Source organism: Dipodomys spectabilis, unplaced genomic scaffold (genome assembly GCF_019054845.1).
Source record: "Dipodomys spectabilis isolate Male_0828 unplaced genomic scaffold, ASM1905484v1 ptg000145l, whole genome shotgun sequence".
Classification (NCBI taxonomy): Eukaryota; Metazoa; Chordata; class Mammalia; order Rodentia; family Heteromyidae; genus Dipodomys; species Dipodomys spectabilis.
The window spans coordinates 5396510-5654748 of NW_024870822.1; the positions used below are offsets into that span (position 1 = coordinate 5396510).

At 42.6% G+C, this 258239-nt stretch overlaps 2 protein-coding genes across 3 annotated transcripts; one reads left to right on the forward strand and one right to left on the reverse strand.

Annotated features, from left to right (window-relative positions):
* Positions 1-1205: 1205 nt before the first annotated feature.
* On the reverse strand, positions 1206-243197 carry Kiaa1549l (KIAA1549 like). Its single transcript, XM_042691587.1, has 21 exons — positions 242948-243197; positions 107589-107930; positions 104410-104994; positions 102024-102139; positions 97635-97854; positions 95308-95441; positions 89575-89737; positions 87521-87580; positions 81266-81417; positions 77641-77812; positions 73789-73952; positions 67196-67380; positions 61455-61582; positions 55196-55377; positions 51810-52027; positions 43216-43345; positions 22057-22407; positions 11480-11577; positions 8856-9004; positions 5752-5903; positions 1206-1487 (listed from the first exon to the last, which is right to left on the reverse strand). The coding sequence occupies exons 1-21, from the start codon at positions 243195-243197 to the stop codon at positions 1206-1208; spliced, it is 4233 nt and encodes a 1410-aa protein (XP_042547521.1).
* Positions 45681-46094, forward strand: LOC122117765 (small ubiquitin-related modifier 2-like). 2 transcript variants are annotated; one of them, XM_042691590.1, is made up of 2 exons: positions 45681-45834; positions 45892-46094. In XM_042691590.1, the coding sequence occupies exons 1-2, from the start codon at positions 45681-45683 to the stop codon at positions 45966-45968; spliced, it is 231 nt and encodes a 76-aa protein (XP_042547524.1). In that variant the 3' UTR covers positions 45969-46094. The 2 variants fall into 2 exon arrangements, with proteins under 2 accessions (XP_042547524.1, XP_042547523.1); XM_042691589.1 differs by having other exon boundaries at positions 45681-46094.
* Positions 243198-258239: the final 15042 nt, after the last annotated feature.

Here is a 258239-nt window from a genome sequence, read left to right on the forward strand (position 1 = left end):
CATGCCAGGGAGGGTAACATGGGACCTCTCAGCCACCAGGTAGTGGCATTTCAGCACAAGTCCTCCTGAGTCCATCAACTGACAAACTCCATATAAGCATTGCTTAAAAAGTTATTTACATTTAAATTCAAATCAACAGATTTTCTACATTCAGAAGCTTCTAGAAACAGAGGCTGCAGCCAGGGAGGCCTATGGGTCCTCCATTCCTGTTTTTGTCTTTGTTTTCCTTTTTAAAACAGGAATCAAACACTTTCCTTTTGTATCCCTGGGCAGCACGTGCTGGTCACCATGGTTGAAGAGACAGGTTGTCTTGTGATAGTCAATATCTCTATTATCCCCTCCAAAGGGATCAGCTCCGATTTAGGCCATCTTCAATGCAGACAAAGAAAAACCTTTACAAATAACAAGTTTTCGTTTGTAGGATCCTAAAAGCTCTTAACCTTGATTCTGTTTCAGTTGAGTTCTAACTTGTAAGATACTCTTATTTCCAAAATGACACCACCTTTTAAAAAGTCTATCAACACAAATTTACCATTCCTGTTCATCTTCTCTCTTTCTTAGCCTTCAATTAATGGGAGGAAAAGAGTCAAGACTATTTATAGGCATAACCATTGGGTCTGATTTTCATCCAATTCATTTGACTTTGAATATGAGCCGTTAAAAGCAAAAGGATTCAAGTTTCTTGGCCAGAGTCAGTGTCTCCCTTAGAGACTAGAGATGATTTTAGCATTCATGGGCACGGCTGAATGAGAGAGAGGACAATCTGGTGCTCAATTTATACTCCTGCATTGCCTTTAACACAGAAAATATTGACATGCAGAGGTCAGCAAAGATAAAGCTATATTCTCCCCCATCTGGTGATTCATTAAAATGTGATATTGGACAAGAATCTGTACGTTAGCTAGTACCTCTCAGAGCTAAGTCTCCTTAGGGAAATCCACCCCCAGTTCCAACACTCACAACAAAATATCAAACATATGGTCCCAAGCAGGGACTTCTTAACCCATAAGCAGTTGTGTTAGCCAAAAGATGCAGTTGTTCATGAGTTTCTTCTTGTTTCCCAGAAGTCCTGCTGGTCATCCTTTTAGAAACAGGGAGAGGAAGACTCACTTGTTGTCTGTTTCAAGACCGCACACACCGGGTGTGAGAAACCCAAAGCCTATTTCCACAGAGTGTGGAAGGCAAGGTCTCCCAGGGCTAAGGCATTAGACCTGGAACTCAAACATGTCTGTCTGCTTCTTGGCCAGCTTGGCCACCTCCTCCCGGATGGCCTTCACGAGGGCTGCAGTAGAGATGTTGGTCAGTGGAGTATCGGGGGGGTCATTCTCTGCTAGGCTCTGCTGAGAGGCAGCTGTGGAGGGCACAGGGACCTGCTCCAGGCTAGGGTGCAGGTTGGAAGGATGGCTGTATTGGCGAGGGAGCCTGGAAGGTGAGCTCTGCTGATAACGAGACCGGGGGTAAGCCTCAATGTATCCAGGGAGGGGTACCTGAAGAGGATGTTGGGAGAAAAGAGAAGAGTCTGGGTTTAGGAAGAAGCTCAAGTCCCAGAACACAGTTGACTACACACATGACAAAACCAGTAAGGCAGTAATTGAGATCTCCCTTATCAGGACACTAATCCCATTCATGAGGGCCTCACTCTTAGAACCAATCACCTCCTAACAGTCTTACTTCCTAGTTCCAGTACCTTGGCATACATAACAGGATTCAACAAATGAATCAGCTTTTGGGTGGAAACACAAAAACATTTGGACCAGCAATAGGGCTGTGTGAGTTAGTAATTTTTGGATGGGAGAATATATGGTAGAGAATCAGCCCCTCCTATCCCTGCCAGATGTTCTGATGTTCTCCCCGAAGGAGGCTGATTTCTGAGAACAAGGCTAACTCCTGAGCTGACAACCACTGCTGGGTGTCAGGCAGAGGAGGAGTCTGTCTTAGCATGGATGTTCTGGGTGGTGGGGATAGATCAATGGGAAGTATGGAGGGGGGTGAGTTCTAAGGCTACCACTGTGGTCCAAATAGGAGCTTATAAGGACTCAAGCAAGAGAGAAAGGGACTAGATAGATGTCCTAAAGTTTGAGTTTGGGAACAGCTGCTAATGTTGGGTCTTCTGGCTATGAAAGGACAAGTAAATCAGAGCTGAACTGTCTAAGTCGTTGGGTCACAAGAGCTATGAACACAGAGTAAATGGAGTAGATGAAAAATCAAGGCCAGGACACAGGACACACTCAGAACTCAGCTCAAATGTCCTTATTTCCATGGGCTTTTTCCAGCCTGACATTAGCCTAAGGGTCCTTATGAAGTGCTTCCATGTAGTTTCTATAGTGTGACGGTCAGCCCCCGCCACCCCCCTTGCCTTAGTGAAGGAGGATGTGTCTTACTTGCTTACTGTTGTGCATGAGTGCTTAGGATTCTGCCCAGAACATGTCAGGGTGTCTCTCAAAGCCCAGGCTTCTGAGGAGCACAGTTTGGAACAGCAGGTATCAAACCTTTGAGAAGAATGCTGCCACATCCCCTCACCCTGCATTTCAGATTCAGCTAGCTGCACAAACTGGACTTAAAAGTCAATGTCCAACTCTTGAGATCTCTTTCTCTCGGAAGCATCAACTTTTGGTGCTAATGGCTAGAACAGATAAGGGATGGCTGACCCCTATAGGGTGCCTTCAGAGTAATGTTCATAAGCAAGGAAGAGTGGATGATAACCTGCTTTTCTTTTATAGTAGATATAGGGTAGCACCACCAGGCCATTCAAAATTTATTGAAAATTACCACTTCTTCCTCAGCCAGTACCCATGGCAGACATCACCAACTGATTGCTGCAATCTTCAGTTGAGTCTGGAAGTCTAACACTCAATCATTCTCCATCTAACCCCAAAGATGAAATCTGCCATTAATCCCAGGTCCATACAATCATATTTATGGTAGCTTTTAGTATCAGAAAGGTCAGACATCCATATGAAGGATGGAGACTTGTCTTTCTCATATCATTATGGAAGTTGTAGATTATCCCTGGACTAATGCTGACAACTTGTCTCTCTGAGCTACCTGCATTGTTTCTCACATGCTGTCAATCATGCATCTTGCCTAGCTTGCTCAAAGCCTGGGTAAACATCCCTGGCTTCGCTTCAGGGTAACTGGGAACCAAGAAGAATCTAGTTAGACCACACCAATCTTCCTCATCATTAAAAACCATCAGCAGGAAACTCATTATCTTCTCAACGATGGAGAGGATTCCAGGATGTCCAGTTATCTTGCCAGAAAGGTTAGGTTTTCATTTGCTGGGCTCCTTCTCCTTTGTGTCTTAGGTGATATGAACCCCAAGGCCTCTGGCTGTAGCCACCAGCCCAGGTGAGTTAGCATTGATGAGTGTCTGAAGACGAGGGTCAGGATTTGGAGAATACTTCCACTGACTCCCACAGAGCACAAGGTGTAACACTGCACATGGTGGGTGAGCTGTCAAAGTCAAGGGCTTGTTGCCTCGTTAGTGCATCTAACATCCTCTCCTTTCTGAAATGTATACACACTAGTTTTAGACTTGAAGATTTTTATGGAGTCAAATGATCAAACCATGTCCAAAGACACCAGCTATTTAGAAAAGCCAATAATACAATGAAACAAAAAGGGGAGAGAAAGAAAACAAAAGAATAAAGAGAGACAGAGAGAGAGAAAAGAAAGAAAAAAAGGAAAGAAAGAAAAACATAAGCCATAAAGTCGCACAGTAATTCACACAGCCTTAAGAGCAGGCAATCACTCTAATTCCTCTCTTAGAGCTTATTTACTCTAACTTTACACACAACTCCAGTGAGCTCAGACATGCTTCATTTGAAGATAATAGCACAGCATATTAGGAAAAGCATGTTTAAGGATATGTGTATTACTGGAAGTGGGGACACTGCTGGTGATAGGAAGTGCCAGAGAGGAGCAGGGTCAGGCAAAGGAAAGCCATGGTGAGCCACGGTAATGAGTCCAAAAATTATATTAGTGTGGATACAGTCAACCTAAGGGCCCTGAAGACCATTAGGGCTCTTCCTCCAAGCGCCATTTTAGTACAGTGAGGTATTCATTATGATGCTGCTGAATCACTCATATACGACAAATTAAATTATGTGGTGCCTTCTTTTAAAGAAGGAACATTCACTTCAGAAATGTTTTTATGCAAATGGCATATAATTTCAAATATTTCAGAAATGAAAGGAGTAAGCTTTTGGGCAACAGGAAGGTCAATGCTGTCATGTAGATAGAGTTGTCTGCTGGGCAGTGGCTCAGGTCATGATTCCTAGCTACTTGGGAGGTTAAGATTTGAGGATGGGGAGTACGAAGCCAGCCTGGGCAGACAAATATGAAAGATTCTTATCTCCAATTAACGAGCAAAAAGCCAGAAGTGGAGATGTGTCTTGACTGGTAGAGTGACAACCTTGAAAAAAAGCTGAGAGCATAAAGCCCTGAGTTCAAACCCCAATACGGACAAAGAAGAAACTTAAAAATAAATGACATCACTCCAAGGAGAACAGACCTGATGCTGAGTTGAGGCTGTAGGGTGCTGAGTATAGACTCCAGAGGTTGAAACACAGAAATAAATGACCTTGACCAGAGTCTAAGTGTTTCCTAACTCTAGGATTTCATCCACATCCTAAGAATATCACCCCACATGACCGAATAACCAGGAGTCCCCCAGGCCTAACCTGGGGCACAGCCACCTTTGTCATCCCTCATGGGTGCTGTCATTAAGGGAGCAGTCAAGCCACCAGCACCCATTTTCTGTATTTCCTCACACAAAGGCAGGTTTGAGTTTGGGTGACAAGCTAGGTAGGAGCAGACAGGCTGGTCACTCCTACCAGTAATGAAGAGAGACACCAAAGGACCAGGCCGGGCCAGTCTATGACTGGAAGGTAGACAGGAAGTCATAGGACCTAAAGGTAATAAAACTTCCATCTTGGGCTTTCTAAAGCTTCATTTGCTGCCTTTTGTTTTACAACTGTATAGAATACCAGATGTCAATGGCTCACACCTACAATCCTAGGAACTCCAGAGGCTGAGATATGACGATTGTGGTTTGAAGCCAGATCATGTAGATCAAATCCAAGAGACTCTAATCTCCAATTAAACACCCAAAACCAGAAGTGGAGCTGTGGCTCAAGTGGTAGAATGCTAGTCTTGAGCATAAAAGCTAGTAGACACTGCCATGAGTAAACAGTTCCAGTACCAGTGTGTGCACGCATACACGCACATGCACATGCACATGTTATAGACTATGACAGATAAAATAATTAATTCAATGAACAAGGAATGAGACAGGTATGGGTTTGAATTCTGATCCTGGCACCTTACTGGCCATGTGGCCTTAGACAAATTACATTGTATGACGGGCCTCAGTTCTATCACCGGCAAAACGAATTAATCATGAGAATCATAATCCTACCTGCTAGGATTTGTCATGAACATGAAATCAGATAATGAAACATCTAACATGGTGCCTGGCACATAGAAATAGTCAACGAACAATGGTAGTTATTCTTATTCTTATTCTTTTAAATGCACACAATTAAGGTTGCCTTGCTAGGAAGAGTGGAGTCTGTAGGGTGATGAGGCTCAAGTTCCCTTGTCAGAGGACACCCTGTCTTCACACACAGTCTCCCTGCAAAAGGCTGACTGTAGCCACCTGGTGAGTGGGAGTGGGCACTCTGTTTCAGCTATTGATTCCATTCCCCAACCCCTGGGAAAGGTGACCATGTAAATGAGCAAGGGTCTCACCGAATCCGCCCACTGGGTGGGGAGCTCATTCTCTCCAGCGTAGGACATCCAGGCCTGGCTCCTGTAGGACGAGGGAGGCGTTGGGATGAAGTAGCCGGTGAAGCCCGGTCTGTTGGCAGCTGGGATGGCAAACACTGCTGGCACCGTGTTACCTGTCAGGGAGGAGATGGGGTGGAGGGAGATCAAGAGAGGGTAGCTTTAAGATCCAGCCTCTGAAGAGCCAAATAAAGCCTATTTCACAGGCAGCTAGGATGTCAGCAGGGTTCTGTAAATCAGGTTTGAGTTACTCTGGCTACTGGTGGCTCATGCCTGTAATCCTAGCTACTCAGGAGGCTGAGATCTGAGGATCATGGTTTTGAAGCCAGCCTGCTCAGGAAAGTCCATGAGACTCTTATTTCTAATAAACTATGTAGAAAAAGCCAGAAGAGGGGCTGTGGCTCAGTGGTAGAACACTAGCTTTGAGCAAAAAGAAGCTTAGGGACAGCACCTAGGCTCTGAGTTCAAGCCCCAGGACTAGCACACACACACACCAAAATGAAAATCAGCTCTGAGTTGAGTAGAGCTGGCTGGGCTGAACTAGAATTGTAGCTCCATGTAAGGTACAATGGTGAAGATTCCAGATTATCAGAGCATCAAGGAGGAAGGTGATGCGGGGGTGGGGGGGGACTGTATTTCCATGTTTGTGCAGCAATTCTAAGGTCACTGTGCACAGTGGAGCAGGTGGTGTCCTGCTCAAGGTATCTGGCCTAGAGGCTAAGTGGGATCCAAATACTGCCTGTGTTCTCTGCCAGACATGGGACTGCTTTCACTCAGGGGAAGGAAAGCTGTTTTCTAATGTCACCAAACGCAGCGTGGCCTAGCAGTGCTTGACTTTTCCCACCTTCCCGCCTCTCAGGCAGGGCCCAGCTCAGCTCTCACCCACTGGCCTGTTCCTCTGCAGCTAAGGAAGCTGAGGAATTCAGGAAGGCCTCTGATACTGGCTCTTGCTAGGAACTGAGAGGGGAAAAGTCTGGGAGCATAGGGGGAATTGGAAACTCTTAGTATGATCCCAGCACAGTCAACATGGGTGGGTATTGTCTGCAGTGATTCAGACTGGCTTTGATACCAGCTGTCTGTGTCAAGGAGCTCTGATCAACTCCCTCTTCCCCACACCTATACTCTTGATTTGCTAGCATTAAGAAAGAATGCCTCACAGTACAGATACTTCCCTTCCAGGATGAATTTTTAAAAACTCAAATGTCTGGGTGAGAAGGTTCCATGCTTGTAGTTCTAGCTACTTGGAAGGGAGAGATCAGGAGCAACATGGTTCAAGGAAAGAACTGGCAAAAAGTCAGTAAGAAATCTCATCTCAATAAATAAATTGGGCATGGTAGCATAGGCCTGTAATCCTAGCTCTATAGGAGGCATAGGTAAGAGAATGTAATTACAGGTTTGCTACAGGGGAAAAACTTAAGACCCTATTTAAAAAATAACCAAAGCAAGCCAGGTGCTGGTATCTTACACCTTTAATCCTAGCTACTCAGGAGGCTGAGATTTGAGGATGGAGGTTCAAAGCCAGCCCAGGCAAGAAAGTCATGAGAGTCTTATGTCCAATTAAGTTCCAAAAAAGCTGGAAGTGGAGTTGTGCTGTAAGTGGTAGAGCACTAGCCTTGAACAACAACAACAACTAAAAGCTCAGAGACAGTGACCAGGCCCTGAGTTCAAGCCTCAGGACTGGTGTATACACACACACACACACACACACACACACACACACACACACACAGCCAAAGTAAAAAAGGGCTGAGAGGTGTGCTTGGTGGAGCACCGGCCTGGCAAGTGTGAGGCACTGAGTTCAAACCCCAGCACCACCAAAACAAACAACACCCTCCAAAAGAACAAAAGAAATGGACTATGTGGGTGAGATTTGTAGATACCATGAAGGCTTTAATTAGTGCAATTAGGCACTTGAAGTTTTAGCCTAAAAGTGTTGAGTGGCCTGAATAAACCAAAATAACAATTGGGTCATGAGCAAAACTCTCTGTTCCGTTTTGTCATTATTTGTCAGGGCAAAATTCTGGACACAGATCAAGATTCAAAGCCAGCCCTGGCAGAAAAATCTGAAAGACTCTGATCTGCAATTAACCAGCAAAAAGCAGGAAGAAGTGTGCTCAAGTGGTAATGTCAGCCCCAAGCAGAAAAGCTGAGCAAGAGCACAAGGCCCTGAGTTCAAGCTCCAGGACCTGCTTCTACCCCAAACAAAACCAAAACCTATGGCTTGAAGATTTTGATTACCTGGGAAAGAAGGGAAATGTCTGAATAATGCTTTAAAGATAAAACAAACTTTAGCCAGGGTGCTGGCGGCTACACCTGTAATCCTACCTACTAAGGAGGCTGAGGTGTGAAGATTGTGGTCTGCAGCCAGCCTGGGCAGGAATGTCCAAGAGACTCTTATCTCCAATGAAACACCAGAAAACTTAGAGTGGAGCTGTGGCTCAAAGCGGTAGAGCTAGCCTTGAGTACAAAAGGGACAGCACTCAGACCCTGAGTTCAAGTCCCCACAACCACTACCAACAGCAATACAAGAGATAAACATTAAACTAAGAAATCCATCTACTTCTCCCATGAAAATCTAAAGTATGGCAAAATGCTAACATACAGTTACCTTTAGTATAACTTCCCCCACTCTGATCTTTTTGTGTTTTGTTTTGTTTTCGGTCGTGGGGCTTGAACTCTGGGCCTGGGCACTGTCCCTCAGCTCTTCAGCTCAACGGGAGCACTCTACTACTTGAGCCACAGCACCACTTCTGGTTTTCTGGTGGATAATTGGAGATCAGAATTTCATGGACTTTCCTGTCCCGGCTGGCTTTGAACCGTGATCCTCAGATCTCAGCCTCCTAAGTAGCTAGGATTATAGGCGTGAGCCACCAGGGACCGGCTACACCGATCTTTTATGAGGAATAAAACCAGTAGCTCTTGTAGTGAGGGATAGGAAGTCATGGGCGGATCAGGTGCGGTGGCTTTGGTCCCTGATGGGGGCAGGCAGCAGATAGCATGGATTTGGGGGCCAGGAGGATGAAGGGCTCAGAAGCAGGAACTGGGGTCCCTTTCTTCCTCTTTCTTACCTGAGTAATTTAAAGCTGACTGATCCAATTGTGCCACCGACACCGGACCTCTGGACACCTGGGCAAAGGAGGCACTGTCATGCAGCTGGGCCTGCTCAGGCCCCGAGGACTCGGCCATTCGGGTCTTGCTGCCGATGTCTGAGGTGGACCTGGGCAGGGAAGAGGATGTTGGTCCCTCACCTTCAGGCCAGTGGGGTTGGCAGCTTGGTCATCTTTAGTAATGGGCTGATGCCTTTAAGCTCCATGAAGGGGTGGGGGATCCTTGAGACTTGTTTGCCTCCAAATACCAAAGGGACTTCTGGGAATAGGTAGATAGATGTATTGCAGGAGGCATCTAGATTTGTAGCTGCTTTCCAGGTGGCCCAACCCTGGAATCATTTTTGCCTATTCAAGGTCAGTTTTCCCTGAAGGGTGGTTTTCTGGCTTGTGGGTGGGTAGTAGAAAACTTAATCCACATAAAAGAAGCAAAGCAATTAGTACTGAGTGGTAGCTGGGGATGCTTGGCCTGGGAGGTGATGACATCATCAGCAGCCAATGGGAAGGCTCCATCTGGAATGCGTGTGTGTGTGTGTGTGTGTGTGTGTGTGTGTGTGTGTGTGTGTGTGTGTGTGTATGTGTGTGTGTGTGTGTGTGTGTGTAGGATTTTCCTGTGGCTGACTTTAAAAGTACCCTAGGATGCTGGGGAGCCACTTTTGCTGCTACTAGGGCAGAAAGCAGGAAGCCATTGCTCTGGGAAGGGCAGGCTGCTTTCTGGAGCAGGAGACAACCAGCACTTGGTGATCATTAGGAATAAGAGAAGCTCTCTGTTCTTTTTCAGGCCCCAGGCAATCAGAGATACAGGTCCATTTAATATATCATCTTTCCACTTAGCGCTCAGGAAGCCGTGGTAGAGGAGGGCAGACAGCTCAGCAAACACAGGCACCACCCCTGTCCATAGTGTGTCGTCCCTGCCATCTACCTTTCCTGGCAGGCAATACCCTTCACCTGAGGCAGAGGCTTCCTTAAATTAAAGTGGGAGGCCAGTAGCAAGTGGCAGCCTACAGGATCACCTTGACTACTAGCTGTCACAGTAAAAGCAGAAGACATCACAGCAAGGGAGAGAGGGCAAGAGGGAGGGGCCTGGGCTCCTTTCTTCGCCCACCCCCTTTCTAAGTCTCACTTTCCTCATCTGTAAAAGGAAAGAAGTGGAGAACTTCACTTTGAAGGTGAGGTCCTTGTTTCATTCTGTGAGTTCTAGGATGGAGAGTGATCCCTTGTGTTGGCACAGAGGAGCCTGGGAGGGGCTGCTGGTTGGCAGAAGAAGAAGAGATGCTGGCTATCAGCAGATGAGCCCCAAGGACCCTCTGATCTAGAAGTCCCTGGAGTAACTGCGAAGTAACTCCTCTTTCCTAGGAGGAGGCTGTGAAGAACTGACTGCAGAGTGGGGTTGAAAGGTGGAATGGAAGGTGGGTGAGGGTTGGGGACATGGCTTGTAGAGGCATCTCCTTTCCTTCTTCCTTGTGCCTGCCGATCACCAACAGCCTTGGTGCTTGCATGCTGTTCCAGGCTTCTGCTACTATGCTTTCAAGAGACATTCCTGTGTTCTGTTCTCTCTACTCTTCAGAGACCCTTTCTGAGGAATCCTAGAGCTTTCAGCCACTGCCCTTACTTTTACAGATAAGTAACTGAATCAGGGCTACTAAACTAAGACAATTAGCCTGGACTCATACAGCACGGCCCTGGCAGGTTAGTGAATGGAACCCCATTGCTTTTTACCCCACACTGGTCTCCACTGCCTCAAGGGGTAATGTCTCCACAGCCTTACATTCTAAGCCACTAGAGCTGAAAACAGGATCTTTTCTGGGAAAGCTCATATTTTTCTCCACCATTTTCATGAACCACACCTGCAGGCCACAGCTGCGGTGTGAGTACTATATTGGGAAGGCTGAGGCAGGAGGGCCAGGGCAGAGGTCCTTGTGTAGACCCAGGACACAGTTGTTTCTCCCAACCCTGGGCCTGAAGCATAGTCCAGTCTTTTCTAGTGCTCATGACTTTGGCGCTTCCTGCCCATCTTTATTTAAAATAGTCATAGCATTATGGAGCAAAGAGAACATTTAATGAATGCTTCCTATTGAGAGGTTTGAGTTAGTGTACCTAAAGCCTCTCTGCTTTAGAAGTGAAGAGTTGGGGTAGATGCCCAGACATGTTCCCCCGTGGCCTCTCAGACACCCCCTAAGGTGTGCAAATGTGACAGGAAGCATCCTGTCTTATAGTCTTATAGACTTGAAATATAGACTCATAGACTTCTAAGTCTTTAAGTCTATATAGACTTATAGACTTGAACTAGACCCATTTTTACATGCTCAAAGTCAGGGTATGGGGCTTCTATCTGGCCTTGACTGATTTTGACTATGGATCTTTAAGGACCTTCTACTTAGAAAGACAAGCATTGGCGATCCCTTGTGGGTTCACACTTCCTTTCTGGTACTCAAGATGTCTCCAGGGACACAGCTGCCTGTACAGGTGATGCACCTTGAATGGAGCAGCCACGAAGGGAATCTGCAGGTGATACTACTCATAGGGCCTGTTTCACACGAGACTAAACCTTTCCCGACTGTTCCAAACCAAGAAAGCAGTTGTGTTACCGCCTGAGGGAAGTGACAGCCACTGGGCCAGTCCGAGGAGGTACAGGTGGTGGAGGAGAGCCCATGACCATTTCAGGAAGCTGGGAAAACCTGTAAGCCTGTGAATGAGACAAGCAAATAGAAGAGATTGGTTAAAACCCAGAGTTGATCACCACACAGGTAGAGAAAGCAAACTTGCTAGGGCCAGACACTCCTTCCTTCCTCAAACCTGCTCCTTTAATCTTCCTTAACATGGTCCAGACACCTCTTCTCTTTCATCTTCCACTGCTCTCTTCTTTGCTTAGGCCACTGTAGTTCCAGAGCCCTTCAGTGTTTCTAGAACCTGCCATGTTTTTCCCTGCTTTGGCTTTGGGACATGCTGTTCCTTCTAGCTATGATGCTTTTCACGGCTCTTTCCCTCATGCCATTTATACTGTCCTGTAACTGCCTAGCACCCCACTTCATCCCTGTGTTACTTTTCATCATGGCAATGACCACCTCTGGCATACAGCTGCTTGTTTATTTATTATCTTGCTGTTAGTTAAACTGTACTCTAAAGGATGGAGGGGCAATAATTTGTTGTTAGTGATATCCTCATGCCTAGAACCTAGTCTATAACAGATGATCAGTAAGTACTAGATAATGAATGAGTCATTGAGTGGGTTGTGCTTTCTCATGGAAGGCAAGTTTAGAAGGGTAAAGAAATGGGTTTGGGGTCAGGGGAAATGTATGGAGGTTGTGAAGAATAGACATTCAGTCACTAGGCAAATCAGATGGCTTCTCTGGACTCCGGTGTCCTCTTCTGAAGTCGAGATGTTGGTGCGATGCTGTGTCAGAGGGCTTCTGAAAAGATAGGTATGCCTGTGTGTGTGCAAGTATTTTGTAATCTATAAAGCACTCTTCAAAGATAAGGGATTAGAACTTCCAAGAAAGGAAAGGCTCTTATCAACAGGTAAGGGTAGAAAAGAAAGATGGACAGAGTTGGATGTGATCTGAAAGAGTCAGGCCTTGGCCTCCCCAGAGGAAGAGAAAACCCAGGAATACTTGTTGAGAAGACAGAGCTTAACCTATGCTTCTCATCCACTTTGTTCTTGAGGTATTATTCCTGTCAGATCACTCAAAGAATCTTAGCGATGAGTGTTTAAGCTTGAAGGCTTCAGGACAAAGCCCAGCAGCATGAGGACTCCACTGGCAGGGTTGTTTTCATTGAAAGAGGTCCTCCAACATCACAGTGAACTGCTTACTTGCAAGGACAAACCCATGCAGTAACATTGAGGCCCTGGTTAGAGCATGCTTCTTGATGCACTGTACCTCTTGCAAATTGAAAGATGCCTGCATGATGTCCTTCCCCCACAACTCAGTAAACTTAAAAACATGTGCTGAAACCAGAGGTAAAAATAGTGAGCAGACAGCAAATGCACAAGGGAGAATTGCTCAGAAGACATGGAGCCTGGGGACTGGGCAGGCTGAGGCAGCTGAATCTGAGACACTCATCCAGCCTTGGGCCCTTCTGGGAAGGAAGGCTAGTAAGGCTCCCAGGCTCAGGCAGAGGAAACCGTAAGTTCTCTTTGGTGGGAACTGTTGCTATAGTAGACCATCGGGATCAGCACAAATAAACATGAAGCAAACAAGAGCTGCTCATAATCCAAGGCTATAAAACACACCAGAAAAGGAAACTTGGAAACAAAGAGATATAGATCTTTAAGGACTTTCGAGTTTGAAATCTTCAGGTATAAAGCACAAAATAACAATGTAAGAATGTGTGTGTGTGTGTGTGTGTGTGTGTGTGTGTGTGTGTGTGTGTGTGCGCGCGCGCGCACTTGCTGGTCTTGGGGTTTGAACTCAGGGCCTGGGTGCTGTTTCTGAGCTTTTTTGTTTTTTGCTCAAGGCTAGTACTCTTCTACTTGAGCTACAGTTCCACTTTGGTAGTTAATTGGAGATAAAGTCTTCCAGACTTTCCTGCCCAGGCAGACTTTGAACCACAATCCTCAGATCTCAGCCTCCTGAGTAGCTAGGATTGTAGGCATGAGCTACCAGAGGTTGGCAAGAAAATGTTTTTAAAGCAGGAATTGACTAGATACATCTATCTGGTCATACATTGTCTTCAGCATACTTGACAATGACTTTTAGGAATAAAATGTGGGTGAGATTAATACATCTGAAAACAGATTTGAGGAATTTACTATGAAATAATCGTGGATAAAGAAAATAGAAAAGAACAGAGATGAAGGATGGGATGAACAGCCTAATGCACCTAAGCAAAGGTCCAAGGGGTAGACATGAGAGAATGGGAGACAGGTAATATTCCAAGAAGCCATGGCTAAGAATTTTTCAGACCTGATCAAGTATATTAACAATTTCAGGAAGTACAATGTGTCCCTAGCAGAAACACAAGCAAAATAAAACCCGTTGCTAGATACCTAGTCATGAAAGTTAGACCATTAAAGGCAAAGAGGAGAGCTAAAGATGCCAGATTGGAAAGCCACAGGACCTTCATGATGAGGGGGATTAGACCAATAGGTGTTTCCTCACAGCATCTGGAAGATGTGGAACTCAAAGTGCTGAGAGAAAACTACTGTCAATCCCAAATCATTCTCTTTAGCAGAGGAATGAAGTCATCTGCCTTTCAGATCCAGAAGTTCTGACTGGGCCAATGTGGAGAGTGTGTGACAAGGCTGTATGTCCACGTTCTGAGCCTCAGTAAGTTACAGATGCTAAGCAGGCATCTAGGGTCCCACTAGAATCTAGGTGTACTCGATTCTGAGGGACTTGGTGTTGGTAGCCAGGCCTGTCTCATCATCCCTTCATTTACAGGCAAAGGACTTGCATATACCAGCAATACAAATCCTCTTTTCTGAGCGGATGTTAAAGGAAGTAGGAGTAAGGAGATTCAGTGATTCCATTCACTTTCTGGAGTCTGTCCTTCTGTTTTGCTTTGTTTTCCTTGTGAAATTGGCCTAACTCATGGTTTTCCAAACATTTCTTTAGCCATGAAACCATTTTTGACAGACTGTCTTATATGTAGATGAATGTTTCTATGAATTTGACCATATATTTCATTTTATTGTTATTATCTGTGCTGGCACTGGGACTTGAACTCTGGGCTTCCCAGTCTTGCTTGGATTTTTTTGTTCAAGGCTAGTGCTCTACAGCTTGGTCCTCCCTACCTCCCTGCTGGCTTTTGATTGGGTAATTGATGGTAAGCATCTCACAGATTTTCTGCTTAGACTGGCTTCTAACTTTGAGCCTTGGATCTCAGCTTCTTGAGTAACTAAAATTACAGGTACGAGCCACTGGTACCAGCCCTTTGTTCATTTCATGATGCTCTCCTGGGATATCCCTAAATCCTAAGGTTTTGCAAACAGTTTGGAAATCATTGTTCTCAATGTCCTTTTAGCTTTCTGCTCCATGATTATCAATAAGCCAACAAGTAAGGCCTCCTTTCCTAAGAGGGGTTTATAGCCTCTCTTCTTTCTTCTGGTCTACAGAGCAGACAATCTATTTTTATCACTGTTTCTTGGAAGGCTTATTGTGTAGTCAACACAATTTCTCAGCCAAGTAAAAGCTTTCTCTACCTGTCTATCCCATAGCAGTTCACCAAGATCTGATTAAAAGTTCTGAGCTTCTGACAAGCACCAAGGGAGTTCTCTTCTTTGGAAGATTTTTCTTAGGTAGACAGCATGATTGCACAGGAAAATAAATAGTGAATTTTGGGTTGTATCCCAAAAAGGCCACAGAAAGGCAGAAACAGAAAAGCAGCCGGGCGAGGTAGTTCAAGCCTGCAATCCTAGCTACTCTGGAGGTGAAGATCTGGGGCACTGTGGTTTGAGACTAGCCTTGGCAAAAAGTTCAAGAGACTATTTCAGTGTATGGTTTGGCACAGGGGCACAGGTCCTCATCAGGGCACAGGTCCTCATCATCTCAGCTACACAGGGATGCACAAATGTGAGAATCAAAGTCCAGATTGGCCCAAGCATAAACCTGAGACACTATCTCAAAAAATAAACAATACAAAAAAATCTGGCAGAGTGGCTCAAGTGGTAGTGTGCTTGACCAGCAGATGCGAGGCCCTGATTTCAAACCCAAGTACCATCAAAAAATTAATAGCCGGGTGCTGGTGTCTCACGCCTCTCATCCTAGCTACTCGGGAGGCTAAAATCTGAGGATCATGGTTCAAAGTCAGCTTGGGCAGGAAAGTCTATGAGACTCATCTTCAATTAGTCACAGAAAAAGCCAGACATAGCTGTGGTTCAAGTGGTAGAATGCTAGCCTTGAGAAATAGGAGCTCAAGAAAAGCACCCACGCCCAGAGTTCAAGCCCCAAGACTGGAAAAAAAAAAAAAAAGACACAGAGAGACATTATATGGCCTGTGTACATGGGCTGAAGAAGTCCTCTCTGCACCGCCCTGGTGTGGATTCCCTGTGCTTCTAGGCCTCTTTTCTTCGCATTCTTGGTTGATTCTTGTGTATTTGGAATCTGGCTTCTTCTGCTTATGATTGGGATCCCCTGAAAGCCATTACTCAACTATTGTTCTCAATTCCCTGACAGTGGTTGACAGGTATCCAGTCTGGCTCCCAGTGGTAAATCTTTTGGGAGTCCCTGCTCTTAGACCAAGAAAGATCAGAGACTCAGAACTGAAGGTAGCCTTTGCAAACAGATCTTAGCTTAGGTGTGACTTGTATTGGACAATCATTGGGCTCAGAAATTTTATTGTAATGTAGAAGGAAGAAAGGAGACCAGTGTGTTCAAAACTCTATTTCTGGCTATGCTGAGAGTACCTAGGTAGGAGGTGAAGGGAGCTGGCCCTACCATACAAACAATTTTGACATAGAAACAGGGACCTCATGAAGACAAGAGACATGGGGTTCCTTTTAATCCTTAAAAACTTGTCACCCCCTGTCCAAAAAGAAATATTCTTTACCTGACTTATATAACTGTAACCCTTCTGTACATCACCTTTGTAATAACAATAAAATATTTTCAAAGAAAAAAACAAACCTGTTACCCACTAAGTGTTTCTCATCTCCCTCGTCAAAAGTTTATAAAATGTGCCTGTCTCTTAATTCATTTTTTCTTTTTCTTTTTTTTTGTTTGTGGTGGTCCTGGGGCTTGAACTCAGGACCTGGGCACTTTCCCCAAGCCTCTCTGTGCTCAAAACAATGCTGTTCCTCTTGAGCCACAGCACTGCTTTCCATTTCTGAGTAGTTTATTGGAGAGAAGAATCTCATGGACTTTCCTGCCTCTTCTAGCTTAGAACTGTGATCCTCAGATCTCAGCTTTCTGAGTAGCTACGCTTACAGGAGTGAGCCACTGGTGCCTGGCCTTTATTTCTTGATCATAAGAATAAAAAAAAATAAATTACCAGCTACAGGATAATACCTGATGTCTCCAAGGACAACCTGGTCACTAATCTGTGTCTTATATGGGAAAACATCCTAAAACCAGGCAGAAGGGGTCTTGAATCCTGGTGATGAGGTAGCTGCACACTAGCACTTGATATATTGGAATGTTTTTATCATTAACAGAAGTTCAGCGGGGGATTTTCTGTGTCTTTAAGACTAGAGGAAAAAAATAAAGATGGTCAAATCTCTGATTTTACCCTAATGAAGATGTGTCCCTCATTGACTACTTGGGAAATATTGAACTAATAGAGATAATGTATATATACCAGTAGTGACCAATGGAGCTCAGCAGATGGCAGTGTCACCGCCATCATCATCATCATCTTGAATAACTGTCAATTTCATCTGTAAAGAGTCAACTGGAGAAGATGTATTAGACCTGATGCCTTAAGAATCTCCTACTTTCTCAGCAAAAGGAAGGCTATAGAGTATTTTCATTCCACTTGGCATAGACCCATTATGGCTGCTAGAAGAACTGGAATGGTCATTAGCCTGATTTCTCTACAGATTTAAGGGGTAAAACATGATCAAAGACTCCTGAACTTCACAGTAGAAACCCTATGCTGCCAACAGCAATCTTTCCCATTGGGTTGGGTACCAGTGCATTTAAATCACAAGCTTCCAATTCGCCTTTGGCAGAGTTCCAAGCCCTGCCTTTGAGGACGAGGGGGAGGCAATCACAGTTATCATCTAAGTCACTGCCTTTTCTATTGATTTCCACATTATCACAGCACAAGAGCTCTGTGAGAGTTTGGGCTGAGGATGATCATTTCTGCTGTGGAGGTGGAGGCCTTGTATGTTGTCAGCAGAGCAGGAAAACCTTGATCATGACAGAATTGTTCTTAGTGTTATTCTGGATTGATACTTCATTCCCCTTCCCCCCACTCCCCCAGCTCCACCCCGCCCCATCCTCCCCATCCTTTCCAATGGCTTTAGGTATAGATGCAGTACCAGGGTTTGAACTCAGGGCTATATACTTGCTATACTAATGTACTCTACCATTGAGCCGCACTTCCAGTCTCTTTGCTCTGGTTATTTGTGAGACAGCGACTTGCTGACTTGGGATCTTGATCCTCCTATTTCTTCTTCTCACTGTATCTGGGAATGACAGGCATGTACCATCACACCCAACTTTTTCTGTTGAGATGCAGTCTTGCCAACTTGTTTTGAACTAGGATCATCCTGATTTTCACCTCCTAAGGAGCTAAGTGTGAGTCATGAGTGTGTGGCCAGTGGTGGTCTTGTTTGAAAAAAATATATGTGAAGGTTTTTGTCCTTTTTTCATAGCTGACAAACTCCAATGATAACAAACAGAGCCCTTTTAAGTCTTCAAGTGTCTCATGGTGAATTCAGACAGTTTTACTGAATCGAGGTGTGATGTTTGTGGAGTATGGCATCTTCGTGCCTGTCACTGTGTGGGAGACGTGGCCATCTAAGCTTTGTTTGAGACTCAGATCTCTCATAGATTCCCAGAATCAGAATCCCAGAATTAGTCAAAGGATCCTAAGTATTCTTGAGAATTATCTTCAACTAGAAGCAATGTTTCTCTGGACTTTGAATTAAGGCATTGAGTAGGTGATATTAAAGAATAACGGGGGTGGGAGTAGATTTCTGGCCTGGGAGAGAGGGATGTAGCCATGGATATAGTTATATAGAATGAGCCCAAGGGAAGGATAGCATTTTACTAATGACTAGCATTTGTCAAGTAATTTGATACAATGGGCATGATAAGAGCCCTGCAATTAACATCAGTTAACTAGCTCTGGGTGCCTATCAGGTGCCCGGATTGTGCTAATCATGTTAGAGTCATTAGCATTTCATCTTCACCCCAACCCTCTCATCTCTGTATGGCAGAGTAGTGTGAGCCTTATGTGGCAGGTGTTAAGACCATTCAGTTGGGAAGTATCACCCCACTTTGGGCTGGGGGAATACTGAGCTCTGGACACAGTCATCAGAGGGTGGACCAATGAGGTTGAAGCTGTGGTTGGTAAACACAGAATGAGCACCAGTGACTTCAGTGATTGGTTCAGGGAAGAGAGCTCCCTAAGAGGTACTTAAAAATTTGGTAAAATGAGGGTGCTTTCTAAATCCCAGGGAGGAAACTCCCTCTCTTCTCAAAGAGGCAGGTACCAATTTTGTAGAGCACTATAATATTGAAAACTTTAATCTGACTGTCACAAGAAAGGATTCGAAGATGACAAATTGGAAAGGCTGAGAATTTCTCTAAGATTACAAATAAAATTCCGTATGATTTAGCAATTCTACTTCTAGCTACAATCCTTCCCCCTTGCCCAATACTGGAAATCAGAGATATTTGGGGGCAACTCAAGTGGCCAGGGACAAACAAATGAATAAAAATACCTCGGGAGCCAGGTACTGGTTACTCACTCCTGTAATCTTAGCTATTCAGGAGGCTGAGATGTGAGGATCGTAGTTTGGCACCAGCCTGTACAGGCAAGTCTGTGAGATTCTTATCTCTTATTAACCACCAGAAAACTGGAAGTGGATCTGTGGCTCAAAGTTGTAGAATGCTAGCCTTGAGCACAAAAGCCCAGGGAAGTGCACAGGACCTGAATTCAACAAACTGACCAAAAAATAAACAAGCAAACAAACAAACCCCTTCCCATACCCCAAAAAACAAATGATGGGAATAGTACTCAGCCTTAAAAAAGAAGGAAGTTGTGATGCAGGTCACATGGATGAAACCTGAGGAAGTCATGCTAAGTGCAATACAGCAGTAATAAAAGACAAATATTCTATGATTCCATTTAGATGGAATTCTTAGTCATATTCATAGGGAGAATATAGAATGTGATTGTCAAGGCTATAGGGAGGTGAGACAGAGTGGTATTTTAATGATACAGAGTACCAGTTTGCAAGACAGAGTTGTGGCGATAGCTACATAATGGTGTGCATGTATTTAACACGTTTAATGTATTTAATGTGCTTAATCTATTCATGTATTTATTATATGTAAAATGGTTAGAAGGTGGAACTGGAGGTATGGCTCAAGTGGAAGAGCATCAGCCTTCAGTGAAAACAAATGGTAAATATTATGTTATGTATACTTTACCATAAAGTAAAAATATTATAAAGTATTTTTAAAAACATTCTACTCACATTTCAGAAAATGGGAGTCAACAATAGGCAATGTATTCATCACCTTACTCGTGTACCTGCAATCCCTCTGTGCAGTATTTTTACAATAAAAAACAACAAAAAATAAACAAAAAAAGAAAATGGGTATCAAAAAGTATGTCTTATATGGACACTATTTCCTTTATTATCCACTCTTTTTTTTTTTTTTTTTGCTTTTGTTGGTTGTGGGGCTTGAACTCTGGGCCTGAACGCTGTCCCTCAGCAATTCAGCTCAATGCTAGTGCTCTACCACTTAAGCCACTGCACCACTTCTGGTTTTCTGAGTGGTTTATTGGAGATAAGAATCTCACGGACTTTCCTTCCCGGGCTGGCTTTGAACCGTGAACCTCAGATCTCAGCCTCCTGAGTAGCTAGGATTACAGGCGTGAGCCACAGGCACCCAGCATATTTGTACTCTTAAGACTGCAAATCAGACTGGCAAGATGAATTTCAGATAGCCAGATCTCCCCATGGTGCTCTCCTTCCCCAGTTACTAAGAGCATATTGCCTAGACAGCAGGTGTTCTGGCCTCCTGGTCACCAAGTGGCTAAGTTAGCCCTTGTAATAATAAGTCAGTTGAGATTTTAGTCAGATTAAGTCCGATTCCTGGGATCTGACCAATGCCCCCTTCTTCTGGGCAGAGGGGCAAAAGAGAAATTCTAAACCCTCAGCGACTGTCCCTGCCCCAGAGCCCAGTCTGAAATAAGTGTATTCACCCAGGAGTTGTACAGGGAGGGGAAGTAGGGAGAGAAACAGAAATTCACAAAGAGGGAGGAGCCAAGCCGGAGGCATGACTCAAAATTCTAGGGTGGGCTTCCAACAGAGGGAGAGGAGGGCCAAGAAGAGAGGGAGCAACGGAAGGAGAGGCTGTGGGAGAGGGAGAGGTGGAAAGGAGACTGTCCCCCATCCCCTGGCTGGATAGCTACTTCTACAGGGTGACAGCAGCTTAGCACTGAGCACCAATGCAGTGTGGACTTTAGAGGTGGGGCACCAGCATCCTCAAATAGTCTATTGAAAACAAAATAAACCATATGGAAGGAGAGGCAATGTACCATACTGTTAAAGAACACAGGGTGTGAAGCAAGACTGCCAGGTGTTAGGTCCCAACTGTGCAGCTTCCAGTCTATGTGCCTTGAACAGATTTCAGGGAGCACAATTTCTCTACCTGGCCAGCACAATACTCAGTAGTGCCTCGCACTACAATGATTCTACTAACTACCAAGTCAGTTATTATATATATATATATATATATATATATATATATATATATATATATACACACACACACACACACACTTTATATATATATATGTGTGTGTGTGTGTCTTTACCAGTAGAGAATTTAACTAACACCTGCAAGGTCTAGAGCTAGTAAATGGTAGAGCTGGGTTCCCAGACTCAAAGCAGATGCTCTTAGCCATCAGCTAGGGTGCACAGCCTCATTCACACTTGGAGTTCTGATCCCTTTGACACTTCAATAGGGTCTCACATCTGAAAGTATAGGAACCTGCCAGTGAATGAGGAATAAGGCCAGCAGCCAGCCCTTTATAGAGGGAAATAGCACAAAGCAAATCCACTCCAAAATGCTTTACGGTTATGCATGGGAACACTGTGAGGTTGGCCCACAGAATAAAAGGGGGCTATCACTAGAAGTCTCTGCTGTGTGTGTGTGTGTGTGTGTGTGTGTGCGCACGCGTGCGCACACACGCATGAATGTGTGCTGGTAGTGAGGCTTGACCTCAAGACCTCACACTCTTTTGTTGTTGTTAGTGGACATGGGGCTTGAACTCAGGGTCTGGGCTCTGTCCCTGAGCTTTCTCCCTCAAAGTTAGTGCTACTTTGAGCTACAGCTCCACTTCTTCAGTAGTTTTAGTGTAGAGAAGAATTGCATAGACTTTCCTGCCTGGGCTGGCTTTGAACCGAGATCCTCAGACCTCAGCCTCCTGAGTAGCTAGGATTACCAGTGTGAGCCATCAGCACGGGCTAGAAGTCTCCGCTTTAGGTCGAGGCAGGGCTGAGTGGATGGCAGCAGGCAGGCCGGCAGGCCCAGTGACTTACCGGCCGGGGGAGACTGTACTGGTACATCTCGGGCCGGTAGGTGGGCACCCACTGCACTCCGGCCCTGGGCCTTGTCATGGTCCCCGGGGCGCTGGTCACCACCTCGGAGTAGGGCAGGTGCTGGGCAGAGCCGTAGGCTTCCTGGTGGCGGGCCTGGCCCGCGTGGCCAGCTGAGGCCAGGCTGAAGGCCTCCTCCAGCAGCATATGCATCTGCTGCCGGACCTCGTCGATGGAGGGCTGCGAGCTCAGCGTGGAGGTCTCCGAGTGGCCCTTCGCCTGCCGCGAGCGGCCGTAGCCACGGGGCTCGTGCACTCTGTCCACGTTGGTTTCTTCTATGATTTCCGGCTCGGTCTGTGGGACCAAACAAAGCGCAGGGATCTGTTAATTAAATTCCGTCCCATCAGGTGGCCTGTAATGGACTCCAAAATACTCACGGGGATCATTGATAGGCTGGGATCTGCGTCCTAGCATCTACAAGAATTCACATACAAGAGAGGGCAGAATACACCTCAAGCTCTGCTTTCAGGCCCCAGACACCTGTGCTTGAATTAGCACTCCTGGGGATTCTGAAGCCTTCTCAAGGTTCAGATCCACTGTTCTAGAACATTCTCCTACCTTCCCCTGCAGACCCCTTCATTCAGGGAGCAACTGGAGTCCCTAGGTGGGTAAAGAGCTGGGCCAGGCAGGCTGCTTGGCCTGCTAGCCTTTCTGCTCTGCCCTGGTGAATGCTTGCCTGCCTAAGAAGCCTCTGCTCGGTGTTCTGAGCTTGCTTTGTCTCTGTGGTGGGGAATGCCCGCCTGTGGGTGTCCTTTCTGCCACACAGGCCATTCACAGAGATCAGGACCCAAGAATGTAAAAATCAGAAGACAAGGGGCCATCCAGGGAATGTGGCTGGCTGCCCTGTAGCAGGTATCACTGAAGAGCCAGGTCTGAAAGGTGAGCCACAGAGCTAAAAGACAGACATTCCAGCTAGGCCCCTGTGGCTCACTCCTGTAATCCTAGCTACTCAGGAGGAGGAGATCTGAGGATCTCAAAGCCAGCCCAGGCAGGGAAGTCCATAAAATTCTTATATCTAGTAAACTGCCAAAAAATCCAGAAGTGGAGCTGTGGCACAAATGGTAAAACCTTAGTCTTGAGCAAAAGCAGCTCAGGGACAGCTCCCAGACCTGAGTTCAAGCCCTAGGATCAGCAAAACAACAACCAAATCCATAAAAAAAAAAAAAAATGACACTCTAACTAGGAAAGTTGCTTTAACTTCATGGTATTTCAATTTTGTCATCAGTAAAGCAAGGATTAATACTGCCTCAAAGGGTTTTATAAGGATTAAGTAAATATACATATAAAGATTTAGAGCAGTGGTTCAGGGGTTTAAAAAACACAACAACAGCAGTTACTGTCATCATCATAATCATTATTATTGTGTTTTCCTCATTTAAATGCACATATTGTCCTGTAATTACTATGCATAAAGTACTTAGATGTATAACAGCACAGCAAGAAAATGTCATCAGGGAACCCATTCATACAGAGAAGGTCTCTCATCCCTAAATATTACCCACAAAGGTCAGAACTGTGATATAGTCTGTATTTTTAAAAGGTATTTAATTTTCTTTAGTATTAACACATGCTTATTAGAAAAGAAATGGAGAATACTGAAAGCAGGACAAGGAAATTAGACATTTCCTGTCATTTCATTCAGTCTTGAACTTGGCTTATATCGTTCAAGATCAACAGTAAGGTTCTCGATGAATCTTCAAGTCTAGATCTACCGTAAGCAATTTTAAAATTACTTTTATATTAACCCAAACAAGAATAGATCACTCAAGAGAACATAAAATTACTCTTGGGATGATGGGCAAGAACTGATGCTAATATCATGCCTGGGTGTGTGTTTCCAAGTCCTGCAGAGATAGAGGTGTTGGTAGCACATCGGGCTCTTCTGCTGTTAAGGGCTCTTTAGGGAAAGCCTTGTGATCACACTCTTGGAAACGTGTGTTCCGAAGGCCAGCAAATTGGCCTGGTAAGATTTTTGCCTGGGAATATCCAGTTGGTAAATATATTCTCTGAAATCAAATTTCTTCATAATGCTGAAAATACTCTGAACTGAATGTCAGAGCCGGGGGAGGGGGGGGGCGGGGGGGGGGTGTTAATTCAAGCCCCATGCAACAGATGAGGAAGTAGAGGCCAGAGAAGTCAAGTAACTTAGGCAAAGTGTTCCAGAGGCAGGCCATGACAGAGCCTGGATCCTCTAGCTCCCGCCCCTGCTCAATGCTGGCTGCTACCCACATGTCCTCCTGTATCCCAGACTCCTCATACATAAAGGATGCTTAATGCTAAGTTATTCCCGGGGGTTGACAAGCGAGGGAAGGCTGAGCCCTGATTCTCCCACTCTTAAATGTCCAGGGCATTTTCAGCTACATTTATGGACCTATTAGCATGTGAATTTACAGTTGTGGCTCAGGCAGAGCAAAAGTGTACTTTTTCAAGACAGTTCTCTATTCTCTCATCCCATCCCTGGCTGGGGCCATGTAGTAAGTGGAGGGAGGGGCTTTGTGGGTTTGGTTGGTGGGGAAATGGAGACATTTTCTCCAGATTTCCACTGCCATCAACCCCATGATACTCCAGCAGAAGTTAACCCTTGCTTGTCCCACAGGGCTTCCATTTGCCATGGGAAGACTGTCTTTAACAAGAGAGTCCTGAGGTATGAGGTCCCAGCATAGCCTCTACACAACTGCTCAAGTGATGCCCAGCATTCTCAGTTGGTTATTCAGGATCTCATATTTACATAGGGAAACAAGACTAGCTCTCAATGGGGTCTGGGAGTATTAACACATGCTTATTAGAAAAGTAATGGAGAATCCTGAAAGCAGGACAAACTAGACATTTCCTGTCATTTCATTCAGTCTTGAACTTGGCTTATATTGTTCAAGATCAAAAGTAAGGTTCTCTACCAATCTTCAAGTCAAGTCTAGATCTACATAAGCAATTCTAAAATTACTTTTATATTAGCCCAAACAAGAATAGATCATGCAACAGAACATAACATTACTCTTGGGATAATGGGCAAGAACTGAAGCCTATGTCATGCCTGAGTGTGTGTTCCCAAGTCCTATGGGGACAGGAGTGGTGGCCATAGGCTTAACAGACTCCTCCTCCTCCTCTTCTTCTTCTTTCTTCTTCTTCTTCTTCTTCTTCTTCTTCTTCTTCTTCTTCTTCTTCTTCTTCTTCCTCTTCCTCTTCTTCTTCTTCTTCTTCTTCTTCTTCTTCTTCTTCTTCTTCTTCTTCTTCTTCTTCTTCTTTTTTCTTCTTCTCCTTCTCCTTCTCCTTCTTCCTCTTCCTCTTGCTCCTCCTCCTCCTCCTGCTCCTCCTCCTCCTTCTCCTTCTTCTTCTTCTTCCCCTTCCCCTTCCCACTCCCCTTCCCCTTCCCCTTATTCTTTTTTTTTGCCAGTCCTGGACCTGGACCTCAGGACGTTGGCACTGTCCATGAGCTTCTTTTGCTCAAGACTAACTGAGGGTTGGCTTAGGTACAATGTCTTGGGTCATATCTGGGTGGGGGTAAATAATATATTTCTGAAGATGAATTAAAGAAGGGCTCAGAATGCAGTCATAAAATTCAATACATATCCTACAAAATTAAGAAAATTGAAGGGAGGGGAAGGGGAAGAGACTGGGAAGAATGATAAGAGGGGTGACATTAGTTACAGTGCATTGCATTCATAAACTGCTTTGTTGAATGGCAACTTCTTAAACACAACTACTTAAAGATAATAAATATTTTAAAGAAGACTATATATACACACATATATATGTGTGTATGTATATATATAGACATATATACATATATATGTGTGTGTATATATATATATATATATATATATATATATATATATATATATATATATATATTGCTAATCCTGGGGCTTGAACTCTAGGCTTGGGAGTTGTCCCTAAGTTTTTGTGCTCAATGCTAGCACTCTACCACTTGAGCCACAGCTTCATTTCCAGCTTTTTGTGGCTAATTGGAAATACCAGTCACATGGAATGGCTTCCAATCGCAATCCTCAGATCTCAGCCTCCTGGTTAGCTAGGATTATATGCATGAACCATCAGTGCACAAAGTAGAATGTATATTTGAACCTCTTTAATTTGGAAGAACACATACTTAGCACTTGAAAAGTGCCAGGGAACGTGTGTGTGTGTGTGTGTGTGTGTGTGTGTGGCACTTTACTATTTCAATCATACTTCTGGTCCAGCACTTTTCTGGTTAATCAGAGATGAAATCTGGGAGATTTTCTGCCTGGGCTGGCTTCAACTCTTGATTCTCCAGGTCACAGCCTCCTGAGTAACTAGGATTATAGGCTTGAGCCATTGGCACTTGGCTTAATATTAATGCCATTTTTATAAATTAGTCAAGATATACTTCAGTAAAAATTCTAAAAAAAAACAAATCAAGGAATGTCTGTTCAAGGTAAAAAAAATCCAGAGATAAGCAAAATGAAAAATAAAAATAAAAACCAAAATGATGGCCGGGTGCCAGTGGCTCATGCCTGTAATCCTAGCTATTCAGGAGGCTGAGATCTGAGGATCGAGGTTCAAAGCCAGCCCAGGCAGGAAAGTCCATTGAGATTCTTATCTCCAATAAACCACTAGAAAACCAGAAGTGGCGCTGTGGCTCAAGCAATAGAGCACTTGCCTTGAGCTGAAGAGCGCAGAGACAGCGCCCAAGCCCAGAGTTCAAGTCCTATGACCGACTGGAAAAAAAAAAGGAAAAATCTTCTCCCATTCAGCTGCCAGAAATAACTACTGCTAATACTATGACCTTCATGGATGTCCTTTTAGAAGGTTTTTTTTTTTTTTTTCTCAGAGAATTGGAGTTTATTTTTTAATTTATTTTTTTTCCCATTCACTATTCTTAATTTATACTGGTTTCATCTTAATACTCTACTCACCTTACTTTATTTCATTTTATTCCTTTCTTAAAAAAGCTGGATTCTCAAAGTATTCTTGGTTCTTTTTATAAATTTTCTCTGAGAACAGCTTTAGCTGTATCCCAAAGGTCTTAAAATAAGACGTTCTCTCATTACTGTGTAGACAATTCATCATTTCAACCTTATTTTATTTCCTGTTTGATCTAAAGGTGAGGCACATGTTTCTTTGCACCCATGTGATCATGTTTTGTTTTGTTTTTCTTCTGCTATGATCATGGCTGGCAGGGCCCTGCAAGTATCACAGCTCTTTTGGCTCAGCAGTTGGCCATGCCTGCCTTCTGTCCACTGCCAGTTTCACGAACTCTGGCCATTGTCTCAAGAAATCTATGGTGACAACAAAGCAAGAAGAAAGGAAGAGAGCGTGGCAGGAGGGGTCCTGAGACAGGGTCTTACTCTGTAGGCCAGGCTGGCCTCAGGGGTTTCATACTCCTGATCCTGCTTCAGCCTCCTTGTTGCTGGAATTATAGATATATACTACCAAGCCCAGCTTCTTTCAGATCCTTTCTGTGCATATACAATAGGGTGGATGGTATGAGTATTTGAGCACTGCCAGCATTCTACCCTTGCCCCAGTGTTTTATACTTCCCCCTAACACACACACACACACACACACACACACACACACACACACACACACACAGACCCCCCATACACACAGAGCCCCCCTTCTCCCCCCCCCCCACAGAGCCCTAACAGAAAACAATGACTTGCCCAGGCCAGCTTCTTCCCTTCCAAGGAGGGCTTACTCTTTGACACTTAGTTTCTCTTTGACATCTGTTCTGTGATGGAAACAGGTAATGAGGATGGCAAATTTGCAGAGGGATGTGGGTTTTAAGATTTATATACATATAAATATATATGTGTATGTGTATGTATGTGTCTGTGTCTGTGTGTCTGTATGTTGGTAGGATATGCATATGCAAATTTATTTTTTAAAAACTGGACACATGTATACATGCATATATTTACATATATGTATATACGTAAATATTTTGAAACCTTTTCTTATCTAACCATATTATAAACTGATGTTCTCTGTCAATATACGCATTCATAGGAAATAACTAAATAATTTGATACTCTCCTAATACATAGGATTTTCAGACAATAATAGTTCCCTATTTTAGGTAGTTTTCTACAATATTACTATTACACAAAGACAGAGAAGGTATCCTTGAGATGAAAACTTTGCCTATAAGCGTGGGTTTCTCTTTAGGATGAATTTCTAGGAGAATTACAGTACAGAGGATGCAGACATGGTTGAGAGTTCATCACAACTCAGGAGTAAGGCCACAGTAGGTGAAATTGAAGTCTTTACTTGTCTACCCTGAACACATGGGCCCTGGTCTTGTGCTCTGCTGTACCCACTGGGCAGGGTAAGCACCTGTAATTCTTTCCACAATGCTTTCAGAAGAACAAAGCTAGTCCCACGTGCCCACAAGGGCCAATCATGGCTAAGGAACCATGTGACTTCAGTTTCTTGGACTCATTTGAAGAACATTATGTCCCTCTGGGAACCATAAAACATAAAGTTTTTCTGAAAAATATTCCAACCAAGCTTAATATTATTGCCCAGTCCCAGGGCATATGTGGTAGTTCTAAGACTGCATCCAATTAGTTTACTTGTTTAATCAAACAGCTAATGAAAAGATAAGCTATGGTCTAAAAGCAAACCTTGGCATTTTGTACCTAGGATAATAGAAATAATTCTATTAATGAATAACAAAAAGGCAACAACTCAATTTCAAAATGAGGCCAAAGGCTTAAAAAGATATTTAGGGCTAGTGCTGGTAGCACATGCCTCCAATCCTAGATACTCAAAAGGCTGAGATCTGAGGATCTCAACTAGGGTAGGGAAGTCTATGAGATCTTATCTCCAATCTACCATCAGAAAGAAAAAGCTGGCAATGGAGCTGTAGCTCAAGTGGCAGAGACCCAAATTTGAGCAAAAAAGCTAAGGGATAGCATACAGGCCTTGAATTCAAGCCCCGGTACTGGCACACGTATGTACACGCACACGCACGTGCACGCGTGCGCACACACACACACACACACACACACACACAAAGGTAGTTAGTGATATGCGCTCGATTTTATTTGAGAACTATATAATTTTACACTCAGTGGAATGGGTAAAATTAAAAAGACAAATCAGAGGAAATGCTGGAGAGGTTGAGGAACAGAGTATAACCATCACCATGCTGATGGGAGGCGAAAAGAGTGTTAAAAAGACAGAGTGAAGTAAGTTTTGGAATGTGAAAAAACTTTCTAAGCCGGGCGCTGGTGGCTCACGCCTGTAATCCTAGCTACGCAGGAGGCTGAGATCTGAGAATCACAGTTCAAAGCCAGCCCGGGCAGGAAAGACCGTGAGACTCCTATCTCCAATAAACCACCAGAAAACCAGAAGTGGCGCTGTAGCTCAAGTGGTAGAGCGCTCGCTTTGAGCTGAAGAGCTGAGGGACAGCGCCCAGGCCCAGAGTTCAAGCCCCACGACCGACAAAAAAAAAAAACTTTCTAAATTTTGACTGGGTGGATAGTTATAAGGGCATATATATGTGTATTTGTCCAAGTTCATCAAATTGTACACTGGAAGGTCTGATTTCACTTCTCACCTGCTTAAAACTCTCCAATTGTTTCCTGCAGTCCTTGGAAAACCGTCCATCTTTCCTACTGTGGCTTTTGAGAGGGTGTGGTCAGTCCTGTCTCTGACCACTGGGACTTCAGTCATGAGATCTGTGTCTTAGCTAAACTGGGCATAAGACTGGATGGTTGAAAGAACAAGAATTAATTTCTGGTTTGGGGCCTGCTCTAATTAACCATCTCTGTAAAGACTCTGTCTCCAAATACACTCATCCCTTGACATCTAGGGATTAGACTTTTGGAGGAGACAATTAATTTGATAAAAGTTCTTGTTTTCTCTCTCAAATATTCCAAGCCTTTCCTACCTATGGACTTTTCCAATAAGTTTCCCTGTGATGATTGCATGGCCAAACTCTTCTGTAAGACCCCATCTCAATGGAAAGAAGCTGGGCACGGTGGTGTGTGCCTATCATCTCAGCTATAAGAACCTAAAACAGGCGGATCACAGTCCAGTGTGGGTTATCTCAAAAATAACAAGCACAAAAAAGGGCTGGTGGTATGGCTCAGTAGTAGAGCACTATGTCCTAGAGAGTATAAGGCACTGAGTTCCAATTCCATATTACCCCTCCCTCAAAAGTCTTAGCTGAGGATACCTAAAGAATGGAACCTAAGCCAATGTGACAGATGTCCTTCCATGAAGGCAAAATTTGGTCACAAACATGTAGAGAGGGATGATATTGTGGGGATGTAGAGGATAGCCATCTGTAAACCAAAGAGAAATCTTTCCTTTGAGACCCAAGGCCTCCCCTGCACCCTGATCTAGGCTGTGTGCTCTCAAGCAGTATGAGAAAATACATTTCTGTGAAGTCATTTATTCTGGGCACAGCAAATTAAGATGGAGCTCTCATGGCTGAAGCCCCAGTTGTTAGAGACAGAACTGATTACAGAGGGTCTCAGAGGCCACAGGAAGAAAGCTGGACAGTTCTCAAAGGACAAGAGAAAACAACTGGAGAATTTTAAGCAGGAGAGGAACATGACTAGAATGTATGGCAGGCTCTTTAGAAGACTCTGGCAGTAATTTAGCCAAGAAGAGATAGCAAGGGATTGGATTAAGGTGGTCATGGGTAAGAGGTGGGTAAGTTCAAGACATTTTGTTTTATGGTTTGTGGTACTACGGATTGAATCTGAGCCTTGGGCACACAAGGCAAACTCTTTACCACTGAGCTACATTCCCAGTCCTAACAGATATTTTGTGGAAAAACTGACAAGACTTGTTGATGGATTGGAAAGGAAGTGGTTAGGGATGAGATCTTTTACTGAGGAGGGGAATCATGCTACACAGGTCTCCTTGATAATCTCTGAGCTTCCTATATGGTTATCTTCCTCAGAGTTCTCTCCTTGTGATTCTTTCTGCCAGAATTCTCTCCTCCTGAGGGGCCAGCAAGCTTGATTCCATCATTTCAAGGTCTCTTAGAAGCTACCTCTTGGACAGGTCTACTCTGACCAGGAGAGTTGCTGTCATTCTCTTTTGTATCTCTGTATACATATTCATTCTTCATCTATGAGAGCAGGCCCTCAAGTGGATTCTTCTGTGGCACAATCTCCCTCAGGCCACCAGCTTTGTGTCCTGCTACATCCCCGAGTGACATAATAGGACATTCATACTCATTGAATGGATGGGTGGAAATTAGTCTTAAGAGCTTAACGTACTTCTGCTTCAAGGTCTTCATCAGAAATGACATTTCTGTGCATCTAAAATGACTTAGTTGTTTCTAGAATGCAGCTGAAGAAGACAGCTAAGCACTAAGCAGCTCTCAGGGCCATGCATTCTAGGATTTCTTGAGTTTCGACCCCTAGAGTGGATGTCTTATGAGGCCGCATTTTCCAGGACACAAAACATCACTGGGCTTCCTTCTCAAATCTCATTTCTGAGTACAAGAATTTGAAGCCCCTTTCTAGAACCTTCCCGAATGCCCTGATTTTTCAGTGTTGAAGATAACAGATAGCTGCATCCTACAAGAAATAAAAATTCTGAACAAATCCTGCAACTTCCTGGCAAGGATCCAAAGACCAGGTGGAAGTAATTTACCAGCAAGAAGAAAAATGTCTAGGCCATCTGGCCTCCATGAAATGGATCTGGCTCTGTGTCCATTTCTCTTTCCACTGATCAGGGTCTATTGGGCCACACAAAACAATGTCGTCTCCCTCCAGGTAAGCCTGATCTGGCCATCACGGGCTATTGTATGTGCTGCCTGCTGCTGAGGAACCACATACGCATTTAGAAAGTGGCCAAAGGCTTTTCTACCAATAGTCAGATGATCCCTCTCAGTACCTGGGGGGCGGGGGAGGAGGAAGATAGTGGGGGTGGGAAGGTGGGTGGCGGGAATAAAATAATGCCTTGATGACTTCCCTTCTCCAAAGGCATCCAAATGATAAATTAAAAAAAATACCAGCGAAATTTCAACATTTTTGACTACCTTTCAATGGACAAAGTGTAAACACTTCAAGGATATGCAGACATGAAGATGATCTACTGTTTTTGGGTTTCAGGTGAGTGGAAAAGGTATTCCTGGGGTCCCAGCTGATGGTGCTATCTGGGGGAGATTATGGGAACTTCGGGATGTGAGGCCTAGCTAGAGACAGCAGGTCACTGGGGGCTGACCCTTGGGGTATCTTCTCCTTGCCCTCTTTCTCTCTTAGGCTCTGCTTTGTGTTCACAATGAGATGAAGAGCCTCCTCTGCCACATGCTCCTTCTGCCATGATGCTCTGCCCAAGTGCATGGGGCCAAGAAGGCATGGATGGAACCCTCTGAAACCATGTGCAACATAAAATCTTAAGATGTTTATAGCTGGTATGGTGTTCACAGCTACATAAAAGTCACCAATACAAACTTCCAACTTAGCTTGAACTTTCTGATCCCACAGTGAAAACAGCAGTCATTACTCCAAAACCAGGCTGATCTTCCCATTCAGGGAGGACTACTCAAAGAGGAGAGGCTGACATAAAAGGGCAGAGGCTGACAGGGAGGAGTGTGTTTATTTCTTAGAAAATCCAAACACAGGGCTGGGAAGTTGGCTCAGTGGTAGAGCGCTTGTCTTGCATGCATGAGGCCCTGGGTTTGATTCCTCAGCACCACATAAGCAAAAAGAAAAAAGCCGGAAGTGGTGCTGTGGCTCAAGTGGTAGAGCGCTAGCCTTAAGCTGAAGAGCTGAGGGACAGTGCCCAGGCCCAGAGTTCAGGCCCCAAGACCGGACCCCCCCCCCCAAAAAAAAAAGTCACCAATACAAAAAAAGTAGCTGGATAGTTTTTAACGTACTTATAATGTACAATGTGATTTTTTTTTTGTTTCTTTGGTATGTTCCTCCCCACGATATAATTCCTGTTTTCAATGTAATTGATTCCGGTATCCTGTATCTTGTATATACACTTTTCTAATTTGGGAAGGGGAAGGGAAAAAATGCTTAAATAGGGATACAGGTTGACCCATTGTAACAATGAGATGTACAAGACACTATGTTGAAAACCAACTTTACAGCTTGTAGGGGGAGGGAGGGAGGAGTTGGGGAGGTGGGGAAGGAGGGATGGTAGGGGAAAAACGAAGGAGGAGGTAACAATGCTTAATAGGAAATGTACTCATTACCTTACTCATGTAACTGTAACCCCTCTGTACACTATTTTTACAATAAAAAACGTATTTTTTTAAAAGTAAAAAACAAAAGGTAGCTAGCAGTGTGGCTTATCAGTAGAGTAAGTACCTGCAGAGTAAATGTGACACACTGAGTTCAAACCCGGTACTTTAAAAGGAAAAGTCCAATCCTAATCTTCCTTAGCAATGGGTACTTTGATGGCTCCAGAATTCTCTCCCTTCCCTAAGTTTCAGTCAGATGTTCTAAAGCCAGGCATGACTAAGGCCAAGTTCATGGTGAGGCCCATCTAGGGTGAATCAGTATTATCTGCTGCTGCACTGATTGATATGGAGTCTGACATTTGACAGGTTAAAACCCATAAACCTCACTTCATGGTTAGGAAAAGAGAGATTCTCTCTTGTGCTGGCCAATACACATGTAGATGTGAGGGCTGGGGCTAACTGCAGCCATTTCTTACCATAGAGTGCCAACCTATGATGGAAGCCAGTGCATAAGGAGCTTAAGGCTATTTGATGCAGAGGAGTGAACTATATTCCACCAAATCTTACCTGAATTTACTGTGGCCACACAAGCCATTCCCTTGATATTCTAAGACAGATTGGATTGATCTATTTTTTCTATTTCTTTTAGTCATGCATCCTAACTGAAAACCATCATTTAGACTGAACTCCAAATAGTCCTGTACATTTGTTTACAGCTCTGACAGTCAAATCAAATGTTTTGGTGTGTGTGTGTGTGTGTGTGTGTGTGTGTGTGTGTGTGTGTGTGTGTGTGTGTGTGTGTTGATACTGAACCATAGCTTTCCAGTTCTGACTTTTTACAGGTTAATTAGAGGTACAAGTCTATCGGACTTTTCTGCCTGGGCTGGCTTCAACCATTGATTCTTTGATCTTAGCCTCCTGAGTAGTTAGGATTACAGGTGTGAGCTACCAGTGCCCAGACAAATCAAATGTTTATATGGTTCAGAGCTATAAAGGTATCTCAGTTTTCAGGTCTGAGCTGAGGACCCACTTCTGTTGGTTGGCACATTTGTTTGTTCATTTGCTCTGCAAATAAAGACACGACATCTATATGCTGGTTTCTATTCTGAGTGCTAGGTTTCAGGGATGAATAAAACATGATTTCTGCCCTTGAGAAGTTGAACAGGGAGATAATACAAACAAGAAGCAGCAGCTGAGGTGTTGGGGTGAGAGTTCTGATGGGGCAAGATGTCAGGGGTTACTAGAACAACAAGAGCATGGATCTAAGCCAATCTTAGATATGGGAGCTTGGGAAAGATGCTATCAAGTTCTGAAGGCATTGCCCACATCCACAGGTTTTCCTCCAAGGGGACATGTGGCAATGTGGAGAGACAATTTTGGTTGTCACCATTAGGAGGAACTATTGCAGCAAAGGAGAGGGTAGGGAAACTATTAAACATCCTACAATGTACAGGATGCCCTCTCCCAATACAAAACATCTGCACAGTCCCAAGTCTTCCCCCTAGATGAAGCAGGTAGGAAGGGCTGCTCCTCACAGAGCAATGAACATGTGCAAAGACAGGGAGATACAAAAGCACATGGCAGGTTTGGGGAGGGGCATTTGGGCTGAAGACAAGGGGTGGGTTAAAAAAATAAGGAACATGTCAGGCACAGGTGGCTCATGCCTGTCATCCTAGCTACTCAGGAGGCTGAGGTCTGAGGATGGCAGTTCAAAGCCAGCCTGGGCAGGAAAGCCCATGAGACTCTTTTTTTTTTTTGGTCCGGTCGTGGGGCCTGAACTCTGGGCCTGGGTGCTGTCCCTCAGCTCTTCAGCTCAAGGCTAGCGCTCTACCTCTTGAGCCACAGCGCCACTTCCGGCTTTTTTCTTTTTGCTTATGTGGTGCTGAGGAATCGAACCCAGGGCCTCTGGCATGCAAGGCAAGTCCCATGAGACTCTTATCTTCTATTAACCACCAAAAAACCAGAAGTGGCGCTGTGGCTCAAGTGGTAGAGCACTCGCCTTGAGCTGAAGAGCTGAGGGACAGGCCCAGAGTTCAAGTCCTACGACTGAAAGAAAAAAACAAAAAGGAACATCAGCTGTCAGAGTATGCCTGGATCAGCCAGGGAGGCCAAGTCCAGAGCCACCAGCAGCTTAGGCTTTGAGTCTCAGGCCCAAAGCTGTGCAAAGCTACTGGAGGATTTACAGCAAGGGTGTTTCAGTGACTCCCAAGCTGCAGGGAGCAATGGCGACTAGACTGGGGCAGACTGAAAAGAACCTTTGGCCAGACTTTTGCCTCCAATTCAAGATCACTGCCACAGTATGTGGAGTGTGTCTCAACCTTTCTCTTCCACAAATCTATTGGCATGGAGTGTGCACTGGGACTAATAAAACCCACTCTCCAGAGCCTCTCTGGGTGGGGACAGTAGAGTCACATATAAGGGAGAAGAGAAAAGTCATGGAGAATTAGGCTCTTAAAGATCCCTTAAACCATCTATGTATACTCATGGATACAATTCGATAGAGAACACAGAAAAAGAAATGTACGGTATACAGTATGAACAGAATACCTGTGAAGGCTATCATTTTTTTTTAGCCCAATGGTGCTTGTTTCTTTTGCATTCAAGGACTGCATTGTTGAGTTTGCATGGGTATTCATGCATGCAGACTGCAGCCATTCTGCTACACACAATGGATCTTTATTAGAGACAATGAAAGGGGTGTTCAGAGACTCCCTAAGAGTGTCTTCATTTGTACACTTCAGGGGAGCCTGCCTCCAACCCAGGTCACTAAGCTAATGGGAAACTACTCCTGCTCCCTTTAAAACCTGCCAACCCAAGTCCTACCTGCTACTCCCCACTTGCCATGTTTGACAGGGTTATTCAGTATCTTTCTCAGAAGTCTGGTGAGATCAGGACTTTACCTACAGGGCTATTTCATCACCAAACACCTTATCCTTTTTGCTTCAGGTTCTCCCTGGATTTCTATTTTCTGGATTAGAAGCCCCTGCTGAAATGCAATATATTATAACTGAGCTAAAGATGACATATCAAGTTAGGGTATAGCAGCTTAAATTAGTTGGCAGAGGCAGGATAAATTAATGAGGGACTACACTGAAAAACTCTAGGTGGGATGTGAAGATGGCAATGATGGTGGGGTCCATACAAGAGCCCGAGTTCCAGAAGCAGCACACAAAGGACTTCTAGAATACAGGATAGAGTTTCTAATCCGATCGTTGGCTTCTTAGTGGTGTCGAGTTAATTGCATCCTCCTCTGGAAGTATGGAGTGCTGGTCATACATGCGATCTGCCACAGTCTAGAATAGAAACTTTCTATTCTGCCAGGGAATGGGTAGGCCAGAAAGATTTTCTTATAATAAAGTTACAAGTTTACCTAGAAGACCCCAGATATGAGACAAGCTATTACAGGCAGTCAGGGGCCCTTCAGATTATAGCCCTTGCAAGTGGAATCCACCAAAACAAAGGTTCCAATCCCATGGCCTACTTCCAGTCACTGCAGCTCACCTGTAACAAAGGTTGCTCTGAAGAGCCAGCAGCACAGATAACCTCTATTCCACCCAATGCACTGCATCCAGCCTTCAATTCTGCAGGGGGCTGGAGATGGGGCATGTTTCCTTTTGTATCTATTTTTCTCCACACCTTTCTCCAACTGCTTCCCCAGTATTATCCTGTCTGGTAATTCTGCTCCCACCTCACTTTTACCTGACACCTGCAGTGTGGAGACAGTTGATAGGCCAAGGGCAACCTCTTTATAGTGTGTATTTTTATAATATCAAAGCTGAATGGCTAACGTATATTTCCTGCCTTTATAAGAGACTTCCTTCGATTTTTATCAATTTGATGGACTCGTGTGCAGTTCAGACAGAGGAAATAAGTCAGGGTTGGTGGCTGCTGCCGGGAGCTGGACTGTGTTATGACCAAAGTCATACTCTGCTCATGTTTTGTTAGCCACAGAAGTTTCTGTTCCTGCATGGGGCAGCAGGAGCAGCATCCTGTCCTGTGGGCCAGTCCTGTGGCACTGGGCCTGAATCTTTCCTGGACAATTCTAGCTCTCTGATCACTGTAAACACCTGATTTCTCCCAGTTACTTTTTGTCACTCCCCACCTTCCCCCTGCCCACCAAATCTGGACTTTCCCTGCTGCCCCTTTTCATAGACTTATTTAGAGTTTTTAATTGTAAGTCACCGCCTCCTCTTCCTCTTCTTCCTCCTCCTTCTTTTTCTTGTACCAGTTCAGGAGCTTGAACTCAAGTCTTGGGCACTGTCCCTTAGCTTATTTTTGGGTTCAAGGTGGACCCTCTAACACTTAAGCCACACTTCTACTCTGGTTTTGTAGTGCTTAGTTGGAGATAGGACTCTCATAGATTTTTCTTTCAGGGCTGGCTTTGAATTGTGACTCTCAGATCTCAGCTTCCTGGGTAACTGGGCTTCTAGGCATGAGCTACCAGTGCCAGACTTTTAATGCCATTTCAAAGCATTTCCTGAAGCATGTCTTTGGAATGATAGCTGATGACTGACCTGGCCTTTTTGAAAATATGTTTTTTATTGTAAAAATACTGTACAGAGGGGTTACAGTTACATGAGTAAGTTAATGAGTACATTTCCGATCGAGCATTGTTACCTCCTCCTTTGTTTTTCCCCTACCATCCCTTCCCTCCCCACCTCCCTAACTCTCTCCACACCCCCCATGACGTGGCCTTTTCTGAGATGCATCTGAGGACCAACCATCTTTCTGAACATTTTTAAACTCTGCTCAGTTTTTAAGGGTTGAGCCTGTTGGTCTGCCAGAAATGCTTACCAAATACAGGTGCCTCTGGACTAACTTCTGTCTCAACAAACCCATGATGAATTGATAATAAAATGAATGCATTTAAGACAACTGACCTACCAAGCATTGTAGCTTAGACCAGCCTACCTTAAATATGTTCAGACACTTAGATTAGCCTACAGTGGGGTGAAACCACTTAATTCAAAGCATATTTGATAGTGAAAGGTTGCATATCTCAAGTCTGCATAGAGCTGGGTATTTTGTAGACATAATGAGAGGCAACCACATTCAAAATGGTTGGTGACACAGCACACTATGGTATGGGTGGTGTACTCTGAAACTGTGTCACTCTCTAGGAGATGTGGTTCATTGTCACTGCCCACCATCATCTAAGAGAGCTGGTGGCATAGCATTGTACAAAAGGTTCAAACTCAAAATCAGAAGCTCTCATAAGCCAAAAAAAAAACTCAAGTGAAATCATGGTATATCAGAAGCCAGAACCCACCTGTACTTATATGCAGAACTTTAGATAAGATACTGGGAAGAAACTTAAAGGTATTAGCTTACCAGTGGACTACTTCTTAAAGTCAGTATTAACTTTCAAAGTCACAATTCAAACAATCTATGTTTCAATTGGCTATAGGCAAAGACACACATTGGCCTATACAGACAAGGCTCATATGTGACTCCATTTCTTCTATTCATAGATTCTAAAACTCCACAACATAGATTATGGCTGGGATATAGCTAAGAGGCAGAAGACTTGTCTAGCATGCATGAAGCCTTGGGTTCCATCAAGTAAACAAAAAGGAATAGCTGAGTACTGGCGGCTCATGCCTATAATACTAGCTACTTAGGATGCTGAGATCTGAGGAACATGGTTCAAAGCTACCTGGGCAGGAAGGCCATGAGACACTTATCTCCAATTACCTACCAGAAAACCAGAAGTAGAGCTGCGGTTCAAAGTGGTAGCCTTGAGCAAAGAAGCTCAGGACAGCACCCAAGCCCTGAGTTCAAGCCCCAGGACCAATAGCAACAACAAAAAAGTCCAGGAAACAGATCCAGGTTGAGGAGATGCACTTTTATTTCTAGAGAATGGTTTGATTATTTCTTGTCCTTTACAAGCATGGCTGTTTCATCATGCACATATTAAGGAAAATATGAGAAAAAAACCACTTGGATTTTTATTCTGCCTAGTTAAAGCTTTTTTTTGGTCATTCTTTTCTGCCTGACTTCCATTCAGAAAATAACACTTTAAGTAAGATATTTACAAATAGACTTTTGTTTTTATATATTAGGCTGACATTTGCTTCTCTATGTGTTTTCATGCATTGGATTCAATTAATTTCAGTGGTAAACTTGGGCATTTTGAGTGTCTGGTTGAGTCATCTTTTGAAAATAATACTTCATGTGTGCACGCGCACACCTGTGTGTGTGTGTGTGTGTGTGTGTGTGTGTGTGTGTGTGTATAATAGGGCTTGAACTCAGGGCCTTATGCTCTCTCTCATCAGCTTTCTTGTTCATGGCTACTGTTCACGCCTCCATTCTGGCACTTTACTGGTTAATTGGAGGAATCTCTCTGATTTTATTCCTGGACTGACTTCAAATCACTATCCTCTGATCTCAGCCTCCTGAGAGGATTACAAGAGTAAGTACTTGTGTCTGGCAAAATGTATTCTTTTTAACAAAGGTATATAATCTTAGAAAATTACTATCAACTGGACCATGGTTACTGGTGTGCATATCCTGGCTAACAGAGTGACCAAGAGGCTGAGAACTGTTGCTGTGAAACACAGTGATCTCAACCCCCTGGAGTTGTCTCTCTTCTGAAGGTAGAACATCTCTTGCTGTAATGGGAAAATGTTGAGACAAGCCAGGCTGCCATCCATCCTGGGACTACAGTTTGCCTGTGTGGCATGGTTTGCCTGCTTCTTCATGTATTTATTCATTTATTTTTAAGTGGGGACTTTTCCTTTGAGACTCCAGTCAAACTTTTGATAAATTCAAAATTAAATCAATCTCCTGAGTTTTGTTTGTGCAGTGTCAAGCTTTCCTAACCTGGCAGAAAGGACTAGATATTTTGGCCTAGTTTTTGAAATCTCCAAACCCAGTAGGGAGAATGACATATTTCCAACCAAATGACAGGTTCACTGCTGGGCTAATGGGTTCTCTTGCCAGGGATGCCTTGACATTTTTAGAGAAATCAAAAAAGCTCAGAAAATGAAGGCATTGTTTAAAACTATGACTTGCTTCTTTTTTGTACTTTCTTTGCTGATCTATGTTTTGCTTATGTGAGTTACTCCTGTAAGAATCCTTCTGAGATTTGATGTCTTGATGTCTTCGGAGATTCAGAAATACATGATATATGTCATATTACATGCAAACAGATGTATGGTGAGGATGTACTAATAAAAGTCATATTCTTGTGATTAAGAGGATTAAGCCCAACCTGGGCAGGAAAGCCCATGAGATCCTTATCTCCAACTAACTAGCAAAAAGCTGGAAGTGGAACTGTCGCTCAAGTGGTAGAGCACCAGTTTTAAGTGTAAAAGCTAATGAACAGTGCCCAGGACTCAAGTTCAAGCCCCAGTGCTGGCACAAAATAAAGAGGACTGTGCTGTGCATGGTGACTCATGCCTATAATTCTGAATACTTGGGAGGCTGAGACTAGGAAGATTGAGGTTTGGGGTCAGCTGGTGCAAAAAGTTTTCGAGCTCTCATCCTAACTAATAAAAGGTTGGGTGTAATGACACACACCTGTCATTCTAGCTAGGTACATGGGATACATAAATGAGAGGATCAGAGTCCAGGCCAACCTGAGCAAAATGTGAGACCCCCCTATATTAAAAATTACTAAAGTTAAAAGAGCTGGAGGTATAGCTCAAGTGGTAGAGTACCTGCGTGGCAAGATGAGCTCCCGAGTTCAAACTCCAGTGCTGAAAAATAAAGAGGAATGAGCTCTGGTATTGAACACACTGTGTAACTACTCTGCTTCAGTTTCTTCATTCATGCAATAATGGGCATAAGAAGAGCATTAACACAACTGGAAAGAATGCAAATTCAATTAAATGAGACACATAAAAAGGCTTCATCTGCAGCATATGTCAGTAAAGCTCAGCTATTTTCCATCTGATTAGTATAAAAAACACAAGAGGAGCTACAAATAAGCAATGTTCTATAGCTCACAATCTAAGTTACTAAAATCGATGCCTAGATTCTAAGGAAGCCTACATGTATGTTTTTGAGATACTATGCACTTTTCAAAGCAATGCATATTTTTGAAAAAACTTACAGTGAAGAGAATCTCCCTAAACCTGTACTCAAAATATTTATACATGACTGTGAAGGTGTGTATTTAAGAATGCGTTCTCTTATTAGACTACATAATTTGTTCACATGTCCTTCCAGAGATTATAGGTGAGCAATGCAAGTAGCATCGTCTAGGAACATGCACAATGTTGTCTTTTTTTTTTCTTTTTTCGATTGTGGGGCTTGAACTCAGGGCGTAGGTGCTGTTCCTGAGCTTTTTCACTCAAGACTAGTGCTCTATCACTTTGAGCCACAGTGCCACTTCCAGTTTTCTGGTGGTTAATTGGAGATAAGAGTCTCGTGGACTGGGGCTGGGAAGATGGCTCAGTGGTAGAGCGCTTGCCTTGCATGCCTGAGGCTCTGGGTTCGATTCCTCAGCACCACATGAGCAAAAAGAAAAAAGCCGGAGTGGCGCTGTGGCTCAAGTGATAGAGCGCTAGCCTTGAGCTGAAGAGCTGAGGGACAGTGCCCAGGCCCAGAGTTCAGGCCCCACGACCAGACCCCAAAATAAAACAAAAAACAAGAGTCTCATGGACTTTCCTGATTGGGCTGGTTTTGAACTGTGGCCCTCAGATCTCAGCAGCCTGAGTAGTTAGGATTACAGGTGTAAGCCTCCAGAGTCTGCAGCAATGTTGTCTTTTTAAGATTTCAGGAAAATCTCTGACTCAGGTCCTCCTAACTATATGCCTGGACTCTCAAAAACAATCTATAAATATTTATCATGCTATAAACTAAAACCGCTCATATCCCAAGTTCTTCAAAGTAAGTGAGCATCCAGAAAGAATGTTCACCCTTGGGAGTAGGGGTTAATTAGAAACTTACAACTTAGGTTAATCAAGTCAATGAATGAATTGAAATGAGAAAAGAAAATGAGAAAGGAGAAAAATTATCTGTTAGGATAGTTTAACCTAACATAAAAAAAGATATGGTCAAAGCTATCTAACCATCTTATTCACAAAGAAAAAGGAACAAAAAAAGATGGGTATTACCATCGATACAAATATCAAATTTCAATATAAGGAAGATCATCAGCATTTCAGATTAAGTAGAATATACCTGCTTTTAATGAGACCATTTAAGAAGCCCATTTTAAGCTTTTGTAACAAACAATGACCAATACAAATGGGAAAAAATAATCTTGCCTTAAAATTAGCATGATCTATTTATGAAATTGTGTCATTTTCAAAGTATAGCTTTTCAAATTAGAAAAGTTTCTCCAGACATATTTGAATTGTAATTCCTATGACAAAAAAATTCAATTTGTAATTGTAGGAACATTTTAAGGGAATGGAAAGTCCTCTCAAGAAGCCTAAGAGTCTATGAAGACCCTTTGAAACTGCAAGTCCTGGATGATGGCTAGCTAGGAAGCCTCAGCGGGGAAGTCTTGGGATAAGAATTTGTGTGGTTTGGACAGATTACTGAATACGAGCATGTGACTCGTCATGTGAAATCATCAGCTTGCTCTGTTGAACATCTTATTGTTTCCATGGCATACCGAGGAGTTATAAAATCAGAAACAAGTCCAGATTTTCAACTGCTATGGATCAAGAGAAGCCCATGCTCAAAAGAATTCTACATCATTTCTGTGGTTCTTAACGCATTTCTAAGGACAGAGGATGAGGAATGAAGGCTACTTAGAATTTTCACTGTGTTTATGGTCAGTCATGTACTATTTGCAGTAGTTAAATCATGATCCTTTTAGCAATGATTTGTTACCCTGACACATTCTAAGTAGTCTTACTTTGCAAAAGAGGGAAGAAAAAAGAAAACACTGTAGAAAATATTGTAGTGTATATTAAAATTCCACAAACACGAAATAAACTGAAACATCATGGGATGTTCTGTTCCCTTTTAAAGCTTGAGTTCACCCCAGCCCACCAGAGACTTACGTCATAGCCACTGTTGCGGATTCCACGCCGGGGTCGCTCCCGAGTGACCAGAAGGTCCATCTCAGTTTCTCCTGGACTGGGGCTGTTCAGAGACTGCCGGCTTCTGTAGACAGAGTTCTTCATCTGTTGCCTGAAAAAAAATTCAACAACTGTTATGATGCAGCAAATGCCCTGACAGATGGAATTCTCCACTGATCCAAAACTACAGGCAACCAATGATGGGTTTGGATCTGCCTCACAGATCTCCAAGTTGATAGGTATCCTGGCCATCAGGGGCTACACAGAGGAGAATAAAGGCCCCTCCCAACCCCCAGATACTGTAACCATTCAGCTGAATTATAAGTTCATATGGAAACTAGGTAAGTACAATCAATGGCAACAGTGCAGCCTCATCTAAAATTCTGCTGATGACGAGGCCAGGGGTTCTCCCTTGACCCTCTAGACAGCTAACGCTGCGGAACAAACTCGCCTTCACTGACTCTGTTGACTCAGCAGACTCCCTTCCTTTTTAATTTTTCTGATCTCAAGTGCAGAATTCTCCAAAGTGTTAATAAACCCTGTGGCTAGTGGGCTGCATAATACTGTGATTGTTGATAGATTTATTTTCTATAATTATCACAGCAGATTCTCTTCTAGGCTTAAAAGCAGAGACCTAGAGGCAACTTGAGGCCTGTCCATCCATCCATCCCTCCATCTGTCCGTCCTTTACCAAATGCCTATTTTGTTCCAGGCACTGTAGAAGATGATCACCACCCACAGCTCCATTTCTCCCAGAGGTTATGTACTACTGAGGGAGACAACATAATAACCTGAGAACAATAAGTGCTATTAAGAAGAACACTGAGCTGCACCAGAGGGGAACTAGAATGGAGAACTTCAGATAGGATGATCGTGGAAAGCCTGGTGTGATAACAGTTGAGCTGAGTCCCAAATGGCATCAGCCCCATACTGATGTGGTGGACACAGCACATGTCAGGCCTAGACAGTAGCCAGCTCATCTCAACCACTACTAGAAAGTTTATATATTTGTCACCATTGCCTCATTGCTAATTTGTCACTGGAGGAATTCCTCTGCAGAGAGGCAAGGAAACAGCAGCATAAAGATGCTTCTCTTTTCCTCCAGTGGCCATTTTTATTAGTAGGAAGTGAGATCCAGTAGGGACAGGTGACTTTCACAGGATCTTGCACAGTAACAATGGGATAAATACTCCCTTTCATCCAATAGTGAGACTCAGTAGATAATTTGCATTTCCAGATCATTTATCTTCAGGGAACTCCCCTAATACCACCTGTTTTATGTCACATTTGAGCTGTTCATAGGCTGGAGAGGGAAGAAGTGGCATTATTTATTTCCAATCACCATGGGACACTTAAAACTTGGCAGATATACACACTTTTTTCAAAAACACATAGAAAGTTACTTACAGCAATATAGTCAACTGACATTAGAAGTCTAAGACAAAGCATTAGCTTTGCAAGTAGTCTTGAGAATAAAGCAGACACTGTTTGACCTGCTCCTTTACTATGAGGAATTTGTCTATTCTGACTGCATCTGTCATGTCGTGGTGATAACCGTTTGGTAAGAGCAGCATGATCTTTGTTGGAGGCTACCTTTTCTCCCTTGGAGGCAACTGATTCAGTCTGGACCAATCAAATCATCACATCTCCATAGTCACGTGAATGGTTAGCAGGTGAACATATTACCTGCATTGTCCACTGAGACTGAGTCTCATGGCTTTTGCTAAGGCAACTGCAAGAGAGGCGCTCCCTCCGCCATTTTAAGGTAGGGATGCAAGCCTGGCTTTGCCAGCAGTTAATTTGTTACTCTGAGGTGAGAACTTGATTTCAAATGGGACAGGGAGAGTGAACAGAAAGCAAGAACAAGTACAGGAGACACTGTATGAACCTTTGGGATCTAAGAATGCTGAGGTCTTGAGTTTTGAATAATGCTCAGTGACACTTTCCCTTTTATTTTACCAGATTGGGTTGGATTTCTGTTGCTTGCAATCAAAGGAATCCTGGATAAGAAAGGAGCCTACACCTAATTTATGGACTGTGTCCTGCCCCTCCCACAGTTATCTGCAGATGGAAACTTCCATTGGGAAGGGGCCAAGCTTGTGAGAGAGTCTGTTCTTTATTTAAGGCAGACCCCAAAGAATTCCCATCCTTGACCCAATTACAAATATTAAAAAAAAATTAGACTTCACATCTGTCTGTCCCAAGATGAGTCCATTTAGAAAAGATTTACTAATAAGGGTGGTGGAAGAGTAAGCAAGAGGCTTGGCCACTGACATTTCAGTAGCTTAATTTGTAAGTATGAGCAATATCATAGTGAGATGGTGTAAACCCTTTCAAGGACCCAGTGTAGGCGCCCTCTGCCTCGTCCACCGCTGCCACCTCCTCCAGCCGCGCGGACCGGGGACCTCTTTTGTGAAGTGGCATCTGAGGAGACTCCGGTGCTCGCGATGGCCGACGAAAAGCCCAAGGAAGGAGTCAAGACTGAGAACAACGATCATATTCATCTGAAGGTGGCGGTGCAGGATGGTTCTGTGGTGCAGTTTAAGATGAAGAGGCATACACCACTTAGTAAACTAATGAAAGCCTATTGTGAACCACAGGGTTTGTCAATGAGGCAGATCAGATTCCGATTTGATGGGCAGCCAATCAATGACACAGACACACCTGCACAGTTGGAAATGGAGGATGGAAATACAATTGATGTGTTCCAGCAGCAGACAGGAGGTGTCTACTAAAAAAGGGAACCTACTACTTTGCTCCAGAACTTTGTTCTTATAGACCAAGAATACATTCTTAATTAGAAAACTGCAATTTGGTTCCACTACATCCTGACTACTACAGTATAGTTTTCTCTATTCTTTCATTTTCCCCTGCTCCATTCCTTTACTGTACATAAAGTAACTGGTGTATGTGCACAAGCATATTGCTTTTCTTTTTTCTTTTTCTTTTCTTTTAAACTAAATGGCCAATGGTATATTTTGATGGACATCAAATGGAGATGGGATGGGGAAAAATACTGTCCTGTGAAAATATCCACCTTCTCCATTCGTGGCATGCTCATTCAGCTTTTATCTTTATATTTCAGTAAGTTATTTTGCTCTCATTGGGTTTTTTTTGTTTGTTTGTTTGTTTTTGGGTCCAGTCGTGGAGCCTGAACTCTGGGCCTGGGCGCTGTCCCTCAGCTCTTCAGCTCAAGGCTAGTGCTCTACTACTTGAGCCAAAGTACCACCTCCGGCTTTTTTCTTTTTGCTTATGTGGTGCTGAGGAATCAAACCCAGGGCCTCATGCATGCAAGGCAAGCACTCTACCACTGAGCCACCTTCCCAGCCCACGCTCTCACTGTTTTAACAAAAAGAAAAAAACAACAAAAACCCTTGCATATCTTGTTTGATTGGAGAATTTTAATGTTTTCATTTATCATTGTAAAACCAAGGACAATTTTATAACTTTTTTGTACATAGCTGTTACATGTAGGGCAATCTGTCTTTAAGTAGGGGTAAATTACTCTTTTAAAAAAAAGAATCCTAGATAATTTTCCCTTCAAGTCAAGCATCTTGTTGTTTAAATAAACTTCTTGTTTAAAATGAAAAAAAAAAAGAACCAAGCTTATACAGTAGTGGGTCGCCCAGACTATTTTTTTCCTCAGAGACATTACAATTATTGTTTCATTACAATGAATGGCTTAAAAGCTACTGTTTAACTTAGATCTAATTACCAGGCCACCCACATATGTCTGGTACATGAATGTCTTTTTAGAGGTAAGTTGGGCTCTCAGGTAGAGTAACTGCCTATTTTAATCAAATAAAGTTCCATGAAGTATTTTACTAGATTTTTAAAAAAATAAATCTTGGAACACACAAAATTTCTGAGAGGTTGGGTGTTGTTGTTGTTGTTTTGTTTGTACTGGTCTTGGGGCTTGAAATCAGAACTTAGGCTTTTGTCTGTCTACAAGCCTTTTTGCTCAGGATAGTGATACCACTTGAGCCATAGCTCCACTTCTGGCTTTTTGGTGGTTAATTGGAGACTTTCACAGACATTCCTGATGAAGGAAAGTGATGTGATTCTCACATCTCAGCCTCTTGAATAGCTAGGATTACAGGCATGAGCTACCAGAGCCCCATTTTCGATGTTGTTTTTAACCACTGATAACATTGCTGGTTGGATAATGATGAGTGTGATAGTGATTTTAAGAAAAGACCCTGGGATTGCATAGTGATCACCTAGAGCCCCAGAGGAGGAGAAGAGGAAAACCATGCTTGGCTTCCATTAGAGCAATTGTTAGACTGGAAATTGCCCCAGATACAAGCTCTACAAAGAGCTTTGGGATAGGGGTAGCGGAATAAGAGAGAGATGGAAAGGAGTCAACAGAGATATGATACGGAGTATATTAATGCTTTGGGTAAGTTGGGGTGCAAACTTACTCAAGTATGGGATATGGTTGTTTGAAAAATTAGGTTTAATTATTATCAGGTCTGGCAAGGAATGGCTGCCATAGAAAAAAAATAGCTTGCTATACCCAGGGATCTTAGGAGTAGGGGACAGGACAAACCATAGGCAGTACCATATAAGGAGGCACTAACATGAGTTAAGAGATAGAGGGAATGAGGAAGAAACGTGGGCAAAAGCTTTCATTATTGTTTATGTAGGAAGCAATGGTGGGGCAGGATAAGTAGGCATGGGATGAGCTAATTTGAATAACTGGACAGAGTCCTGAGGCTTAAGCTGTCTTTTGCTGTCTGTTATTTGAACCTGAGGTGATTCAGAAATGTGGATAATGGCCCAGAGTGAGAGCCCCGAGAAAGCACCTAAAAGAGGTGGCCGAGGCTGAGGCACATGTTCTAGATGGGTGGGTTTGAACATGAAATGTGACACTGTAACCAGGTGCTGGTGGCTCACACCTGTAATCCTAGTTACACAGGAGGATGGTATCTAAGGATTGTGGTTCAAAGCCAGCTAAGTCAGGAAACAGTCCATGAGACTCTTATCTCCAATTAACCACCAGAAAACTGGAAGTAGAGCTGTGGCTCAAAGTAGTAGAGTGCAAGCCTTGAGTGAAAAAGCTCTGGGACAGTGCCCAGGCCCTGAGTTCAAGCCCCACAATCAACCCCACCCCCCAAAAAAGGTGAATTTGTGAGTCTTTTTCTGTGGCTGGAAATAGCCCTGAGGGGCAGGGGAGGTATGGAGTTTCTCTGGAGTCCAAAAAGCCCCTATATCAGAGTATTATATACAAAACTAGAAAGTGGTTAATTATTACACTAGCAGAGCCAGTATCTCTGAGTTCCATGCCATGGATTTTTATCCATAGATTCTCACCCATCCTCAGCTGAGGATGCTGCCTAAACCCTTAATGACCTAACACTTCTGGCTGGCTAGTGGATGCTGGGAAAAAGCCTTCAAGTGGGTGTCACAGAGGCTTGCAGACAGCAGACTGTGCTCGCTGGAGCAGGTGCAGTGGGGGTGCATCCATACATGGGTCTGCAGCTTGCATCTGTCTCAGGTACATTGTACTTTGGATCTCAGTAAGAGTTTATAATATGAAAATGAGGTCTTTTCTTACTTTAGAAGTAAAGAGTTATAAAAAATGATGTAAAAAGGTTCAGTGATGAGTCAACGTTTAGTTCCGCTTTTGTCTTTATTTGACTTCACTTTGGTGTGAAGGAAAAGTTCTGGTGATTGACGCTACCTCAGCATTAGTGAAGGATTTCTTTGCCTGTCCTGTCATGGTTGGGTGGTGGAGAGCAGAGTCTCTAGAGAGTTGTATTGTGAATGGCAATTAACAGGTATCTCCAATGTGCAACAACAGCTAAAACAGTGCGTGTTCTCTGGGGTCAATGACAGGGTGTCAAGAATAACACCTCCAAGCTTAGAGTTCTGTTTCTTGTCTCTTACTCTTTCTCTCCACCCCATTGCTGCTAATCCAATCTTAATTCCTCTTCCTAGCTCACCCAGTTTGTGACTATCCATCTTTTTCTCCTAACTGGACAATTGTTTAAAATGTATTTTTGGAACAATCATTTCTTCAACGACAGTTGCTGTAGGTATGACAGCAGGTCACCAAAGAGCATCTGACCTGGACCTAGGCTAGGCCCTTTAGGCACAGCTCCCATAAAAGTCTTATTCATTCTCTTGTCATAAAATGCTGAAATTGAAGTCATTATTTATTCCTCAAGCTGTTCCCATGCCAACCATTTCTGATCTGTATACACTGGACTCATTTTTCCCCTAATGTCAACAGAAATCATAACGCTCAGATCAGTCTATAAGAGACACTCCCCTCCACCTCCCCCCCGCCCTAAAGCAGTGAAGCTAAAGTTGACACCAGCCTCCTATAAAACCCCTCACTTTGCTTCTCCTTTGTCTTCTAGCCATTAACATGGTGACACAGGCATGGTGAACTCATGAGGGTATGGTTCTAGTCACTAGTTTGTCATACCAGTGAAGTCAAATGAGGAGTATGGTAAATTAAGCCCTGGTTTTAGACTTCTCTCTTTATTGAAGATAAATAATGTTGATGAAATTCAAAAGATTTAGCTCCACTTTCCAACTTGGTTGGGAGCCTGGTGTTTTGGCAGTGTTAGGAAGCGGAACCTTTGGGTGGTGATAGAGCCTTAAAGGCTCTACCTTCATGGGTGACATTAATACCACTTTAAACTAGCCCCCTGGGGTTCTCTTCATTCATCTGCCTTCCATCATGGAATGATGAAGCAAGAAAACCCCAGCCAGATGCTGGTGCCAGCCTTCAGAATGGTGAGAAAATTAACTTCTGTTCATTATAATTTATCTGGTCTCAGGAATTTTGCTGTAAGAACAGAAAATGGACCAAGATGGAAACCAATTCAAACCATGTAGCCTGGCCTCAGTAGGCCAAGTTCCCTGTTACACTGCTATAGCAGCTCCCACTTTAAACACCCCTTAGACTTGTGGTGTATACTTCTGGGGTGATTATCTTTCTCTCACATCAGACCTCAGCAGCTATCAGGTTGTTGTGTGTACCATAACCTACTGAAGGAATTGAAGGAATGCATTAGAAAAAGCTGTGGTAGTATGCAACATCTGTTGTGTGTGTGCGTGTGTGTGTGTATGTGGGTGAGTGTGTATGCATTGGGGCTTGAACTCAGGGCCTCATGCTCCTTCTTAGTTTATTTGTACTCAAAGGCAGTACTTCCGGTTTTTGCTTTGTTTTGTTTTAGTTTGATATTGGTCCTGGCGTTTGAACTCAGGTCCTGGGCACTGTTCCTAGGCTCTTTTTGCTCAAGGCTGGCTAGCATTCTACCATTTCAGCCACAGCTCTGCTTCCAGCTTTTTGGCAGTTAATTGGAAGATGAGAGTCTCATGGACTTTCCTACCCAGTCTGGCTTTGATCCAAGATCCTCAGATCTCAGCCTCCAAAGTAGCTAGGCTTACAGACATGAGCCACTAGTGCCTAGAACTTTTTTTTGGCGTAGTTAATTGGAGATAAGAGTCTCTAAGATTTGTCTGCCTGGGCTAGCTTCAACTGTGATTTTTAGATCTCAGTCTCTCTGAGTAGCTAGGGTTATAGGTGTGAGCCCCTGGTGCCTGGCTGTGTGCAGCATCTTGATGGGTGCCTAAATCATAGCAGGTGACAATAAATGTCAAATAACTGAAGAAATCTGTGAATGAACCAGACAAACCGGCCTATAGTGCTGAGCAGCCGTGTAATACGTACACACGAGGCATGAAATTAGCTTTTCTTATGTAAGAATCAGGAACATAATTGAAACATACAATGTCCCCTGGTCTGGAAGTTGTATAACTAGGTAGATGACTAAAGATAAATGACTAAAGACTATATCTTTATCCAGCTCTGCAATAACTACTGGGTTGAAAATATCATTAAGCTAAAGGACAATTATGGTTGTTTGCCTGCCCAGTATTATTTTTTAATGGCTTCAATTTTGTTCTCTTCTAGATTTATTACAGAGCACCTGCTTTGTGCAGACCAGCAGGGCCTGGAGCAACAGCCTGCAAACATCATAATCCTGAAGCATCAGACCAGGGGACCATGCTGGCCTGAGCTGTCCTCTGCCTCATCCCACCCATGATACATTGCTCTAAAAAAAATCCCATAGACCAGGCTGGGAATGTGGCTTAGTGGTAGAGTGCTTGCCTAGCATGCATGAAGCCCTTAGTTCCACTCCTCAGTACCACATAAACAGAAAAAGCTGAAAGTGGCACTGTGGCTCAAGTGGTAGAGTCCTAGCCTTGAGCAAAAGAAGCTCAGGGACAGCACCCAGGTCCTGAGCTCAAGCCTCAGGACTGGAAAAAAAAAATCCCATAGATTAGCCAGGCACAGGTGCCTCACATTTGTAGTCCTAACTATTCAAAAGACTGAGATCAGAGGACTTTGGCTTGAAGCTAGTGCAGGCATGAAAATCTGTAAGACTCTTATCTCCAATTAACCTCCAAAGAGCCAGAAGTAGAAGTGCTCAAGTGGTATGGCACCAGCCTTGAAAAAAAACAAAACAAAACTAAGGGATGTTGCCCAGGCCCTGAGTTCAAGTCCCAGTACTGGCCTCCTCACACTCCCCGCCTCCCCAAATCTATAGAGCCCATACCTGTTTTTAGCCTCAGGGAATGGAGCACACAGTTCCGGGTCTGGTTCCAAAACATGTTCCATTTCCTTTGGGGCTTTTTCATACATCTTTTTTCTTTCCGTCAGGCCTTTATTTGTCTCCACAGCTGGGAAGTCATAATACCCTTTCCTCTTGGCTTTGAGACGCAACTTGTTCCGATAGTGCTCGATGTCCGACTTCTGCTTCAGGGCTTTGTTTACCTGGAAAGAGAGACAGCCTCAGGCCCACATCCAACCCAGCATGGTGACCAGTGGGGGCTTTCACTAGAAGGCCAGGACTCTTAAAAAGCCACCCTAGGTGTCACTTCCGGGCTTCTGAGCCTGCAGACCCACCTGTGTCCCCTTCAAACCTAAGCTCACAATGTGGGGGTTTGTGGGGAGATCTCTCATCCTCTTCTCTCAAGACTGCTCTGGCCTGGGTCTGACACCACACTTCCAGCTTTGTGGGAATGGCTGTAATTCTGCATACACCTTTGTGGTGATCTTTGGCCTGGAAGCCTAGCTAGTTCTTGATGCCATGAGTCTAGTACGAGCCCCAAGGGACCTGTGACGTCTCTGGCTATGTAGCTACGGCCTAGTTAAATGAGACAAGTCCTTTGAAGCAGGAGGAATGGATGGGGCAAGAAGGTAAACAAATGTTCTGCTCCAGACACCTTTCACGCAAGTCATCTGCAGCTGAGAGAGCATGACTTTGAGAGAAAGAGAGGGGTGTGGGAGAGAAAGAGAGAGTTCTGAAGCTTTGGCCTTTCAGGAAGATACATGCTAATAATGTATTCTGGGTCTGGGAAACAAGCAAATGGCCATGTTTACTACCTAGTAAGTGATAACGATGTTATGCCCACATTTCTGAACTTTGCATGTTGTTACTATGTCTTCTTTAAAATCATCTTGAAAAGAATTTCCTGTAATTCATAAAAGGGAAATTCATGGCATCAGGGTTAGGCTTAAAAAAAAATTAAACCAGCCACCCATCAGAGAAGAAGAGAGAAAATTGCAAAGCAATCTGTATCAATCTATACAAGGCAGTAAATTACAGAGAACAGTGCCGGTTCTCTTCTAACTGAGATGTGGGTAGGGTCCTTTCCTCTTATTGCCCAAAATGTAGCAAGGATCATTTCTGAACAAGGAAAAAGGCTCAACTGTTCTCTTTCTGTGACAGGGTGAAGAGCCTGGGAGAAAAAGGGAACAGGAAATTGAATCTGTCCCAGATTTTGAGTCTATGATGCTCATATCATTAAGCTGGACAAAGGGATCCAGGCATGGTGATCACTATGTAAGCTCAGGACTAGGGAGAAAGTCCCAATCTATAGCAGCTATCAGCACATTGTGCTAACTTCAGAGGCTTGAATATTTGGTGGCAAAATCACACCCCAGGAAAGAAGCAGTAGCGTGTGTGTGTGTGTGTGTGTGTGTGTGTGTGTGTGTGTGTGTGTGTGTGTGCGTGTGTGTGTGTGTTCCTGGGGCTTGAATTCAGGGCCAAAGTACTCCCCTTTAGCTGTTTCACTCAAGGCTGATACTCTACCACTTGAGCCACAGCTCCATGTCTGACATTTTGGTGGTTAATTGGATATAAGAATCTTGGGGACTTTTCTGCCCAGGCTGGCTTTGAACTTGGATCCTCAGCTCTCAGCCTCCCAAACAGCTGGGATTACAGGCGTGAGCCACTGGCACCCAATATGTGATTGGTTCTGACTATTCCTGCAGACTAATTGGTGATAGTAAAACAGCTCCTGTGTATTAGCCATTGTTTTATAGTCTTTACATATATTGATTCTCACAGCTACCCATTTATTGCAGATGAAAATGCTGAGGCACAGAGGAGTCAATTAATCTCTTAATGAGTCACACAGACCGTAATGGAGGAACTGGGATACAAACTCTGGCAGCATGCTCCCATGGTGTGAGAGGCCACAATGTCTAAGTGCAATTCTATTGTTCACCAATGAGCTTGAATGAGTGTTAAAGAGAGGGCAAGAACACTGAATAGGGTACCACAAATCACCTTCAGTATAACCTTGAATAAGCCAGCAGACCCCTCTGCTTTAGTTTTTCTAATATGAAGAAGTTGGAATATAAGTGCTCCTTGAATGTATTTTCAGTTACATTTTGAAGTTGTTACAGTTCAATTTGTCACCTCTTTAGGCTGCTAGCTCAGTCTTTTTGCCTAGAAAACCAGATACTTCCTGGAACAGGTTTGTGTAACACTTGGATAAATATGCAAAATGATAGTATATATGATGCCTAGTTGTACAGGGCTGTGACATGTTGTTGGAGGTGTTATGGGAAAGAAACTTTAAAACTTTGGCCAGGTGCCGGTGGCTCATGCCTATAATCCTAGCTACTCAGGAGGTTGGGATCTGAGGATCATAGTTCAAAGCCAGCCCAGGCAGGAAAGTCTGTGAGACTCTTATCTCCAATATGCTACTCAAAAACTAGAAGTGGTGCTATGGCTCAAGTGGTAAGCACTAGACTTGAGCAAAAAACAGAAGCTCAGGGACAAAACCCAGGCCCAGTATTCAAGCCCCAGGGCCAGAAAAACAACAACAGCAACAAACAACAACAACAACAAAACTTTGGAAGTTTTCTACCTGTTTTAGGTAATCGTAGCAAGGAATAAATAAGTAAACTGAATAACCAGCCTGGCAGCTTAGCCCCGGAGAAAAACGTGTGTGTGTGTGTGTGTGTGTGTGTGTGTGGAGTGTGTGTATGCACCTGTACATACATGTAAGGGAAATGTTCACAGTTATATTAAACGTCCTATACGCAGATTCTTAAAGGTGCATACATATTTTAGCCATTCAGCTGAAGAAGAGGGAGGGATAGCATACAATTCTTCCCTGACTTCCTTCTTGTCCCTCTGAGATCTCTTTCTCCCTTTCATGCATTTCTCAAACATCTGTTATATAAGCATCTATCTATTATCACCACCTAATTTTCCTTGATAAGATCGCAATCACTGTGTGTTATAGACTCTTTGGATTCCTAGAAAAGTTGATAAACATCATGCTATATATTGATATCTTTCCAAAAGCAGCTAATGGATTGTTCCAGACTTGCTCAAAGGAAAACACTGTCATTTCAAAGCCTGTAATGGGTCACATCCTACCCACTTCCCTCTCAATTCACATCCTTCCCATCACCATGACGGTAGAAGTGTTAGGGAGCAAGATGTAGAAAAGCAGAGGGCTGTTTTGAGTGTGTGTGTGACTTGTCTCCTGAGTCATCTCACTAAGGTCTGGTACATGCAGGGGTTACAGTAACATTAGCAGCCTGAGACAACTGAACACAGATTTCACCTGCATGCTGAAAGGTATGAATCCAGTCCCTGAAGACCACTGGCCTGCCCCACATGGGGTCACGGGTGCTCACCTCACCGTTGAGGACAGACGAGGATTCTTGGCTCCTGTCTGAGGCAGGGTGCACCGTAGGCAGGGCTGCGGGTTTGATGGCAATGAGCTGCACAGATCCAGAAGACGTGTCAAAGGGATCTGTTGCTGCCTTGGCTGTGCTGTCAAAGAGAACTGCGCCCTCCTCTTCATCACTGGCTGTCACTGAAGGCCAACATAAACACACAAGACTTAGGATGTTGAGAGTTTCATGATCTTGGGGAACTATTAGTAGGCTCACCCCTACAGACAGTAATCCAAAGGACCTCAGAGACAACCCTGTTTGGTTCTGTGCCAAGGGCTCTCTGCTCTTCATGGTTTCCTTTTAAGAGCTACACTATTTATCCTGCCAGCGTGTCATCAGTGAGTAGGAACCAGTTGTAAAGACTTGAGTCAAAACAGTAAAGGACATTTATTTTTTTCAAAACTGACAAAGCACGTTTGGCATTAAAAGTTAATTTGTTCTGGATGCCTGAGTTGGGAATGAAAGGCCTGTCTACTTCCTTCCTTCCTTCCTTCCTTCCTTCCTTCCTTCCTTCCTTCCTTCTTTCCTTCCTTCCTTCCTTCCTTCCTTCCTTCCTTCCTTCTCCTTCTTCTATCTGCTTGTCTTCCTTCCTTCCTTGCTTGCTCTCTCTCTTTCTCTCTCTCCCTCCCTCTCTCCAATGATTTTCACTTTGGTTTCTTTCATTTGATTAAGACAAAAGAAAGCGAGGAAATCAGCAGAGAATGAAAGCAACTCCCCTAATTAAATAGACTGATTGCCACCTACACTCTGTTAAATGAATTCTCCCATCTGACAGATCATTCTGCTACAATAGCTGAAAGATACCAGTTGGCTTTGTGCTTTGATGATTGAGCTGAGAGGAAAAGTTCCAGGGCCAGAAGTATTGCTTGTTCTTGAAGCGTATTCCCACGAAGCAGCTCTAGGAATGACAACTCATTGGGCATGGCTTGGCAAGAGATAAATTAAGTCTGTTTGAACAACTAAACCATTAGACAACTAAGAAGCAAAATAGGTATTCTCTAAAATATGAATGTAACAAAAGTGTGTTCCTCATCCCTCCTACCTGCTCAGGAGAATGTTACTTAAATTATTGAGAAACACATGGTTTATATCACCCTGTCACTTACTATAATCACAGATCAATCAGGTGAAGCCAAGTGAATTGCTATTTTACAACATGGCTAAAACACTGCAGAGTCTAACAATGGGTTATAACTGGATTGTTCTGTTTTGTTGTATGGACTGGTTTGAAAATACCAGACTAACGGAATACCAGAAACCAATGGACAGAGGAGAGTATCTATTCAGATGTGTTATAAGATATGCATACATTTTGATAGGGTCTTTTTTCTGGGCACCTCATATCTGACCACCTTTCTCTCCCCATTAGGACAACTACTGGCCTCCAAGATGGCTCTCAGTAATTCTCACCTCCCATAATAAATAGGCTTTGGTTCTACTTTGTGTAACCAAGCAGAAAGCGCAGAAGTGACAGCTTTAAGAAGACAATGATAGCTTCCACCTTGCTCTCGTGGATCATTTACTGCCATGTTCTAATAATATGTAAGCAGCCCTAGGGACAGGTGGGGTGGATGGCTAGGAACTGAGTCCTCCTTCCCCCACCAGCCACACAAGTGAGCCATCTTCAGGCCCAGTGGAGACTTTAGATGACTATAGCCTAAGCCAATGTCTTGATTGTGACTTATAGGACACTTTGAGCCAGAATCACCCAGCTCAGCTTCTCCAAGATTCCTTACCCTCCAAACATTACATGACTTAATAAATGCAGACTGCCATGTTTGGTAACTATGTATAGGGTTAATAATAACCTATAAGTAAACAATATCCTGTAAACAAATCACTGATGAAGCACCTTAGAAACAACCTCCCATCTCCGAGCTCCTGTTACTATACATACACCACCAGCAATTAGGATAGGTGCTCTTTCAACAAGGAACTTGATCATATTATCTTTGGAATAGAAAGGTCTGAAGGTCCATGGCTTTCAGGATAAAGCCAGAGGTTTTGTTTTGGCGGTACTAGGGCTTGAGTTCAGAGTCTTTTGCTTGCTCAGCAGGTACTCTACAATTTGAGAAACATGCCCAGGTCTTTTCTGCTTTAGTTATTTACCAGGTTGTAACTTGCATTTTTGCCTGGACTGGCTTCAGACCATGGTCTTCCTACCTATGTAGCTGGGATCACAGATACACACATTCCTGGCTTTTTGACTCATGGGATCTCAATATATATGTTACATGTATGTATATCAATATTACATATACACAAATATACACCCTCACACATATTTTAAACATAATGTGCTAAACTTGCAATCTTGCACTTTTACTCTTTCCCAGAAAATATCTTTCCAAAGGTTACATAAGAGTTTGACTTAGAAGTTCCTATGTCTCTATTTGGAAAAGCACAAAAAATTGTGTGCGTTTGTGTGTGTGTGTGTGCATGTGTGTGCATGTGCTGGTGTTGAGGTTCGAACTCATGGCCTTAGGTACTGTCCCTGAGCTTTTTCTCTCAAGGCTGAAACACTAACACTTCAACCACAGCTCTACTTCTAATTTTTTTTTTTTTTTTGGTGGTTAACTGGAGAGGTTCACAGACTTTCCTGCTTGGGCTGGCTTTGAACCATGACACTCAGATTTCAGCCTTCTGAGTAGTTAGGATAACAGGTATGAGCCACCAACACCTGGCTACATTCTTTTTGCTTTCAAAATTCTATCTGCCACATCTACCTTTTCAATCAATATTTAAAAATTTTGTAAAACAGACTCTAAAACTGACTTGTGGCTAGGGTAACTATGATGGTTTCCATATGAAATGTCCCCTACAAGAACACTTCATTCCCGGCTGTCACCATTATTGTGGGAGGTTCTGGAAACTTTAGGAGGGGGAACGAAGCTGGAGATAGTAGGTTACTGAGAGTGGGTCTTTGAAGATATCATGTCCCTAGCCCCTTCCGATCTCTCTCTTTTCCTTGATGACACAGGGTGAGAAGCCATCTCTATACATTCTCACCAGGACACACTGCCTCACTAACTAATACAGTAAATGATGAAGCCACTGAGCTCTAAGGACCCGGGGCAGCCAGCCATGTTCTTAGTAAAATAGGGTCTTTTCCTCCTAAAGTTCTTTTTTTCGGGGGGTGGGGGGAGTGGGAGTGTAGTTGTGGAGGTGGGAGGGAAGGAATGGTAGGGGAAAAACAAAGGAGGAGGCAGCAATTCTTGATAAGAAATGTACTCATTACCTTGCTCATGTAACTGTAACCCCTCTGTACAGTATTTTCACAATAAAAAGCTTATTAAAAATAAATAAATAAAGTTCTTTTTTCCCCCTACAAAGAACAACAAAATTAGAAGCTATAGATACAACAAGCCTGGGAGAAACAAGAAGAGCTTTAGAATAACAACCTAGCGCATTAGCATGTGTTATCTAACCCAGAGTCTAATTAGACGCTCTAGGGAGGACAACAGTATTTAAACAGTCCACAAAAACACAGTCTATTTTCAGAGGCCACATTCATGTAAAAAGAGCTCAATCCTTTTTGCAGGCTATATGATAAATATACACTTTTCTTCTCTGTCATTTTCTTCCTTCTTTTCTTTGGATCATGTTGCAATCCAATCACAAACACTAGTGAGTTTTTTTTAAATCAGATAACTCTTACATAGTATTTAAGATTAAAAAGAGCCCTTTTAGTAAGAAAAAGAATGTGGATTTCATAAGAAAAGGTATTTTCCTAGAATTTAGACATACTGCTAAGTCTGTGGAATTTTACGTAAATGAGCTTCCTCTCAATTGTAATTGAAAAATTTAAATCTAAACCCCACTGAACAAATTTTTTTGATCAAACAGAAGCAGCCAACCCTGTAAATTCTCTTTTACTTATGGCAAAATTAAAATGTAGCCAAGTAAACACTATAATCCTGCAAAAGGTGGTGTCTTAATAAAACAAAAACCTCAACCTGGTACAGTAATTGCACTTGTTATGTACACATCTGTTAGTTATTTCAGAATCTGATAAATATCAAATTATAATAAATATATGATATATAATAAATATCAAGATGCACTGTACTCATAAACTGATACATTGAATTGAAATCCATCTATAGTACTTCAAGACAGTAATAAAAAAATTTAAAACACACACATAATCAAGGAGGCAGATAGAGAAGACAGATAAAAAGGAACAGCAAAGGTCAGATGCAACAGTTAGGGCCAGTCAGCATCAGTGGCTGGATAGTGAGTAATGTGGTCTGGAACCAACCGGCTTGCTCCTCTTCTGTGGATTAAATGTAGGAGGAAAAAAGTGTCTTTCTGTAAGTGCCTATTGACTGACAAAGGAATTTAGGTTTTGCACATTTTTAAGCAAGAATAAGGACATAGAACAATGTGCACATAGATTTCATTTTATAAAAGAAAACAAAGCAGGATGTTAAAATGCAAGGATACATATATGCTGTCATGTGCATAGTAAAAAGGTCAGAGAAAGACATTAAGTTCTTCAAGGTCATTTGAAGCCAAGGTAGGTGAGTGGGGTGACTGGGGAGTTGAATGTTCTTTGAATTGACTTTATAAAATGTCAAGGAGTATATAAAAAGGAATGGAGAAGGAACAGACAGAGCTAGGAGAGTGGATGGGCATATGTTTGCTTAGGTGACCCCTGCAGTATACTCATCTATGAATCTACGATACAGAATGTACAGTTTCTGTCATCCACAGTAATCAGAATTCAGGAGAACAGTCAAATAGATATGCCAATTTCAAGTGTTTAAATGCATATAAATACATTCCAATTTATAGTAGCTGGCAATGAGGAGGGAACATATTTTCTCTGCACAATGTAAGTCCATTTTGCTTTTCTTTGTTTTTGTTTTGTTTAAACTTTGCTTCTTTATGTAACAGAAAAAAAGGAAATAGGTGACATTTGCAAACTAAAGAATATTCTGACACTAGCTTCAAGAGAGAATCCCTGAACTATACTTCATCAAATTCTCTCAAAAGGAGAGCCCAGCTAAACAGTGGGGCCAGATTGGTTAGCCTTTCATTTGACATTTTCTGGAGATCACTACCCACAACCCTTTGACATCTAAAAAGAATTTTCTCTGATTGAAATCAGCAGTGATGGGTCCTTGATTCCGGGCAGTAACGAGCCAGCCTCATATGCAGAAGGACCATGTGGACTGCGGGTCAGAACCAAGGGTGGAATCAGGAAGAAACCAAGATTGTACAATAATGTCTGACACCTGTGGTCTACAGATAATACAGCTAGTAAGGGAGCTTAGAATGAACCCCAACGGCAATTCTTTATAGGAAGGGTAATAATAATCTGTCTAAGAGAGATTAAATAGTTAAGTCTCTCAAAAAATTAAGATTTAATGAATTAATGCACTAATTAACTAAGGGTAGTAGGGGGGTGTGTGTGTGTGTGTGTGTTAATGGGAGTTGAACTCTGGGCCTTGTGCATACTAGGCAAGAATTATACCACTCAGCTACCTCTCTAACTCTTTATTTTTTTTTGTTTTGAGACAGGGTCTCACTAAGTTGCCCAGGTTGTATTCAAACTTGAGATTTCAAATTAGCTAGAATTATAGGTTTATACCACTATGCTTTATAAGGTTGATTTTTTTCTTTTTTTAAATTTTATTTTCTTGTAAAGATGCTATACAGAGAAGTTACAATTCTATCAGTAAGGTAAGAAGTACATTTCTTGTCAGGCATTGTTACCCCCTCCTCTGTTTTTCTCCCACTATCCCTTCCCACCCCTCCCTTGACTTTTTCCCCCTCTGGTGACAGATCTATTTTGTTTTGGCAAAAGTAGATTTGTAATATCTGAACTTACTCGTTTAGACTGAGCTACTGAAACTCATCAAGGGGAAGAGGGCAAGAAATGGGAGGAAACCTCCAAAATAGAGACTTGACACTTTAATGGACCTGGTTCTGAAAATCACATTGATTCAATAAAAAAAAAAAAAAGAAAAATCTCTGAGCAAACAATTTGTTCTGCGAAGGGGTGTTTGTTTGTTTCTGAGAAAGTACACACTTCCTCGTGAGCAGGGACAGAAGAGGTGAAATGAAACAATTCAGAGAAGGGGTAAAATGATCACCCCAAAGGTTCATAGCAGATTTCTAGCCCGGGGTAAGCGTGTGTGTGCACGTGCAGGTCTATGTTCGAAAATTCACATGAGGAGTTAGGGAGGGGCTTGGCTGGAAGACTTCTCACCATTTCTCTTCCTGTTCTCCTCCTTTGTCACTTTCTGCTGTGCCATTACGTTCTGGGGTGAGCGTCTTCCCGAGCTGGGCTTCCCTGATTCGTTGCTGATGACAGAGCCATTCTCACTGGGCGACCTGCTGGAGGTAACCATAGCAACAGCGGAGACCATAAGTTTCAACTAGAACAGCTACTTCCCAAGGTTATTTCATTTGTGTCTGTAGCCTTTCTTTCCGGTCTTACCAGTCAAGAAGAAATGAAATTGGACAAAATTAAAAAAGAAAGAAAACAAAACCATCTACACTACCGCGAGGACGCGCGTCTGGCTGTTGTTATAAAGTGCATTTTCCCATAATTCTCTGCAGAGAAGTCCAGTGAGGACAGAGCTCTCCATCCCATCTCAGTTTTATTACCTCTTGGTGACTATGGAAACAGCAGTGATAGTGTTTGTGCAGCGAGTTCTCCCTCTAACACACACCACTTGTGCATGCTGAGTGTCTGGATCAAATGAGTGTCTTCAGATATGCATAAAACATGCTTCTCTTCGGCTATTGTCTTCATGATGTAGATCTTAGCTACAAGAGGTTAAGCCTCCCCACTGTGGAGTCCTCTCTCGCTCCTCCCTTGCCCCCCCCCCCCCCATACACATACCTACACATGCTCTTTCACTGTGGTACGCAGTAACCCCTTGAATCTTGAAAACACCAATTTGAGCTGTTTGTTCCTCCAGGGAACATTAGTGTGTGTGTGTGCCTTCTTTGTGCCAGGCATCATGATAGGTATACAAGGCAATGGACTCTGATATCCCTCCGTGCTAAGAGCTCTGTGCCAAGGACTGAGCTGAACATTCCCAATGACTCATTGCAATCATCCCTGATTTCGTGATGGCCAGTACTGTTCGGCAAGTGAGGAATATGAAGCCCATGGAGATGGAAGGCATTGTTCAAGATAGCTGTAGGGCTGTGGCAAATCAGCCAGAAAGCCAGGGATGCTCTCCCATCCTTACCCCAAAACATACTCCCTTCACAGGCCAACAGTGATTCTAATGCTGACATGCCACCGGATCTTCTTTCAAAAAGTTCCCAAGTTTTCCTTTTGGAACTCAGTAGCAAAGTGGCTTCTTGAGATCTCCTCCTCGTAGGTTCATGCTCCTTTTAGGTCTCAGTCTGAGCACAAAGACCACACTGCCTTCCTCTGTGGGAGAGGTGGGAGCCACTCGAAGCCTTTCATTCCTCTACCATCCATGGGCCACATTGAAAAAAAGCCCTCGCTCCAGGCCTTGCAATAGAAGAGCATCTGGGAATTGATGCCCTTGACCAGCAGGTGAGCATCCTCCTGCCCTAAAAATTAGAATTCCTAGTTCTGTGCATGTCAGACCCTAAAAGCTACCAAGGAAGGCTGGGCTGTCTACCTGATAAGGTAGCACTTGTTAAAACTGTTCTAGAATCAAACTGCCCACGTATAAGTTTGTTTGCTATAGTCCTTCTTTGGCGATTCTTAGTGTTCTATTAGCATATCAAAGTTCCTGAGCAGTTCTGTCATGGGTTAATTTTGTTTCATTTAATCCAACATTTTCCAGTATATATGGTCATAAATCTCTTTCACTCTGACCCCTTTTAACATGCTATAAAATTTGTAATAGGAAGAATGTAGTCTGGGAAAACATGAATCAGACATTAAAATTTTTATTAGATATATATTATTTTTATAATGATATATATTTGATCTCTGAATATGGAGAGTAGACATGTGTTCTGGGGTTGTTTTTAGAACCTCATGATTAAAAGCTGGCTTTTTAAAAAAAGGTTTTTATTTAGTTCCGAGGGGGAAAAATAGGGAAAGCTTTTTGTAAGCTTTGTAAGTACATTTAAATATTACTCACTGATTTTTGTTGCATTTTCATACTAATCCCTCATTTCAGGAAACAGCTTTTTTGTTTTTCCCACTTTAAGGAAAGACTCAATGAGCAAATAAAAAAACTCAACTCTGTTTCATTCTTTGCATAAGTTTATAGACTTTTGTTTGCATGAGTCATCAGTTTGAAATTCTTGGTTAAAATAGAACCAGATATGTGATACACATATTACTAGGACAGCAATAAAAGTGCTTTGAAGACCAAAAAATGTGGGTTGGAGTCATGGCTCAAGTGGTAGAGCACCAGCCAATGGATGAAAGTGTTAGATTCTGAGTTTTTGCCAAAAAATTGTTACCTGTGATGTACATTTAGGCCGTCCCTATCCTGGTATGTAGACAGACATGTAACTTAGAAGAACAGTCTTTGAGGTGAGGCCTAATCAACTACTAAACAATTATGGCCCTTCTTTGATTATGACAATCATTCACTTAAGTGCTGTTGGCAAATGGCTATTTTGTAAATGATCTCATACTTCTGTGATCAGCTAGATTTGAGTAGAGATAGGGCTTCTCCCATTGCCTGGCACTAATAAAGCCAGCCCTTAAAAAATGTGCATCATGACAGTGTTCCCCTTTCGCTTCATTTGTTTTTATAACCTCTCCTCCCCCTTTCTCTTTCCCTCCTTTCTTCTCCCTCTTCCTTCTCTCCTTCCTTCATTTTCTTTCTTTCCTTACCCTTCTTTTCCTTCCCTTTCCATTTTTAGTTTTAGCAAGGACTTATTTTAGTATAGCAGGATAAAATTGGGAAAAATAGAAAAAAGAAAAGAAACACCTCTTGCTTCCCGCACAGGAAATGGGAGTTAAGACTCAAAGACTTCCTTTCCTTTCTTTTGCTTATTGCTATTCTAGATTTCTCCTCTGAGTTCCAGACACATGGTCAATGAGTCCTCAGTACTTTTATTTACATATCTGTGGACATCTTAAATTCTCCATACTCACATCCTAACTCTTAATCATCCCTAACAGACACACTTCTGCCCTTGTCTTCTCTAGTACTAATAAGGGAAAATACATTCTCCTCCACTTCCAAATCTCACTATGGTCTCAGCAAATTTTGTCAGCATTTCCATCCAAATGTTTCCAGAACCCAATCACTTCTCAAACCACCATGCCCAGGGTGTATCCTACCAGCTCTCACCTGAACCACAACAGCAGTGTGGTCCATCGCTGTTAACTATTCTCCACACAAAACCAGAAAGAACCTTGAAGCCACCACATGTCATTGCTCTTCTAGAAACTTTCCCATGACATCTGATCTTTCAATAAAATTCCCAGTTCTGACTTCAGTCTTTAGGGTCGACATGATTAACTGAAGAGTACTTCTCTAACCCATCTGCTACTACTTCCTCCTTAGTGCATACCAGTCTCCTTGACCTCTTTTTTTTTTTCTTCAGTTTTTTCTTTCTTTTTTTTTTTATTGTAAAGATACTATACAGAGGGTTACAGTTGCATGAGTGAGGTAATGAGTACACTTCCTCTTGAACATTGTTACCCCCCTCCATTGTTTTCCTCCTACCATCCCCTCCCTCCCTCCCTTCCCCAGGTTCTTTTTTTTGATTGTGATTAAGTGATTACATAATTTCCCAGTATTGTGGAATAATGATGCTCATTTAAAGTCACAAGTTCATTCTAACTTTCCTGGAGCAAATTGTCTATCACAGTCTATAATATATAACGGTGTTCACATGTTATATACCATCTCCTTGACCTCTTGATCTTCGAGTGTGTCAAGACATTTCCTCCTCTGGGGTTTGCACACACCATCCTATCTTCTCAGAAAATTTTTCCTATAGACAGCTTTATAGCTGACCCCTTATTTCAGTGAGGTTCTCCCTTGCTTCCTATCTAAAATAGCGCTATATCTCCCTCAACATCTGTAAGTCCCCTTTCTGGGCTTTGGTTTCCTTCTTTGTGTTCATCACCACCTGACCTAGACAGACAGACTTTATTAATTTCTCTGCTTGTTTATTGCCTAAGTCTTCCCACCAGATGTTAAGCTCCATGAGAACAGAAACTCTGTCTTGTTCCTCTGAAGAATGTCCAGGTAAGTAGCAAACAAATAAAACTTACCTGTTAGATTAAAAAAGAGAAAAGAGGGAGGGAAGAGACAGCTTTCCCAGCCTCCACAGTGGACTCAGGCAACAGAGAAAGGGGCTTGCAATGAGTGTTGGTTTAGCCAGCCAATAGTGATTAAAAAGGCGATGGCAAAGTCCTTGTAATAAGTCTCTTGGCCTCCAACCTAACCTCTTTCACCTATCAGTCATGTTACCATTAGTCCTAAAATAAAGGCTAGACATCACTGTCTCCTAAAGAACTTTCAGTGACTTCCCACAGTGAAGGTCATGCAGGTTTAGTCCGTCATCTGGTTCTAATACAACCACTGTGAACTCCAAACTACAGAATGCTCAGCATGCAGAGCCTGTGTTCTCTTTCCTCACTGCTTTCAGATAAAGGTTTTATCTCATTCCACCTCCTCAGCCCTCATTTTCTCTTCCAGCTCAGCTCAACCAACCTGTTCCATGATACCTCCCAGGCAGCATTGTATTTCCCCTTCCCCTCAGCCACAGTGACTGACTCAGACCCCATTGCAGCCCTGCACATCTCCATGCCTGGTATTTATCGCTGGGTCTCCTCCACGGAGAGGTCTTAGGGGTTAAGAATCAACCTTATGGAGCTGGGAATGTGGCTTAGTGGTAGAGTGCTTGCCTAGCACGCATGAAACCCTGGGTTTGATTCCTCAGTACCACATAAACAGAAAAAACCGGAAGTGGCACTGTGGCTCAAGTGGCAGAGTGCTAGCCTTGGGAAAAAGAAGCTCAGGTACAGTCAGGCCCTAAGTTCAAGCCCCAGGTCTTATATACTTATATACAAGCCCCAGGACTTATATCAATGTTATATATTTTTATAGCACTTCTAAAGCCTTTCAAAGTGACCTGCTTATAATAAACACACACACACACACAATCAATCAATCAATCAACCAATCAATCAATAAATGATACTGACTGAAATCAGAAACTATATTGAGAAACTGCCAGATAAAACACAACTATCCTGAAACAAAGGCATGGTATGAATCAGGACCAAATTTATGACAATATACAGAAGAACTACATATTTACTATTGTGGTCAATCAATGATAGGAAACTTTATTTTTTTTTAAATTTAATTTATTTATTTATTTTTGGGTCCAGTCGTGTGGCCTGAACTCTGGGCCTGGGCGCTGTCCCTCAGCTCTTCAGCTCAAGGCCAGTGCTCTACCACTTGAGCCACAGAGCCACTTCCGGCGTTTTTCTTTTTGCTTATGTGGTGCTGAGGAATCGAACCCAGGGCCTCAGGCATGCAAGGCAAGCGCTCTACCACTGAGCCACCTTCCCAGCCCATGATAGGAAACTTTATAAACAGCAACTCATACAGGGTGGTGTGGCGATTCTTGTCCTCTCCCTCCATCTCTTTTTCTTCTTACTAATTTCTTCTTTAGCTAAGAAATTATCTTTAGTTGTTTAAGAGTTTCAATCCAACATGTCAACTTACGATGACAATGCATCTTGATCAATGCCATTCCTTACATGGCTCCCCCCCCCCCCCACGATCTATCTCAACCCCAGCCATCCCCTCAAGTTACCTGGTTCCATTTGTGCATATGTACATTGAATATGATTCTTGTATTTGTCCACCATTGCTCTCTCCATTCATCTTCATCTCCTATTTGATATTCAAAATGAGCATGAAGGGAAATGTCAAGAGAATGCTAGAATTCACTTGTGAACCTTGACTGCTCTTACCAGCACTGATGTCTCTTGCCAACACAGAGAGTCACAAGTTGACCTGTGCCTACCTCTTTCTGGTTTCAGTGGACTTGGCTGTTTTGATGGTGCTCCCATCCTGAGCAATGTCTCTTTCCTGAGGTGCATCTCTGACGGGCAGGGGGAGGACCACTGTCTCCTGAGTCACAGGGATGACTTCCTCGTCTGCTCCTTGCTGGCCTAGGTGCTGCTTGGCATAGTCAAAGCCTTGCACGGGCTGCAAAGAGGAAACAGGTTGCAGTCATATTTCTAGAAAAGCACCTCCCACAACAGCTTGCAGAAAAGATGGGTAGCAAAATATATGTGATGAGACAAAAGTGAGCCTCCGGATAGATAAGAATTAAATTGGATCCTCTCATGACGTCTGTCTTGCAAAATCAGAATGGTAATTCCACCCAAGTAAGACTCTCTATAGATAAGACTTGTAGAGAAAAATGAAGAGCACCAGCAAGATGTAAAAACTGTTGAGAACAAACTCTTTCAAGGGCTTTAAGCCATTCATTTTACGTCAATGGATACTGCTAACTAGGAAACAACTCCTAGTGGGTATTTTGTTTAAGGTATTACGTCTTAGAAGGTATTACTGCTTAGAAACATCTGACTGTCCCTAAACACCACTCTCTTATTGTTTTATGTGCAGCAGCATGTATGAGATTACCCAGTCCCTTGGACTCTGAACCCCAACTTTCTCAATCAGAGAGATGACAATATCTGCTTTTTACCTTTATCACTCTTGGGTAGTAAGGCAGATCACAGATCTGCCACAGGGAGGGAGATATGCTACCAAATGTGAAAGCTATCCCATCAGTAATGGTGACATGGCATTTAGGGAACTGTTCTTTAATTCACATTTCTCCCTGAAGCATGCTGGCTCCCCTATAATTCATTCCTAGGGAATTAGCAAGGCTTTTATTGACTAGTATGAAATCCAAAGTGAATAAGACTTCTGTGAGCAAAATCCAACAGACTATGTATTAGCAGAGTACTAAAATCCAAGAGGCATGATTAACCAACTGCCAGGAACATCTCTATTCTTTAACCCCACCCCCGCCTCCAAGCAGGACAAGCATAACTGAGGTGGGACTATGCTGGTTAAGAGCCATGGATCTGTAATCAGGTTGCCTGGATTCAAATCCAACGTTACTGCTTATTAGCTGTAAGTGACTGACATTCTCTGACATCAGCTCTTCATTTGTAAAATGGAGATAATAATAATGTGAACAGGATAAAAGGTTTATAGATGTGAGAGGGATATTTAATGACCTTCAAGATGATGCTGTAAGGGTTAAATAAGTAATTCAAGGTTAGCACTCATCTAGGTGCCTCACACAAACTTAGTGCTCATTCTGTATTAGTTTCCTTATTTGTCTTCCTACTAAATCCCAGACCAGTTAAAATGGCTGTTGGTAGTCATTCATTCATTCATTCATTCATTCATTCATTTATTTTGGTGCCAGTCTGGGGCCTCAGCACTGTTCCTGAGTTTCTTTGCTCAAGGCTAGGACTCTACCACTTCTGGTTTTTTTTTGTTGTTGTTCATTAGAGATAAGATTTCATGAACTTTCCTTCTCAGGATGGCTTCATACCCTGATTCCCAGATCTCAGCCTTCTGAATAGCTAGGATTACAGGTATGGACCACCAGCAGCACCATTATCCTATTTAGTTTTGTTCCAACAGCACTGGCTTGTACCAGGGACCATTGGAGTGCTGGAGATACAAACAGGGATATAAACTAGTTATTACCAGCTGGGCGCCAGTGGTTCACGCCTGTAATCTGAGCTATTCAGGAGGCTGAGATCTGAGGATCACAGATGAAGCCAGCCTAGGCAGGAAAGTCTGTAAGACTCTCATCTCAAATAAACTACTCAGAAAAATCCATAAGTGGTGCCAAGGCTCAAGTGGTACAGCATTAGCCTTTAGCAAAAGAATCCCAGAGACAGCACCCAGGCCCAGAGCTCAAGTCTCAGGACCAGAAAACAAACATACAAATAAACCAAAAAACCAACAAAACAAAAACAACCAAAAAACCACCAAGGAACTAGTCATTACCCCTGAGGAGCTCATGGTTTTAATCATATTCAATATAACAGGTATAATAATAACTGCATAGGTTATGTACTTTATCCCTTAAGGTAGGAATTCTTTTTTTTAAATTTTTTATTGTAAAGATACTATACAGAGGGTTATAGTTACATGAGCAAGGTAATGAGTACACTTCCTATTGAGCATTGTTACCCCCCTTCATTGTTTTCCCCCTAAAGGTAGGGATTCTATGAGCCCCATTTTTCCAGAGGAAAAACTGAGGTTCAGAAGGACTAAGCAACTTATCTGGGATCATACAGCTGACTGGTGACAGGGCCAACATTTGAACCTTCTTGTTTGAACCCAGATCACAACATCTAACCACGACTTGACAACTCATTCCACTGACCACCTTCCCCTCAGCAGTCGCCATCTTGGTTGGGTGCCTTATACTTTATTGGCCTTGTTCCTGTGCTGAGATTCCCAGCTGGCCTGGGAGGGACTGGAAGCCTCCAACAGCTATGACTCCCCAAATCTAGTGAGTGGGATAAGCTAGCTCTGATTCCAGCTCCCCACTTGTTCCACCCTCCCTACATTTGATCTCTTGCCCTTCTTCGCACTTTCTTGAGGTTACTGGCTGCATACGTCAGATGACTGGGTCAACTGGGAGTATGTGAAAAGAGAGACATTGGAACAACAGCTGAAAAAGTGGCCGCTGTGCTGGATGCTGGTGGCGCATGCCTGTAATCCTAGCTACTCAGGAGAGTGAAAGCTGAGGATCAAAGTTCAAAGTCAGCCCAGGCAGAAAAGTTTGGGAGACTCATCTCCAATTAACCATCAAAAAGCCAGAAGTGGAGCTGTGTCTCAATTGGTAGAGTACCAGCCTCAAGTGGAAAAAGCCAAAAGAGAGAATGAGGCCCTGTGTTCAAGTCTCAGTACCAACACACACACACACATACACACACACACACACACACACACACACACACACAATATATATATATATATATATATATATATATATATATATATATATATATTCAGTACTTATAGCATACTGACACCGACCTAGTTTTGTCCTCACAGCTAACTCATAGGGTAAGTAGGACAAATATCAGTCTTCATTTTATAATAAGAATACCAAAGCTCAGAGAGGTTGTGATTTGCTCAAGATCATACAACCAGGTGGTAAAAACTGAAAACTAATTCCTCCATTTTTCTGACTCCCAAAGCAATTGGTCTCCCAAACTTCAACTTGAAAATCACCTATTGTTTGTTGGAAAAATATCAGTGATACAAGAGTAATTATAACCCCAGTCATACAAAGCTGTGAAAGACCTGCCTAAAATTGTTTGAATGGGTTTTACAAAATTTCCAAATCAAAACAATAATCTCCAATAATTCCAAAGACAGACACATTATCAAGACCGTCTAAGAAACAACACCATGCAATAATAAAAGCTAACTTGTATTTGGTATTTATTATATACCAGGTACAACCCAAAGCCATTTACATATATTAACTTGTAATCCTTCCAGTAGCCTATCCAGGAACAGTGTTAACATGCCCATTTTACAGATGGGAAAGCTGAGGCACAAAAGAGGTCTCCTAACTTTACTGAGGTCATACAGATAAGTATGTGAAAGAGAGGAAATTGCTGGTCATGCATAGGGGGTGAAGGATTTGTCCCAAACAGAACACGCCCACCATTGCAGGGCTCAAATTCCATTCTGCATGTGGATCTGGCTATAACTACTTTTCCAGCCATGTTCTCTTTATCTGAATGAAGGGAAGAGGCTACAGATGCAATGACAAAGAGTAAAGAGAAGCAAAGTAGGAAGACACAAGGTAACTGAAGCTAAGCCCACTTGCTATTATTATTCTCTCAGCATTCAGCCTGTGGAAGGAAACCTGGCAGATGACAATACCACAGCGTATGCCTAGAGTCTTGTCTCCACAGACGAGGGACAGGCTCGCTACTCTGGCCTCAGCCCCCTGGACTCCCACACTTACCTCTGCTTAGCATGTTATGTTTGTCACTGGGGCTCTCAGCCTGAGTCCCCGGGATTTCCTCTGACCCCGCAGCATGCATTCTAAAGACACAGCGACGTCCCTGGTGCCATCCGCCTCGCTTATGGATTGGTGGCGAAGGCTAACTCTTATTCTGCTTCGTCCCTTTGCATTCACTGAATTCTGCTCACACCTGGTGGTGAAGAGCCGTGCAGCTGGCTCGCTCCTCTCTCCGACATACCGCAGTGTCCCTGCCTTGGACCAGGAGGACTGCAGCAGCACAATGGCAGTTGCAAGCTGCTGGCTTCCCGGGACAAAAGGGTGGTGGAAATCAAAGTGTGTCACACAGTCTCCCGGAGGGGGAGACCCGCAGCAGCGCCATACAACTCATGGGACATTAAATTGGTTTGATTTCCAACCCTGGCCAGGTACTCCAGAAAGCACAATGCACGGGGTAGGCACACAATAGGAGCTGGGAAAAGCATAAACACGCCCCCCCTGCTGGCCCCAGAGAGCGTGCCAGCCAGAAGATGTGCTGCTTCATTCGGCTGACAAATAAGGCTTTGGTTGAATCTGTGACTCAAAGACTGCCACTTCTAACGTCAACGCGGCATGTTTGACGTTCTTGGACTAACCCTGCCATGCCGGTAATGACTTGTTATGGTGGCACACTTCACACGTGGTAGCCAAGCTAGGAAATGCAACACTGTACTCTGGAGCAGTGTGCATTTTTGCGTTCTGGCAATTTCCAGTGGCCCCTTCCTCCCAGCCTCCTGCTGCATGGGAAAGGTAGGGGTCTTGGGGGACATCAGAAGCAGAATACACATTTTGGGGGGTGGGGGTGGGTCCTCTGTAGTCTAATCAAGCCACTGCATCACAACAGGTGTTATCAGTTTAGTCCGCAATAAGAGTCCTTTGATTTCTTTTGTGCTGGTGAGGTATGATTGTTTAGAAGGAAGGGAGTTATGTGGATACCCCCATCCCCACAGAACCAGCTTTATAACTGACGTGCACTACATTGGACAAGAAGTAGGGCAGGGGCCACTTGCTACCCAGGTAGGCAGAACTCAGAGGTCCTGAGACAGAAGAAGAGCAGCCTGGTAGATCTCCAGGGTCCGGTGGGTGGCCCCACACAGAAAGAGTACAAAGATTTCCACGTGGGGCTCCCTCACCCTCCTGTTGTTTGTTGTATTATACTCTGGACAAATCCTGACATCTTTCTTTCCCTCTTGGGTTCGGGCTGTTCACTGAGGATAATAAAACCTGCCCTGACTGTGACCTATCTCACCAGGCTGGCGTGATGAACAAACGAGGTGACAGGCCCAGAAGGGCCAGCAGATTGTAAGGCATTATTTAAACACCGAGTCTTACAGTTGAGATAATTCCCTCGGGGACTATCACAAAGGCAGTTACGTGCCTGGAAAATTAGCCATCAAAATGTCCTCTGTCCACGGCTCTGCCAGATACCAGCCTCCAGGGCAGAGGTATGCAGGTGGCAGAGGGAAGATAGGACCCCAGCCAGGCTGTGGGCTTCACCACTGGCCTGGCCTGGCAGCTGGTCTACCATGGCAATCATTCCAGCCAGCAGAACAGGGAAGCAAAGGAGCCTTATATTAGAGGCCAAAAAAAAAAATCTTGTCTTAGTCAATTTGCATTGCTAAAACCAAATACCATCCATGGGGGGCCTTTTAAGTAACATTTATTTCTCATGGTTTTGGAAGCAGGGTCGTTCAAGACCAAAGTGGTTGGGCTCTGTTGAGGGCCGGCTGCCATGCTTCAGATTGTTCATTGCCTGTGTCCTCACAAGATGGGAGAGACAAACACTTCTAAGGGCATTAATCTCATGCGCGGAGGCTCCATCCTCACAGCCAACTCACGTTCTACAGAGCTATCGCTCATGCCATCCCAGGGAGGGATGGGGCTAGGATTCTGGCACATGCATGTGGCGGACACAAATGGAGACCCACTTCACCTCCACGCCTGCTACTTCCCACCCATCGCCCATGTGATCGCACAGGTGTGACTTTTCATGGGTAGAAGGATGGAGCCTACTGACATGTTGAAGGTCCTCTCGGATCTTTTTAGCTCTAGGTTTCCTGTGCCTTGGTTTCCTCATCTGTGAGATAATCCTCAAAGGGATGCTGAGAGGATTAGAGGTGCAAAAAGCAAACTTCATGGAAACACTAGTTGGGGAGAGTGAGCAGCTAAGAGGCATGGGTTCCCGTGTCCTTGGAAGCCCAGAGAGAAGGGCAGGCAGATGGGAGTGGAGGCGTGGCTCAGCTGGTGGAGTGCTAGTCAATGAGCAAAAACGTCGGGCACCAAGTTTGAGTCCCAGTCTCAGAGCAGAGAGAGGAGAGAGACAGAGAGACAGAGAGACAGAGAAGACAGAGAGAGAGAGAGAGAAAGAGAGAGAGAGAGAGAGGAGAGAGAGGAGAGAAATAAGGAGAGGAGAGGAGGGAAGAGGAGAGGAGAGGAAAAGAAGAGGAGGGGAGGGGAGAGGTGGAGAGGGGAGGAGAGGGGAGCAGAGAGATAAGGGGGGAGGGCAGGGCCTCTGGGGGCTGAGTCCCCGCCTCGTCCCACTGCCCACCTACCTTTGCCCTCTGAGGCAGGTTGATCATGGTGTCCGGCTTGAAGTCGTTCTTGTTCTTCCTGCAGAGCACGGCCGTGATGATGATGATGATGACTGTCACCACAGCGATCGGCGCCAGCACCGCAGCGATGATCCATAGATTGTTAGGCGGGTTCTTTACCACAGCTGTGGGAAAGAGCCGGCCGGACACACGTGACCAAGGGCATTGGAAGAGCAACGTGAGCCTGACAGGGACCCCTCAATCCCAAGTCATCAGGAGGGAGGGATGAAGGCCAAGAGGTCAGAAGCCTCTGTCCACCTTGGACAAGTTATGCAAACTCTTAGGGGCTTGTTTCCTCATTGGTAAAATGGGGCACCACTTTGTGGTGATTTGGTGTCATCCCTAGCAGGTACTCAATAAATGCAACCTCCAAGTATTTGGTAAGAGGAAGAAGATGACACATCCATATCCATTTTCTTCATCAAGGACACACAAAGGTCAAAAAGAAGAGTAGAGAAGATGTTCTCACTTGGGGATGAGAAATGTGTGCTGCATACCTGGTATGGCAGCTCACACCTGTAATACAAGCTGCATAGGAGGCAGAGGTGGGGAGGATCATGGTTTGAAGCCAGCTCAGGCAAAACATGAAGAAGAACTCATCTCAGCCAATAAGCCAAGCCTGGCAATAAGCATCTATCATCCCAGCTCTATGGGAGGTGTTAAGAGAATCACAGGCAAAAATATGAGACCCTGATTGGTGCTAGTTGTGCATGCCTATAGTCCTATTCACTCAGGACACTGAGATATGAGTATCTCAGTTCAAGGCTGGACCAGATAGAAAAGCCCATGAGACTCTTTTCTCCAATTAAGCAACAAAAACTGGTTATGGAGGCATGGCTCAAGCGGTAGAACATCAGTCTTGAGTGAAAAAGCCAAGTGAGAGTTCAAGCCCCAGTGCTGGCACACATACAAAAAGATTATATTTATAGTAGTCACCAGAGTGTGAGTCTCTAAGTTTCAGATTTACATAATAAAAAACCTTGAGGCTCCCATCCATTCTAAGAAAGAGCCAGAGTGTTTTCAATTTCTATAAGATCCCCCAGTGATCCATGAATTGACATTCTCAGTTTCTTCTTTGGCTTTATTTGCTACTGCTTTGCCAGGACCTCACTCTGCTCTGGTCTTACTGGCCTCCTATTACTTTTCAGATAGGCAGATAGGCTCCTGCCACAGGGCCTTTGCACTGGCTGATCCTTCCATCCAAAGTGCTCTTCAACTAGAAATCCACATGATTCCGTCCTTCTCAGCCTTCAAGAGCTCTGAACAAATTGTGCCCCTCTGTCATGCCTTCCATGTTCCCTGTACAGGAAATAAGAACACCAGCCTCTTTTGCTCCCTGTCAATACCCCACCCCTGCCCTGCTTAATTTTTTTCCCCCTAAAGCTGTGCCTCTCAAACATTAATGGACACACCAAGCACTGGGGTTCTTCAGCTGTGGGTTCTGAGTCTGTGTGTTTGGGTGCAAACCCAGAGATCCTGCTGCTCATTTAACAAGCTCGCGGGTGATAAGCATGTAATCAGCCTACAGGCTATATGTGGAGAAGCAAGGCTCCCAGTCGTCTGACAGGACCGTTAGGCACTCCATTAGAAGGTACCCTCCAGGAGGGCGGGGGTTCTCTCTCTTGTACTTGTATTCCCAGGGCCTTTAGTAGGGCGGAGCATATAGTACGTGCTTGATTAAAAAGTTGAAGGAATGCATCGATAAACTGCTATTATCCCCATGGCATACAGATTTCTGGATGGGCCAGAGTACCAAGTTAGAGAGAGAAGTATCACTTCTGTGCTAGTTCTAGGTTCTAGTCCAATGATATATAAATATATATGTGTACACACATCATATACATATATCTACATACACACATCTATCTATCTATCTATCTATCTGTCTGTCTGTCTGTCTGTCTGTCTGTCTGTCTGTCTGTCAGTCTATCTCAGTCTCTTGTAAGAATGGCTGGCATGACTTAATCCTCCTGATCCTGCTGAACTCTGAAGGCCCCTAGACCCTCTGTGCCAAGGGTTTAGATCTGGATTATAAAGATCATCCCTAGTAATCGCCATAAGGTGAAGGTTTGCCTGAAGAGACAGCGGACTTCTCTGACCGCAGCTCATCTCAGTTAGCCAAGATGTCCCTGTCATCTGGCTGCCCTTGGGCTCTGAATCCTATTAGTTACAAAAAAACATCTCACAGTTTCTTTTATCAATCAGTGATGAATCACATTATTAACTCCTGAAAACAGCTCATTAGATAATGGGTCTCTGTTGACATTACACACTTAATTGCTACTGCTTTTAGTGACTCAGTATTTACATGGGAACCTCATATGCCATGAACAGTTTTTAAAGCTTAAAAAGAACTCCTATTTAAAAAAATCCATCTGCCTCTTTTTTTTAGGTGTGTGGGGGGGGTCGCCCTAGGCTAGTCTATCTAGATGGAGCAAAAACATGCATAGTGTATTAATCACCACCCTAAATATATACACACAAAATTAGCAAGAATGAAATATGCAGGTGCTCTGATTTGCCTAAGTTTCACTGTTTAGGGGACTCTCTTTTTGGTGTAGCATGTAAAATTCCCTCACCTCTATTTAATTGGGGGAGACCAGAAGGAGTTGCAGAATAGATTCATCTTATGCATGTTAATAAAATCACTTAACGGTCAAAGTGATCTTCAAGTTAGGTCAACTGAAGTTATCCAAATCCAGTAAGTTCACTGGCGTCTGATCTGAATTTACAAAGTCATGTCCAGGGTAACAAAGAATGAATGGTTATTTCAATGGAAAGAGGTTGCGTAGAGGGCAGAGAGGAAAAGACAACAGGCTTTGAGCACCTACTTGGTGATGAGTCCTTTGTCTACACACTATTCTCATCCAAATTTGAAGGGGAAGAAATGGAGTCCCAGGAGGTTGGACACTTTTAGAAAAAGGCATTTCTCTAAGGCAAACAGCTTTTCATAGCCACTCCTGTGATTTGGAGCTAAATAAACATAACTCCATCGAGCAGGGAGGGTGAGGAAATAGAGATCAGTAGCAGCCACTGGGAGGCACACAGGGAGGCCAGTATTCTTTTAACACCTTTACTCTGTTGCCTCTGTTCCTTCATTCCAGAAGCACTTTCAGAGCAGTCTTGTTCTGATGATCCCTGTGTTCCTTGACTCCTGAATTAACTCCCACTTTTTGGGGGAGAAGATAGGGGAGGGCGGTTGGTCATAGGGCTTGAACTCGGGGCCTGGGTGTAGTAGTCCCTGAGCATTTCTGCTCAAGCTTAGAGCCCTACCACTTTGAGCCACAGCTCCACTTCTGGTGGAGATGTGTCACACGGACTTTTCTGCCCCAGGCTGGCTTTGAATCACAATTCTCACATCTCAGCCTCCTGAGTAGCTAGGATTTCAGGCATGAGGCACCAGCACCTGGCTTCTCCTACTTTTGAAAATCCTCCAGCACCAAGCACAATTCACACAGGACTCTAAAGATTCCTCAGATCAAATTATCAATGTTCCCGTCATTCAAATACCATCTCAGTTGCAGTGACTTTTCAGAGCTGCTCACTAAATTACACTGGGGAGGAAGAGTGAGCAGCACTTGTGGGGGTGGGGGGAAGAGAGGGTCAGCATCTGAATATCATAAAACATACTTCTTACCCAAAGCCTATTGCTTCCAACAGCTCAGAAAACACAACTGATGGCTCTAAGAACCTTCCGGAACAGAAACACATTTAGTTCTGGGACCATTCATATGAGTTTGGAAAAGTCAGTTTGACACTTGCAGGAAACATTAGTAGCATGACAAATGACTGAATGGAGAAGCATCCCCTTACGGTCAGCTTGCAGAAGGACCACGTGATGCAACGTCAGGGCCATCCTCTGGGAGTCAATGGTGCTCAGGATCTTGGCTGCCGCCGTGCCCAGCAGTGGCTTCCCGTTGTACAGGGTGTAGTAGGTCAGCTCCGCTGGGTCCTTCGGTCCTGGTACCCGCTGCATCTTTACCATCTTTCAGAAAAAGAGAGGCTAGGTGTTTGTAGGACATCTTGAATCAACCCTCTAGGCCCAGGGGCCATCAGCAGGCTTTCTATTGAGGCCTGCTGCGGCCTATCATGGATGCACAGCAAATAAGCTAGACAGAAACCTTTCTGTTCCGCCCTACAGCCAGTGTCTCAGGAAGCCTGCTATGGCTAGCGTGAGAGACTGGGAGACTTACAAAAAAGGTTTTGAAAAATATGAACATCTGGAAAGCACAGTTGGAAGTTGGAAATGAAAATATGCAAGAAGAGTATTTCCCAGCCTCCACTCGGCTCTGGCCTCATTTGAAAATAGGCCTCCCCAGGAATTCAGGGCATGCTAAGTTTTTCTCCAATAAGATTTTAAATTTCAAGATCAGCAATTGCCAGAAAGGAAAAAAAAAAAAACCTTACATCTGCATTGGAAAAGATCTCTGACAAAAGCAGTACTTGGAAACCCAAAGCTCTTTTCTAATTATTTTTACTATTATATATATATATATATATATATATATATATATATATATATATATTCAATATAGGAAAATAAAAAACAATAGCTAAGCATCAAGGAACAAAGGAAGAGAAAAATGATTAAGAGTCCCTCCATAGCCAGCTAATTACTATCATCATTTTGGAGTATTTGTTCTGGTCTTCCTCGTCTCCCACACTTTTCTTTTTAGCCAGGTGTGAGTGGCTCACACCTGTAATTCTAGCTACTCAGGAGGATGAGATCTGAGGATCCCAACTGGAGGCCAGCCTGGGCAAGGAAGTCTGTGAGACCCTTATCTTTAATTAACTAGCAAAAGGCCAGAACTGGAAGTATTGTTCAAGTGGTAGAACACCAGTCTGGAGCTGAAAAAAAGCTAAGTGAAAGCATGAGGTTCTGAGTTCAAAACCTAGCACCAACACAAAAACAAATAAACAACCCAGGAAAAAAAAACCCAAAACTTGTCATATGATTTCTTCTTGGGACTCAATTTTTCAAATATATCAAACAGACAAATACCTTTAAATTCTAGATATGTAAATCTCCATGAAGGAAAGTTATCTTTATCTACTAACATTACTCAGTTTCAATTTAACAGTAATTCTTTTTACAGCTGTGTACCACATCTGGCTAATGGTAATTTTTTTTTTTTTTACCAAGATGTCTCTGTGGCCTCTGTCTGTATTTATAGAAAGAAAATAAAGCAAAGTGAAACAAGATCACTTGGTCCTCTGTGAGTTTCTGGGTAGCTATAGAGACAGGTGCACAGAATTCTTAGGGAAAAAATGGGAGCAACATCTCTGGTCCCTTTTAGATATATCAAGTATGTTAAGTTTTTCTTTTTTTGGGGGGGTCCGGTCATGGGGCCTGAACTCTGGGCCTGGACATTGTCCCTCAGCTCTTCAGCTCAAGGCTAGCACTCTACCACTTGAGCCACAGCGCCACTTCCAGCTTTTTTTCTTTTTGCTCATGTGGTGCTGGGGAATCGAACCCAGGGCCTCATGCATGCAAGGCAAGCGCTCTACCACTGAGCCACCTTCCCAGCCCTAAGTTTTCCAGCTTTATAAGTAACATCAGGATTGCAAGACGTCCTTCTTCTCCTTTCAGCTGTTCAGAGCCATCTCAGCACCAGTGACTTCCTTTCTGTCATTTGGAGAGGTGTGAATTATAGGACTCAGATGGAACACAACCACAAAGGCAAAGTCATAACCCTGACAAAGAAAATTAACCAGCCCTTTGCCTCCTGACGAGGTCCTCACAGACCACAAAGACTTTCAGAACCAAAGCAACAGCAAATAGGCTAAGGGCCTGACTTGTGAATCAGGAGACCTGGAGGGTCCATCAGAGGGGAGACTGACTCAGTGCAGGGAGAGAAGATGGGCTTCGCTTTCCAGATTGTCTGGGGCTGTGGTCTGCAGCAGACTGTGTGAATGTTTGTGATTTCCTCCAGGAAATGAAAAGATGTCTCCTCCGAGGAAGTGCCACACTATGCATTTGCAAAAGATGTGGTCAGTTAGTGGTGAAGCATTCCCATGCCCAGCGCGGCCGGCTACTTTGAACTAGCGCTCCAGCCAGCCCTCCAGAGGCCTCTGCCAGGATGGTCTCTGCAATTTGCTATACACTGAGCAGAGCTTTGTTAGCTAGTGTAGCAATGTGAGAGACGGGTTCTCATTCATGAAGTTTATGCTAATCAAGATGTGTGAGTTGCCGAGAATATACTAGACACTTTTGCAGGATCAAGGGCAGCGTGAAATCCCCCTCCCACCCCCACAGAGGGCTACTACTTTGAGGGGATCCCACAGAAGGAAATCCAGAGAAGAAGTAAGTGTTTACAGTTTCTTTGAGAGGGATGAAAAACTGACAGGAGGTAGAAAGGTGATACACAGGTAAGAAAAGAGCCAGTAAGGGGGTAAATTAGTAAATTGAGTGATGAAAAGCGAATCCCATATCTCTAGAAATGATCAGAATTCTGCTAGCTAAGAAGCAAGACAGCCGGAGTATTTGTACACCCACCACGAGTTAATTTCCACACACTCTAGTAGCATAGCAGGGGCAAAGTGGGTTCCGAGGGCAGTTTAGTAGGGAAGATTCAAGGCTGGCTGTTGGAAAGCCAGTTGCCATGCTTAGAAATGGTAAGAGGTATGGACAGATCAATATCAGTGCCTTCCACATCTCCCACCTAAATCACTACTTGGCCTTGGGTCTGCCATAAATTTTGGAGGGATCAATTTGTGTGTGTATGTGTGTGTGTGTGTGTGTGTGTGTATGTGAACGAGAGTTTGAACTCAAGGCCTATATACTGTCCCTTAGCTTTTTTGCCCAAGGCTAGTGTTTTACCATTTGAGCCACAACCCTGTTTCTGGCTTTTTGTTGATTCATTGGAGATAAGAATCTCATGAGGGCTGGGAAGGTAGCTCAGCGGTAGAGCGCTTGCCTTGCATGCCTGAGGCCCTGGGTTCGATTCCTCAGCACCACATAAGCAAAAAGAAAAAAGCCGGAAGTGGCGCTGTGGCTCAAGTGGTAGAGAGCTAGCCTTGAGCTGAAGAGCTGAGGGACAGCGACCAGGCCCAGAGTTCAGGCCCCACGACCGGACCCAAAAAAAAAGAATCTCATGAACTTTCCTTCCTAGGCTGGCTTTGAACTGTACTCTTCAACTCACCCTCCGGAACAGCTGACAGGTGTGAGCCACTGACAGGTGGGTTGGGTTGTATTTTTAAGTTGACTAAATGCCAACGACAGAACCTTTCACTTCTGATCTGCATATGGGCGGAATCTGGCCTCCGCTAATCATCTAGTTGTGGACAGTGGGGGGGACAAACCGTTAACCCCAGAACAGTGCTAAGGAAATGACTCAGATGGATGCATGGATGGCTCTCTACACACGGTATCTGTGCAATCCCAGGAGGCACATTTCCCCACAGTCACTTGGCAACCCCAGTGGTACTGCACACCTACCTGCACGGTGTAGCTTCCCAGGGTGGTGGCCCGCTTAAACCGCCGGCTCTGTTGCTGAGACATCATGAAGAGCTGGGCAAGGCGCTGCTCCATGACCCGGGCGAAGCTCTGGTTGTGTAGGCCCACCAGTGAATTGTCTACGCCCTGCAGCACTGCGGAGATGCAGAAGGCAGAAGGGAGGCTCAGAGCCCATACTGCTGACTCAGTGACCACAGCCACCACCTGCCTTGCGCAGCAAGGGCACCATGCCCTACCTCACCTTGGACCGGCCATCTTTACCTCGCTTCGCCTCCGTGACAGCACGGGTCACTATCCACGTGTTACAGATATCAAAAAGAAAAACAAAATGAGTGACCTCAAGCCACGTAGCTAGTGACTGGAGAAGTTGGGATGCAATCTGAAGCTCTTCGAGGTACAAAATCTCTAGCACTCTGGTATACGACCCAGTGGCTCCTGCCTGGAATCTTAGCTACTTGAGAGGCTGAGATCTGAGGACCACAGTATAAAGAGAGCTCGGGGGCAGACAAATCTGTGAGACTCTTATTTCCAATGAACACCAAAAAGGAGGGAGTAAAGCTGTGGCTCAAGGGGTAGAGTGCCAGCCCAAAGTAAAACATCTCAGGGATACCACCCAAGCTCTGAACTAAAGCCCCAGTACTGGCAACACACACACACACACACACACACACACACACACACACACACACACACACACACACACACACACACACACACACACACACACACACAGATTATATGCAATACAAAGAGTTCACATGGGAGCATGCACAGCAGAGCTGCAGGCACTGCTGACTGAGTGTTGAGCAGTTTCCCACTCAGAACTCCTTGGCTCAGGTCTGCCTTCATTTTATTTTTTATTCTCAAGAGGTTTGCTAGGAGTCGCCATTCTATCTTGCAAGGTAATCTCATATATCCAGACAAACCCTCCTGCTCAGGGTCCTGAGGACCTGACCCTGTGGTGCCCACTGCTACAGCTTCCCATGGCCCCTCAGACTGTCTTCCATGGGAGAACAGGACAACCTACCAGGGAGAGCAGGATCTCTCTCTGTTCTGGTTTGTGCTGGTTGTGGGGCCTTCAGCAAGCCATTGTGGTACCTGGGTTTCAGTGCTTCTCTGTACGAGGGCTAACAGGAAAGTGTACAACCCAGAGAACATCCTTCTTATGGCTCTACAGCTTGAAGGAGACAGGATGTATACAGCAGTTTAGCACAGTGTCTGGGACATAGTAGGTAAGAGGGGATTCCTCCTTGCTTCTGCAATCAACACCTGGAGGATTAGGACACAGCAATTGTGGTCCTCATGATGGACTCCAGGCCATGGCCAGTACAGTGGAAGGCTGTAAGGAGCACTAGCGCTCCACAACTGTTTTAGTGTTGTTGCCTTCTGTAGGACAATTGCCTTTTCTAATCTACCCCCCCAAGTCCTGTGTTTGCCCTGTCTCCCCAGCAAAGCACATTTTACCCCACCGGGCAAACTCTGTCCTCAAACATATTCACTCCAAAACTTGAAGTGCTAAAAATGATGACTTTTTTTTAAGAAATAAAAAATTGTAAGTGGGAATATAATAAAAGTCTTCATTTAATAGTTTATTCTACCACATCCCAGCCCAGGATCATTACTACCACTTATCTAGTAGGCTCTGGAAATAGCTTGGATATAAAGGGTGTTGGTCTTTATGATATCTTGTTCAGCAGGGAGCTGCCCAGAGCCAACACTAACGATTGCATTCCACATAGAACCAAACGGAGCAGCCAAAGACAAGGCACAGAAGAATAATGTTGAGACACATCAAGAGAGAAATAAAACCCACAGCTGGATCTCCAAAATTACTTCTTTGAAAGCATAAATGCCAAACCAGACCCCCTCGGAGGGTATAAAGCAGATATTCTCCTAGGACCCCAGTGAGACACTCACAGCTCATCTGTGATCTGAATCTCTACAATCAAAGAAGAGACGCTGTTGTGCATTCTTATGGAGTGAGGTCCCAGAGAAGACTCCCAGATCGCTATCCTGACAGGGAAGTCTGTGACCTTGCTAGCTCAAAGACACCCCCCCCCCCAGGAAAATTACTGTGAAGAATTACTTCTATATAGGTCTTGCTTGACAAGTGGATGAGAGTAAGAGAAGAGCCAGGATGGGCAGGGCACAGCTTCTTCCTGAATTATTTACTGGGGCTCACAGTCATGGTCAAAGGCAGACATCAAAAGCAACAGTCAAAACCCTTAGGTGATGAAAATTCCCTCAGGACGGCACAATACTGGGACTGTTGCTTATGACAACAACTTCTGGTTTTCTGGTGGTTAGAGATGAATCTCAGGGCTGGGAATGTGGCTTAGTGGTAGAGTGCTCATTCATGAAACCCTGGGCTCGAGTCCTTAGTACCACATATGCAGAAAAAGCTGAAAGTGGCACTGTGGCTCAAGTGGCAGTGTGCCCAGGCTCTGAGTTCAAGCCCAGAGACTGACAAAAAAAAAGAATCCCAGGGGATTTCCTGCCTAGTCTTTTTTTTTTTTTTGTGGTCTGTTGTGGGGCCTGAACTCTGGGCCTGGGCGCTGTCCCTCAGCTTTTCAGCTCAAGGCTAGAGCTCTACCATTTGAGCCACAGTGCCACTTCCAGCTTTTTCTGCTTATGTGGTACTAAAGAATCAACCCCAGGGCCTCATGTATGCAAGGGAAGTACTCTACCACTGAGCCACCTTCCCAGCCCTGGGCTGTCTTTGAACCATGATCTGAGCTCAAATCTCAGCTTCTAAATAGCTAGGATGACAGGCGTGAGCCACCAGTGCCTGTCTATGAGACTCTTTAATTAACTATGAAAGAAAGAAGAAAGAAAGAAGAAAGAAAGAAAGGAAGAAAGGAAGAAAGAAAGAAAGAAAGAAAGAAAGAAAGAAAGAAAGAAAGAAAGAAAGAAAGAAAGAAAGAAAGAAAGAAAGAAAGAAAGAAAGAAAGGAAGGAAGGAAGGAAGGAAGGAAGGAAGGAAGGTCAGAAGTGGAGCTGAGCTTCATATGGTAGAGTGCTAGCCTTTGGCAAAAAGCTCAAGGACAGCATCTAGGCCCTGAGTTCAAGCCCCTGGACCAGAAAACACACACACACACACACACACACACACACACACACACACTCACAAAATGCTTCTAGAACAATGCTATGGGTACTGGGTTGAACGTCAGTAAATGGTATAGTATTGCTGTCATAATGTGCCCCCTTCTTTGCTAGTGGAGAAAAAAAACATGGAGAGTATGGATCTGTGCAGCTCCTCCCTCAGGAATGTGGCAGACCTTGTTCACCTGACCCTCTCTACCCACCCAGAAAAGCAGTGGAGAAGGTGTGGACCCCTACCTCTCACAGTGATACAAAAGCCTGGGCTCTTTGGCATACCCAACACAATCCTCTACCTGCTCCTGCTCTTGCCTACCACTGATTCAGCCTGGAGGCCGCAAGCAAGTCCCCAGCCGTGCTCGAGAGCTTCCTCCAGAGGTCTCCAGACTGTTCTGTCTCCTTTCTCTTCCTCTTTGTTTCTAACCCCACGGGGCTCTAGCACCCTCACAGCGGGGCATGGGTCAGTCTAAACTGTTTTATCAAGCTAAACTGCTTTATTTGTGGTTGAATGCCACACTCTCAAGCTGAAAGACGCTTCATGCTCAGCAAATGGCTCCCCCACATTCTACAGGTGACGGTGTGGAGCCCAGGGCCGGCGTGCTGGCGTGGCTGGCTGAAGCACACCGGAGGCGAGTTAACAGCAGAGCTGAAACAACAATCACATCCGTTACTGGGCCTGAGATGCCTTGTCTCTGGTGAGCGAAACCAAGACAGATGAATAGGCCTAAGTCAGGCTCTTACCTCTGCTGTGTGGCAACACTGAGTCTGGATAGTTCTATCTGGCCTCATGTTCCCTCGCCTGACCTCAGCACGCCCAGAGGGCAGGGAAGTCCCCAGCAGAGCCCTCTCTTAGGGTTCACCCTAAGGCAGTGATTTTCCATCCAAGAGGGACCTACTCTCTTGGCAAGGAGAAGTGTCTAGTGCATAATATATATAATAATATATTTCATATAATATATAACATATTATATAGATTTACATAAACTTATATAGACTTATTTATATACACTTTATACACAGAGAGGGACATATATATAATATTATATGACATATAAACTTATATAGACTTATATATACTTATGTATAGAGAGAGACACGCATGCTTGCGTGCATGCGTGCGTGTATAGTTAGAAAAGGAGATACAAACATATCAGGGTTTTAAAGATAAACCACAGAGAGGGAAGTAGTGTTCCAAATTCTTGTTGCTGTCAGCAACGAGCAGGACAGGCTGTGAAAATGGTCTGGGAGCCCATGTTGAGCAAAGCTCTCATTTCTCAGCTCCCAATCTCCCTCTCCATCTGTCAATGATGGGATGGTTGCTATTGACTGGCCAGTTGGAAAGTGATCATGTATTTAAGGGAAGGCAAAAGCCTGAATCCTGGTTGCTGGCCCTCCCAAGCAATGGGATCCAACAAAGGATCCAGCCAGCCCCAGACAGAGGGATGATCACATTACAAGCACAGCAATAAAGAAAAGATGGTTACATAAGTGCAGGGCTAAATCCCAGGAGCGTCTGAGAACAGAACCATGTATGGAGCTCTTTCTTAGAGCCATGTCCCTAAAATTGAGACAGAGCAAGCCACGGGAGAGACCCAGAGAGGATGACATGGACAGCCTAAATTTCAGAGTGGATGTGTGATCACTGAATACAAACTTTAAAGTTCAGAGAAAGGAGAATATCTGCAAGTGAGAAGTGTCATTCCTTCCGCAGGGAGAATGATTTTGTAATGTTACATAAGTCGCTGGCTCTGAAAACATCTTGCTGGGTTAGCACTGTCTCTCTTGAGTATAAACCCTGGTAGGTTGTTTTCTAAATTTTTTTTAAACATATGTTTCTTGTTTTGCCTTCTTAGCAGGTAAAATGATCTCTGCCTGTCAAGGCCCTACAGGGGAAGAGAAGCAACTACCTGTAGTCTAAGGGAGGTCTCGGGTGGGCTTCCTTCAGCAGGGGAGCGCCCTCCTTGGTTGGGATTTTAGGCAGTAGCCCATCTAGCTCCTCTTAGGGACAGCAAGTGGGGTGAGGATGGGGAAGGGAAGGGAAGTTTGAGACCAGCCTTCTCCCAACCTCCAGGCCCTATTAACCCTACCTCCTTTACAGGGCTAGACTGTGTCCCTTCGATTCACATGTTGAAGCCTTAAAGCCCAGTCACTCAGAATGTGATTCTATTTGAAGAGAGGGTCTCTAAAGAAGTAAGGAAGTTAAAATGAGGTCATGGGGATGGGCCTTCAGCTACTACGCCTTGTGTCCTAAGAAAAAGAAGTTAGGACACAGGCACAGAGCGAAAACACTGTGGGGAGATGAAGAAACACAAACCAAGAAGGGCCTCAGCACGGAGCAATCCTGTCAATCTCCTGATCCCAGTTTCCAGAAATGTGGAATCACAGCCTTTGGTTGTTTCGGCTCTCCACGGTGTGGGGCTTTGTTGTAGCAGCTCCAGCAAATTCATGCCCTCTCTCCACTAACGCCTTCACCCTTGAGATCTTCTCCCCATGGGTCCCTTCTCACCATTCTACCCTTGGATGGCTCTGCTGTTTGTTCACTTTTCCTCCTTCAAATATCAGTCCTCTCCCTTTACTCTCCATCTTTGTTTCTCTCATTTTCAGAGCCATGGCCTAGCTTCTGTTTAAAAAAAAAGTAACATCCTTGCTGTTTTTGTTAAACGTTGAAGGGGAAAAGAAAAGAAACCACAACCAGAATACCAAATACTTCCACTCACCTTCCCCATCATGGCCCACCTGGGTTGGGTTGGAGTGGGACTCGTGTTGGGAGCAGGGCAAGTCTGTCAGTCCTCTGGCTTTAATTTGGGTTGGATAGAAAGCCTACCATCTGTGCATAGATAGCCATTCACACTGATGTACCCTAGACCCACAGTCTCATACTACCGATAGGCCCACTTTTGCCAAAAGGACACTGCCTGATGGGAAGACTGAAGGTAGCAGTTTCAAATCGCCTTGTCTACTAATCATCTTCAGTGTGAGATCTTTCCTTAGCTTCTATTTGCAGTCTTGTGGAAGAAACTCATTGATTTATAAGGACCAGAGCAAAGAAAGGTGCTAGTGTCTTGCTGAATGGTACGTGGTTTTAGACAAATGAACCTGCATCCATGAAGAAGGAAACAACAAAGGAAGGGCTTACCTGTGATTACCCAGTAGTCTCTGGTAGTTTCTGATATATCAAGGTTGGGGTATTCCAGGGCTAAAACAAACAAGAAACACATCAGATTTCTTTGATAGGTTTGATATATATGTTTTAGAAAAGTAAACCAGAGAAGTTAACAAGTAGCTAAACTCTGATTTGCCATCCGTGGGAACTCTGACACACAGGCCAAACTATCCAGCTGCTCAGAGAACCAAAATCTCAGGGAAGGGTTAACTTTTAAGTGCAGAGGTTTTAGGGTTTGTGAGTTTCTGTTTTTCACAGTTTCCATCCAAACCTTAAGTGGAACACCCTCATTATCAAGACCTACAGATGTAGTTGGTCTGAAAAAATCCTCTGACCATTACTAAGGTTATTTAGCACGATTTCCTCTTCTATGAGTTTTTCCAATGTTAAGAGTGTAAGTACCGTAGCCAAAGGCTTTCCGCAAAAGGTCTCAAATTGCTCATAATGCTTCACAAGGAGGACAGTCACTTCATCTCCAATTAACAGTTCATTCATAGAAGAACTTGGTGCTGCCAAGTACTACAGTGGCTCATGTCTAGAATCATAACTACTTAGGCAGCTGATATCTGAGGATAGCAGTTCAAAACCAGCTCAGGCAGGAAGGCTTATGAGATTATTTTCTCCAATTAACCCCAAAAAAGCCAGAAGAAGAGGTGTGGCTCAAGTGGTAGAGTGCTAGCTCTAAAAGCTAAGGGCAGCAGCATCCAGGCTGTGAGTTCAAGTCCCAGTATTGGCACACACACATAAAAGAACTCAGTGCTGTGTTGGGTATGTACTATGTACTCAAGAACTTAATTGTGCCTGTGGCCTATGGCTCATGCCTGTAATCCTAGCTACACAGAGGCTGAAACCTGCAAGATCTCAATCTGAAGCCAGCCTGAGCAGCAAAGTCCACGAGACCCCATTTCCAATTAACTAACAAAAAGCAGGGCTGGAAGTATGGCTCAAATGTAGAGCACTGTCCCGAAGCAAACAAGCAAGCCAGACAAATGCAAGGCTCTAGCTTTGGAATCAGTAAAAATATAAGAGAACATCAAAACAGTGGAAATTATGAGTATCAAAATGATTTGAGGAGGTTAATTCTGCATATGCTACCATGTGACATAATCTTCAGGGATGTCATCTTTTTTGGAAAACCCAGTCATTGGTTCCTTACTACCTGGAAATTTGCAAAAGCTTGCCAATAAACAGACATTGAAAATGTTCTCAGTGATGCGCTCCGCATCATTCACACATCATCTCATTTATGTATAGCACCAAAACAACCACAGAAAGAAATTATGTAACAATGTTGCTAATATGTGCTTAAAAGGGAAACTTGCGGAGTGACCTTGTGAAATGTAAGAATGACTCAAGTTAGGAATACAAACCTTTCCTTCCTTCAGCAATTGGGTAGGTGTCTGGGGACAGAATGGAGGCTGCCCGGCCTTGGGAGTCTATGCCTCCTGCAGGCAATGAGGATTATATAAGGAGGCAGGCCGGGAGATGGGGCCGATGGGGACTTCAGCAAGCAAAGTCACGATGCTGACTGCAAATGGCTCGCACTACGAACACTGCAGCCAAGACAGGAGCCGAAGCTCCGGGAACATTTGTGGATGGCCAAAGTGGGAGAAATCATGGCAATCTAGATGGCTCCAAGGACAGATGTGCTGGAAGGATTTCCAACACTTCTGTATCTGTACTGTGAGCTCAGAAAGCAGGCTGCCCAGGGGCACATCCCAGATTCCATATCCTACTAGCTGTAGCTAACTGGGTATCTTGAGAGATCTCTCCGGGCTTCAGTTTTCTAACTTTGTAGCCCCTTTCTAGGATGACTGTAAGACCCAAATAAGAGAAGAGACATGTAACTTGTAAGTGCTCTCTTTCACTGTACAATATTATCAATTCTATGTCCATCTATTACATTTTTTTCAAGTGGTCTTTATGATAATAGACGTAGCATGTGGCCTGGCACAGTGGAGGTCTGCTCTGGAGTAAGGCTCCAGGGGAAACCACAGGGCCTTTGCACATGACATGGTTGTACTCACGTTCAGCAATAGTAAGAGGTGGGTAGGTGAGGTAGAATCCAACCAGCTCAGCAGACAGCTGGCTGAGGAGGCTGCTGGCCACGGTGCCATTGAGGAATGTGCTCTGATTGCTCACAACGTATACCAAGGTGACAGCTTGGGAGGCATTGGAAGTGCTCACAATCTGAATGGAAATAGGAGGAAAGATTAAGATGAGGGTCTGCTCCATGGAGGTTTGGGGCAGGGAACGGCAGAGTTTAAGCAGAAGTTCTGGGTAGGAATACAAACAACCTAATTCATCATCACTTCCTGATTGCTCACTGTGTGGCATGCATTGTGCTAAGGTCACAAGGGTTAACCAATCCAGGTGTCTATGGCTCACGCCTGTAATCCTAGCTACTCAGGAGGCTGAGATCTGAGGATCTTAGTTTGAAACCAGCCCAGACAGGAACATCTATGAGACTCTTATCTCCAATTAACCACCAAAAAGCCAAAAGTGGAGCTGTCTAGCTCAAGCAGTAGAGTGCTATCCTTGAACAAAAATGTTCAGGGAAAGCAACTAAGGCTCTGAGTTCAAGTTCCAGGGACCAGCACAAGAAAAAAGAGGCAGAGAGGGTTGGTGGGAGAGGAGGTGGTTTAATCAATTAAGAGTGGTTAACTCAGCCGCCCTAAAGAAGGTACTAAAAGGACTTTTTGGATTCTGGAAACAGAAATGAGTCTAGAACTGTGAAATTTAAGGAAGGCTCAGACAGACAGTACTTGAGTCCAACTTCCTGGGGTTTTATTTTTAAAGCTGATAGATATACAGCATACCGCATACATGTAGAGTGCATGGAACTGTCACAAGACTCGTCAGAAGGGCATCTAAACCTGATTTATGAGAGGAGCTCAGGAAGCTACAATAGGCTCTCCAGAGAGTCATCACATTTCTTGTGATCTATTAATTCACTATAGAACATAGAAAATGGCCTATGAGTGGCACGGTTTTCTTCTGTCTGTCTGTCTGTATTTACTTATTGCTATTATAGAGTTGATATACAGAGGGGTTACAGTTACATGAATCAGGTAATGAGTACAATTCTTTTTGAACCATGTCTCCCCTTCCCTCACTCTCTCCCAGTCTTCCCCCTCATCTCCACCCACAAGGTATACAGTTCACTTTCCACACAGTGTCTAGTGAGCACCACTGTGGTCTTTGTTTACCTTTGTTTCACTTTTTCTCTGGCTCCCTTACCATCCCAAATATAAACAAGCTAACAAACAAGGCAAAAGGAAAAGAAAACACAAACAACAACAATGGCCACTAAAAATGTCTCTTGTTTCCTTTCCTCGGAGTTCATTTCATAAACATTATTTTATGTGATCATATGCCCATAGCGATTGAGCGTTTTGTCAACCACTCTTATGCATATCCTTCTTTGGCTTCCGTGTGTGAATACCTAGAGACATATAATTTATCATTTCCCAGTGTGTGTGCATGTATATATTTTAATCATACATTGTGTTTACTTGTAGATTTATAGACACATTCTAGTTACCCCCAAATGAGGGAAACCACGTACTCTATGTTTCTTTGGCTCTGGTTTACTTCACTTAATATAGGTTTTTTTTTTTTCCAACTCTTTCCATTTCCTTACAAAGGGTACAATATCATTCTTTCTGATGGATGAGTAGAATTCCATGATTTTCTTCTTTTCACATTTTGTCTAATTTCATTTTTTAGTTGCTGGAAAATGAGGTTTTCTGGGTCAATTTATGGACCAAACTTTGAAGAACACACGCAGGGGGGAGTCACGATGCTTGGTGAGACATTTTTGCCAGGTTCGGAGGCAAATCCCCTTGCCACTCTACTCTCTACGTGTGTCCCCCCACCCTCCTGCATCACAGCCATGGCCCATCTGCCCCCTGGCTCTCCCACTAAATGGGTGGAGGATGTGGGAGGTCAGTGATGGTAGATAAAGGTCCAGCTTCATTTCTTTGCATGAGGACATCTGGTTTTTCCAACTTGTTAAAAGATTGCCCTTTCCCCCATTTAATAGTTTGCTGCATTTATATAAGAGTGTTCAGTCCTGGGCTGTCCATTCTAGATCTTTTGTTTATCTGTCTGTCTTTATGCTGCTACCAGGCTGGTACCTCTGAGCTTTGTATTCAGTTTTGAAACCAGAAACTATGAAACTTCTCATATTTGTCCTTTCCAAGAGTTATTTGCTATTTCAAGGTCTTTTAAGATTCCATTGGAATTTCAGGATGGATCTCTATTTTGAGGGCAAAAAAAAATCCTTGGGATTTTGCATTATATCTGCAGTTTTCATTTGGGTTGCACCAAGATCTCTACAGTCTGGTCTCGGAATTCATGAACATAGGATGCCTTTCATTTTTTATTTACCCCCCCCCCTCCCAGTCCTAGGTTTTGAACTCAGGGTTTGGGTGCTGTCCCTGAGCTTCTTTTACTCAAGGCTAGTGCTCTACCACTTGAGTTACAGCTCCACTTACAGCTCTTTTTTGGTAGTTATTTGAGATAACAGTCTCACAGACTTTCCTGCCCAGGATGCTTTCAAACTGCTATCCTCAGATCTCAGCTTCCTGAGTTGCTAGAATTACAGGCATGTATTATGGGTACCCAGCATAACAATATAGTCTAAGATAATTATGGTCTTTCTTAGTGACTACATGAGCTCTGATAATAGAAAGGCCATAGCTCTGAACCCTCTAGCCCTTGAGAATCATACCTGCCTGAGAAGAAGCAGCCTCGGGGCTGGGAAGGTGGCTCAGTGGTAGAGCGCTTGCCTTGCATGCCTGAGGCCCTGGGTTTGATTCCTCAGCACCACATAAGCAAAAAGAAAAAAGCCGGAAGTGGCGCTGTGGCTCAAGTGGTAGAGCGCTAGCCTTGAGCTGAAGAGCTGAGGGACAGTGCCCAGGCCCAGAGTTCAGGCCCCATGACTGGAACAAAAAAAGAAAAAAAAAAAAAGAAGAAGCAGCCTCTACAGAGGCGATTTTCCCCTCATCCTTTACTCATGGATGCCTGCTGTTTCTGACCACATCTCTTTTTACTCACGCCCCATTCATTGACAGGCTGGATGAAGCCAGACACAGTTGCTTATTCCTCCACCCTCCATTCTTGCTCCTATGGCAGCACCATAGTTTTTCTTGGGGAACCACCTCTCTTCTCATTATTGAAGTCCTTTGTATGGGATCACCACACCCAAATTTCAGGAACGAGTGCCTGAACTCTGTCTAGTGGACTGAGACATCTCATCTCCTTATCTAGTTATAGATTCAGAAATGGGTGTGATTGGTCCAATGAGAGCCAAGCCCCATATTTATGATTTTTCTTTCAGAAATGATTTTAAGGCACTTTTGTTCCACAAGACCGTAAGCAGGCAGGAAGATGCAAACTAAGAGCATCTAATAGATCTGACTGTGAGAGGAGACCAGGGAAGCAAGCCAAAAGATGAAGTGAGAACTTCACGAAGAAATCACTGCAGCACCTGTATCCAGCTGTACGTGAACCAAATAAACTTTTCAGTGCCATAAGCTAATGACTTTTTAAAAAATTTTTGCTTCAGTCTTGTAAGTTTAGAGTCTGTCATAATCATGGTACTCCTGAATCAACTGTAATCTAGCTCCTAATACCATTTTTTTCCTTCAGTGCCTCTCTGAATTATTTACACAGTTTTGTTCCAGGAAGGATTCAACATGCTAATGTTTAATACATATAATAAAATGGGAGGTCACTTATTATAATCTAGGTTCTAGAGAAACAGATGAAAGATGACGCTGGAGGGGAGGGTTAGCATGTAGTTATCTATGAATGATATGGGGGCTTGCTAAATTCAGGTAGCAGATATGGTTCTTGTGCTTACTGTCAGTTAAGGAAAAAAGCAAAATGGAGTTAATAAAATGACGGTTTCAATTATCCACTAATTTTAAGAGCTTTGAAGACTTCAAAAGCATCTAAAAATCGATTTCAATGCAGTGTTCAAATCACGAGTTGCAGTTGTTTCCAAGAACTGTTTGTTAATTAACTGATAACATTTCATCTGGTGGCCCATATCTAGCACACAACATGGAGGCTTTCTAAGGCCAGTGACAACTTATTTACCTCGGTGTCCTCCCAGTAGCTGACCAATAGCAGACCCTCAATAAGTGTATGCTTCCTGCATACAATTAAAGAATCTTTGGCTGTCAAGATCTAGCTAGACTCCCACACCTGTGAGAACTACAGATGTGATCAGAAAGAAAAAGATTTCCCAAAGGAAAGCTGAGTCACACTCCTTACATAAATTTTAAGACTTTGACACATGTTTAGATTTTTGTCTAATAGGAACCCAGTTCTAATGAGATACTTCCCTACATATGTCGGTTGAGTATCAAAAAAGAGAGCTGCTTGTTCAAATTAAAACATGTGCCTTTCCACAACATATTTATTGGCTTTGCTTTATAATCCACTTATGCTAAATGTCAATTTCAAAAGCACTGGGTCTAATTGCAAAGGCTTTAGTTCATTAGTCAACACAGAGACATTGAAATCATAGAGTTAATTAGAGAAATTGGGGGGGTGCTGGATGAATATCATTAAGAAGCATTTGTCTGTAGTGGGACACTATCTATGTAATTGCAAACATTGGGTCTGAGAATGGTTTCTGATGGTGTGTATGCTGATAGCCAGGAAGTTGAGCTATATGGCTCACCAGGAATGAGTTTTCTATGAGAGAGAAGTCTCATGTGTTGACCAAACACTTCACCAAGGACCACAGTGAATTAATGCTGGTAGAGTGTAGTGGATGGTGGGGGAAATTTGGCTCATGTTCTTGTTCCATTCATTTCCATTATTTGACCTATTGGAAATTTCAAAATCTCTCTCCTTTCCCTCTTGTGCAAAATGGAATTTTAAGGGCATCGTTAATACTGAGTACCACAGAGCAAAAGATTTGTAAGACATTTAGCCTGGTTCCTGACACAGAAGAAACCTTCAATATCAAAAGTGTGTGTATGCAATGGAATTCTATGCCTCTATCAGAAAGAATGACATTGCTCCATTTGTTAGGAAATGGAAAGACTTGGAAAAAATTATATTAAGTGAAGTAAGCCAGGCCCAAAGAAACATAGGTCCCATGGTTTCCCTTATTTGCAATTACTAATATATGTCTGAGACAAGCAGAAACGGTCAGATAAGTTGATGTTAGGCTAAATGAACCCCAAGGTAAGGACTCAAATGTTTTTTCTTTCTTGTGATTGTTTCTAACGTATTTATCAGATGATTTCTTTGTTGCTTTGAATGTCCCTCCCCCCTGGTATAACCTCTGTTTTCACTGTATTTGATGTTGGCATACTTTGTGGAGAGGAAGGGAAAAAACAAATTGTTTAAATAGGGATACCGGTGGACCCATTGCAACAATGAGATGTACAAGACGTTATGTCAAAAAACGAACTTTACAACTTTGGCTGGTGGGGAGGGGGTATGTGTGGGGAGGGAGGGAGGTGGGGGGGGGATGGGAAAGAATGGTAAGGGTAAACAAAGGAGGAGGCTACAATGCTTGATAAGAAATGTACTCATTTCCTTGCCCATGTAATTGTAACCCCTCTGTACTCTATCTACATAGCAGATAGAGTGACACAGCATCTTCTGTCATAGATGTCCATTTCCCTCACCAACCCAAATTACAAGCAGCTTTGAAACCATAGGACATAGTTTTGGTTACAAACAAATTCCCATTATGGTTGTCTGTCAAGCGCAAAGCCTGTAACCCCTACCTGCACTGTCAGATTGCTTCTGGTGTTGAGGACCTTCTTCTCCGCATCTTGGAAGGCCTTCTGCAGCCTCTGCTCCATGGTCTGGGCAAACTTGCAGGACTGTATGTTGTCTGACTGGCTCACGAACTGCAGAACTACAATGAGAATTATAAATCAGTGTTCACCCAAGTGCTTCCTCTTAGTTCCTCGGATTTAATAGCAGTCATGATACAAAACAGCATGATTTTAGGTTAGAGAAATTAGGCCAATAAAACAATAGGACCAGACAAGTTGATTATAGTTTCAAAAGCAGCTCTTACAACGATTTGTAACAAAGAAAAATTTGAAGAATCTCAGACGGAGTCTGAGATGCCCTCCAGTGCAAAGGCTGTTGTGATTTTCTCCAACTGGAAGATGCAGATGTTGGCGCTAAGATGGACAAACAATTATCTAAAAGAAGTTGGCAACAATGGCTCCCACCTGTAATCCTAGCTACTCAAGAGGCTGAGATCTGAAGATCATGGTTCGAAGCCAGCCTAGGCAGGAAAGTTCATGAGCCTCTTCTCTGCAATTAACCACCAGAAAGCCAGAAGTAGAGCTGTGGCTCAAGTGGTAGAACACTACCCATGACTGGAAAAGCTAAGGGACAGCATCAGGCTTTGAGTTCGAGCCTGAGTACTAGCGTACTCGTGTGCGCACACACACACACACACACACACACACACACACACACACACACACACACACACTAATGTAGGAGAAAAACATGCCTTCTTTTTCAGAGGGGGGAAATCAATTGACCTCCATTACTAAGTTTACTGTCTCATCTTCTCTGTTTCCCCTCTGCCCTTGTGGTTTACAAACGTTGCAAATCAGAAATTGCCAGTAAGGTTAAAAGAAAGAAGGATCCCATGATCTAAACTGATGTAGTGACACCTAGATCTGAAACCTATTTGACCCACACTATACATTTTATGGATGTTCAACTCATTAGTATTCATTGGTAAGACAAGGAGAGAAACTTCAGTACTCAGTGTTCCTATGTACTAATTGCAAAAAGCTCCAAGGATAGAACATTTTTAATATATGCAAGGTTCAAAAAGCATAGGCCAATGTACGGGAGACTTGGACATTTGATTGGCAGGCCATTTGAAAAAGTACACAAGGAGGTTTAAAATATGCCAAAAAAGGGCTAGGCTGCCCCAGAGCCAACCGGCTCCCTGACTGAAGGAAAAGGTTAGGGCGAATACTGTATGTCTTTCATATCTGTGCACAGCCCTAAGTGTGAAAAGTTCTTGATGTATATAGATGACAATAGAAAATGTTTTTGATTCTTTTTCCCTAAGAACTTGAGGCTAAAATAGAATCTGATTTTAACCCTTCAATGCAGCATATTGCTATACACATTTCCAGAAGGTTTGCTGATTATTTGTCCTGATTTTTCTTTCTGTTGGTCATGACCTAAAGGTAATTTCTTTGCACATGAATGTCAGGAGCTTTTATTTTGATCAGGGTGAGCTCTGTGCTATCTACACCTGTGACCATTCCTGGAATGTGCAGTTTTTCATCATGCTGTTAGAACTGTCATGGTATACGTTCTCTTATTCAAATAAAATTATTAATAAGATCTATCTATCTATACACACATTTTTTATTGTTTCCTAGATTTCTGTAAGTAAATGAAATATGTGACTTATATTCATGACTTGGTATAACATGGGGTAACTAGATTAAAATACTTCTTATCTTTGGTATGATTAAACCAGTTTAAAAACTCTTTATTGACGAGCAAATTGGCTGTTTTACATTTTTCATTGTTACAGGCAAACAGCTGCAATGAATATTCTTTATAGGTCCTCCTGTGAACACACAGGAACATTTTGTTCATGTAAACGAATGTACACAAATGCAAGAAAATACTGCCCAGGGTATATGAGTGTATAATACACACCTAAAACATCATACATTGCAGAGTAATTTCATTAGTTGATTGATATTTTTTAAGTACTGAAGATTGAACCCTTGCTAGTCAAGCACTCTATCAATTGAACTACACCCCTCTCCTCCACCCACTCTATTTTCGTTTTGTCATTTTTCTAATTATTGTAAAGGTAATATACAAAGGGGTCAGCTACATAAGCAATGAGTACATTTCTTTTTGAACAGTGTCACCTCCTCCATCATTTCCTTCCAACCCCCCTTCTTATCCCCAAGTACAAATAAATACATAAACAAATAATTTCAAAAAGATGACAGAACAGCTAACAATGGAGTTCAAAGCAGATATCCATTTGACATTGGCCTTGATTTTACTATACATAGGAATCCTTTCCTTCTGAGTTACTTGCCTGTTTTCAGCTGGGAGTAGCCTGCAGGCTGGGGCTTCCATGGAGAGGCAAGAATGGCCACAGACTGCAAGCTTGGGGTGTGTTGCTTCAGATCTGCAGTGACATTACTGACTCCATAAACACCCAGCGCATCCACCACAACAGTCGGCAAGTAGACCGTCTTCCCTTTAGTAGCGTAATAACCAACCGTGACATTATGAGAATGTTCCAGAATGTCCACCTACAAAACAAATGGGACCCCCCCCCCAGAACTCACTGTTTATTTTGCACCGTACTTTAAGTTCTTTGAGCCATGACGGTTACTTAGCAAGTCTGAGAAATAAGATGCTCTCATTCAACAAATAGTCTCACAATTCTGTAAAGCATACGTGGATTAGTAAATTTCAAAGCATCACAATACAACAGAATAAAGTTCACATCCAATCCATGAGATAAAATTGAATTCTTTGCTTTTTGCTTTGCTGAGTGTGACAGTATAATCCTGTGAGCGCTAATTAGCTGCAAAAAGACAGAGAGGAGACCGCAGGCAGAAATACTTATAGCAAATGGAATGCTGGTAAAAACACCTTTGTGACATTTCTTATCATTTATGAGAATTAAATGGTGGGTCATGCCTGTAATCCTAGCTACCCAGGAGGCTGAGATCTGGAGGATCACAGTGGGAAGCCAGCCTAGGCAGAGAAGTCCATGAGACTCCACCAGCAAAATGTTGAGCTGGAGGCATGGCTCAAGTTGTAGAGTACCAGTTGTGAGCAAGAAAGCCAAGGCCTTAATGTCAAACTCTAGTACTAACCCCCCCTCCAAAAAAAAAGGCAGAAATGATTCATTAAGTGAGGCATCTTAAGGGACAAGTCAAAAAGTATGTTAAAGGCAATCCCAGTTGGGAGCCCAGATCTGAGGATTATGGTTCAAAGCTAGCGACAGGCAGGAAAAGTCAGAGAGACTCTTATCTCTAATTATTAACTACAAAAAGTTAGAAATGGAGCTGTGGCTCAAGTGGTAGAGCACTAACTTTGAGTGCAAAAGCTCAGGGATAGAGTCCAGGCCCTTGAGTTCAAGATACAGGACTACCCCTCGCCCCCCAAAAAAAGCCAAACTCAGGCAGACAAATCTGAGACTCTGGGCTCAAGTAGTGGAATGCTAGTCATGAGTGAAAAAGCTGAGCAAGAGAGAGTACAAGGTCCTGAGTTCAAGTACTGGCAAAAAAAAAAGCGAATTCTTTTCTCTCTCTCTCTCTCTCTCTCTTTTTATGTCGGTCGTGAGGTTTGAATTCTGGGCTTAGGCGCTGTCCCTCAGCTCTTCAGCTCAAGGCAAGCGCTCTACAGTTTGAGCCACAGCACCACTTCCAGTTTTCTAGCAGTTTATTGGAGATAAGAGTCTCACAGAGTTTCCTGCCCAGGCTGGCTTTGAACCACGAGTTGTTCAAACTGGCTCTACACCTGGCTTCTACACTGGTTCAAGGCCAAGGTTATAGGAGAAACCTCAGAGAGCTTTTATCTCCCAGCTCTGTACTAAGGGACACTGAACTCTGTCTGTCTCATTAGGAAGATTTTGAAGGTTTAGAACTTCTTGTTTAAAATTTTGCTTTCTTGGTATCTCATATGAACAGTGCCAAGTGTTTTTTTTAATATATTATATGTACTGCTTATTATAGAATTAACATTTACGAAAAAATTAACAATTGCCTCTACTACTGCTGTAATACAATTCTACAACAACTTCTGAATATATTCCCTTTCAGTTATTTTTTCCTTAGGAATAGGCATATTTCACACACACACACACACACACACACACACACACACACACGTATATACACAGATAAATATGTACATATAATCACATAATATATGCATGCCTCTCCTGTGGATTTTACTTCATAACAACTACTTTCCTTTTTTTTCTTTTTGGGTAGTGCTGGAGATTGAACCCAGGGCTTTGAATAGACTGTACTATATTCTGAGCTATATCCCCAGCTCCCGATTTTTATTGTATTTTGGTAAATTACACATGAAATACCATCTGCCATCTTAACCATCTTTAAGTGTGCTGTTCAGTAGTATGAAATACTTTTGCAACCAGCAGCATCACCCAGCATGCTTTTCATCTTGTATACCTAGACCTCTATATCATGTTTGGAACCTCTGCCTTTCTGCTGAGTCCTGCATCTCCATTAGAAATGCCTCATGACGCTGAGAGTGTAGCCCAGTGGTGGAGCACACACCTAGCACATATGAAGTCCCGAGTCACAGGTATTTTCCAAAGAAACCAAGATGACTGATTTTTGCAACGAGACAGGTATGCATTAGTCCCTCCACAGTGCATTCCCTGTTGGTTCTTTCTCTAAAGATGATGTTAAAGATGATTGTAGGTAGAATCAGAGGGGCTTTGGGGGGGGACCACTGACACAACCCAGAACATCTACTTTATCCAGTGAGAAAGTTCCTTCCTTTCCAACCCTTACAATCAACTCAAAGAGCAAGCCTTGGTTCTGGGACTATTTACTATTCACTGTTGCTTCTTCTTCTTCTTCTTCTTAAACAAACAAGCAAAGGGACACCAGACTTTGTCTCTGAGCCTTGTGCAGTCAAAAATACCTAGCTTGATATCTACAAGCTGTTTCGTGTCTCTTACTCTCATCTTTACCACTAGCTTTTCTTTTTGGCAAACGACCTTGATTTCTATTTATGGTGGAAATACCAAAGAATTGAAAAGTATAACATGTAAATACATTTAATTTTTTAAATAAGTTAATTTAAAAAGGAGGAGGAGGAAGAGAGAGAAGAGGTGGAGGAGGAGGAGGAGGAGGAGGAGGAATAATGCTGGTCCAGGCATGGTGGTGCATGCCTGTGATTCCAGCTACTCAGAAGGTAGAGGTAGGAGGAATACAGTCAGAGGCTAACCCGGGCAAACGCATGAGACCCTATCTGAAAAACAAAAAGGATTAGAGCTGTGGTACAGGTACAACTGGTAGAGTGCCTGCCTAAGCTTAAGATTCTGAGTTCAATTCCCAGTTCTAAGAGAGAGAAGAGAGGGGAGAGGGGAGAGGGGAAGGGGAGAAGGGAGCAGGGAGGAGAGAGGAGGAGTAAGAAGAGAAAAGGAGAGGGAGAGGGAGAGGGAGAGAGAGATATCTAATTGTTGCAGTAGTCAGTGATGAAATGCAGTGAAGGCCAGAAGATCAGTGCTGTGAAAGCAGGTGGAAAAGGACTGGAATTTAGTAAACACTGTATCACATCACTAAAGAATATTTCCATAGTCATCTTTTTTTAATCTTTTTTATTTTGTCAGTTGTGGGGCCTAAACTCTGGGCCTGGGCGCTGTCCCCCAGCTCTTCAGCTCCAGGCTAGCGCTCTACCACTTGAGCCACAGTGCCACTTCCAGCCTTTTCTGCTTATGTGGTGCTGAGGAATCCAACCCAGGGCCTCATGCATGCAAGACAAGTGCTCTACCACTGAGCCACCTTCCCAGCCCTCCATATTCATCTTTTAATTGAAAATTTGTAAGCTTCTAGTAGAGAAACCAAAGAACCCTCTCATAAAATGCATTTCTTTTTCTCTTCTTTATTTTTTCCTTCCTCCAGTTGTTCTTTTTATTTCTTTTTCTAGAGAGATTGACAATGACTAATCAGCCGTGTGCCAAATCTCCTTCCCAGCCCTTGGTACAATGGGTGGGGGAGAGCCACCAAGCTGAATGTAGCTGTCAAACAGGACATCACAAGAAGCGGCCAGAACAATATTTTAAAGTGGTTAAAAAGGGAGTCTACTGGCTGCCAATCGTGTTTACTGCTTTCACACTTGGAATGAAACCAAAAGAGTGTGAAACAAAGCTTCTATCACTTGGCTATGCCATTGAAATCAGCCGGTGGTTGTTAAACAGTATTTGGCATGGGGAGGGGGGGAGGGGAGACAGGGAGGATAGGGAAGAGGAGTTTAACTCCCTTTCTGCTGCCAGCAATCTCAGCAAAGTTGGCCTGAATTTACAAGTTGAAATCAATGTTAAATGTCCAGAAAGAAGTCACTGTTTATTATGGAATAAATGATAAGAAGGGGAAAAAAAACAGAAAAAAAAAAAGCAAAGGATCTCCTGTAGAGAATTACAATGTTAACCACTCTTCTCAAATGATGGATTAATAGGATTGCTTAAAACAGTATATTTCAGGCCTTAAAAATAATATCCAACGTAAGGCAATTAGTCTCAATTTTCATTCTGAAAATGGGACCCTTTTCTCCAGCCACAATAGATTGGTTGTTGGTCAAAATGCTGAGCGACTCCACTTCTAGCAAGCGTGGATATGTACCTAAGAAGGAGGGAAACCATGTGTGTATGCTCTGGCCTGACAGGGAGACAGGGCTGTATGGGCCTGGTTACCAAGCAAGGCAAGGATCTTACATGAGCCAGTACATCATTCTGGCGGAAGGCCTTCCTCAAGGCCTGTGTGAGTCCTTTGGCCACGCTGAACTTCAAGGCATCGCTGCTCGGCGTTCTTCTCTGCATTAGAAAGATAACTGTGGGGGGTGAAACAGAAGAATAGTCATTAGAGTGTGGTATGGACTAGACAGGGAGCAGAATTTCCCCCCCACCCTCATCTACTCTCAGCCACCAACTCTAGCAAATTCTGAGCAGTTGATAAACATAGGTGGAGATGAGGAGCTAGGCTGGGTTAGTGATTATTGTCGTGCTAAAGTCCAAATGAAAGAAAGCCTTAGTCATTTGTAGGGTCCTAATGGACACCAGCTGGTACGTGGATGGCACTGGATTTCTGACTTAACCTCTGACCTTGAGAGCTGAGCTCTGGGGGCTTCTGCCCTTTGGTGATTCCGCATGTCACCAATGTCCTCCCATGGCATCTGCGGGTGGCCTGCTTAGGTGCAGGCCCTGAACTAGGTGCTGTAGCCTCCAACAACCCTCAGTTCAGAAGGAGCAAGGGAGTGAAGAATGGGCAAATGTGATTGGATGTGACAGGTGCTTGGAAGGGAAGCCCAGAATGCTGTCAGAGTTTCTAAAAAAGGGCATCTGGCCTTGAGTTGGGCCAGGAGCTAGAACTAGAGAAGTTTCCATAGGTACTAATGCTTTGGTGTGCCCTGGATAAAAGGAGTAAGAGGGATTGCTGCCCCCCTTCCTCCATATTCCTTCTGGAGGGAAAGCCACATGCAAAGGTGGCAAGAGAAATATGTCAGAGACGTATGAAGAGACAAGTGAAATATGTCAATGTACACGTTCAGGCGTGGGCCTGCAGGCAATGGGAAATGAAGAGTTTGAAGCAAAAGGATGCATTTGAGATGGTTCCCTTGACTACAGTCTAGAGAACAGACTGAAGAGAGATAAATGTGGCTGGAGCTGCAGAAATTTAAGTGGGTGATAATGGCGGGATAATGTCACTAGAGGTGAACCAGGATGAAGAGAAGTGTTGTGTCTGGCTTGATGTGGTGGGGGTGGGGGTGGGGCAAAAGGGAAAGAGAGGAAGGTGTTTATGCATGAAGGGGCCTGGGCTGCGTTCCCCTCTGAGAGGGAGGGGATGAGGAGAGGGGGAGGGGGAGCAGAAAAGCAGATGGTTTCATTTCTTGAGAAATAGAAAGATACTGTATTTTCTGCTAAGCTTAGTTTCACCATTTCCCATTTTAGAATAGGATATGTCTCAGGATATACTTTCATTTAATTCTTTGTGGGGCCAGAAGGAAAGCGGGGCTGCAAGCATTCAACATTGGCATACTCTTTTAAATAATTTGTCCAATGCTTTTTTGGTAGCAAACACTACCACGCTATTCAAAGTACCCTATGCTAGGCCTTCTTTCCTGGGGAGGAAGACAGAGACAGCATCCTCCCTCTGCTCATGGTTCCAGTATTCCCTGCTCATTTTTTAAGGCAAGTCTCCTTTTTTTTTAACATCACAAGAAAGCCTAGGCTCCCGCCTTGTATACAAGAGCCATACTCTTGATTTCTGCTGGTGAAAAATATGCATGACATAAAACCCTGCTGAATATCATAGCACTTCCTGAGATTTTGTGTTCATTGAATCATATTTCATGAGGAATCACTGATAGGCTTTAGACAAACCATGATGTGCAGTTGTAATGAGATCCCCTGGAGGAACTGTCACTTCCCTAGGGCTAATCCTAGGACTAGAATCTTAGTTACCTTTTGCCTCTCTCCTCTCCCTTTCTATCCCCTGCCCTCTCCTTCTCTCCTCTGCTCTCTCCTCTACTCCTTAATGAAGATCAAGCTTTCTCAACCTTTGTGACATCTTAGGCTGGAGTACCATCATCATTATTACTATTACTATTATTATTATTATTGCCAGTACTTGGGCTTGAACTCAGGGCCTCATGCTCTTGCTTGACTTTTTTTTAGCTCAAGGCTGGTGTTCTACCACTTGAACCATGCCTTCACTTCTGCCTTTTTGCTGGTTAATTGGAGACTTTTCCACCTGGACTGGCTATAAACCAAAATCTTCAGGTCTCAGCCTTCTAAATAGCTAGGATTACAGGTGTCAGCCCATGACCACCTAGCTTGGCCTGGATGGTTTCTTCCTATTAAGGTGTCTCGTGGATTGTAGGACATTTAGCAGAATCCTAGGTACCTATCCACTAAATTCCAACAGCCCCTTCCCCAGGGAGACAACTCAAACTGTCTCCACACATGGCCAAACATTCCCTTCACCGAGGAAGGGTGGGAAATCACCTCAGGTTGAGAACTGCTATTCTAAGAGAAAATAATTCTGTTGTGTCTCTGAGGCCAGACTTGATGCTTGTGAGTTAATTCAGACAGTGCCTCTCACCTGTCTTCACCAGGAGCCTCTGGGACATCTGACACTCCAGGTTGGATGCCATTTTTCCAGCTGTGACCGCAGCTGTTGACACAGCAGAAAGAGCAACATCGGTGTTTTCTGCCTGCCACGGCGGCAGCCGGGTGGCCCTCACTGATGCCGTCATGGATGTCAAGGCTGCTGTGATTGTCAGTGGGCGTGGGGTCGATGCTCTGGGCGTCTCTGGCTTGGTGGGGTTTGGGCCGCCTGTGTACATGGCTTGTGGTTTCCTGGGGAGGTGTGTGGTGGACAAGAGACCAGAGGCAGTTCCTGTGTTCCCTGGCATGGCTGTATGTGTGTTCATGGTATGTGCAGTTTTGGCAAACATGTAAGTTGGGGTGAATGGAAAAGCTGTATGAACTGCAGCTGCTGCCATCTTTGGGCTAGGTGCTGCCTTGTTGGTGATGTTTTTAGCTAGAGCTGTAATCAAACTGCTGCCATTGGTCCCCTTGGCAACCAGGGCTGCAGACAGTGCGGCTGGACTCGATCGCCTCGAAAACAAGGTGGTGGTGGCGGCAGCTGCTGTTGGTTCTAGGTTGGATGACACTGAGGAGCTCACTGCAAAAAGAGAAAAGGTAATGTTTGTCACGGCCCAGATGCCCACATTGCTCATCCTGAAGATGAATGCAGGCAACTTACGGGGTGGTAGGGTGAGAAATCTCTGCACTCTGGGTTTGTAGTGTTTAAGAACTCAGGTAAGAAGACAACCTCAGGCTCATTAAGACCATGGACACAACAAGACCACCATTTACAGGAAAACCACAGTTGGCAATGAAAACACAAATTCTGAAGGAAACGCCAGTGGGCAGAGGCTCAACAGCATGCCTATTTGGGGTTGCTAGCTCACTACTGAAAGGAGGATTGGGCCTTCAGAGCAAAGCTGGGTGTCGGTGTTGAGCTTGAAGATGCTTTGGCCACGAAAGCAGTCATACCTGTTTTCTGGGTCCCGTGAAACAAACTACCTGCATTCGTGGCTGCACCTGTCCATTTTGGGGGGCGCCGAGAAGTTCGCAGCACTTTGGAGGGGACCTTGGGAAAGGCACTGGTAGATTTAAGAGGAGAGTCAGCAACTGAGTGATCGCCCAGGATACTCTGGAATGGCGTGGAAGTATTTCTCCCAGGTGATCCATAGAGCTCACTGGAAATTTCCGAACTTGTGTCCGTTCCATCGGAAAGCATTTCCTGCATGTGAGTAGCTGCAGAAGTCAAACTTGGCCAAGTCAGCCAAAGAGGACGGGCTAACTGGACAGGCAGCTGGAGATGGGGCTGCAAAGCAGAATGTTGACTTGTGGATGAATAGTCACTTTTCGCTGCTTGAAAGTCTCTAGAAGAGTTGCTATGGCTTGTAGGCCAGAGGTCCGAATGACTTACAGCCCCATTTACACCTGACTGTTGTACAGTCTGGTCACTACCTGGGCCAAGGAGTATATCCTGAACGTTAGATCTTTCTGAAGCCACAGACTGCCCAGCCATCTCATTGAAATTCTGAGGTTTTAATGCTTTGGCAGCTGAAGTTCGTTCGGGAAGAGTAGTTGCAGCTGAATGAGTTTCCCAACTTGTGGGCTTAATTGTATGACCATTGAAATCATAATTTGTTTGCTGGTGCAAGCCAGAGAGTGTTGATTCTGTGGAAAGGGTTCCAGTTTCTGCTGAAAGAGAACTCCGGGAAACATCTGTGGTTGCTGGCTTTCTCGTGTCTCCCATTGTTGAGAAATCATACATGTCCACAGAAAGGGGAAGCGCTGTCACCTGTTTGGAAGTTGAAGCTGGCAGCACTGACGGCCCCCCGGCAGCTGTGTACATCTCCAGCTTGGTGACAGAAAAGCCAGGTGATGAGGTAACAGCCTGGGTGGCTTGGATGGTGGGCATGGAAGGAGGAGGAAGCGATCCTAAAGGATGGAAGATTGCTCTTGGTGTGGTGATGGAGGGAGATGAATTAAGATCAGTGCTGACATCAGAGGCGAGTCTATGTACCGTGTGAAGATTTGGAAGGACCTGTAAGGGAACTGTCACGCTTGCCTTAGCGTTGGTACCCAGGAGAGCTGGCGCCCTGTCCCCTTGGTGCCAGGGGAATGTCCAAGTTGTAGAAAGATCTGGAACATTACTGGAGATGGGGAAGTCTGTGGTTGCAGCAGGAGACCCCTCCTCACCTCGTTCCTGAGGAATGGATGTTTGGGACACAAGGGCTGGAGAGGCATGATCCTCTCCAGGCTGGAGGACAGTAAGCAGGGTGGGAAGGTCATCCGATTGGTTCCATGGCAACGAAGGAGCTGCCTCAGAAAGGATGGCTTGTCTTTGACTGGGTATGGTGAAAGACAGAGAAGGAGGCACCAAAGAAGATGTGTGTTCTACTGCCAGGGAGGGCCCTCTGGGGTTCTCTGGAACTGCTGACAAATATGGAAGATTAGCAGAGTCATCTGGAGGAGTGGCAGGGGCTGGCTCTCTGCTGGTCACTGATTCTGCAGGCTGGAAAAGTGGAGGCTGAGCCCCATGGCTCACTGCTGCTGTGCTCTTAGAAGTCGGCACAGATCCCCCATTGTGAGCTCTTTCAGGCCCCACAGAATGGGTTGGCTGGGTGGATGCAGAACTTGAAGCTATGCCCGACGTGGACCTTGAGGGGGATCGACCCGGAAGCTGGTGAAGATCTCCAGGGATGGGGGAAGGGGGAAACAGATGGGCCAATTTTACCATGGAGCTCAAAACCCCAAACGTGGTTGAGCCGGCTGAATGGGGGCTCTCTGTTGGGGACAGCTCAGAGTACCGCTTTGTCGAGGCTCTAGAAAAACCTAGACGAGGGGTACCTATGAAATCCTGGGGAGTTTTGGGTGGAGTGTCATTTGTGTTCTCAGCAAATGGGTTTAGGGCATGAGTGTGGCTCTGACTCAAAAGGGAAGCAGCTGGTGTGGCTTGGAGAAACGAAGTCAGTTCGGTGGGTTGCTCTACTATCTTGGGAAAGGTGATGGAATGAGATGACCCAGGGGCAAACGCAGGGGATGAAGGTGGAGGGGAAAGAGAGAGACTGAGACTGCCTGACCTTGGGGGAGACTTTAAAAGGGAGGGAGTCCCTGCTGGTGGCTGGGATGAGGAGACAGCACTCAGAGGAGCTGATGGGATGGTGGACAAGGGGGGACGCATGCTGGGGCGAGGCAAACCTGATGTGCCTGCCTCTTCTCTTCCTCCTCGAGGCCTTGGTTGGACCAGGGGTTCAGTGGAATCCTTGGAAGTATCCAGGGAGGTGCTGTATCCACTTCCTTGGTAAAGGGAAGAGAGGTCCACGGGAGCCCGGGTCCTGCGATGCGCCTTGGGTGGAAGTGTCCGGGCTACCTTCAGCAAGCTCGTATTGTCAGAGGACTGGCCCAGCCCATTCGTGATTCTGCCTGCTGCCCAGGAAGACTTGACTTCCGAGAAAGGCCATGTTGGTGAAATTGGTAACAACTTCCCATGAGGGAGTGGCTCTGAGGTGGGGGTGAGGTGTATCTGTAGGTTGTCAGTCCCTGTGAAACAAAGTATCTTCAGTGAGACATGCTGATCAGAAGGTGTCCACCCCCATTCCCATGGGCAGGTCCTGGAGAAGAGGGGTAGGTAAGACAGGCCCTGGGTCACAGAACACTTCTGCCCCTTAGGGAAGACTCCAGAAACAATTCAAACAATAACTTCAATAATGACAAGGTGGCAAACACTGCAGCTAACCCCACAGGGCTGGGCTGGTACAAAGGAGACTCCAGTAGAGAGAGGTTTAGGAAAAGATGTGGAGGATTCTCATACATTCAAAAAAGAAGTTTTTTGTTCCATCAATATGGCTTAAATGGTAAACCTCACAACCTAGAAAACCAAAGATGAATGTGTTTCCCTGGTATGGCCAATGTCACCAAAATAAAGCTCAAATAAGAACCCAAGATGATGGCACTAGAGGACTGTGTGTTGGATCAGTCTCTTCCCCACCCTCAAGTCCCTAAGTCATCTCAAGCAAAGTATCCGAAGTCATCTAGTTTGAAAAGAAGGCTACAATGCAACAATGTCTCTTTCTTCATTTTGAAAGGATTCCTACTGGGCACCCGTGCCTTGTACTTATAATCCCAGCTACTCAGGAGGTTGAGATCTGAGGGTCACAGTTCAAAGACAGCCTAGGCAGGAAAGTCCATGAGACTCTATTTCCAATAAGCTACCAAAAAAGCCAGAAGTGGTAGAGTGGTAGAGTGCTAGCCTTGAGCCAAAATCTCAGGGACAGTGCCCAGGCCCTGAGTTCAAGTCCCAGGACTAGCACATAAAAAAAAAAAAAAGGACTCCTGATACTGTTGTCATACTATGTCAAGTGGCAAAGGAGATTTCTTTCTGTTTAGGCTAGTTCAGAATTAAAATGATTCCCAGCTAATCTAAGCCAGGAGCCACCTCTCACAAGGCCTGCCGAGACCAGAGCTATCCAGTATGCATGTGCAAAACACAGGAAGGGTTGGGAGGCAGGGAGGCGGGCCCAGAGCAGGAAGGGAATAATCCAGAAGCTGGGGATGTTGAACATCTGCTCCCTGGTTCTTAAGGTTGATGGTACAGAGAAGGCTGAGCTTCCCCTAATTTTTAAACCAAAAATAAAAAGAAAGGAACTTCTAGAGTTTTCTACATTGTTAACTAAGAACATTACAGCTACCTGATAGAAATGAGCCAAGAGTGAAACTAGAAGCTCCAAGTTTGCATATAACTTTGGCCACCTAAGTGGTGTGTGTGTCTATCCTATCTCAATAAGCTGTTGCTGAAAGGAACAGGGAAGGAAGGAAGAGGGAAAAATAGTTAAAAATGTTCACAATAGTTGCTGGCTCATCAACTCGGATCCCCTTTAAGAATATGTACAGTAAGCAAGGCCCTCCTCTGTTGCTGTTTTAAGCCACTGCAGTTCGAGGCTTGTTTGCTATTGAAGCAGAGCCTGGTTTATTCTAGCCTACTTAGACATTGGTACCAGAGTAGATGTGGAACTTCCATTGGTCTAGTCCCATGTAGCTCACCATTTAAATAATGCCTCAGAAAAGTCGTAATGCTGCCAAACCATGACTGCCCGGATGTATGCAGTGAAACATCAATCAATAGAGCCTATATTTTATATTAGCAAACACACTTGACCTCAGAGTATAGTGACTTCAAACACTGCTATGTACATAAAGGCAGGAAACTAGGAATTAGGAAATGACATCAAAATCCAAAGAACTAGTATGGAGAATTTCAGAGAAAAAAAAATCTTTCAATGACATGTTTACTGACTGAAACTAGTACTGTAAAGGAAACTAGTACTGCAATCTTCCTGTAAAGGAAGACATGGATTAGGGTTAAACATAAAAATCTGCTTCCAACATTGACAGCTCTTTAATGTAAGAAACGCAAGCTTCCAATGAATAGAAAGTCACATAGAGTCTTCCTCGTATGTGTCAGAGGAAAAAAAAAATCTTTCCTATCAGGGCCTAGAGTCCAGCTGCCTGAATGCCTCAACTGGGCAACTGTGATCTGGAACAATTCACATAACTTCCCTGTGCCTCAGCTTCCCCCATCTGTAAAATGGAACCAGTTATGTTATCTACACCCTAATTAGATGACACATGGGAAGTCTTTAGGGCAGTTTTCACAGGCTCCTAGATGTCATATCTCAGAAATGGCTGCAGACCGTGCATGACAGAGCCCCACACCACACATCCACGTACCCTGATAGCTGGCACAATACTTTCCTATTCATCACCTTGCTTTATTCTTCACCAGTACTTGTGAGATAGAGAGTAGATATCATCCCCATTTCATAAGTAAGGAGACCACACCGGAGCTCAGAGAGATCAACACCTGATCAACACATGATCTCAATGAGTCACCCTGAATAGCAGGAGATTCACTCACTGAGATTCCAGCTTTCTATGTCTTCCTCCATGATCCACGAGGTAGGCTGTGTCCTCCCGGGGTGACCCGAACAGACAGCAGACTTGCAGCGGCTGCCTCTTTCTTCTGAGCTTGATGATGTGTTTCTCTACGGTGCTGCTTCGGCACACATTACCAAGCTAAGCTCTAAATCACGGAGACCTGCCAGACTTCAATTCCCAGAAGGTCAAAAGTGATGGATTCAAAGCCATCTCTCTGCTGAAGCGTCCAGCCCACACCCAACACCTACTTCTGTGCCAAACCCTGGCAGAGCAGCAGAAGTTTGAAACTTTGGCGCCTGCAATCTTCCTGAAGAAGAAGATTCCCCTCAGGGCTTTTTAAAACAAAATGCACCAGTTAATAGAATCAGATTGCCATTCCTTGAAGCAATGCCAGGCAAGAGAAGGCTCTGTTTACTGCATCGACAGAAACATTTTAACTTTCAAAGCTCCTTTGCAGCTACTTTTTATAAAAAAGTTTATTGCTTTTAAATCCTTTGTGAGATAGGTTTAAAAATAAAACTAATCCCCTCCACCCCCATTAAAACTGTAATACTATTTCACTTTTATCTTTGTCAACCTGGATTTACATAATTACAGAAAAGTTTAGAAAAGATAGAAAAGTAGGAGGAAAAAAAGTCCCACTCCTTGCTCATATATATCAGACGACATGATTTATACTGTATGATATTTTACTTTCAGACTTTGTTTTTGGAAAGACTTTAGTTTTCCTGCTTTACAGACTTGTGAGCATACTTTCCTTTCAACTGCATAGTGATTTGCACATTTGACATTATAGGAAAGGCGTTTTCAGCCTATTGGCTGAGGCTGGCTGTATATCACTTTCATTAGGACATGAAATTACAAGTTGGTTAGCCATCCTCCAATAGTTATGGCATCGAGTGCTTATTGATTCTCAGTATTATAAATAATGCCCTCCACATCTTCTAATTTTATCATCACAATCCCTATATAATGTATAAACTAGCCACAATGACCTTCTCTTTTGGACTAGGGCAACACACACACACACACACACACACACACACACACACACACACACACACACACACACGATCACCTTTCTGGAAAAATATTATCTATGTCAAGAAAAGTAAATCAAGGATACTTGGCAGGCTTCTTTTTCCTTCTTCTACGTGCATCTTTCTGATGGGGTTAGTAATAAGCACATTCATTAAAATGTAATTAATGCAGGGTACCAGTGGCTCACACCTGTAATCCTACCTACTCAGGAGGCTTGATCTGGAGGACCATGATTCAAAGTCATCCTGGGAAGGAAAGTCTTCAAGACTCCATCTCCAAAATAACCAGCATAAAGCCAGCCCAGAGATGGTAGGTAGAACACCAGCCACGCAAATGTGAGACCTTGAGTTCAACTTCCCCCTCCCCTCACCAGTACTGCCCCGCTCCCAAAATTTTAAAATGAAAAATGCAATTAACTACCAATAATGACCTTCAAAACCTTAGTAAACCTTCCGAAGGTTTCTCTCAAAGGAGAGTTGAATCCATTTAAATCCATTAGGAAGACTTTAGGGATACAGAAAATTCTACATCTAAAGAAAAACATTTCATAAGAACCTATAGAGTTGTTAACAAGGAAAGAAAAAGTATTTTGTAGAGCTTGCATATGAGCTTCTCCTAAGGAAGAGACCCCAAATCCACATGTCATGATTCTCACAACTCTTCAGTTAGCTGCCTTATAGCACCCGCCTTTTCTGTGTCCTCTTACAGCCAGTTATTTCCCTATTTGCTCAACCATTTTGATCATTTATTCCATAACTATTTATTGAATGCTATCTCTGACACTCACGCCAGCACAAAGACAAGTAAGTTGTGTTCCTCACTGTGAAAGTGCTCAGTTTGGAGCCAGAGTTATTTGAGTTTCCCATCCCACCTACCTCATTGCAACAATACAAAGGTAAGTTACCTCTCTACCTTTCTAAGACTTAGATAAAAAGATTTACTCCTTTTTAAGATAGAGACCATATGTCTGACTAGGTTCTTTTGAGGTTTAAAGGCAGGAATCCACATAGTAGAATACTGAGAATATGTGGCCAACAGTCAGTACATGCTAGTTATCATTAGTTCCTATCATTCTAATCAAGCCACAAAATCTAATTCAGAGATTTGAGAGTTGCTTCTTTTCCCTAACTTATATGAATAATAAATTCCCATTTTCATGGTTTGCTTTTTCTAATCTTGACCATGCCCCATGTCTTACAATGAATTCTTTCTGCACTCAGTGGAGCAGGTCAAGCCATCCAGAATTCTTAGCATTAGTAAGACTCTCCATTCTGCATTCAATTCCCTTTCACCCCAGAGAATCTCCATAGGAGATGACTGCGAAACTCTGATCTTTGCTCCTTTTGTGTGCATGGTACCACTTCAGTGTGCCCAGTCCACCCTATTCACAAGAACACCTTGAAAGAATTCCAGATCAGGTCAGAGTCAAAAAATGATGCCCTTGAGCTAAGCATTGGGCAGAGGAAGGGGTGGGGGAGTCCCCAAAGAACTGATGGGTGGACTGAATCCATTTTAGAACTAAGATACATGTTCTTCATCAGTCTATAGCTGGCAAATTCTCCCATTTGCTTCTTTTCCAGTGTTTTCTATCAGGCTTAGCTATGCACTAGTCATGCATTGAATGAGGGGAGGGCTGAGCACTCTAGAATACTGAAAAGTGCTAAACATTTAAATGAGGAAGGCCAACACTGCTGGGCTGATTGCTTCAACTTCTTGGGGGCACTAAATTAAGTTAGGTAAGATGGTAATATCAACACTGATTGTTTTCTCCTCTGATTGGAGACACACAAGAAATGTAGTCTCTGCATAAGAAAAAGCTGTGTGATGCTTCATGGATGTTGATGAACGCCTACAAGTATCTATTTTTGGGCCAGAGAAACAAGATATGTTACTAACATTAATAACAATTTTGTTTTTTCCGAGACAAGGTGTTGCTATGTAGTTTGGACTATTTTGGAACTCATGATTCTCCTCCTTCTACATTCCAAATGCTGGGATTACAGGCATGAGTCACCACATCTAGATTTAATTCTTAATTCAATATTCATTGATGACTGATTGGCATAAATTTTACTACAGAAGCCTCATTACATTTGTATGAAACACATATTTCAGGTTATGTTCCTTTTAATTCTGATAGAAGGAAATTATAGCCACTTTATGAGAACTGAATAATGATTAAAATGATTACCTCTAAGATTAAAAGAAAGAAAAGAAAAGGTTATTTTAAGTAATCTCCAAGCCCTTTAGAAGCATCTAAACTCAGAAAGGCAACCAGTTGGATGCAAGTAGCTCACGCCTGTAATCCTAGCTATTCAGATGGCTAATAGCTGAGGATCTTAGTTTAAAGCCAGCCTGAGCAGAAAAGTTCATGAGCCTCTTATCTCTAATTAACCAGCAAAAAACAGGAAATGGAGGTGTGGCTCAAGTGGTAGAGCATGCAAGCAATGAACTCAAGCTCCAATACTGACAGAGAGAGAGAGAGAGAGAAAGGAAGAGAACCAATATGTTTGTAGCGAATGCTTTTTATTTGTAGTTCATTTGTTACATATGATCATATATGTGGTCATACCAATTTAGTATTTATTTAAAACTTTTATAACAAACATTTCATTAAGGTTAAATTTTTCTCAATTAGTATTAACTAGCAAAATCTATCTACATTAAAGTTAAATGTATTTTATCAAAACAAGTTTCCTTTTTATCTCGCAATGCTTCAGCTTATGTAATACAAATGAAAGTGATTAGACATGACTAGAAGACAGAATTTCATCCATCTTGCCAATGGATTTCCCCTTCTCCTTTCAGGTTCCTTCAAGCCAATCTATGACTAGCAACTGAGTCTTACAATGTCTGGCCATGAAGGGATGGCCATGAAGAAGGAATTGGCTGTGTTGTTATATTGCTTGGCTTAACCAGGTTCCATTCTTCTCAAGGACAAGCCTAGAGCAGGCCACACAACATTTCCCAGAGTCTGGGAGGAGAAGTCACATGTGTCTGCTGTATGCTGCCTACAGGAAAGAGGGGTCCACAGTCAGAGCATTCTATCTTCTTTTTTGTTGTTGTTGTTGTTGGTTGTGGGACCTGAACTCTGGGTCCAGGCTCTGTCCCTGAGCTCTTCAGCTCAAGGCTAGCACTCTACCACTTGAGTCACAGCATCACTTTTGGTTTTCTCGTGGTTAATTGGAGATAAAATCTCACGGACTTTCCTGCCCAGGCTGGCTATGCACCTCTCAGCGTCCTGAGTAGCTAGGATTACAGGCATGAGCCACTATCACCAGCTGCATTCTATCTTCTATGCCAATTTCTCCTTGAAACAATCAATCTGCTAAGAGCCTACTTCATGCCAGACATGAATACGGAAGATTCCTACAGCCCAGCATCTCTGTGTGCAAGTGGGAACACATTTAAGCCTCGCAACAATGCTGTCAAGAAGGTGTTACATATTATTCTCATTTTTCAGTTGCAATGCAGACACTAAAAAAACAAAAATCTTAAATTCCTACCCAAAGTCATACAGCTTGTGAGAAGCAGGACTATGATTTTAACCCAGGTAGAATGGCCCTAAAGTCCACATTCCTTACCACAACTTTGTCCTAACTTACTTACTATAGAGCTACACATACCAAGGTGTTTAATATTAACATACCCTAGTGTTTAATATTTTCTAAGGAGCTTGAAAAGATTTCATCTTCTGAAGATGCTAATACAAAAAACACTTAGTTCACGATTTCTAAATTCCAAACTCAAATTCTTTTTGTGTGCAGGTACTGGTTCTTGAACTTAGGAACTTACATTCCCAGTTGGCTTTGTTGCTCAAGACTGGTGTTCTACTATTTCAGGCACCCCTCCACTTCTAGCTTTTCAGTGGTTAATTGGAAATAAGAGTCTCACAGACTTCCATGCCCAGGCTAACTTTGAAGCATGATCCTCAGATCTCAGCCTCCTGAGTAGCTAGGATTACAGGCATGAGACTCTGGTACTTGTCTTTGATACAATGTTTTGACACAATGTTTTCAGTCAACTAAGACAAAACAGGAAAAATAATTACAATGTGGGGAAAGGAGAGGCTAATGTAAATGTTTTCACCCAAGGCCTTTTTAGGTCAAAATTTCCTTTTTCTTTTTAACTAATAGCATCATATGCAGTTGTTGTTTTGTTTATGTCCATATTTGACAAAATTGAAAGTTAATAAATCTAAACTGGGTTTCTCTCTATACTGGTCCAGACCCTCTCTGAAATGTCTGAAAATCAAGACATTGTACAAATAGAAATTAGCTGATATCAAAAGACAACTATTCCCTGACTTCTTTATTGTCTTTATTTTAACGCAGTCAAACCCAGATGTGGAGAGTAGCATGATGGTTGCTGGCAGCAGGGAGGGGACAGAGAAGTTGGGAGGTGTCAGTCAAACATGCAGTGTCCAGTTGGGTGCCAGTGGCTCACGCCTGTAACCCTAGCTACTCAAGAGGCTGAGATAGGAGGACCACAGTTCAAAGCCAGACCAGACAGAAAAGTCTATAAGATGCTGATCTCCAATTAACTAGCAAAAAGCCAGAAGTAGAGCTATGCTTCAAGTGGTAGAGCAATAGCCTTGAGCAAAAAAGCTAAGGGACTGTACCCAGGTCCTGAGTTCAAACACCAGTACCAGCACAAAAGTTTCAGTGACACAAAACACATAATCTGGGTAAAACAGGGTAAACAACATTATACAAGGTACTTAAACATTCAATGAGAATAGAATTGGGGTGAAGTACTCTTACCACAAAAAGGGGGAAAAAAGAGTGAGAAAGAACTTTTTGGATGATGGGTGAATTTAAGGTTAGGACATTAAACTTGTCCATGATGATGGTTTGATGGTTAATGGCTGAGTATTTATTTCCAGACAGATCAAAATGTAAGTATCTTCAGTGTTTTGTATGTCAATCATACTTCAACAAAGTGTCTTTAAAAAAATGACAATCCAACATTTCCCTAGACCACTAAGTATCATGGAGGAAGGTATTTCACATCACTTGGAAAGGGCAGAGTTGGTCAGGAGGAAAGATGAGGAGGACCTGGCATCAGAATAGCAGCCTACCTAGGACATTCTGGCTTCAAGGATGTAAAGGGCTACAGTGGATCAACAAGGACATTTTAAAGAGCTGTGACATAACTCTCTCCTCCTCTGATGGCTCCTAAAGAAGGAAAAGCGCTCCTGAGGTCAAGATTTTATGTAGCATGTGATTTTCGGTACCTCTTGATCTATTATCTTTATACACGCATAGTTTCTTCAAGCTAAATCCATAAACTACTTCCCTGAAGATATAAATAAGCTACAATTCTATCTTCTATCACAAAGTAATTGTTAAATTGTTAACTATTATTTTCACAGTAAATAATTGTCAGAACTATTTACCAGTGAAACAGTGGCATGTTTTGTTGACTTCTTACAAATAAAAGAGAAATTGAATGCTTTTTGTAATATACTGGTTGGGTGACTAATTACATGGAATTGAGCCTCAAATCCTGGCACTTTTCAAAAGCTAAATTTAATAACAAACATATGTTGCTGCAACATATAGAAATGAACATTTCTATCAGAGAAACTTCTTTAAAGTCTACTTTCTCTTTAAAAAAAAACAGCTGAATTTAAATATTGAATAATTATTTAACCCTAAATTTTTATTAATAAGATGAGTCTGTTGACAATATTGTTTGCATGGTCCTGATATACAAGTCTTTATTTCGAATTCTGAGACTTTAGTTACTTTTCAGGTTAACTTTAATTATAGTTCTCATTTTGTAAAACATCTACCCCTTTTAAGAATAGATTCCCCAAGAAAATACGCTATACATGTGAAAAAGAAGTATTTAAAGCAATGCCAGAAGGGAAAGGAAATTTAATAACAAAAAGTAAAGATTATTTTACCACTTTAATTGCAACTTTAGAGCATTTTAATGGCATTAAACAATGAATCTGGCTTTATAATATCAAAGTAAGTAGAAAGTAAAAGGGTAACTTAATTCTGTGAATCTAAAAGTCAGAGCATGTCATAAATCCTGGGCTTACAGCCACTATGAGCAAGACAAAGCCAGAGCCAATTTTGGTTGGAAAGCAATGAACAGAACTGAATTAACAAAAGGTAGCCTCCAGTATGTAGTTAACTCTTCAGGGACTATTCTCTACCTCCCATGAACTCACAGATAAAGTTAATGTGTTGTAGCCAGGTGCCAGTGGTTCATGCCTGTAATTCTAGCTACTCAGGAGGCTGAGACCTGAGGAAGGAAAGTCCTAAGACAGTTATACCTAATTAGCCAACAAAAAGAAGTGGAGCTGTGGCTCAAGTGGTAATCAGCCTTGAGTGAAAAAGCTAAGGGACAGCACCCACTAGGCTTGAGTTCAAGCCTTGTGCACACATGCATGCACACACATGCGCACCTGTGCATAAACGCAATTTAAAGAAATGAAATCAACCTGTGGTACAGGATCACACCTGTGAGAGCTAGTGAGCACATGGATCAGGGCATTAGACTGTGGCCACCATTTCACCATTTGCCTTTGAAATCACTGAGCCTTGGGACCCTCACTGACAACACAGGGTGAAACAGAATCCTCAATAAGAGCCTGTTAACTATAGCATGACTGAACCCAAAGAAGTCTTGTTTTATGGGATTGAATCTGAGACCTCATGCATGCTAAGCAAACACTTTTCCACTTAACTATACTTCCCACCATCAAGAAGCCATTTTTACAGCAGTTTTAAAAAATCAATTTAGACTTAGATTACTCTTGCCTAATATGTTCACCATTTTTTTAGTTGCTATGACAGACACCTGAAGAAAACAACCTGAGTGAGGAAAGATTTGTTCTGGCTCCAGAGATTTCAGTCTATCATGATTAGGAAGGTGTGGTAGAGCAGCTCACATTCTGGCTGTCAGAAAGGAGACAGAATCCTACTCTAGTGGGCTTTCTCCCTCTTACCCTTCTATCCCATCATCTTTAGCCTGTGGGACCGTACCACCTACTTTCATAAATGATCTTTCCCCCACAGTTAATCCTGTCTGGAAACACGTGACTGACACACCCAGCAGGGTCTACGTTACTAATCCTAGGTGATTTTCAATCTAGTCAAGTTGACAATCAAGATTAACCATCATACCCAACAGAATTTTTTCTGTTGGTGTGTCTTTGAAGTTTCTTTTGCTGTACAGGTTCTCTCCATCCATTCCATTTCCTATTGTATACATGATGAAAAGTTCCAGTCTCTTAACCTGTAGAATTTCCACAGCCTAGACCAGGCTGGTGCCTGATACTCTATTTCCTGCAAATGGGCAGTTGGTTCCAGAAATCAGAGCATGTAAACCCTCATTTTTATTAACTTATAATGATCATTTAAAATGGGAAGTAAATAGCAACAACAAGCATTTATATTTAGATGTTGTGAGCTATCAGCCCCCTCTTCCTCATTGCCCTGTGGTATTACTCCTTCCTAAGAGAAAATAAGCTTGGCTACAGCCATATTTTCTATACCAACACCAAGGACTCCTTTTTCCAGAAAGCTACCTCTGACCCTTCCTTGTCCTATCTGCCAATGGCTCCTCTGCCAACAGGGCTGTTACATAAGGTGGCCCTGCCACATGGAGTCTGCCATCGGTCACATTCCAGGAGGTAGCCCTTCAGCAGACACCAGAGAAACGTGCTGCCTTAGAAGTGTGAACTCATCTCCCCTGGGGAACTTAACTCTGAAGGCAACCTTACAAGCAGTAACTAGCAGGAGAGGCAGAAAGTGAGAGATGTTCCCTAGCCTCGTTGTGGAGGAAACAATTCTGCCACCAGCCATTTCAGCTGCAGCGTCTGCAAAAGCAAGCACCGCATAGGCAGAGCAGATGTTCCAAAGCTGTGTCATTTGTAAATAGAGATGGGAAATGTGAATTGAAGATACGACCTCATTCAATATCATCTCTGAGTGTAACAGCAATTAGGCACATTGAGCATAATTTGAGCTGAGAATGTAAGGATCTTTCTCCGGTCTAAATATAACTACAGAAAATAGATTTTCAAGAAAGTAAAGTAACTCTCCGTGGCCTGCCACCATGCATACAGTTGTAAAGCGAGCTGGTCTACTTCTGTGGATGAGTCTATATCTTGCTTGGGAAGGGATGGTAAAGGGAAACAAAGAAGGAGGCAACAATGCTTGATGAGAAATATACTCATTACCTTGCCCATGTAATTGTGACCCCTCTGTACAGTATTTTCACAATAAAAAATCAAAATTTAAAAAAACAAAACAATGGTCAGTTCTTCAATCACAGGAGATATTAAAGGATAGGTTAGAAGGAGGCTAGGAAATACATGGGGTTTCAAAAATAATAATTATTTTTGGGAGGATTGTTTAGAAATTATTGGGAAAAAAGGCAGGGGCAAATCTTTATTTTCCTTTGTAATTTCAGGAAATAAAAATAATGGCTCTGTGCCTCTCACCTTCCTTCTACCTCATAAGAGGACAAATGGTTGGTAGACATGTGGGCTTCTATTTTTTGCTCTGAGATAGCTAATTTGTCGCTAATGTGAGGAGCCAAGTGGTGGCTTTTTAGGCTGCTGTGAAGGATTCTCATCAAAGTTCCAAGGGTGTGGGATCAATTAGCAATGTCTGCCAGGGGTGAATGAGAGTGAACAACATATCTAGACAAGGTCATCCTGAAGGTTTCCTTTAGCATCTAGTCCAGAGCTAGTCACTTTTAGAAGAAGACACAGGGCCAAGAGAAGTTGAATGATTGGTCCAAAGCCTTGTACTAGACCTGGAGGCCAGGCTTGGCTTCTGTATGACAAGTGTTCTGTCTACTACTGCAACAGATATGTCATGTCATATCACACAAGAAATTGAGGAAACAAATGATGTGAAGAGAAGCAAAGAAAGAGGTTAAAAAATGATTGAGGGCTAAAGGAAGAGCACACAACTGATATAAGTCAGGCTCAGAGAGACAAAGGATGCATGTTTTCCCTTACATGTGGACATTAGATTTAGCTTACAACCTATCAAGTAACAGTATTACAAGTATATACAATTGTACTAGCTGAAATAATGCTACATCAAGGGAGTCCTCAAATTGTATAATTCCTTAGAAAAGTTAACTCACAGCACAACAAAATAAACACCAGGAAACAAGTACTTAAAAGGAGAGTGGAGTTAAAGGGAGGGGGGTAGACAAATGATGAGAGAAAGTGCAGGAAAACAAAGCCATAAAAACTAAATTCTGGCTCACGCCTGTAATCCTAGCTCTCCAGGAGGCTGAGATCTGACGATCACAGTTCAAAGCCAGCCCGGGCAGGAAAGTCTGTAAGACTCTTATCTCCAATTAACCACTCAGAAAACCAGAAGTGGTGCTGTAGCTCAAGTGGTAGAGTGTTAGCCTTGAGCTGAAGAGCTGAGGGACAGCGCCTAGGCCCAGAGTTCAAGCCCCATGATCCACAACTACAACAACAACAAACTCTCAATGCATCTTACCAAATTAAGAAACGAGAAAAGAGGTGGGGCTGGGAAGGAGAGAGTGGCGAAGGGAGGGGGACAATTGGTCAAGGCATTTTGTGTGCATAAACTCCTTTGTACAACTATTTAAAGATAAGAAAATATGTTTAAAAAAATAAAGAATGGTTGGCAGGATTTTTTTTTAAAGAAGCTTAAAGACATCAGTAACGTGATACATGTGATATGAAATTGGAGAGTTTAAGAAGTGCACTGATGCAGGTAAATAAATCTTTAAGACAAAAAAAAGAAATAGGGGCCTATTAATGTTTCATGTTCTCAGAAAATCCAAATTAACTTGCAAACCTTTTAAATAAAATATGGCCTTTTTACGAACCAAGTAGACATTGTGAAGATATATCAACTTAAATAAGACATCATCCCCTTAAAATCTATCCTAATAATTAGCTTCATAAATAAGCACAAAACAAGCTTATGCTATTGTCATACATTTCATGCACAACAATCCTAGAATCCAGGCGCAAAATCCTTAAAATGTGGCATCCATTTGCTTTTCACACGTTACTAAAAATCCCAGATGGTAAAGCCTTTAAATTGACTGCAAGAAAAAAATCAGTGTCTGTCTCCTGAGCATGATTCTGGGGGCTGCAAAATTGACTGGTTGGTGTATGAAGAGTTCATAAAACTGCAATTAAATAAAGGCACCAGGAAGTGCACAGGCAAAACCTACCGGAAGACTGCTCTATACCTCCTTGTATGGAAGCAAAATGATATGAGGTCAGGAGAAATGAGCTTTCTCAAGAGACAACAATCTTTTAGAAGGGGTTGGATTTTCAATGAAGTCTTCCAAAGCTGGCACAGAAAATGAGAACATTAGGTGTCATCCAGGCTACTACCAGTCACTGAACAACTGTAAGAAGAAAGTAGCTTGCAAACAATCAATCTGTGGCTTCCACCACACATTCTGGGACATGAACTCTCTAAATGAAATTTACCATTGGTTAAGATTTTTTTCAATTATTTTATATAAACCACTATTCTAGTTTTTAAAAATTATTATTATCTTTATGTAGCTGTACAAAGGAGTTGCCATTTCACAGAACAGTTTATGAATAAAATGTATCTTGATAGTATTGTTGTTCATTGTTCCTCTAGGTTACTACCAAATCAGGTTTAATGTTCAGTCTCCGAAGAGATAGCTTCAGATATTCCCAGGTTGTCTGGTGTTTTGTGTGTGTGTGTGTGTGTGTGTGTGTGGTTTGGTTTGACTTAGCAGTATTGGGGTTTGAACTCAGGGTCTTGTACTTGCTAGGCAGGCTCTCTGCCATTTGAGACACACCTCCTGCCCTGTATTGACTACTTTAGAGATAGGATTTCACTTTATGCCCAGCAGGCCTAGGCCACAATCCTTACATGTATGCTTCCCTGGATAGCTGTGATGACAGGGGCACACCAGGGCTGGCCTTGAACTGCATGATCCTCCAGATCTCTGCCTCCCAAGCAGCCAGGATTACAAGCTTGAGCCACTGTACCCAGCCCCCAGATTGTGAACCAGTGGAACAGCGCAGGGGAGTTGTATAGCTCATATTGCAATGATATTTAACCTTTGCAAGAGAGGTGCCCTTGGAACTGGTGTAGAGAGGCCTCAATACCATCTTCCTTTGTTGTGTGTTTCCTTGGACACAAGCTTCTACAGATGGCTTAGGCTAATATAGGAACAACATGACCTGGGAATGGTCAGTGTCATCTTAATTTTAATTTTGGACCAATAAATGGTCATCATTTTGCTTGCTGGAATCCAGTGGTGTCTACTGAAGATACCATTTGGAGTTTCTGTTGACCACTTAGTCCTTTCCTCAACAAATGTTCCCATCTTGTAAATTACTAACACTTCTCATTGCTTGCTGATTGGTTCAAGAGTAACCATCTGCCTCACAGGAAGACAATTCTGTTCTCCTAACAACCAAGAGTATGGTTGGGCCACACAGAGTTCAGTGTGACACACTAAGCTACATGCTGTCTTTAGATTGGCTTTTGGCCAACAGACCCAGAGAAAGTCTTCAGATTAGCATAAAAGAGAAGACCCAAGAAAGTCTTCAGATTAGCATAAAAGAGAAGACCCAAGAAAGTCTTCAGATTAGCATAAAAGAGAAGACCCTAGAAAAATGGAACTGAGATAATTTACGGGTGGGGGCAGACTAAATGAAAAGGGGAAGAGAGAAGCAGAAACAAATAGAACAGAAACAGAGATGGCTAACTGTATTTGCTTGTTTTTGTTACTATAGTAATGTATCCGAGACAGGCTAAACTTCAAAAAGAAAAGAGGTTTATGTAGCTCACTGTTTTGGGGGATTAAAGGCATGGTACTGGCACTTGTTTGTTTATGGTACAAACCCATGGAAGGAATGCAAGCAAAAGGGAAAATCACAATGCCAGACAATAAGCCAGGGAAGGACTAGGGGGAGATATTCAAGGCTCAAGCTCACTCTCATAGTATAACTTATATAATAACCCCTATTCAGAAGTTTTGTGAGAGCTCCCTGAATCTCTCTGAAGGGCAACCTCCTCAGCTAGAGACCTATTTCCTACTATCCCTCATCACTTAAAGGTCCATATCAGAAACAAATATACACGTTTCCTTCCAAAAATAAAAAATACTGCCAAAACTTAGTTCATTTTAGCCAAGTATTTCTGCTAGCATGTCCTCCACTCCAATCTTCGGTGCTAATTCATCTTTCTCCAACACTCAATGTTCCAGTTATATTTTCAGTCTTCTCACCCTAAACTCCTTTTTGCTGAGATCATCAAAGAGAAAAGTAACAATGAGTAACTTCCTGAGTACTTGCTATAAATTAGACACTGTTAACTAGTATATGTCTGAGACAAGCAGAAAAGGTCAGATAAGTTGATATTAGGCTAAATGAACTCCAAGATAAGTATTCAAATGTTTTTTTCTTTCATGTGATTGTTTCTAACATATTTATAAGATATTTTTTTGTTGCTTTGTATGTCCCTTCCCCACGATATAACCCCTGCTTTCACTGTATTTGATGTCGGTATAATTTGTGGAGGGGAAGGGAAAAAACAAATCGTTTAAATAGGAATACAGGTGGACCCATTTCAACAATGAGATGTACAAGTCGTTATGTCAAAAAATGAACTTTACAACTTGGTGGGGGGGTGGGGGGGGTGGGGGGATGAGGGTGGGAGGGGGAAAGATGGGGGAGGGGAGAGGGGAAGGGATGAGAAGGGGAAACAAAGGAGGAGGCAACAATGCTTGATAAGAAATGTACTCATTACCTTGCCCATGTAATTGTAACTCCTCTGTATGGTATTTTCACAATAAAAATTTTTTTTAAAAAGTTAGACATTGTTCTAGAGCCTTTATAAGTTCTCTCATGAGACAACTCTATGCTACAAAGCACTATGATCATCTCCATTTTTTTTTTTTTTAAAAGGTCCGCATCTCTTAACACTGCCATTCCAAGGACCATACCTCCAAGAGGTGAACTTTTAGGGGGATACACTCAGCCATATCTGAGCCCACAGTCCTTACCCTGGATCTAATGTTGCTCCTCTCACTAACCCCTGAAGCACGTTCTCTTCTGGGGTTCCAGGCTGCACCCCTGCAGCCCCGCGTTAAAATCCCCATCTCTGACTGAGCCGGTAATGAGCATTACTAGCTCCATCTGTGACTGAGCCGGTAATGAGCATTATTAGCAACTAAATGCTCCAAAGAGAATGCCAGCCACCCAAAGCTGATATAGAGGCGCCTCCCCTTCCGTTAGGAGGCGTGTCGCTTCTCCATGGTAAGGCTCCACTAGCTGCCCAGGATGCTTCTTTTTAGTTGAAATATATTGGTTTTTCTTTTCATCGTATCCCCCCTCTTCGATACTGTAAGGGTGAACAGTTCAGCCTGGTTTCCTCAACACATCAATAACATTAAAAACAATCTATCTGCTTTCTCTGAACATCTTCATGTAGTTTTATTTAAAAATCTGGACTGAAAGTTCTGCCTACTGATGGGAAGGATCTGGGGGAAGCACTGCTGAGGTGCTTGGCCCTCACTCCCATCTTGGGGCCAGAACATCGTATGACTAAGGCAGCCTTGCAGGGGAGGGGCCTGGAGCCAATGTAACATCACAAAGGTTCTCAGGTTTCTCAGCCTTGAGAAGTTTTGTCTCTTGAATCTGTCTGGATATGAAGATTAGTCTGAGAGACTAATCCAACACCAGTTAAAGTCCCAGTTCTACACTTACTGTGTGAACAAGTCACTTACTTCTCTGTTCATCATCCATCCTACCTTCTTCATAGAGCTGATATGAGAACCAAGGGATTTAGCCCATCAAAAAGGTTTAATGCTGCCTAGCACATAGTAGCTATTTTTAATTGGCTATTGCCTTGATTGATCAGTATTGCTACTGTCAGAGCACCAAATGGTATGGTATGAGAAAATATCAGCCCAACTCAAAAGTTCAGCTATGTTTACAAAAATAACAAACACATTGCAGCATAAATACTATATCCTTTAGGTTGACATATTCCCAGTCACTCTGAGGATTATATCAGAAGGCTTCATACTTATTATTTTGTCTGTTTTTAAAACCATAAATCTGACTGGTCCTGTTGGTTCATGCTTGTAATCCTAGCTACTCAGGAGGCTGACCTCTGAGAATCACAGTAACAAGCTAGCCTGGGCAGAAAAAAATCAGTGATGCTCTTATCGCCAATTAACCACTAAAAAAAAAAAAATAGCCAGAAGTGGAGCTGTGATTCAAATGTAGAGTGACATCCTTGAGGGAAAAAAATCTAAGCAAGAGTACAAGGCCTTGAGTTCAAGACCAGAACCAGCACACTAAACACACGTGTGTGCACGTGCGTGGGCATACACACACACACACAACACACCAACACACATTCACACAAACCCTATAAATGTGATTATCTTTTAATGAAAAGTTCCTACACAAAATGTAATCCATAAAATCGACAATAGAGCTAGTAATGCTGAGTAATGCTGAATTTAGAATGTTTTGAGATAGTCTTATGCCTATACTATCAGAATTAGTCAGGAGAAATGGGAAAGCCCTTGTAATAAAAGAACTTGAGGCAAATTTCTTCCTTAAAGAAGCTTTAGCTCAATGATTGTCTTATAATAACAAGCAGTGTCTAATAATGTCTAATAATAAGTAATGTCTACTCCCAATGTGCCAGGTAGGCCGAGCCTTTCAGAGACATCACCTTGTCTGAGCCCCACAAGAAGGCTGCAAGATAAGTATCCTACCATTCCACTTTACAGATGGAAAGCTGAATCTCAGAGACACAGGGTTACTAACCAAATGTCTGAGGGTAATATCTGGCATTTGAACTTGTATAGTCAAATGCCAGAGCCCTATGCAAGGAGATTCTAGCCATGAACTTTGCGGAACACCCCGTATCACGGTCTCTATCTAGGTCTTAGAATAGAGTCCATCCATCCATCCTGGGCGCTAAGGTTTAGCATAGCTCAGATTCACCTGGGTAACCATGAAATTTCAGAGTTTAATGGAACCACACATACACAGGTGCTGTGTGTAACACTGTATGGCTGGTTCTCTGAATAACAGGAGATGCTCCAGTGCTCTCCCTCAGTGTCTTCTAGCTGGAAAATTAGTTCTTTTTCTGAAAAGAAATTACTTTTACTGAGCACCAATTCCTTACAGATATTTGATATATGTTATCTCATGAATCCCCCGGTAACACCTTGAGTAAGGTATTACCATCCTCCAGTATCTGTTAGACTTTCATTGCAAAGAATCTAGAATAAGCAGGAGAGGATTTGCCAGGGATAATAAATGGCTTAGGGAATTTGGTGGGAGGCTGCAGAAGTGTCCTCCAGAGATGAAGTTTCAGGAATATTCCCAACATAACACCAAACACACTGCAAGATACCACACAGCAAGGCCAGGCTTGCTGGAGGATTGGCAGGTGTGGAAGAGACCTGTGCTCCAGTGTCATGTGCATCTGACTGCTCCATCCTCACTCACCCCCAGAGCCCTAGCTACATGGTACCCCACACAGTAACACTCCATACTTTTGCTTTCAGGGAGGCCTACTTTAAATTTCTAAGGGTTTCAGATTTCTGGTGAGCATTCCAAAAGTCTGAGTCCAATGTTAGTGTTCCCCAAATCTGAATACTTTGAACATAAATAGACCTGGAATACCTACACACCCATGTTTATTACAGCACTGTTCACAATAACCAAGTTTTAGAATTGGCCTAGACATCCTTCAATTGATGAATGGATAAAGCAAAAGTATCTGTCTGTCTGTCTGTCCATCATAGAGTATTGTTCAGAGAGAATGAAATTACAGTCAAGCACCAATGGCTCACCTTTGTAATCCAAGCTACTCAAGATGCTAAGATCTGAGGATCACAGTTCAAAGCTAGTCCAGACAAAGAAACTGGCAATTAAGCAGCAAAATAGCAGATTAGAAGTGTTGTTCATGTGGTACGGTTCCAGTCATAAGCAATAAAGCTAGGCAAGAGTGTGAGGCCCTGAGTTCAAGCCCTTTTTCATTCAAAAAAGAATGAAATTAGGTCATTTGCAGGGAAATGGATAAAACTAAAGACCACGGTATTGAGCAAAATAAGCCAGAGTGAGAAAGACCACTATCACACGTTTTCTCCCCTATGTGGAGTCTAGATCTTAAAAATGAGTGAAGGGAATATACAACATGTGGGGAACTCAGGCAGCGAAGATGGCGCCGAGAGGGAGTTGAGTGGGCAGAGCCCAGTTTACTGTAGAGCACCTGGGCAGCAAAGATGGCGCCGAGAGGGAGTAGAGTGGGCAGAGCCCAGTTTACTGTAGAGCACATGGGCAGCGAAGATGGCGCCGAGAGGGAGTAGAGTGGGCAGAGCCCAATTTGCCTTACGATCAGTGATCAGTGCTTAACCAGCCCATGAAAGCTTAGGTGCATGATAGGGATTGGTTCCCCTTCCTCCTCTGCCATGCCACCCGCTCTTTTTTTGCTTTAAAAAGGGCTGCTCTGTGTTAATAAACGAGTTTTCTGCTTGATTTGGCTCCCGCTGTGTCTGATTGTCTCTCGAGCTGATGGAGGCTGGGGAACGGGCCAGTGCCGCACTTACCTTTCCTCGACCCCGTCCGTCTTTCGTGAGATGGACGAAGACACAACAACAATAGGTTCGTTTGCAGGGTAGGGAGCATCCCATGGGAGTAGGGAAGATTAAAAGAGAGGGTGAAGAGGGGTGAATGAATATGGTTGAAGTACTTTGTCCACATGCATGAAAATAAATTAATAAAAAATCCATTAAATTATTTTAAAGAGGAGGATGAGATAGAATAATAGAGAAGGTGAATTTGATTAAAATATATTGTATTCATGTATGGCAAGATCACCATGAAATCTCTTTGTCCAACTAATATATGCTAATACATTTTTTAAAAAAGAAGTACTAGGATCCTAGAAACAAATCCTGTTTGCTAGGCAGACCCCACAATGCACCGACTGAATGCTCCCATGGCGTGTTCTTGGCCCATTGTGATCAAACATGTCCTGTAAGCATCCAGTTTCCAAAGCCTCTGTCCAAATCCACTCTTAACTGAAGCTGGTTATATAAACATGGCACCAGCCCAGCAATGACTGAGGATGAGAAATGAATGTCCAAAGAGGAAAAAACAAAACAGCCTGGTGGGCGCCATTTCTACCAGCCTCCCATTTCTGAGGATGACCAGAGTAAAATTATTGAGGGCAGCCTGGCATGGTAGAGGTGGCTACATTCATTCCCAACACAAATCACACCACATCCTGGCTATAAATTCCACCAGCAGCAGGTGTGCACTTCAGAGGTATTGCTTCTGCAATTAAAAAAGTGACATTTTAATGGATTATGCAGATCAGCTAAGGTTCTAAATCATAAACCTCCTGCCTTCATTGGGAGCAAGAGGTGCAGGGCAAGCGAGGAAAGACAGCACAAACACTGTGGACCTTCTACAACTCCTTCTGACCTTCTTATTCTTCACTGTAAAACTGAACATTAACCTTTACATCCACAGCAGATCCTTTCTATGGCCTAACAAAGGCAATAGTTCATCTTTCTAATAATGCAAGCTGTCTCAACCTTGTGCTTCTCCAGCTTCTTCAGTGTTATCTGATGAAGACCCAATATCGCTAGAAACAAGATATGCTATTTTTCTTTTTAAGTCCAACACCAGGACTCAAACTCAGTACTTTACAGTTTTACTCATTGGCTGGCACTCTACCAACTAAGCCACCCTTCCAACCCCTGTTTTTCTTGTAACAGTGAGGAATGAGAATACATGGATAGCAGACACAAGAAGTTAAAATGTGGCAATCCAAAAATTCATATGGAATAACAGAAGATCCTGAATAGGAAAAGCAATCCTCAGCAGGAAGAAGAGTGCTGGAGGAATATCAATACCAAACTTCAAACTCTATACAAAGCTGTAGTTACAAAAACAGCTTGGTACTGGCACATGAATAGGCCTGAGGACCAATGGATAGAAGTAAAGTTGCAGAAATGAACACACAGAGCTGTAGCCACCTAATTTTTTTATAAGACAGCCAAAAACACAGGATGGAAGAAAGATAGCCTCTTCAACAAAGAGTGCTGGCAGAATTGGCTATACATGTGTAGAAAACTAAAGTTATCAAAAAAAAAACCTAAAGGTATCAAAGACCTCAATGTAAGACCACATACCCAGAAAATATTTCAGGAAGGGATTGGGGAAAAAGAGACTTGTCCAAAAGTAAAATAAGAATGGCCAATAGACACATGAAGAAATGTTCCACATCTCTGGCCATAAAAGAAATGCAAATCAGAACAATATTGAGATTCCACCTCATCCCAGTTAGAATGGCCATTGTCAAGAAAACTAACAATAGCAGATGCTGGCAGGGATGTGGCCAAAAGGGAACACTACTACACTGTTGGGGGGATATAAACTCGTTCAACCGCTCTGGAAAGCAGTGTGGAGATTCCTCCAAAAATTAAACATAGAATTATCCTATGATCCAGAAATTCACTCCTGGGCATTTACTCAAATGATCATAAACCAGCCCACACTAATGTGACCAGCACAATCATGTTCATTACAGCATTGTTTACCATAGCTAAGATATAGAATCAATCCAGATGTTCCTCAGTGGATGAATGGGTGAAGAAAATGTGGCATATATACACAATGAAATTCTGTGCTTCCATCAGAAAGAATGGCATTGCCCCATTTGTAAGGAAATGAGAAGACTTGGAAAAAGTTAGACTTAAGTGAAGTAAGGCAAACCCAAAGAAACATAGGCTGCATGATTTCCCTCACTTGTAATAACTAGAATATGTCTATAAATCTACAAATTAATCCAATTGATAATAAAAGGCAAATAATTACACTTGGACATTATTAATTAAGCAGCACAGTGAGAACAAAGGAAGATATTCTTAGGAGACTAGCTCAATAGCTAAATGCATATGACCATATAAGATGATGCTTATTGAAATGAACTCCAAGAAATGGAAACAAGAGGTTTTTTACTGTACTGTTTGCAGTTATTTCTTTTTTCATTCTTTTTTCCCTTTGGTTTATTCCTTGTTGTCACTGTTTTCGATTTCTGTACCCTTTGTCTCATATATAAGTTTATCTGATTTGGGGAGGGGAAGGGAATCACAGAAATGGTGGGACAAAGGGTGAACCAATTCAACAGTGATACTCAGTAGATATTACGTTAGAAATGAACTTTACAATTTGGGGGAAGGGAGCCAGGGTGGTGAGGAGGAGTAGAAGAAAATGGGGGGGGGGGGGACAACATTGTTCATTACCTTACTCATGTAACTGTAACCCCTCTGTATATTACCTTTACAATACAATTTAAATTAAAAAATATGTTCAAGTAGATAAATAATAAACAGAGGGGGCCTAGATGGTATCTTTGATGTTATATTGGCTTTGCCTCTAAGGACTAAAGCTAAGTTGACAAGAAAGGGGTAGTCTTTTTTGTTGTTGTTGTTGGTCGTGGGCTTGAACTGTGGGCTTGGGCGCTGTGCCTGCACTTTTCAGCTCAAGGCGAGTTCTCTACCGCTTGAGCCACAGCACCACTTCTAGTTTTCTAGTGGTTTATTGGATATAAAGAGTCTCACAGAGTTTCCTGCCCAGGCTGGCTTTGAGTCGTGATCCTCAGATCTCAGCCTCCTGAGTAGTTAGGATTACAGGCAGAGATGGCAGGATTGCCAACAAATCGTTACAAATACAATGCAGTGGATGCAGAAAGTACTAGAAGGGTAATAGAAACCAAGTAAGTAAGGAGTATATAGGTCACGAAAAAAGAATAACCTCTTGGTCTCATTTCAGGAAACAAGTCACCCCAAGTGTCATTTAGGAGTTGAGCTCCTCCAAAGAGTTGACAGGACCATATGTGGAAGGAAATCATGGGTTCTACACAAATTAAAGCCAGAAGTTAAATGATTTGCCCAAGATCACACAACAAAGAAATAGACTGATCTAAGACAGAAGCCCAGCCTGCTACTTTCTCCCAACACCATGTTGTTTTTTCCCTTTCATTGAAACAATACGTCTCAAGGGGATTTTGAAGCATCCTTGGGAAATATCTTGACTGTACTAAGGCTATGTCTGTTCTTATGCAGCTATATGCTGTGACATGATGCAGGAAGGAAGGAAAGAAGGAAGGAAGGAAGGAAGGAAGGAAGGAAGGAAGGAAGGAAGGAAGGAAGGAAGGGAGGGAGGGAGGGAGGGAGGGAGGGAGGGAGGGAGGAAGGAAGGGAGGAAGAAGGAACGAAGGGAGGGAGGGAGGGAGGGAGGGAGGGAGGGAGGGAGGGAGGGAAGGTAGGCTGAAGACAAATAGGGCAGAGGAGGAGGGGAGGGACATGAGTTATTACAGCTGGGCCATGTGGAAAATCATGCTTCCCAAAGCCGGGAGTAGACAGAAAGAGAACAATAAACCTGAGTACAGACTGAAGTGCCATTTCTCAACTCTGCTGTTCTGTACATTAGGCAACAACCATTAATTGTGATCTGTAAAGAGCAAAGTAGAGCAATTTATTTCTCCTCCTCTCTTCTGCCTCTGCTATCTGTGAGATTAAGAGTCTGATGGGTGGTAAAATGATCAGGGGAGAGAGCAGAATGTGGCACGTGTGGCTCCTCATCCATGCGACCCACATGCTTGAATGGTAACATTTTCGAAACATCTTGAAGTGGATTACATGAGCAGGATTGCTCAATACTCTGAATATTAGCCCAGGGCTAGGAAGAAAACAAACTAACAAACAAAAACAGCCTATACTACCCAGAGGCCTGCTGCTGGTTTTTGTGCACAACTTGGGTGCTACACATCCATCTCACTACTGTGGGTCAAGGCTGAGGTACTGGGATTCTTGAAATAACAGCTATGGGAATGGCTTCGTGGTTACAGACGGCAGCAGCTTTGCTAGCCCAGTCTTTTCAAGGTTCTGAACATTTTTCTTCAAAGTTCAGCCTAGAGTTGACTTTTCAGTCATTCCATTGATTCAGTGAGTAAATTCAGGACTAACAATTTCAACACCTCCCATTCCTACACAAGCGACAGATAGTGGATTCAACCTTCTGCAGCCAAACCCTAAGACAGTCATACATCAATACAATAAAGTTTCACTCCTAATGATCCCTGATTTGTAATAATGAGTGAAAAAAAGGGCACTAACAGCTGAGGCATTTTTCTACTCAAGGTATTTTATGCATATTACACGACTCAAGACTCCAAAACATCATGGAAGGTGGGGGTGAGTTGTCCCACTCCATGGGTCTAGAGTCTGGTTACCTGGCTGGTATGTTTCTGCCAGAGGTCAGAGAACTAAACATAATCTACACTCACACACTCACTGGCTATAAAATAGAACAGCACTTTTCTGTCTCATTCTCTGAATCAACATTAACTTCGTTTTTGTAGGCAATCTTGTCCAGGAAGAGAAAAGAGGTAAATAGAGGCATGCATCAAGTCCCATTTTGGGCCCTCTCCTGAGATTATTTGCCTAGGGATGTTGTGATCATCTTAGTTGTATAAGTACATTATGATGTTTGGACTAGAACAAAAATTCCTAACAATACTTGTTTCAGAAAGTATCTTCTGGCAAAATAGGGCATAGATGAAACTGTGTTATTCACTCCAGATGCTTCCTCCAAACCTATTAGATAGTGCCAAATCAAGGCCTTCAATATTCTTGCCTTGTGATGTCCATTAATCTTCTGTGTGTGTGTGTGTGTGTGTGTGTGTGTGTGTGTGTGTGTGTGTACTGGGGCTTGAACTCAGTGCTTCATGCTCTTGCTTAGCTTTTTTGCTCAAGATTTCATTTTTACCACTTGAACCATACTTCCAGCTTTTTTGCTGGTGAATTTGGAATAAGAGTCTCCTGGACTTTTCTGTCTGGGATGGCTTCAAACTGTAATCCTCAGATCTCAACCTTCTGAGTAACTAGGATTATAGGCCATGAGCCAGAGGTGTCCTATTCAGTCATCTTGGTTCTTTTTCCAGTGCTAATGCAGACCCCTGGAGACCTCACAATAGTTCAACTTCACTCTCTACCATCTGAGATACTCAGACTCCATCAAAGTGGTGCTCGCCACTTTGGGACATAGGCCCTTCCTTACCTCAGCAGCAATGGCTTGTTAGTATTGAAAGCATCATCATTCAACAAGAGGCATGATTTTTTTTCCTCTTTACCTTGTTATTTCCATATCAGGGACTGGCAATTTTTTTAAATAGATTTTTATTTTTTATTGTTATTATAAAGGTAGTATACACAGGGTTTTTTTTTAATTGTTAGTATAAAGGTGGTACACACGGGTTATTTTTTCTTGTTAGTATAAAGGTGGTACACACAGGGTTATAGTTATGTGAGACAGGTAATGAGTACATTTCTTTTTGGACAATGTCATCCCTTCCCTCACTCTCTTGTACTAGCAACTTGATATTTTTACTCGACTAAGTAATTTGGGAGTTTGGTGAAGGAAATGAATTGGAGCTGGTCCTTGTTCCCTCCAAAGGCCCTCAGACCTTGGGAAGCTCCTCCCAGTCAACATGGCCACCATGTCCAGCTGCACCAATTCTAAGCCTTGGTTCTGGAGGAAGAGGGTCCCATGCACTGAACATTGGTATTAATCTACTTAAGTATGAACATAGAACTCCAACATCAAGAGAAGCTTCATTTCAGAAAACTTCCAGATACTTTTTATGTTCTTTGAACCGTGTTGAATCTGTGTGTTTTTATGAGTTTGGATGTAGCAAAAAATGGTGGTAAAGAAACTCAGCAGTTCAGCAGAACACTAGGTGGTTTTCTAATGGGCATCTTAAAGCCCCATCGTATTTTGAGTCAAACCTAGACTAACTGATGCTATATCTTGCAGAGAGCAATAGAAGGAGACAGTACTCACCACGCCACATCTAACCTGTGCCTTAGAGCTCACAGCACTGTAACATGCAATTAGCATCGTGTCACCTCAGATTGTCTTCATTTTACAGATAAAACAACTGAGCAGGGCAAGGCCCATCCCAGTTTCCCTAACATCAGAAACAAACTCCTTTAGAAGCCAATTTATCTACAATTATTGGAGAGAATATAATAGGAGACTGTTATTAGAAGTAGAAGACCTGGGTTTCAGTCCTGACTTCTTTTGTGCCAGTACTGGGGCTTGAACTCAAGGCTTCTGTCTCTCACTTGGCTTTTTTTGCTCAAGGCTGGTGTTTTACCGCTTGAGCTGAATCTCCATTCCTAGCCTTTTTTAAATTGGCTAATTTGAGTAAGAGACACTTGGATTTGTCTGCCCATGCTGGCTTTAAACCAAGATCCTCAGAACTCAGCCTCCTGAGTAGCTAGGATTACAGGTGTGAGCCACCGGTGCCTGTCTGAAGTCCTGACTATTAAGCTGACAAACTTGGGTAAATTGACTTGTGTATTCCTCATTTTCTTCATTTGTAAAATGGGAAAATAACAGAACTCACAGGGTTATTGTATTGATAAGCTATATCATATGATATGCATATACATGATAATTCACTCTGAATAGTACCTAGCAAATGTCAAGTATTCAATAAACTACATGATTGTGGAGATACAATACTAGAATATTCCACTTTGCTAGTCCTGAAATCACAATCCCAGATGTTAAAAATGTGGCCATAAAAAAGCAAACCCAGGACTGTAGCTACAGGTAGGAAGAATTAAGGAAAGAACACGTTTTTCACTAATTGTTACAAATATTGCTACATTAACCTCCCTGAGAGCACAGATGGTGAAAAGAAGAAGGAACTTCCCCTTGCTTTGCTCAGCTCTGAAATAATCACAAGAGAAGCAGCAGACAATAAGGGGAGGCTCGGTCTGATGACAGTGGAAAGGAGATAATCAGAGGGGACCAGACAGGAGCCTGCATTTCTACCACAAAAACATATTATGATCGATTTGGAATCTGCTGTGAATCAGCATGGGGATATCATGTATCCGGGATAGGAGAGAAAGGCTGTGTTGGCAGAATACCAAGCTGGTTGGCAAGGAGGAAGGAAAGACAAGGTACAGTTGCAGTTTCAACCATCACTAGCTAACAGCACAGATAGGAGGCATTGATTAATGATTCTCCCTACAACCATCTAATGAACTTGAGTGAACAGAATCTTCATACACTGAGACTGACTTTGGAGAGTTTGGAGCATGTGTGTTTTGCTCTTTGTAAGTTAAGTGTACATATGTGGATGAAGATAAAGAGGTGAGGATGTGTGGTTTCAGGAAGTAGGTCTGACCTCAGAATCTTGTAATGAGCATTGTGATCCCACCACTTATAAGCTATGTGATTTGGAGCAGCTTACTTAATCTTTTTGTGCTTTGGTTTGTAGAACTGCAATGAAACTTTCATGATGGGATTGCTAGGAAAACTGAAAGAAGTAACATGCAAAGTGATTTATTCTGTGCTCTGCCCACAGTAGGCAGACAGTAGGGTGATGTTAGAGATGAAGAGCGTGAAAAGGTTGCGATTCAGAAGAGGAGAATGTACATGATTAGATGCATGGCTTTGAAGGAAACTGTCACTGGATGGAGCTGAATAAGAGAAGCACTCCCTGAGAGTTGTTCCTTCTGCTTTGTGAGAACAGGAAGCCATAAGGTAATTTACTTGTATACAATGGAGAGTGGGAAAAGCTTGAGATAAACACTGAAACCATTATTGAAAAGCAACCATGAGCTGAGCACCAATGGCTCACACCTGTAATCCTAGCTACTCAGGAGGTACAGATCTGAGGATCATAGTTTGAAGCCAGCATAGGCAGGAAAAGCCATGAGACTCTTATCACCAATTCACCACCAAAAAGCCAGAAGTGGAGTTGTGGCTCAAGTGATAGAGTGCTAAGGGGCAGCATCCAGGCCCTGAGTTCAAGCCCCAGAACCAGTGGGAAAATAGCCAGATTGAGTTCTGTTAGATTTGGAGTTGTCAAATGACTTTTTGGTAGCCAAGTAAGAGAAATTCCCAGAAAAAAACATACAGGGGGAAAACACTGCAAGCACAATAAGATATACTTCATATTATGTAGTGGGAATATTTTCAAGGTGGCTATCAATAAAATTTTGTTAAGTAGGTTCATATGGTAAATAAACTAACTCACTTATCGAAAAGACTCTTGAGGTAAATTCCTTTGTAAATTCACAGAAGTGAACCACTTTGCAAAATTATTTCATGACATTTACTAAAACTACTTACATATATAAAACATATATATACATACATATATATGTATTATATATAATATATCCTATAGCCCACCAACCTACTCCTAAAAGTATGCTCCATTGAAAATACACACCCCAACAGTGGAGGTGTAGCTCAGTGAAATGCTTGCCTTACAGGCAGAAGGCCCTGGGTATGTTTCCCAGGACACCAAACAAACAAAAAATGTATACTTACCTACCTACCTACATACCAGAAATGTATAGCAATGTCTATACATGTTCATCAAAGTTATGTATTAGAAAGGTTCTTAGAAGCAAAAACTCACACCAAGAAGAATGCTGCCAGGTGTTGGTGACTCATGCCTATAATCCTAGCTAATCAGGAGGCTGAGATCTGAGGATCACAGTTCCAACCTAGCCTAGGTAGGAAAGTCCATGAGACTCTTAGCTCCAATAAACTACTCAGAAAAAGCTGGAAGTGGCACTGTGGCTCCAGTGGTAAAGCACTGTCCTTGAGTAAAAGAAGCTTAGGGATAGCACCAAGGCTCTGAGTTCAAGCCCCAGGATCAGCAAAAAGAAAAAAAAAGATGATATCCAAATGCCTATTGCCAGAATTCAAATGGATTACTAAATTGTGATAAAATGGAATGTTACACAGCAAAGATGATGGTCAAATCCTAACTACAATAAAGTAGATGAATTTCACAAAAAAATTAATAGTGGACCAAACAAACTATCATACACAAAAGGAGATGTACTCCACAATTCCCCTTAATAAATTTCAGAACAGTTAAGATTTATTCACATGCTAAGGTAGATTATGGACTGGTAGATGGCACAAGGGAGAATTCAGGTGGCCTGGTCATTGTCTCTTTCCTCATTTGAGTGCATGAGCATGCTTATAAGGGGGAAATGCATCTGGTTGTATACCTAAGATCTGTACATTTCTCTATTGTATACGTTATTCTTCATTTACAATTTGCATTCAAAAATCTCATTGGATCTTGGCAGATAATTGTATAAAGTTAAGTGTTACCTCCATTTCAACACACAAAGTGACCACAGCTCTATGGTTATGTTAAATTTTCAAGGTTGCACCGCTTATGCATGGGAACTGGGGTCTGGACCCAGATCTTAGTGATGCAACAACTCAAGATTTCCATGAGACCACATTTGTCTCCATGAAGCACCTTCTGGCTACCACAATAACTGTTTTTTTGGACATATCTGTATTTGGTACTGTTGTTAGGTTTCTTTAACATTTCACGTGGGAGATAGCAGGTTTCCCATCTGGAATCAGTGTTTTATTTACATTTTTGAATAAAATTTCAGCAAGTATTTGTGACTCCAACACAGATCACCAACTCTTTTACCTGGAGGAAACATAAGCTAGAAAACTATTAAAAAGCTTTCAAGGCAAAATGTTTTATAAGCCAAACCGACAAGCTCTTTCCCTGTCTCTCAAATTCTTCTGCCAGCCTAAAGACAGTAACAACAAAGTCCACCATGAAGGCTGATTTCTCGTCAGTGATGAGATGGCTCAATCCAGAAACTGGTGGTGCAGAATTTCATTTGGAATCAGACCCCAGCAATAGAATATCTGATGTAACAAGAGGGGGAAAATGAAGATCGAGTCATAGAGATCAGTAAGCTAACCTCTGCCAAAGCAAGTTGAAAAGTTCTGGTTGAACTTCTCTGAAACTCTTGCCTCTGCCAAGGATTTGGAACTCCTCTTTCTGCCTGTGTGTTTGGGGAGTTCACTGCCCTTATCCTTTTTTCCCACACCATCCTCCCTCATCTCTCTCTTCTGTGTGTCTTGAATCCTGAGGCAGGCTCCAAAGCCAAACTGTCAGCACTCAAAGCTGAGCTCTACCACTGACTGACAGCATGACCTTGACAGTACTCAGCCTTTCTGTGCCTCACCTGTCTTATCTATAAAGTAAGAGGTAACAGAAGTGGCTACTTCCTAGAGTCTTCATTATTAAATGAGTTAATGCAGGTAAATTACAATAGAGCCTGGCACATAGCTCTAAGTGGATATTAGAAGTTGTGGCTATTGCTAATTATATGCACTGTTCTCCACCCTGTACAATTCTAAGGGTGGGAAAAAGGTAATTTTCTTTCTCAGTAAACGCTGATTATTTTCTTCATGGTACTTATTAGTATCTTGAAGTATTTACATTTATTTGCCTTCAGTCTTCTCCCATAAAAATGTTATCTCCATGACAACAGTTACCTTATCCTTCTCATTCACTATTCTCTGTTTGATTATCAAGGACACTCTCTGGAACACAGAAAGCTCAATAAACATCACTCGAATATATGAACTGAAGTTACCCCTCTTCTCTATTAGCCAAATTATTTCACTTCTTGAGACTAAACGATGAGAGAAGACTGTGTTATCTAAATTTGTTTAATTCCTGATTTTTTTGATAGTTCTAGAGGACAGACGAAAATGGAGAGCAAGGGTTTTACCTGAAATGTATTTGTGGGTAGTTTGGTTTGGGGTTTTGAATGATAAAGGATGTCTGTATTTCAAAAGAATGGCAAACAAAAAGCTTCTCATTTTCTCCCTGGAAATTTCTTTATGAAAACTGGCCTTTCTGATTGCTTCTATACACTTTGCCTCTGTGTCCCCCAGCTCTCTTTCTCTTTGTTACCACTATTGATGCTGACATTTAGATCACCATCCTTAGGAGCAGAAAGGGATGATGCAGCACCAAGGACAGCACCAAAAATGCAGTTGTTCAGAGCAGAGTCCATACAAATTCCTTTACTTTGGTCTATACTTCATCAGGTTAAAAATATTTTGTATGTAAGTTTTTTTGTTTCCTTGCTTTATTACTGGGGAATAAATTTGACTTCTCTATGAGGAAATGTGTATGTGTGTAGAGCAGTGTGTGTGTATATATATTTATATGGGTGTATATATAAATATACACAAATACACACCTATATATATATGGATGTATATATAAATACACACATATACACACATTGTGGTTCTGGGGCTTGAACTCAGGGCCTGGGTGGTGTCCTTGAGTTTCTTTCACTCAAGCAAGTACTTTACCACTGGAGCCACACCTCTACTTCTGAACTTGGTAGTTAATTGGAGATCAGAGCCTTATGGAGTTTTCTGCTCAGACTGTCATGGAACCATAATCCTCAGATCTCAGCCTCCTGAGTAGCTGCAATTACAGGTATGAGCTACTGGCCACTGGTAGAAACTAATAATCAATATGGGTGCGTATACACTTTATTTTACTTAACTCTCAGACTAGTATTTCATGGCACTGGATTAAGAACCCATATACCCTACATTCACATCCTGACTTTACCTTAAGAAAGTCACTCAACCACTATAAGCATTTGTAAAGTTTCATTTTATTTCATTGCTTTTGGGCAGTGCTAGGGTTTGAACTAAGGCCTTGAACTTGCTAACTAGATGCCCTGTCACTTGAACCATGCCTCCAGAAGCTTCTTTTTTAATCTACAAAATGGGGATATGATCTGGGCACCAGTAGCTGATACCTATAATCCTAGGCTGGATATCTTAGGATCTGGAGATCTTAGGATCCTAAGCTAAGATCTTAGGATCAAAGTTCAAAGCCAGCCCAAGCAGGAAAGTCTGTGAGATTCTTGTCTCCAATTGATCACCAAAACTGGAAGTGGAACTGTGGCTCAAGTTGGTAGAGTACTATCTTTAAGAAAAAAAAATCCCAGTGAGTTCAAACCCCAGGAGAGGAGTGCACACACACACACACACACACACACACACACACACACACACACACACACACACACACACACACACGGAGTTAGGAGGTAACCTAGCACTAAAGAAAGAAATGGAGGTGCTGTGGTGATGGTGGTGGTGGTACAAAGGAGGGCAAAGAGCATCCTGTCAGTGAGAGGAGAGGGATAGGATACAGGGAAGGGGAAGAGCCATGGTTCTGGGCAGACCTTGTGATGGCTTAGACTAAGGAAATATGATGGAAGAAATATTCCAGGATTTCTGATACCAGGATTTCAGAGTCCCAGCAGGTTTCTGCATCCCTCCACGTCAGGATCCAACTCCTCTGAGCCTTCTATGCTATGAGGAGTCCTAAGTTAGCAACAAGAAGAGACCGGATGGAGAAGAATTGAGAGACTCCATTTTGCAACCCCTGCTGAACTACCTGCCAAATGTGATAAAGCATACGCTCGCCACCTCCATTGAGACAGGGAGTGAGGTACATGGCAGAAAGGGACCAGCCAGCGGGATCCGAAGTAAGTCAAACAAAATACCACACTTCAATGTGAGCAGGAGCCACACTGAAAATTCTCCTGTCAGGGTAGCCATTGGGTTCAGACTAGAGATAAGGTTAGGAAGAAGAAGGAGAACAGAGTGAATCTAAGTTGGGCTTTGGATGTTTGCACAAAGACAGAGGATATGAAGAAGCTGGAAGTGGGGAGTCTCTGGAAAAACCTAATAGCCTTTGACATCATTCCTAGTCCTATTAAAAAGAGACGTTCATTGTGTTAAGATAAACCTGTATTGAGGGTTTACAAGAAGCCTCAAATGATGCTAAACCATTTACATGAAGGATATCATTTAACTTCACCAAGCACACTGTAAGGTTGCCTCTCTTCTTAGGAAACAAAGATCAGAAAACATATGTGATTTGTCTGAGATCACACTCACTGCCAATGGCATCGCTGGGATTCGAATCCAAGACAGTCTGGCCAACAGCTCAAATCAGCATCGGGATCTGGCAGCTGTCTAGCAACAGACGTTGCTTTAATTGCACATTGAAGTTCCAGTGGATTTTTATTTTGCATGCACATATTTATTCAACACAAACGTCACTGGTAATTTTGAAGAAAGGTTAAGTAAATAGAAAATGTGGTAGTGCTGATGGAATATTGCCTCCTATTCTTTTTCAATGTGTGATTTTGTAACATGGGAAGAAAAGTAAAGTGTAAATAGGTAGATTGCAATCTTTCACCCTGAGAGGTACCAAGAAAGGAAAAAGTGAATGAAGAGAGTGTTTATGGCGCTTTGAGGTTTTGTTTCAAGATGCAGTAGAGATTCTAATTCTATTATTAGTAGTAGTAATATTATTATTATTTTGAGGAGAAAGTGATATTCCTTTGAAAGTGCTATCAAACCCAAATTTGATGCCAACACAAGTGGCTTTTAGATGAGCTACAATACTTATTTTGTATTATATTACATCTGAATAATTTTTGTATTTGGGTATAGAGATTTAAGCTACATGCAAAATGTTGGGGTTCAACATTGGGTTTTACTCAGGCATCTACTGTCAACCACTTTGTTCTGGGAAGTGTCCCAAATACTGGAAATTTAGAAATAGATTTTTTTTTGGTGCTATTCCTGGGGCTTGAACTCAGGGCTTGGGCGCTGTCCCTGAGCATTTTTGCTCAAGACAAGTACTCTCCCACTTGAGCCACTGCTCCACAGCCACTCAGCCTTTTTTATAATTAATTAGAACTAAGAGTCTCACAGACTTTCCTGCCTGGGCTGGCTTTGAACCACAGTCCTCAGATCTCACCTTCCTGAGTGGCTAGGATTACAAGCAGAAGCCACTGACACTCAGCAGGAATGGAGTTGAAAAAAAGCCATTCTGGCTAGACACTGATGGCTCATGCCTATAATCCTATTAAGGAGGCTAAGATCTGAAGATTGTGGTTTGAAGGTAGCCCAGGCAGGAAACTCTGTGAGACTCTTTTAAAAAAAAAAAATTGGAGATGCCTTATCTCCAACTAAACACCAAAACTTAAAACACCAATTAAAACACAAAATGCTGAAAGTAGAGCTGTGGCTCCAAATGGTATAAGACTAGCCTTAAACAGACGAGCTCAGAGACAGTACCCACACCCTGAGTTCAAGCCCCATGAGCAACAAAACAAACAACCAAAAAAACCCTTTCTGATCTCATGGTGGTACATACCTGTAACCTCAGCACTCAGGAGGAAGAAGCAGGTAAATTGAGAGTTGAAGGTCAGCCTAGACTACATAGTGAGACCTTGTCTCAAAAGAAAAAGGGGTGTGTGTGTAGGGGGGGGGGTAAATGCTGAGTCTATGCAGAAGAAAATCTTATTCTGAAGAGTACCTAATCATGAAAAGCTTCTCAGAAGAAGTGAGATTGGAGCTAACGTCTGAGTAATAAATGGCAATCATGAGAGAAGATTTGGAAAGACATTCAAGAAGACAGAACACCAGTTGCAGGGGCTGGAGGGAGGCAGGTAAGGTTGGTGTGTTGAAGAGATCAAAAGAAATTACTGCATCTGGAACCTCATTTGCAAAGGGAAGACTTCACAGAGAGCAGATTAGGATGGAGACAGGTCTCAGATCCTCCAGTCACCATAAAGAGTAAGGGGTTTTCTTTTACTGGGAAGGAAGCTCTTGGACTTGAAAAGATGGAAGTGCTGCATGATCTGAGTTGAGCCTTTGAAAGCTCACCTGGCTGTCCTGTGGAGAATGGACGAGACTGGAAACAAGACAGGCTGCTAGGAAGTCAGGGCAGTGGTGGCCTGGAAGGCTGTGAGGATGGGACACAGGAGTGGCAATGGCGGGACTCACAAGGGGACGGATCTGGAAGGAGGAGTGGAATTGCAGAGTTGAGCTTTGGGTGTGTTCATCTGAGGTCTGCATTGTCTGGAAAGCAGCTGTGCAGATGTATAAGATGCCGCTACTACAGCCTACTCAGGAGCCTTCGAATCTAGACATCCTGGGATGCTAAGCCTCTGCTTCACATTGCAGGAGGAACTCCGGTGCCTTCACCGGCTGGAAGTCTATAGGCAAGAGATGCAACAGTTTGAAAGTGGCAATTGGCATTTGAATTTCTCACCTCTGAAAGTGGTTGAAGAAGGAAGTTAATATACTTGACACAAATCCCAAAGGCAGCTGGATACAGGTGGCTCATACCTATAATCCTAGCTATTCAGAGGCTGAGATTTAAGGATCTAGAGTTTTTGTTTTTGTTTTTGCCATTCATTGGCCTTGAACTCAGGGCCTAGGTACTGTCCCTGAGCCTTTCTATGCTCAAGGCTAGAGCTCTACCACTTGAGCCACAGCTTTTTCTGTTTATGTGGTACTGAGGAATTGAATCCACGGGCTTCATGCATGCTAGGCAAACACTCTACCATTAAGCCACATCCCAACCGAGAATCTAGGTTTGAAGCCAGATGGGACAGAAAAATCTGAGAGATTCTTATCTCCAATTAACCAGCAAAAATTAGAAACTGCACGTGTGGTTCAAGTGATAGAGAGCTAGATGTGAGTGAAAAAGCCAAGCAAGAGGTTAAGATCCTGTATTCAAGTCCCAGTGCTAAGCACAGAAAAGGAGGGGTGGGGGAATCCCAAAGTTTCTGGACTTGTGGGAATCATTTTTATAACAAAATATAGTTCTCCTTTAGCACTTAACAAGAAATGTGTTTCTTTCCTACTGACATCACAAGGCTTCACATTTGACCATAATTAAAAGCAGGCTTCACATTTGACCATAATTAAAAGCAATGCGAAGACAAATGCAAATAAATTATTCACAGCATGGTCTACCAAATTACACTTTCTTCTCCCTCCCCATACAAAATCTGCATAAGACACCTCTGCAATTCTGCTCCAGAGTCTGAAATTCAACCATTCACCAGGGAGAGGTGTCCAGTCAAAGGGACTATTTTTCCCCCAGATTTCCAACACAATCAAAATCTAGGTTTGGGAAAATTTTCCATTCACACTGGCCCCTTGACACTCTCATTCTCTAAAATATGTTTTCCTCTCCTGTGAGGCCAACTGGAAAATATCAGGCCCTTAGAAACTCTTAAAAGATCCAGGAACACCTTCTGTTTCCAATTTTCTCTGAAGAGTATGCAAAGCTCCTCATTTACACATTGGCTGCCAGGGAGGCCTATCTGGCTCCACATTTAATCTATCTCTAGCCAGTCTAGAGAAGGGGAGAGGAATATGTTGGTCTTTAGAGTGTTTTTTTGTTTAAGCATTCTAGGGATTCTTAAAAATATTTCCAAATACCATGCAAATCCTCAGGTTTTGCGGTAGTGGAATAAAGGGCTTATCTTCCATGAGTGGATTTGGCTTTTCCATTAGCAAAGCGAGAATGTGTGTCTGTTGCATGCTGTCAGATCCATTCATTTTGGTTTGCTTGGGAAGATGACTTACTTGTATCTGGATTTGGAGAACATGTGTCCATACAAATGCTTTCCATTTTAATATGGGGGGGGGGGGGTCATCTGCTACAAGAAACAAACAATTCCGGTTGACAAGAATAATCTGAAGATTTCAAGGAAAGCTTTGAAGAACTCAATGAGAAGGGTGGTGGATTAGGCATGGAAAGAGGCCTGTGTGGAGATTCTGGAAACAGCCTTATTGCAGTGGTTCCCTCTCTAGCTCTCCTTTAGAATCTGAAAGCTTTAGGAGAATCTTGACCTCCATCCTCTGAGATCCTGGTTTCATTGGCCTGGGAGGTGGCTGCTGTTGTCATCACTTAAGCAGTGACACCACTGCAATGAACTGTAGTCTCTGAGCCCTGCTGTTCAATACCAAAACCTGAGCCAGGATGCTGGTGGCTCATGCCTAGAGTCCAAGCTCTTGTGGGGCTGAGGATTGAGGATCATGGTTTGAAACCAGCACAAAAGTCCATGAGTCTTTTACCCCTCATTAAACAGAAAAAAAAAATGCCAGAACTGGAGGTATAGCTCAAGTGGAAAATAGCACCAGCCTTGAGTGAAAAAGTCCAGAGAGAGGGCAAGGCCCCTGCGTTCAAGCTCCAACACCAGTAACTTCAGGGAAGGGAGGATCCTACTGGTTTAGTTTGCTTCACCAGTCTGCCCCCTTAGCTAGGAAAGAAGAGGCTCACTAAGAGAGAGGTTGGGAACTCCTCAGAACGACACCAGGTGCTCTTACAATGGGAAATAGATACTAGGTGGCCAAAATGCCAAATCTGCACCACTATTGCTAGGTATAACCGCAATTTTTTAATCAACACACAAATACCTGCTCTTTTCCTCCATAAGAAGTGGTCCTCATGATTCTGGAAGTTTGTGGGGTTTGTTTGTTTGTTGGAAGTTTGCAACCTTGTGGGAACTTAGGTGACAGATGTGGGATGGCCAGCCTAGCATTAATAAGCACAGTCAAGCTCACCACTGTTCTCGCTGTAGCCCAAATAAAGCCCACTGTACTGAGCTAAGCCCCCAAAGAGGCACCAAGATGATCTGGTCTCACTTTCAGGAACTAGGGGTGCAGCCAGATGTGAAAAAATCCTGCTTTCCCCCTTTATTTTAGAAATCATGACAATAGCATGGCTTCACGCTAAAAGAAACACTGTATCTTTCTGATGATAAGACAAGCTGTGGGATCTCTCACTTCTATCACCTTATTCTGCAAATACTAATGTTAACAAGGCAGGAAAAAGTTCCTCCAGTGGGTACTACGAACCATCCACCAACATGATTTGGTATTCATCTGGTGATAGTACTGTGGGAAGATAAAATGATGAATAGAAAGTGGGGGAGAGCTTTTGATAAGGCACATTATACCCATGCCTAGGACAGTAAGAAATCTAATCTCGCTAAAGGAGCAGAACTAACACAGTGAACAGGGCTGTGTGCCTGAGGTTGTTTCAGTATTTGAAAACAAAGTCAAGCTGGGCACCAGTGGCTCCTGATTGAAACCCTAGCTACTCAGGAGGCTGAGGTCTGAGGATCACAGTTCAAAGCCAACCCAGGTAGACAAATCTGAGCGACTTTTGTCTCCAATTAACCAGTGGGAGTGGAGTTGTGGCTCAAGTGGTGGAGTACTAGTCTTGAGCAAAAAAGCTAAGCAAAAGCAAAGGGCCCTGAGTTCAAGTGCCAGTACCAGCACACACACACAAACACACACACACACACACACACACACACACACACACACACACACACACAACGAAGAAGGTGCTGGTGACTCACTGGTGACTCACACTTATAATCGGAGCTACAGAGGCTGAGATCTGAGAATTGCAGTTCAAAGTCAGTCTGAGAAAGGAAAGTCTATGAGACCCTTATCTCCAATTTCTGGTGAGAAAATCTGAAGTGGCACTGTGGCTCAGTGGTAGAGTGCTAGCCTTGAGCAAAAAAATGTTCTGGGTTAATGCCTAGGCCCTGAGCCCCACAATCAACCACACATTAAAGAAAGAAAGAAAGAAAAATTAAGTGGCTTCCTCTATGAAGTCAAAATAACAAAAGGAGGCATTATGTGGATTACTACCTTTGTGATCTTCCTTTGGAGAGTATATCTTCCTTTGGAGGGGGTGAGGAGGGAGAGGGGAAGGAAGAGAAAAGAAGAAGAGAGGGAAGGGAGAGGGAGAGTTGAAGAAAAGAGGAGGGGAAGGAGGGAGAAAAGGGAAGGGGAAGGGGAGGAAGAAACACATACATACACATCACACACACACACACACACACACACACACACACACACACACACACACAAACACACACACACACACACACACACACGTTCTCTAAGTCCTGCCCAATCCCCCCCACACCCTATTTTTCCTGTCCCTTCCAAGGATATTTGGTCTGGGGCTCAAAGGCATCTAAACTCACTGAAACCATATTTTGCACTTGTCCATGGGCAGAGATCACAGATCCCATCAGATTTTTGAGAGCGTCAGTGACTCATGAAAAGGCTTGCCCACCTCACCTATTCAGACCTCTACCCTAGACTGTGCCTGCCACACACAGGTTTGGTCACCAAGCCCTTGGAACTTATACCAGAAAGCAGTTCTTACCTCTGGCACTTGACAACCACATCCTCCTTATTCCTCACAGGACTTTGTCACTGGTCAAAATCAGGACTACACTACTGTCCTCAGATTGCCTTCAACCCCACTGTTCAGGAAGGGGAAGCAGTTTTACAAAGTGGCCTGACACCAACCATCCCGCTTTTTAGAAAGACATTTCCCCCAAAAGACTTAGATTTCTTAAACAAAACCATAGCTCTTCTTTCTATAGAAAGAAAAAAAATAGGATTTTTGTTGGAAAAGAGTACGGCTGGTTAGTGAGTTGGAAGGATAAAAGTACTTGTAGTTTCAAAACCTGGCACATTCAGATAAATGCCCAAATAAGAATTGCAATTAGCACTGGTAGCCTGTTGGAATGTCATGGCTAATATAGACCAGATTCTTCTCCCCACACCCTCACGATTACCTTTAGCCCTTCTGTTTCCTATGTACTCCCTGGCTCTCTGGTCTTGTGTCACACCAGTCTGCCATATGAACAGAACAGAATAGAGTCAAAAGCTGTGGATAACTGAAGACTGTTAGTTCTCAGCACCCTTGAGGTGCAATGCTCTTAACAGCAAGAGCCTTCTTATCATACCTGCTCTTGCAGTCATTAGTCATCTATTCCAAACCTATGCATTCTGAATCTATTATTCATCAGGCACTTAGCCAGACTTTAGGGAGTTCAAGTATAAATGGTCTCATCTCTCCAAAATCTTGGAATCAAGGTGAGGCTATGGGCATTTATACCATTAGCTATAGTGCAATACAATAAGTGAAATGACAGCAACAAAGTACTGAAAAATAGCTGAGGAGTGACCAGCTGACTTTATTTGTGATCTAAGTACCATGTCCCTGGCATTCAGTGTGATTAATGGCAGACATTATCTGTAGTCAGGCCTTACAGGCTAGTTAGAAATGCATAATCTCAGGCCCCTTTCCAGAACAACTGAGGTGCATTTTAATAGGGACATAAGCAGGCGATTCATGAACATGTTAGACTTTAAAAAGCACAGTGTTAAATGTCTAGATAAAGGTAGGCACCTGGGTCCCCTGCTAACATTTCTAACAGCAGCTGCGACTAGAATGTGCCAGGGATAATTAGGGGTGGGGTGGGGATTTTGCATCTGTATGAATGTATATGAATACAGGGTTTAGAAAAATCCTGACTAGCCAGGCGTCTGTGGCTTACACCTGTAATCCTAGCTACTCAGGAGACTAAGATCTAAGGATCGAGGTTCAAAGCCAGCCTGGGCAAGAAAGTCTGTGAGACTCTTATCTTCAATGAACCACTAGAAAACTGGAAGTGGCACTGTGGCTCAAGTGGTAGAGCGCTCGCCTTGAGTTGAAGAGCTCAGGGACAGTGCTCAGGCCCAGAGTTCAAGCCCCAGGACAAAGAAAGAAAGAGAGAGAGAAAGAAAGAGAGAGAGAGAGAGAGAGAGAGAGAGAGAGAGAGAGAGAGAGAAAGGTAGGAAGAAAGGAAAGAAGGAAGGAAAAATCTTGGCTAACTTAGATATAGACTACGTAGTTCTAGCCATTTGTGCAAAAGACATAGTGCTGAGCTGTGGATGAAAAACCATCAAAGATAACATTGCTTTTTAAAGCAGGAGATTGCTATGTCATCCAGGCTGGTCTTGAACTCATGAGCTCAAATGATCCTCCCATCTTAGCCTCTCAAGTAGCTGGGATTACAGTCCTGTGCCACCCATTTGACTTCTCTCCAGCATTCTTCACTGCCTAATAATCACCCAAGTCTTATGTTGGGCTCTTGATGGAAAAAGTAGAATTGGAACCGTACTCTCCTGATTTACCCTAAAAAGACAAAATTTATATAGCAGCTAGGAATATTGCCTGAAATGAATGGGGTTTCTATTTTAGTTTTGGCACTCAACATCTATCCAAAAGATCTCAGGCAAGTCACTTAATTTTTCTTATTGTATTACAATTTCTGCTTCTGAAGAAGTAATACTTATGTCTGAGATGTTATGAGATTTACTGAGGTAATAGCTTATTGCTGTCAAGACCCTTGAATTCTTTTTTTTGGGGGGGGGGGGGGGCGGTCCGGTCGTGGGGCCTGAACTCTGGGCCTGGGCGCTGTCCCTCATCTCTTCAGCTCAAGGCTAGTGCTCTACTACTTGAGCAACAGCACCACTTCTGGCTTTTTTCTTATGTGGTGCTGAGGAATCGAACCCAGGGCCTCATGCATGCAAGGCAAGTGCTCTACCACTGAGCCACCTTCCCAGCCCCAAGATCCTTGAATTCTTGAACAACAATCAATAATGTTTGATGTTTTCACTATTAATAGCAGTTGTAGCAGAATCTGGCCAGGTGCTCATCAAATCCATCTTCCTACTTGTAAGTACATAGTGGGCCTACACCTTTGTTGTGGCCATGGAATTTCCTGGCCAGTGGAATGTAGTTGGAAGACACAGGGGCCACTTCAAGGTCTGACACATTAAAATCTTCTGTGTGATGCTCTATTGTTTTCTTCTACTTGCTACCAGATGTCAATGTTCAGGGTGCTTTGAAAATCATGGGATGGAGATGGCAGCATTTCCATCATCCCAGACCCCTGAATGACAATCTGGAACAAAGTTATGGTATCTCCACTAGAGTCATTTGCATTACTGACTGGACTGTATGTGAGTGATAAATAAGCTCTTCCTAGCTGGGTGCTGGTGGTTCATGACTATAAACCTAGCTACTTATGAGGCTGAGACCTCAGTTCAAACATAGCCTAGACAGATTAATCCAAGAGACTCTTATTTCCAATTAACCAGCAAAAAGTTGAAAGTGACACTGTGGCTCAAGTGATAAGAACACTAACCTTAAGGGGAAAAGCTAAGGGACAGAACCTAGGCCCTGAGTTCAAGCCCCAGTACCAGCACACACAAAAGGTAGGTAAGCAAGCAAGCAAGCAATCAGGAAGGGAAAGAAAGAAGGAAGGAAGGAAGGAAGGAAGGAAGGAAGGAAGGAAGGAAGGAAGGAAGGAAGGAAGGAAGGAAGGAAGGGAGGGAGGGAGGGAGGGAGGGAGGGAGGAAGGAAGGGAGGGAGGGAGGGAGGGAGGGAGGGAGGGAGGGAGGGAGGGAGGGAAGGAGGAAGGGAGGGAAGGAGGAAGGGAGGCAGGCAGAAAAGGAAAGAAAAGAAAAGAAAAAAAGACAAGGAAAGGAAAAAGTCCTTCTTGTTTAGTTATGGACTAAATATCTGTACCCCCCAAAATTCATATTCATTGTACCTTACCTCCCAACATGATGGTATTAGGAGATGGAAACTTTAGGAAGTAATTAAGGTTAGATTAGGTCAGAAGGATGGATGATGTAATTAGGCCTTAGAAGAAAAGAAAGAGATATACTTCCTTACTCCATCCCTTGCATGCATGCATATTAACACATGCTGTGTCTATAAGTCAGGAAGAGGGTATTTATCAGAAACAAAACAAACCTTAACATAGGATTTCTGACCTTCCAGAACTGTGAGAAATAAATCTTCCTGTTTAAGCCACCTGACTATGATAGTTTGTTATGTAAGCCCAAACCATGACATTTTTAGGCTGAAATTTTAGGGTAAATCTATTACAGGGGCCAGGGTCATGTAACTATAGGTGACCAGTAGAACATTCAAATTATGCACAGTTTACCTCACAGAGTTGTTGTGAGGACTTAACAACGTAATAAATGTGAAAGTGCATTATAAACTGTGATGTGTAGTGTATATATTTAGAAGGATGTGAAAGAACACCAGATTCAGAAGTCAGAACCATGCTCAATTCTAAGCCCTGTTGCATGCCAATTGAGTGACCTCACATAGATTATTTGCACTCTGAGAAGATCTAGAAAATAAGATAAGGCCAGTCTGAGGGCTCATACCTGATCCTAGCTACTTGTGAGACTAACATGAGAAGGGTTGCAGTTCAAAGCCAGCCTGGGCAGAAAAGTTCTTGGGACTCCTTCTCAATGGAGAGCTAGACATGGTGACATGCACTTTTACCCTAACTATGCTGGGAAGTCTGGCACAGGTAGATTGTGCTCAGATATAGGCCCAGAAGGATGTGAGAACTATCTCAGAAATAACCAGCAGAAAATGAGGCTGGTTGCATGGCTTAGTGGGTAAGAATGGTTGACTAGCAAGCACAAGACCCAGAGCATAAACTCCAATAGCAACACAAAAAGAAAAAGATGACTAACACAACACTTAAAAGCAGATAAGATGGACACTTACATATGAATACATCGTAGAAGTAAAGCAATTGTTCTAGAAGTAATATGATTTAGAAGTTAAGAACCAGTCTTCCTGAGTTCAAACCCCAGATCTGCTACTTCTTGGTTAGTAACCTTAGACAAGTTAATTTGCCTTGAATGCTGTAATTTCCACAATCATAAAACTGGAATGATTATTAAAATCTACCTCAGATGGCTGTTGTCTGAAGTGAAAAAGTTAATAAACGAGGATTCCAAAATCATCATCTGATGTGGTGAACAATTAATTAATGCTGTTAACTATTATCATCAAACAAACTTTTATATGAACATAAATTTGTGTGTGTGTGTTATATGCAGAACTCAAAATCAGCCTCCTGAGTATCTAAGATGATAAGCATGAACAACTTGAACCCTGCTTAAATGTAAGTTTCAACTACTCCCAATTCCTGCTTTACCCATGAAATATGCTGCATTTGATGAATAGATAAGTATTTCCACAAGCATATTTCATTTAGTCCTTTTACCATCCTTGAATATGTATTCTTCAAGAAAATTGAGAGCAACATGCTTTCCATGTTTTTTTTCCTTACACTCAGGAATTATCCTTAGAGTTAAGTCAAGGGAAGGTTAAAACCATGACATTGCTTTAATTGATGTTTTTAACACCATCTCTGACTTCATGCATCACAGAATCACAACCGCAGAAATGAGCCCGTGCCAAAACCCATTTTTGCAAAACCACATTTAGAACCAGGAAGATTCTAAAATTCTAACATCCTTGTCTTAGTCTTTCTACTTCAAACCATGCCACTTCCGAGGGCTGTCAGCCCTGACGATCTACTGGTGTCACACGAGTAAACTTCTGAGAAATAGCAATGCCTGGGTCAGACCAACTAAATCAGAATAGAAGAGGATGAGGTCCAAGTATCACTCTCCTGAAAGTTCCCAAGTTATTTTAAAATGCATTCTTGGTTTCAACTCAATGTGCCAGCTCATAGACTTCTGAGAGCAGTGGAGAAAAAAATAAGTACCAAAGCTGAAATTCTAGAGCTTTTCTAGACGATTCCACTCCTCAAAACCCCTTTAGTAACTATTCAAGACTTCCTAGAGGCTGCATGCTACGGGGACAAGAGCAATAGACCATGGCTCCTGCCTCCAGGACTCATCAACTTACAGATACCTCCACCTAGTGGACTGAACTTCTTGGTCAGCAGGTACCCCCCTTCCATTACAGGCCCCCCTGCCTCTCAATATTGGTCTCTAATCTGTTAGAGTCCAGTGGGTGCTGAGCAAGGCAGATGATTAATAACCTTTCTCAAATGTGATTGTTCTTCTGGAGACTGATCCCAAAACAACCAGCAAAACAATCAGCCTTTTCATTATTAGATTTCATTTTTCCCTCATCTCTAGGCCTCCTAAAGGTTAGGAAGAGTGAAGAAATGCAATCTATGACCAAGTGGATAATCACTTACTATGGCAAGTCATGTAATACTGTTGGGGGGGGGCGGGGTACACGGGCATATGTGTGCATGTGTGCACGCCTACATCCTGGGGCCAGAACTCAAGGTCTGGTCACTGCTCCATTGAGCCATAGCTCTACTCCTGTTTTTCCGATGGTTAAATGGAGATAAGAATCTCACAGACTCTCCTGCCCAGGCTGGCTTCGAACCACAATCCTTAGATCTCAGCTTCCTGAGTAGCTAAGAGTACAGGTGTGAGCCACTGGAGCCCAGCACATGTACTGCTACCGATGTTTACCATGTATGGGGGTCTAATGAAAACACTGATGGTACTTGCTTTCATGGATCCATAAAGCTATGGTCATGTTGTGGTAATGGAACTGGTAGGAACCACTGGTGAGGGGTTACAGGAAGTCTTGGCTAGAATGAGGAGGAGGAGACCGGCGCCATCACCAGTAATCAGGTTGCTATGGCATTCCTAAACACCATCAGACATGGATTTCTGCAAACAGCTCCTTGGTGGAGTTATTCATAAGTAGTTTTGAAATTGGGAAAGACCTTGACATTTGAAATATGTTAAAAGACTTGTTAAATATAAGCAATGAGTCAAAGGATAGTTTGTCCTTCACGGGATAACAAAAAACTCAAAATGGTGTCTCCTATCAAAGATTACTCACTAACCTTTAATAAAACATGGTTTGGAATTTAATATCACCTTTTACAGAATTATAATAAATATAATAAATTATTACAGTAAATAGTATTGTTTAGCACATAAAGTTTATAGACAGTTATTCTGTTCATAATTTGTCAAAAAAAAAAAACCCTCTCCATCTCTGTCCTCCTTTTTAGAAAGTTCTAGAAATCAAATCCCTGGCCTTATGCATATTATGCCAGCACTATGCTACTGAGCTACACCGAGCCCTGAAGAATTTCTTAAACCAGGAAAAAACAATGGGGAGGGAAAAACTGGGAGAGAGTGAGGGAAGGGGTGACATTGTCCCAAAGGAAATGTACCCATTATCTGACTTATGTAACTATAACCCCTCTGTACATCACCTGTACAATAACAATTAAAAATAGGAAAAATAATAATCCATCAAAATATGAACCATACGCTAACCTTAAAATAACAGAATTTTTTGAAAGCTTTGTGACTCTACAGGGCTAGAGAACAAGATAACCAAATACTTCAACCCTTGGTCCAACACTGTCCCCTGTGGACAGGCTAGGGAGGATAGGGTATCCTCAACCCATTAAGATGAAAAGCACCAAGGTTCCCATAGAAAATGAAGTCCTAATGTGGGTCCTGAGGCTTAAGATTCCAGGCCATAAGTGGTAAAGAAAAAGCCCCTGCCTTTAGCCGGCCAATGACAGCTATCAGAGTCAGAAGTAAAGAAAGTCCTCTGGTATTAGGGAGATGGAAAGGGAGTCTAGAGTTATTAAACAGGTGACAGCAGGTTGGTCCTTGATTGACAACCTAGTTAAGGCTGTGGCCATCTGTTCACATTGGCTATTCTCTCAACTCTTGAAGAGTTTTGCCCACATCACTCTACCTAAAGTTGTTTTAAGTTGGCACGGTAACTTTCCTAAAGGACTCCCAGGACTTGTCTAATCAGCAACTTCCAAACCTGCCCATACTTCAGATAAGGTATTTAGAGAATTTCTCCAAGCCACTTGTAAGGGTCTCATATTCTGGAACAATGATATTATGAACTAGCAAAGGGCTAAGCTCCCAAACCTGACAAATCAATTGTTAAATACCAACTTAAACAGAAGTGATCTGTTATACATTAGGTCCTAGCAATACAAAACAACAAATTTCAAATAGAACAACACACTGTGCATTAAAATGATCTGAATTTAAGCCAGTGCCAGTGGCCCATGACTATAATTCTAGCTACTCAGGAAGGTGCAATCTGAGAATCATAGTTTGAAGTCAGCCCAGGTAGGAAAGTTCATAATATATTTATCTCCAATTAACCAGCTCAAGTGCTAGGGTGTTAGCCTTGATCACAAAAGCTAAGGGACGGGGCTGGGAAGGTGACTCAGTGGTAGAGCACTTGCCTTGCATGCATGAGGCCCTGGGTTCGATTCCTCAGCACCACATAAGCAAAAAGAAAAAAGCCGAAGTGGTGCTGTGGCTCAAGTGGTAGAGTGCTAGCCTTGAGCTGAAGAGCTGAAGGACAGTGCCCAGGCCCAGAGTTCAGGCCCCAATGACTGGACTACCCCCCCCCCAAAAAAAAACAAAGAAAAACAAAAACAAAAGCTCAGGGACAATGTCTAGGTCTTAAGTTCAAACCACAGGACCAATACCAAAAAGAAAAAAATCTGAATTAGCCAGATGACAGTGGTGCATGCCCATAAGCCTAGCTACTCAGGAAGCTGAGATCTGAGGATCACAATTTGAAGCCAGCCCTGGCAGGAAAGTCCATGAGACTCTTATCTCCAGTTAGTCACCAAAAACCAAGTGGTAGGTAGGAGCCATGAATAAAAAAAGCTCAAGGAGAGCATCTAGGCCCTGAGTTCAAGCTCCAGGACTGGCACAGAAAAAAAATCTGAATTGTATGAAAAATAAATAACGCAGATGAGATAATGTTCTTACTACTGAAAAAAGAAAAGATAAATGGATTTGAGAAACAAGAACTAATATGGAAACATGACAAACATAATGGATAAAAAGTTTTGTCATTCAAACCAGAACATCTAAAGAGCTGATATAAATAGAAACACAGCTAGGTACCAGTGACTCATGCCTGTCATCCTAGCAACTCAAGAAATTTGAAGGATCACAGTTCAAAGTCAGCCTGGGTAGAAAAGTCCTCAAGACTCTATCGCCAATCAACTAGCAAAAAAAGCTAGACTGGGGGTTTGACTCAAATAGTAGAGTGTCAACTATGAGCTCTTCTGCGTGAGACTCTAAGTTCAAACCCCACAACTGGAAAAATTAAGTAAACAAATACACAGGTACCAGCAAACAAAAGGCCCAATTTTATTCATTGTGGTTCAGAGAAAAATAGACACTTAACCCCAAAGGAAATATAAAGAAGAGACAATAAGAGATGTACTGTTTCTAAAACAGAAACACATTAAACTAAAATAAATAATAAAACCCAATGTTGGCAGTGTTCTATGGAAGAACAAGCAAGCTGCTGATGGTGGATTGAGTGGAGGGTGGAAGATGGTAGCACATTCCTTGAATACCAGTGCAGGCTGGTTCCTACTGCCACACGCTATCCTAGGAGGGAGACAGGCATCGGATGGGCATGGCACATAGTTGCAAGAAGCAGAGCTATGAAGACCCCAGCCTTGGCAAATGGTACATTCTCAATGTAGAGTTCTGGAACAAGGAATGAAAAACATAGGACTAATTTTCAAATGAATCACATGCATCTGGGCAATGAGCATTATGGGGGATATATGTGGATTAGAAACCAGACAACCTTCCCCCCAAATTCTACTAACCCCCTAGAACTCAGTTGTGAATTTGGAATAATAATCAACATCCTAAACATAGAGTTCCTGCATCAGCCAGGAAGTATACTTTTATATATACCCCAAAATCTACATAAAGACTTGCCCACCAGTGTTCATGGCAGCATTATTTCCAATAGCAAAATGGCAGAAATAAATCAAATATTCATCAACTGAGGAATGGGGAAATTAAGTAAAGCAAATCCATATGACGGAATATTACTTGGACATAAAAAGGAAATGATGCTTTGTAATATGCTGCAACATAGATGAACCCTATGGTGTAATATTCTAAGTGAAAGAAGCCAGTGGAATCCAAATTCATGAGGATGGAAAATATGTTGATGATTGCTTAGAGATAAGAAAGTGCGGTGGAAATCGTGGTTGCTAACGGCTGCAGTTTATTTGGGAGGGTAATGAAAATGCCCTAAGAACTAACTGTGATGATGATTGCACAACTCCGTGACTCTACTAGACATCATTGAATTCTACAAATTAAATGGGTGAATTGTATTGCATGTGAATTATATCCCAATAAACCTATGCTAAATACATACACACAATTAATATGAGCCTCCCTTCACCCTCTTAGGATGCTTGGAGACAAATTTAACTTAATTTAGGGAAATCAGCTAGCAGGATTTTTTTTTTTTCTTTGAAGCCCAGCCTTTTGGAACAAGTCCCTGCTTGTTAAACATGACACGTTTTCAATGAAGACTAGGTAGTGCTCTGAGTCTTTGTTCTGCATTGGCTTGGTCCTGAAAGTCCTACCTTTTATCCTTCCTTTTTTTTCCCCCTTTGAAAACTAGTTTAATTTCCTATCAGAATGTGACCAGCTTTTGCTCCTATCTTCTCTCCCAACAATTCTGCTAAAAATGCACACCTTGATTCAATTTCTAGCCCTAAGGCCATGCTCTTAACAACAGGAGAAAAGGTTTGAGGACCCCATGCTCCTTCTCTTTCTCCCTCTCTTTTATGCCAATATGTCCGAAACCCTTCTCTTCTCCACCAATGCTGCTTTCATTTGAGAATTTCAAATTCAACTTTTAAATTTCCCACTGATTTTCCATTCCTGGCACTTCCTGCCATTTCCCTTTGGCTCCGCCATGTCGAAGGCCAGCTTGTCATCTGCATAGCCCAGGCCTCCTGCCCAAGTCTGCCTGACTTTTTTGGGTTGAGATTCATTCCTTTGCCAACCTCTCTCCCCCTTGGCTATATCCCCAGTCCCCTTCCTTAACATGCCATTTGTGCTTCTGGCTTTTCTTCCTAGCCCTGGCCAATCATAGATGAGGAAAGGCCAGGTGGTGACTCGCAGGTGGTCTACCCGCCACTTGAACACCCTCTGGCCTCTCCTCAGAGCCTCCCTGGTCACCCCAAGTGCAGCTGGAAAGGCTCCTCCCCTGTACCAGCCCCCCCTACCCCAACCTGGCCTAGTGCCAGTTGGAAACTCCACAGAAGGCACTTCTATGCACCTGGCACTGCCCCTTTGCCCAAATGAAGGTGAAGAAGCAAACACATCACAAAGAGAACCATCAGAGGCTATGCAGATTTGCAAATACCCTCTCTCTGTCTTCATTTGCCTTCCCAGCACAAATGATTACTAACCTTTGCTAAACAAGTGATCCTTGGGGCAACATGCCCATGCCTCGGTTTCCCTATTTGGGATGAGTGTAGTTATAATAACTGCTTCTAGGACTTGTGAGAAGCAAATGAGATTGTCTGAGTGAAGGGCTTGGGACCGCATTGTCGCTGAGCAAAAGTAAAAGATTCATCCATTGTTCTTTTCATGGAGGACAGGAGGAGAATCTGATGGGAAGAATGCCATTTCTATCTGTGGCCAGTTCTTGAAAAGGACAACAGTGGAGGGCCCCTCCCTCCTTGCCCCCGCCTTCTGCAGGCAGAGCCATGAGCCCTGTAAACCTGCACCATGTGCCTCCAACCACTCTGCAAAGCCTGACAGGGACCTCATTCTTTGTCTCCCCCCACCCATTAATTCAGGCCAGTCTGGTTTTCTTTCTCCCCAAGTCAAAACCTCAAGACACAGCTTTGCTGAAACCTCTTTGCCTATTCTGGGGGCTGCAAAGCCAGCCCTGCTACTCAGGCTGAAACAAAACTCGCCTCTCCAAAACCAGTTAGTGCTTCTGCAGAGCTGCGGGTGGTGGTGTCATCGATACCCTGTCATCTGTGAGTTCAAGGTCAGGAGAATCTGCAGACCACGGGAGACAATGATGTCAATGTTGCTGAGATTTCCTCCCCCTAACCCCCCCAAATCTTTTCACCAGAGGGAAGTAAATCATAAAGAAAAACACATGCCCTGCCCTTTCATGGGATGATCCAATATCCCCCCAGGACCAGAACTTTCTGTTCAAATGCAGTCCATCCATTGTTTTAATCTTTAATTCTCAGGTTTCCATACCACACACTATTTTAGGAGATCAGGGACCCAGGGTCACTTGGTTCTGTGAACTTGGACATGTCTGTAGATGGGATGTGCGTGCATGTGCACATTCAGCAAGCACTTACACAGAAGCACCTGCTGTGCAGTGGGTGTACACTAGGCAGCAAATAGACATCAGAGGAGCTCAGAGCTCTGCGGGTGAAGGAGAGGGCTCAGAACTGACAGCCTCAGAAGGGTAGATGCGCTCAGACATTCATTAGAGGACACGAGACCATCTCCTCTGACCCCAAGCGGTTCCAAAATGATGCCTCCAAGAGACTTGAACAGACACATAAAGAGGGGTGTGTGTGTGTGTGTGCACGCGCGCGTGCGTGCACATGCATGCGTGCTCTCCTAAGGCCCACTCTGTCACCAATTATTAACCTCACAGGGCCTTTCTAGAAACTTCATATTAAGCATCTTTACATCTTGAAATTTATTGTGTTCCATCCCAATGGGCAGAAGGTCAGAAAGAACATTTCTGTGAGTCATACCTCAGTGACTTCCTACATCCTCTTAAATGTATGGTCACTCTTTCTGAGGTGTCAGGTAGCCTGGCTCTCCCCAGTGTGTGTGTGTGTGTGTGTGTGTGTGTGTGTGTGTGTGTGTGTGTGTGTGTATGTGTGTGTGTGTATGTGTGTGTGTATGTGTATGTGTATGTGTGTGTGTGTGTATGTGTATGTGTGTGTGTGTATGTGTGTGTGTGTGTATGTGTGTGTGTGTGTATGTGTGTGTGTGTGTGTGTGTGTGCGCGCGCACGCGTGTTCAGGTGGTCTCATGTCTTCCCCTTCAGAGAAAGAGTTGGCTTAGCTCTTTCAGCTACTATAACTCTGGTATTAGTAAACCCTATCTCCTTGCCTAAATCCTGAAAGGGGAGAAGGTGGAGTGTTGCATCTGTTATTAAAACTTTAGTCTGGGCCAAGGCTTATAGGTCACATCTGTAATCCTAGCTACTCAGGAGGCTAAGATCTGAGGATCATGGTTCAAAGCCAGCAGAGACAGGAAAGTCTGTGAGACTCTTATCTCTAAGTAACTATCAAAAAAGTTGGAAATAAAGTGGTAGAGTACTAGCCTTAACTTTAAAAAAAGTTCAGGGACAGCACCTAGGTTCCAGATCCAAGCCCAGGACCCAAGTTCAAGCTCCAGGACCAGCACAAAAATTAAATAAATAGCCTCAAGTCTGGGGTTCCAGCTCCCCATGAATTGACTTATTCCAACAGTTATTAATCTCCCACTCCACAGCTAGCACTGACTAGGTGCCCAGGATCTAGAATCACGCAGGACTCATAACTTTGTTCTCATAGAGCCTGTATTCTCATGGATGAGACATATACCAGCTAAGCAATAAGAAAGAAATGGGAGATACCCATGAAGTGATAAGTTCTATGAAAATTAAAGATAAAATGGAGTAATGTGTTTCAGGGTAACATTTTGGGAAAGTGATTTTTAATAGTTATAAATAAGAAAGGATCCAGTAAAGTGACATCTGAGCTGAGACATGAATGATAAGCAGGAGCCAACGGTAAGGGACATGATACACTTAGAAGAGGTCCTAAAATGAGAGTGAGCTCAATGGATTCTGGGAATAGCAGCTACATGGAAGTGAGCAAAAGAGAAAGATTAGCAAAGTCAGGACAAGTGGGTGCCAATTGGCCATCATATGGACTCTTCCCCCACACACTATTTTTTGCAAGGCTAGGGATTGAAGCCAGGTCCTTGCTCATGCTAGCAAAATACTCTACCACTGAGCTGCAGGCCCAGCCTTATCCTAAGTGCAATAAGAACCTCCTGGAAGTTTCCAGTAAAGAGTAACATACTCTTAACACTTTTAAAAGATGACTGGATGTCAGGTAATAGTAGCTCATACCTACAGTCCTAGCTACTCAGGAGGCTGAGAACTGAGAGTCACAGTTTAAAACAAATCCAGGCAGAAAAGTCTGTGAGACTCTTGTCTCCAATTAACCACCAACAAGCCAGAAGTAGAGGTATGGCTCAAGTGGTAGAGTACTAGGCTTAAGTGGAAAAAGCCAAGCAAGAGCATGAGTTCAAGCCCCCACCCCCAAATAAAACATAACTGATTATATGGAGTCTAAATCTTATTCTTATCCCTCCAACATCTCACTTACCTGTTCTTCCCTAAACTTGACCCTTGTCTTATAAACTTGAAATTCTCTCTAGCTCAATGTCTCTTCTGGCTGTCACAGTGAGTTATGGAAGTAAACCTTCATGAGCTCTCCCACCCCCATTCATTCACGGAAATGCCTTAATTCATAATCAGCAGGGCCTTTGTCTCACTAGCCACATGCCCCTGATTGCCAAGTAAACTTGTATTTAAACCAAACTGCAGATCTGTAATCCCTTTTAAAGGAGCCAGCCTGGAGGCTTACCAATTTTAGCATAGCAATCAACTTCCTGAGTGGATTTCACACTTGCCACCTTTCCCACAGGATATCCCCCACAGTTCTGTGCAGTTCCGGTTTTAACAGATCACACAGGAGATCTATACCTAAGGTCTTCCTGCAAGGATGGGCACATCTGGGGAGTTTTTGAAGGATACAGATGTACCCAAGGCCCATCCCAGATTTTGTAAATCATAATGGAGGTGGGAGGGGGCAGGGAAATGTGTGTGTGTGTGTGTGTGTGTGTGTGTGTGTGTGTGTGTGTGTGTGTGTGTGTATGGTGAGCATATATATATGTATACCAGTACAAATTCCTTGAGCCAGGCTAAGTACAAATGTAAATATTTTATCCATATCTTATTTAAAAGGCCACATAACTGGGTGCTGGTGGTTCATGCCTGTAATCCTAGCTACTCAGGAGGCTAAGATCTGAGAATTGCAGATCTAAGCCAGTCCAAGCAGAAAAGTCTGTGAGGCTCTTATATCTAATAAACTGCTCAAAAAAAGCTGGAAGTGTCACTGTGGCTCAAGTGGTAGAGCATTAGCCTCGAGTATAAAAAGGCACAAGGACAGTGCCCAGGTTCCCAAGACTAGCAAAAAGAAGGGAAAAAAACCTACATGTATTAAAAAAAAAAAAAAGACACAAGTATAAAATAAGGACTGTTGGAGGGAGGGGGAAGAATGAGCAAGTATTGGGAGAATGAAATAAGGTGGGGATGAATATGATCAAAGTATTTCATGTACATATATGAAAATAGAATAAAGAAACTCATAAAAATTGTTTTAAAAGTTGGAGGAGGGGCAAAAAGACTAACTGAGGGAATTAATTTGATCCAAGTATATATGCATGCATGAAAATATCACAATGAAATCCCTTAGTACTATTAATATACACATATTAGATGATTCCATATGTGTGATGTCTCTGGACATCACAAACCCACAAAGAAGGTAGAGATAAAGTTTATTTGGGGACTTACAAAGATACTATAATAGGTACACAATTGTTAGTATACTAAAAGTGAGTGAGTTGTATACCATAAGCAGGTGAATTTAAAGATATTCAAATGATAGCTAAAATGAAACAAAACAAAATAACCACCCATTCTGAAGAAAATAAAATCTCTCTTTAAGCCCACTTCTGTCCTGAGCCCACAGTCCAAAGCACAGAGTTCTCCCTCCTCCAGCACTTACTTTTTCTACCTTTCTGGGGACATTAAATTTTTAAAAACCCAACCATTTGTTGATGTTCCTACAACATTTGAAAAACAAAACACTCACTATCTTCCTTGCACCCAGAACTAGAGAGCAATAAAATATATTTACAGAAATTACAATGGCTCAGAAGCCAGACTTATAGTTATGGAAAGCCATATTTTAGCCGAGATGGGTTCATTACAATATATATTTTTAAAGCAGTGTTGTGAATGCTAATCAACACTCTACAAAATGTAATCTTCTCGCTGCATACATGATGTTTTCTGCCCACATTTTATAAATAACTGACACTACTCATCGGTACAGAAGAAGAGATGCTTGGATAAGAAGAGACACGGGATCTGAATGCTAGAAAATAGGTTCACGATGGATACAGCCTCATTCCAGGTAATGACCCAACAGTGGTAGATCTGATCCACAGGTGTGTCCTGAGCCACATCATCAAGTGGCCCCATGACTCTGTAACATCTAAGTTCCTCGTATTACAATGAATTACAATGACCTCTTGGTGAAAATTGTTTTTCAAAATCTGGTAACACTCTTAACGATCATTAACACACACCCTTCCCCCTCCCCCCAGCATCAACTGCAAAATGAAAACTTTGGTGCCATGGAAACAAGACAGGAGGACAACACGAAGACAGAGACCCTTGTGAAATTTCCAAATGTGCTAAAATCATCAGTTCTTCTTGGAGAGCAAGAATGTAATCAGTGCCAATCGATCTGTTTTGGACTCCAAATCATTTTGCTCAAACCTACTATAGCCCCACTGGGCAAAGAAAGCTTTGGCACTTAAAAAATGATTAAAAACTCCCTGCTATTTATAATGATGGAGAAATGTCACTGAGAATTAAATGTTTTGTCAGTGGAAAAATGTGGCTGTCTGGAAAAGACTAAAGCTACATGCAGTGAATTAATGACAGAGAAGCTTTAAATGGTATCCTACTCTGAACAGCTCCAAAAAAAGGGTTTTTTTTTGTTGTTTTTTTTTTTTTTATGGACCAGTACAGGGTTTTGAACTTGAGGCTTTGATTAGCTTTTTCACTCAAGGCTTGTGCTCTACCCCTAAAGTTATACTTTTACTTCCAGCTTTTTGCTAGTTAATTGGAGCTAAGAGTCTTGTGGACTTTCTTTCCCTGGGCTGGCTTCAAATCTCAGTCTTAGGGTCTCAGCCTCTTGATTGGCTAGGATTGTAGGTGTGAGCCACAGGTACTCAATTCTCTTGTTTGGTTTTACCTGCAAAGTTTTCTGCCTTCTCATTTACCAGAATTCCAAGAGGAAGTGAGACAAGCAAGCCAGACTTCCTGGGGTTACACTTGCAACTACATGGTGCCAATATTATCTTTTTCCTGAATTCTCAAGTCAACATCTTTCACCCACAGTAGACTTTCTTTAAAGATGATTTAGAAGCATGGCACCAGTGATTCACACTTAGCAAGCTAAGATGCAAGGTTTATGATTCTAAGCCAGCCAGGACAAATACATAAAATTCTCATTTCCAATTAACCAACAAAAAGCCAGAATTGGAGGTATGGCCCAAGAAGTAGAGCACCAACCTTGAGCAAAACAAGTCAAATGAATGTGTGAGGTCCTGTGTTTAATCTCCACTAGTGGCACCAAAACAAAACAACAACAACACAAAAAGATGACTTTGAAATAGAAAATAGAATCTACTTTATTGCCTAAACTGAAAAGGTAACAAAGATCAAACACAAACGGCAATACTGTTCTTGAAGTAGGATAGTGGGGATTCTGCCATGAGTCTAATAATCAGGATAGCCGAGGTACACAACACTACTAGTAGCCAAGGGCCTTACCGATTTTGCTCTTCCATGTGGAACTTCTACACCGGTCATGCACATCTAGTAAGCTGCTGGAGTCCTCCCATTTAGTCCCATTGGTATACTCCAACATCGACCCACTATCTTAATTCTTGTTCAGACTCTTAAGTCAACAATCCCTTTGGTCCATAGTCACTCTGTCACACAGAGATATTTCAGCATCTTCATTAGCACAAGTGTGCGTGTGTTTTATTTTCTCCTCATTAATCACCACACAGTTTATTATTGAACAAGATACTGGCATCCTTATCCCAATAAATCCTAGACTGCCTTTCCCACTCCTCTATTCCTTCTCTGACTGCTGATGCTTTCCCAAGTTTTCAGCTACCACTCTTGTATGGCTTTGCTTTTCAGGCATAGGTCAATAAACACAGCCATGAAAGAACAGAAAAAAGACATCATCCATTTCTTAGTGTATATGGGCACCAAACCTACCATTTGTTTGCTTCCCATTGGCATATGAATTTATGATCTGTTCACTCAGAAATGTTTATTAAGCTCCTTCTATGTGCCAGTCGTGTGCCAGCTGCTGAGAAGTCAGTGCAGAACAAGATCAAAGCCATGCCTGCCTATAAGGCATTTTAGACCAATAGAAGAGACAGGTAAGATACTAGTAGGCTGGAAAACTATACAAATGCCCCTACTGGATCACACATGCAGTGGGTGGGGATACATAGCAGGGAATTCTTCCAACAGGAAATAATAGTAGCAGACAAGAAGGTCAAGTAGGACTTGCAGTAGGCAGGCATGATGTTTCAGGTGGAAAGAATATGTCACACGAAGGACTAGCATTTGGAAATACATGGCATGTTCTTCAATGTCTTAGATTGTCAAGGAGTTCAACAGAGCTCTATCCAAGACTTAAGGTCAGAGGAAGATACAGGGTTATGAAGGCTAAGTTGAATCCTGACAGCGTCACAGAAATTCCATAGAGCAGAATCGACCACTTAAGGGTAGGAAAGATGTAGTGCCCTAGGATTAGAATTGATCATCAGAGAATTTTAAGCAGCAGGGTGATCAGAGCAGATATGTGTCTGGAAAATTCACTCAGGCTGCACTATAGAGAATGAATATAGGGAAACACAAGAGGGATAAGGAGATGAAAATACTAATGTATGTGACACACAGGTCAAAGTCACTCCGAGAAAAAAAATGCAATTCCTTCCCCCCTCAACAGTTCTGTGGTCATTCCTACTACGCCATATCCCTGCTGGCTTGTTTGCCTCTTCCATCAGGATATGAAAGAGCATATAGAGACATACTCATCTTTGTATCTTCAGGGCCCAGCACAGTGCCTGACACTTAGACAATTAATAAAGTTTTGCTGACTGAATGAATGATTGCGTGTCCAAGTGAACAGAAGGAAGGATGCATGAACAAATGACAGAGAATAAGGCCTCTGGGAAACACTCATGGAAAGATTATGGACTGTGAAACCAGATTGGACTTCATAGACCCAGCATTGACTAGCAGTGTGATATGGAGATTATTATATTTTTGTTATTGTTGTTGTTGGTCATGGGGCTTGAACTCTGGGCCTGAGCACTGTCCCTGAGCAATTTAGCTCACTGCGAGCGCTCTACCACTTGAGCCACAGAGCCACTTCCAGTTTTCTGGTGGTTAATTGGAGATCAGAATCTCATGGACTTTCCTGCCTGGGCTGGCTTTGAACCATGATCCTCAGATTCTAGATCTCAGCCTCTTCAGTAGCTATGATTACAGGTGTGAGCCACTGGGCACCCAGCAGATTATTTCTTTATTAGTGAAAGGAAGATAATAATAGTTGATCATAGAATTACCAAGGATCAAATGAGATGGTGTGTGTCAACTGTCAAGCAAGGGCATGGCATAAAGTAGGCAGTAAACAATTACCTCTCCTCCCCTTTCAATTGATTTGGGTCCCTCTCATAGGGCACCAGCATGGAGCTTCAGAATTACAGCACAGGGAGAGAAACATGATCAAGTAGAGATTCTAGAACTTTACTGGATGGAGAATAAAAGAATACGTGTTTTTGAGTTTTGTTTTGGAAGATCCTGGAGCTTGAAACTCAGGGCCTGGGCATTGTCCCTGAGCCTCTTTGTGCTCAAGGCTAGTGTTCTACCACTTTGAGCCACCAAACCACTCCCAGTTTTCTGATGATTAGTTGGAAATAAGAGTCTCACAGACTTTCCTGCCCAGGCTGGTTTAGAACTGCGATCCTCAGATCTCAGCCTCCTACGTAGCTAGGATTACAGGCATGAGCCACTGGCACCCAGCAAGAACAAGGTTTTTAATTCCTCATTAATAATTGGCCAATCCTCATTCTAACAGCTACAGAGCCATTAAGTAGCAAAAAGTGTAAAATACTTATTTAGAGGACAAAGAAGTTAAAACACTTAGAAAGGGACTCAGAGAGAGTAATATAAAGTAACACAAAAACCAATCACTGGGCTGGGAAGGTGGCTCAGTGGTAGAGCGCTTGCTTTGCATGCATGAGGCCTTGCGTTCGATTCCTCAGCACCACATAAGCAGAAAATAAAAAAGCCAGAAGTAGTGCTATGGCTCAAGTGGTAGAGCGCTAGCCTTGAGCTGAAGAGCTGAGGGACAGTGCCCAGGCCCAGAGTTCAGGCCCCATGACCGGACCAAAAAAAAAATTAAAAACAAAACAAAACAAAAAAACCAATCACTGATGGCTCATACCTATCATCCTAGCTACTCAATAGGAGGCTGAGATCTGGGACTTGTGGTTCAAAGCTAGCTTGAGCAAAAAAATGTCCAGGAGACTCTTCCCTTCAATTAAGCCAAGGGAAAGTGAGAGACTCTACATTCAATCCCTAGTACCAGAACAAAATATAAATGGATGGATGGATAGATAGATAGATAGATAGATAGATAGATAGATAGATAGATAGATAGATAGATAGATAGATGGATAACATAATAGTTTCTTAATCATGTATATCTGAATAGGAAGAGGTTCAGACTCTCTGAAATCTTAAAAAAAACCATCCAGGAAACATCCTTGATTATAACTAAGCCAGTTGTAATCGTGGTGCCCCACGATTAGCCTGAAAACATGCTAAACAGAGCTTTTCTTTTCCCATGCTACAAGGATAGATGGGTGTTGCCTGGGATAGTCTCTGTACTAGAGGTTGGTTTTTGGTCATTTTAGTCTCTGCTGTTCAATGGTTTCAACTGGTAGTGGTTATTATTCCTTCATTTTAAACACCATCCACTTTTTTTTTTAGCAGTTCATTTACACTGACACTGAAAAGAGATTAATGAAATGAAATGAATAAAATTGAAATAAAAGGGGGAAATGGCAGGAGCAGAACAGATATGTCAGCAAAGAGGATGACTATGGTTTCTGGGTGAAGCAGATGGCAGTGACATTTCATGACAGTCACATGCCAAGTGACATACATCTATTTTTTTCCTATAATAACCCAGTGAGGGAGGTGCCATATTTTAATGAATGTGAGACATAATTAAGAAAAAAACCTGCCAATTAAACCACAAGTTAAAAAATGACAAAAAGGTACAGCTGAGAATCATAGAAACATGGTACCACCATTGCTGTTTCACACATAAGAAAACTGAAAGATGAAGAAGTTCCCTGAAGGTCATTGGTTAATGAGTGAAAGAATTCGATTTTTGAACCCAAGCAGTTTGACACCCAGAGTCATTGCATACACTGTTGTTTTTTTATTCTGGCAGATCTGTCAAAGAACAGCAATGGCTTGATGCCAAAGGTTCTGATTATGTAGTTTGTTTTTTTTTAAAGTAGCTTCTCAGGAAAGCAAAACTTCTTCCTAATATAAAACCCAAGAGAAAACTTTCTTACAGATATTACACACATGGTATACTACAGTCAATTTTGTTGGAACTTTTGAACACAATTAGAAGGCTAATTATAAACAGCATAATGAAGACAATTTTCCATGACTAAGATCACACAGGTCCAAGAATCATCCTACAGACTTCTAGGACACAGAAATCAAAATCCAAAGTAGAAGAAAGTATGTTCCTTAAATTATTCTCTCTAAATACCATTGATTTCCGTTTTGGGTTTTTTTTTTTGTTTTGGGGTTTTTTTGTTTTTGTTTTTACTGGAAACAGTTTTATTCACTGGCTCAAAATACTCTGTAGTGAAGAACTCTTGCTGATTGATAGATTCCATCCATCCAGCCTTCTTTTTTACAAATTAGGAATTGGCTAGACACGAGATGATTCAGATACTCTTTGGTACTGAACACAGACTTTGTCTTCCAGAGTCTCTGTGGTTCTGGTTCCAAAACGGGAAAAGCTCAGCCACCATGAACCAGCAAAAAGGAAACTTTCAGACATTCTTCAGCATGGCTCCAGATGAAGCATATCATGCTGGTCCACAATGCTTACATCCTAAAACTAGCTGGACCCGGTGATTATACACAGGCTGATGTGTGCCTCTCTACTGTCTCAGTTTCTATATCTGCAAAGTGAGAAGCATAATGATATCTCCCCCTCCCAGGGATGCCATGAAACCACAGTGAAGCAATTCACATCAAAGACCTACTACATCTAGCACATGGTGAGCACTCTTAAGAGGTTGGCTGATTTAATTATCTGGATAAGTTTTTCCCCCTCTTATCCCAGATAATTCATTTAGCAATAGTAACACTCAGGCCCTTTGGGAGAAAAGGCTGCACAGGTGTGAGCCATTCTGCTATTGAAGCATGAAGTAGAGTGAAATGCCTGGGGACAAAGCAACCACAAGGTTGCAGAAAACACCTACAAGATCTCAGTGAGGCTGGATGCTTGCTGTGTGCTGAGAGAGACAGTCTCATATACGCAAAGAACCAAATCCAAGAGTCCTGAAATTGCTCACATCTCAGCTCAGCACTCATCTGCCACATCACCCTGTGAAAACTGGTTAACCTCTGCACCCTGTCCATAAAATAAGGGTGAAGCCATCTACCAGGCATAGGAGTCATCACTGAAGTGTCTGCTACACTACTGATACTCATTAGCCTAAGGTCTTATTTAAATATTTATCTTCCTCTTTACTAAATTATCTTAATGCTCAGGTGTTTTTTTTTTTCATTACCAGAAAAAAGTCTATTTCTTATGAAAACAGAAATAGAGCTGATTATTCTTCAGACACAGAGAATTATAGCTACAAATCAACCCTCCAATTAAATTGCAATGCTACTTTGGCCGATTTATAAGTATCTCTGCAGAACAATGTCACTGCAAGAAATGCAGATAAATAAGAGGAGAAAGTATCCTATAGTCTAACCATTCAGAAATAACCATGCACAGTTTCACTGTCTTACCTCCCAGAATGCTTTTGTCTGCATGTAAACATACATATCCACTTTAACAATACCCCAAGCAAACACCAAGAACCCCATTTCCCCTGCCTGCATCCATTTTTGTGAAACAACAAAATACAAATGATTAAGAAGGATTCTTGCTTATGTATTTATTTAACAGAAGAATATAGACAGGGAAATTACTTTTAATTAACATATTATCCCAAGGCCAATAGCTTCTCCAATGTGCATAAATCTCCCAACATAATGTAATAATTACCAGAAAGACAAATACAGATATATTCATGGGTATATGTGCCAGATTATAAAGTTCAGTAGATGTACACATATTCAAACTAGGGATGGCATTGAACATGTCAGCATATATAGATTATCCAATATGTAATATATGTGTATACACACACATACATATATTACTCTATTTAACCTTTGATACACTTAGGACCCATTAACTCACATACCATGTGAGTCCTGCCATATAGAATTTTGTCCACCCCTCCTCCCCACCTTCACAAGGCCAGGCAACAGTGAGGTATACTGTTCTTGAGCTCCTCAAAAGTAGGTGCATGTATGCTCCCCTTCCTTATTCCCACCTCTGTTCCCTCTCATGTTCCCACCCTCTCCCACTGAGTTGTACTGTTGATGAGTAAGCATTCTATTTCCACTCCATTGGTGCAACACCCTTCCCAAGGCCAGCAAGCACTTGGTACTGTTTGATATCTGCTTGGCCAATACAGGTAGCCCCTCACAATGCAGCCATGGAAAGTGAGCGCTCGTACATTTTAATCACTTTCTTTGAATGGACCCAAACTCATGATTAATACAGAGAATAGTGAGAAGCATAAAAGAGACATTATGGCCAAGCTCTGGTGACTTACTCCTGTAATCCTAACTACTCAGGAGGCTGAGATCTGAGGATAGTAGTTCAAAGCAGGGAAGTCTGTTAGACTCATCATCTCCAATTAACCACCAGAAAACTGGAAGAGGCGCTATGAGTCAAAGTGTCAGAGTGCTAACCTTGAACAAAAGAGCTCAAGGACAGCACCCAGCCCCTGAGTTCAAGCTCCACAACTGTCAAAAAAAGAGATACATTGTGAATTGCTATTGAGAACAAGAAATAAAGATAAAAAACAACTGGTGGGAAGGATACTATTTCCACAAGCTAAGCAAGGGAAAAAAGGCTGATGGATGGTACAGATGGAGGCCATGAATCAGAATTAGTTTTCTATTTCCTCCAGGACACTGGTGTTTTAACTTCTTGCTCCTTTTATGGTGACAAATAAGAAATAACATGCTATGCTGCTCACACATTGTAGCGCTGAACATGATAAGACAGGACTTGTGGGAGACCGTGAACAAAGGTAGCCAAAGGCAACATGACATTAGGTGGCAGATCTGTCAAGTAATGGCTCCAAATGTATAATCATTTCCAAAGTAGTTGACACAAACCACACTTAAGAAAGACCTTACACTCATTCTTCCTCCCCCCAAACACATGCATGAAGACAAAACACAGACCCCTGAAGAGGTAGGTTCCAAGTATTAGATCCAAATGAATATAGGCTGACACTTTCTACTCAATACGGCAAGGTCAAAGCCAGCTGGGTCTGCCCAAACTGGGTAAAGCTCAGGATTCCTTTCCTATGATCAATTCCAGCTCCTGAAAAGTTGAAATACATTCTGTCCTAACATCTATATGCCCACACTTATAAATATAGTCAATTTTAAAAGCCCATTTCATAGCAGCTGGCAACTGCAATCAAAATGGGGGGGGGGGGACTTACAAAACAAAATGAAAACAAGTTTTTTGGTCTTTTTTGCTGTTTTTTTTCTTCTTTTTATTATGCTTGTTCATTTCTATGTCTTTAGGAACACAAAAGGAGGTACAGAAATAGAGGGGCAAAGGGTAAACAAATGTTGCAGTGGTACTCACTGGACATTATGTTGAACATGCACTATAAACTTGTGGGTGGGGATGGGAGGGAAAAACTGGGAGAGAATGAGGGAAGGGGTGACACTGTACAAAAAGAAATGTACTTGACCTGACTTATGTAACTGTAACCCTTCTGTACCTCACCTTTATTTTATAGCAATTTTTATTGTGATTAAGTGATTACATAAATTTCACAAATTTCACAGTATTGTGGGATAATGATACTTAAAGTCACAAACACCGGGCTGGGAAGGTGGCTCAGTGGTAGAGTGCTTGCCTTGTATGCATGAGGCCCTGGGTTCAATTTCTCAGCACCACATAAGCAAAAAGAAAAAAGCCGGAAGTGGCGCTGTGGCTCAAGTGGTAGAGCGCTAGCCTTGAGCTGAAGAGCTGAGGGACAGCGCCCAGGCCCAGAGTTCAGGCCCCATGACTGGACCCCCCCAAAAAAAGTCACTAACACCTTCTAAGCTCACCTTTATAACAATTAAAAACTAAATTAAAAGAGTATCAAACAGTAACAAATAATAAACATGTTGTTCAAAAGCTTGAAACACCTTATCTTGCTACTCCTACCAGCCCAGCTGTCACTATCAAGAGCATATGTCCCAAATTCTTTGGCTTTCAAGATTAACACTATTAAGTGTATGCTTTCTCTCCGTCTCCATGGAGCTTCTACTGGGAGACAAAAGTATCAGCCCAGTGATCACCTGGAACTCTCATCCTGACCACCAAAGTATGATAATCCCTGTCAGGTGATCAGGGCACTATTACAAGGAAGACCTGTAAACCTGTTCTTTTTGCCTCTTCTCTGTGTGTTATTGGTCCTATAGTCAGAGCCAACCATCCATCCTCCAACCAGCAGAGATTCTCTAGTCCAGCTCTCTACAAGCATCTAAGATAGAGCCTTAACCTAGCTCCCCCAGTGTACTCTCATCTCCCTGCCTGCAGCCAATCCTACTTCAACTAAAGCCACAGCTTCCTGTCATTACAGATTTTACCTGAAGTTACTCTGATTCTTGGATTCCTTCTGGATTAACTCTAGGTTAACATCGAGAGTTATTTTCTATGCCCTATAACCTGAAGCCATCCAATCACTCCAATTAATGTTTACTTTCCATCTTACTCCTAACATTTGCAGAACCTGGGCAAGAGCGCAAGTGGCAGCCCACATGTCACCATTATAAATATTTAAAGGTTATCATCCAACACAAGTTATGGAATAAGGTATACCTTACCTTACCTTGATATCGATTCCTTCATGATGACCTGAAAGTCAAACTTCCAACACAGAATTCTCTCTGGCTCTTGACCCTGGCTCTCTTTTCTTACCTCCAGTTTTGTCCACTAGTCTCTCAATAATGGATATTGGATATGGCACTGTAAGTCCTTCTATGCAGCTCACTCAGACAGCCTCTTGATCATCCTTTGGGCCTGACCATGTAAACACTGGTGATGTAGTATGCTCTCAGGAAGAGAGCATGAGGCCTATGAGACCCAAAGAAATAGATATAGACAGGGAATGAGATACTCGGAGTTGCACAGAGATTCTGGACTCCAGAAGGGAGGACCTGGGTTCTAGATGGGCTTTGTCCATTGACATAGAGACTAATGGGGGCCAAAGTAGGGCCCTTAATGCCCAGGTTTAAGGATGATATCACTCACCTTTCTAGGCACAACTGGTTCTTTCAAAACCTACACCAGACGACATCACCACCCCAGGAATTCTTCCCTGACCAATCTAACACACACATACACACACATACAAACACACACACACACACACACACACACACACACACACACACACACACATCCAATAAGCTCACAATTGTTTGCTAAATGAATGTTGTGGAAACACCCAGGAGAGCATGGATAACCTGACTGAACTTACATGTATCCATCTCTTCTCCAAATACAGACTTAGAATTTTATTGGGAATGATTATATTGAACTACAATCCATGATGTGGGAAGTGGGATTCACATCTGAGAAGGCTACTGAATTAGATCATCACTGGCTGAGAAGTACAGTAGCTCTGATGTCAAGGGTCACTTCTATGAAGCTGGACACCAGTGGCTTATACCTGTAATCCTAGTCAGGAGCCTAAGATATGAGGATTGAAGTTCAAAATCAGCCCTGGCAAGAACGTCCATGCGACTCTTATCTCCAATAAACTACCAAAAAGCCAGAAGCAGAGCTTTGGCTCAAGGGGTGGAGCACTTGCTTTGAGCAAAAAGAACTCAGGGACAGCACCCAGGCTCTGAGTTCAAGCCCTAAAATGGGCAAAATAAAATAAAACAAATAAATAAACTAACAAATAAGATTGCTTCTATTACCTGGGAGTTATTGAAATACCAGAGAAAAACCACTAACTGATACCAAAACCCTTATATCTTATACCATTCCCCCATGACTTACTAAGAAACTGAGTTTCTAATTTTGCCAGCTCGAGCCCACAACATATTTCCAGGCTATACTGGAGAGAGGATAGTATTCATTGAGAAGTCAAAGATACCTTTACAGAGAAAATTACAATTACCAGTGTGGTTGTACTTCAACACAGCCATTTCCCTGCCTTGGAAGAAAGGATTGAAGAGTTGTTCTCACTTTGAAAAACAAGAGGGAGTCCTCAGTGATGGACCCCCAAAGAGCCCTTAAAATTCCTGCAAAGAGGGGGGCAACTGTGCTTTCGTCAACTTGGAAGGCCCTGATTTCAAACTACAATAGCCTGTATGGTTATTATGTATCTTTAATCCTTGACTTCCTCTCCCAAGACACCCCCCAAAACCCTCCCTATGACAGCTAAGGGAAAGATGAGGAGAGCAAGGAATGGAATGAAGTCTAAGTATCCATTCCCAAGTCAAGGAAAGCCAGAGCTGGGATTGGGAATTGGTATAAATTAGATGGATGCACTACACTAGATTTTAGTATTATATTGAACTAACATTTGTAACATCTAGGGGGAAAAACTTATTATCTTAGAATAGCTAGAAAAGCTATAGGACTGGGATGGAAAGACATAGTAAAGAGCAAAGCAGGCTCCTACATGCACCCTACCAAGTTCAGCTTGTTCAATAAAGCAATTATACTTTCATTAACTCACATGTATAAAATACCCAGGCAGCTAAAGAGACACAGAGCATTGTCCCCCACCTCTGACATAGCATCAGCTGTCCTTGGGGGGGAAATAAATTAGGTCATCAATTTGAGTTTTGTTAAGATTGAGAGAGCCATTTTGTACCCTGCTTAAATTATAAGTCACCCATTAAACCAATGTTAGTTTCTTGTCTCTTCATTTTCAATCCATATTCATTATGGAGACAATCGGTCAACTAAAGAACAGTCCCCTTAGTCCAGTCCAATAATTGAATATCCTTATCTCGCTCATAATTCACTGATCTTCCACCTTTTCTGAGAGGTGACTTCTTTATCCTGACCAGCATTCACAGGCCAGGCCACTGGTAAACTGGGGAACATTTTCTCCTCTTGTAATTTAAAACATGACATTGTTTTACCTGAATCTGTATGGAAGGCCTGGTTAAAAAAATTCCCCCAATTCCTTCTAACACATATCTAGCAGAATGAGCCCTGAAAACATAGATTGAGAAGTAAACCAGTTTCTTAGCATGGAATTAACCAAGAGACTGTGACCTCCATGATTCTTCTAGAAACTTCCATACATTTAGAAGACTTAACATTTCAAATAACATTTCTGGCTACCTCTAAACTCTGTAAAAACACTACATTCGGGAAACAAGTATCAAGACACAGTATTTTTCTATGATTCTAACAAAACTATACCCAAATATTCAAACACCTTCAGCCAAGCAGCAACAACAAAAACTAATACTGAAAGGCACACATTGATAATTGCTTTAAACTTCACATGAACTACTCCAACCTACAGGAATCTTATCCCCCCCTTGACTTTCTAAAGCAAAAAGTCCCAAAAGAATTTTCTGCAATGGTAAAACTATTATATATGTACTGTCCAATATGGGAGTCATTAGCTACAAGTAGGTAGACAGTACTTGAAATAAAGCTGGTTGAACTGAGCCACTGGATTCTTTATTCCATATGAAACTGTGGCTACCATTTTGGACAGTACCATTCAATAGCATTTGTTAGGGTTGCCATTGAGAGATAGCTCAATTCTCAAGTAGATAATGGGTCCTGTAGCTAACCAAGCATGTTGTGAAAACCAAGGACCAATCTCTAAACCTTTGCTTTGCTAAATGGCTTTCAAGGTGTGTTTGCTTGTTTGTTTTTTCCACTGCAGTTCTCTTTTTGGCAAAAGATATTCTTTCTATGACAATGTCACTGCAGTGGACATTAGGATGGATGTCTTTCTAAAATAGTTTCAGAAGAAAATGCAATATACCTAGGTACTCTCTTAAACAGCATCCACTGAGCATAATTTAATCTTTCCTGCAGGTCCCAGGGTCATTGTGAAGAACACAGGCTATCAGGCTCAGGAGAAATACATCAATTACTATAATGCACCGTAATGCAATGAAGCCTTCAGGGTCACTGAGCTCAGTGGGACTATTTAGACCTACCCCAGGCACAGAGTTTTATAGCTTTCTGTCACATCTGTTGCCTCACTATTAATGTCAAGCCCTGTTACCATCAGAATGTCTGCCTAAATTTTATTTATTGCCTACCTTGTTTCAAAAAGTTAGTTGCTGATATCCATGGCAGCCTTCCCCACTCTTAATTTTTGCCTTTGATTTACTAGAACAGAAATGCTATAAGTTGAATTAGTTAGAGGTGTTTATAAAATAAGAATTGTTTGTGCGTGAACAAGGATATAGTTATCAATAAACTTCAGGAGGGTTTTGGGTTTGGGATTTGCAGTGCTGGGGGCTGAACCTGGGTCCTGTGCAGCTTTGAGCAGCAAGGCAGGTGCTCTACCGCTGAGCCACATCCCAATAAACTTCCATTTTAATGCCACGATCACTTGACATCTATTTCATCAGCTCAGAGCCTCCTCCACTAACTTCTCCATTCCAAGCTAAGTTGCATAATAGCTGCATGTAGATGGGTCTTACTTTTCATCTAAAAGGGAAGTTATTCCTGCTCTTAATTTGTCATTTAACTTTTTTATGCAGGATGACTTGCTTCCCCAAATAGAATATAGACATTTTGGTAACAGGTAAGCTGAAAATAGAGGGAAGCCAGGTGCTGGTGGCTCACCCTGTAATCCTAACTATTCAAGAGGCTGAGATCTGAGGATCATGGTTCGAAGCCAGCCCAGACAGGAAAATCTGTGAGACTCTTATCTCCAATAAACTACTCAGAAAAGGCTGGAGCTCAAGTGGTATAATACTAGCCTTGAGCACAAAAGCTCAGGGACAGTGCCCAGGCGCTGAGTTCAAGCCCCTGGAACAGAAAAAAAAAAAGAAATAGAGGGAGTAACAGAGGCAATAGAGGAGGGAAATATACTATTATGATTTGTATTCCTTATTTTGTCATTCACCCAGAAAAGAGCAGCTGGAGGTTGGGTGAATTAATCATGTGTTTTATTTTTGACTTTATTCTCATATAACGCATGCATAATAAAGATTATTTCCAAAGTTAAATATTATTCCAAACAGAAACTGAAGATACTCAACAATGATTAAGCATTAATATTCTTAGCTATTTTTAATCTGATTTGCTAGGAATTCAAATTGAAACCTCATTCCCTTGGCCACATTCAATTATATTTGTAACACAATTAGATCCCTGTCTTCCCCTGACAATTCTTACTTTCTGTGCCCAGAAAAGTGACCCAGAGTAATTCTAAAACTTTTTTTTAACAAAGTAGAACCCAACAAGTGACATTCCAACAAGTGAACCCAGTAATCAAGCAGCATCTTCCTGTATCTCCAAGTATAAGGGAGCAATCACACCTCTAAGTCTAAACACCTTTTCTAGGCTCCAGGATTCACACATATTTCATATTTCAACCTACATATCACACATTTCGACCTACAATTAACTAGATGGGCCCTTCAAGTCTTTAACAATTATTAAGTAATTAATTTATATACCTGAACATTCTTAGTCACCCCAAAATTTGGAGAAGGCAAAAGTAAAACCCTCAATGGGAACATGTCTTTTGTGGTAGAGCGACTATAAGACCCAGGGTTCAAACATCAGTAATGGGGAGACGGGATTGGAAGAGAAAGAAAAGAACAAGAATAAGAAACTAAAACATTCTCCAAAAAATTTAGAGATCCTCATCCTTGCAGAACTCATATCCAATTGTCACAGCTCAGTCATCGGCATGCTTCACATCTGGATGGCTTCATCTATGCTGACACTTGCAAGGATCCAGCGTTAGCCTGAAAGTGCTATGTTCTCTATGTGAACCACTCAGGACATGAACTTCCCAGGAAATAAACAGATTCATCAAGTCTGGCAGAAAAGATTTCTTTTTCAACTTCAGCATGAAGGCCCTTGGTATGGGTCTCCAGCAAGGGCAGCGCATGAGTACATGCGTAGAAAGGGTAGTACATAGGAGTTTCTACTAAAGACGAGATTAGCCTGGGGCCTTGATTGACAATCTGTACCCACCTACTCTAGCCTTCAGATCCTAGCAAAACAGGAGGTTCTAAGGTGGGTGAGGTGGGGGTGATATACAGAGAAGATGAACAATGGGGCAGGAAGTAAAACCAGCTTATCACCAACCAATTACCACAGGACTTCCAGGGTAGGAGACATTTCACACGGGGGACAGTTCTGATGGGTGTCTTCTTTTCCCTGATGTTTCTGCCCTACTGTCACCTCTCAGATATGAGAAAGGCAGGGAAATGAAGGAACTATCAATGTGAAAGATCTAGGTGAACAAAGATGAGTTTTTAAAGCCCATGGTATTTAGAGGCTTTTTGTGTTTGTTTGGGGTTACATTGTGGTAGTGGTAATTAATGGTGTTTTCTTTGAACAAACAGCCTTTTTTTCCTTTACTTTTTTTTTTAAATGTTTATACCAGAACAGTGAAATTAAATTTTAGAGACAATGGATATCATTAGTTTAGTTACCAACAGTTTATTATAAAAGGGAGATGTGGAAATTATGTACATGAGGAAAGATCTCAGAACTTCCATGGATCGGGCAGCTTCACATGATGCCATTTCAATGGTATATTCACTCTAGCTCTTTCCCAAGAATGTCAACATCCCTAAATAAGAAATAATCCTTGTCATCTAGAACTACTTTGGTGCCTCCAGATTCTGGGAGAAGAAATTTATCACACACTTTCACACTAACTGGCTGAATCTCTCCACCCTTTCCTTTAGAGCCCAATCCCACAGCCACTACTGTGGCTTGCACTACTTTTTCTTGAGACTTTTCTGGAAGCATATGCCTCCTTTGGTCACAATTTCAGCTGCACTCCTTTCGACCAACACTTGGCCCAACAGAAAACTTCCTAGATACTTTGTTCAAGCATGACTCTTGCAGTCTCTCCCCAGATTCTGCTCAAAGGACATTCTTTTATTGTGATCTTTGATTTAGTGTAATTGGAAGAACCTACTTTTGAAGTCATACAGACCTGGGGTCCAAAATCAATTTCTTCATTTGAGGCAAATATGTATGAAATGCCTAAGACATAAAAGTCACTTAATAAATGAGAAATAGTTGTTCTGGGACTCTAAGGGAAATAGGAAGTGGCTGTTTGGAGATTGGTCCAAGAGAAAGAGGAGGTCCTTGATTTTGATAGTTTTTTGTTGTTTTATTTTGTTTTTCAGATTGCGTAATTCAGTTCTCCATTTGGGATAAATTCAGTCTATTTCAGTTGTAACAGAGCTGACAGAGAAAAAAATGTAAGGAGTTATTACAAGGAGACACTTTGTTTTCTGTTCTCTAGACAAGATCAGAATAACCCCTCAGCTACAAAACAAATTAACTCAAAGTGGAGAGTGAACAGAATTTAATGACATTTCTGCGTGATGATAACTTTGCCACAGTGTGTGTAATCTATAGAAATAATGTAGGGGGAAATAGCCATATATTAGAAACGTCAGCGAATAAAACCTGTTTCCTTACGCATATGTGATGTTTATAAACTTCTATGCAGATTAGCTGTCCTCTTGGAAATAGTTGGATTTAGTCTCATAATATGATGCCTTCCTCGAGGCAATGACTGTTTTCAATTCTAAATGTATGAATCACATCTGCTTTTCTAGGGTTATAGATTCCTTGAGGGAAATTCATGTTGTCTTCTTTTCTGAACCTTCAAAAGAACTGCGCACAGAAGATCTTTAATAAGGACAGCTGCAAGCTGGGCCCTGGTGGCTCACATGTGTAATTCTAGTGACTCGGGAGGCTGAGATCTGAGGATCACAGTGCAAAGCCAACCTGGCAGACACTCTACAAGACTAATCTCCAGTCAACTGGTAATTAAGCCAAAAGTGATGGTGGGGCTCAAATAGCAGAGCACCTGCACTGAGGGGAAAATAAAAGCCAATAAAAGGCCTTTGTGCCAGCATGCATGCATGTGCACACGCGCACATGCACACACACACACACATGCACAAACATCATAAGACAACTGCTAAAAGAATGATGGAAACCATTGCCAAATCTAATGGATGATCTACAAACCTGAATATGGCTGGGCTGGGCTCAATTTATGTGTGGGTTATGAAGAGTAATGAAGATATGCAGCCTAGACAAAGGAAGTGGAAGTCTGGCCCAAGCAATCCTCTGATTTGTTATGGGAATAAGCAGCCATGATAGAATCCTGGCAAGCTATAGCTGTGTCATCAATTAGATAAGAAATCTTAGAACTATCACTGCCCCTCACAACTGAGGCTGTACTTGTAGTCAAAGACACTGGAGTCTTCCTGGATCCATGTGAAAACAATCAGTTTGCACTCACGAAGCTTAGGTACTCCTCTCTCCCTTTTAGAAAGTTTTTGGTTATTAGGATCTTTCCAGCAGGGACCTGGTGTACCTCTTCACGCTGTAGGATTGGAGGTTGTCTGCAATGTTGAAGTAGAACAAAGCACCACAGTCTATGTTTTCAAACTGCTCTCCCGAGGGTTTTCTGCTTGAATGTGGTTCAAATGCCTACTTTTGCCCATTTTCATCCCATGTATTTGTGCATCGGGATAAGTTATCCTATTTGGCTTTATCTTCAAGGCAGTTGAAGTTATAACTTAATAAAGTGTTCAGGTCTCAATTTACCAAACTCATGGAGAAACTTTTGAAATCTTCATCTAAGAAAAAGCTGCTGCAAGCACATCATAAGCCACATCACCTTCAGGCCACTGATGCAGCTTGGTTATATAGCTACTCAAGACACCCTGTGACGTACGGCTGCTGGGCTGGCTGAAGGCTGCTTCTATTCACTACTCGCTGCATATGCCTTCTGGACAAAGAGGTGGTGAGCTAGGGAGCTGCTCAAACATGTCTTCAACCCTGTCTACTTTTGTTCAAAGCTGTTGCTTGCTTGCTTGCCAACAACAGAGAGACAAAGAGGGGAAATAAAGGTTGCTTCTGGACTTCTTTGCTAGCACTGGAAGAGAAGGATGGGAAGGAAATAAATGTTAGCACCTGACCCATCCTTGAGTTACCTCAATGGTCTCATTTACTTAGCTCTGCGTCTGCCTTATAAACCTTCTCCAGAAAAGTTGTGGTTAATAAGAGAGCATCCTCCTCTGCTATTAGAGTCTGTCACTCAATCCACTATTGCTGACATTTAAATTCCGAAGAAAGAAAAAGGAATGAGAAATCAGGATGCAGTCTGCAAGAGCAACTTCTACAGAGCACATACAACACAAATGTTGAAAAGCAAATTTCCCAAGAAGTTTCTTGGTAACCTTTCCATTCTAAAATAATAATGATAATATGAGAAGTAGAAGGAAGAAAAAAATACCCATAGTCCTACCACCCAAAAACAATTATTTAAGATCAAATTTGAAGTCCCATTTTTTCCAGCAGAATCAAAACTTAGTTGTCTCTATAAACTATGAAGAGGGGGAACAATGTATTACCAAGTGAGCAAAGATGGCTTAAGTCAGAAAAACTCAAGTGAGGTATTGGCAACTGGTGAAAATTCTTGGGGCCAAGTTGCTACCTTTGAAGTGATTTTCAAAGGTTGTGTGAATAATTGCAGATTACTTTAACTTGTCTGCCATAGAGGAGAGGTTCATAAATGCAGTACTTGAAAGTCTTTGAAGGTTTCATCTAGCCTCTGAGCTACTTACTGCATCCTGAAGTTCACAGAAAAGGGACACGCAAGAAGCCACAAGAAAGCCTTCACATGCCTCTGAACAGTCCTTCACAGAGGGAGAACACTGGAAAAATAATAACCTAGGAAGATCTCAAGCAGGCCCCAGAGGATAGCAAGCAATACAAAAAACATCTGATTCAAAGCATCTTCATCACAGACCTGCAATCTCTTCTGCTACACAATCTCCCAAGCCATGGCTCTATTTAGTATCAATCTGACATTAAAAAAAAAACCTAAGTCAAAAGAGATGCCCAAAGCCACATCTCATGTCAACTTCATAGGGAAGACAAGGCTTGCCTCTGTAGCAAGCAAATATACTGCAAAACATAAACACAGTGGAGAGGATGAGGCTCCACAATGGGTAGGACCTACAACTCTGGTGTGCATGGTTTTTAAGCCTGCAATGACAACTGCTGGACATAGACTATCTATCAACCAGCAGAGTTTTAAGTTCATAAATATCTCCAAGCCAGACCCCAGTGCTTCAAGCCTATTATCCCAGATACTCAGGAGGCTGAGATCTGAAAATCGTGGTTCAAAGCCAGCTTGGGCAGGAAAGTGTGTGAGACTCTTATCTCCAATTAAACACCAGAAAACTGGAAGTGGCTCTGTGGTTCAAGTGGCAGAGCCCTAGCCTTGAGCTGAAGATCTCAGGGACAGCGCCCAGGCCCAGAATTCAAGCCCCATGACTACAAAAAAATAAAAATAAATAATAAAGTAAATAATATCTCCAAAGAAGTCTTCCTTGGGTGCAGTTTTTATTTTATTTTACTTTATTTTGTTGGTTGTGGGACTTAAACTCAGGGCCTGGGTGCTATCCTTGAGCTCTTTTTGCTCAAGGCTAGTAGTGCTCTATCATTTTGAACCACAGTGCCACTTCCAGTTTTCTGGAGGTTAATTGGAGATAACAGTCTCATGGACTTTCCTGCCCAGGCTGGCTTTGAACTGTGATTCTCAGATCTCATCGTCCTGAGTAGCTAAGATACAAATCATTCAATAAAAGCAGCTTCTAGAAAATGTTCATTTTTGTCTTGTGGTGGTAGTTTGGGGTTTGGGGACCTCAGAAAGAAGCTGAGCAGCATGTGGAACTGAGGCATGCTCTTGTACAGCTCTAGCCCTTCTCACAAATCTCTGTCTTGAATGACTATCCTCGACTGGTCCAGCTGGCAAGCTCAGTACTTAGAACAGCAAAGCTTTCTCTAACTACTTCCTTCATCCTAGGTAAGACCAGGGACCTTCCTTCCTTATTTCCCTCACATCTTCTATTGCCTCAATCACTGCTACATTAACTTACCACATGTTTGCTGAGCCCTTAATATGTGAAATATGTGTCAAAGAATATTCTAGGCACTAGGAGTATAATGGTATAAACATGAAGTTTCTGTCATCCTGAAGAAAGACATAAACAATACAAATAAAATGCAATTGGGTGCCAGTAGCTCACACCTATAAACCTAGTTACGAGGCTAAGATCTGAGGATCACAGTTTGGAGCCAGACTGGGCAGGAAAGTTGGTCAGACTCTTATCTCCAATTAACTTAAAAAAGAAAGCCAGAAGTAGAGCTGTGTCTCAAGTGGTAGAGCACTAGCCTTGAGCAAAAGAAGCTCAGGAACAGTACCCAGGCCCTGAGCTCAAGCCCAGGACTGGTACACATGTACACACGTGCACACACACACACACACACACACACACACACACACACAGTGCAGTGTACTGTCGAGAAGTGATTAGTGCCATGAATGAAAAGCAAAGCAAAGAACACTAAAATTGTGTGTGTGTGTGTGTGTGTGTGTGTGTGTGTGTGTAGGTGGCTGTATGTATGTACGTATGGATGGATGGATGGATGGATGGATAGATGGATGATGGGTGGGTAGGTGGGTGGGTGGGTGAATGAGTGGATGGGTAGATGGATGGATGGGTGGGTGGTAGGTAGGTGGATTGGTGGAATGGTAAGTGGGTAGATGGATGGATGGGTGGGTGGGTAGGAGGGTGGGTGGGTAGATGGATGGATGGATGGAGGCATGACCACATGTACTAGTCAGCTTGTCATCACTGTGACAAAATATATGAGGTAATCAAAAGGAAGAAAACTAGGGGGTTGGGGGATTAGTATACTGGGATTTGAACTCAGGTCTCAGGCTTACTAGGCAATTACTTTACCATTTGAGCTACATCTCCAGACTGCTTATGGTCACGTAAGTAGCAAGTAAGAGAGCTGTGGGCTTTGAGCCCAAGCATTCTAGGTATCATTCTTAACCATTTTGTAAAATTAATTTTGGGGTGACAAGTTTCTCTTCCCCTCTCATGAGACACACTGCCTTAACAATAAATGTCAATGAATGAAAGAACAAATGAATGAGCTGACCAGATCTCCCTTTCACACTTGTTTACAAATCTTCTCAATAACTGACACACATTCTTTCTTCCAGTCTTGACATGAAGCAGCCTGTCTGTTTCTTCTGGATGAAAATCAAATTCTAAATATAAATTAGATTTCATTCTTGAAAGGCACCGTGAAATTTCACTGAACGGCTGTTATCTAACTTCTCTCTTATTCGGTCCCCCCTCCTGCCCCTACTGTTCTGCTGGCTTGGTCTCCTCCACTAGCAGCCATCCCCACAACAGGGGGTTGGGGACAAAGAAAGGATGTCTAGGAATGGTGTCCTCATCAGACTCAATCCTTCCTTCTTCACCATGGCCTTTCCTGCTGACCTCCAGCCAACTTCCAAATCATGGCATCTGGCTATGCTGCTTGCTCCATGGTGGGAAGACTGCAGGGCTGCTGCTCTGTTCTGCATTCCCTGCATTCACTCCTGGAAGGATTAAAAAAAAAAGAAAGAAAAGACTCATGCCTCCTTCATTGTTTGTGGGCTCCTCTGTGCCAGGCATTGTGTGAGAGATGTGCATCCTAGACTCCACAGAGCAAAGATGGAGCAGAAGGCAGAGCGGACAGCTATACAGCAGTATGGGCAGCTGGGTGCCAGTGACTCATCCTGTAATCCTAGCTACTTGGGAGGCTGAGATCTGAGGATCATGGTTCTAAGCCAGGCCAGGCAGAAAAGTCCATGAGACTCTCCAATTAATCACACACAAAAAGTCAGAAGTGGAGCTGTGACTTAAGTGGCAGAGCACGAGCCTTGAGCACAAAAGCTCAGGGACTGTGCCCAGGCCCAGAGTTCAAGCCCCAGGACTGGTGCTACAATGGATACTCAGAGGGCATGGGGCACCGTGAGCTATGGCTCCCCATCTTCACTCTTTTTAAATTTTTTTAAAATATTTATTGTAAAGGTGGCAGTGAGTACATTTCTTTTCTGAACAGTGTTACCCCCTCCCTCATTTTCTCCCCCTTTCCCCACCCCCAACTTTCCTTCCCCCCCCCCCCCCCCGGCCCCAAGTTGTAAAGTTCATTTCCAACATAGTGTCTGGTGAGTATCGCTGTTGCATTCGCTCACCTTTTGTCCTGCCTTTCTGTGATTTCCCTTTTCTTCCCAAATCAGATAAACTTAGATAAAAGACAAAGGGAATATAAATTTTAAAAAAAATGTCAACAGAGAATAAACCAAAGGGGGAGAAAAAAGGAAAGAAAGAAAGAAAGAAAGTCCTGGGGCTTGAACTCAGGACCTGGGCACTGTACCTGAGCTTCTTTGTACTAAAGGCTAGCATTCTACCACTTGAGCCACTGCACCATGTCTGGGTTTTTTTTTTTTTTTTGAGTAGTTTATTTGGAAATAAGAGTCTCACAGGGACTTTTCTGCTGGGGCTGGCTTTGAACTGCAATCCTCAAATCTCAGACTCATGAGTAGCTAGGATTACGGTTGTGGGCCCACCAGCACCAGATTCAACAGTTTCCTTGTTAATGAATCCAATAAAACATTAGTACAGGCACATGGAAAAACATTCCAACAACACAAACAAATATACAATGAAAATAAAGTCTCTCCTATCTCCTCCTAGGCCCCCCCTCATTCTCTCCCCAGAAACAATGTCTGCTACCAATTACCCATATCTCCTTCTAGAAATACATATGCATTATGAGTGGGAGGGTTTTTACAAGTGAGAATACATCTGGCACTGAGCAACACCCTTCCTTTCCACATGATGACACATCGTAGAACTCACCCCGTAAGATAAATTTACTGAGGAAAGAGGTGACACTGTTCAAAAAGAAATATACTCTGTATCTGACTTATGTAACCATAACCCCTCTACATCACTTTTACAATAACAATAAATAATTTTTTTAAAGACTAGATTTACTTCTATTCTTTTTAAATAGCTGCAGAGGGTTTTATTATATCACTATAACACAATAAACCCATCTTCTACAGATGTTCAGTTAGATTGTCTGCAGTGATCTGAAGCATTCAATGTTTTCTTAGCTACTGAAAACAACCATGAATAAGCAGTACTTCATTATATTCTGGCAGTTAATAATTAAACCACTGCTTTCCAAGATAAATTGATTTCATTTCTTTTCCCTCCTCCCCCCCTTTTGTCTGCCCCCTGAAATCATCTTTAATGTATAAGGGTAATAACCTCAGGTAGTACTGATCTTGTCTAATTTTATATTTTACTGGAACCCCTTTGGGCACAAAACTTAAAAGTCAGGAAATTTATTTCTAAGGGACTGTGTTGTTAATGCAGGAGGAGCTTTACTCGATTATATGTGAGAAGACTTCAGACTTAACAATGTCTCTATGGAACTGATGCTAGCTCCATTTCCTATTTTAAGAAATTGAAGAATCATCCAGACTCTGGTGGCTCACACCTGTAATCCTAGCTACTCAAGAGGCTGAGATCTGAGGATCAAACTTTGAAGCCAGCCCAGACAGCAAATTCCAAAATACTCTTATTTTCAATTATGTAGCAAAAAAATCCCAAAGTGGAGGTGTGGTTCAAGTGGTCAAACATCGGCCTTGAGCAGAAAAAGTCAAGCAAGAGTATAAGGCTCTAATTCCAGGACCTAGTACTCATCCAAAGCCAGGAGGAGGTGGGGAGGAAGGAAGGGAAGGGGGGAGGGAGGAAGGGGAGGGAAGAAGGAAGGAAGGAAGGAAATGCTTTTTCCAACAAAAAAAATAGATAATGTAAATGTGTCACATAGACTAATAATCTATATCTCTTCTGGGTCTGTGAATAAAATTGTGCTTCAGTATATTGGTTTCCTTTATAATTCCATAAATTTTTGTTCTAAGTACCATACCGAAACTATCATTCTGAAAAGCACCTAAGAGCTTCTTCAGACTGCCTAAGAGACTCATGGTACAAAAACAAAAAACAGACAAAACTTTCTGGCTACTAGTGAGTTAAAATCTATTTGGGGCCTAAAAATAATTGAGTATTTTGAAAAAGCCTCACGTGAGAATCTCTACCCAAAATCTCCATTCATGTTGGTTTGGGCAAGAGTACACACTACCAGCGGGGGAGTGGAAAACAGGAACAACACCTGAACTGATAACGTGATTAACGGCATCTGGGTTGGCCTTGTCCTAAGCTGGAACACGGGGAATCCGTTCTCTCTGGAGAAAGTCACTCTAATCCCAGGGCTCTAGCAATTCCCACTGAGAAAGTTTCAGGGGATGAGCTTACAATCAAAACTCACTAAAAATGAGAGTAAACAAATCACAATAAATGAAAGTCTTCAGAAAACCCATACAGGATATAAAACAAACAACTAGCTTAATACGAATAAAGAAATAACAGAGATTAAAGATATAATGGGAAAGACAAGTAAACAATTTTGAAAAAGAGCCAAATAGAGTGTCTAACATATAAAATCTAATAGTGAAAAATAAAAACAGATGAGCAGCATAGTAAACATACCAAAGAGAGAATATATAAAACCTAAGATAGACCTAAAGACATTATCTAGAAAGCAACACAAAGACTAAAGTAAAACACATGAAAAAAGTAATAAGGAATTACATGATATAAATGGTAGAGTAAGCTTTAATCTATGCCTAAATAGACTGCCAAGAAGAAAAACAAGTGCAGACTGGAAAGAGGCAATACTCAAAAGAAATAAGGTCTAACATTTTTCAAAAATTAGCTTCAAGATCCAGTAAAATAATAAAAGCAATATAGATTTTTATTTGCTTATTTTATTTTCTTTCTGATTTACATGGCTACCTCCTTAACACCATGTAGCCAATAAGAACTGAAGACTAGCACCAGTGGCTCATGTGTATAATCCTAGCTACTCAAGAGGCTGAGATCTGAGGATGGTGGTTTGAAACCAGCATGAGCAGAAAAGTCCATGAGACTCATATTTCCAATAAATTACAAAAGAAGCCAGAAGTGGAACTGTGGCTCAAGTGGTAGTATGCTAGCTGTGAGCAAAAGAATCTCAGAGGCAGACTCTGAGTTCAAGTCCCAGTACTGGCAAAAATAAAAATGCATTCTGCTTTTGATCATGACACCAAACTAATATTCTCACAGTAATTCACTATAAAATTAGAAAAAAAAAAAATCTGTAGAAAATGTTTTTCAGTTGTTGGTCTAGAGGCAATTTGTCAAGAAGGACAATAAAATGATGGAGCCTGAAAAAAAAGACATGAATTTCCAAATTGAAGAAGCACAAGAAATACCAACTATGATATCTAAAAAGAAATCAGCACCTAGACATTTTAAAATTCAACATGTAAGTGAAGCACAGGAGGAGGAAGAGGAGGAGGAGGAAAGGAAAAGAAGAGAGAAGGAAGGAGGAAGTGAGAGAGGAAAGGTTTTTACCCTGAGTAAAAGAAAAGATAGAAAGAGAAAGGAGGAAGAAGAGGGAGTGAAGGCAGGGTGTCAATGAAGGAGAAAAGAGCTTATCTAGAAACTTCCCCCACACAAACGGAATAAACTAGACACGGCTAACTATGAATTGTCCCACTAAGAAATGTTGGGCTTGTTATTCTTTCATTTTCATGTGAGCTGTAATTGTTGTGATTTAATACCACTCCATGGCATAACAGAAGTCTAGGTTTCATAGAATGTATTTCAGATTCTATGAAATTAAACTCCTTAGTATTTGCCAGAACTGAAATTTCTCAGAGGTAAGGCAATATCACCAAATTTGTGAATGGTTATTGTTACTGCCCCTGTTTATCACTGTATGTTTAATGACCTCCACCTCTATCTAAGCCCTTTTTTCTCACTTAAATAAGTGGCACTCCATGGATCTGTGGGTCTGTCTGAAACAAGCAACACCATTTCTGAGAGTCCCAAGCCTGAACCTTAAAATGCCTTCAACTCCATGCCCTTTAATCACAGAAGAACAGAACCTTAATAGAGGAAGAAATGTCTCATTCCACAAAAAGTGCTTTCACGAGTGACAGTCCAGTGATGAGTGCCTTCCAGGGAAAATTGGACACACACACACACACACATCTGGATCCCTGGAACTGAACCCAGGCAATAAGTTCAAATGACAGCAATTCTAGATAACTAGATGGAGTCAAATAATTGGTGTCAGGGTTCTACTTGACTAAACTTTTGTTGGCATGACAGGCCCAGGAGACACCTGCTTACTGCCTTTCTTGGTCTGACCCTGTTGGCCAGCATAGCCACTAGCCTGGCACTTTAGGCATGTGCTGGAAACAGCAGCTGTCCACCTGTCATCTGCTAGCACGCCAAGTCTTGTGTCCTGCCTGCTGAAGTTGGCAGATCAAACAGCAACAACACTAAGATCTTGGATCTAAGGAGTTTTGCCATTATATTCCAGAGGTAAGATAAGGAGAACTCAGGGTAAAAACAAAAACAGAGAAAGGGACATCAAGTCTGTGTCTGAACTGACCTCAACTGTTTCCGTTAAGCCAGTCAGTCTCCCAAAGCCATCAGCTAATAAAGTCAGTAAACCACTAGCTTAACAGATGCTTATCCAGAAGTGACTGGGAATGTAATACCATTAAATTCACCATCCTGAAAATATAGTTCCTAAAGTAACCCATATAAACTGATTCCTTGTCCAAATAGGGAAAAAAGTAAAGATAGAAAACTATTGCTTGTTTTGACAGCCATGGTTAGGAGTTGGAAGGGCCAGGGACAGCTGGCAGGGAGTGATGTGAAGGGGGCAGGGAAAGGGTAGACCAGTAATACTGTGCCAATTAGGCAGGGCATGTTCAGAGATAGAATCCAGAATGCCAACCAGGAACAAGAGAAGAGAACCCTTTGTCCAATGCATACTTGGCCCAGAGACACAGGATGACTTTGCAGCTGGCTTACTGGCAGAGACAAGAATCTTAATAAGTAGTCAGTTCTGATCCCCATTGATTGGGTCAAGAGCTGTGTGTGAAGCCTGGACAAGGTGAAGGTCTTGAGACCTCACTGCTCTGGGCTGGCAATAGCTGCATCCACAGCGAGAGGAGAGACTGAGGCTTTTCGTTGTTGCTATTGTTTTGTTTCTGTGCCAGTACTGGGGCTTGAACTCAGGGCCTGGGTGCTGCCTCTTAGCTTTTTTGTTCAAGGCTGGCATTCTACCACTTGACCCACACCTCCACTTTCAACTTTTTGGTGGTTAACTGAAGAGAAGAGTCTCTATTTGGACATTCCTGCCTGCGCTAGTGCTTTGAACCATGATCCTCAGATCTTTGCCTCATAAGAAGCCAGGATTGAAGGCATGAGCCACCAGTATTCAGTCAAGAGAAAGTGTCATAGCTACCATCAATAAGCCCTGCACTGAATGACTGTTTCTTATCCTTACAACCATCCTGAAGGTACAAAGTGCAATTCCCACTTTATAAAGAAAGATGCAGAAAAGTATCAGGTGACTTTTTGGTAATAGTCCAACTTAATGCCCAGTTTCTGTGACTATACCTACTACCTAAGGCTTCTTTTGTCTCTGTCAGAGCTGTGTCCCAGCAATCACTTTGCTTAATCAACCATTCTCTCCTCTTCTAGCATCTTCTCATAACTCGGTTTTTAAAATCTGTCTAAGAAGAGGTAAAAGCCCACTTTACCATTCACATCCATGAAAGGCCACAACCCCAGAGTAAATCTATGTCACCAAACTAATCTACTTAAAAATAATTTGTATATAAAAGAGTGCTCTAAAAAGTTGGAAGTATATTAGAAATTCACTAAAATAATCACCAAACTTGTCCAATCAGGTCAACTCACGTGACAACATTTGAGGACTGAATATTATAGACACAAGTTCTAACACCGGCACGCTGAGATAGCCAGACTACTACACAGAGTGCTAAGACAACAATTCAGGTACATAACTGAACATTTACCTTTTTTCCTTTCACAATCAAAATGTCCATGACCCAGAGGACATCCCACGTGAGAGCTGAAGGACTCCTGAGACTAGGCTAAGTGTCAGTAGAAGGCCTGGGTTCATATCCCAAGTCTGGCGGTATGGGTTAATGTCCTTAGCAAAATACAAGAGTCCTCCACTTCCCCTTTTTCATGTCCTTCCCTCCTCATCTGTTTCCTTATTTGAAAAGTGATTTGCCAAATCACGTAAGAGTGAAGTTTTGTGGAGCCAGACTGTTTGAGTTTGTATTCTATCTCCACCATTACCTGCGCATGACTTGGCTGAGTTGCCTGGTCATCTTATACCTCTATTTCCTTTGCTCTACCAAGGACAAAATAGTACTTGTGATGGTTAATTTTGTGTCAAGGTAACTAGGTTACAAGGTGCCCAGATATTTGGCTAAACATTATTTCATTCAAAGTGTTTTGATAAAGTTATTTCAGGATGAGATAAGCAGATTGCGCTATCCAAGGTACATGGGTTTTATCCAATCAACTGAAAACTGGAATAAAATAAAAGGCTAAGAAGAATTTCTCTTTCTGCCTGTTTTCAAGCTAGGACACTAGTCTTCTGTCTTTAGACTTGATCCCAGACTAAAACTTACATCATTAACTCTCCTCAGTCTCCAGCTTGTTAACTATAAGACATCCAACTGGTGAAATATAATACAGAGACACAGTCCTCATATTACAGTGGCTCAATTTTGGATTTTTTTAAACTTATAATTGTCTAGGGCCAGGCATTGGTGGCCCATGCCTGTAATCCCAGCCATTCAGGAGGCTGAGCTCTGAGGACACAGTTCAAAGCCAGCCAGGGTAGGAAAGTTTTATGAGATGCTTATCTCCAATTAAGCATCAGAAAACTGGAAGCGGAGTTGTGGCTCAAAGCGGGAGAGCACTAACCTTAAGTAAAAAAGTTCAGGGACAGTGCCCAGGCCCTGAGTTCAAGCCCCACAACCAACCAAAACAAAAGTTTAAAGGTATGCCCATAAACCATTCTGTTTTCCACTTCCAACACAGTGCTCAACAAACCACAAGAGATATTTATACTTTCTATAAAATAGGCTTTGCATTAGATGGTTTTGCCCAACTGCAAGCTAATGTAAGTGTTCTCAGAATATTTAAGAAATGGTAAGACATTATGTATATTAAATACATTTTCAACTTGCAACGTTTTCAGCCTAGGATGGGCTTTACAAAGACAGAATCCATCATAAGTCAAGGAGTATCCTCATATTATATAACTTTATCATCAGTCCTCTATCCTGTTGGTTCTATGTTTCCCTGGAGAACCCAGAATAGTCCACTCTCTTGAAGTTACTTAGAGTATATGTAAATATAATCTAATATATCTAGCATATCAAGTATAGCAAATTGTTAACACCTTAGTAAATATGTTTGGCCTCTAGACATTTAATATTCCAGTTCAATGAATTTTTTAAGGAGAACCATACCTCACAGTTATATACTATTACTATTTGTCAGTGAGTTAACATTTTTTAAAGAATATTGTAAGGAAAAAATAACCAAGAGAATCATAAAATATGAAGAAGCAAAACTTTTTTGAAACCATGCAACTATAACATTCTAGGTTATTTCACTTGCATTCACAAGTTGTTGCATTTTCTCTACTGTATTATAGGTGTGATTCAGAGACTGTCACTATGGTGACATCTAAGAAAAATTACCAAAAAAGAACCGATGCTGGGGTCTGAATTACAGCTCCCTTTCCTTACTCGTCCTTTGGTTTCACTGCCTATTAATGTCCATCTTATCCAGATCCAGGTGGCCTTTGAATTTCCTGAACATCATTAAAACAAGTGGAAGCATTATTAACCTGACATTAGTACTCATTGCTAATTAGCCACATGGGATGCAATTCTTCTTATTGGGCAATCAGAGAAGCACTTGTGGAAAAGCTAAGACATAAGGGTAGGTTATTATGTGCTCTAGTGAACAGACTGAAAGATCCAAGTCTTGGACTTTTCCAAAAGATCTTTTACTTTCCCAGTTTCCAGAAATCACACCGCTTTTGTTTTAACCATTTCTAGAAAGCAAAATATCAACTCACAATTTCCACTGTAGGCTGACATTCTTTGTATCTTTCCAAATTCTAAGTCCTATGTGGACAGTCTATCAGAGTAACTTTTTTTCTGGGCGTACTAACAACACAGTAGCTCTCAAAGCAGATCTCATGTGGGTTCTCTTCTTTTAATCTATCACAAACCTTTCAAACTATGTAATGTGTCATTCCAAGAATGTCTATATTCTTGTTTTGGAAATAGGAAGAAAAAGATTCTTTGGCTTTTTATTCAGAATCTCAGCAGCCTAATAGAAAACAAAATTATCATCACACCTGGAGAGCACAACAGATTGCATCTCAAGTAGTTAAAACTAATAAAAATAAAATAAACACTTCACCAACGCTAAATCCTAATTATAAGTTATCATGAGGTTGGGTCAAGTAAAATGAAATTCCCCTGGTGTCACTTCAAAGGTTCATTCAACAAACATTAATTGGCCACCTAGTATGGGAACAATATGGATGTTTGGGTTTACAGTGACCAACAAAAACACCTCAGAGCTGCTTCTGACAGGACCAAGGTAAGCTTGGTCCTTGAACCTGACACTGGCTGCCGAGGGGACCCTGCAGGATGCTGACATCCCAAAGGGCCCAGGCAGACATCAGCTGGGCAAACAGAAACAAAAGCAGGCACAAAGCAGACTCAATCTGTTTCAATAGATATAGGAGAAAAAGGACTTAAAAGTGCAAAACCACTTTTCAAAACCAAAGAAGTCATTAACCAGATCTTACCTAACAAGTTATCAAAGAATAGCATCCAGTTAAGATGAGGCCTTTGGGGTATATGATATTCCTACATTTTTAATGTTTTATTCATCTAGGGGGAAAAGACCAACAGATTATGAAATATTCACCCTCACTGCCTTGCCCCAAATAAGACTTACTGCAGATAAGAGGCTATTCCAGTATTTCCCAAAAATATTTTTTGTGAAAAATAGGCTGTTTGAGTGGAAAGAAAGAAAGAGGGAGGGGCAAAGGTAGAAAATGAAGGGAGAGAAAAGGGGAGGAGAGAGGGAAAGATTGAGAGAAAGAGCATAGTGGCAAAGTACTCTCTCCTCAGAGAGTCTTAACAAACATTGGCATATTATAAACCAGGAGAAGCCTGGGGGTTAAAGCTTCCTATGGGGCATGGCTTTAAGTGTTAAGCAGTATGAAGCAGTATTCTTGCTTTTCTGGAGTTCTCTGACATTCTAATATGGGAAAGCAATCAATAGCTAAGTGCTAAGGACAACATAAACCAAAACAAGGGAGACTGGCAGGGGAGGACATTGCTCTTTTATAGCAGGTAGCCGACAGAGACCTCCCACTGACAAAGCGACATTGCGGCAGGAAGAGAAGGGAGAAAGCTTTATATCTTTCTGGAGGAAGAGCGTTCTCTCCAGGTGGAAGGAGCCCTCTGTGCCAAGGCCAGGCAGGGTAGAAGCACCCTTGGCAGAACTGAGGCACAGCAAGGAGATCAATGTGGCTGGTGTGGTTTGAACACAGGGAGACTGGTAAGAGATAACATGGAAAAGAAAGCTAGAGCCTAGTCTAAGTGGGACTTCAGCTCAAATATGAATGAAATGAGACACAAGTGAAGTCTTCCAAGTGGAGCAGTCACGTGACCTGCTCCAGTCTTAAATGAATTCCTCTGGTTGCTGTATTAGCCAAAGCCTAGGTGAGGGCTGGAGAGGAAAGATGTGGTTGTCCAAGGCCCGGGCGGGAAGAATAGGAGCCAACTGTTTAACAAGTAAGGGAGTTATGTTTGGGATAATGAAAGGAGTTGGGGACTAAATAGAGGTGGTTGCAAAACATTGTGGAAGTACTGATTATGCTGAATTTACACTTTAACGACAACAGGGTGAGTTTAATGTTAGGTGGATTCCACTCCAAATTAAGGTAAAAGAGAAGCCAGGCACAGAGTCTCATACCTGTGATCCTAGCTACTTGGGAGGCTGTGACAGGAGAATCCCAGGTCCAGAGCAGCCCAGCCCTCCCTCCTTAAAAAAAAAAGGTCTGTGAGACTCAATCTCAATAGAAAATGCTAGGCATGATGGCTTGTGCCTGTCATCCCAGCTATAGAAGGGAACATAAAATAGGAGGATTGCAGTCCAGGCACAAAGTGAGTCCCTAACTCAAAAACAGGGCTGGAGGCATGGCTCAGTGGTACGGTTTCTGCCTAGCAAGTACTAGGCCCAGGAGGGTGGGTGAGGGATTAGAGAGCATCTGAGAGAAACAGAGAGAGTAACAGTAAAGGGGGATGTGATACCAAAGGAGAAATTTCCTTGGGTGGAAGATAAGGCAACATCCATCTGTAATGGAGGGAAGGAGATCTGGGGCACAGGATCCTCAAATCTCTTGCACAAGCATCAAAGATGGTTCCTCCTTGAAAAGAGAAAAAGCAGGGTTCAGGCAGCAGGGTCAAGGCAGTGATGGAAAGTTGCAGGAACCCTTCTTGGACTACACTGACGATTTCTTGAGAGGTGGGAGGTTTTATGAGGGAGGAGAACATGAAGTGATCATCCACAGTAGGGGCAGGGGGGGGGCTAGGAAACAGCAGCCTTGCTGGGCAGCATGCAGAGCTCCTTAAGGGCTGTGACTGATCAGCCTGACAGTGTGGATGTCTCCAGCCATGTTCAGTTAGTTGCCTGGGTAAAGGTGAGAGCCACTGAGTTCATGTAACCCTAAGTTCCCCTAAACATATCTGACCGCAGAAACTACTCTGCCCCAAAGAGCTTGCATGAAATGCTGTTCTGTGCTTAACCAAATCACAGAAATAAGACAATACTGGAAGCCTTCATTTCTCTTTTCTATCCAAGTGATAATGGAGGGGCTGGGGCTGGAGGCTGCCCAGAGGAGCTGTTGGGGTGCACCTATAAAGAAGACAGGAAAACAGATCTGCACTGCTGTTAAGAGTCTGAGCTGCGAGTCGGACTTGTTTTTCTTCTGAGTGACATTGGGCAAATGAATCTCTCTGAAATAAAGCACAGTGGGGGAAATTTTCACCTGACATTCCAGGAAGTTAGTGATAATAAGTCTTAGTACTCATAACAGGTAACCAGCATCCAGTATAAGGAGATGGTAGCCATCATCAGTCAGTTGTCTCTGCCAAAGCAGTCAAGTGAACATGGTAGACCCAAAACACCATCACCCCCAGGCACCCAACCACCTGCGCACCAGGATGGTCTCTGGCCACCTCAGAGTTCATACTCCTTGCTCTCAGTTTACAGTTAAGAACTTGATCAGTCGAAACACAGCTTGTTAACTTCAGTTCTAGAATAAGTTGGTAGTCAGGCATCAGTGACTCATGCCTGTTAATTCTAGCTACTCGGGAGGCTGAGATCTGAGGATTGTGGTTCACAACTAGCCCAGGCAGAAAAGTCCATGAGACCGCTAATTAATGAGCAAGAAGCTGAAAGTGGAGCATTAGTGATAAACCACCAACCTTGAGTGAGAAAGCTAAAGACGAGCACAAAGCCCTGAGCTGAAGCCCCAATAACCAACACAATAACTAAGTAAATCAATATTTCCTACTCCCAAGTTCAATAAATGAAGTCCCTTCAGCTTCCTATAAAGCAGGACACTTCACAAGCCTCCATGTCTCTTCGATTCCTATGTTTGCCTTTTGCAATAATTGTGGACTTGCAGAAAATTATTTTCAAAATGCAGAGTTTACTACCCTTCACTCAGTTCCTCTAATGCTACCATCATACAATTGCCCAAACCAAGAAAATAACACTAATAATTTACTGCTTTCCCCCCACAGACCTTATTTATATCAATCCTTTAGCTCTCAAGTCTTCTTAACTGGGGTACTTCCTTGGACCTTGTCTTCCATGACCATAACATTAGCAAAAAAAACTGATGGGTCAGGTATTCTGATTTGAGTCTGTCTGAGGTTTTCTCAGGAGTAGAGTATACTTGTGCATTTTTTTTTATTTTTAAAAAAAATCTCCCAACATGTTATTTTTTTCCACTCAGTGTAATTATGTAGGGAATATATATTAATATATTTCATAACTGGTGATAGAACCTTTGATTGCTTGGCTAAGATAGTATATGGTGGTACATTATATCTGATGCCCAGTTAACAGAATTCCAGCCTTTTCTTGTAATAATGGAAATAAACAGATGTGATCATCTGTGTACAGCCACTGCCCCAGAGTCAGGATTTGAACAAAGGTATTTCAAATACAAACACTGCTTTCCTCCCAATCTCTGGCATTGCTTATACATTTATTCCCTTCCCAAGGTTCTTTTGCATAGGAACTGCCATAACCAGTCACTCTTAAAAGCTCAGCTTTATCTCCAATGAAAGGTACAGCACAACATGAAAACACAATTCTGAGAGAAGCAGGCATTAACAGGAAAATCCCTTGATACTTTCTGGTGATGGAAGAATGCCTTCAATGGCTGCACTGTATTTCCTGTAAGCACAGGGAGCAAATCAGCAGATAGTAATAAGCCAACCCAGAGAACTAAGAACGTCCTCATTCACAAAATTGTGAAACAGGCCTTGAGAGGCGAGAAGGGCTGTAAGAAACACAGGGGAAAGTTCTCGACTCCTCTAAGTAGTAACACACAGGCACATCTTCAGAGCAATTAACTCATCTCAGAGTCTCACAAGCTCCTTGTGATAGAAATAGATCCCATATTAGCATCTGCCCTAGGAGTGAAGCAAAGGAGACATAAAGAAGCAAAGATATGATACCACACTGGAATTCAAAATCAAGGCTCCATTCATTCAGCCTTTGACAAACACTGGGCTGCTTGCTTGCTTGCTCCTCTTAGTGCTGGAGATACAGAGATACCGGGAACCTGTGATCTGGGAGAATTTAGGCTTCCCCAGTGCTTCTCTCAGAAAATCTAGACAAACAGCACTTCCCCAAGCCCCATTCTCTATGCTGAGGCCACAGATTCTGGGATTCCACAAAAGCCGGTTGTTCTAAGATGGTCACAGTGGGGAGATAGGTCACACTGTATTTAAGGCTTGAATGGAGATTATCACTCTTCTGGCTGACTCTATTCTGTTTTCTCTCTCTTATCAGTGGTGAGAGTAGACATGGCTTTCCAGAAATAATAAAAGACTAAATCAGAAAAGGAAAAATGTCAACTTCACCCACAGATAAATGAATCACATTTAGAGGTTCAACACATTTCTGGAGCACCTGCTCTCATTCAAATGCACAAGGAGTCAAAATTGTGACTAGAAGACAATCTCAGCCATGCATGACACCACAGTGAGGAGGGCGTACAGACAGGTGCAGGACAGCCACAGGGACCATGTTATTTTACATGATATCCCACTGAGGATTTAACACTTAATAACTTTGAAAAGTCGCACGGCGTTTTATTATCTTTAAGTAGTTGTACAGGGAATTTCAATTCAACATGTCAGGTTATGTGTATAATGCATCTTGATCAATGTCACCCTTACATTATTCTCCCCCATCTTTCCCAATGCCACCCATTCCCTCAATTTTCCTAGAACAGAATGTTCTTTTCTTTTCTTCTTTTAGATCTCAGACCAGGACTCAAACTCAGTACCTGCTGCTTTCACTCATTGGCTAGCGCTCCTTCAACTGAGCCACGCCTCAAACCCCATATACATTTCACATGATGACTGCATTCTCTGACTCTTTGTGGTGACACATGCTAGCCATCCACAAGGCAAAGAGGATGAGATCATACATTTTTCTCTATCTAGTTCTCGTTCTCATGGCAATGTCAACTATACTGTATGTGCCAGGTATTTGTAAAGTTAACTCTGAAAAAGGAAGGAATCAGGGAGAGATAGAAAAGGTATCTTAACTGTTGACCAAAGGATCAGAACTGGCATCTCATCTTCAAGAGCTAATTTTAAAAGAAAAGCGTGGTGCCAATGAAGAAAGGAAGGAGGTGGAATGACAGCCAGCTGAGGAGATGAGGATCCTTAGGAGCCACAGGAAGAGGCAGCTTCTGGGAAGACCTGAGCGGGAAGAGGCCTAGAGTAAGGGGAAGAGCTTTGCTAATGCAGCAGTGGCCCCAGAAAAGCAGCAAAGAAAAAAAAAACCTGTAAGCTAAGAATGTAAAGCATTTGGTTAGCAAAAGCAAACAAAGGTGTTCATTGTGCACATGTCTTGAAGTGGCCTGGGGAGGCATCATGTCCTATAATCCACTCCTAGGATTCTGATCTAGGGGTCAAAAGAGCATCCTGGGAAACCACAGGTCTACGTGGCTCCAATATGATCCTCTAAGATTCGATATTCAGTAGTAACGAGGAAGGAGGAGGAGAGGAGAACATGCACTTCCTGGGTGAGGGACAGCATGAATGAGTGTCAGGCAATCGTCATGATCAGAGTTAGATGGATAGAAGATGATTCTCAAACTGTGGATTCCCCAGACCACAGATGGCGATATTACCTGGAAACTTCTTAGAAATGCAAAACTCTCAGCTCTACTGAATAGAACACTCTGCCCTGAGATCCACTGATCTGTGTTTTAACAAGCCTTCTAGTGATTCTGATGCCTCTCAGGACTGAGAAACACCACCCAAGAGTCTATACCAGTGAGAGGAATGTGATAGCCAAAACCATCTCACAACTCCCACCACCCTCTCACCAAATTCACCTTACCATGGAGCTGGTTGATATTCAGCCCCTCCTCCTCTGGAACATGGGGGACTGTCTGAAAACCAGTGTGCAGCAGAATGACTTGTTCTTCTGCTTTACAAATCACAAACATTTCATAAGCTTGACCACAGTTCTGCAAACGAGCTAACATGAAACGATTATGCCAGTACTTCCAAGACTTGAAAGTGCACCCGGACCATTTACAGAGCTTGCAAAAATGGAGACCAGCAGCTGCAAGTCTAAGGTTGGGCCTATGATTCTGCACCTGTATCAGGCTCCCAGGTAATGGTGGTAGGCTGCCTGCCTGCGGTCTATAAGGTTAGGAGTAAGAAACTGAAGAGAAAAAAAAAGTCACCACCTTCCTAAGAAGAGGGGTACAGCAGAGCTGTTTTGCCCACAATGGCACTAAAGGGAAATCAACACACTACCCCAAGTTCTCTCCTTGTACCTCCAAGGGACTTTTCTAATTGGGAAGATCTACTCATTAGTTTGCAAAGCTAACTATCCATTCTTTAGAACATAAACTATTAGTTTTAACTTTATCTGAGGCTGCAAATCAATAATAATTCTTTGGGACCCCAGGGGAACCCCCTTCCCCCACCAGCCATCCCTATGAGCTCCATCTGACAAAAGCAGTCCAAGACCCAGCTGGGACCGCTGCATTAAGTGAGTGGAAGAAAAATGCAAGGCTTGGAGACAAAATATCCCTAATGAGAAGGAAGCATGGCTTCAACCTGCTATACAACATGCTGTTGCCTGCTCTACAAGCTCATCAAATATTCTGTGGTTATGAAACGGTTACGCGAACAAAGCTGCAGAGTGGCAGCCTGAGACTTAGCTGTAATATTTACTAACCATGGCCATCAAGACTCAGTCTGTCTTCTCTTCCACTCCAGAATCCATTTTCTGATTTTTCCCTACAGAGCAGTTCAGTCTCCATTCTTTAGATCCCTCCCTAAAGAAGCTAGTTGTTACATAAAGCTATTTGAAGAAAACCCACATGACCTCTCTAGAACAGCTCTACTAAAATTAATAAAACTTCTAAGATACAAATCTAGATCCTTCACATTTGAAGTTGATGTGCAAGAAGCAGGTCTGCAAAGGCTTTTTCCATACGCAAGATCCTAAAATGATTATTTAATCACTGGAGAATATTTATCACAAATAGTGTCAGATGATGTACTGTAAAGTTTATGCAGCTAAAAGCTCGAGTGTACAATATAAAGACATTGATCTGATGTTTTGGACGTATTGGCCCAGTGCCTCTGTTTATTACATAGGAGGCTAGGTTCTTTTTGAAGACTTCCTGTTAAGGAAAAATAAATAAGTAAAGCCTTTACCAAATTGTATTTAATGAGTATATGCAACAAAGGCAACTAAAAAAACAGAGGACTATTCTAACAACCATCTATCTAATGAAGGACAGGGGAAAGGCCCAGAGAATAATAAATCTAGCCATAAGGAAAAGATGAGAGAAATTAGACCAAGAATAGAAACACTTTGTGCCTTCAAATGGATTTGAGAACCACCAATATGTCTATAGAGCAGAAGGATAATAAAATTTTCAAGGTATGATTATAATTAGATACCTACCCATAAAACCCATGATCAATTTTCTTAAAGCTTGCCACTCAGCACTGAGGGGCCATCATAATTTTTTTATTTCTACACTGAGAGGCAAATGTAAGAGGAAAGCCTTAAAGAGATGCAGGGGGAACCTCTGCCAGGGAAGACAAGAAACTTGGATGCTAGACTGATTCTCTCCTAATGTTTGCAAAGAAGTTAAAATGTGGCACATCAAGAACACACCAGGCATCCATGTAAAGTGGCGTTCTGAGATTTTTCCCTTGGACTTGCACATGACTTCTTATTACGTCAAGTACATCCGGGCTGCAGGAAAGTTCTCTGGATGGCCTTGGTCCAACCCACTTCTGTTTTCTCACTTGTAGTTTCTCAAGACTAACTGTAGAATGTGCTGGGACTGAAATATCTTGAGGTAGGAAGGCACTGGCCAGAATAGCCCAGGCTCTTTTCCAGTTACTCCTAGAAATAGAATGGCCTTCAGTGATTTAGCCAGTGAGTCACATAGCCCTAGAAATCAACTTCACATAGAAATCAGCCGGGTCCCTCAGCTGCAGTACAGGTGGAGAGTATAGAAGAGACTCCATCCATCCCAAGTTGCTCTCCTGAGCTTTTGAGGAAGGAATGATTTGCAATGAGTCTTGCTGCCTAACTGTAAGTAAGGAATGCATTTCCTATAACTTCTTATGGAAGTGGGTGTTCTATCTCACCAGTGTACACAGACCCTGCTTCAGACCCTCTGCTACAATTTCCAGGATCTAGATATAGCAGAGCCCGCCCCCCCCCCAAAAAAAGGCTAGTTAAACATTCCAAGAGGACAAAGACTTGTCTACCTGCTCCCTCAGCATATCTATTCCCAGAACCCAGGGCCTCTGGGATGAAATCAATTCCCCAGAGCAACAAATGAAAGATTCCACAAGTCTCTCATAAATATGAAGCCATAATGAATATGAAGGTCATCAGGAGGCTGTACCTATTCATTTTAACAAATATATACTGAATGCTTATTAGGGATGCTGTGGCATACCAACAACGAAACATAGTCCCTGCCCTCATGGGGGAGTTCTAATTGGGAAAGCAGATGATAAACAAGTAATATAGAGAGTCATCTCTCATTATAAATAGGAGGTTGGTTTCAGGAATGCGTACAGAGAGAGAGAGAGAGAGAGAGACAGAGACAGAGACAGAGACAGAGAGAGAGAGAGAGAGAGAGAGAGAGAGAGAGAGAGAGAGGGAGAGAGCGAGGGAGAGGGAGAGGGAGATGATGATAATGAAATTTCTAGATGCCCCAGTCTCATATAAAATGATATACCATTTGCCTATAACCTAAGTATCTCTAGAGCATGAATAAATTCTATGTAAATGGTTGCTGTACTGTGTTGGATGTCACAAAAATAAAATGTCTAAACATGTTCAGTTTAGGCACACTTTTTCCCTAAATATTTTCAATCTGGATGCAGAACCTGGAAAATGAAGGGACAATTATATGTCAAATGGTGAACTTACTATAGAAAAAAATCAAAGTAGGATAAAAAAAAATGTAGAGTAGGGTGGCTACTGGACGTAACCTGATCTCTGAGGAGGTGGGAAGAAGACCCGTAAGGCAGCCAGAGGCAGAAAAAGTTGGTGGGGTAAAGACAATGGCTGAACATGGAGGGGGGACAGATCACACAGGGCAATGTTCTTCAAACCAAGGAGTCTTAAGATCAACTTAGCAGGTCACAATAGCAGCCTTAAAAACAAAATATTGGGCTGAAAGAATAGCTCAATTGCACTGGGCATGCCTAGCACACAGTAGGTCTCCAGCATTGTAAATATAAATCAAAAGGTTTATTTAAAAGGCAGGACTATGGTACTTGATTATATACACTACCCAACATAGGGTCCATTGGCCATGTGCAAGTATTTAAAATTTTCATGAACAAAACTAAAATAAAAGTTAGAATTCAGTTCCTTAGCTCCATTAGCCACATTTCACATGCTCAACAGCCGTACATGGCCCATGGCTACTTTACTGAACAGAGCAGATATATATCATCTCTTTCGGAATGCAGAAAGCTCTTTCAAAACAGTTAGATGACTTTCTCTCTCTGACTTAGTGACCTCCTTAATGTCCCCTGACAGAATTACACGTGTCCACAATGAGCAGATGAATGGGTTTTCTGAATAGAAGGCTCTAAATTTATATTGTCTCACAACCCAGCTGGCACCCAGCTGCCAATAACACCAAAATATACTGAAATCACTCTCCTATCCACCAGCCATACACATGTCAATAAAAGTTGGTCTCTTTCAACTTGTCTTCTCCATAAAGAAACTATTAACAAATAATCACTCTACTATTGATCTTAAGAGAGAAAAATTTTCTAGGGGAAAATCTACATGGAATCCCAGAGAAGAACCCTTCAGCACTGGGGTAGTTGTGATGTTTAAAAACTTCTTTTCTAAGCCAGGCACTAGTGGCTCACACCTATAATCCTAGCTATTCAGGAGGCTGAGATCTGAGGATCGAGGTTAAAAGCCAGATTAGGCAGAAAAGTTCCCCTGAGACTCTTATCTCCAATTAACCACTCAAAAACTGGAAGTGGGCTGTGGCTCCAAGTGGTAGAGCTCTAGCCTTGAACAAAAGAACTGAAGGACAATGGCCAGGCCCCGAGTTCAAGCTCCACAGCCAACAGAAAACAAACAAACAAAAAAACTTCATTTCTAAGCTGGGCACTGGTGGCTCATGCCTATAATCCTAGCTACTCAGGAGGTTGAGATCTGAGGATTGCAGTTCAAAGTCAGTTGGGCAAGAAAGTGCATCAGACTCTTATCTCCAATAAACTACTCAGAAAAAGCCAGAAGTGGCACTGTGGTTCAAGTGGTAGAGCACTAGCATTGAGCTAGTGAAGCTCAGGAACAGCATCCAGGCCCAGAGTTCAAGTTCCAGGGCTGCAAAGAAACAAAAACAAAACCAAACAACCAAAAAAAAAAAAAAAAAAAAAAAAAAACTTCATTTCTAGGCCTTGAGCAAGGGCTGAACCAAATCCAATGAAGATGTAATACTCTCCCATGGGACTCAAAAGATCACCAATCAGTGTTAGTCCCAAAAGTAAAACAGCCAATAAGGCAGTGAGTCATCCCCTGGAGGGTTTACAAGGCACCTTCTCCAGTGTGCCACCCTTCCATAGGAGGGGTCCTCAGTCTGTGAGGGCTGGGGCTGGCTGCTGTTTGAAAGGGGTCTTTTAAATGTGAAGGAATCACCAATGTTTGCCAGCTTCTCTTTAGCTTGTTCCCATGGCAACAAGGTAAAGAACTAAGCCCATTGGTTACAAGCGTCCAGTCTCAGGCTTTGACTTGTCATGTATATTCAGAGGACACGAAGGCTGTACCAGCATGAGCAGTGTGGATGAGGAAGAAATTATAGAAATGAGGCTGTTCCTCTGGGGTTCTCAAGGAGAAGCTGTTTCCTCCTGCTCAGAGCCAGAAGGAGCAATGTTCATATTTACTCCTGTCATTACAGCGAGACTGACTGCTACAAATTTGTCTTCTCAGTGAAGATGGAGACAAGCAAAGGACTCTTGTTGAGTGCACAATCCCAGAAGATTCAACTGTACAGACAGAGCTTCATTTTAAAAAATAAAATAAAGAATACCAGGAAAGAACATGTACACACTCATTATAAACAGCTCATGAACATGTGATAAAACAAAGTTCTCCTCCAGTAATAATGAAAGAAATGCACATGAAAAACAACAATATGACATCATTTTCTCCTATCAGATGGCAATGGTCTATTGTTGTTTTAATGACAATGCCCAATATTGCAAGTGTATCCTCACTACACTGGTCATACACTTAGGGAATAGCATATGTCCCAATATTAAAGGTGTATTCCTCTGTTTCCTTTTTGATCCACTAGGTCTATTGTAAACATTAACTCTAAAAAAAGATCAGAAATGAGCCAGTTACTAGTGTTTCATGCCCATCATCCTAGCAATTTAGGAGGTGAATAGTGGGATGGTTGAAAGCCAGACTGGGCAGGAAAGTTCGCAAGACCCCTTCTCAAACCATAGCTGGACATGGTGGTGCCCACCTATCATCTCAGACCACATGGGAGGTTGAGATTGAGAGAGTCACAGCTTCAGGCCAGCCCAGGGCAGTAAAGTCCAAAGGGCTCCATCTTTGCAGAGGGAAAGCTGGGCATAGCGGCAGATGCTTGTGATCCCAGCAACAATAGAAAATCTAAAAGTAAGTGGACCTCAACTCAGGTGCACACTTGCACAGGAAATGAGAGGCTATCCTAAAAATAACCAGCAGAAGGTAAACATGGTTGGAGTGTGGCTTAAGGGATAGAACACCAACCTAGCAAGCACAAGGCCCTGAGTTCAAATCTTCAATACTACTAAAAAATAAAGAAGGAAGGAAGGAAGGAGGGAAGGAAGGAAGGAAGAAGGAAGGAAGGAAGGAAGGAAGGAAGGAAGGAAGGAAGGAAGGAAGGAAGGAAGGAAGGAAGATATAAAAAAAATAATCAGAGGGGCTGGGAAGGTGGCTCAGTGGTAGAGTGCTTGTCTTGCATGCATGAGGCCCTGGGTTCGATTCCTCAGCACCACATAAGCAGCAAAAGCTGGAAGTGGCGCTGTGGCTCAAGTGGTAGAGCGCTAGCCTTGAGCTGAAGAGCTGAGGGACAGAGGCTAGGCCCAGAGTTCAGACCCCACAGCCAAAAAAATAAAAAGAATCAGAGACATGACCAATGCTTTACATGTATAAAATTATATCAAAGAAAGAGTAAATGAACTACATTGCAAATGAATGACAGATACTAAGAATCATTTTCTTAAAAGTCCTCTTACAAGATTATTGATTGTTCGTGGACAATTCATTTCATAAATTACCATATTACAAAATAATAAAATTCTATGCCAGATCCATACAACACAGGACTTAATTTTTGTAGAATTCTGTATAGCCAATCTAAAATGACAATCTTCATAGCTATGAATCATAATTTTAATAGACTTCTAGGTTTGCATCTAAATTGAAAGTGGTGGTTATAGCATACTAAAGCCCAAGAAAGGGCTTCATTTTAAAGAATGGTTATAGCATAATAAAAGGGAAGGAAAGAGGAGGGAAAAGGAGGGGAGAGGAAAAAAGAAGAGAGGAAAGGGGAAGAGAGGAGAGAGGAAAGGAGAAGAGAGGAGAGGAGGCAGATTCATTGAATTAAGAAATCTACTGAAGTGGCGCTGTAGCTCAAGTGGTAGAGCGCTCGCCTTGAGCTGAAGAGCTGAGGGACAGCGCCCAGGCCCAGAGTTCAAGCCCCACTACCGACCAAAAAAAAAAAAAAAAAAGAAATCTACTGAATTAAGAAATGATAGTGTCACAAATTCTTTGCCAATGGCTATCTCAGTTTTCTAGACTATTACAGGGAATTTTAACTGGTGTCTTTCCACAAACAATAAGATCCTGGAGGTTGTTGTCAAGATGAGCACCCTAACTATAAACATTAGACATTCCTCTTCTCGCCATCTACAAGAAGATAGCCTAAAAGGATGAACAGGCAAAGATGGATGTAGCATCCCAGCATGAGGGTGGGGCAGACCTCTGATAATGTTAAGGTTTCCATGACAACTGTCACTTCCTTTGATTCCCCCATTGCCTAAAACAACCCCTGGCTTGTTTGATAAAGACAAATAATTTATCCAATAAATAAAATAATTTCATGGATTGTACTATCATTTTAAGTGAAGTCTACAGCCATCAGAAGTTTTAAGTATTTATATATTTGTTAAGTAGGTGCATAACAATCCTATGTGAATTACCTAGAACGAATTGTTCTAAATCCAACAAAAAAAAAAATCATGTCTCATATACTATTCTTGATGAACAGGTTACCACATTGGAATAAAATTGGAAGGTTCTGGATAGTAGCAAGCTAGTAAGCTTGTCTCTCCAGCATCAGGGTATCTGCTGAAACACTACTCTGAGCTCTCCGAGAATCAAATGTCTCTAGAGTTGACCCTGGAAATCTTATTCATATTCCCTCTGTGTGTTTTGTTTTGTTTGCTTAGTTGAGTCAGAGTTTCCATATGTAGCCTGGGCTGGTCTGAAACTCATCACCCTCCTGCATAGTCTTCTGAGTGTCAGGACTACACACACTTGGCTATAATCCCTTTTGAAAGCCTTCAATATACCAGGACCACCCTAGTGCAGTAGAGTATATCCAGTTAGGACTATAGCTTGGTTCAAATTTCCCAGGTTCAACCTGTCACTGCCACCTAACTAGCTCAGGAAAGTTTCTCAGCTTCTGAATCTCACCTTTCTTGTTTGTAAGAAATACACAATAATCACACTGATCTCAAAGTGGATTACTACACATAAATATTTGGACTAATATGTAATCAGTTTACATAATACTTCCACAAATTAAGAAATCACAATAATGAGGTGGGCAATAACACATTTAGGAGCAAACACAACTGATCTTCACTTGTAGGAGAAGTTACCAGCCCTCTTCCATGGATGATCAGTACAGCACACAGTTATCAAGGAACAACTGAACACTGTCCCATACAGCCGGTGGGGTTGAGCCACAGGTATGTTGGTTCCACTTAAGGATACTATGCATTTCAATTTCAATACTAATTCCAGAGCACTGCCCATAAACACTACTTCTTGCCTCCTGCTAGCCTCTGCATAGTCCAGCCCACACAATCTTATTTATAGCAAGTCTGTAAGGGTGTTAGTAATTCAGAGAATGCCTCTATTAGCAAGATTCAGCCAGTATACTTAGTCAACAAAACAAATCCCAGGAACAATATGTATAATTCTTTTCACAATTTAAGAACGTACAACAGAAGTTATTCATCGAGTAACCCAAGAAGACAAATTTCCAATAGCCACTGGACATAATGTTGGATAAACATATAGATTTTTCTTCCTGTATACTTCATATAAAATATTAATGTAAGAAAGAGAACATTAACTGATTTAAACATCCTTGTTTTTATTGGCTATCACACGGGCTTTGAAACCTTTCACTCTAATGGAAATTAAATGCTCTGTGTTTTAAGATGTTTTTCTACTGTGACCTTTAAACATTAAAATGACTAGAAGTGCCACCAAGCAGAAATGAGAAGGTTTTGCTGATCTGGTGCTATATTTCAGACCTGTGATTGTCAGTAAAAAGATGCTTCACCTTCAAGGTCAGAAAGTACAAGACATCCGGAGAACAGCTAGAATGGAAGGCAGGGCTGAACCACAAGCAGCCCCTGACCCACAGGGAAGGGAGAGAAACCCCAAGTAGAACGTGCCTGGGGTGCTCTCTATCCACGGAACCTGAGCCTCTGACTTGATTTCTCAACAATCCTCAGTGGTGCTTGATCTAAGAACACAGGAGAAGCTTTCTGCACACCAACACAATGTGGCTCAAACTAAACAAAACCCATTGACCACAGAGAAGCAGCAGCAGAGAGGACTCTTCCAAAGGAATTCTACAACAAGCTCTCCTCAGTCAGCCAAATGGTCCCTGCCATTTGAGTCCACAAATCTATGAAGACAAAAATGAAATGGAAAAGAAGAAAGAGGAGGAGGAGAAGAGGAAGAGGAGAAGGAGGTGGAAGAAGGAGGAAGAAGAGGAGGAGGAGGAGGGGGACAGAGGAGGGGGATATACAGGAGGTGAAGGTTGAGGGGGGAGGGGAGCAGGAGGAGAAGGGGGACAGAGGAGGAGGATATAGAGGAGGTGAAGGTAGAGGTGGAGGAGGAGGAGGAGGAGGAGGGAGGAGGAAAACAGCCAGGTGCTGATGACTCATGCCTGCAATCTTAGCTACTCAAGAGCCTGAGATCTAAGGACTGTAGTTCAAAGTCAGTCTGGGCAAGAAAGAATGGGAGACTCTTACCACCAATTAACCACCAGAAAACTGGAAGTGGAGCTTGGCTCAAGTGGTAAAGTACTTGCTTTGAAGGGGGTGGGGAGGGGAAGCTCAGGAACAGGAACCATGCCCAAGTCCTGAGTGCAAGATCCAGGAATAAATCGAACAAGCTAGGTTGGGCAGTGAATTAAGAGTGTCCAACTTTTAATTTTGCCACATAAAGTTATTTAAAACATTAAATCGAAACAGCAAACAGGCTCAAGACCCTCATAGTTCTCTAGGTGTTCTACTGGGAGACCAAGGTTGAGAACCATCATCATTTTCTAAAAGAAAAGGCATTTTGAAACCAATCAAGTAAGGCTATCATAGCAGACTACAAGATAATATTTAGTAGTAAAAAAAGAAAAGAAAAAAAAGCTTGTAATCTACAACAAATAGTCAATGGGCCTGCATTTGGAGTCATCTTGTAGTTTCCCATTGCTACCTTTAAAGCCCTTTAACCATGAACTGATTCAGACACTACCTCTAATGAGCTTGAGGTAGCTAAGAACTTTGAGTGATTTCCTAGGTGCTGGCTTAGGAACATGACATTGGTGTCTCACTTTGCCAGAAGGAATACAGGACTGTCCCAGTTTCCAAAGCACACACATGCAGTTCAGACAGTTGCCCAAAAGCACCCACCTAGAGGGAGACTCAGGATTTGCATCTACCTCTTGTGAGTCCAAAGCCTGTGAGAAATCCCTCAGCCTCTCATAATGGCAACTTCTTTAACCTACTTAGCTTCCTTTTCCAAAGCAAGTGGGGTTGGCCTTAGGGGCTCCCCTGGTCCAGTTCCAAGTCCAGCATTCCCTAGTTCCATGAAAAAGGAGAAGGGGTCAAGAGTAAAGACACAGAAGTGAGCCAGGGACAAAAGAAAGCAAAAGACAGGAAAGCAGACATTCAGCACCGAGGCACACGGGAAAATGAAAATGTTCTTTGTGACCCCCCTCCCCACCTCCTCCCTCCCCACCCCTAGCCCAGACTCCCCTGGGGTTTCTCTTGGCTGTTTTAAGGGTTCATCCTACTCTGAGTTAGGTATAAGGTAACTTTATATTTCATTGAGTTTTTCTTCCAAATCTCATCTCAAAATGCCCAGAGGACTTAAGAGAAAACCAGCATGGAAATAAAAGTACAGAGAGAAGGGAGATGGGCCAGGTTAAGAACACCTCAGAGTTTGGAGTTTTCACTTTAACTTGGCAAAGGGAATGAATGGTAATAATCACATGAAGTCATCCCAAGAAAGAGGGAAAATGAATGAGGCAAAAGGGAACACAATAGCCTGGATCTAGCTAAGTGGTCTTTGTGGATGTTCTTTCTCTTTCTTCCTTGATTTTAGGAAAATTCACAACTAAGTGAATGGTAATACAGTCTATGATACTTAATGGAATTAATGAATTAACAACAATTTCCATGAAGCACCAAGGAAGTAGAAATACCTTAGAAGAAACACTACCTCTATTAATCACTGGGAAAACTAGCCAGAAAAAAGCAAGAATTCAATGGAAGCTTCCAGAATAGTAAATGTCACCTGCTTCGTTTCCTACAAAAGGCCTTTTAAAGAATAAATTACCAACCATCACCTTTCTGACATCTGATGACACATTTTACAAAGCCATCAAACCAATGCTTTCGTGCTTTGAGACCTTAAAAAAAAAACGTCTGCCTTATCGTTGTTGACACACTCTGCCTTTAAAGATGGAGGCAGTGTTGAGACTCTGCAAGTTTCACAAACTTTTCCGGGAAAAGAAGAAAAAAAAAAAGGAACAAACAGAACTCCTATGCCAATCTGGCCAATCTGTCTCCCTCCCAGCACCATCTACCTCTAAGCTCTGGGTTGTGTTTTAAAAGAGGAGATTTGTCCTACAAAGGCAATGTGGCGACTTTTTTTTCTGAGCCCAGTTGAAAGTTGGGACATTTAATGTCAAGATGGTATCAAAAAGTGAAGCTGAGGGGTGACATTGTCCCAAAAGAAAGGTACTTATTACTTGACTTATGTAACTGTAACCCCTCTGTACATCATTTTTATAATAACAATTAAAGAATTTTTTTTAAAAAGTGAAACTGATAGGCACCAGTAGCTCATGCCTGTAATCCTATCTATTCAGGAGGCAAAGATCTGGGGATCATAGGTCAAAGCCAGGCCAGGCAGAAAAGTCCATGAGACTAAATAATCTAAACTAAAATAATCAAAGAAGTAGAGGTATGGTTCAAGTGGTTGAGTGCTAGCCTTGGGCAAAAATGCTGAACAAAGAGCTCAAAGCTCTGAGTTCAAGCTCTCATATTGTGAAGCAATGGACTGATTCCCTAACAAGGGAGTTTGAACCACCTTGTGGGTTGGCAGAGATGTCAAAAAATGTGCTCGGATAGACATCGATGGGTAGACAAATTTGCCAAATGTCTGGGAAGCTGTAGATTTTAAATCTATATATGATATTAGAGGTGGAGGATATTAGAAATCATTGGATTTTTGCAAAGGAGGAAACAGAGGTGAGTGACTAGCCCAAAGTTCCCTGAACTTTAACCCCCACCTCAAAATTTAGTTCCATTCTTCCCAACGTCTCTGAGGACCCCGAGTAGTTAAAAATAACTTCCCTTCTGAAAAACATTAAAATAAAATAAACTTCCCTTCTAGCTCCATAATGGGTTAGCTCAGTTACTGTGTTTTAGAAAATAAAAAATTGCGAAATACTTGCCAATCTGTTTTTTTAGAGAGTAAATGTGTGTTCCTTTTTAAAAAATAGGTATTTGTTTATTATCTTTAGTTGTACAAAGAAGTTGCTATTCAACAAAGCACTTCATTCATATAATTCATCTTGACCCACGTAGTCTCTTTCTAATTCTCCTGATACCTCCAACCCACCCCTTCAGTCAGCGGAATCTTCAGCTCAAAGGCAGAAGTGAGCTTAATGAAGACATGAGCCTTGTCAGCATTGTACAGAAATCGGGATTATTCCACCACCAGGGCAGCAATGTAGGGGAGAGTGGGGAGAAGTTACTAAGCCCATCTAATAGAGTTTGGGAAGAAGAAGCCCTCATCTGATACTTGACTACATGAAAGCAGAGGTTATTTAAAAGAGTTACTGGGGTTGGGAATGTGGCTTAGTGGTAGAGTGCTTGCCTAACACGCATGAAGCCCTGGGTTCCATTCATCATTACTACAAGAACAGGAAAAGCCAGAAGTGGTGCTGTGGCTCAAGTGGTAGAGTGCTAACCTTGAACAAAAGAAGCTCAGGGACAGTGCCCAGGCCCTGAATTCAAGCCCTAGGACTGGCAAAAATAAATAGATAGATTAGATAGATAGATAGATAGATAGATAGATAGATAGATAGATAGATAGATAGATAGATAGATAGATAGATAGATAGATATAAAAGAGTTACTGCCAACATGAAGAGGTAGCAGCTTCCTGAGAGCTGCTGGAGTCAATTCTAACTGGAAGAAAGTCTCCATAGGAGCTAATCCCTTGGAGGCAACATGAGGCAGGAGGACCCAAAGGAAGAGGATCTTAGGGCAGAGAGCAAATGTTAGGCTTGCTCTGAATTTCACGGGATCCTGTCCTTGGGGAGCTTTGCTACCCTAGCTTTAGCAAAGAGACTGAGAGTAACCAACTCCGCCATTTGTATTCATCTGCCTGTAAGAGATACGGAGTCATACAATTTAGATCAAAAGCCACTGAAAACAGAGGCACCAAATGGAAAGCCCAGGGGTCAAGACTGCCAACCTCACTGTGCACAGTCACATTTGTGTCACCATATGGCCTGTGTATGCAGGAAGCATACATTGGTGCTGGTAGGACCCCTCTCCCCCACAGCCATCTTGAAAGCCAGCCAAGCAACACTCAAAGCCTACCAGAAAGGAGAACAGCGGGTCTTTTGGGACTGTGGAATTCTGGACCCTTCACACTCCCCCCTCTTCTCGGAACAACATAGTTTTAGTCTGTTCATAACACACACACACACACACACACACATAATAAAATATTAATTGTGTTACTAAAGTGAAAAAGGGAGGCTCATTACAGTGGCCATTTTTCATTCTTTGACTGCTACAGTAATGAGTTCTTTGCTTCAAGTGCTAGAATGGTTGAAAGGAGGGGCATGCATGGGTGATAATAAATAGCCCTACTCAGAGAAACCATTAACCTTCCTGTAGAAGTCTAGGCCCAACCTGTTGACAGAGCCTTTTTCTTTCAAGATGGGACTAGAACCTATAAGAACCTAGATCATTTAAGAAACCATTCCCAAAGCTGCAGGGCATCACAACAGGAAAGACAGTGCCAGGAGAAACTGTATTACTTAGCTGCCGAAGTTTCATTTGATTTCGGGTCCTCAAAGATAGCTTAGTAATTTTTACAGCTCAAAATAATGTTGATCATCTTGTAACCTCATCTTACCTCCTGACACACTGACTCCTACAAATTTTAAATTTTCAGTTAGATCCTTTAGCATGAGTACATTTGTGAAACTTATTATATTTACATTAGTGTTTCGATGATACTTATTTTCACTTCTCATTCTTCTTTTCTGGATTGAAAGAGGCATGAGGGCAAGATTTACTCTTCTTCATTCCTATGACCAAGAACAGTTCTTAAATAAATGATATAAAACAAAAAGAAAAGAAAATGTGTCCTAGGTTGTTATTTTATGTTTTTTTAATCTTTTGAAATAAATTCTATTTTTCATTATTATTACAAACATCCCAGACAGTTCTTGCTTACCCTGGTGTTATCTGTTCATGAATGTCATCTTTTTTCTTTTCTTTATGTTGTTTTTCTTTTTCTCTGAATTGTCTGGACCTATTTGACTTTAAATGAAGGTTTTATTAAAACTCCTCTACCAAGTAAATCCTTTTTTTATGTGCTTCTCCCAGCTTCTCATCTTCTCATGTGTACAGGAGATTTAAAGAATCCATATAATTCACCCTGAGATTCTGCAAATATGAACTTCATTTAAAAAAATAAATGCTACAGGACACATCAGAGAACTGACACCAAGGACCCATGTTCAAAATAATTGTCACTAATTTCTATGCCTTAGGGACATGAACCTGGAAATACAACTCCCATTGAAAATAAAATGCCTGAGTGGTTTTCATCAGATCTGTTTCCATCATAGAGCCCTTGAAAAGCACAGGAAGTGCTATGTCATAGAAAAACACAGCCATGGCACACACTAATTTGAATATATAACTTCAAGGATTTGTAGACACAGAGTTTTTCAAAGAATGAATGCTGGGACTCAGTGGTTCACACCTGTATCCTAGCTACTCAAGAGATTAAGACTGTGGTTCGTAACTAAAAAGCTTCTGAGATTCCATCTCAACAGAAAAAGCTAGGTGTGATAACACTCACCTGTCATCCCAAATACAAATAGGAGGATTATGATCCAGGCTGGCCTGGGCAAAAGTGACACTCTTGACTCAAAACAATCAAAATAAAAAGCTCTGGAGGTGTGGCTCAACAGGCAAAGTGTTTGCTTAGCTGGCATGAAGCCTGAGTTCAAACCCCATTAAATGTAAAATAAAAATAAAACTGTATGGACTGTAATCCATTAGTGAATTATGACATTGACTTAATAGGCATGACCAGTTAAGTGGGGTAGGAGAAGGAGAGATGTGTGTGTGCGCACACGCACACACACACACACGCCCATGCCTGCATGCATACTGGCCAAAATGTAAAAGGGAATTCTTCTCATGCATGGTCGTCAAAATAACTTTGAAATGACTAACCCTGCAGTTTCACAGTGCCCTGATCCAAATGATGAAGGATGGCATTGCCTTCTAAGTTAGTTACTCAGATACTCTGGAAAAAATATTGTCTCCCATGTGGATGGTAGCCAGAAAAAAAGAGTATGTGCCAAAATGTAAGTGGGGAACAGAATTTGAGTTAGATGTCCTCCAAGAACATAAGCTCTGTTGGCTCATAGTGCAAGGACTCCCGTGGGACCTTAGTAGCTGATGACACCCAACTTCTTGCCTCAAGCCAAAGGCCACCAATTCACATGCCACAGGAACCAGATGGGTAGCACAAGTGAGAGAGACTCACCCAAAAGGGTGGAGTCGTGATTACAGCTGTCCCTCCACTCCAGCCAGCTGTTCCCAGAGAGGAATGCAAGCGCCACAAACCAGGAATTCTGGTTTTCCAAAAGTACCGCACAGGTCTAGATGATTTTCATGTGAAACCTGCTTTTAAGTAAAAACCAAAAGAAATGTACATTACACATGGTGAAGTCACCTAAAACATGTTTCCAGCCTGAGGATGAGGGAAGAGGTATGATCTGGTTTGTGAGTTAGAAAGGTCCAAGCTGGGCGGCAGTGTTCCTGGTTACTCAGGAAGCCTGTGATCTGAGGACTGAAGTTGGTGAGATTCTTATCTCTAAGCACCAAAAACACCTAGAGGTGGGGCTGTGGCTCAAGTGGCAGAGCACTAGCCTTGGGCAAAAAAGCTAAGGGAGGGCACCCAGGCTCTGCATTTGAGCCCCAGGACAAGAAAATAATGGAAGGGAAGGGAAGGGAAGGGAGGAGAGGAGAAAGAAAGACCCTTGCAGGAAGGATTGGGGCGGACTAAGGCGGGAGACATGGAACAACGACTACCTGGAAGCTTCAAAAATCATCCAGATGAGAGATTTCATCCCTAAGTAAAACGCTAAGGGGAGAAAGGGGAGTGTACCTAGGAAATATTCAAAAGAAAGAAGTGACAGAACCTATTAGTTGCATAAGATAAAGAGGAACATGTTGAAATGACTGGTTTCTGGCTTGGGTGGTCAAGCAGACAGAGGCTTCATTCACAAAGACTGGGACTATCACAGGAGGACCTACACAGAAGAGCAGGTTGAGAAGCTGCAGAGTATAAGATGACTAAAGCTCATCTAACTGGATATGTCCTTAAGAGAGAAGAACCAGGCTAGACAGCAGAAAACAATACACTGGAGATATGTCATTGTTGAAGAAGACAAGAAGGCTAAGACTACCAGGGTAGTAGTAGCTGTAATCCTAGCTACTCAGGAGGCTGAGATTTGAAGATCACAGCTCAAACCCAGTCTAGGCAAGAACATCTTGAGTCTCATATCTCCACTCCAATTAGCCACCAAAAAGCTAGAAGTAAAGATGTAGCTCAAGTGATAGAATACTAGCCTTGAGTGAAAACACACTAAGGGAAAGCACAAGGTCATAAATTCAAGCTTCTGTACCAACATTAAGAGGAAAAAAAGACTAATAGCTTGAGTATAATCACATTTAAGAGTTTTCTTCAAGCCGGGCGCTGGTGGCTCACGCCTGTAATCCTAGCTACTCAGGAGGCTGAGATCTGAGGATCGCGGTTCAAAGCCAGCCCGGGCAGGAGAGACCGTGAGACTCCTATCTCCAATAAACCTCCAGAAAACCAGAAGTGGCGCTGTAGCTCAAGTGGTAGAGCGCTCGCCTTGAGCTGAAGAGCTGAGGGACAGCGCCCAGGCCCAGAGTTCAAGCTCCATGACCGACAAAAAAAAAAAGAGTTTTCTTCAAAACAAAACAGAAGCCATGTATTGAGATGAACTGGCTGCAAGCAGGCTAGAAGGCTGGGGAAATAGGCAGTGATGCTAATGAATCAGAGTGCATTGCACATGACACTGAAGATCTTGCTGAGCTGAGCCAAGTTGGCTCAGCTAGTTTCAGGAATGCTGGAAGGAAAAACCACACAGCACTGAACAACCTACTGTACTTTTATCTATTGAGTTTGAGTGATGTGTGTTAAGGTAAAGACAGTTACTTACTTGTGGGACATTCTCATGCTAAAGAAGGAAACTGAGATGTATATAGGGGTAAGGCTAGATGGAGAGAAAAAATGATGAAACACTATTGCAGAAAATTCCTTATAGTGTGACCATTGGGGAAAGGTGGCTGAAGGGAAGTAAAAACAAAGGGTTCATTATAGCTGGGCTCACACCTGTAATCCTAGCTACTCAAGAAAATGACAAGCATATATCTAAGATATGGAACCAACCCAGAATGCCCCTCAGTAGATGAATGGATTAAGAAAATGTGATATATATATATATATACCACATTTTCTTGTGTGTATATATATATATATATAATTCCATTGTGTATATATATATATATATATATACACCACATATATATATATATATATATATATATATATATATACACACACACACACACACACACACAATGGAATTCTATGCCTCCATCAGAAAGAATGACATTGTCCCATTTGTTTTGTTTTTTTTTGGGGGGGGGTGTCCGGTTGTGGGGCCTGAACTCTGGGCCTGGGCGCTGTCCCTCAGCTCTTCAGCTCAAGGCTAGCGCTCTACCACTTGAGCCACAGCGCCACTTCCGGCTTTTTTCTTTTTGCTTATATGGTGCTGAGGAATCGAACCCAGGACCTCAGGCATGCAAGGCAAGCGCTCTACCACTGAGCCACTTTCCAAGCCCCCATTGCCCCATTCATTAGGAAATGGAAAGACTTGGAAAAAATTATATTAAGGGAAGTAAGCCAGGCCCAAAGAAACATAGGTCCCATGGTTTCCCTTATTTGCAATATCTAGTATATGTCTGAGTCAAGCAGAAAAGGTCAGATAAGGTGATGTTAGGGAAATGAACCCTAAGATATGTACTCAAATGTTTTTTTGCTTTCATGCGATTGTTTCTAACACATTTATAAGATTATTTCTTTGTTGCTTTGTATGTCCCTCCCCCACAGTATAACCCCTGCTTTCACTGTATTTGATGTCGGTATAATTTGTGGAGGGGAAGGGGAAAAACAAATCGTTTAAATAGGGATACAGGTGGACCCATTGCAACAATGAGATGTACAAGTCATTATGTGGAAAAACGAACTTTACAACTTTGGTAGGGGGAGCAGGGAGGATTGGGTGGGGAGCGGGGGAGGGATGAAAAGGGATGGGAAGGGGAAACAAAGGAGGAGGCTACAATGCTTGATAAGAAATGTACTCATTATCTTGTCCATATAATTGTAACCCCTCTGTACAGTATTTTCACAATAAAAAAAAAAGAAAATGACAAGTGTTTGGAACAAATTCATAATACACCAAGCTCAGAAGGCAAGTTCAAGACCACACCTACACATGTAAATTTTATTCAAATGTGGCACCATGTAACTCAGGCCTGTGCTGGTTTCGTATTTGTTTTAAACTTGAAGCAATAACAAAACACAATTGATTCTATCTCTGTGTGTAATTTTGAAGGGGTCCATAAAAAAATTCAACTCCCAATGGATCGAAGAAGTCAAAATTAGACTAGCAACTTCAAATCTACTACAGGAAAACTGGGAGCTATAGGCACAGGTAATTGTTTTCTGAGTCAAAAAGCCAGAGGAAGCAATAAGAAAGATTGCTGCTACCTGGAAAGAGGGACAAAAGGGAAAGAGGGAGGGAGGGAGAAAGGGAGGACAGGAGGGAAGGAGACAGGGAAATCACTTCGTGTATGTTGAAAGCTGAAACAAAAGAGATGACTGTACATATTCTCATGGCCACAATGACCCAAACTCACACAGCCACTCTGTGCAGCACCCTTCAGACGGTATTGTAGACACGGCAGGTGGAAAAGGCCGCTGTAATGCAGATATGTGCCTATCAGATTAAATTGCTTTATCTCATCTTTAGGCTTGAGATACAGCTCACAAGGCAGAGGAGAAACAGATAGTCATAGAGAGCACGTAGCATCGCCATGTACAGGATCCTAGGCCTTAGGTTCAAGGGACAGATCCAACATGATGATGTGTGGTCCCCTCTGAAGCTTGGCTTTCCCATCTGTAAAGTAGTCATAAAGAGTAATTTCAAATAAGCATTATCAAGCACCTAGTATAGTGTCAGAAACACATTAAGAGTTGACAGGAGGAGGAGAAACTACTAGTGTTATTTAGATGTCACAGAGAGTTGTTTGGTTAAAGATATTCTACAATTCGAAGGCAATTTGAATAAGAGCAATTTAAAGGTTTTTTTTTTCCCCACAAGTTTCACAGTGTAATGTGGGTAAGGAAATATTTCTAAAGCAAAATGTCTACTCTTTTTTTAAAAAAAAAAATCTTGTTGCTGATGCCCGATCCTCTCAGGCCTGCTATGGTTTAAAAAAAAAATCAATAGCTCAGAAAGTCCTGGGAGGACTCTCAGCACTGTCCAAAACCCATGAGGCCCCAATCACTGACATTCCGTGTCTCCCAGGCAAGATCTCAGCCTAAGGGAACTCAGCAGGCCATCACCACTGTGACCCAGAGTAAAGTGGATACTGAATTGACAGCCCAATTCCATGAGGAATCAAATGAAATGAATTCTTTTTCACATTTCTTTTCTGTGCCTGAATGCTTCCCCTTCCATATTCAAGTTGCTATTTCCGTGAAATCGTGGCTTTGCATACATTCCTTTAATACACACTTGGTGCCATTTTGAAATCTCATCTAGCACAGTCTTCCTTAGCACATCTTGCATGCTCTGTACATATTTGATTGCTATCCACTTGCAGATACTCTTGGCCCTTAAAGATGTACTGTAAGCTGTCTCAAAATGATTTTTTCTATTAAGATTAAGTTCAGAACAGATTCTTAAGCATCTTTCTTAAAGATGACTTGAGATAATTAACTGGTGAGGAATCAAAAGCTGGTTTCTTATTGAATGGGAACATACTTAGTTTCTTTCCATCAAGGACTGATTTCTCATACACTGCAGTTAAAAAGATGAGCCCACAGGTAGAGGGGCCACATCCAAGAAGCCGAACTGCTACATGAATGACCAAAAGAAGGCCCGCACGTTTCCTTCTTTGGCTTTGGAATTCTGAATTCACAACCCATTGACTAAAATTTGGAAGCACTTCCAAGGTATGGGAAGAAATTTTCTTTTCTTTTTTGTTAAAAGAACAAGGTGGGCTCAGGTGACTCAGAAGAGATCCACAGCCAAGCTAAAAGCTGGAGAATGAAGAGAACAGATGGTCAGAGGGCAGTGGGCATAACCAGGGGGCTTCAGACCATGGGAGATGCCTATTTGTGGGCGATGATGTCCATTCCACCAGATGGCCAGCTTGCTTTCCCGGGTCTCTACCACCAGGTAAATCTGGTGGTATGTAAGAAGTTTATCTTACCTTAACACAGAAAGCTAATAGAGGTAGGAAATAAACTGCATCTACTCTTGGGATTCATAAAAATAGAATTCTGAAAGGTAAAGATGTTTGAATTCTTTTCTAACAGCTTTCTTTGATGACATGACAATAAGCTTACAAACTATAGAATAGAGTAGAAAAAAGTGTTCTTTCTCTACTCCTCCCCCAGACAGAAATCTTAGGACATCGTAAACACTAGCTGGGGCTGAAGGAGCCGAAAAATCCTAAAAGAACAATTAAGAGACATAATTGAATGCTAAACCTTTAACTCAACACTAAACGCAAAACACAAAAGATGAAAGAATGAGAGGAAAGAAGTCAATCCTGTCAATGGTGGATTAGCTTGTTGGAAATATGGGTAGTTTTTTCTTCTAATTATGCTATGAATAGAATTGTAATTAATAATGCCATAGCAAGTCGTGCACAGCTCTATCCACGGGGAAAGACTTTGCTTTAGTTGTTTGTTTTCACCGACTAACCCATCACCTTCCAATGTGTGGTTCTACAGCTCATGCCATCTGCCACTCACCATGTGAGGTCTCTCCCACCCAAACTGGTCTAATTCTTGCAGGGACAAGATCATATACCACTGAGCATATACCCAGATATCCCTACAACAGCTTACAGAAATTGCTATCAACCTTTCTAAACTAGGTCCTATACTTAGCATACTTAACTCCCTGCACTGGTAATAAGCTGTGTGGATAAGTAACACCTGTTTGGAGTAGATATGGGCTAATGCTTCCTTTCCACTCCCACCCCCCAAACCCACAAGTACCAGGGATCAAATGCATGCTCTACCATGCTGAAAACATGACCTACCACTGAGCCCAAGCCCCTCAAGTTATTACTAAATAACTAATTACCAAACTGGAAATTGCAATGTTCAAACCACTGAAAAATCTGTGTGGCTGCACATTAATATAAGAAATCTGTGAGTGATTTTCTCCTTCCAGCACTTACTCATTAGCTAGGTGCCAGTGGCTCACACCTGTAACCCTAGCTACTCAGAAGGCTGAGATCTGAGGATCACAGTTTGAAGTCAGGAAAGCCCATGAGACCCTTATTTCCAATTAACTACCAGAAGTGGCTCTGTGGCCACTTTTGCCTTGAGCAAAAGTAATCCCAGGGAATCCAAGACCCAGAATTCAAGCCCCAGGACCAGCTAAAACAAAACAACTTATGGATTTACTTATTAGCTTGCTTGTTTGTTGTTTTTAAGATTGTTTATTTCACAACTGTAACCTCTCTATACAAAATCTTTACAATGAAATATATATTAAAAAATGTTTATTTAAAATTGCTTATTAGTCGGGTGCCGGTGGCTCACGCCTGTAATCCTAGCTACTCAGGAGGCTGAGATCTGAGGATCACAGTTCAAAGCCATCCTGGGCAGGAAAAGTCCGTGAGACTCTTATCTCCAATAACCCACTCAGAAAACTGGAAGTGGCTCAAGTGGTAGAGTGCTTGCCTTGAGCTGAAGAGCTCAAGAGTGTCCAAGCCCAGAGTTCAAGCCCCATGATGAACAAGAATAAATAAATTAATTAATTAATTAAATTGTTTAAGATTGTTATGTAGCAATCTCCCATTCAGCCTCAGCCGCCTGAGAACTGTAATTACAAGCATACACTATCATATCCAGCTCTCAAATTTATTATTAAAAATCTATCTTCTGGTAAATTTGTTAAATAGAAGAATTTTTTCCCTTAAAGAAATTGATTAGGGGGCTGGGAAGGTGGCTCAGTGGTAGAGCGCTTGCCTTGCATGCATGAGGCCCTGGGTTCGATTCCCCAGCACCACATAAGCAAAAAGAAAAAAAGCCGGAAGTGGCGCTGTGGCTCAAGTGGTAGAGCGCTAGCCTTGAGCTGAAGAGCTGAGGGACAGTGCCCAGGCCCAGAGTTCAGGCCCCACGACCGGACCCACCCAAAAAAAAAAAAAAAAGAAAAGAAATTGATTAGGGCTGGGAAGGTGGCTCAGTGGTAGAGCGCTTGCCTTGCATGCATGAAGCCCTGGGTTCAATTCCTCAGTACTACATAAGCAAAAAGAAAAAAACTGGAAGTGGTGCTGTGGCTCAAGTGGTAGAGCGCTAGCCTTGAGCTGAAGAGCTGAGGGACAGCACCCAGGCCCAGAGTTCAGGCCCCACGACCGGACCACCCCCCCCAAAAAAAAAGAAGAAATGAGAAAAATAGGAAAGTCAGTGTTACAAATAAATTAATAGGAAATAGTTAAAGAGAACAAAATGAATTGAACTGAGACCTTTCACTCACTCTCATTTACCTGCTTTGTCTGAGTTTCTCAATGTGGCTAGAACATTCTACAAAAGCCAAACTTCATTCAACTGCTATTCAAAGTCCTGCTTTAGAGTAACCCAACTCATCATAATCCATACTACCCTCTTTCATCTCTTTTTATCATGAGTTTCCACAGCTCTTATTGTATTATTGCATGCCTTCATGGATATATTTCATGGGATGCAAGGGGGTCTGAAGTGAGTCTAGGGGAAACAGCAGACCTGTATTCAGCTAGGCTACTGAACGTCGTTAACCAGCAAAAATCCTGGACCAAGGATGACAAGAGGTGGAGAATTTTACCTGTATTCTGATGGGGAAAGAGAAAAATAGACAGATTCCTTCCACTTATTTCAGACCTGCCCCCAAATAAATCAGTTACAACAAGAACTCTCTTTGAATTTGCAGAAAGCTACTAGATCCTCTGCCCTTCATGCTCTGCACTGCTAAAGGATGTGTCAAGGTGATTTTGAAAAGTAATGTTAACTTTCTTGACAAACTCAAGGCAGTAGATCATGATCTACTTGAAGTACAATTGAGTTCAACAGAATCCGAATTTGCTACTTACAGGAGGAAAAAAAATCTCACCTTAAAATAGCAACCATTTGTCTATAAGAAGTTGGAAACAGCTGTGTTTTTTTAACCTAGCAGTCGGCCAAGAAAATATAGATTACCAGAAAATCACTGAAAGTGGAAAAAAAAATAAAGATCCTCTTCACAATTACCTTCTGTCTAATCCTATGGCTTCCGTCACTGTGCAAACAGAAAGAGCTCTTTTTCTAAGACACCATCCAGCTTCTGAACCACTCAATAGATGTTAGCCAAATGTCAGCTGTTATTATTGCCCAGTGGTAGAAAGGCGAGTCATTCATGTAATCAACAGAGATTTATTGGGAAGCTACTGTGTGCTGGGTACACTACTCTAGGCACTGAGTGTTCAGCAGTGAACAGAACATCACTGCCCTGCTGGGATGGGGCTGGCATTATGGCAACTTAAGACTTCTTTTCCTTACCTCCAAGGCCTGTGGCTATAAAATAAGGAATTGTAAAACACAAGTGTCTCAAGGGTCAACAAGAGGAGATGAATGAGATGGATCCAGAACCCAGTGGCTATTCCAACTGTTTCCTTTTCTTCCCGGACCACTCCATCTGCTGGATGAGACAATCCCCAAGTTGAAAATGGTTAAAGCCATTAAACCAAAGGATCTAGGACTATGAGTCTCTATTTGGAAGAGAATTCTCCATCAAACCAGAGTTCTTGCTTGGTTTTTATGGGAATGAGTAGTGACATGATATGGGGGTGGAGCTGTTACAGGTTTGGAGGTTAGTATGTTACCACAATAGCCAGACTGTGGCAGGTGCCCTGTCTCAAAAAGATGCCACTTGCCAGCTTCAGCCAACGGTTGTCCAGTAGCAATGTGGGACTGTCTGGTCAATCTTCTGCTTTATTCCAAGTGAACCTTGAATTCCTGGTATTTTTATGGAAAACTTCTTGCTTTGTAAGTGATTTTTTTTTTCATTTAGGGATGGGTGATAAAGTGGTGGCCTAGCATGTGTAAGACCCTGTGTGATTGAGGCCTGGCTCCACAGAAAAATTAAAAATAAAAAATAAGGGGACGGGGAGATGGGAAGGGATGGAAAGGGGAAACAAAGGAGGAGGCAACAATGCTTGATGAGAAATGTACTCATTACCTTGCCCATGTAATTGTAACCCCTCTGGAGGTATTTTCACAATAAAAAAACTTACTTAAAAAAATAAATAAAAATAAAAATACAAAACAGTCATCTTTGTTGCACAAGTTGATTCTTGTGCAACAATCCTGGCACTCCATCCCTCTACTAGTACCCTGCCATGCTTACATATTTGATGGTAGAATGGTCAAGGAAGGGTTTAAGTCCAGGAAGAATGTAAGAGCTTTATGGTGAGGACTTTCTTCCTTATATACATGACCATTATTCCTTGTCAAGTGTGTATGAGACTCTCGTGCTAAGACGGATAAAGCAGGATCTCAGCCTTGAAGACAGGAGCTGTCAAGCTCTCGGGGTTGTCTAAATGCTGCTAAAAGTTGATCTGACTCCCACTCTCAGCTGGAGTAGCATTTCCTGCCCTCCTTCCTGAACACTGTCTCTCATGCTCAGGAGGCCCAGGGGCTCAGCTGTTTCCTAATGCTGGCTTGTCTTCAAGCTACATTCTTCCTTCTCAGCACATTGTCTCACTAATCACTTTGTCCACCGTTTCTTCCATATTCTCTTCTATATTCTATTCTTCTGCATGACTGTAATGTAATTGACTTCAATTTATGACTCCTTTACACAATGAGCTGTGAAAGAGTTTCCAGCCTTCCATGTACCTAGGATTACTTTTTGAGAGCCAATTGCTAAGAAGTTCACAGGCACTGGCTGCTGGTGAATCACACCTGTAATCCTAGCTATTCAGGGAGCTGAGATCTAAGGATCACGGTTCAAAGCCATCCTGGGCAGGAAAAGTCTGTGAGACTCTTATCTCCAATTAACCACCAGAAAACCAGAAGTGTTGCTGTGACTCAAAGTGGTAGAACACGAGCCTTGAGCAAAAAACTCAGGGACAGTGCCTAGGCCCTGAGTTCAAGCCCCACCTCCGACAAAAATAGATGTTCACAGGCTAGTGGAGGGCATAGGCCAGTAGAGCATGGAGAATGGCACAGACTGGAAAACAGAGATCTCTGCGTCTGCCCCACAGTGAAAAGGAAAGCTGGTGGGTATCAGGAAGATTGCCTGAGGGAGGTAAGACGAGTTAATTCTTGAAGGAAGTATAAGTGCTAGCCAGGCAGACAGGCCTAGGAAAAGTTTCTCAGGGAGAAAAACAAGAAAATGGAGCCCAACATCAGTGACTCACACCTGTCATCCTAGCTACTCTGACTACTGAGATCCAAAGCCAGCTCAGGCAGAGCAGACAACTTCAAGAGACTTTTATCTCCAAGTAACCAGCAAAGCACTGGATGTGGAAGTGTAGCTCAACTGGTAAAGTGCCAGCCTTGAGTATAAAAAGCTAAGCAAGAGTCTGAGGTCCTGAGTTCAAGCCCCAATACCATCAACGAAGGGATAGGAAGGGTAAAGAAAGGAAGGGAAAGAGAGGGGAGGGGAGGAAAGAGGTGGGAGGGGAAGAAGAAAGAAGGAAAGAGGGAGAAAAAAGAAAAAACCAAGAGGATGGAAGGAAGAAGGGAAAAGGGCATAAAAGGATATTTGCTGCAGACCTGCAAGTCTGATGGTAGTGGCTGGTTTGATTGGAGGTGGCACATTCATAAAGGACCCACATTGCTAAGCAATGAGATTAAATTAAGTCACCAGGGTGGTACCTGGGAGGATTAGGCAGGTTAAAAGGGTTAGAGGTAGGTTAGAGGGTTAGGCAGCCTCTGGCTGGAGGATGAAGTTAGTTGGAAGTCCACTTACTTCCTCTCTGCTTCAGAGACAAACCATATTCCTTCCCACCACAAGGATAGCACCCATTTCTCCATTTGCTCCGGTCCCTGACTGCTTAACTCCAGCCATCCTTCCAATATTGGCTCAAACATCACTTCCTGTCCCTGCTTCTCCTCACTCAGTAGACCAGTCCTCTTCTCTGGTTTTCCCAGCATTCCCACCTCCACTGAAAATCATGACGTTATCCCTATAAGTAGGGCTAACGTCATGAATGATGTCTGGTTACCAGCAGAGATGAGCACTATGAAGGAGAAGCCAGTGCCACCCATAACAGATGCTCAGTAAATACTGTCTGCATGGATACGAATAAGGAATATGGCCTTGGAAATAACAGATTTCAGATGTCATGGGATATGGTGAGTGAAGAGAAACATTTCTCTTCAAAGGGGAGATCTCTACTATGTAGGTAGGATAGTTACTCACTTTTATCTTAGGCTGCCAAACCAGGAAAACTAGCAATTTATAAGACAAAAAAAATTCATAGTATAAGCAGGGATCTGGTGGCTCACACTTGTAATCCTAGTTACTCAAGAGGCTGAGATCTGAGGATCTCAGTTCAAAGTTAGTCTGGGCAGAAAGTCTGTGAGACTGAAAAATGACACAAATATCAAGGAAGAGAAGTCCTTCTACAGTCAGGTGCTGGTGACTAACGCATGTAATCCTAACTACTCGTGGGGCTAAGATCTAAGGATAGCGGTTCAAAGCCAGCCATGACAGGAAAAGCTGTGAGACTCTTATCTCCAATTAACCACCCCAAAACTGGAAGTAGAGCTGTGTCTCTAAGTAGTAGAGAACTAGCCCTGAGCACAAAAAGCTCAGGAACAGCACCCAAGCCCTGAGTTCAAGCCCCATGACTGACACACACACAAAAATCATAGTATAAAATCTAAACTATGGTGGAAAACAATGTGGCTGGGAGTTTGTGGAGGTGGGGAGAGGGAATAGAGCAAAGGGGGAACAAGGACTTCGTTCATACTGTGGTGGTCATGTGCTGTACCTCTGCAGGGATTTTGGCTACACAGGGATATACAATTACAAAACTCAGGAATATACTTAAGATGTTTGTCTTCCGTTGTATATAAAACTTACCTTGGCTGGGTGCCAGTGGCTCACTCCTATAATCCTAGCTACTCAGGGGGCTGAGATCTGAGGATCGAGGTTCAAACCCAGCTCAAGCAGGAAAATCCATGAGACTCTGATCTCCAATAAACCACCAGAAAACTAGAAGTGGCACTGTAGCTCAAGTGACAGAGCTCTAGCCTTAAGCTGAAGAGCTGCTGGACAGCGCCCAGGCCCAGAGTTCAAGCCCACGACCAAAAAAAAAAAAAAAAACTTACCTCAAAATAAGAGCCACAAACACTCAGTCCTAACCAATGGCATGAATGCTTTTTATGTTTTGGATAAAGCATACTTACTTTGAATATGTCAAAAAGTAGATTAAGACTGGGAATGTGACAGTGGTAGAGTGTTTGTCTAGCATGTGCAAGAACCTGGGTTCAATGCCACACACACACACACACACACACACACACACACACACACACACACACACACACACACATACACACACACACACACACACACACACACACAAGATGAACTGATAGATGGAGGGAATGAAAGACATGATTATCTAAATGAAATAGGATGTTAATTGTACCATCTAACTGGCAGGTGTATGGATGTTAACTGTATAGGTCTCTCAACTCATCTAGATGATTAAAAATTCAATGAAATCTAGGGAGGGGCTGGACGGCGGAGCTGAAAATATATTTGCACTGTAGTCAGATGTATTTTCACCTCCTACCTATATCTCTTCGTAGCAACATGCCTTTAGGTAAGTCGGATTCTTCACTGCCCTCTCCATTTCCACTTCCTCCGAGCAAAATGGGCCAATCTATCTTAACAGTGTTGTCCTGAGGAGTAAATAAGATAAAATTCTCAATCCAGTGACTAACACAATAGTAGTTGCTTCATAAAAATGAGTCTTTCTTAGCAGAAGTCAACACATCTACAAACTGGGACAAATCTCCAGTAAGACATAAAAGAAAAATCCTGTGAATTGTTTTTTCTTTTGCTCCCTCCCAAGGGAAATTAAAAGCAATTAACTTTACTATTTTTATAATAAGTCAGTAAGCACTGACCTTCCCTCAGTAGGACACTTGATGTTCCATGTCTGAGCAAAGCGGCAGATTTATTCCATTGCCACTTCTTCACACCATCTCCAGGTGGCAAGCACCACCATTCATGAGAGCTGGCCAGGGGTGCCTCCATGGCCTCATCAGGAGAAATTGGGCATGTTGACAGAATTGTGAGTAGCACATAGGAACCAGGACCCCCAGTCACTTGCCCAGATGTGCAGGAAGAAAGCCAACCAGACCGACTCCCGGGTCTGTAAAAATGTCTGACAGGCTGTGAGAGGGGGTGGTCACGAGACTCTTGGCTTTTAGCATAATTACACCAGCCCAGAGACACCCTTGAGATCATAAATAAAAGCTTCCAATTGAGAATAATAGTGTGATTCAATTGAGAGCTGTCTAATAGGCCACCATGTGGATTTCACATCTCTGGTTTGAAAGGTAGAAGAAAGGAGACTATTGAGAAGACAGTGTTGACATCCAAACATGAGGGAAAAATTACACTTTTCAGTGCTAGAAAACAAAACCAATGCTCCTCTGAGAACGTGAGGTCTGGCCTCTGAAACCCATGAAAGGGTTAATTACATGTCACCAGTGAAATATGGTAGTCAAAGGAAACTGAAATTGTTTAGAAATTATTTAGAAAGGGTTAGTGGACCCACAAGATTACACACATAGGACTGTACACTTCAAACTATTTTTAGATGACTTCTGTTCTCACTACCTGAAAATCCTATTCCCCTTGACATAATTACAAACTCACCCAATGATTAGCCTATGATGCCTAGACGTTCCTTGGCAACAGGTGCACTTCCTGTGTAAGTTGCTTTCATCTAGGCATGTCCCCCTGCTGGGCCCCCTCACTTCAAAAATCCACTGCTGAATTGGGAGCTTGACATCAGCCATGAAGGGGGAGTTTCCACCAGGAAATTGACAGAACTATAAGTAGTACATGCTAATATACATCTAGCTACTCACTGTTTTTCATAAAGCTTGCCAACACAGGAAGCTGTCTCTTATTGCCATGAGAGCAGATACAAATTTGGGGGAAATCTGCCTCCACTACCTTCTCTTACTTAGAACTGATCACTGATTAAACATGCTATTTTTTGTCAGTCAGGAGGCTTGAATTCAGGGCCTAGGCACTGTCCTTGAGCTTTTTTGCTCAAGGCTAGCACTCTACCACTTTGAGCCACAGCTCAACTTTCAGTTTTCTGGTGGCTAATTGGAGATAAATGTCTCATGGACTTTCTTGCTCAGGCTGGCTTCAAACCACAATACCCAGATCTCAGTCTCCTAAGTAGCTAGGATTACAAGTGTGAGTCACCTGCATCCACTATGCCGTGTGTGTGTGTGTGTGTGTGTGTGTGTGTGCGCGCGCGCGTGTGCGTGCGCACACGCATGTGCGTGCACCACATGTCCCTTCCTTTCTGGCCTCTGAAAATAAGGTAAAGGGCACATTCCTAACTCTGTTGGCCAGACTGTAGCAGCCTGCTTCTCCTCCTGGGAATCAAAGCCAGGATAGGGGCCAAGAGAAGACTGCTGTCAGCTGCACAGCCAGAGGTGAAGGCCCAGGCAAGGTTTAGTTACAGGGAAGCCAAGAAGCTATGGGAAAGTAGAGAAAGCCAGTCTGCAGGAAGAGGCAGAAGAAAGACCAACCGCAAGGAGGTGGATGAGACTCGGCTGACCCAAAGCCAGTGGCCTCCAGCTGTCCTGGAAGGTGGTACAATAAAGTAGAGTATAGGGTGTGCAATAAGCTGCCTAGGTTCAAATCCTGCCTCTGACACTTATTCCTGCAACATGAAATGAATTCATATTAAAATAATTCTGTTTCCCTATCTGAAGATGTAAGGTTAATAACAAAGCTGAATATATCAGTTTGCTGTGAGACTTGGATGAGGAATAAAAATAGTGAATGCTCAAAAGTGTTAGCTATTACTTCTATCAATTGATGCCAGTGTCCACCCAGCTCTGTTATGCTCCCTTCCTATTCTGAATATGCCACATGAGATTCCTCTGTGGCCCAGAAGCTCATCTTTGAGCAAAGCTGTACAGTTAGGTAGGTTATCTGTCCCTGCATCAGAGAATAATGTGAAAAGTTCCAGGAAATAGCCAAGTGCCAGTGGCTCATGCTTGTAATCCTAGCTACTCAAGAAGCTGAGATCTGAGGATTCACAATTCAAGGCCAACCTGCACAGGAAAATCTATGAGACTCATATCTCCAAAAAGCCATTAGTGGAACTGTGGCTCAAGTAATAGAGTACTAACCTTGAGCAAAAAAGATTCAGGGGAAGCACCCAAGTCCTGAGTTCAAGCCCTATGACCAGTACATACACAAAAACGTTCCAGAACTGCCACACAACTTTAGCAAATCACTTCCAGAACCCTCACGTAGTAGTGGTGTGAAATTCAAGTAGGAAGATAAACTGAAAACATTACTAACCATGATGTGACACCAGGAAAAAGTGAATATAACACACTAGCCAAAAGAATAGAAAATACTTAAGATATTTTTATTGCTGGCCCAGAAATAAACTATTCCTGCATTCCATTGAACAAAAAAACTCAGTGTCTGTAGGATCTGCCAGTACACTTATGTTTTGTCTCCAATATTAATAAGTTAATAACAGGAAGCTGCCCAAAACAGCTCTATGGGGCTGATTCTTTAATTCACTTTCATCCAGTTTTACTGTATTCAAAACGATGCTTCTAATCCACATCCCCTGTTCATTTTTAAACAAAGAGTTATTTGATAATGAAGTATGTAGGTTTAGAGATTTTTTTTCTTTTTTGCTCAGCTCTTTTCAACAAGGACTTACAAGCTACATTATTTCATCACTTTTTTTCTTTCTCAGACTTCTCATTTTTCTTCCGCCTTCCTGGGTTTGCTGTTGACATTTGGCAAATAAAAAGACAAGTGACAAAGGAGCAGAACCCGTTACTAGGAACAGAAGTAGAAGGGGGAAGCTGGGGAGCCCTCGTTTTACTCCAGGTACTCCCGCTCATATTTCACATGGGAACAGTAGTTCAAAACATTCTAGACCTTTCTATTTACTGGTCCTGCATAAATATCAAAGCCATTTTATGTTTCTGACATCGAGAGGTTGTCTTTCCAGCTAAGAATAGATTGAACATATATAAATCTAAATCTAAATCAAACTCCCCTCCTGAGGTGAGGCTGTATTAGACAAAGCTTCGCCTGAGTGGATGGAAGGCAGGTGCAGCAGTGACCTTGAGCTGTGCCAAAGGCAGTTTCTTGGCTTTATTTACATCTATATTAGTTGGTTCCACCACATTGCTTATCCTACCCTGTGTGGTGGTTTCAAAGGAGCCATGATTGTCTTTGGTTACAGGAAAGTCTTCCAGGGAAGGAAGGCAAGGACTAGTGGGAACAGAGGGAGTGTCAGCAGATATTTTACTTCTAGCTTTGAATCTGCACTAGGGTCTTTGAGCTATTTTTGTAGTAAAGGATTTTCTGTGTTTCCAGAAGACATTCAGATTCTCTTAGGAGAAGATTTAGGGGCTGGGAATGTGGTGTAGTGGAAGATGCTTGCCTAGCAGGCATGAAGCCCTGGGTTTGATTCCTCAATACCACATACACAGAAAAAGTCTTTTCAAAGACTAATGAATAAAAACCTAGTGACAATCTCAATAGACACAGAGTGAGCATATGATAAAATTCCATACTCATCATAATAAAAATTCACAGCAAATTAGGTACAAGGTACAGAAGAGAACCTGATAATGGGTATCTAAAAAAACAAAAAGAAAAAGAATAGTGAAAGATTGAATCGAGGCAAGAATGACCACTCTCCTCAATCCTGTCTAAAAATGTATTAAACATTCTGACAGATGCAATAAGGCAAGAAAATGGAATAAAAGGCATAAAGATATGAAAGGAAAAGATGAAACTGTCTTTAATCACAAATGACATGGTTTTCTATTTAAAAAGAAATCCCTGGGGCTGGGAATATGGCTCATTGGTAGAGTGCTTGCCTAACATGCGTGAAGCCCTGGGTTCAATTTCTCAGTACCACATACTGTCCTTGAGCAAAAGAAGCTCAAGGACAGTACCCAGGCCCTGAGTTCACAAGCCCCAGGACTGGCAAAAAAGAAAAAGAAAAAGAAAAAAAAAATCCCAAAGATTTTATAAAAACCTACCAGAACTAAAGCAAGTTTAGAAGGGTCATATAAGATTAATGTTTTTTAAATACATTGCTACATGCCAATTTAAAGTTTTAAGTATAATTCACCAAAGCCTTAAAAACATAAAAGGTTGCTGGGTGCCAGTGGCTCATGCCTATAATCCTAGCTACTCAGGAGGTTGAGATCTGAGGATCAAGGTTCAAAGCCAGCCCAGGCAGGAAATTTCATGAGACCCTTATCTGCAATCAACCACCAAAAAAACTGGAAGTGGTGCTATGGCTCAAGAGGAAGAGTGTTTGCCTTGAACTGACGAACTCAGGGACAACACCAAGGCCCAGAGTTCAAGCCCTACAACTGACAAAAAAAGAAAGAAAGAAAGAAAGAAAGAAAATATAAAAACTGTGTATAAATTTACATACTGAAAGTATTAAAACATTGATGGAATAAAGAATATCTAAATAAATAAATAAAAAGAGGATATCTAAATAAAAAGAGGATATCATGTTCATGGATCAAGAAAGTCAATATTGCTATCAATCTGTCTCAATTTGATCTAGATTCAACAAAATCCTGATTTTAAAAAAATCAACACATTGCCTTGCTTACATAATTGTAACCCCTCTGTATAAAACCTTTATGATAAAATTATACATTTTAAAAATTCAACAAAATTATTTTTGAGGCAAGATCTCACTTTTCCCTAGGCTGGCCTGGAATTGACTATGTAGCCCAGACTGGCCTTGAACTCACTGTCCTCTTGCCTCCATCTCTTAAGTACTGGGATTACAGATATGCACCACCATACCTGGACAGTAGTTTTTAAAATATAGATTAACAAATAGATACTTGAATCTATATGGAAAAAAACACAAAGCATAGAATAGCCAAGATTTTTTTTATTGGACAGAATACTCACACTCTCTGATTTCAAGACTTACTACAAAGCCATCACAGTAGAATTTGACTTGGAGGTGGTTTTACTTTCCCAGGGACATTTAGCAATGTGTCAAGACTTTTAGACGATTAGGGAAAGAAGGAGTTGCTGGCATGAACTAGGCAGAGGCAAGAAATATGGCCAAATGTCATACAATATAGCCCATCCCTCAAAAAAAAAAAAGAAAAAATACCCCCCTAGCATGTCAACAGTACTCAGGAAGTCCTGAGCTAAAGAAACCAAGAGAGCAGCAGAGATCAATGACAGAGTAGAGTCCAGAAATCAACCCACACACACATCCACTGCCAAGGAGAGCCAATAGAGCAAGAACAGTCTTTTCAGAAAGGTGGTACTGGACAATTAAGCATCCATGAAAAAAATTAACCTTGACTCTAACCTTGCATTATATTTACATATATCCATATGTATTAACATGATATAGATCACAGACTTAAAAGTAAAAATAAGAGTATAAAACTTCTAGAAGAAATCATAGATATTTTTTACCTTGGGTTGGGTAAAATTTTCTTATGCTAAGACATCAAAAACAAGTTTTAAATTAAAAGTTGTTAACGTGAAGCTAATTAAAATTTAAGATCTCTGTTTTTAAAAAAGAAAAGCAACAGACTGAGACAAAATATTATTTAAACACATATTTGATATAGGACTGTCACCCAGAAGATATAAAGAAAACTCAAACCATAACAAGAACACAAATAATCCACTTTTTAAAGTGATAAGATCCAGGTGTGGTGGTACATGCCTATTATCCCAGTACTTCAGAGGCTGAGACAGAAGGATCATGAGTTCAAGGGCAGCTTGGGGGCACATAGCAAAGCCTCAACTTAAAAATAAATGAAGGCAAAATAGTAGAGGTAGTTAGGCTGAGGGTATGACGCAAATGGTAGAGCTCTTGCCTAGTCCCTGGGTTCAAACCTCAGCACTGCAAAAATGAAGACATGAGAGATACAGATAGCAAAGAAGAACATGAAAAGATATCCAACGGGCTGGGAAGGTGGCTCAGTGGTAGAGCGCTTGCCTTGCATGCATAAGGCCATGGGTTCGATTCCTCAGCACCACATAAGCAAAAAAGAAAAAAACCAGAAGTGGCGCTGTGGCTCAAGTGGTAAAGCGCTAGCCTTGAGCTGAAGAGCTGAGGGACAGCGTCCAGGCCTAGAGTTCAGGCTCCATGACCGGACCCAAAAAAAAAAAAAAAAAAGAAAAAATATCCAACAATTGCACCATACATAATTAGGGAAATGCAAAATAAAAATCACCATGAGATACTATTAAAAAACTATTAGAGGGGCTGCAAGTTAAATTAAAAAGAAAACATGCTGACAATACCAAGTACAATGAGGGTGCACAGGAGCAGTTAAAACTCTCAGACGTTACAACTGAGGCTTTCAAACAAGTTTGGCAGTTTCTTCTGTGTGTGTATGAGTGTGTGTGTGTGTATGTGAGTGTGCCAGTGCTAGGGCTTGCACTAAGGCCTTGCACACTCACTCAGCGTTTTCACTCATGGATGGCACTCTAACATTTGAGCCATGCCTCTAATTCATACTTTTTGCTGGTTAATTGGAAATAAGAGTCTCTTTGATTCATCTGCCTAGACTGGCTTTGAACCATGATCTTCAGATTTCAGCCTCTGAAGTAGCTGGCAATTTATTATAAGATGAAACATAGGTTTACATGGGCTCAGCAAGCCTACTTTTGTTTACCTAAGGAGAAAGGAGACTGTCCACACAAAACCTTTTCAACTCAAAAAAACTGAAAAATGTTCATCGCAATGAATATGAAAACTGTGATTCAATGGACTACTACTCTGCTATATAAAGAACAGAAGTCGTGATCCAGGCAACAAACCTCCAGAACATGATGCTAAGTGAAAGAAGCTAGACTCAAAAAGTTACAAACTAGGCTGGGTGCTGGTAGCTCATGCTTATAGTTCTAGCTAATCAGGAGGCTGAGATCTGAGGATTGCAGGTTGAAGCTAGCCTAAGCAGAAAAGTCCATGAGACTCTTATCTGTTATTAATCACAAAAAAAAGCCAGAAGTGGAGCTGTGGCTCGAGTGGTAGAGCACTAACTTTGAACAAAAAAAAAAAAAAGAAGAAGGAGAAGATCAGGGACAGTGCCCCAGTTCAAGCCCCAGTACCAGTGCACATACACACACACACACACACACACACACACACACACACACACACACACACACACACACACACACACACAGGTACAGAGTTACACACAGGAACAGGTAAGGATTGATTGTTTATATTGTTTACATGTATGGAAATGTCACAACAAAACACACCTTGTACAACCAACTTATTTGCTAATAATAAAAAAGTTACAAACTGTAGTGAGTTTATCTATATGACCTTCTAGAAAAGGCAAAACTAAAAGACAAAGAATACATTGGTGGTTGCCAGAAACTGAGGCAGAAAAGAAACACTTTGGGATGACAGAAATGTTAAATATTTAGAAACATCTATAATGTACAGTTCTGTCAAAACTTGTCACACCATATATCTAAAAGAGTGAATTTTTGTGAAGACCAGAGAATTATGGTCCCAGGTCATACCAGGAAAAAGTTAACAAGGCCCAAAGAAGAAGCTAAGCATGGTGGTGCAAGCCTGAAATTCCAGCTATATGGGAGGCATAGAAAGGAGAATCCCAGCCCAAGGCTAGCCTAGGGCTGTATCCAAACAAACAAAGAAGATAGAGGCAGAGTTCAAGTAGTAGAGCATCTGCCTAGCCATCACAGGGCCTTGAGTTTAAACCCCAATGCCACCAAATTAAAAAAAAAAATTAAGGGGCTGGGAAGTTGGCTCAGTGGTAGAGCGCTTGCCTTGCATGCATGAGGCCCTGGGTTCGATTCCTCAGCACCACATACGCAAAAAGAAAAAAGCCGGAAGTGGCACTGTGGCTCAAGTGGTAGAGTGCTAGCCTTGAGCTGAAGAGCTGAGGGACAGCGCCCAGGCCCAGAGTTCAGGCCCCACAACCGGACCTCCCCCCCAAAAAAATAAAAATTAAGGTTAGATTTTACTGGATGTAAATTAGACCTGATCTACATAACTTGATTTAAATAAAAAAAACCAGGGTGGGGGAGGCTGCTGGCTCAGGGTTGTGTTCTTTTTGTACAGCATGACATTTCAAAACTCTGAATTAGTTGATGACCTTTGAAAACAAGGAGACTGTAGATAAAGTTCCAACTTTTTTTGAGAAATCAGAACTGTGGTACTCTGGGCTGGAGTCTGACCAGTGGCTACCTCCCTGGACGTATAACACATCCCCACACAAGACCTAATTCATGGATGTGTTCTACTGATCTATATGTTTTGCCCTGGGTACCATCTACTTGAAGGCAGGGGCCAAGCCAGGCTTGCTCTGCTCTAACCTTCAGAGCTCATGAAGAGCCTGCTGCTTAATAAAGGCCATCCACAGTGAGACTCACTCGCCACCTTCCCCCAGCTGTAATCACAGAGACCAACCCCTCCCAGACTGCGGACTGCTCCTTTGCCCTGAGCCCCCATCCATCCATGGCATCCATCCCGTAACTCAGAATAATGTGGCCCTCTGTGTGTTTACACGTCCCCTTGAATATGTTGTCAAGCAACAGAAATGTTTTTGGGCCATTCCAATGATTCATTCTTGTCTAGAGAAGAGTAGAGTTGTTGTTAGTTAAGAGAAAAGGGAAAGGAGAGAAAGAAAAGCCAAATACAAGCTTAGAGGTTAATGGAAATGAACAGGGAAGTATGCACATTGACTAGACATATTCTTAGATCATATGCCAGTAATTGAGGTGAGGTAAGCCTGCCTCAAAACTTCTCTGGAAGTTTAGGATTTCATCGCTTCCATAGGGATGTAGGGACAGGATGTCCAGCCTGTTTTGCATGAGTCTTAAAAGCAGAGCATTTCTGTCCCCAGGACCTTCTTTACTTTGTGAGGGATGGGGTGAGGGGAATGCAAAGCCTGGGACATCTTGCAAGAATCCTCCAATGCTAACAATACAGAAAGTAGGACATCTAAGCATGTGTGCTTGGACATCTATATTTGGGGAATTATCCATATCAAACATTCTTATTCTGTCTTTGTGCATATGTGTATGTACACGTGTGTGTGTGCATGTGTGTGTGTGTGTGTGTGTGTGTGTGTGTGTGTACTGGAGCTTGAACTCAGGGACAGGTTGCTCTCACTTAGTTTTTTTCAGTTAAAGCTGACACTTTTATCACTTGAGCCCCAGATCCATTTCTGGCCTCTTGCTAGTTCATTGGAAATAAGAGTCTCATAGACTTTTCTGCCCAAGTTAGCTTTGAACTGCAATCCTCAGGTTTCAGCCTCCTCAGCAAGGATTACAGGTGTGAGTCACCAATTACCTTTGTTGTATGTCTTTAATGCTAGTAGCATGGCCTATGTGTTAGAGTACCTACCCAGCAAGTTCAAGGCCCTCAGTTCAAACCCTAGTACCACAAAAAAGAAAGTATATATATATATATATATACATATATATATATATATACATATATATATATATGTATATAATTATCCCCACCTTAACTCTCCATTGATCCTCCTTCATCTTTTATCTACCTTTGTCCACAGAAAAATGTTGAGATGTCATGTCACTATCTGTTTCCCTTCTTCCTTTCTCCCTTGCACCCACTGTAGACACTTGTCCCCACTGTTTTGGGGACCACCAAACACTTATGCATTTTCAACCTAGTGAGCACTTCTAGTCCCACAGATCCTTGCTCTTGTAACATAAGCTCACTGCTCTCCTCCTTCAGTTCTTTCTTCTCTGAATCCATTGCTCTACTCCCTGCCTCCTGATGGTTTTGTTTTGTTCTACTCTTTGACTGATCCCACGTACTCCTCAAACCCCTAAATGCTGCAACACTCTAGGCCTACTACTTGGCTATCCCTTCATCTCTATATACCACCTCCTAGATGTTTTCATCCACATCCATGAAGACAGCTCCCCAATGTATACCTCTGTACCTGCTGTCTCCTAGAATCCGGATTACCTGATATTCTGCTTGAAGAAACATGTCAAGCTTAATCTGCCCCCAAACAGACTCTGTTTTTCCTACCCCAAGTCTCAGCCCCATGCCTACTTCTCCCAAAACGTCATTGTCCCATCTGCTTGAGCCCCAAATTCCAGAGCCATCGGTTCTTCTCATGCCCTCTGACACTTTTAACTTCATTGGTTATTAGTTCTGTCTTCAAAAGATGTTCAAATGTAACATATCCACCCCCTCTTCTGTTACCACTCTGTCTGACCATCGTCCTGGAAACACTGGGTTTCAGCAAGCACCTCCCACCTCAGCTCCCTCCTTCCCAATCCCAGGCCTTCTAGTCGCTCATCACAAATACCTAACTTTTGTTCCTATAGTGCACCATCTCATTGAGAATTAAATACCAAGCCATTCACACGGCCAAGAAGTCCACCATGATGCATCTCTTACTCCATCCTTATTGAAGATCATTTCTTACCACTCATCTTGCTCTTTCAGATCTCCACTGGACCTCCTGATTGTCTCCATCCTTCTCAAGCTCTATATGTTCCATTCCAACCACCTGACCCTTCCTTTCAGCTGGAAATGCTGCCTCCACATACCCACTCTTCAATCTCTACTCCAATGTCAGCTCATAACAAAGGCCTTCCCTCGCCGTCCTATATAAATAAATGCAGATGTGCATGGAGTGCTGGCTCTGGTTCTGATTTCTTTTTCCTCATACAATGTATGGCCACATTAATTTATCACACTTGCTACTCAAAAGTGCTCCACTCTCCAGCAGCAGCAGCAGCAGCCCTAGGTCTTATTCCAGACCTATTGCATAAAGAGCCTGAAATTTAACAGATTTATATCCACAGCAAAGTTTGGAAAGCACTGAGTGCTGGTTTCTAATTGTCACAAGAATAACAGCTAGATTTTGTTCATGAGTGTAACCTCAGAGGATTAAGGCACTCAAAATATGTTGAATAAATGGATGAATGAATGAATGAATGAGCTGTGAAATCTGTGGAATATGGCTCCCAGTTGATGATACAAGCAGGTTGAAGAGGGGCATGAGAGCCAGCACAGGTCAAAATTTGTCTTCCTCACATACTAAATGCTAAATTAGAGATTCTCTGGAATCAGCAAATCCTTCCTTCAAAATGTAAATATATTCCCCAAATAAAGCAGTCTTTCACAACTTACTGTGAATTATATAAGTGAAATTACATACTAACATCTAACAGAGTCAGCCAAACTGAGGGAAAGGACTATAAGATGATGTGTGAACAAGTTCTTATTCTGTTCTAGGCCCTGTAATAAGCAATAGGAAAACTAAGATGAGTCAAGAACAGAGAGCTCATGCCTGTAATCCAACTACTTGGGAATAGAAAGCAAGAGGATCAAGAGCCCAAGCAAGACGCAGAGAAAAGTTAGCCAAATCCAATCTCTGTAACTTTTAACAAATAAAAGACATGGCGGCATGCACCTGTGATCCTAGCTACATAGTAGGAGTTTGTAGGTCAGAATCAGGTCCCAGACAAAAGCATGACAAGACTCTTACTAAAAACTACACTAAAAAGAGCATGCAGTGTGGCTCAGATGATAGAGCACCTGCCTAGCGAGCACAAGGCCCTGAGTTCAAACCCCAGTACCAAACATGAGTCAGGAACTAATAAGCTGATTGGAGACACAGACAGGTTTCAGAGGCCTTAGTTAGTACTGTTCTCCCACAATTTGCTATGGGATTACATAGCATCAGAGTGCAAACTGACTGATTGCTTTATTCTTCTTTTGCCTATCCCCTACCCCAGCGTAGCATCTAGACAGAGAAAACCCATTTCCACCATTTTATCAAAACAGCCAGCACTCATTGAGTACTTACTGTAAAGCAAGCCCTGTCGTATACTTTAGGTGCATTAACTTACAACATGTCATTGTCACAACCACCCAGTTAAGAGCATTTATTACTCCTACTTCACACACACACAAGAGAGGACTAAGGTCTGGAGGATAACGGGCACACTGAGTAGCTGCCCAGAAAGGAATGGCATTGTACCTGCACACACTACATATTTATACACATGCACTGAATATAAGATCAGCAGTTAAGATGATTGGGAAATCTAATTTGAACTTTACCATTTTGCCTGGAGCCAGGAAGGCAGAAGAGAATTGAGGAGTCAGCACTTGCTGCACTAAATCCTTCTTTCCTGCACCCATCTCCCACAACCAAAATAGAAGTGATTGCCTGAGAGTGCAGGTTCCCTGGAGATAGAGGTTAGGAGCAGGAGATGACAGCAGCCTTGCCTTTTTGCTGGCAAGAGTAGTATTTCTGGTTCTCAAGCAAAAGGGGCCGGAGGTGAGTATATAGACATAGACTTGAAACACACTGCAGGAGCCCCCAGGTCAAAAGGCATTGAACGACCATGTCAGTGCTTTCCAGCAACAAGTCTGCTTTTGCCAGTTTCTCAACTAAGGCAAATTCTAGCTTAGCTTTGTTTAGAAAACAAGGAAGAGCAATGGGTGCAAAAGTCATGGCCATGGCAAGCCACACTTTAAGCAGGATCAGAATCCTCACAGGTTTGGCTTCTTGGATAAGTCAGCATAGGACAACATTCTGCAGCAAGAGGCAGCACCATACCACAGCAGATCATCAAAGAGTTCCTGGTCAGGAGATGGGTTGAAAGCAAACATCATCTGTTATCCTCCTACTGTCTTGGCATCGCTTCCTCCCACCATGCAATGATGTCCTGCATAAAGATGTCCTGCTCAGGACTGGCCCACACTGGGGAAAAGCTGCCTAAGAAAAAAGCCAGAGAACAGATAGCAGGAAAGAAGGAAGACAGGGAGTCCAGTGTTTTAACTCTTTCATTGGGAAAGCAATCATGAAATAAGACAGTGTAAAGCCACAGGACCTGTTAAAGCTCAGTGCTTCAGGCCATGGATCCACAAGTGAGGGACAAGGCAGGGAAACGGATCAGCAAGGATGCCAGGAGAAGGAACACCCAGAAACACTCATGAACCAATAAGTCACTTCACTGAGAAGGAAAATCATTGCTTTGGGGAGCAATATCCACTTTAATGTTTGATACTATGGTCTTCATCAAAGTGTTCCAGTGTCCTTATGACCACCACACACTACAAGGGAAAAGAAAAAGGAGACTAGTGAAAGATGTAGATAAAAGATGGAGATTTTGAAAAGATGGAGATGTAGATAAAATGAAGATGTAGATTTTTTTTTTTAAAGACCCTAAATCAGGCTCTGGTTGTCTAAAAGACAAGTAGTGGAAATCACAGAGATTCAGAAGGGTCTGGGTACAGAATTTGGAAGGGAGATCAGAAATTCAAAACCCATTAGAGAAAATCATCCACCATCAGGCTGAGTAGGAACAATACATGAAAGCCAAATTTCACATATTACAGATGGCTGAACAGTGTTGGGTAGCTTTATTCAAATGAACAATATCCAAAAGTGAAAAGCTCACGAATAATTTACGAAACTTTCCAGGACCTGATAGACTTTTAAACAAAAACTCCACATTACTGAGCCAACAGACACGGGCTATTGGAGACTGGCCTTTCAGCCACAGTGCTAAATACACAGCAGTAAAACTGTTAGAAATATAATAAGCGGGGCTGAAAATTTTTCTCAGCTTTACTACTGAAGTTTGTAACCACTATCATTGCATTGAAGATCCCTTGATTTGTACACATGAACACCTTTACCTGAACCAAAGGAAAGTGGCTTTGAATTAAGCTGTGGATGGCAGAGATATTTTTAACCTGAACTCCTTTTATCTAAAGCAGTGTTGTGCTCCTTTTATAATTAGGAATTTTAATCTAATGGGAAGGGGAGGGGCTCAGGAAAAGAAGAGGTCCTCATTAATCCTTGCCAGAAACTACAAAACTACAGGAACAAATAACCAAAGTGGAAGCTATATTCCTTGATACACTGAAGAGCCCGGAATTCCAGAACAAACACAAAAGCCAGACTTACTCGTTCTTAGTCCAAAGACCATTGCTGACTGCACTGGAGTTAAGTTCTGAAGCATTTCAGCAGAAATAATTCCAACAAAACAGTTACCACAGATTTCACAGACATCTATTTCACAGCAATCTCAGCCTTCTATTGGAAGGAGGATGGGGAAGAGGGTTGGGGGATCTGTTCTCAACCCAGAGGGGGAAAACGCTATTTTGGAAGCCGACATGGGAATTGCTTCAAACTCTAGCCATTCCACGCTAGATTCGGCTCCAAACTCTACAGCCATTCCATGTGAAGACAAAGTGGACCCCCTCAACGCGGGGGAGCCCAAAACATAGTGGACGAGCGCATGCCACCCGCGTCCTGCTAAAATGCATCTATTATTACCAGGTGTCCCAAACACACCGTGGTCGGCAGGACCTCCAAGAAGGATCTGCAACTTGTCCAGAAAGAAAAGAGAAATGCATCTCTTTTCTTTCTTTTCTTTTTCCTTCCCCGCCCAGCGTTGCCTTCCTGGGAGACAGATTCTGACAGTTCGCTCGCAGGTGCAGCAGCCAAGGGCAGAGAGAAAAGCCCGGCGCCGGCTCTGCCAAGATCCCTGCATCCACAGCCAACGCGGTCCGGTGCCCCTCTGGACCGGCCACCCTGCTCCTCCAGAACCCGCCACCGAGCGCAAAGCCGCCGCCAAGTGCTTACCCGGATCGGCCCGGCCGAGCCCCGGCAGGGCGGCCAGAAGCAGGAGTCCCAGCAGCAGCAGCAGCAGCGGCTGCAGCGGTGGCACCGGCGCCGGCGGCGCATGGTGGGACGCGCGGCTCCTCACGCCCGGGCAGCGTGCAGCAATCGCGCCGGCCCCGCCGAGCCCACGCGCCCGGGGCCAGCTCCTCGGCCCCCGTTCCACCGGCCCAGCTTTGCTCGGGCCCGGGGGCTTCGCCTCCTGCAGAGCCATGGGAACCCTTCACACATCCAGGCCGCTGCCCCAGCCCTGGGCGTCCCGGTCCTCACCGGGCATCTCCAGCCATAGAGCCCGGGCGCCGGAGGGAGGGAGGCGTTGGGCGGCGCGACTCGCCCAATCCTCCTGCCACTAGCCCGTGGCGGGCTCCGGGAAGCCGCGGCTTCACCCGCGCAGGAGCTGGGGCCGCATGGAGCCGCGGCGGGCGCGGGCCAGACTGGCCACGGTGCCTGTCCCCGTGCGCCGCCGCGCCCCGAGCAGATTGGGTGGCACCGGCGCCGCCCGACGCCCCCGCCCCTGGGCAGCACCTGCAGAGCGAGGGGGCGAGGGGGCCGGGATCGGCGGCTGCGAGCCGGCCGTGGGGCGCGCTCGGGTCCCTGCCGACGCCCGCCACCGCCTGCTGCCTCTCCGCCCGGGGCTCTCTCCTCCCTTAGCTCGCTCGATCACCGGCTCCGGCTCGGGCTCGGGCTCTCGGGGCCGCGAAGGCTACTGCAGCTCGGAGCGGCGCCTCATTGACAAAGGAAGCACGTAGCACCGGAGCGGGCGGGCGAGGGAGGCGAGGCCGGCGCGCGCGCGCGCATCCCCGCGCACAGCCACCGCGCGCCCCCGCTCCCGCGCGCCCAGCCGGGCCCCGGCCCTGAGAGGACCCCTCCCCGAGGTGCCCGTACCGCCCGGGTCTGCACGGAGGAGAGGCTTCCCTCCTTCCCGTTCACCTTTCAGCCTCACATCTAGAAGAGGAAAGGTCAATGGGAGAGGTCATCTAAGCAGAGGAGCGGGGTAGTAGACATGGTCATCGTGGTCAACGTGCAGCAAGTCTTCCGCTGGGGTTTTGGAAACACTCTTTGTGTCTGGGCGGTAGCGCTTGGAGCTGTTGGTTCGCTTCTCTGAAGGGCAGGCAGACACCCGCTTGTGCCTTTTGCCCCGGTGGAAGTAGAGCCACTGTGGCCCACTTAAATGAAATGCTACAGTCACACATCATAAATATTTGTGGCCACCCTACCGCCTGCAAAGTCGGGCACTGGGCTTTGGGAAGCTAAGGGTTTTTTTTTTTTTTTTTTCTCAATATGCCTCACCTGAGACAGGAGAGTGTGGGGTGTGGCAGTCAGTACTCAGTAGAACAAGGGCACAGGGAACAGAGTTGCCCTCCCCTCACCAGACGGCCTAAGCAAACTAGCTGGTTCACAGGTGCTTCCTATTCAACTGACACGGACTGATTGGGCAGCCTTGGTTTGCCAAGCTGCTTACTCTGTTAAGTACTAACCAGACAAGTAGTCAGGGGAATGTGGACTCCACTGGTGAACTAAAGCTTGAGTCATCCAAGAGTGTGTGTGTGTGTGTGTGTGTGTGTGTGTGTGTGTGTGTGTGTATGTGTGTGTATATACACACAAGTGGGTACAGGGGCTTGAACTCAAGACCTCACACTCTTGCTTGGGGCTCAATGCTGGTGCTTTCCCATTTGAGCCACACCTCTACTCCCAGCTATTTACTGGTTAATTGGAAAGAAGAGTCTCATGGACTTTTCTGCACTGGCTGGCTTTGAAAGAAGGAAAAAGAAAAGAAAGAGAACAGAAAGAAAAAGGAAGGAAGGAAGAAAAAGAAAGGAAGGGAAAAGGAAGGAAAGGAAAAGTCAGGCATTAGTGGCTTACATCTGTAATCATAGCTGCTCAGGAGGCTAAGATCTGAGGGTAGCAGTTGGAAGCCAGTCCAGGCAGGAAAGTCTATGAGAGATTCTTAATTTCCAATTAACCACCAAAAATCTGGAAGTGTGGATAAAGTTGTAGAGTACTACCATTCATTGAAAAAGCTAAGGGGCCGTCCGTGCCCTGAATTCAAGCCCCAGGAAACACACACACACACACACACCTGGAATGACCAGTTAACTCTTTCATTATGTTGTTTTTAGAATCAAGTTGATGCATGTCAATCATTTAGGTTTATACTTGACACCCGTAAGCATTCGATCAATCATATTATATCTTATATGACAGTTGAAATCCCCTTAAAGCATAAACTCTGTTCATTTTGATCTATTTAACTAAGACTTTGGGACTTTATGTCACATACCTTTAAAAAGTCAGTCTTGCCAGACGCCGGTGGCTCATGCCTGTAATCCTTGCTACTCAGGAGGCTGAGATCTGAGGATCATGGTTCAAAGCCAGCCTGGGCAGGAAAGTCCATGAGACTATTATCTCCAATTAACCACTAAAAAATCGGAAGTGCTGCTGCTGTGGCTCAAGCAGTGGAGCACTCACCTTGAGCTGAAAAGTGCAGGCAGAGACAGCGCCCAAGCCCAGAGTTCAAGCCCCACGACTGACCAAAAATAAAAAAAAAAAAGTCAGTCTTGTGCAAAGTATTTTATTAGGCAGGGGGAAAAGATCCTCAACCACTGTACAATGGTTTTAGGCCCTTGATTGAAACTTCTATTCTCATGGGGTAGGGTGGGAGAACTAAGGGTTTCTGCTTTATTTTTTTATTTTTAGCAATGAGCAGATGTTTCTCCTTTACTATGAATCCCATTCTTGACACACCACTATACTGAACATCTTTCCTGTAGCCGCTGTACTTAGAGATCTACAGTTTCCATAATGAGCAAGGTCTGGTCCACCCTCACGGCACTCAGAACTTACACTCAGAAGAGGAAATAAGAGAGCACAATTATGTCCCAGCTCCCAGAGGGTGGAGGATTTATGGGGTCATGCAGAGGAGGGTACTGAGACTGGAGAGACAGGACATATGCTATATGGAAGAATTTATATATAATCCATAGTGGCCTAAAGGGTCATAAGGTATATTTTAGATATCATAGAGAATCCTCATCTAAAAGAAAGGAAGAAATGGCTGGAAACTTGTGGCTCACACCTGGAATACCAGCTACTCAGGGGACTGAGGTAGGAAGATCATGGTGTGAAGTTCAGGCAGAAAAGTTCAAGAGACTCAGCTCTAATGAACGAACAGGAAGCCAGAAGTGATAAAATGTCAGTCTTAAGCCAAGTGACAAAGCCAAGTGAGAGCTTAAGGCCCTGAATTCAAGCCCCATTACAAACTCTCCCCCAGAAAAACTGGGGGACAGGGGGAGAAATTGAAGACAGGATTAAAATTGAAAATAGAATTTTTCAGGCTGGGAAGGAGGCTCAGTGGTAGAGTTTGCCTCATATGCATGAGGTCCTGGGTTCGATTCCTTGAGCAGAAAAGGCTGGAAATGGCCCTGTGGCTCAAGTGGTAGAGTGCTAGCCTTGAGCTGAAGAGCTGAGGGACAGCGTCCAGGCCTAGGGTTCAGGCCCCATGACCAAAAAAAAAAGAAATTTTCAAATGTATTTCCTCACTTCCAGGGCCCTCAAAAAATGCTAGATATTTCTGGGATGGGGCATTTGCAGGGCTCTTTCTAAATCTCCTTATCTTGGACCAGAGAAACCTGCTTAACATAGCCATAGAGGATGCTTGGCTTGTCTCAGCAGACAAGACTTGCCCTGGCAGACAAGACTTGCCCTAGATAATGAAAGTTACCATTCACAATGCTGGAGGGCAGTCAGGAGCATAGGGAGGTTATAGGACAGGAACTGTGAGGGAAGGGGAAGTGAGGTGAAGAAAGTTCATTGTCCTGGAAATACAGGTCATCTTGTTTGCCTTTGTCCCTTATAGCTCAAGCTATTTCTCTAAGAACAGTTTTCCAAACTTGCCCCAAGGGCCAGGACAACCGACCAGGCCCAGCGGCTGGTCCCCAGGTGGGTGAGTCTTATCTCAGTGCTCAGAGGAGCCCCCACACAGCCTAGCAACTCACTGTTTGTTGACTTGACTTCCGTTGATGACGTTTCAACTCCCCCAGGTTCTAGCTAATTATCCTCTAAATCCTCCGGTGGGAGGCAGCAGCTTTTTTCTTTTTTTTTTTTTTTAAGTCATCAAGTATCAATTTGTCTCACTAATATTTCTGTGGCTGCTGGGGCTCTTCCAATCATAGAGTGGGATCTGGTCCAGCCTTTGGCACTGTGAGGCTAGCTCATTGGTACTGTACCTCTTTGCCCTCTAGTTCTTCCTTTGCTGTATGTTAAGCCCTTGTCTCGAGTTCTATAGGGTAGGAATTAGGACTTGCCATGGGAAATCTCAGTGATTTACAATCCGAGTTCAAGCTGTAACTCCATCACCTAGTAACCAGTAACCCGTGACAAAGTTCAAAACTCAGAATTCCTTGCAGAAATCTAGAAATAACTACTCAAGATGTCATGGTATCTACCCAAGATAAATGAAAACATATGTCTTCACAAATAGTTCCATACAAACATATCTAGCATTATTCATCATAGCCCCGAAGTAGAAACAAAACAAAGGTCTATTAAGTGGTTAAAAAAATAAGACAAATTTTGCATAACAGACAGGAGTCCTCAATGAAAAGGAAAAGAAATAAGATACATACACAACATCAATGAAACTTAAAGATCGTATACCGATTGAAGAAAGCCGTCATGCCAGGCATGGTGATTCATGCTTGGAATCATAGCCATTCAGGAGACACAGACTGGGGGGATTGTAGTTCCAGATTAAAAGTTCTGTGAAACTCCAAGTCAACAAACGTTGAGGGTGGTGGTAAGCACCTGTCATCTCAGCTATGTGGGAAACATAAGTAGGAGAATCTTTTTATTCTTTTTTTTTTATTGTAAAGATACTGTACAGAGGGGTTACAGTTATATGAGTAAGGTAATGAGTACATTTCCTCTTGAGCATTGTTACCCCCTCCTTTTTTTCCCCCAGCCATCCCTTTCCTCCCCACCTCCCTAATTCCTCTCTCCCCACCTCCCTCCCCCAACCCCCGCCAAGCAGTAAAGTTCATTTTCAACATAGCGTCTTGCACATCTCATTGTTACAATGGGTCAGCCTGTTCCTTGTTTCAGTATTTTGTTGTTTCCCTCCCCCCCCCCCATTAGAAAAATGTATATTCAAGATGCAGGGTATTAGAATCAAATACAGTGAAAACAGGGGTTATACCACGGGGGAAGAACATATGAAAGAAATTACATAGTACATTATAAGTACATTAAAAACAACAGCAACAAAGATAAACCCTCTTGTGTCTCTATCTTGGGGTTCATTTCGCTTAGCACCATCTTATATGGTTACATGTGCATATGACCTTTTCTACTTGTCTGGTAACCCGGTTATCCTAGACATACTAGTTATTACAAATAAGGGAAAACATAGGACCTATATTTCTTTAGGTCTGGCTTAGTTCACTTAATATAAATTTTTCCAAGTATTACCATTTCCTAACAAATGGGGTGATGTCATTATTCCTAATGGAGGCATAGAATTCCATTATACACACACACACACACACACACACATATATATCACATTTTCTTGATCCATTCATCTACTGAGCAGCATCTGTGTTGGTTCCATATCTTAGCTATGGAGAATAATGCTGCGATAAACAGAGTTGTGCTGGTAGCTTTAGTATGGCCTTGTTTGTGATCATTTGGGTAAATGCCCAAAAGTGGGATTGCTGGGTTATAGGGGAGCTCTATGTGGAGTCTTTTGAAAAACCTCCATACTGCCTTCCAAAGTGATTGAACAAATTTACACTCACAACAGCAATGCAGTAGAGTTCTCTTTTGGCCACATCCCTTCCAGCATCTGTTATTATTAGATTTCTTGATTATAGTCATTCTAACTGTGGTGAGGTGGAATCTCAATGTTGTTTTGATTTGCATTTCTTTCATGGCCAGAGAAGTTGAGCATTTCTTCATGTGTCTATTGGCCATTCTTATTTCCTCTTCAGAGAAGTCTCTCTTAAGTCTTTAGACCATTTATTAATTGGGCAGTTGTTTCTCTGAGGATTTGTTGAGTTCTAAGTATATTTTAGATATGAGACCCTTGTCCATTGTATGGCTAGTGAAGATCTTCTCCCAATCCATGGGCTTTCTATTGATCTTGCTAGCTATGTCCTTTGTCATGCAGAAGCTCTGCAGTTTCATGCAATCCCATTTTGTCCAACCGTTCTTTGATTTGTTGTGTTTCTGGGTCTTTATTAAGAAAGTTTCAGCCTGTGCCAAGGAGCTCTAGAGTATCTCCCATTTCTTCCTGTAGTGTTTTCAGGGTGTCTGCTTTTACATTTGGAGTTGATTCTGATGCAGGGTGATATATAAGGATCTAGCTTTAGTTTTCTACAAGTGTTTAAACAATTTTGCCAGCACCATTTACTGAAAAGGCTTTCTTCCATTCTATTTTTTTAGCTCCCTTATCAAAGATTAGGTGGCTATAGGTCTGTGGGTTCATTTCTGGGTCTTCAGTTCTATTCCATTGGTCCTCAGGTCTGTTCTTGTGCCAGTACCAAGCTGTTTTAATTACTATGGCTTTGTAGTAGAGTTTGAAATTTGGTAATGATATTCCTCCAGCACTGTTGTTTCTGCTAAGGATCGTTTTTGCTATTCGGGGTCTTTTATTGCTCCATATGAATTTTTGGATTGTTTCTTCTATTTCCTTGAAGAATGAGGTTGGAATATTGATAGGTATCATATTAAATTTGTATATAGCGTTTGGCAGTATTGCCATTTTCATGATGTTAATCCTCCCAATCCAGGAGCATGGGAGGTTTTTCCACTAAGTAGGAGAATCTTGATCTAAGACATCCCAGGCAAAACCAGGAGATCCTAACCTGAAAAATAACTAAAGCAAAGAAGGCTGGGGTATAGCTCAAGTGGTAGAGCTTTTGCCTATCAAGTTCAGGGCCCTGAGTTCAAATCCCAATGTCACACAAAAAAAGCAGCCAGTCATGAAAAGTTATAGTTTTTATACGATCCCATTTATATGAATAGATCAAAGACAGAAAGTAGCTGCTTGTTGCCTGGAGCCAAAGGAGTAAAAATGTAGGGGATTCAATAAGCATAAAATTTCTTTTCAGTATGATCATGAGGATTAATATACAACTCTGTAAGTATACTAAAAGTTTATTGGATTTTACACTTAAAACTAGTGAATTCCATGTTATGTCCACCATACTTTTTTTTGTGAGTGAGTAGAATGATGCCAGAAATTAAACCCAGGGCCTCATGCATTCTAGACTCTACCACTGAGCTATAGCCACAGCCTGTCAATCAAATCTCAATAAAGCCATTCTGAAAACAGAAACAACATGACACAGGTGCTCAATAAAGCTTAGATATTATTGTCATATAAAGTTGCAAGCACGTAAAAAGAAAAGCACTTTACATTGAAGCTTTTGAAAGGCCTATAAGAGGTATATGATAAAAGATATATATTCCAACAAGGATATTAGCATATTAGCAGTAAATATAATTCCATGAACAATCCATTGCGCCTTTTCACTTGCCAAAAACACTTCCATTTTTATTAGGAGGTCCAACTGATTCAGTTCTGAACTAATGAGATCATCACCTTAGACACAGAGCCAACATGCACAGTCAGAGTAGCATTTTCTACTCCAGAGTACCTCTCCTGTGTCTGACAGGAGACACTTTTTGTATATTAACTCAATCACATCTATCATTTCTTCACATGCTTGGCTTTGATCTTTTCTCCATTAATTCAGCAAGCCTCTACTGAGTTCCTTCGGTATGCCCAGCATTCTGCTCCATGAAGATGAATTAGACAAACCCTATAGCCTCAAGGGAATCAGGATATGGCCAGGGAGATGTAATTTACGCCAGAGGAAATGGCTCAGGAAGCAGATGATAAATCTCTCTCTGGTCAGGGAGGACTTGCAAAGAGCATGATGGGAAGGCAAGATGGAGAGGACATTCACATCAGGATGCCTTAGTACAAAGCTACAGGTGTTTCCTTGCCCATAATTTTGTGAAAATCTACCCTGCCCAAAACAAATGGTACCCTTCCAATCAAAGTAAAAGTGAATGTGCCTAACTGAAGTGGTCAAGTGAACATCTGAGATTTGTTGAAAGGCATGTCTTCCACTGAAGTTATAGGGAAAATGAATTGGGCATCTGCAGTACAGTGCTGAACTCTATGCATACTGAGCATTTGAGGATATTCCTCAATGGCAGTCTCTGAGGCAAAACCAATGGTCTAGCCGGGCACAGGTGGCTCACACCTGTAATCCTAGCTACTCAGGAGGCTGAGATCTGAGAATCGCGGTTCAAAGCCAGCCCGGGCAGAAAAGACCGTGAGACTCCTATCTCCAATAAACCACTAGAAAACTGGAAGTGGCGCTGTGGCTCAAGTGGTAGAGCGCTCGCCTTGAGCTGAAGAGCTGAGGGACAGCGCCCAGGCCCAGAGTTCAAGCCCCATGACCGACAAAAAAAAAAAAAACCAATGGTCTATCTTTAACTGTTTAGCGTATGTAGTATGGAGCATTTCTATTTATAAGCAGATAAGGGTCAGTCACAGGGAAGTTAATGTCCTTCTAAGACATTTGGACGGCAACTTGAAAATAAACAGTAAATATTTTTGAGCTTGAGAGAAATTGGTCAAGGACATGCCTGAAGCTGATTTTGAAATACAGAACGCCTTTGGCTTCAGTTTTATTATTATTATTATTATTTAGGTCTGGTTGTGGGGCCTGAACTCTGGGCCTGGGCGCTGTCCCTCAGCATTCAGCTCAAGGCTAGCGCTCTACCACTTGAGCCACAGCGCCACTTCCGCCTTTTTTTTTTTTTTTGCTTATGTGGTGCTGAGGAATCAAACCCAGGGCCTCAGGCATGCAAGGCAAGCGCTTTACCACTGAGCTACCTTCCCAGCCCTTAGCTTCAGTTTTATGTTTACTCACATCCTCTCCCTTGTCCCAAATAGTTCCTTGTCCCCCTCCATGCCTCCATCTCCATCAGAACTGAATTCTGTAAAGACCACCTGGCAAGTAATGAAGAAGTTGGGTTACATTGAACTTCCCCAGCTCTGAGCCAAGGCACACAAGGAAGATGTTGGAGACAGGATGGAATGTCTCTATGACAGGACAACAAGGTGTGTGAGGGGAAAGGGAGGAGTTACTATAGATACTATATATTTGAGGATACAGGGAAAGATTAGGGGAAAAAAGTAAGACCTAAAAAAGGCATTCATGTAGAGATATCCATTAGGCCTAAGTATCACCATGTTTAGTGAACACACAGATAACATAGGGATATTACAAAGGAAGATTCTTGTTAAATAAATAGAATCACCCAGAGTCTGAATTTCTTGTAGACCACACATTGGGAAGTAGACCTTCAAACACAGGGTATAAACCTTAACTCAATAGGAGAATTTTTAAAAAAATCTAGAACTATCTGAGACCTGATGGTTTACACCTATAATCCTAGCTACTCAGGAGGATGAGTTCTGGAGGATCTTAGTTCAAATACAGCTTGAACAGAAAGGTTTGCTAGACTCCATTTCCAAAAGAACCAGCAAAAAGCAGGGCTGGAGGCATGGGTCAAGTGGTAGGCTATAAAGACTAGCAAATATGAGGCCCTGAATTAAAACACAGTACCATAAAAATAAAAGTTAACTAAATTTTTGAAATTCCTCTTTATGGATACCAATAGAACAGACCTTCAGGTTGTAGGCTTATTGTAACCCTTGAGTTATTAGAGAGTTTAAAGAACCTCAACTTTAGCTTGGTAGCACTGACTGTGGTGTCTTTTGTGTGAACTTGAGTCACAGTCCCTCTGCTGTCAATAAATGGGAAGAACTAAATACTTTTGGAGTTTTGCAAAGAGGGGTTGGGCCTCTTTGGAGGACTGATTACTAAATTTTCAGGATTTTTGGTAAGCCTGTCGGTAAAGTCTTTATTGTTATTGTTGCTGTTGTTGTTATTGTTGTTGTTAGTACCAAGGCTTAAACTCAAGGCCCTATAATTTCACTCAGCTTTTTTGCTCACAGCTGGCCCTCTAGCCACACCTCCAGTTGCAGCTTTTTACTGATTGGTTGGAGATAAAACCGCTCACAAATTTGACTGCCTAGACTGGCTCTGAGTCTCATTCTTCAGATCTCATTCTCCCTAGAAGCTGGGATTATAGGTGTGAGCTACCCTCACCTGACAAACACACATCAATCATTATTTGGAAATTGAGTGACATAAAGTTACAACTGAGTTATTATTAAAATGAATTGTTGATATAGGCACTCTTTACTTTCTAGTAAGCATGGATTCTATTTGCCACAGTTAAACAACACCTGTCTACCTGTATACAATACAGCTTACTTTGTAGTTCCCATAGCATCTATCGTAACTGTGAATGATTGCATATAGCACAGACTTTACAACTAGCCTTCAGACCACAAATCACTAGAGATGTGCTTTCATGAACACATCACTTCTTTCAAAGACTATCAGACTGATCAATGCTCTCCTGTCACTCAGTCCAGGCAGACAATAAAGCTTATGGTTGTGTTGTACTGCCTTCCAACGACAAGTCTACATAACATTTTACAAAAATAGGTAATCATAAAAGTAAATTGGCTATAAAAGGTGAAAGTGCAGCAAAGAAATGAAAAATACTAGCAGTAAGACAGGGCTAAGGCTGGGCACTCAGAGGTAGAGCTATTAAGCGAATTGCAATTCAAGGCCATACTGAGAAAAAGTTAGTAAGCCTCCCAATCTCAATAATTAAGATGTACATGATTTGGAATTCCAGGTATATAAGAGGGCTATGTAGGAGGATCAAAGTCTGAGGATGACTGACATAAAAAGTTTGAGAATTTATCTGAAAAAAATAATCTGAAATTCGGAAGTATGATCCAATGGTATAATACTTTTGCCTAGCTGAAGTTCAAACCCCAGGGTCTTAAAGGAAAAGAGGGGAAGGGACTGTACTCAAATGTAAATGAAGCAACAGCAGACTTAAGTGTAGAAACCTTAACACGTGTTGTTCAACAGGCTGAAAACATACAGCCAGAGCAACTTAGGCAAGACAAAACTTACCTAATAAATGAGCAAAGTGGTTCTGACAGGAAGGATATCCCCACATATAATGAAGTGATCAGGAAATATAGTAGATCATAGAATAATACTCAGTCATAAAGAAAAATAAAAGCCATGTCATTTGCAGGAAAATGGACGGAACTGGCGATCATCTTGATTGAGATAAGACAAGCTCAAAAGGCCATACACCACGTGTTCTGGCTCATTTGTGTGGAGTGTTTGCCTAAAATAGTGGTCATGATGATAAGAGCAACAATGACAATGATGACATGGACACAAACAGGAGCCTATCAGAAGGGGATCTGTGGAAGGAGGGAGGGACAATGAGGAACAAAGAGGATCAAAAGCCATGACATACATTGTTGTGTATGTATGTTTTCACATACATATACACACACTTACGTGACAGCATAATGAAGCCCACCAAACCAAAGTTTTCATGAAGAGCTGAACTTTGTGTGTGGAGGCTGTGGTCCTGGGGATTGAATGCAGGGCCTACACACTGTCCCTGAGATTTTTTTTTTTTTTTTTATCATGGCTGGTACTCTACCACATTGAGCCACAGTTCCACTTTTGACTTTTTGATGGTTAATTAAGAGATAAGAATCTCATGGAGTTTCCTGCCTGGGCTGGTTTTGAACCGGATCCTCATATATCAACCTCCAGAGTAGCTGGGATTGCAGGAGTGAGTCATTGGCACCTGGCTAAAAATAAACTTTTGATTCTCAGTGTTTCTAGTTTTGAATGAATACACTTTATTCAATTGGCTTTTTTTTCTTTTGGTGGCTATTTTCCATAGATGTTGTAATATCTTAACCAAAGCAAACAATTTCAATTTTTCCAATGATTACAATCAGTTTGTAAGGTTCCAGATTACAGTCGGGTTTTTGTTTTTTGTTCTAGTATTGAGGCTCGAACTCAGGACTTTGTGCACTCTCTTGGCTTTTTCACTTAAGGCAACTTTTACCTTTTTGCTGGTTAATAGATGAGTCTCACAGACTTTTCTGCCTACGCTAGCTTTGAACTATAATCCTTAGACCTCAGCCTCCTGAATAGCTAGATTTATACCTTTTGGCTTTTCACTTACTTTGAGATAGGGTTTCATCTTTTTGTCCTGGTACCACAATCCTCCCACTTACACCTCCTATCTAGCTGTGCTTGATAAATTTCTATGAACAAACTTTAAAAAAATTTTTTTGGTCGGTCATGGGACTTGAACTCTGGCCCTGGGCGCTGTCCCTCAACTCTTTAGCTCAAGGTAAGCGCTGTACCACTTGAGCCACAGCACCACTACTGCTTTATAAATTTCTATAAAAAAAAAAAAATCAGTTGAAAAATTACTAGAGTCCTTTCTCCCTCTGCTGGTCAGAACACAACATAACAGTAATGAAGGAATTACTAACTGTCAAAATGGAAACTCAGTATTTAGCAAACCGGACACACAGATCAACTTAGGCCTGCAGACAACTTGTCTGTTGTATACTGAACCTAAATTTTAAAGTCAGGCATGTTGATTCATTCTGGTAATCCCAGCTACTTGGGAGGCAGAGGAAGGATGATTACAAGTTTGAAGCCAGCCTGGACACAATTAGTGAAACTATCCCTAAAACAAACAAAACAAAAAATTAACAAAAAGATCGGGCACAGGATGAAAGTGGAAGAGTACTTGCCTAGGAAGCTCAAGGTCCTGACCTCCTAAAAGCCATTTAACAGATGGTTGTTAAAATTGTATCTCTTGAGGCTGGGAAGGTGGCTCAGTGGTAGAGTGCTTGCTTCGCATGCATGAGGCCCTGGGTTCGATTCCTCAGCACCGCATAAGCAGTAAAAGCCAGAAGTGGCACTGTGGCTCAAGTGGTAGGGTGCTAGCCCTGAGCTGAAGAGCGCCCAGGCCCAGAGTTCAGGCTCCACAACCGACATGTGTGTGTGTGTGTGTAACTGATGCTTTACTGTGTACAGTGACCAAGGCCATAGCTAATGTCTAAAAATCTGCAAAATAAAAATGATGCAATTCAGTTTCCAGCTTGTAGGAACAGCAGCCAGATAACTCGAAACATGAGGATGGGTGACAGCGGGGAGAAGGGGCGTGGTGATGCTGTGTCTCAGCACTTACCTCATCACCTGGTCCAAGTTCATCATGGTCGGGCTGGGAAGGTGGCTCAGTGGTAGAGTACTTGCCTTGCATGCATGAGGCCCTGGGTTCGATTCCTCAGCACCACATAAGCAAAAAGAAAAAAGCCAGAAGTGGTGCTGTGGCTCAAGTGGTAGAGCGCTAGCCTTGAGCTGAAGAGCTGAGGGACAGCGCCCAGACCCAGAGTTCAGGCCCACGACCGGAAAAAACAAAACAAAACAAAAAACAAGTTCATCATGGTCATGCACACGGCATCCATCTATTTACAAAATAATGTCCACATGTATTCAGCAATTACTGGGGACAAATAGTAACCCTTAGGGAAAAGGTGCTAAGCACTTCATTTAGTGGAAGAGGTATGATTCAAAGTCATGAATCACCTGTCTAGCAAGCAGGAGGCCCTGAGTTCAAAATGTGACCCAAAACAAAAACAAACAAAACAACAAACACCACAACACTTACTGCACACTGGGTACCAGTGGCTCACATTGTAATCCTAGCTACCTCAGGAGGCAAAGATCAGAAAGTGGGAAGATGAAGTTTAAAGCCAACCCAGGAAGAAAAGTCCATGAGACTTCTATTTCCAATTCATCAGCAAAAAGCTGGAAGTGGAGGCATGGTGCAAGTAGTAGTTCAAACCCTAGTAGCAGCACAAAACAAAAATCCCTGCATTTATCAGGTGGTTACTTCCGCTGTGCATGGAGACAACCACCACCCTTTTCTCTCCTCATTGCAGTTTGGGAATCATCTCAGGCAAAGGGGGTGGTGGTGGTGGTGAAGTGCGTGTGGATTAAAGCGAGTGATATTCATCAGAGTGCACAAAATTGCTGGGGAAGCAATATCTACAGAAGCAATTATCATTTTTAAAAAAAAAAGTACAATCTAATCTTGGTCAGCAACACACAGGACACCATAATTAGCCAAAAAAAGGGAAATCACCTTTGTAACTCACACTGGATCCTCTGAAATCTAGGCTGTTTGGGGGAAATGGATGATGACTCCAGGGCTAGGGCAGGAATGTGACATGATCCTGTCACAGGAACAGACAGCAAGGAAACATTCTCACTAATGGGGTGATGCCAAGAGAACTCAGGAGTCTCGAAGGTAATTAATAGTTTTAACTTTTTGAATAAAGCAAACTTCATAGCGAAGTATGCTGTTTATCCTAGTACTAAGAAGGCAGAGGCAGGATTATGCGAGTACCAACCCAGCCTGAGCTACATGGCAAAACCTTGTCTAAAAAATAAACAACAGCAGGGCGCTAGTGGCTCACACCTGTAGCCACTCAGGAGGCTGAGATCTGAGGATAAAGGTTCAAAGCCAGCCCAGGCAGGAAAAGGCTGTGAGACGCTTATCTCCAGTTAACCACCAGAAAACTGGAAGTGGTGCTGTGGCTCAAGCGGTAGAGTGCTAACCTTGAGCTGAAGAGCTTAGGGACGGTGTCCAGGCTGAGTTCAAGCCCCACGACTGACAAAAAAAATAAAGATAAAAACAAACAGCAAATCCTGAAAAACTCCACCTCATTCCTGTTCTAAGACTTCTGTCCTTGCTGCTTCTTCCCCTACATGACTGGTACTCACCTGACAGAGCTCAAATGTCACTTCACTGAGTGAGGCATTCTGACATGTTCCCTCCAGCTCCTTTACCGCTCTATTTGCTTTACTCACCTTACGAGTTTACTTTTTAATCTTTCTACTGCACCACAGGAAAATATCCCCAAGAACAAAAGCATGTGTTTTGTCCCATGATACATGCCTAGCTAGTGCTAGGGATGTAATGCTTCCTAAGTATTTTGAATGACTCCTGACATACCTGCAATGTGCCAGGTGCATTCTGGGTACTTACTGGCCACTTTACATGTGTTGCTCAAATCCATTTCCATCTGATTAGTCTCACCCTAAAATAATATTTTATATTTCCAGATCCATTTAAATAGCTGAATATATTTACAATATTACAATTTATTTTCAAGTAAATTGAAAAATGTAGGTCTTATTTATAGGTAAGGAAAAATGATTTCCAGAAGCAGCGGTGTGGCTCAGATCAG

Bases quoted from the DNA above. Each gene is read 5' to 3' on its own strand.
- LOC122117765 (XM_042691589.1), top strand. From the start codon at position 45,681: ATGGCCGACGAAAAGCCCAAGGAAGGAGTCAAGACTGAGAACAACGAT.
- Kiaa1549l (XM_042691587.1), bottom strand. From the start codon at position 243,197: ATGGCTCTGCAGGAGGCGAAGCCCCCGGGCCCGAGCAAAGCTGGGCCG. The intron at 107,931-242,947 runs GTAAGCACTTGG...TTTGTTTCACAG, and splicing joins GCTCGGCCGGGCCGATCCGG to GGACTGACAACCTACAGATA. The intron at 87,581-89,574 runs GTGAGTACAACC...TGTTTGTTTTAG, and splicing joins ACCTCTTACTATTGCTGAAC to CCCTGGAATACCCCAACCTT.